This window comes from Palaemon carinicauda, unplaced genomic scaffold (genome assembly GCF_036898095.1).
Source record: "Palaemon carinicauda isolate YSFRI2023 unplaced genomic scaffold, ASM3689809v2 scaffold155, whole genome shotgun sequence".
Classification (NCBI taxonomy): Eukaryota; Metazoa; Arthropoda; class Malacostraca; order Decapoda; family Palaemonidae; genus Palaemon; species Palaemon carinicauda.
In genome coordinates this window covers 1-255,730 of record NW_027169092.1, presented here as the reverse complement: position 1 = coordinate 255,730, position 255,730 = coordinate 1, and the positions used below count along the sequence as shown (strand labels likewise).

The window sequence follows — 255,730 nt, the reverse complement described above, 5'->3', positions numbered from 1 at the left end:
AAATGATATTTTAATTATAAAATAAATTTTTGAATATACTTACCCGGTGAATATATAATAGCTGCTACTCAGCGGCTCGACAGAAAACACACTCAAAAAACTCGCGAGCGATCGCTATGAAGGTTGCGGGTGTGCCCACCAGCGCCAACTATCGGCCAGATACCACTCTTGCATGTAAACAAACCCTTCAATTTTTCTCGTCCCGCTGCGTCTCTATTGGGGAGGAAGGGAGGGCCTTTGATTTATATATTCACCGGGTAAGTATATTCAAAAATTTATTTTATAATTAAAATATCATTTTTAAATATTTAACTTAGCCGGTGAATATATAATAGCTGATTCACACCCAAGGCGGTGGGTAGAGACCAGAGTTAAATAAGTTTACAGCGTATAAGCTAAGAGTTTTTGACAGTTATCAATATAACAAAACCAAAATATATAGGTACCTGGTAAGGAAGTTGACTTAGACGATTACTCTGCCTTGTAAGTCTGTCTTCCTCACGAAGCCCAGCGATCCTCTTAGGATGCTGAAAGACTCCCAGGAGCTGAAGTATAAAGGGTTGCAACCCATACTAACAGGACCTCATCAAACCCCTAATCTGGGCGCTCTCAAGAAATGACTTTGACCACCCGCCAAATCAACCAGGATGCGAAAGGCTTCTTAGCCTTCCGTACAACCCATAAAACAATATTAAAAACATTTCAAGAGACAGATTAAAAAGGATATTGGAATTAGGGAAGTGTAGTGGTAGAACCCTCACCCACTACTGCACTCGCTGCTACGAATGGACCCAGTGTGTAGCAGTCCTCGTAAAGAGTCTGGACATCTTTCAAGTAAAATGACGAGAACACTGACTTGCTTCTCCAAAAAGTCGCGTCCATTATACTTTGCAGAGATCTATTTTGCTTGAAGGCCACGGAGGTTGCTATAGCTCTAATTTCGTGCGTCTTAACCTTAAGCAAAGATCGGTCTTCCTCACTCAAGTGGGAATGGGCTTCTCGTATTAAAAATCCGATAAAATATGACAAAGCATTCTTTGACATAGGTAAGGATGGTTTCTTAACCGAACACCATAACGCTTCAGATTTACCTCGTAATGGCTTAGTACGAGCTAAATAGAACTTAAGAGCTCTAACGGGACATAACACTCTCTCCAGTTCGTTGCCTACGATCTCTGATAAGCAAGGAATATCAAAAGATTTAGGCCAAGGACGAGAAGGCAGTTCATTCTTGGCCAGGAAACCAAGTTGAAGAGAACAAGTGGCTTTTTCTGTAGAAAAGCCGATGTTCTTGCTGAAGGCATGAAGTTCACTGACTCTTTTAGCCGAGGCCAAGCACACCAGGAAAAGAGTCTTAAGAGTGAGATCCTTCAGGGAGGCTGAATGTAATGGCTCAAACCTGTCTGACATGAGGAACCTTAGGAACACGTCTAAGTTCCATCCAGGAGTAGCCAAACGACGTTCCTTAGAGGTTTCAAAAGACTTAAGGAGATCTTGTAGATCTTTATCGTTGGAAAGATCTAAGCCTCTATGCCGGAAGACCAAAGCCAACATGCTCCTGTAGCCCTTGATCGTGGAAGCTGAAAGGGAGCGAACCTTTCTCAGGTGTAAGAGAAAATCAGCGATTTAGGCTACAGAGGTACTGGACGAGGATACAGATACTGACTTGCACCAGTTTCGGAAGACTTCCCACTTCAATTGGTATACTCTAATGGTAGAAGCTCTCCTCGCTCTTGCAATCGCACTGGCTGCCTCCTTCGAAAAGCCTCTAGCTCTAGAGTGTCTTTCGATAGTCTGAAGGCAGTCAGACGAAGAGCGGGGAGGCTTTGGTGTACATTCTTTACGTGGGGCTGACGTAACAGGTCTACTCTTAGAGGAAGACTTCTTGGAAAGTCTACCAGCCATCGAAGTACCTCGGTGAACCATTCTCTCGCGGGCCAGAGGGGAGCAACTAACGTCAACCTTGTCCCTTCGTGAGAGGCGAACTTCTGCAGTACCTTGTTGACAATCTTGAATGGTGGGAATGCATATAGGTCTAGATGAGACCAATCTAGAAGAAATGCGTCTATATGTATTGCTGCTGGGTCTGGGACTGGAGAGCAATAGATTGGAAGTCTCTTGGTCATCGAGGTTGCAAAGAGGTCTATGGTGGGTTGACCCCAAGTCGCCCAAAGCCTCTTGCACACGTCCTTGTGGAGGGTCCATTCCGTAGGAATTACCTGACCCCTCCGACTGAGGCAATCTGCTAAGACGTTCAAGTCGCCCTGGATAAACCTCGTTAACAGGGAGATGCCTCGATCTCTTGACCAAATGAGCAGGTCCCTTGCGATCTTGTACAGCGTCAGGGAGTGGGTGCCTCCTTGCTTGGAAATGTATGCCAAGGCTGTGGTATTGTCCGAGTTGATCTCCACCACCTTGTTTCGAAGGAGACTCTCGAAGTTCATCAAGGCCAGGTGGACTGCCAAAAGCTCCTTGCCGTTGATGTGCATGCTCCTCTGACTTGAGGTCCACAGACCTGAGCATTCCCGACCGTCCAGGGTCGCACCCCAACCCAAATCCGATGCGTCTGAGAATAGAACGTGGTTTGGTTTCTGAACTGCTAGGGGAAGTCCCTCTCTTAGACTGATATTGTCGTTCCACCAATTCAGGCATGCCTTTACTGTTTCGGAGATCGGGATTGAGACCACCTCTAACGTCTTGTCCTTTTTCCAGTGAAAAGCTAGATGGAACTGGAGAGGTCGAAGGTGTAGCCTTCCTAGCGAGACAAACTGCTCCAGGGATGATAGAGTTCCTACTAGACTCATCCAATTCCTGACTGAGCAGCGTTCTCTCTTCAACATCAGTTGGATTATGAGCAGGGCTTGCTCTATTCGGGGGGCAGACGGAAAAGCCCGAAAAACTGGACTGCGAATCTCCATCCCTAAATACAGTATAGTTTGGGATGGAATCAGCTGGGACTTTTCCATGTTGACCAAAAGTCCCAATTCCTTGGTCAGATCCAATGTCCAATGAAGATCCTGCAGACAGCGATGACTGGACGAGGCTCTGAGAAGCCAGTCGTCCAAGTAAAGGGAGGCTCGGATTCCCGATAAATGGAGGAATTTTGCAACATTCCTCATAAGCCTCGTAAACACGAGAGGAGCAGGACTTAGGCCAAAGCACACGGCCCGAAACTGGTACACCACATTGTCGAAAACAAACCTCAGAAAAGGTTGGGAATCTGAGTGAATGGGGATGTGGAAGTATGCGTCTCTTAGGTCGAGAGAGACCATCCAGTCTCCCTTTCTGACCGCTGCTAAGACTGATTTCGTGGTCTCCATGGTGAACTTTGTCTTCGTGACAAAGACGTTTAGAGCACTGACGTCTAGCACCGGTCTCCAACCTCCTGTCTTCTTCGGTACTAGGAAGAGGCGGTTGTAAAACCCCGCTGATTGAAGGTCCGAGACTTTCACCACCGCTCCCTTCTCTAGCAAAAGAGACACTTCTAGTTTCAGGGCTTGTCTCTTTGATTCCTCTCGGTATATGGGAGAGAGGTCGATGGGGGAAGTCGCTAGAGGTGGTTTGTGTACAAATGGAATTTTGTACCCCTCTCTGAGCAACCTCACAGATTGTTGGTCTGCGCCCCTCTTCTCCCAGGCTTGCCAGAAGTTCTTAAGTCTGGCACCTACTGCTGTCTGAGGCTGCGGGCAGTCAGACTCTGCCACGTGAGGACTTGGCTCCTCTCTTCTTTCCTCTCTTTCCCTCGGCACGAGTACTTCCCCTGCTGGGAGCTCTGCCACGAAAGGGCGGAATAAACCTGGACGCTGGAGTGTCTATCCTAGGTCTAGCAGACAAGGCAGACGAAGGGGTCCCTTTGCGAGCCGAGGACGCAACCAAGTCATGGGTGTCCTTCTGCACAAGAGACAACGATATTTCCTTAACTAAAAGTTCAGGAAACAAGAACTTAGACAAAGGGGCAAAGAGTAGCTCAGATCGTTGACAGGGCGTCACTCCTGCTGACAGAAAAGAGCACAGAGACTCTCGTTTCTTTAGGACTCCTGACGTAAACGAGGCGGAGAGCTCGTTGGATCCATCGCGGATGGCCTTATCCATGCAGGACATAATGAGTAAGGAAACATCTCTATCGGCTGATGAGATTTTCCTACTCAAGGCTCCCAAACACCAGTCAAGGAAGTTAAAAACTTCAAAAGCCCTAAAGATGCCCTTAAGGAGATGGTCCAGGTCTGAGGATGACCAACTAATCTTCGAGCGTCTCATGGCTAGGCGGCAGGGAGAGTCTACAAGACTTGAGAAGTCGCCCTGGGCAGAGGCAGGAACTCCCAAGCCGAGAACTTCTCCCGTGGCATACCAAACGCTCGATCTAGACGAGAGTTTAGTTGGGGGGAAGGCAAAGGCCGTCTTCCCTAAACTCCTCTTGGTTTCCAACCAATCGCCTAACAGCCGTAAAGCTCTCTTGGATGAGCGAGAGAGAACGAGTTTTGTAAAGGCTGGCATGGCAGCAGGTACGCCTAAAACAAACTCAGACGGCGGCGAACGAGGAGCCACAGAGACAAAGTGTTCAGGGAACAACTCTTTAAAAATGAGCATGACTTTTTTAAAGTCCATAGACGGCGGAACTGCTCTAGGCTCATCAATATCTGAAGGATGATCCTCAGGCTGAGGGTCAGCAACGTCCTCATCCGAAAGTTCCTCATCTGATAACTGATGAGAAACAAGCAAAGGGGTAGGCAATGCTTGACACGCAGCGTCCACCCGCACTGGTGCATAAGTGGCGGAGCAGGACGCAGCGTCCTGAAACTGCTGAACAGTCTGGGAACTGTCAACAACAACAACAGGTGCGTGAGGACGCACAGCGTCCACCCGAGACTGCTTAGACCGCCTGGGTTGTGCAGTCAAAACAACTCTAGGTTGCGGAGGTTGACGCACCGCGTCAAAACAAGTCAACTCTGATGGTTGGCGAACGTCCTGAACGTCACCAGACGCATCAGTGAGTTGCTTAACGTCCACATGCGGCTGAAAGTCCACACGAGACCGCATCGGGTGTGGTACAACCCCAACTGGTTGACGTGAGCTGGCTACACCAACGTCAACAGGACGCACAACAGAACGCTTGGGTGGCTGACGGCCAGGATCTCCATGAGATAAACGGCTAGGTTCAACGGAAACCTTGTCTGCGTTATAATCTTCCATAAGGGACGCAAGCTTAGACTGCATGTCCTGCAGTATAACCCATTTAGGGTCTACGGTAACGGGTGCGGTAACAGACGGGGTTAGCGTATGAGACGGCACAACTTTGCCTTGCTTAGGCGGCGAGCAGTCATCCGATGACAGCAACGGGTCCGAACTGTCCCAATGACTACATCCGGGACGTTGGACCTGTCCTGAAGGGACCGACTTGCGTTTCAAAGGCCTAGAAACCTTGCTCCATGGTTTCTTGCGTGAAACGCCTTCGGAAGACGAGGTAAAAATGGGCTCTCTCGTCTTATGGTAGGGGCGATCTTGACGAGATACGCCTGATACCATAGAGGGAACGTCTGTTCGCTGATCAAGGCCTCTCGAACCCATAAGTCGTACGACATTGCTTCTCCCCTGGGCTTGGGAGCTTGCAAGAGGTCCCGGACTAGGTGAACGACAGGCACGAACAGACGAACCCTCGGTCGCAACACTGTTCACAACACTTTGCGCACTAATCACTTTCCCACTTTCCGCTGTGGCACTGTGGCACTTAAGGTCCTTCACGTCAGCCATGAGTTGATTACGGTCACTTGCTAACGCTTCAACTCTCTCCCCCAAGGCATGAATAGCACGCAACATGTCTTGCATAGACAGTTCCTGAGTGCTAGAAGGGGGGTTAGGAACAACCACTACAGGGGAAGGATCAGGTTCAGGGGCATGTGGAGAGGAAAAATCTACGGACCTAGATGAACTTCTCCTTACCCTATCTCTCTCTAGTCTGCGTGTATACTTATCATATTCGATAAAATCGAATTCCGAAAGGCCCACGCATTCCTCACACCGATCTCCCAATTGACAGGTTTTACCCCGACAATTGGAACAAACAGTATGAGGGTCGAGAGAAGCCTTTGGAAGACGCCTATTACAGTCCCTAGCATTACACTTTCGAAATCTAGGTACTTGAGAAGGGTCGGCCATTTTGAATTAGTCAAAGAAAATTCCAAAAACAAACCAAGTCATCAACAAATAATCCGATTCAATAAAGAGTTCAAGAGTTTATGTTGAGGAAAAACACCTGTACTGCAAAAGCTCAAACCAAAATAAAGAACTTCACCAAATATGATGGGAAAACTCCAGGTTCTACAGCGAGTATAAGTACGTCTTGTCGTCAACGTCGACAGAGAAGAATTGAAGGTTTTGTTTACATTCAAGAGTGGTATCTGGCCGACAGTTGGCGCTGGTGGGCACACCCGCAACCTGCATAGCGATCACTCGCGAGTTTTTTGAGTATGTTGTCTGTCGAGCCGCAGAGTTGCAGCTATTATATATTCCCCGGCTAAGTTTAATATTTAAAAATGTAATACAAACAGAAATCTGTTTTCCTTTACAATGCTAGGAAATAAATGTAAGAATCATTTTACATAAAAAAAAGAGAGGAGTGGGGGGCGTACGGGTCTACTGGAAGCAAAAAGGGGGCGTCAGGTAAGATAGTTTGGGAGCCAGCAGGTCCAATCCCAGATAGATGTGTGGTTGGGCGTCACGTGGGGGGTTGGACTTGCCAGGCTGCTGTTCTAGCGCTCATCTTCATATGATGCTGGAATTGAAAAAAAACACCATTAGCCTTTATAAGGGAATAAATCGGAATTTCACTCTAAAGAAAACAACATATGAATATGCAACAGATCTCACTGTGAAAATAGCTTAAAGACATATCAGGCAAATTGTTTATGGTGTTGATTAACATAAAAAAAAAAGGGGGAGGACTTTTCTTCTCTTAGCTCCGCCCAACCTGATGAGGGATTCAGCCGACTTTGGTTGGTACTGCACCACAAATGAAACTTCACATGCGAAATCCCCTACTGCTGCTACCTCAGCTATCACCAAGGCGACTGGAGGAAGGAGCAAGGAAGGGCCTATCGGAACTGCGTCATAATAGCTTAACCCTCATTATTATTTCTAGCACACACTTTTGCTTCTCTCACATCTAATCCTCCTATCATATATAGCTTTCTTCACTCCATCCATCCACCCATACCTTGGGCTCCCTCTTTTAAATCTCCCAGCAACTCGTGCATTCATCCCCTTCTTAGCAATGGCTATTTTCCATTCTCTACATGGCCAACCACCTTAATACATTCTTATCCACTAAAGCAGTTATTAATTTCTTATTATTATTATTACTAGCTAAGCTACAACCCTAGTTAGAAAAGCAAGATGCTATAAGCCCAAGGGCTCCAACAGGGAAAAATAGCCCAGTGAGGAACATAAACAAGAAAAAATTAAATATTTTAAACAGTAACATTAAAATAAATATTTTTTATGTAAACTATAAAAATTTAACAAAACAAGAGGAAGAGAAATTACATAAAATAGTGTGCCCGAGTGTATCCTCAATCAAGAGAACTCTAACTCAAGACAGTGGAAGACCATGGTACAGAGGCTATGGCACTACCCAAGAATCTGTAAAGAATATGCCGGACTATTCGGTGCATGTGTGGGCAAAGAAATGGTGAACAGTAACCAGAGAGAACGATCCAATATAGTACTGTCTGGCCAGTCCAAGGACCCCCATAACTCTCTGGCGGTAGTGTCTCAACAGGTGACAGGTGCCCTGGCTAACCTACTACCTATAAAACAATAAAAGTGAAGATGTCATTATAAAAAGTTAATGGCTTTCAGATGACCTGCTTCTGAAATAAATCTGAAAATACCGCTAGCAAAGTATGACACGTCTATGAATTTTGGCAAAGATGAACCTGTCATCTTTATCCTGAGCCTCAAATAGATAATGCATATGTTTCCTTTGAAGAGGGGCATTCCATCAACAAATGCCTCACTGTCAAGGGTACCAAACGGTCATTTCAATATGGCTGGTATTTGCAAGAATATAGGATTACTTAACCCTTTTACCCCCAAAAGGACGTACTGGTACGTTTCACAAAACCCATCCCTTTACCCCCATGGACGTACCGGTACGTCCTTACAAAAAAATGCTATAAATTTTTTTTTCATATTTTTGATAATTTTTTGAAAAAATTCAGGCATTTTCCAAGAGAATGAGACCAACCTGACCTCTCTATGACAAAAATTAAGGCTGTTAGAGCAATTCAAAAAAAATATACTGCAAAATGTGCTGGGAAAAGGGTTAAAATGTTTGACAAAGAATACCTAAAAGTTATAAGATGGAGCAAATATGCAGGGAGGAAAATAGAATTAAATTTATGGAAAAAAATCTGACAAAGAGAAAAAAACAGAAAACTAAATTTCTACTACCACCAGGACCTTATTTGGAACACCTTACTTAAATTCTATTAAATATGTATTTTCAACCTTTTTTTTCTATAATATACAGTAGCTGAAGTAGTTTACTTTTAATTGACAAACAATTTTGAATATTTTGCAAAATTATCACACAAACAATAGAGGGAAAAAAAAGGGATTTTAACGAAGGAAAAATCTATTTCTGGGCGAGAGACCCGTGTCGCCCAGTGAAATGCTCCTTAAGCACCATTTCTAAGGTATACAACTGCTATATATTACCAGAGAAAAAATTGCATGGGAATGCCAGGTTGAACCCAGCTCGCTCACCTGTATAAGGTGTCGATATAATACTGGGGCGCGATAAATCACAACCAGAGGCCTCGCACCATTTAGATATCTCCTGTCAAAATCCCCGAACAGCGAGGTGCCGTTCAACCTCGTACTGCTACTAGTCAACCCACGCCAGTGACGACACTCCTTTATTAGCACGCAGTTTAATAACCGTTTTTTGTCTGGTGTGTGTATTTCGCTGGTTTTTCTCTGGTTTTACCTCAAGATGTCCGACTCCACTGTCACTACATCTAAGTTAAGAACCAGATCTATGAGTTTTGAGATTTTGGAGGGGGCCTTGCCCTTTTTTGTTTATATTATTCAGCTTATTATTCACAACCTTGCTGAATGGAAATTTCTGGACTTTAAGAGTATTCAATGGTGATGTGAAGGGAGTAGAAATCTATCAGGCTGTTCAAGGAGTTGAGGATAGACACTCAGACTACATTGTTAATTCCAAATAAAGGCCTTTATATCAATGAAACCACAAGATTTTACTAATTCTTTCCTCTAACCCTTGAAGAATAATTCTTTCATACCCTGAAGAGATACTTTTAACTTGAGATTGAGAAAGACATAGGGAGAATGGGCATGCTAGTCCTAAACCCTTCTTCCCAAGCCCTCCCACAGTGAAGGTCTAAATCAGTGGTTCCCAAACTTGGGGGCGCGCCGCACTAGGGGGGCGTGAGGACGATACAAGGTGGGCGTGAAGTCATCTGCTCGAAATTACTTTTTTAATAGAATAATGAAATCATTAAAAGAACAAATATCTGTCATTACATACATGCATCCATCTCACTAAATTTGACCAGAAATTGTGCCTTAGCCTCATAAGTATTTCCAAATATTATATGCCATGTTTTCAAATTATCTATTCTTAAAATTGCAACTCAATTTTGCCAATTTGCTAATGTTCAAACTTTTTTTCGCTCACTTTGAACCAAATGTTTCGTTTTTAGTTACTGGAATGTACTATTATTTGTTGGAGTGGCTTTCATTATTAAAATGTAATACAAACAGAAATCTGTTTTCCTGTACAATGCTAGGAAATAAATGTAAGAATCATTTCATATAAAAAAAAAGAGAGGAGTGGGGGGGCGTAAGGGTCTACTGGAAGCAAAAAGGGGGCGTCAGGTAAGATAGTTTGGGAACCACTGGTCTAAATGAATATGATACTCACTATACACGGTAATGGGTGGAGAAGTTTTCTGGCCTTTGCACGGCAGCAGGTCCAATCCCAGATAGATGTGTGGTTGGGCGTCACGTGGGGGGTTGGACTTGCTAGGCTGCTGTTCTAGCGCTCATCTTCATATGATGCTGGAATTGAAACAAATCACCATTAGCCTTTATAAGGGAATAAATCGGAATTTCACTCTAAAGAAAACAATATATGAATATGCAACAGATCTCACTGTGAAAATAGCTTAACCCTTTTACCCCCAAAGGACGTACTGGTACGTTTCACAAAACCCATCCCTTTACCCGCATGGACGTACCGGTACGTCCTTACTAAAAAATGCTATAAAAATTATTTTTTTCATATTTGATAATTTTTTGAAAAAAATCAGGCATTTTCCAAGAGAATGAGACCAACCTGACCTCTCTATGACAAAAATTAAAGCTGTTAGAGCAATTTAAAAAAACATATACTGCAAAATGTGCTGGGAAAAAAATAACCCCTTGGGGGTTAAGGGTTGGAAAGTTCCAAATAGCCTGGAGGTAAAATGGTTAACAGATCCTCAAAACTGATCCAACGTAACACATCTGCTTTCATATTCAAAAAAGATAAAGCATCCAGTTGTTCTGATGGGACTTTTAATGCTTCAAATGAGAAAATGAGCTTTCAGCTGAAAAGTTTGTGACCACTGATGTTAAAAATACACGAAAGCCAATGTCTACATTTGGAAAAGCACACTCAGTATTGTCTTCTAGCTATCAGCTGTCTTCGAAGGAATGAGAAGCAGGAACGCATAGGGGCACTCGAAGGTGATAGGATGTGTAACAGCTCGTTATTTATCCTTCCCCTTTGTGGATTAGACCGGGTAAGGTCTGTTTGGGGTGCAGATATCTATGGTTATCTTAGGATACGTCCCTGATTATACGCGATAACTTTTTTAACAATAAAAAAAGTTTGGACTGATTCTGCTAGTACCAGACAGTCATCTACTGTACATATCTTGTTGGCATGAGCCCATGCTGAAACCAATGTAAACACTCGGGTGAATACCTGAGGGGCTGTGGACAACACAAACCAGAGAACTTTAAACTGGGAAAATTCTTGCTTCCTACAACAAAGCGTAGACAGCAAATTAAGGGGATTTGGAAGTAAAAGTCACGAAGATCTAAATGAGATTATAAAATAGTTCTTCCTTACAGCATGTTTGACTGTTTGGAAAGTTTTCATCCTGAATCGAATCTGGTGGATAAATTTGTTCAGAGCTGACAGGTCTATTAAGGCTCTCCATCCCCGAGGCTTTCAAGACCAGAAACAAACGACTGAAGAAGCCCAGGTACCCGTCTTTGACTTCTTCTATATACCCTTTAGAGAGCATAGGGCAAGGAACTTCTCCGATTTTTTGTAATATGAGGACTGACTCCATGGGGTTGGAATGAAGGGAGGAGGAGGAGGAGGAGAGCTAGTGAACGGGAGGTGGTGACCTAACCTAAGAACGTCCACTGCTCTGTCCTGTGAACCTGGCACCTCATGCATCCATCACTCTCGTGGTAGCCGAGTGGGGAAATTCCCAGCCATAGCGTAAGCGAGGGCCCCGTCTGCCTTTACACCTACAATTTTGGCTCCGAGTCCAATGTAGAAAAGGCTGACCAAACTCCATAAAGTTCTGCAAAGTTGAAGATTAAAACTGTTCCTAGGCTTAGGTCTTGAATTTTGGCCCAAAGTTAGCCCAGAGGGGGAGGTGACTTTGTACGGATATTTGAGGACGTGGTCAGAGGTCTCTTCTGCAATATTGCTTGGTGGAGAAGCGAGTCTTGGTTGAACTTCCTCCATTTCATTGTAAGCTTTATCTATTAAAAAATAAGCAAGGATGGTTTAAGAGACGAATTCCAAAGGTTTAGTATCTCTTTATTTAAATATTCTATCAAACTAGAGGCCACGGCATCTCGCTTCCTTAGGACCTAGTTGGCCCATACGTTGGCTACCTAATGGACCAAATTCTACATCAGATTTAGCCCCTGATAGGGTGAAGGCTTTGAACTGGTTCTCAGAATCTGTGAGGTCCTTGCTCGTGGATAGGAACCTAATTGTTCTTCACAAATGGTTCAACCAAGATGCAGCTTCAGAGGCTGTGAAAGTGATATGTTGAGCTGCCAACCTTACAGCTGACAGACAGGGTCAGGATAGTAACAGCTTGATCCACGCAAGTGAGGAGGTCAAGATCCTGTTACATAATGGTTCTGCATAGAAAAGGCTGGTGGCAAGGTCTGAGAAGACCAGCCTTAAAAGCTGATATCTGCATACTAACTTTATCAAATGCTTTCTTGGCAAGTTCCAACCAAGGTATTTCTAGCCATAACTCGATCCCTGCAATGAGCGACATACTGTAACTGATCTATGCATTTGATTAGTGAGTTGGAGGCTTCCCTGAGCCCATTGCCACCTTTAATGCGAGAACCTGTAGGAACGAAGATTCTGATTCAGACTCTCTCGTTACGCATCATAACAGCTGCTTGAGGTAGTACTGACTGAGTCACCACTTTGGAAAGGTTCAGCTCTGTTTGAGGAGGAGTCATGTTGCAAATTTTCCTCCGGTGCAGACACCATACCCGGCCTGCTTCTGGGAGGGTCAGAATTCTAAAATTTTTTTCCTCATTTATTGGAGGAAAAAACCAGGCCTTCTATAAGACACTGAGTCCCTTGTCAGGCTGGGAGGAGCGTAGAGGAGACGTTCCCTTTTTTGTTTCATTTGTTTGATGTCGACTACCCCCTAAAATTGGGTGAAGTACCTCGGTATATGTATGTACTTTAGTCCTTTAACTAGCAGACTCATCCTTAGGAGGACAGAGGTCCACTTCCAAACTAATTGGTTAACATCCCAGAATTGCCGATCTCACGTCTGATAAGGTCTGGAGAATAGCATCCTAGACAACTTGCGAACCAGGGTTAAACGTACCATGAGGTTCATGGCCCAGGAAATCAAGTGTGCTGCAGAGCAAATCTATCTATTATTACTAGCTAAGCCACAAAGCTAGTTGGAAAAGCAGGATGCTGTTAGCTCATGGGTTTCCACAGGAAAAATAGCCCCGAAAAGAAAGCAAATAAGGAAACGAATGGTGTGCCCGAGTGTACCCTCAAGCATGAGAACTCTAACCCACAGTGGGAGAACATGGTACACAGAACAAAGGCTTGATTTTGGAGTGTCCTTCTAGAAGAGCTGCTTACCATAGCTAAAAGAGAGTCTTCTACCCTTACCAAGAGGAAAGTAGCCATTGAAAAATTCCAGTGAAGCAGTTAACCCCTTGAGCGAATAAGAAATTTTCGGGTTTTCTTAGTGATGTCAGATGAATGAAGAGACTGGCTGTGTAAAGAATTGGCCAGACTATTAGGTGTATGTGTGGGCAAAGGAAAAATCAGCTGTAATCTGAATGAGATCCAATCCAGTAATGTCTGGCCTGTCAAGGGACTGGATAAATCTTTGGACTACGTCGGTTTGTGACTTTTAAGCATAAACAATTGACGGGTTTGCCCATAAACATCCATCTTCCCCTCGTGTGGAGGAAGGTGGAATGAATACTTCTATCTAGTAAAATAGAAAAGATGCTAGGATTCCAACTGCTATACCCCAGGAGAGCAAAAGGGGCCAAGCACTCTCTCTCCACCTAGAAATAGGTTGTAACTGCTATCTTTGATGTGAAACATTTGGTTATGTAAAGGAGTTAGGGTCACATCTTTTTCTAGCATCAATCACAAGTCCGAGGGAAAACATGTCTAACGACCTGAGAGTGCTTTCCCGCAAATAATGAGCAGTGGTGGTGGTTTGACGCTTCCACATTCCAGGGTCTAAAACTAGATCCACCGATAGATTCTTCTTGAAGACGATTCGTACAGACTCCACTGTTATGGGGGAAAGGGACACCATAACTCATTCTGGTGCTCCAGGGGATCTAGGACTCAGCCCTCCTATAATAGGCCCCCCCAAGCCAAAATGAGACTATTTTTGGCAACTTTCTTTTTCCCTCTCCCAGTGCTTACAAAAAGGTTCTGTAATCTGCCTGCGGCAGTCTGGATTCTTTTAAGGTAACGCTCTTACAAGACACAAAAGTAACTCATCTGAATCATTGGTTACATCCCTAGGGGAGGATACTTTTAAAGATGAAAATTCTCGAATCCAGGATTGATGGATTTTGAGTCTGTTACAAAGTCAAGAGCAAACCATAAAAACACCTGCCTCTGGTGTTCCAAGTAAGAGAACAAATACGAGAATCCACGTAACTCGCCTAGGGTCAAGTACCTATCCGAGGCCTTGCATCAATGGTTTGAAGTAGGTCTCATTTTAGAGACAGTAATACCTTGTTTACATCCCAAGCAGAAAGTTCATTCACATGAAAGAAAGGTCTGCTTCATACTTCTGACAGTAATGGATAATTCCCAAGACAAGGAAATAACTATTCCTCTCAGTCTCAGTACCTGGCTCAAGGCTGAACAATACCCTTTCATTGTGATACTAACAGGTGTTTTTCCTTCTGTGGTTGAGCTGAAAAGTCTGCCACTTCTGAAATAGAGGCTCTTGAGAGATGTATTCCTTTGACAAAACCAACCACAGATGATGGCCCACTTCACTTAACGTCGGTGGAGAATTTCCTGAGGTAGCGAAACGTTTTTGCAGTCTTGCTCAAAATACCTCTTTCTTGGAAGAGATGCTGGATACCTTCCAGCCTTAAGTGATAGGGAATCCACTGATTTGTGGAACATCTGCCAGTGGAGTTGACAGAGCAGGCTGGGCCACTGCGGAAGTTCCCTCAGAATCTCTACTAGCACATGCACAAGGTCTGCATGCCATTCTGCTTGATGCCACTTTGGAGCTACTAATGTAACTTCAGATCTTTGGACAAGTGTGCTTTGTTTATTATCTTTCGAGGAAGGCAAATTGACAGAAAAGCATAAACATCAAGCCTGTCCCATAGGTGTTGGAAGGCATCCTCGCGCAGTTTCTTGTTGAAGCTTGTAACAAACATGTTGATTGCCAGGGAACCCCACAAAGTCGGGAACTTTGTCACTGCTTAGGAATGTAAAGACCATTCTAACCCTACTACCTGATATTTTCGACTTAATGTGTCCGTTATGAAATTCCTTTTCCTGGAAATGAATGAAGATGAGGGAATTCATGCATTGTGGATTACCCACTTGTGTGCTGCCACTGCCATTGACAAAGAGTATGTGATGCTGTGCCTTCTTATAGATATACTGCGTCACTAAGGGTTGCATTGTCGTTCATCAAGGCAACCAGGTGACCTACTAAACAACCTAGAAATATTGAAGAGCCAGATAGGCTGCTTTTAACTAGCCCATTGATGTGAAGAGTTTTGTCTTATCGGGACCATTAACCTAATGTTAGTTGGCCCTTGAGATGAGCCACCCACCCTTTCTTCGACTCATATGTAAACAGGAGAATTGGAGGAGACCACTCTCCTGGAGTCCTGGAAGTGCTTTTCCTTGTTTAGCCACCAAAGCAGATCAACTTTGGTATCTTGTTTTATTGGTACTAAAGTTCAGGGAGGGTTTGCAGTTTACGTCAGTCATTTTAGGCACCATTGTACAGACTTTAGATGGAGCATAACGCAAGGAACCAGTTACTCTAGGGATACTAAATGGCCTAGAGGTTGCAAACATTGTAGGGCTGGTAGCTGTGACTATTGAACTTTACGTAAAGGCTTAACATCCTTTTTGTAACGGGTTGCCCTGTCATTGGATGGGAAAATCTTTCTTGCTACATCAGCATAGTCTATATAAAACAAAACCTACAAATAGTCCATTAAATAAATGCAACATTAAAGATTTCACTTAAATTAGATTTCACTTTAACTGGAATTCTTCCTATATGATGCGAAGAGGAAATGAATAAGAAAATAACAACACATGGAAGAGGACAGACATCAAAAACCCTGTTCATGCATGTACAAAATTATCCAAAATAAGTGTGTGTGTGATCCTACCTAATTGGGACAACAATAAGCCAGCTCATTAAATTATTATCTTTATAATTTGAAAGTTTAGAGATAATATTAATAGCTGATGGCATCCTCGAGGAACAACATGTATTTTCACATGATTTTCCAGAGTTTATTATTTGCAAATGTAGCATTGGACTGTAAGGTACCTTGTAAATGCTGCTTGCTGGTTTGTACTCTCCTTGTGGCTGTAAAGGTTTATGCTCCTGGATGATGATAGTACTTAGACACAGCATTTGTCTTAGATTTCCACAAAGCATTATGAATCTTAATGCACTGTGAATATACTAATATGCTCAGGTATATCATTCTTTGTTTAGGAGAAAACTTCTCTAGATTCATCACAGTCACCAGATTGTGACAAAACAAGAGCAGTTTGTCTCAACACGTATTTTCACATGATTTTCCAGAGTTTATTATTTGCAAATGTAGCATGGACTGATTCCTCCTACCACCCTTTAATGGGTGTTACCACCCAACCACCACAAGGCGGTTGCCACGTTTAGAAAAATTCTGCCGAATTAGAGATTATTAGCTATGTATGTATAACTGCCAGGTAAGTTCTATTCATAAAATTACATATTTAAGAACATAACATAACCCAATTGAATTGGAGTTATCACAATTTGGAGAAACAAAGTTGATGGAAACTCATATTATAAAACAGTTACAAATAACATTTTTGTGAGTGTCAAAACAAATGTAAAATCCTATTTTGAGATCTGATCACTCGCACCATTCTAACAAAAATGTTGCTCAAAAATAAATATTCAAATAAAAAAAAAATTAAAAAAAATTTGAATATCACAAAATCAAATTTTAATCAACTAATATTACGCTTTGAAATAAGAGCCAAATTATAATAAAGAGATTAAAGTTTTTATGATAAAAATGCAAAAATTTTACAAATTTTAAACATTAAAAAAGTGACAATTTTACTTTTAAATGTGAAAATAACCAAGTTAAATTTTGGTAAGAAAAAACCACCTCTGTGATCATGACTGCTAGGCCTATACCTCAGTGGGTTGGTTTCCCCAAGACTGAACGTATGATAAAGAAATTCCTAATTTAAAATGCCAACTACTTTAGGTTTTAACCATAAAAGGGACTAATTTTTTCTCCACTAAATGCTTCAAACACTATACAACCTATGTCTACATACTGTGACGGGCCGAGAGAGGAGTTGTGAAATCAAAGGCAGATCGGAAACGACTGAGTTATATTGTTGTGGAACACTCTCCTTATATACAAAACTTTAGTCCAGACACATTTGTAGATACAGGATTAATTACCAGAATTTTCAATCTGGCAAAAGTAACCTGATCGTGTCAATCAGTTTTCCTGGGTTTTTTATGTCTTGAATCTCATTGTATATCGTGGATAACATTCTAGTTGGGGCCATTAAGTTAAGCTTTGTTTTATTTGTATTAAATGCGACATCATAATCCTTATAAAGCTTCATCTGTGGTGGAAATGTAGGAGGTTGGGCTGTGGCACCCTAGCAGTACCAGCTGAACTCGGCCGAGTCCCTGGTTAGGCTGGAGGAACGTAGAGAGTAGAGGTCCCCTTTTTTGTTTTGTTTCTTGTTGATGTCGGCTACCCCCCAAAATTGGGGGAAGTGCCTTTGGTATATGATGATGATAATCCTTCATTCACGAGTCTCAGGAAACTTCGGCTTTCTCATGCGAGTATGTTGCGTACAAAATATCATCAACTGGACGTATCAAAACACTGGTTTCATCTATATAGTTAACACAAGTCTCAAACATTAAAAGATATACAGTAATAGCAGGCAAAATAATCTTTCATTCATGAGCCTCAGGAAACTTCGGCTTTCTCATGCGAGTATATTGCGTACAAAATATCATCAACTGGACATATCAAAACACTGGTTTCATCTATATAGTTAACACAAGTCTCAAACATTAAAAGATATAATAACAGGCAAAATATCTGTTAATAAGAAGCCGAACTTCCAAATCCTTATGCAAATTAACCTGTGGAAAAATTTTGTAAATTTCTGGTTATTTAGGTATTTTCATTTATTTACTTTTAACACAAACACCACACCCACATTCTGCAAAGGAACTCTTGAAATAGTATGACTTTCTTTTCAGTGTACAATAAGATGAAACAAATTTTTTCTGATTTTGATCAAATGAGTTTTTACGGCAATATCCCAATATGTTTTAGTAGTTTTTATTTTTCCTTAGTCGACAAACACAAGTCCTTTAACAGGAGTATAATTTAAGCAAATCTGGAAACTCTGCTGTGAAAAAATTATAACGAGGTGTCGGTAGATGCTAGCAGGTGAGAGAGAATCCCTGCCCACCACCTTTGAGCTCCTCACCTGAGAATTGCAGGGCAGTTCAGGCAGGAATTTTAACTTTAACGAATCAAGTTTGTGTACAGTACTTTCCAAAAGTATAAAAAAAACCCTCATCCATTATCGGGAGACTTATCCTTAAGAGGGAGGAAGTTTCTATAACCAAACTTGTTGGTTTAAAATCCCTTGATGTCCAACACTCAGCCCTGTAGAGGTGCTAGTGTTGACTGCAATCAACCAGAGAAAATTTTCTTTGGTGATAAGCTAAGTTTGTTTATAGGGACATATAAACTTTATATTAATAACCAATCGATTAACCTAAAAATCCGATCCCACTCATCAAACCTGTCCTCCACAAATTGGAAATAAGTCAAGACACATTATCCTTATCCTTTCAGGACACACCGTCTGAAATGTACAGCTTCAAAAGCATCGAGGATACATACTTCTATGCTGGTCCCAAATCCAGATAAATGGCGAGAATTGGCTGCAGGAAAGGCATCTGCTTATAAAGCAACCGGGATATACCCTGTTCATGGGAAGCCGGGGGCCTCACCTGACCCAACCGATAAATGGGCGAGGGTTACCACCTCAAGGACAAGCGTGGTTGAAGGCGGAAGTCCAAAAGTTAACTGTCTTCGGTACTAATAACCAATCGATTAACCTAAAATTCTGATCCCACTCATTTCCAATTTGTGGAGGACAGGTTTGATAAGTCCAGACACATTATCCTTATCCTTTCAGGACACACCGTCTGAAATGTACAGCTTCAAAAGCATCGAGGATACATACTTCTATGCTGGTCCCAAATCCAGATAAATGGCGAGAGTTGGCTGCAGGAAAGGCATCTGCTTATAAAGCAACCGGGATATACCCTGTTCATGGGAAGCCGGGGGCCTCACCTGACCCAACCGATAAATGGACGAGGGTTACCACCTCAAGGACAAGCGTGGTTGAAGGCGGAAGTCCAAAAGTTAACTGTCTTCGGTACTAATAACCAATCGATTAACCTAAAATTCTGATCCCACTCATTTCCAATTTGTGGAGGACAGGTTTGACAAGTCCAGACACATTATCCTTATCCTTTCAGGACACACCGTCTGAAATGTACAGCTTCAAAAGCATCGAGGATACATACTTCTATGCTGGTCCCAAATCCAGATAAATGGCGAGAGTTGGCTGAAGGAAAGGCATCTGCTTATAAAGCAACCGGGATATACCCTGTTCATGGGAAGCCGGGGGCCTCACCTGACCCAACCGATAAATGGACGAGGGTTACCACCTCAAGGACAAGCGTGGTTGAAGGCGGAAGTCCAAAAGTTAACTGTCTTCGGTACTAATAACCAATCGATTAACCTAAAATTCTGATCCCACTCATTTCCAATTTGTGGAAGACAGGTTTGATAAGTCCAGACACATTATCCTTATCCTTTCAGGACACACCGTCTGAAATGTACAGCTTCAAAAGCATCGAGGATACATACTTCTATGCTGGTCCCAAATCCAGATAAATGGCGAGAGTTGGCTGCAGGAAAGGCATCTGCTTATAAAGCAACCGGGATATACCCTGTTCATGGGAAGCCGGGGGCCTCACCTGACCCAACCGATAAATGGACGAGGGTTACCACCTCAAGGACAAGCGTGGTTGAAGGCGGAAGTCCAGGTTCCATGGATTCTACTCCAAACTTTCTTACTCACTCTTACCACAGTTTTGCATATAAACTTTATATTCACTGTCTTCTTTGGTACTAATAACCAATCTATTAACCTAAAATTCTGATCCCACTCATCAAACCTGTCCTCCACAAATTGGAAATAAGTCCAGACACATTAATAAAAAGCCAGCCAATCTAAAATCTTAATAAACCAGCCAATCTAAAATCTTAATAAAAAGCCAGCCAATCTAAAATCTTAATAAAAAGCCAGCCAATCTAAAATCTTAATAAAAAGCCAGCCAATCTAAAATCTTAATAAAAAGCCAGCCAATCTAAAATCTTAATAAAAAGCCAGCCAATCTAAAATCTTAATAAAAAGCCAGCCAATCTAAAATCTTAATAAAAAGCCAGCCAATCTAAAATCTTAATAAAAAGCCAGCCAATCTAAAATCTTAATAAAAAGCCAGCCAATCTAAAATCTTAATAAAAAGCCAGCCAATCTAAAATCTTAGTAAAAAGCCAGCCAATCTAAAATCTTAATAAAAAGCCAGCCAATCTAAAATCTTAATAAAAAGCCAGCCAATCTAAAATCTTAATAAAAAGCCATTCTAAAATCTTAATAAAAAGCCATTCTAAAATCTTAATAAAAAGCCATTCTAAAATCTAAATAAAAAGCCATTCTAAAATCTAAATAAAAAGCCATTCTAAAATCTAAATAAAAAGCCATTCTAAAATCTAAATAAAAAGCCATTCTAAAATCTAAATAAAAAGCCATTCTAAAATCTAAATAAAAAGCCATTCTAAAATCTAAATAAAAAGCCATTCTAAAATCTAAATAAAAAGCCATTCTAAAATCTAAATAAAAAGCCATTCTAAAATCTAAATAAAAAGCCATTCTAAAATCTTAATAAAAAGCCATTCTAAAATCTTAATAAAAAGCCATTCTAAAATCTTAATAAAAAGCCATTCTAAAATCTTAATAAAAAGCCATTCTAAAATCTTAATAAAAAGCCATTCTAAAATCTTTAAAACTAGAGGGTTATTAGAATTAAAAACTTCTATAGCTTGAAAAGCATCGAGGATACATACTTCTATGCTGGTCCCAAATCCAGATAAATGGCGAGAGTTGGCTGCAGGAAAGGCATCTGCTTATAAAGCAACCGGGATATACCCTGTTCATGGGAAGCCGGGGGCCTCACCTGACCCAACCGATAAATGGACGAGGGTTACCACCTCAAGGACAAGCGTGGTTGAAGGCGGAAGTCCAAAAGTTAACTGTCTTCGGTACTAATAACCAATCGATTAACCTAAAATTCTGATCCCACTCATTTCCAATTTGTGGAGGACAGGTTTGACAAGTCCAGACACATTATCCTTATCCTTTCAGGACACACCGTCTGAAATGTACAGCTTCAAAAGCATCGAGGATACATACTTCTATGCTGGTCCCAAATCCAGATAAATGGCGAGAGTTGGCTGCAGGAAAGGCATCTGCTTATAAAGCAACCGGGATATACCCTGTTCATGGGAAGCCGGGGGCCTCACCTGACCCAACCGATAAATGGACGAGGGTTACCACCTCAAGGACAAGCGTGGTTGAAGGCGGAAGTCCAAAAGTTAACCGTCTTCGGTACTAATAACCAATCGATTAACCTAAAATTCTGATCCCACTCATTTCCAATTTGTGGAGGACAGGTTTGATAAGTCCAGACACATTATCCTTATCCTTTCAGGACACACCGTCTGAAATGTACAGCTTCAAAAGCATCGAGGATACATACTTCTATGCTGGTCCCAAATCCAGATAAATGGCGAGAGTTGGCTGCAGGAAAGGCATCTGCTTATAAAGCAACCGGGATATACCCTGTTCATGGGAAGCCGGGGGCCTCACCTGACCCAACCGATAAATGGGCGAGGGTTACCACCTCAAGGACAAGCGTGGTTGAAGGCGGAAGTCCAAAAGTTAACTGTCTTCTTTGGTCCAGCAGAACCAATCGTGCCTTTAGCAACAGCAGTTTTGATATTAAACTCTGGGACCTAATGAGAGGTCTCACCCCATCTAGACCCTTTGGGAGAAATCGTAACTTGGGGGGAAGGCTGCAGTTTCCATATTTGGACTGATCTTCAGCTATTTTCAGAGCAGTTTTCCTGTTTAGCGCTAATAACCAATCGATTAACCTAAAAATCCGATCCCACTCATCAAACCTGTCCTCCACAAATTGGAAATAAGTCAAGACATTATCCTTATCCTTTCAGGACACACCATCTGAAATGTACAGCTTCAAAAGCATCGAGGATACATACTTCTATGCTGGTCCCAAATCCAGATAAATGGCGAGAGTTGGCTGCAGGAAAGGCATCTGCTTATAAAGCAACCAGGATATACCCTGTTCATGGGAAGCCGGGGGCCTCACCTGACCCAACCGATAAATGGACGAGGGTTACCACCTCAAGGACAAGCGTGGTTGAAGGCGGAAGTCCAAAAGTTAACTGTCTTCGGTACTAATAACCAATCGATTAACCTAAAATTCTGATCCCACTCATTTCCAATTTGTGGAGGACAGGTTTGATAAGTCCAGACACATTATCCTTATCCTTTCAGGACACACCGTCTGAAATGTACAGCTTCAAAAGCATCGAGGATACATACTTCTATGCTGGTCCCAAATCCAGATAAATGGCGAGAGTTGGCTGCAGGAAAGGCATCTGCTTATAAAGCAACCGGGATATACCCTGTTCATGGGAAGCCGGGGGCCTCACCTGACCCAACCGATAAATGGGCGAGGGTTACCACCTCAAGGACAAGCGTGGTTGAAGGCGGAAGTCCAAAAGTTAACTGTCTTCTTTGGTACTAATAACCAATCGATTAACCTAAAATTCTGATCCCACTCATCAAACCTGTCAACCACAAATTGGAAATAAGTCCAGACACATTAATAAAAAGCCAGCCAATCTAAAATCTTAATAAAAAGCCAGCCAATCTAAAATCTTAATAAAAAGCCAGCCAATCTAAAATCTTAATAAAAAGCCAGCCAATCTAAAATCTTAATAAAAAGCCAGCCAATCTAAAATCTTAATAAAAAGCCAGCCAATCTAAAATCTTTATAAAAAGCCAGCCAATCTAAAATCTTTATAAAAAGCCAGCCAATCTAAAATCTTAATAAAAAGCCAGCCAATCTAAAATCTTAATAAAAAGCCAGCCAATCTAAAATCTTAATAAAAAGCCAGCCAATCTAAAATCTTAATAAAAAGCCAGCCAATCTAAAATCTTAATAAAAAGCCAGCCAATCTAAAATCTTAGTAAAAAGCCAGCCAATCTAAAATCTTAGTAAAAAGCAAGCCAATCTAAAATCTTAGTAAAAGGCCAGCCAATCTAAAATCTTAATAAAAAGCCAGCCAATCTAAAATCTTAATAAAAAGCCAGCCAATCTAAAATCTTAATAAAAAGCCAGCCAATCTAAAATCTTAATAAAAAGCCAGCCAATCTAAAATCTTAATAAAAAGCCAGCCAATCTAAAATCTTAATAAAAAGCCAGCCAATCTAAAATCTTAATAAAAAGCCATTCTAAAATCCTAATAAAAAGCCATTCTAAAATCCTAATAAAAAGCCATTCTAAAATCTAAATAAAAAGCCATTCTAAAATCTAAATAAAAAGCCATTCTAAAATCTAAATAAAAAGCCATTCTAAAATCTAAATAAAAAGCCATTCTAAAATCTAAATAAAAAGCCATTCTAAAATCTTTAAAACTAGAGGGTTATTAGAATTAAAAACTTCTATAGCTTGAAAAGCATCGAGGATACATACTTCTATGCTGGTCCCAAATCCAGATAAATGGCGAGAGTTGGCTGCAGGAAAGGCATCTGCTTATAAAGCAACCGGGATATACCCTGTTCATGGGAAGCCGGGGGCCTCACCTGACCCAACCGATAAATGGACGAGGGTTACCACCTCAAGGACAAGCGTGGTTGAAGGCGGAAGTCCAAAAGTTAACTGCCTTCGGTACTAATAACCAATCGATTAACCTAAAATTCTGATCCCACTCATTTCCAATTTGTGGAGGACAGGTTTGACAAGTCCAGACACATTATCCTTATCCTTTCAGGACACACCGTCTGAAATGTACAGCTTCAAAAGCATCGAGGATACATACTTCTATGCTGGTCCCAAATCCAGATAAATGGCGAGAGTTGGCTGCAGGAAAGGCATCTGCTTATAAAGCAACCGGGATATACCCTGTTCATGGGAAGCCGGGGGCCTCACCTGACCCAACCGATAAATGGGCGAGGGTTACCACCTCAAGGACAAGCGTGGTTGAAGGCGGAAGTCCAAAAGTTAACTGTCTTCTTTGGTCCAGCAGAACCAATCGTGCCTTTAGCAACAGCATCTTTGATATTAAACTCTGGGACCTAATGAGAGGTCTCACCCCATCTAGACCCTTTGGGAGAAATCGTAACTTGGGGGGAAGGCTGCAGTTTCCATATTTGGACTGATCTTCAGCTATTTTCAGAGCAGTTTTCCTGTTTAGCGCTAATAACCAATCGATTAACCTAAAAATCCGATCCCACTCATCAAACCTGTCCTCCACAAATTGGAAATAAGTCAAGACACATTATCCTTATCCTTTCAGGACACACCGTCTGAAATGTACAGCTTCAAAAGCATCGAGGATACATACTTCTAGGCTGGTCCCAAATCCAGATAAATGGCGAGAGTTGGCTGCAGGAAAGGCATCTGCTTATAAAGCAACCGGGATATACCCTGTTCATGGGAAGCCGGGGGCCTCACCTGACCCAACCGATAAATGGACGAGGGTTACCACCTCAAGGACAAGCGTGGTTGAAGGCGGAAGTCCAAAAGTTAACTGTCTTCGGTACTAATAACCAATCGATCAACCTAAAATTCTGATCCCACTCATTTCCAATTTGTGGAGGACAGGTTTGATAAGTCCAGACACATTATCCTTATCCTTTCAGGACACACCGTCTGAAATGTACAGCTTCAAAAGCATCGAGGATACATACTTCTATGCTGGTCCCAAATCCAGATAAATGGCGAGAGTTGGCTGCAGGAAAGGCATCTGCTTATAAAGCAACCGGGATATACCCTGTTCATGGGAAGCCGGGGGCCTCACCTGACCCAACCGATAAATGGACGAGGGTTACCACCTCAAGGACAAGCGTGGTTGAAGGCGGAAGTCCAAAAGTTAACTGTCTTCGGTACTAATAACCAATCGATTAACCTAAAATTCTGATCCCACTCATTTCCAATTTGTGGAGGACAGGTTTGATAAGTCCAGACACATTATCCTTATCCTTTCAGGACACACCGTCTGAAATGTACAGCTTCAAAAGCATCGAGGATACACACTTCTATGCTGGTCCCAAATCCAGATAAATGGCGAGAGTTGGCTGCAGGAAAGGCATCTGCTTATAAAGCAACCAGGATATACCCTGTTCATGGGAAGCCGGGGGCCTCACCTGACCCAACCGATAAATGGACGAGGGTTACCACCTCAAGGACAAGCGTGGTTGAAGGCGGAAGTCCAGGTTCCATGGATTCTACTCCAAACTTTCTTACTCACTCTTACCACAGTTTTGCATATAAACTTTATATTCACTGTCTTCTTTGGTACTAATAACCAATCTATTAACCTAAAATTCTGATCCCACTCATCAAACCTGTCCTCCACAAATTGGAAATAAGTCCAGACACATTAATAAAAAGCCAGCCAATCTAAAATCTTAATAAAAAGCCAGCCAATCTAAAATCTTAATAAAAAGCCAGCCAATCTAAAATCTTAATAAAAAGCCAGCCAATCTAAAATCTTAATAAAAAGCCAGCCAATCTAAAATCTTAATAAAAAGCCAGCCAATCTAAAATCTTAATAAAAAGCCAGCCAATCTAAAATCTTAATAAAAAGCCAGCCAATCTAAAATCTTAATAAAAAGCCAGCCATTCTAAAATCTTAATAAAAAGCCAGCCATTCTAAAATCTTATAAAAAGCCAGCCATTCTAAAATCTTAATAAAAAGCCAGCCATTCTAAAATCTTAATAAAAAGCCAGCCATTCTAAAATCTTAATAAAAAGCCAGCCATTCTAAAATCTTAATAAAAAGCCAGCCATTCTAAAATCTTAATAAAAAGCCAGCCATTCTAAAATCTTAATAAAAAGCCAGCCATTCTAAAATCTTAATAAAAAGCCAGCCATTCTAAAATCTAAATAAAAAGCCAGCCATTCTAAAATCTAAATAAAAAGCCAGCCATTCTAAAATCTAAATAAAAAGCCAGCCATTCTAAAATCTAAATAAAAAGCCAGCCATTCTAAAATCTAAATAAAAAGCCAGCCATTCTAAAATCTAAATAAAAAGCCAGCCATTCTAAAATCTAAATAAAAAGCCAGCCATTCTAAAATCTTAATAAAAAGCCAGCCATTCTAAAATCTTAATAAAAAGCCATTCTAAAATCTTAATAAAAAGCCATTCTAAAATCTTAATAAAAAGCCATTCTAAAATCTTAATAAAAAGCCATTCTAAAATCTTAATAAAAAGCCATTCTAAAATCTTAATAAAAAGCCATTCTAAAATCTTAATAAAAAGCCATTCTAAAATCTTAATAAAAAGCCATTCTAAAATCTTTAAAACTAGAGGGTTATTAGAATTAAAAACTTCTATAGCTTGAAAAGCATCGAGGATACATACTTCTATGCTGGTCCCAAATCCAGATAAATGGCGAGAGTTGGCTGCAGGAAAGGCATCTGCTTATAAAGCAACCGGGATATACCCTGTTCATGGGAAGCCGGGGGCCTCACCTGACCCAACCGATAAATGGGAGAGGGTTACCACCTCAAGGACAAGCGTGGTTGAAGGCGGAAGTCCAAAAGTTAACGGTCTTCTTTGGTCCAGCAGAACCAATCGTGCCTTTAGCAACAGCAGTTTTGATATTAAACTCTGGGACCTAATGAGAGGTCTCACCCCATCTAGACCCTTTGGGAGAAATCATAACTTGGGGGAAGGCTGCAGTTTCCATATTTGGACTGATCTTCAGCTATTTTCAGAGCAGTTTTCCTGTTTAGCGCTAATAACCAACCAATTAACCTAAAAATCCGATCCCACTCGTCAAACCTGTCCTCCACAAATTGGAAATAAGTCAAGACACATTATCCTTATCCTTTCAGGACACACCGTCTGAAATGTACAGCTTCAAAAGCATCGAGGATACATACTTCTATGCTGGTCCCAAATCCAGATAAATGGCGAGAGTTGGCTGCAGGAAAGGCATCTGCTTATAAAGCAACCGGGATATACCCTGTTCATGGGAAGCCGGGGGCCTCACCTGACCCAACCGATAAATGGACGAGGGTTACCACCTCAAGGACAAGCGTGGTTGAAGGCGGAAGTCCAGGTTCCATGGATTCTACTCCAAACTTTCTTACTCACTCTTACCACAGTTTTGCATATAAACTTTATATTCACTGTCTTCTTTGGTACTAATAACCAATCTATTAACCTAAAATTCTGATCCCACTCATCAAACCTGTCCTCCACAAATTGGAAATAAGTCCAGACACATTAATAAAAAGCCAGCCAATCTAAAATCTTAATAAAAAGCCAGCCAATCTAAAATCTTAATAAAAAGCCAGCCAATCTAAAATCTTAATAAAAAGCCAGCCAATCTAAAATCTTAATAAAAAGCCAGCCAATCTAAAATCTTAATAAAAAGCCAGCCAATCTAAAATCTTAATAAAAAGCCAGCCAATCTAAAATCTTAATAAAAAGCCAGCCAATCTAAAATCTTAATAAAAAGCCAGCCAATCTAAAATCTTAATAAAAAGCCAGCCAATCTAAAATCTTAATAAAAAGCCAGCCAATCTAAAATCTTAATAAAAAGCCAGCCAATCTAAAATCTTAATAAAAAGCCAGCCAATCTAAAATCTTAATAAAAAGCCAGCCAATCTAAAATCTTAATAAAAAGCCAGCCAATCTAAAATCTTAGTAAAAAGCCAGCCAATCTAAAATCTTAGTAAAAAGCCAGCCAATCTAAAATCTTAGTAAAAAGCCAGCCAATCTAAAATCTTAGTAAAAAGCCAGCCAATCTAAAATCTTAATAAAAAGCCAGCCAATCTAAAATCTTAATAAAAAGCCAGCCAATCTAAAATCTTAATAAAAAGCCAGCCAATCTAAAATCTTAGTAAAAAGCCAGCCAATCTAAAATCTTAATAAAAAGCCAGCCAATCTAAAATCTTAATAAAAAGCCAGCCATTCTAAAATCTTAATAAAAAGCCAGCCATTCTAAAATCTTAATAAAAAGCCAGCCATTCTAAAATCTTAATAAAAAGCCAGCCATTCTAAAATCTTAATAAAAAGCCAGCCATTCTAAAATCTTAATAAAAAGCCAGCCATTCTAAAATCTTAATAAAAAGCCAGCCATTCTAAAATCTTAATAAAAAGCCATTCTAAAATCTTAATAAAAAGCCATTCTAAAATCTTTAAAACTAGAGGGTTATTAGAATTAAAAACTTCTATAGCTTGAAGGACACTCCTTGCATCACTAAAAATTGTAAAATTACCCTCCTTCTCCAATGCTAATTTCTCAATAGCGGTTAATATGCCATACAGTTCCGCAGTAAATATGGAAGCGGTCAGAGGAAGTGCACCTCTACAATTAAAACTATTACTATGTACCCCAAATCCAACGCCAGCATCAGATTTGGAGCCATCAGTATAGATAAAAGTTGATCCTCTATGTTCTTTAACATGTTCATTAAAAAAAGAGACCTGGCTTCTAGGTCTGACAAATTCTTCTTATCTCCAATAAAATATTTACAAAAAGATATCTCTGGTAACTTCCATGGAGGCGTTGATGATACCTTGAATGGAAGTACCTTAGACCTGGAAGAAAGACTGGTTATATGTCGTGACCTGAATGGACACATTGGAAGTAGTCGGGGAAAATATTAAGATTTCATGGGGGTGCTGCACTTTCCAAGGCAGGACCATATGCCTACACATTTGTTTTTTTCTGTTTGGCAAATGAAGAAACAAACACTGTCAAGAGAAAAGATTAAAGCAGCCAACTTAGCAAGACAGTACTTCTATACTGCTCAGAGGCGAAAGTCAGAAGTGGCTTACCGTCTGTAACTACCGACACCTCGATACAATTTTTTAACAGCAGAGTTTCCAGCTTCACTGAAATAATACGCATATTAAAGGGCTAGGGTTTGTATCCACGTAGGGTCTTAAAAGCCGACGGCTTCCTGAAGCGAGAACCTTGGGTGACAAAAATATTATGGCAACGCCTACAGTATTTTTTAAATATTCTAAAAATATTCTAAACACCAATGCAAAAGGAGAACTTTAAAAACATCGTAGAACAAATTTTCTTGAAGGCCTCCTCTGGAAGATCTTTGTAGTAACCTTCTTTGGCTACTCTACCTTTTCGTATCTCCAGCTTGTTCGAAGAACTACCTGTAAGAAAAGAAAGGTTTTAAAAAGTGGCCGTATTTGTTCATTCACAGTCAACTTCACTTATTATTAGCCAAACAGAACAATTCAAAATAAACAGGCTAACAAGTAATTCTTATAAAACAGAGTAAATGAGAGAGTAACCATAAAAAATCTACCAAACTAAAGAATCCATTAACTACTGAAACTTCATCCACTACAATCTACCCTAAGTGAAACTTATGGAATTACAAAACATAATAAACAGAGGAGCAACACTCATAAAAGGTGTCCTACCCTGACAAAGGATCACTCCTATACTAGTTGAATTACACTGGCTATTGAACCTAGAAAAATTTTTTAGGTACTGTATGTGTAACAACCCATCAAGTTATCAGAGCCAGACAACCAAAAATCCAAAAGAATTTCTAAACGTTGTGCAGCCAATAAATCATAGACAAATAGTTTCAAATGGTTTTAAATTATTGGATCCAAGATGTATATCTACCGTAGGTTCTAGAGATTTCAAACAAAGCCCTAAAACAATACGACAAGCTCTCCACTAGACATCTAAAAGAAAAGATATTAACCCTTTTACCCCCAATGGACGTACTAGTAAGTTTCACAAAACTCATCCCTTTACCCCCCATGGACGTACCGGTACGTCCTTGCAAAAAACTGCTATTTACATTTTTTGCATATTTTTGATAAGTATGAGAAACTTCAGGCATTTTCCAAAAGAATGAGATGAACCTGACCTCTCTATGACAAAAATTAAGGCAGTTAGAGCAATTTAAAAAAAAATATATTGCAAAATGTGCTTGAAAAAAAATGCCTGGGGGTTAAGGATTGCAAAGTTCCAAATAGCCAGGGGGTTAAAGGGTCAAGGCTTTCAAGAAGAAACGGAAGACTTTCGTGCTTTCTAGCTGCTCTGATAACGTGGATTTGACAATTAAAATACAATACGCTGTGTGATACTCTAAATCCATAAGCACCAGGAAAATAGTAATTAAAACAAAAGAAAAGTAAATGAATGAACGATCAGCAATTCAAAATTAAGACGTTCAAGATCACAATCCCCTCAAACTCAAAAAGATCAAGACAACAAAAAATGAAAATGAGAATTTTGTTGCTGGACAATGTATGCCTAGAACATCTCAATAGGATTAAAATTGGATTATAGAAACTTGCCCCATATGGAGTACAAAGAGGTAAGAGAGCAAGATGGGAGAAAGGAACTAGGAATATTTGTCCCTCAGAAGGGTAAGTATTAAGTGGGGCTAGAGACAGAGCGCAACAGATCCCCCAAAATGGAATAAGTTAACAATAGCCATCAAAAGCAAGTGAATTAACAGATTGGATGGCAGAAGATGATATTTACTCAGAACTAATTTCCCTCAGTCCACTGTCTAGCACGATGTACTAGCTGCTGAAAGATGTACCATACCCAGTACAAACAAGTATCTAAAGTACTTTTATTAAACAACCAAATTGAATGGCTTGTTGATTGAGTTTAAGGTGCGATGCAATACATCGTAGCAATCCATGTTTACCAACGGTTATATAAGCGGACGAGAAAACATTGGGTGCGGAGGAAATGACCCCCTAATCTCAAGAAGTCACTGGCAGCAGGGTGACAGATATGGTTTAAGGCGAGAAAAGTCTTCGGCTACTGCTCTTGATGCCTGGCGGATGATCTTACTGGAATTAGTATTGGACCGGCAGGGGTCACTTGTTTTAGGAAGATAGGCACTGTGCATCACAAGGAACTGGCTATCCTTTGATGAATCCTCTGAGGCCCTTTGCGTCAATAGGCGTAGGAGGAGATGACGAGTCAAGTTATTATTTAGCCATGTATTGAGGACAAGTTAAACTACACAAAACTCTGGTCGGTTGAGAGGAGATTCCAGGTACCTCCTAAGAAAGTAGTTTGAGGCAAGTCTCCGTGTTGGAACAAACAGTAATTATTTAAAAAAAAAAAGCATTATCAAAACTTATAGTACTAAAATACATGTACTGACTGTTACTTGTGCATTTCAGTTAAGTAAATACAATATTGTAGTCTATGTGTGCTTTCGCCAAACTTACATGTCTAAACCTAATGAAAATTCTTACTTTTAGCAATTTCAGTTACATACATAGTTAATGGGCAGCATGAAAATGCAAAATGACAGAATGAGTAATGAGCAAATGGTTTTGTGAAGGCAGAAATTTGAGAGAAAATTGTGTTATGTAAAAAGACATTATGACTGAATTGAAACATTTACACCTCCAAGAGCTGATAAGTTCAACTTCCCTTTCTTGCGAATGTCTTACTCAATTGGAGTAACTGTGTCACTATCTGTACCCACTGGGATATGCAAGGTACCATAACTCTGCCGACTGGCTTCCTGAAAACCAATGGTCTGAGATGAATAATGCCCTCGTTTCAGGCTACATATATTCGTGTACAATTATATCGGTAGGTTTCCTGTAAATCCTACATTCACTGTACACTAGGTTTATTCAGATCCTGGTCATATTGTACTGAAAGTTTTATATACTATATTACTGTACAGTAATCTTTTCCATGCCTTTTTCCAAAGAATTTTTTTCTGTAATGGCATGCTTATATAACCACTGACAAACATTGATTGCTAAGATATACTACCTAGTAGATGATGAATGGAAAAGTATTGAACTAAAAGCTCAAGATAGAGAAGACTGGCAAAACCTAACCTAGGCCCTTTGCGTCAATAGGCGTAGGAGGAGATGATGATGATGGTCAATGGCTTGCTACAAATTTATGGAATCCCCTGGTTACACATTGCTACTCACTACAGCAATTACAATGATTGACGCAACCATCATTTACAAATCACACAATTCTTTAAATTCTCTCTAGTGCTTTAATTGCAATTTGCAATGCACCTATCAAGCACGAGTACAGTATCTGATAATGTAAGTTCTTGTACCAAAATACAATACCTTATAAATTATACTCAAAGTTTCCTATTTTACCACAGACATTACAGTAGTCAAAGGGCATATGGTTGCATTAACTTAGGTGAGGAATTACATTACAGCACGGGAAAAATATGTACTAAACGGTTAACTTCATGAATTTCGGTACACATCACGAGAGGTTATACACACATCCAGTCAACTGGAAATGTAAAAACGTTATCTACGGAGGGAGGCTCTGATTCCTGAACTATAGGCCCAGTGACATTTCTTATTCAACTATATCATACATCTTGGAATAAATATTCCAATACTATTCCGTAAAAGATATTTCTGTCACGAATATTACTACCTATATGATAGAGGTACCACTTACATCTCCAAGCTTGCCATCATTTTTACCATAATTAAATATAATATAAATCAATGAAAATAGATTTTTAATTCGATAACAAAATCAATCACTTACTGTAGTAAGTATAGTAATTTTGCTAGTTATTTTTAGTTTTTATCTATTCCATACTCCCTTGCTTATCAGAACTATAAGGGCTATGGCAATTGTTTTCCAAGAAGGGTTGCACCTTGGAATATCTTCAGCATTACTAATAAATAATGGACGATTATAGTCGTTGGTTTGCTGCTGTAGATTTGGCAATATAAAGCCTCGCTTTTCTTCCCTTGATTGCTAGTGTTCTTTTTTTCTAAGAAACCTTTCAAAGACAACATATTTAGCAGATTAATCTAGAGTGATTAAATATTTGCACAGTCCTGCATTTGGAGTATTCTATATTAAAGGCATGGATGCAAGAATTGTTCCACACACACATAGGTCATAGAAGGCACCGCTAACAGTGCATTGAGTGAGCAAACTCAAAGATTGTTCTCTGTCCTCAGCATACCACACCATAGTGGGCCCAAAGTGAAACCAATATCTTTCTCTAAATCATTCCTATTCCTACCACTCGCTTTCTACTCTGGACTTTGTAACCATTACTTAAATAGGTCTTCCCCTACTACTATATGTACTAGAGACCAGCCATCCAAAAATTCTGCCTCTACCTTAAACAGATAATGCATGGAAAAATTTGAGGCACTTTACTCAGTTACCTCAGATGCTTTATCAAAAGAAGAGTTCTTGAAATTTAATGTGGCCCCTCCACTTATATACCCTTGTGATGATAAAAGACCCGAGTAAGACTGCCTAGGCTATTTTTTGTGTTTTTTATAAGGGTTGTGAAGAAAGTCCAACACCACATAGCGTACTTCCGTACGATCCCAAAAACTTCAATGCTATGTTCAGTTTCAAAAAGACCTCAGTTCTCCGGGATCATCATGCATAATAACCTGTTAAGAAGGTATTTCTAGGTCCAGCACAGCCTATGAAATGAATTTGTTCTTGGCCATGAACTCGCAAAGCAAGGAGTAAACACCTCGAGTAGCAGAAAAGCCTACCTAACCGTTGGACGAAGTAACCGACTTACTACCTTTGCTGATGCAAGGGCTACCAAGCAGTGAATTTTGACCAGCAGATTGACAGTCTCCAACTCAAAGAAGCCTTCCTCGTAAATCGGAGGTCCACATCCACGTTCCACCAATCTTCTGAGGCCATTTGTTTCTCAATAATAAAGAAGTGTATGGTGCTCTAACCACTGAAACATTGCCCAGATTCAAGCCAACATGCTGGTGCTTGGGACAGAAAAAATCTGGTAATTTTGTCAAGATAAATGGAATGCTAAACTTCCTCATAAAACCATTCTCTAAAATGTTCTTCACCAGTTTCAGGACATGAGGCTTGTCTTAACTGCACTTGGGAGACTGAAGAACAATGTGCCAAGGTGGCAAATGTGTACTGGAGACTTACTGTAGTTGGTAGCCCTTTCGTCTGGCAAAACTCCAGGAACCTGTGGCTCCAACTGACAGGACTAGATGTTCAAGAATGTACAATAATTACCAAGTACTGTAGAATAAGGTCTTGCTGAATAGCTGTCTCCCTGATCTGGGCTGAATAAATTTAGTTAACCTCTGATGAGTGAACTTCAAGTGGAGATGCCTAAGGAGCAGGGTGTCCGACGATCGTTCCACTTCTAAGAGAGAATAAGAAGGAGAAGACACGAGGCCACGGTTCTGGTTAGGCAACAACCCTAGTTGGAAAAGCAAGATGCTATAAGGGCAAGGGCTCTAACAGGGAAAAATAGCCCAGTGAGGAAAGGAAATAAGTAAATAAATAAATGATGAGAACACATTAGCAATAAATCATTCTAAAAACAGTAACAGCGTCAAAACAGATGTCATATACAAACTATAAAAAGACTTATATCAGCCTGTTCAACATAAAAAAAATTCCTGCAACTTTGAACTTTTGAAGTTCTACTGATTCAACCACCCGATTAGGAAGATTATTCCACAACTTGGTCAAGGCTGGAATAAAACTCCTAGAATACTGTGTAGTATTGAGCCTCATGATGGATAAGGCCTGGCTATTAGAATTAACTGCCTGCCTAGTATTACGAACAGGATGGAATTGTCCAGGGAGATCTGAATGTAAAGGATGGTCATAGGAAAAGTAATTTTCTCTCTCCTTCCAGCATGCAATTCCCAAAGATTTAAGCCGCCAGTTTCCAGCAATTCAAAATCTCTTAACCCTTTTACCCCCAAAGGACGTACTGGTACGTTTCACAAAAGCCATCCCCTTACCCCCATGGACGTACCGGTACGTCCTTGCAAAAAAAATGCTGAAAAAATTTGTTTTTCATATTTTTTGATAATTTTTTGAGAAAATTCGGGCATTTTCCAAGAGAATGAGACCAACCTGACCTCTCTATGACAAAAATTAAGGTTGTTAGAGCAATTTAAAAAAAAATATACTGCAAAATGTGCTGGGAAAAAAATAGCCCCCTGGGGGTTAAGGGTTGGAAATTTCCAGATACCCCGGGGGTAAAAGGGTTATCAAAGTGTGAATCCCATTCTTATAATAGCGAGCTGCTCATTCCTCTGAAAGATTACCTATCGCAGTCGAGGGGTTAGGGCTGTCAACAGTATGACCCGCATTAGATAGCCTAGGCGCGGAAGCAATATTCCCGATGGGTGGTGAGCATAGGCTGGGACCAAGATCGGGTGGCAAGACTATCATGGACCACATAGCCCATCATTGATGTCAAATCCGAAGGGTCTTGCCCCTGAATCCCTTTGTCAGCCTTGTGCCTGCTTTTCCCAGCCCTCAAATTTCTTTCCAACTTTGAAATTAATTTCCATAAAGTCCTGTACCTCAGAACTCAAAGTACGATTGTAGGTAAGTTAAGGGCAGTTGCTACACAACATCTGGATCTCAACATAGATTATGTTTCTTTAACACTGTATGACTTAAAATTCTAGGTGTGATTCTCGACAACAAATTTACTTTTGAAAAACACATTAGGTCCATCTCCTTCAATTGCAAAAAAAAAAATTGGCTTATTGATTAAGTCTTTTATGATTTTTGGTGATCAGTTTATCCTGAAGAAGTGTTCTAATTTTTCTAATTCTACCTTGTTACGAGTATTTTTCTCCTGTTTGGTTTTCAGCAGCCGATTCTCATCTTAATCCTTTTACCCCCAAAGGACGTACTGGTAAGTTTCACAAAACCCATCCCTTTACCCCCATGGACAAACGGTACGTCCTTGCAAAAAAATGCTATAATTATTATTTTTTTCATACTTTTGATAATTTTTTTGAAAAAATTCAGGCATTTTCCAAGAGAATGAGACCAACCTGACCTCAGTATGACAAAAATTAAGGCTGTTAGAGCAATCTAAAAAAAATATACTGCAAAATGTGCTGGGAAAAAAATAACCCCCTGGAGGTTAAGGGTTGGAAATTTCCAAATAGCCTGGGGGTTAAAGGGTTAATTTGTTGGACAGGAACTTACAGTCTATCAATTTTCTTATTCCTGATCTAGATATTAATCCCTGGCACCGACATTCAATTAGTTCGTTATGCATGTTGCATAAGATTTTTCATAATTCTGACTATCCTTTATATTCAGATCTTCTTGGACAGTACCACCATGTTCGTAATACTAAGTATGCAGTTAACTCTAATAGTTAAGCCTTCTCCATCATGAGGCTCAATACTACACAGTATTCAAGAAGTTTTATTCCACCTATGACCTAGCTGTGGAATGATCTCCCTTATCGGGTAGTTGAATTGGTAAAACTTCAGAAGTTCAAACTTGCAGCAAATGTTTTTATATTGAACAGATTAACATAAGTCTCTTTTTATAGTTTATATATGATAGATCTGTTTTGATGTTGTTACTGTTCTTAAAATATTTAATTTTAATTTGTTATATCTTTTCACAGTTTATTCATTTCCTTATTTCCTTTCCTCACTGGGCTATTTTCCCTGTTGGAGCCCTTGGGCTTAAAGCACCCTGCTTTCCAACTAGGGTTGTAGCTTAGCTAATAATAATAATAATAATAATAATAATAATAATAATAGCATGGCAGGGGAAAAATAAACAAGCCAGCAAACTGTTTGGATAAGGAGAGCTTACATTTTTTTTTTCTATTTTTGAATCAGGGCTGTCTTTGCCAGAGGATGAAAGGCAACGAACTTAGGAAAGATTCACTGAAATACCAAATGCATATGAATATAGAAACTGGTTCCATAGAAAAGCACCATATGAATTTGCCCGATAATTTATCCGAGACTCTAGTACCAGCCCAAAACCGAGGCCCAGCAACTCGGTAACTTTGAGGCAGATATAGTTCAGTAGATCAACCTGGATGAAACCGAAGTAAAATACTAAAAGCACACATAAGGCCTCTATTTTGGGAAGTAGAGACATACAACACTGCCGCTCTCATACAAACACCACAAACCGACCTAACCTAACCTAGTAGCTCCCAGGTCACAAACCCTAGCCGGGGGCAAGCCCCGGACCCCTTCGTAGGTCTCTCTCCTACACAAAAAAAGCGATGGGCAGCATTCTAAATGATATCTTAACCACATTGTAATAATAAAAAAGTTACTCAGGATTACCTTAATATTCGTAGTCACTGAAGTCTAAATCCTCGGGTTCTTGCGCCTTCAACCTCTTCCGGGGTGTAGGATTGGGTGCAGACTTCAATCGCGACTATAACACAGTCCACCCGAACTAACCTTTCGTTTCTGTGCGCCTATATCATCACGAACGTATCTGTGGACACTTGTGGGTAGAAAGATGAAATATGCATTATGTGGAAAAATATTTATAAAGATAAACAAATTACAATAAAGATTTCTAATTCCATTTACTGTCCCAGAGTATAAACCAGAAGAATGTTCTACACAGAATCATCTTGTATAATACAGTATAGTGAATGTTCTGGGCACAGTACTGTATGAAGAAAATAACAGCAAAAATATCTTTATACATATATGCATACAGTAAATATATATTTCCATCATCTCTCATCCTACGCCTACTGATGCAAAGGGCCTCATTAGATTCTGCCAGTTGTCACTATCTTGAGTTTTAAAACCATTACTTCTCCATTCCCGATCTCCTGCCTCTCGTACCTGGTGGAGCCCAGTTAAACATCTGGTGAACTAATTCCCCAAACCATCTCCATCTACCCCTCATGTTTCCATCTAGTGTTTGAATATAAAACAGATTTATAAATTTGGGGCATTTGACGTTGAACTGGCGTCCGAAAGTTAATTCAGAATAGGTTCAACTGGGCGAATCTCCCGCTGGTTAGACTGAAGTACGACTAGGAGAGGTTGGATGGCAAGATTCAAAAGAACTAGATGGAACAAAAGTTAAGTAGCAGACATAAGTTCCTCTATCAATGCCTGCACTCCCACCTATGGGAGTACAGTATATGCCTGGCGATTGCCAGATTAGGGTTCGAGTCCCGCGCAAACTCTATTTCCTTTGGTCGCTGCAACCCCATCGTCCTTGAGAGCTAAGGATGGGTGGTTTGAGGGAGCCTATAGGTCTACCTGCTGAGTCATCAACAGCCATTGCCTGGCCATCCTTGGTCCTATCTTGGTTGAGAGGGGGCTTGGGCATTTATATGCTCAGTCTCTGGGGCATTGTCCTGCTTGATAGGGCAATGTCACTGTCCCTTGCCTCTGCCATTCATGAACACCCTTTAAATCTTTACATGTAGATCACAAAATAATAAATAAAGGACAGTGATGGCCGTTATATAGCCTAGTAGCTGCTTTGATCATAGCCGTCAAGTTTTGAACCTAAGAAAATGTAAAAATTCATTGCCTACATCACATATATGGAGTAACATCAGGCATGATTAAAAGGACTGTCCCTACAGTAAAAAGCTTTTTACTCAACAGTCAAACAAAGTAATGTAGAACAAAGCGGCCAAAAAAAAAACTAATCTTTTTTTATACATATTATTATTATTATTATTATTATTACTTGCTAAGCTACAACACTAGTTGGAAAAGCAGGATGCTATAAGCCCAAGGGCTTCAATGGAGAAAATAGCTCAGTGAAGAAAGGAAATTAAGAAATAAACTAAGGGAGAAATATTAAACAGTATAGAATATATTAATAACAGTAACAAAAATAGATCTTCCATTTATACACAATAAAAACTTAAATAAAACAGAAAAAGGAATTAGATAGAAAAGTGTGCCCCAGTGTACCCGCAAGCAAGAGAACTCAGAGGTTTGGACATTTATAAGAGATATTTAACATCATTTAACATACTGCAGAGAGACATTTTAACTGATTGTATCTTCAAGCAAGACAACTCTAACCCAAGACCGTGGTACAGAGGCTATGGCACTACCCATGACTAGAAAACAATGGTTTGATTTTGGAGTGTCCTTCCGCTAAAGGAGCAGCTTACATTAGCTAAAATCTCTCCTACTCTTACCTAGTGGAAAGTAGCCACCGAACAATTATCGTCCAGTAGCTAACCTGTGAGTGAAAAATAATTTTACTGCACTAATTGTTCAGTAGCCACTTTCCTCTTGGTAAGGGTAGAAGAGACTGTCGTTATGGCAAGCAGCTCTTCTGGGAGAAGGGCACTCCAAAATCAAACCATTGTTCTCTAGTCTAGGGTAGTGCCATAGCCTCTGTACCATTGTCTTCCACTGTCTTTGGTTACAGTTCTTTTGCTTGAAGGTACACTCAAGTACACTATTCTATCTAATTTCTCTTCCTCTTGTTTTGTTAGTTATTATAGTTCATAAAAAGATATTTATTTCAATATTGTTACGCCTTAAAATATTTTTTTTCCTTTCCTCACTGGGCTACTTTCCCTGTTGGAGCCTCTGGGCTTATGGCATCCTGCTTTTCCAACTAAGGGTGTAGCTGAGCAAGTAATAATAATAATAATAATAATAATAATAATAATAAAAATAATAATAATCCAATACATTATCCTACATCAGGATAAAGGCAGATGCTGAGGGATCGTAATCCACGGCAGCAGTCTTGGCCTCGCTAAAGAGGGCAGGGGACACTAAGTCAATGAATTCGTTCGCCAAGCTTTGGTCATCATCCTTCGGAACCGGAACTCCAACAACGAAGGGTCGGACAAGGGAAGTTCAGGACTTGAATAAGACACTAACTCCTTGCCTTCCTTAGAATTAGAAGCAGACGGAGGGGAACTATTCTCTTAGCCTTCTTTTCCCTACAGCAGCTCAACTTCTCCCATTGTGAGGGCGACTACTCACTGCAAGAACCACAAGGCAAATTCATAAGACATCTATGTCGACTCTGCTCATGAAGGGTGACCTTCAAGGCCCGGGCAAGTTGTCAAAAACCCTTACTTGACACTCATACTATAGTCCATTTCTTTTAGCGAGGCAGATTTGCACCAACTAGCAGCGGTGCCCTTTTAGCTCTGAAAAGTTTCCCGATTGCTGATTGGTTAGAATTATCTTGTCCAACCAATCAGCGATCAGGAAACTTTTCCGAGTTAACAGGGCACCCCTGCGAGTCGGTGCATATATGCCTCGCTAAAAGAAATGGACTATAGTTATAAGAAAACATTGATAACACAAAGCACTGCGAGGTCAGTAACAGACTTAAATTATATCGTTACAAAGAGCAGAGCGAGGCAGGGTGAGCACGCAGCCGTTAGTATCATCACACCAAAGTGCATAGTGGGCCCAGAAGGCTGCCATACCAGACCCTAGATAATTCTTCAATCTGTTCGTAACAAATCTGCGGCCAGAGGTAAGCCATATAAATGGAGAAGGTTTATATCCGCATGGCAACAAATTATCTTTTATACCCAGATATATAGTACTATCAGGTATAATTAAAAGGACTGTTCCTACAGTAAAAAACTTTTTTTCTTTTAACACTCAGATGTGTAAGGTAATCTAGAGGTAAAAATAGGGTAAAATCCTTTTAACGCATGCCATTACATAGGTTTAGACAATTTGACACTGCAAGGAGAAATTTTACCGACACGCCTACCCAGACGTCATTTACAAATCTTAACACTAGAGCAGTGATTTATGAGATCGCTTGCTTCAAGCATGCAGTTACATATCAATACAGTACTTACAGACAATGACATTAGCTTTAATTTCTTTTTAAAACTGTATCCGTTTTTAAATGACAGCTAATTCATGAGCAAGTTCCTGGTTTAATGTTTTAAAACAGTACATTACATAAATTCTAAAAATTTCATATATTTCAGTATTCAATTATACAGTATTTATAGCTCCCTATGTTCTCTTAATACAGACATATAAAGGTTTAAAGGTCGCTTATGAAAGGCAGACGCAAGGGACAGTGACGTTGCCCTACCAAGCAGGACAATGCCCTAGAGACTGACCATATTACATATGATCAGCAACCAAGCCCCTCTCCACCCAAGCAAGGACCAGGGAGGGATAGGCAATAGTTGCTGATGACAGCAGATAGACCAAGAGGCTCCCCAAAACAAGCATCCTTACCTCACAAGGACGGTGAGGTTGCAGTGACCAAAGGAACTAACGAGTTTGAGCGAGACTAACCCCAGTCTGGCAATTACCAGGCAAGGACGCTGCCACCGGGCCACCACAAGCAAAATGTCAACAAAATTCAACTTGAAAATAACTTCTTTGAACCTAATAAGTTTGAAAATTGATGACTGTGTATATACCTTAATTCTCATCAAATAAATTAATGGAAACAGTGGAAATTGTCATGAAATTAAATCAAAAAAAGATTATCGTACATAAATACATAAAAATGTTGGGTTTTATAACTATAATTTCACCTAATAAATAAACTATGATTACTTATTTGACCATCTTACAGATTTTATTTCAAAATTACTGGAATCCCCGGGTAAATACTGGAATCCCCGGGTAAATACTGGAATCCCCGGGTAAATACTGGAATCCCCGGGTAAATACTGGAATCCCCGGGTAAATACTGGAATCCCCGGGTAAATACTGGAATCCCCGGGTAAATACTGGAATCCCCGGGTAAATACTGGAATCCCCGGGTAAATACTGGAATCCCCGGGTAAATACTGGAATCCCCGGGTAAATACTGGAATCCCCGGGTAAATACTGGAATCCCCGGGTAAATACTGGAATCCCCGGGTAAATACTGGAATCCCCGGGTAAATACTGGAATCCCCGGGTAAATACTGGAATCCCCGGGTAAATACTGGAATCCCCGGGTAAATACTGGAATCCCCGGGTAAATACTGGAATCCCCGGGTAAATACTGGAATCCCCGGGTAAATACTGGAATCCCCGGGTAAATACTGGAATCCCCGGGTAAATACTGGAATCCCCGGGTAAATACTGGAATCCCCGGGTAAATACTGGAATCCCCGGGTAAATACTGGAATCCCCGGGTAAATACTGGAATCCCCGGGTAAATACTGGAATCCCCGGGTAAATACTGGAATCCCCGGGTAAATACTGGAATCCCCGGGTAAATACTGGAATCCCCGGGTAAATACTGGAATCCCCTACAATATCACAGCAAACCCTTATTATTATTATTACTATCAAGCTACAACCCTAGTTGGAAAAGCAAGGGGCTCCAATAGGGAAAAATAGCCCAGTGAGGAAAGGAAATAAGGAAATAAATAACTGAAGAGAACAAATTAACAATAAATCATTCTAAAAAAAAGTAATGTCAAAAGAGATATATCATATATAAACTACTAACAACGTCAACAACAAAAATTTGCTGTTGAGAATCACCTGAAATTTTGAAAGAGTCATACATATTTAAAGAAACATTATCAATACTGAGATCCGGATGTTGAGGAACCACCGTCCTTGACCTACTTACAATCATACTTTGAGTTTTGTTAGGATTCAACTTCATACCCCATAATTTGCACCATGCACTAATTCTAGCTAAATCTCTATTAAGGGATTCACCAACCCCAGATCTACAGTCAGGGGATGGAATTGATGCAAACAGAGTAGCATCATCTGCATATGCAACAACCTTGTTTTCTAGGCCAAACCACATGTCATGTGTATATAGTATGAAAAGTAATGGGCCAAGAACACTACCCTGTTTGAAAGCAAGGGCCTCATGATTAACACGGTCAAAGGCAGCACTAAAATCAAGGCCAATCATACGAACTTCCCGACCACAATCAAGGGATTTCTGTACAGCATTGGAGATTGTAAGAAGGGCATCACATGCTCCAAGGCCTTTACGAAAAACAAATTGCAAACTAGGGAGTAGATGATTACCTTCAGCAAACCTATTAAGACGTTTTGCCAGAAGACGTTAAAAAACTTTAGATAATATGGGGGTAATGGAAAATGGGCGGTAATCAGTGGGACTTGAGCTACCACAAACACATTTACATGGAGGAGTAACATTACCAATTCTCCAACAAGTGCTAAAAGCTCTTCTTGCTAACTTGCGCAAAATTACAGATAACTTTGGAGCTAAGAAATCTGCTGTCTTGATAAAAAAACAAAGGAAAAATACCATTTGGGTCTACACCTCCATAAGCATCAAGGTCCATCAACAGAGCTTTAACAGTCCGTTTCTATAATTTCACCAAATATATACACTATGGAGACCTATTTGACCATCTTTCAGATTTTGTTTCAAATTATTGAAGAATAATTTATACTTTCAGACAGCTGATGGTAAAATTAACACACCAAAGAGGAAATAATGTCAAATTTAAATCAATGTTTCTATTAGCGAAGGACAGTTACCCCCACCCCCACGCACACACAGGGGGCACGCCTACCTTATAGCTAACTTAATATTTTTCGTCCTAGGTAATCTATATGACTAATTAGCTATGAAATGTTATTAACAACGGCTAATTAACTTATGACTTTTGCACGGACTTGACAGACACCTTTGACCACCCGAGGCAAATTTAAATGAGGTGGCAGCTTCGATCTATCACAATTTCATAAAGATTTTGAAACAACTTACGTTATGTTATCTTTGGCAGGGAAGTAAAATGGCGACACTAGGTCCTAGTGGTCCTACTTACATTCAACCTGGGAATCCCAAGGACGTCTGGTGAGATCAACTGGAGAAGTTTAGGTTCAGAGAAGTTCAAGTAAACACAACGTGACAGGAAACGGACTCGCGAAGACGAACTGGAAGGTATTGTTGCCAGATGGTTTAATGCAAAAATCCCCAAAACTCACGATAAAAAATGCCCATTTCCATAATTATATTTTTCTTCTGATCATGTAGGCTTTACTCATACAGTAATTATTCACCATACTTCATATAGAATGTAATTAACTAATTGCAAAAATATAAAGATATACTTATTTTCCCCATCAGACAACGAAAATTCTCAAATCTAGGAATAAATTCTCATATCTGGCAACACTGCTGGAAGGGCGCTGTTTTCCAGTTTATTACTATTATTATTAATATTATTAATATTAGCTAAGCTACAACTTTAAAATAGGTCTTCCATATAGTTTTTATAATTAGATGGAGAAATATATAATTGAAAAGAGGAATTAAAGTCTCATAATTTTGTGTAACAGAATTTAGATTTTTTCCTTTTTCTTTTTTTCATGAAGAAAATCAAGAAAAAAAAATTATTAAAATTAGAAAATGGAAAATCGAAAATCTATCACAGAATTATTCGAATTATAAAGAAGTTTTGATGGTATGATTTTCAATACAATTAGTGGAGAAAAATTTTCGTATTTTATATATATATATATTTTTTTTAGAAATCACGATTTTGCTAATAAATCAAAAAGGTTTTGAGCAAATGACTTGAAATTTTTACATGATGAAGTTATTATATACGTCTAAGACATACATAGAAATTGTGTATTTTGAATCATTAGAAAAAATACAGAACAAAAAAAAATTCTATTTAAAACAGTTATGAAATTAATTTCAGAATGAACTTCAAAGCCTAGGTATCCATAATACTGTAGTTATCATTGATGTAATAAAAATAGATGTTTTTTTGTGCAAAACGAATCAAATAGATCATATAGGAATAGGGCCAATACATTTCTACTCGCCATCCTTTGACGAGCAAACTGCTAGTAGCAGTTGCTACTTGCTCGTCATATTCTGTAATTGTATTGTTACTTCATAGACGTCAGTTGAAAATCTAATTAAAAACTTAATGACGGAATGATGGTTTGAGAATAACACGAATGAGATGATTAATATAAAAATGAAAGAGTGTAACTGTTTGCAAGTTTAATACCAACGAAATTCTATTGCAAATCATGAACTCGATTGAGCCGTTGAGGCACCTTCAGGCCAGCTGTCATTCGACGCTACCAGACGTTCGATGTGAGGAAAAACATCCAGAATGACCATTACAAAATAGATTATGTTCATAATTACAACGAAAATAACAATAATAAAGATACAAAGTGAGTGAAGACACGAAATTTTAAGGAAATTTTACCTCTGGGAGTGTATATCCCATGGAAATTAAATTATGAGAGAATGACCATATATACACATGATCAGCACTCGAGCCCCTCCACCCATGCTAGGACCAGAGAAGGCCAGACAATGGCTGCTAATGACTCGGCAGGTAGACCCATAGGCTTCCTCAAACCATCCCATCCATAACTCTCAAAGATGGTGATATATATTAAATTTAAACAGCTCGTTGGGCCAGATGTTTAAGTATATTTAGGAGAGACATCAAACTCTGCAAGTTTTAGAGTTCCTGATAAAGAAACCCAGCTAAATTTTACTCCTAAATTTCCTGGTATTTATTTGAAAATACTATCACCATTAATTCACACTAATTTAATAATATAGTTTATTGAATTATGAAATTATACTAATTTACTTAGAATATCACTACACTAGGTGGATAATTTTCAGATCATAAGATTAATCAACGGGTTTCATTATGTTTAATATTTGCCTAGTTTGTATAGCCTACTACAGCTTCACACACACCCACATCTAAGATCGTACCCAAAACAGATAATTCCTTTAAATAATTACATTATACTTTAATTGTAACAAAATACTAACTAAAGCCATGTAGTTTATTCACCATCTAAGCTCAATATAACAATAGTATATATTGAATGTCCAATATTAGCGTTTTCAGCACCTAGCTCAAACCACCTAACAAAATTATTCAGTCATTTAACCAACGCATCCTACTATTGATGACGTCACTAAAACGTATTTTCTTAATAAAAACACCGATTTAGTCATTAGAATGTATCCTTTTGATAGATTATGTTATATAAACATCTTATAAGGACTGTCTCGATATATTTTGTTGAAATATATCTCTAATTTACCATAAAATGATAAATCTTCAGCCCTGCCTCTCACAACTAGACATCGTAGCCAGACACAGTCTATTGTTCTTTCGAATTTGACGCATTTATTTAATTTACGGCCTTTAATAAGAGGCTTTAATTGTTTAGTTAAAAAAGCAATAACTTTTGTAAGGTTATTTTTGTAAAAATCTAATGTTCTAAGTCATAATTCATCTGATATCCGTATTGGTATTCCCTCCCCTCCCCCCTTAGGCCTCCTACGTAATTTCATTCATAAAAACATGATTAGTGACGTCACCTACAACCACCAATCACAACAGAAGACGAATCAGCTAATGAGACACTAGATATTTCCCGCTAAATATGCATAAGGCGAGAGGTTCCTCTGGTTTATGGGCTGTTGTTGGCGAACAAATAAATAGTGGTAAAGATCTTGAGCTTTTTAATGTAATAAGTAACTGGTTTTCTCGAACACCAGCTCATAAATCGCAGGAACTCCCTCTCGGCAGAATATTCCAGCCCTCTGGTTGGCTGTATCTTCTCAGCTGTGATTGGTTGTAACATTTGTTTACAAAATCTCGCATACTAGTTAAGCATCGTAGCCAAAACCTAGTTAATAATTTCTTCAAAAAAGACGTATTTATTCAGCTTAAGCATTCAAACAAGATTCATTATCTATTTTATTAATAAATTATTATATCTTAAGTTTGTTTTATGAAAAAAATATAATTTATAATACATAAATATCTGCAATATGTATAGATATTTCACTCCTACCGAGTCGAGTTCATTCAGAAAATACTATTGCCTGACGTCACATACTACAACCAATCACAGCAGAGGACGTCTCAGCCAATGAGAGGACAGATATTTCCCGCTAAAAAGCATAGGACGAGAGGGTTCCTCCAACTTATGAGCTGCTGTTGACAACAAAGTCAGATTCACGGGAGCAATTTTGGGTAAACACTCTAGCTAATGACGTTTTTTTTCATCCTATTTTGTTTTCATAAGCGTTTTAATGTAAATTTACGGGTATTTGGACAGGTTCCTCCAACAGCAACTCATAAGCTCCCGTTACTCTTGGTGGTACATTCCAGTCCTCTGATTGGCTATATCTTCCTCAGCTCTGATTGGTTATCACCTTCTTTCACGCACAAACGAACACATGCATGAAACATCGTAGCCATAAAGTTAGTCAATTATTCCTTCAAACATGACTTATTTATCTAACTTACGGTCTTTAATAAGATTCCTTATTTATTTTATTTTAAAATTAATAGTATTACTAAGATTATTTTTTGTAAAATTTATTTTTTCAAGCTTTAATTAATCTAAAATAGTATAGGCTTTTCTACGACTTTACGCACACACGAACACATGCATGAAACATCGTAGCCATAAAGTTAGTCAATTGTTCCTTCGAACATGACTTATTTATTCAACTTACGGTCTTTAATAAGATTCCTTATTTATTTTATTTTGAAATTAATAGTATTACTAAGATTATTTTTTGTAAACTTTATTTTTTCAAGCTCTAATTAATCTAAAATGCGTATAGGTTTTTCTATGGCTTTACCCACAAACGAACACACACACACATTTAACATCGTAGCCAAAAGAACAGTCAATTATTCCTTCGAATATGACTTATTTATCTAACTTACGGCCTTTAATAAGATTCCTTATTTATTTTGTTTTGAAATTAATAATATTACTAAGATTATTTTTTGTAAAATTTAGTTTTTGAAGCTGTAATTAATCTAAAATACGTATAGATTTTTTATTCATGAATACGAGTGTCTGACGTCACATACAATCAGCCAATGAGACAACAGATATTTCCCGGTATAAATGCATAAGGCGAGAATATTTTTGTAATTCCATATACGCAGAAAACCGCAATTATTAAACTATTTTTGGTTAATCAAAAGATATTTAATTAAAGTATTCTTACATTTATAATACATGCACCCTTCTCCTTTCTGTATTTAAGTAAATACAACGAGTTATGGATAATGACGTCATCAATCAAAAATCAATAATAGCTATGAATAATGACGTCATGAGTCAAGAACCAATTATGAGCTCGATAGTTAATGACGTCATTATCAAAGCAACCAATCACAGGGCACAATTTTCCCACTAGACGAGCTTTACATTGGGGCTTATGAAATGCTATGCTGACTTATGGAACCTATTTTAAATATCTCAGACATATAATAACGTATGAAGGAAAGCAAATACATTAATGTATACTGTACTATGAATGTGTTTTTAAATAATTATGTATACACGTTTCAACACAATTGTTTCCTGTTGTACTGGATTTACTAATCTCTTACATTTGGATTATAAATCATATTTTGATGTTCTATTGGTCATTTATTCATAATATAATGCACATTTAATCAAAATTGGTTGATTTTTATATTGTTCTTCCATGTGTACGTAGATTGAACAATAGGCTACGCTATGAAATTATGCCAGCCATAAATGAAAAAATATAGTGTACTCTATAATGGATGAAGATAATTTGTGTGACTTGTGCAAAGATGAAGAAGATACTACTGAACATTTATTTTTATGCCCAAGATTAGGACAGCTAATGAATGTAGACATAAGATTAGGTACGCTGAAATATCCTAGCAGGGGTCTAGCTTCATTTATAGGTAGGGCCATGCATATAGAAGAAGAATTTAAGAAGTCCAAACTGACCACAATAGGTTGCCAAAACTGATGATAGCAAGGTGTTATCCTATCTAATTTCAAGGTAGAATGGAATAAAAGTAAAGATTGAGAATCTCATTACGATATTAATTTATTTGAGGCACAGGTAATATAAACTTAATAACAATATTAAGAAGCAATAAGGAACCAAGAAGTTTCTATGACGTCATGGGTATAGCTTTAATCCCGGTAGAGTATCTTAATTAAATCTTCAAATTCAACTAATATCCAGAATAAATTCTACTAAAACGTATTTAAGTTTAATATTAATTTATATATATGATTTATATTTCATATATTTATATCATTTAAAGTAATAAAATAAGATAAAACATTTTAAAGATGTATAGTTTATTTGTTTTGGTATGACGTCACCAAGAAGCCATCTTTAATTTATGACGTCATTAGTCATTACCCACAAGCAATTACAAACCAGGAACCCAGCGGGCAAGGTAAATAATTGCATGATATTGTATAATTGTATTACATTACGTAATTTATAATGTAATTATCATTAGTTAAAAGTAAATATTAACTATTAGGAACACAGTAAGTGTATATAATCCTTTTAATTATAAGATGATCACCTTGCTTGACGTGTAACAGCTAGGGGTACAGTATTGTGTTCGGTAAAGTTACAGTTTACCGTTATAAAAAGCAGAATTACATAACATTAATAACATGTGTGTTCAAATTATATTATTCTAATGATTCTTGTCTAGTTACTAACTATTTTTGTCTTCGTATTATCCATTTTTTTTCTTCGTTTTTTAACCATTTTTGTGTCTTCGTTGTACCGATTCTTGACTTCGTTTTATCTTCTCGTATTCGTTTTGGATTTCCTGACCCAGTCCGTCCCAATAAACTACGAATTGCCACATATTAGCAATGTAAAATAGCAAGTATTTATCAAATAAATTACCTATTTATGGTTTTTCCTTCACAAAAACATAACTATTACCATTTTATATTTGTTTTAGACGAATGATTTCCGTGGTCTCGTAGTCTTTACGTTCGACCAAGGGTCGTTGTGTAAGCTACATCGTAAACTCAATTTCCGATAGAAACGAAGACAAGAATCGTTATAATGAAGACAAGAATCGTTACAATAATTAAAATAATCGTTATAATAAATCTAACAATCGTTAGGAAACAGAAGAATCGTTAAAACGAATATGAGACGATAAAACGAAGTCAAGAAGGTAAATCTTTACTGTAGTACAATAACCCAAATAAAGAAAATAAGAAGTTTTCTTGGTATATTTGTGAATACTTTAAACTGTACTGATGCAAATAATTAGGGGAAACATATTATACACATTTCAAATGTTTTAAAATGATAATATTTTATTGAAAAAACTACATTTTAAAAGGGAAACAAACTTGACACCATTTAACGCAGTCTAGGAGCCGTATCCTGACTTAACTACTGGGTTGGCCACTCCCCCATCAACCAGGCCTAGACCAGCGTATCCTGATCTAACCCTAAAACTAGTACTTAGAAGACAATTCATTGCCTCACTCATACTGTATAGTATTTTTTAGTAATATACACGGTTAGACAACTCGGAGCCACACTTGTACTGTATTGTATACTAATTTACATAGTAAGACAGCTCATATACACATAACCTTGTACATGTCAGAGAGTGTCATGTGTCCACATAAGAATATTATAAAGTTGTAACCAAATATTTGCTCTCCAAACACTTGGGTATGACTTGCCTTAGGATAAGCAGGGGGGAGGTGTATGTATGATAGCGGCCATCTGTATGTATGATGACGGCGCACTAAGAATACGGCAGGGTAAGGGGGTCGCAGGGGTCCCTTACCACCCCCTTTAGTTAATTAGGTAAGGACACATCTTGTAGGTTAGGTTAGGGGGTAAAGTTTAGGTTAGTTGATGTCCATATTTTATGCTCACTGGAGGAACTGACCGCTTATATACAAAGACTCCAAGTGGGGTTATAGGGATGGGTGCATGGGAAGGAAACGTAGGGTTTTGACTTGTCTTAGGGTAAGAGAGGTTATCGGGATAGGTTGTTGGGAAGCAAACACAAGGTTATGACTTGTCTTAGGATAAGAGGGGTTATAGGGATGGGTTGTTGGGAAGCAAACACAGGGTTACGACTTGTCTTAGGATAAGAGGGGTTATTGGGATGGGTTGTTGGGAAGCAAACACAGGGTTACGACTTGTCTTAGGATAAGAGGGGTTATAGGGATGGATTGTTGGGAAGCAAACACAGGGTTACGACTTGTCTTAGGATAAGAGGGGTTATAGGGATGGATTGTTGGGAAGCAAACACAGGGTTACGACTTGTCTTAGGATAAGAGGGGTTATAGGGATGGATTGTTGGGAAGCAAACACAGGGTTACGACTTGTCTTAGGATAAGAGGGGTTATAGGGATGGATTGTTGGGAAGCAAACACAGGGTTACGACTTGTCTTATGGTAAGCAGGTTTATAGGAATGGGTACTTTGGAAGCAGGGTTACCAGCACCATTTCAAACACTCCAGCCTGAAGATGAGAGATAATACTTCTCAAAATGTGACGCTGTAAACCGTATTTTACCTTCTTTGTGTACTCATTTTGTAAATTGCATTATGCCCAATTTTGACCCGCATTGGATCTACCTTACCCATGATGATGAAGGATGAATTTTGCCTTCTTATTGGCAGAATGCAGTAATGATGAAAAGAAAATCATCAGATCTATTAAGATAGAAAACAAAATCAATGCTACCGAGGCAGTGATCATATTCAAAGAAGTAATCTGAAGAGTCACAGTAACCCGTTAATAATGTCTACTCTATCCTAGGTCGCTGGGTCCTTATTGAAATGGGGGTGGGGGTGTGACGATTCGTCCCCTTTGCTTTATCCTTCAATAAGCCACCTGTGCACTTGGGCTACTGGTGGCTCATTACATTTATTATCCCTTATTCTGAATAAGAAGTTGCAGATGGTGAATTGCCTTTTTGTGGTGTCTTTTTTTTATCTGCATTAGGAAAAGCTAAATATTCAGGACATTCACTGTAAAATATACTGATGCCCAATGTAGAACTGAAATATTGAGAGAGCAAGCTGAAATTGTAGTGGCTAGTATATAGATAAGGGTAAAAAGGGAAATGAGCGAATTTAGTTCATCATTACAGTCTACTTTGCGTGAATTGTTGCTTCTCTTACTTATTATCACTACACATATCCCATATCGTATTGTGAAATTAGTTTTTATAGGATGAATAACAGGAAATTAGAAATTTACGTTAAGAGAGCGTATTCTGAAAATTCAGGGTAATGATCATACTACCATCAAATAACACAACTTAGGGTCTATTCAAATGAGACTCTTTAGCTATGGTAAGCAGCTCTTCTAGGAGAAGGACACTCCAAAATCAAACCTTTGTTCTCTAGTCTTGGGTAGTGCTATAGCCTGTACCATGGTCTTCCACTGTCTTGGGTTAGAGTTCTCTTGCTTGAGGGTACACTCAGGCACACTATTCTATCTTGTTTCTCTTCCTCTTTTTTGTTAAAGTTTTCATAGTTTATATTAGGAATTTTTTGTCTAAATGTCATTGTTCTTAAAATATATTATTTTTCCTTGTTTCCTTTCCTCACTGAGCTATTTTCCCTGTTGGGGACCCTGGGCTTATACCATCTTGCTTTTCCAACTAGGGTTGTAGCTTAGCAAGTGATAATAATAATAATAGACTCTAGCTATGGAAAAATGAGTGCAGCCAATGTACAGCTTGTGAGTATCCAAAATTGCATAATTAATAGAAAGCCTTGAGACTCCTTCTAACAAGATATGTTTTTCAGATTTGAATGCGAGAATCGTCTCACAAGCCACAGTAGTGGTCTTCAGCCATGCCCCCACACCGGGATACGGATTTCTTAATCAGAAAGGAGAGTGGTAAGTAGAGTTTATGTTTTGTAGGGTGGGATTCTTGGAATCAATTAAGTTCGTCCTTTCCATTATCAGTAATTCCTTTTAACATCCCTGTCTGAGTACCTACATTCCAGGATCTTTGCTTATATCTTCCATTCCTTCTTTCACTTCTTTAACTATTTCTACATCACAGCAAAACATAATGAGTGGGGAAAGTTGAGGCGAACAGAGAGAATATTTCTGGTAAATTGTCTTCTCCCTTACTGAAATTATGAGTGTTTTTATAAAATAATTCCTGTTTAATCAAAACATAAATTAAAAAGTGAACTGCTTATCCGTACATTGTCTCTTAAATTCATCCAATTGTTTGTATAAATAGATTTAGATTGAAAGACAACTTTGGTGGTACAGTAATGGAATAGGTACCCTTTGATATTGGACCACCTATCTGTGATGAGAGTTTGTCATTTTTAAACATAAAACTTACCCGCTGGTTATACAAGAATGGCTAAAGTCCCTGGACGCCCGGCAGAAATATTCAAAGTCTCCCGGCTATCTCAGATATGCCAGGTGTATACTACCGCCCTTGCTGTAGACAGGCCGAACTAATCCAACCACTTCAGATCTTCTCTGCCGCCATAGGGGCTAGAACATTGGAAATTCGGTGCTATTATAGTATGCTATCTACCGTCGAATTTCTATTATAGTATGCTATCTACCGTCGAATTTCTATTATAGTATGCTATCTACCGTCGAATTTCTATTATAGTATGCTATCTACCGTCGAATTTCTATTATAGTAAGCTATCTACCGTCGAATTTCTATTATAGTATGCTATCTACCGTCGAATTTCTATTATAGTATGCTATCTACCGTCGAATTTCTATTATAGTATGCTATCTACCGTCGAATTTCTACTATAGTATGGCATCTACCACAAAGTATGTTATCTACCGTCAATGTTAATCCTTCTGTTTGATGAGGATTATCAAACAGATTACTTACCACCAGTATGTTATCCTCATTGGACTTTAATTATAGTTTAATAATATTTATTGGCTGGACAACATGGGTGCATAATTATAAGCAGTTTGTAGGGAAACTTTTTTTTACAAATTATTCAAAGCTCATCATACAACAATGTTACAAGTTAATCAAATGAAAAATCAAATATTAAAAAACTGAAAGAAAATAATCTATGAAAAATATTCAATCAAAAATTTATTCTACTACCGCTTGTAAACATATCTTGCATCATTCAAGAAAGCAGGAAATACATCGTTGCCTTTTCTCAGAAGTTTCCAATTGAAACCACCACACTACACACTTCCAGACACATTAAACCAAGCAGTGACAGTATTAGGTGATTTCCCAGTTAATTGTAAAGTAGTGTTAATGGGGATCTCATAAACAAAATAATGAACCAATTCCAAAATTTCAAAAAGGGGGGGGGGGTAGATAGCAAAATCGGCGGTAGATAGCATACTATAATAGCACCGGAAATTCTCTCGCAGATTACTTTGATTTAGACGGTTTATTTGGTGATGTACTGTCTTTTTGTTTTGGGCTCTCGCATAAGTGATTTCTCTTTCATAATTTCATGAAATCTTTATTGTTTTGGGTTTATTTAGTTAATTTTGACTCTTGTTATTTTTGGGGGGATCTCTCTCGTAACTTTTCAATATGGCCGACCCCTCCCTTGTATATAGGAAGTGTATTAAAGGTTGTCGCACTCGCCTTCCTAAGGGTTCTGTTGATCCACATACAATTTGTGTAAAATGTAGGGGTAAATCTTGTACTTTTGGGGATCGGTGTGAAGAATGTTCTTCGTTAACCGAAAATGAGTGGGTAGCTTATGAGCGTTATACTCAGAAATTTGAGAGAGACAGGATTAGACTAAGTTCTTCCCGTAATGTGGATTTACCTGTATCTGATGTCATTGATCCTATTCCTTCCCCCGTAGTGGTAGATCAAGAGCCGAAAGAGCCTACGATGAAGGCTATGTTGTCCGCTATTCAAGCGCTCGTTGTGAGAGTGGAATCATTTGATGCGGACAAAAAGCAAATTATGTCGAATATTAATTTACTTAAAAGTTGTCGCACTGGCGACCGATCAAGTGTAAAGAGTTCGACTAATGTGTTCAGTGTTGTGGAGGGTGCGTCTGCGCGATCCTGTCGTTTGCCTAGCCTAAGACCTCTGTCAAGCTCCCGGACCCAGGGGAGAAGTTATGTTGAACGGCGAAGGGGAATCACAGGTCGCTCAACCTCACCTTAGGAAAGGTGAGGTTAGTGCTTCATCTCCTTCTTCGAATGAAGGGTCACGTGATGAGATGTGGCGGCAAGCCTCTAGACCGCTTAAGAGAAAAGCGCAGTCGGTGGAACAGCGGCGCGTTTCCTCTCCGCAACAGCCAGGCTGTAGTCATTGGGATACACCGGAACGTTTTCGGTCCCTTGACGAGTGTTCGCCTGCGAAGTGCTCTGACATGGGTTCCGATATAGATAAAGATTTGATTCAGTCAGATGCGGAACTAATTCTTGGTTCGGGTGTTACGGTTCATGCTCCGCCGCTTCCATCGGACTGGTGCTTGTCTTCCGAAAGCGGGGAGCGGTTCGGTAACGATGAGGAAGGCGAATTCGCATTGGGAGAGGCGGCGCAAATATCGCCTCAAGGTGATCCCAATTGGTCTATGTTGTTGGGCATGAAACAGCAGCTCTCGTTGCTTATGCAGTCTTATCGGCCTGTTGTTGACAGTGCGACTGGGCGTCAGTCATCCGTTGTAGACCCGTTGTCGCACAGGCGGCCTGTTGTCTCTGGTACTGACGTGTTATCGCACAGGCGGAGGTCTCCCAGTCGCAGCGTTCAACAGTGGGTTGAGGTGGATGCATCTCGTCAGAGCTCTGCTTCACAACATCTATCGATTGCGCATACAGCCGATCGTCAGTCTTCCAAACGTGACGACGCTCGCCAGGGAACGGAGCGGGCCGCTAAGCGGCAGGATGGGAGCGGGCGCGAGATGGAGCGTCAGCGCCAGCGACAAGCAGACGCTAAGCATCAGCGTGACGACACACATCAGTTAACCCATGACGCCGCGGGGCGTCAGCGGCAGGCAGACGCTAAGCGTTAGCGTGACGACACACGCCAGTCAACCCATGACGTGACGGCGTGTCAGCATGAGCGGCGGAGCCTCAGCACCAGCGCCAGCCAGATTCTACCCATGGCTCTATTCATTAAGCTACCCGCAACAGTTCTAGGCAGTCAATCCATGACTCCTCATGTCAGCCAATCCATGACTACACGGCAGTCGACTGTTTTCGCAGCGCATCAGGTTGATGCTGTTTCACAAACCGATCGTGACAGCAAACACAAGGCTAGTGATTGTCAGTTGGATGGGAATTTTGAACAGCGCAAGCGCGCCCATGTCAGCACTGATGCGCCTGCACAGGAACATCGCCTTTGTGATCAAGGCACAACTCCAGTGGCTGAATTGTCGGAGGAAGATCCGGATGAGGAACAATTGGATGACGTTTCAGAGGGAGATGAGGATAAGCCACCTCAACATTCGGTGGACCTCAAGGAACTAATGCTGGTCTTCATGGAGTTATTTCCAGACCATTTTACCCCTGTTGCCCTGCGATCTCCTCCTTCAGAATTTACTCTCGGTAAAGCAGCCAGGACATCCCTTTTCACCAAAATGGTTCTCTCCCGCTCCTCTAAGAGAGCATTGAAATTAATGGGAGTGCGGATGGACTCAAAGAAAGCTCTTGGCAAGACATGTTTTGCTTTTCCACCAGCCAAACTAGCTTCCAAATCGAGCGTTTGGTATGAAACGCGAAGTCTTAGGTTTGGGGGTTCCTGCGTCTGCTCAGGGGAACTTCTCGAGCCTAGTGGACTCTTCTCGGCATCTAGCCATGAGGAAGACTAAAGTGTGGTGGTCATTGTCGGAGTTTGACCATCTCTTGAAAGGTTTGTTCAGGGCTTTTGAGGTGTTTAATTTTCTTGACTGGTCTCTGGGAGCCTTGGGTAGAAAAGTAACGGAAATGAAGGGCACTGACACGAGTAACCTTATCCAGCTTATGTTTTGTATGGTCAAGGCAGTTAGAGATGGTTCTAAGAAGTTGGCTGCCCTGTTCACTGCAGGAGTTGTGAAGAAGAGGGCAACTTTGTGTTCCTTCCTCTCGGTGGGAGTCACTCCATGTCAGAGATCAGAGTTACTTTTTGCTCCCATGTCTTCTGCTCTATTCCTGCAGGATTTAGTGAGGGAGGTGGATGCAGCATTGACTCAGAAGGCTACTCATGATTTGGTTGCCAAAACAGCTAGGAAGGTGTTGCCTACATCTTTCTCTTCTCGTAGAACGAAGGAAGGGACGTCATATTCCCAGACTGCCCAGCCCTTTCGTGGTAACTTTAAGCCCTATGCGAGGAAGTCTAAGAAAAGAGGAGCTAAGTACAGTCGAGGCAGGGTCTGACTGTCCTCGCCTTCAAGCAGCAGTGGGAGCCAGGCTAAGTTACTTCTGGCAAGCGTGGGAGATAAGGGGAGCTGACCCTTGGTCCGTTCGTGTTCTAAAGGAAGGATACAAAATCCCATTCTTATCAAAGCCTCCTTTAGCCACAGATCCTGTGGATCTCTCGCCCAAATACAGGGAAGGACCGAAGAGGCAGGCCATGCAGCTTCAGATGTCTCTCTTGCTGGGAAAAAGAGCGATGAGAGGGTGCGGGACTTGGAATTGCCATGGTTTTACAACCGTTTGTTCCTGGTTCCCAAGAGTTCAGGGGAATGGAGACCGGTTCTAGATGTAAGTGCCCTCAACAACTACGTCCAGAATTCGAAGTTCACCATGGAAACTCAGAAAACCATGCTGGCAGCAGTAAGGAAAGGCGACTGGATGGTATCGTTGGACCTCCAGGACGCTTATTTTCATGTCTCAATACACCCAAGTTGCAGACGTTATCTGAGGTTCGTGTACGGGAAGGAGGTCTTCCAGTTCCGAGCCTTATGTTTCGGTCTCTGCACAGGCCTCTGATATTCACGAAGATAATGCTGAGTGTGGTGAGCATGCTGAACTCAGAGGCATCAGGGCCTCCCTGTACTTGGACGATTGGCTCATAAGGGCTCCCTCAGCCGATCGCTGCTTGAAGGATCTTCAGATGACTTTGGATTTGGCAAAAGAGTTGGGACTTCTAGTGAGTTCAAAGAAGTCACAGCTGACTCCATCCCAGAAGATTCTTTATTTGGGGATGGAGATTCAGAGTCAGGTTTTTCAGGCTTTTCCACCCCCTGCAAGGATTCAGTCAGCGCTCCTAAGGCTTTGTGCCTTTATGAGGAAGGACGTCAGTTCGGTGAGAGAGTGGATGAGCCTTCTGGGAACCCTCTCATCTCTGGAAAAATTTGTGTCTCTGGAGAGGCTGCACCTACATCCCCTTCAATTTCATCTCAATGCTCATTGGAAGAAGGGAGACAGTCTCGACAGGGAGAGTATTCCCATTACGAGTGCAATCAGAACACACCTTCAATGGTGGAAAAACGTTCACAGACTCAAGGAGGGCCTCTCATTGGAGCAAAAGAGCCCAGACCTCGTGTTATTTTCCGACACCTCAAACTCGGGGTGGGGAGCAACCTTAGGGAAAAGAGAAATCTCAGGTCTGTGGACAAAAGAGCAAGAAATTCTTCATATCAGTCAAAAGGAGCTTTTAGCTGTGCACTTAGCCCTCAAGGGATTCGAGAATCTGGTCCTAGGCAAGGTGGTTCAGATCAATGCGGACAGCACCACGGCCCTAGCGTACATAGCAAAGCAGGGGGGGACCCACCCGAAGTCTCTTTACGTTGGCGAGATCTCTTCTCGTATGGGCGAAGGAAAGGAGGATTGTTTTATTGACACGATTCATTCAGGGGGTCAAGAACGTGAATGCGGGCAGACTCAGCAGGAGGGACCAAGTTCTCCCCACAGAATGGACGTTACACCTAGACGTTTGCTAGAAGCTGTGGCGGTTATGGGGTCGTCCCCTCATAGATCTGTTTGCAACCTCGAAGACGAAAATGCTGGAGACGTACTGCTCCCCAGTTCCGGATCTCGAGGCGGCTCACATAGACGCGTTACTGTTGGATTGGTCGCACATGGAAGTGTATGCATTCCCACCCTTCAAGGTCCTGTACAAAGTGGTGCAGAAGTTTGTATCTCACAAGGAGACCAGAATGACCATAGTTGCTCCTTTCTGGCCATCAAGAAGTTGGTTCACTGAGGTACTGGAATGGATGGTGGACGTGCCGAGAAGCCTTCCGTTAAGACCAGATCTTCTCAGACAACCCCACTTGGCAAGAAACCATCTAAACCTCCAAGCTGTACGTGTGACTGCCTTCAGACTATCGGAAAACTCGTAAGATCTAGAGGATTTTCGAAGGAGGCAGCCAAGGCTATTGCAAGAGCAAGGAGGACTTCTACCATCAGGGTGTATCAGTCCAAGTTGGAAGTATTCAGAGAATGGTGTAGGGCTAATTCGGTTTCTTCTTCCAGTACCTCTATAACACAGATTGCCGATTTCTTCTTAGATCTTGGAACTAAGCATAACTTTTCTGCCTCGACTATTAAGGGGTACAGAAGTATGCTGGCAACTGTTTTCAGGCATAGAGATTTGGATCTCTCCAACAATAAAGACCTACAAGATCTTCTTAGGTCTTTTGAAACTTCTAAGAGATGTCATCAAGATTCACCTGCTTGGAATTTGGATGTAGTTCTTAGATTCCTCATGAGTGACAGATTCAAGCCTCTGCACTCAGCCTCTTTTAAAGATTTAACTTTGAAGACCCTTTTCTTGGTGAGCTTAGCGATAGCTAAAAGAGTCAGTGAGGAACATTGGTTTCAGAGACGGGAAAGCCATATGTTCCTTGCAGCTGGGTTTTCTGTCCAAGAATGAGCGTCCTTTACATCCATGGCCGAAGTCTTTTGAGATTGCTAATCTCTATGATGTAGTGGGTGATGAGGTGGAAAAGGTGCTCTGTCCTGTTAGGGCACTAAGGGTCTATTTGGACAGAACAGAGAGTTTAAGAGGCAGCTCGGAGGCTCTCTGGTGCGCAGTTAAGAAGCCCTCGCAGCCTATGTCGAAGAACGCCTTATCCTTTTTCATAAGGCTCTTGATTAGAGAAGCTCATGCCCAGTGTGGTGAGGCAGAGCTTAGACTGCTTGAGGTGAAAACACACGAAGTAAGAGCGGTAGCTTCTTCGGTAGCTTTTAAACAAAATCGTTCTCTGCAAAGCACAATGGATACAACTTTTTGGAGAAGTAAATCTGTATTCGCATCCCATTACTTGAAACGTGTTCAGACCCTTTATGAGGACTGGTACACTTTGGGTCCATTCGTTGCGGTGAAGGATCTACCACTACGCTCCCCTAATTCCTTGTACCCTTTTCAATCTTTTGTAACTTGTTTAGTTTTTATGGTTGTATGTGGAGATTGGTCGTCAGTCTTCCGCAATCTGTCGATAGGAGAACGTCAGCTTTAGAGGACCCGCTAGAGCATGTGGTATCCCCTCCAAGCTTAAGTAAAGGGTGTGTTTTTCTTGTCACTATTTATTGGAAAGCTTTTAAGATCTCCATTACCTACGGTCAGGAATGCTGAGACTGGATATAGAAATCAGCCAGCCACGACTTCAATCCTCCTTCATCTCCTCGCTACGATTAGCCTGGACCGAGGTGACTTTCCTTTCTGTTCCGGAAACATCTCTGCCTGGTAATCAGTTGGACGGGAGTTCAGGGACCATTCAAGCTGGACCATGTCTAGTACAGTCTACAACCTCGCCATCCTTGACGTCAACCCGTTCCTGCTAGTGACTTGGCTTATTGCCGGCTGTATTTTCATTGCAGGACCAAAGGGCTTTGTCGTATTCCCTAGGGTCTCCTATTTAAGAATTTTAAGTCGCCTTCTAGTTACGCTAAAACATTCTACTGATAAATGATTCGGGTTTGTATGGTAAGGGAAAATAGATATGAATAAAATTTAAATTTTTACATGGCAGAAGGCTGTTGAAATTTCCTGAGTGTAAATGTTTAACATGTTCTTGGTTCGATATTTATTATGATGGTTAATAGTAGTTAGTGATAAAAGATGCTGGCAGTCGAACATAAAAGTTGTTTGTTCTTATGATTTGTTTATAAGTAAAGGAGCCACTGAAAAGGTACAACAGTAGAATAGGACTTTGGGATTCAATTGAATACATTAGTTGAAGTGGATTAGATTAATTTCTTTGTATCGTCTTCTTCTGGGATATGGATCTTGAAGCTTTGTGGGTAATTAGTTTTTATTTTGCTAGGCTTTATTTCATCTTCACCCGTAGTTCTGTGTCAAGATTGCATCGTGTTTTTAGTTGTTTCAAAATCAATCTATCAACGGTTCCTGCCAACAGTATATCATATATAAATTTATATCAAGATTTCATTATATTCTGGGATCATATTCTGGGTCTATTCAGTGAAGTTTTATCCATTCTCGGTCGGCAAATCTCCAGTTAATCTGCGTCGTATTTTCGTAATTGAAAGGGCCGTTAACGTTGTTATTCCAAGTGTTCATTAAATGTTCTGTTCTTTCAAATTCACCAATTTAATGTAAGAGAGGCTGTAGACAGGTACTGATTATTCCTTTATCCTTTTATAACCAAAGAATAATCTTTTATTTTGAAAGTTGTTTATATTAAAATTAGCTCAGTACAAGTACCATACTTGAAGGGATGTTGACGAAACAAGCACTCCACTGGTATGAGAGCTTTTAAATATCCGACTGCCGTACTGAGAATTATTTCTTAAGGAATTCGTGAAACTTCCTGCATATAATAAAAATTCAAAGGGATGAGTATATATTAGTTCTTAGCTATAGTAACTTTTCTCTTAAGAATAATTATGTCTATCAGATGTATTTGTTTTACTAAGCTCAACTTCGTCTTTCAGAAAACTTGGTCGATGACCAAGACATGATTGAGCTCGAGGATCACCTGAACAGCGAGGAGGATGAGGCGGAGGACGACTACGACGAGGAAAACGGCACCGGCAAGGCCGAGGACGAGCTGATCCTCAAGGCGGACAGCGACATCGATAAGATACAGGAAGATGACACGAACGGCTCCACTGGAAGGGAAGCGTCTGTGGAGACCAGGGAAACGCCGCAGACGAAGCGAGACACGGAGTTCACCTCCGAGGATTTTAAGATAGAACTTATGGGGCTGCCTCGATATTATGCTATGGGGGTGAGTAGTTGACTAACTTATTTTGACTAATAAATAGACAAAAGCAGATGACGAATTGGTGGTCGTTCCTTCCTTTACGTGTGCCAACTATCGTCCATTGAGCGGGTCAGTCAGCTAATGCCGTTTTTTTAAGGACAGGACTTTGATATTCATACCACTTAATAAGGTGACTTAGATAAACAGTTGAGGAATAGCAGAAAACTTAACCCCCAATGACTATAACAGGACCTTTGCTTGCAAACAGTACTGGACTAAAATTTGACCTTTGCTTATAAACAGTATTGGACCATAACTTGACCTTTTCTTGCAAACAGTACTGGACTATAACTTGACCTTTGCTTGCAAACAGTATTGGACCATAACTTGACCTTTTCTTGCAAGCAGTACTGGACTATGATTTGACCTTTGCTTGCAAACAGTATTAAACTATAATTTGACCTTTGCCTGCAAACAGTATTAAACTATAGTTTGACCTTTGCCTGCAAACAGTATTAAACTATAGTTTGACCTTTGCCTGCAAACAGTACTCGACTATAATTAGACTTTTTGCTCTCAAACAATGCTAACAATCATTTATCTTTCCAGCAACTGAAGAAACTTCTGAAGGAGACCTTGCAGCTCAAGGCGCACAAGATCAAGCCGGCCGGCTCCAACAAAGACTGAGCCTACGTGACTTTCCGCGACGAGAAGTCCAGGACCAAGGCTCTGACTGTGCTGGACAAGTTCAAGTGGAAGAAATGCGTCCTCTTGTGTTCGGTGAGTCTTATAATGAGTAGAAAGAGTACAGTAATCGTAGATTTCAGACCTCTGGCAACGAAGATTGTCAACGCTTTACTGTACTCAAGTCTACGGACCAGGATTTCGTCTTTTCGTGTTGGCCGTAAGTGTATCTACATTACTGCATGATAATAAGTCTTCGGTCCAAGGTTTCCTCTTTTGTATGTTGGCCGTGAATAAATCTATTACATAACAATATTAACCCTTTTACCCCCAGGCTATTTGGAACTTTCCAACCCTTAACCCCCAGGGGTTATTTTTTTTCAAGCATATTTTGCAGTATATTTTTTTTAAATTGCTCCAACAGCCTTAATTTTCATCATGGAGAGGTCAAGTTGGTCTCATTCTCTTGGAAAAGCCTGAAGTTTCTCAAAAAATTATCAAAAATATGCAAAAAAAAAAAAAAAATGTAAATAGCAGTTTTTTGCAAGGACGTACCGGTATGTCCATGGGGGTAAAGGGATGGGTTTTGTGAAACGTACCAGTGCGTCCTTTTGGGGTAAAAGGGTTAACCAGAATTATGATCTTCATCTGGATCACCTAAAAAAATGTAAGGGGTTCTTCTGGGCCATAATGCCTATGTGTTGTTGCAATTTGATGAAAATCAAGCACGAAATTTAACGTAATCCCACACACAGATACGCGTAAAAAAGTAGTCGGGTAAATCCAGGTGAAAATATAACCTCGCTGGTAATAACAATGTTTATGTATATTACTGTAATATGTGGATGTGTATGTGAAGACTCAGCTGATCATTTTTTATTTATATGTTCATATAGGAATGTTGCAATGCACTCCCTGCTTATGCAGGCAATGCGCATTGCTATGTGGCCGAAGGGGCTTTCATGTTGTTGGTGGTTATAGCTTTATTTATTTTGAGGAATGGTTAAAACTGTAGAGTATTTTGGAATTCATTCCCGATGCTGTAACCAATTTGTGAAATGTGTTTCCTAATTGTACAATTATTATTGTTATTATTATTATTACTCTCTAAGGTACAACCCTAGTTGGAAAAGCAGAATGCTATAAGCCCAGGGGCTCCAACAGGGAAAATATCCCCATGAGGAAAGGAAACAAAGAAAAATAAAACATCTTAAGAAGAGTAACAACATTAAAATAAATATCTCTTATATAAACTATACAAACTTTAACAAAAGAGGAAAAGAAATAGGACAGAATAGCATGCCCGGGTGTACCCTCAAGCAAGAGGACTCTAATGCAAGACAGTAGAAGACCACGGTACAAAGGCTGTGGCACTACCCAAGACTAGAGAACAATGGTTTGATTTTGGAGTGCCCTTCAGACTCGTTTTAATCTCAATGCTGGTGCTGTAAACTATAGGAATCTTACAGGTTTCCCTTATTTGTTGTACAGTACATATTCTTGTTATGGTATTAAAGTTCTTACAGGTCTCCTGTATTTATTGTATATATTCTTGATTCTTTACTGTCTTAATTTACGTCTTGCTAAAATAGTAATTAATTCATCTATCATAGATATTTAATCCAATACATTTAGAAATAAAAAAAAAAACTGTACATGGAGATTTCAATTGAAATCATTTATATAAATGATTTATTAAGTTTTTTCTTCCAGATCGCAAAACCCGTGGAAGACCCGGTTCAGGCCAAACGAGCCGCCGACTCCAAGCTCCTGGAGGGAGTCAACCCGGACGCCAAAATTCCAATTAACGAACGGGTGGTGAAGAGCGTGACGCCGTTCGCTCACTTCACGTACGAAGATCAGGTAATGTTGGCTTTTCTCGAAGTTATTGAGTCCTTAACAATTTGATGGTGTAGAGATTTACTTAGGTGATATGTTAGGTAATGGATGCAAAGTCTGTTTTCTTTCAAAGTTTATTAATGTTTTTATTACCAGCTAAGCTACAACCCTAGTTGGAAAAGAAGGATGATTACCAAAGGGTTCCAACAGGGTGAAATTACCCAGTGAGGAAAGTAAAGATATGAATAAACTAAAAGAGAAGTAATGAATAATTAAAATGTTTTGAGATCGGTAACGTATAAAAATAGATCTTTCTTGTATAAACTATAAAGAAAGCTTTAAGTCAGTCTATTCAACATAAATAAGTAGATACATTCTTTTCTGTCGTGTATAAACTATAAAGACAGCATTAAGTCAGTCTATTCGATATGAATAAGTAGATACATTCTTTGCAATTGTGGTTCCACTAATTTAACATCCTGATTAGGAAGATCATTCCACATACTTTTACTGAAGATAGGAAAAGAATATTTGTTATTGTATTTTATGACAAGAAGAGTTGTGAGATATCACGCCATTGTTGCGATGAGGGATGCATTGCTATAAGGTCTTTGGATTAGTTTGTTACAGTGATATTGAAAGATAAACTAAGGGAAGGTGAAAAGATTGTGAATTGCTAGGTTGGGCAAGACATTGGCTACCTATTGTAGGACTTTGAAGACTGATCAGGCAGTTTTGAAGTTGATTCTCTATAGGGACAAATTTTTTTTTAGCTTCCACAGACGCTGATTAATCTGAGAAAGTTTTAGGAGTTTTTGAAGACTGACCATGTAATTTGATGTTGATTCTCTAAAGATCATGTTATAAGATAACCACTATTAAGACTCTCAGTATGTTCACTTGACTTTTCCTTGTACGTACACATCGAAGACCACATCAATTTTCATGCTTCTTTTCTTTAGTGAAACATCTGTGAAAATAATCGGACGCCTTCGAATGTGAGATTTTCATTATTTAGTTTCGAAATTAGTGTAATGCCATTGCGTCTCTTAACATCTCACTGGGTTCAAGGTCCTTTTTTTTTTTCAATAGATGACCCACAGCATTTCAATAGTTTTGCAAGTACAGCCTTGTTTTTTCTTCATAGACCCATTAACTTGGATGGCTGACCGGAAACCTGACGCATATCTAAGACTGTTCAAAGAAATTAGCATCGTATTGCGAAACACCTTTCTCTATCTGCTATGTAAACTATCTCCTGGTGATCATTCATGAAGTGTTTCCCTTTATTGATCCAAAACTTTTTAGTTTAAGCTTCAGAAACTCTCACCCGTTTGTAGTCGTCATTTTTGGAAAATGTAAAAGACTTCTCCTATCTGATGAGCCAGAGTAAGTTGGCACATACATGAGGAGAGGCGATGATACCAGTGGAGAGGTGAACAAGTATCGAGCTTCCCAGAAAGGGTTTTGTCCAACTATTTTCAAGTACAGTAGATTAATAAGAGAGGCAATATTAGACTCGTCTCAACGCGTGAGTGTAATATCGGGATGGGCGAATCCTCTACAGTGGGAAGTGATCGGTTCTCGTAGCTGTCTCGATACTGTTACTCGTTGCTTTCCTGTTAGTTAATGGCGGGCCACTGTTCTTGATTTTAAGCTCAGGGAAGTTTTTTTTTTTTAGTTTATATATGAAAGATCTATTTTAATGTTGTTACAGTACAGTTTTTATAGTTTTATTTTAATTGTTCACTACTTTTGTTGTAGTTTATTTACTTTCCTCAATGGGCTATTTTTCACTGTTAAGCCTTTGGGCTTATCCATCACATACATCAATAGTTGAAGGTTTGTACTATTTTAATAATGGAAGGAAAAGAAAATGGAAATATTTAGATTGTTTAAAGATTTTATGGTAAATGTCAATGTGAACCAAGCTTCTAGAGAAGAAGTAATATGAGGTACAGGCGAGTATAGAAATAAGAAATTTCATTAAAATTCAATTTTTAATTGAAAAAATATCATACTGAAAAACTGAAGATGCATATGTGGCTTATTTTAACGTGCCGCTATTTTAACATAGTGTTTTTCTACTTAAGATTAATAAAGTAAAGATATTAAGCTTTGAAATGACACCGTTAAAAGTTCATTTAATCTCTGTGATGGGTAAATCATAAGTATTCCCATATGTGTAATTTGTTTGTTTATATGTTTCCATTGAGAAGCTCAGTGACCACCGAAATCTACGAGTCCCAAGCTTTCTGGACTTAACGTACTCTGTCGGTTTGTTTATTAGATAATGTGTTAAACCATAAATTTGTTTTCTTATTTACACCGGGAACTTGTTTTCTTATTTACACCGGAAACTTGTTTTTGTATTTACACCGGAAACTAGTTTTCTTATTTACACCGGAAACTTGTTTTCTTATTTACACCTGTTCAAGTGTAGACTATTCTCCCAGCAAGCAGTGGTTCGGTCCATGTTTGTTAATTATCACAGAATGGTTCAAGAGATTGTCCCAATTAGATAAAATAAAATGACTGTATAGTACTTCGACATTCCTTGAATTTCTGTACAATTACAGAAACTAGGATGGGATTAAAGAATTTAGACTTCAAACCAAGGACTGTGTCTTCTTCAATTGCACAAAAAATAGGCTTATTGAGAAAGTCTTTCAAGACTTTCGGTGATCAATCTATTCTGAAGAAGTGTTTTAATTCTTTCATTCTACCTTGTTTTGAGTATTGTAATCCTGTCTGGTCTTCAACTGCTGATTCTCATCTTAATTTGTTGGACAGGAATTTAAGGTCTATTGAACTTCTTATTCCTGATATAGATATTAATCTCTTGACACTGTTGTTCAGTTAGTTCTTTATGCTTGTACAAAATTTTTCATAGTTCTCATTACCCTTTGCATTCAGATCTTGTTTTGTTATTATTATTTACTTATTTAATTATTACCTCTCCTTTTTCCCTTGAAGATATGGGAATTTGCTTTCCCAACTAAGAACAATTTCCAGCTTTATTAATTTTTTCGATGTCACCTTCTAGGCATCAACTCCAAAGACGATTTGCCGACTGTCGGATTCCAAGTTTCCAGTTACAAGGCCGGGAGCCTGGCTGTCGGACCAGTAGGTCATCTAGTCCACATTCCAAATACTATGAAGAAAGTCGCCGAGGTACGTTGGATGTTTTGAGTCTTGAGACTCGGTGGTGCTGAGTAGAGATGGTCCGAATGTTTTCATTTACATTTGCAATAGTTGATATTCGCATGTGTTCTAAGATGCGCATTTGCTTTTGTCTGCGAAATATTTTTATATCAAATTCTCCTGCTTCTTTTGCAATCTTTTGAGACCCATTCTGTTATTCTTAACCCATTACAGCCTAGCGGCAGCAAAAGCTGCCACTATATTCTGAAGTGTCCAGAATCGTCTGTATGTCTTACAGCCTTATCTTACATTATGAGCATATTGAAACAAGTTCATTCTTGCTGCTGACCGGGCCACATTACCCTACAACTCACCTAATGCTGTCAGTTCAGCTTAGAGTGTGAATAAGTTAAGATGGGTGAAAAGAGGACTACATTTAGTTGTAAAGAAAGGTATTTTCTATATGAAATTTACAATGATTTCAAAACATTATTGCTCTGTTTCTGTGATCTAGAGGTTCCTTTTTTGTGTGTTATCCATAAAATATCTCTGCAATTTTTTTCAACGCCATCACTGAGAAAAGCATTTTTAATGGCAGCTTTTGCTGCCACTAGGCTTTAACGTAATCATTTTTTTCCGTTTTCTTATATAGAGTTCATTTATTTTTCAAATAGTGGTTAAAATCTTATTAGAGTACATTCAGTTCGTAGTTTCATGACTGAGAGAAGAAATTAACGTTGAATGAACTCAATTCTTGGTTTGCTAGTCAGCTCCACAGGAGTTTTATAAGAAAAACTGACGCAATTTTTTATCCTCACGGATGTTTTATCTTGTAAACGTAACATTAGTGCTCCTACAAAAATGATAGTACATCTATGTGAATGTCGATATATAGGTCTATACGCAGGTAAACACACACATACACACACACACACACACACACACACACACACACACATATATATATATATATATATATATATATATATATATATATATATATATATATATATATATATAAAATATACATATATCTATCTATCTATCTATCTATCTATCTATCTATCTATGTGTGTGTATATATATATTTATCTATTTATATATATATATATATATATATATATATATATATATATATATATAAAATATATATATATATTTATATACTGTGTATATATATATATATATATATATATATATATATATATATATATATATATATATATATATGTATGTATGTATATCTTCTCTGCACACTTACTTTGAATGGAATCTATGACCTTCTGGATAAACATAGCAATAAATGAGTAGATGTTTCTGTAAATCCCCCCCCCCCCCCTTTAAGGATACGGATGGAGACATTGACCAAGACCCGGATGCTTCAGATGATGAAGTTGCAGGCAATCCTGGTCATTTGCCCAGAAGGATTCTTGCCACAGACGTCGCAATTGACAAATTGAAAGAAAAAGTAAATAACCATGTCGACTGCATAAATCTTTCCTGGACTAAACAATGGATTGAAGAACTTTATCATCAGAGCACAACATATGGAGAACAAAAGTCGCTCTCTAAAGACCACATCACACCACAAAATGTGAAGATTTTTCTTTCTATTCGTATACTTTCTGGCTACAACAAACTTCCCTACCGAAGAATGTACTGGTCTGAAACTCCTGATGTATTCAATTACTGGGTATCTGAAAGCATTAGGAGAGATACATTTGATAAAATTCTTAGAAGTCTTCATTTTGCTGGCAATATGAAAATGACCGACGACTGATATTACAAGGTAAAAGTTATGTTTCTTTTTATACTATATTCTCAGATTATGGTTTTGATGGTTTATCACATAAATAATGTTTGTCGATTTATATCTCCTCTTTTGTATGATATACTGAAGAACTGAAATATATTGACCAATAAAACCTTATCTTTATTAGGCATTCTAAATTTTCAGGTAAGTCCACTTTTCCAGCACGTCAATAAAGTCAGCAATCTTCAGCTTCAGCAATAATTCCATAGCAGAGATGAAATTATGATCCCTTATTATGGAAAACACCGGGCTAAGCAGTTTATAAGAGAGAAACCAGTAAGATTTGGTTTCAAAGTTTAGGCTGCATGTACTTCAGACGGATCTCTTCTTTATTGTGAGCCCTATTGCGGGTCTGACACTAAAATCCCTGATATAGGACTGGGCTAAGGTCCAAATGTCGTAGTAGAGATGTCTAATGAGATCAATTTACAGGCTGGCCAGCATGCAGTGTTTGAGAATCTTTTCACCTCATAACCATTGCTGGAAAATTTAGCAAATCGAGGAATAGGAGGTACTGGCACACTAAGAGAGGATCGTCTTCATGGTGCCCCACTAATGGAAAAGAAGGAAAAGGAGAAGAAAAAAATATCGTGGGTACATGGAAGAGGCAATTACTGGTAGCACATCAGTAGTAAAATGGAAGGTAGCTGCTGTGGCTTCAAAGTAAGAATGCTTCAAGTACAAAAAACAGGGCGATGGAGCAAACTTGAGAAAAAGCATATTGAGGTTGATATGCCCAATTCCATTCATGTGTATAAATAACAGATGGGTGGTGTTGATATATTTGATAAAAAAGCATCGGCCTATAGAACTCGAATTCGTTCAAGAAAATGGTGGTGACAAATATTTGCTTGGAGCATCAATGCTCAAGTTGTCAATTCAAGGATGGTTTATCGCAAACTGGGAAATATAATCCCATTGATAGACTTCATCTGGCATTTTGAAATTGCCATAATGAAGCAATATGGTGCTCCTCGTACATCTCCTGGACCTAAGAGACTGTCTTCTGGAATTGCAAAGGATTCTGTGCTGTACAATGGTGAGCAGCACTGGACCAAGGAAGGAGACCAGCGTCACTCAAGATGCCGCGAATGTTCTTGACGCACAAAATACATTTGCAATATGTGTTCTGTACCTCTTCATCCAAAACGCATGTTGCCCTATCATAAAATATCTCAGTAGTGCATAATGAACAACAGACTGAAATCATTTGAAGCTATATAGGGATAACCTTCGTACAAGAAAAATAGAATAGTGTGGATATGCAACTCATGCAATATTTTCAAGTATTTTTTTTCTTTTATATTATGAATCAGTAAGAATTTGGAGTTTTTATTGTAACAGGCAAGATTAGTGATGATAATTATTAGAGATAATGAAGTTATGTTTGAAATACTTAGGTTTAATGTAAAATTATATTGTATGTCAAAAACAAAGATTTTGTGCATTCAAAGTGGCTAGTGGCAGTAAGATATGCTATGTGATTGAATTTTTTATGTACTATAATTCAGATAGAATTTGCAGTTCTTTTCATGAAAGGCATGATTAGTAATGATAATTACTAAGTATGATAAAGGGATACTTAAAATACTTATGTTTGTTAAAAAATCTATATGTTATGTCTAGAATAGAAAGATTTTGTTCATTCAAGTGCCTAGTGGCAGCAAAAGCTGCCATCAAATAAATCATACTTAAGAAAGGAATTTTTTTATGGTGATGATTTTATGTTGAAAGTAGACCAAATTAAAGTATTTTCTGTGAATATGGTGTTTTTAAAACCAATAGATAATTCTCGTCCTTAATGGGTTAATGTCCATCTATTATATGTCATTCTCTTAAAATGTCCTGCCCGTGTCCATTTCTTTTTCTTGTTAGAATACCCTCTACTTTAGTTTGCTCTCGTAACCATGTTGTGCTCTTTCTTTCTCTTTATGTTATTCCCATCATTATTCTTTCCATAGTTCTTTGAGTTATAACTAGCTTAGGTAAGGCTCCAAGTTTCTGATGTGTAAGTTAAAAAAAGATTATATACATATATGCAGTATATATATTGGTATTAACTACATGCAATTATATAATTATATTCATGATATATAACAGTTGAAAGTTATCAATTTTAAGTCCATTATAAAAAAATTATATAAGGAAACTAGTAAATTTTGATGTAGTAAAAATAGTAAGAAAAATTAATCTAGAATTGTATAGGATAAACAACATGGAAATAATAGATCCATAAATGTCAGTGGGTGTCGGTTATTGTTATTCACAAGGGGTTATAGCTACGGGCAAATTAAGCAATTGAAAAAAGAATATAGGTTTATTTATCTACTTAGCGGTTTTCAACCATCGCAGTGGGGGCTTGTGACATGATGCTCGCAGTAGCCAAAATATTACTTTACCTGTAAATTTAATGATTTCTCTAAGCCCACTAAAAACTGACCAATGTTTTTCTATGCGATCCATTTTATTCAAGAACCTAGTGGTAAGAAGCTACTGTACTTGTTTTCAAACTGATGTTTACCCCTTTTTATTTTCCAACAGGTATTCCAGGATTACATTCGCTGCTCGGAGCACAAACCGTTCGATCCCCTGACCCACGAAGGAGTTTGGAGACAGCTCACCGTCAGGACGGCATCCCACGACGATGTTCTCGTAGCCGTTGTGGTCAGTATAGAAGTGTATCGGTTTTAAAGCCGGAGAGGATAGGTTTAAAACTTGCAGTGGAGTTTGGGTCCGTTTGTATTAAAGCAATCCTGACCCCTTTTGACTAAGTGATCTGGGTCAGGAATAATCTTGGGGTAAACCACTCGCTAAAGGGAAATCTCAAAGTACTGTATTGAAGTTCGTCGCTGTAAGGGGACAGTAGTGACCTCTATAAATCTGTGTATTGTCTTTGCTCCTAACCTGGTGTATTGTCTTTGCACCTAACCTGGTGCATTGTCTCTGCACCTAACTTGGTTTATTGTGTTTGCGCCTAACCTGGTCCATTGTCTTTCAACTTAACAGGGGTCCTTCATCCTCTTGCAACTCTACATTTTATAAGTCTCAACATTTGTTCCCTTCTTATTACTGCAGTTCTCATTCAACCTCATTAAACTTTAACTTCGTAGTATACTTTACTCCTCAATTGGTCTCCCAGGCCCTGGCCCTAGATGAGGTTCCATATATCCATGCTTCTGAATTATATTAAAGTCAAAAGTTCTCTACTCTAAGTCTGAGAAATTTTTGGGTATTTTTGCATTGCAATATTTCATATTTAGCCGTGGGTGAAGTAATAGATAATCTATCTCATTCTTTCTCTGTTCATTGATATAATTTTCCTTGCCAAGAGGAAGGCCAAGGTTTGGGTGGATGGATGGAGTGAAGAAAGCTCTTGGTGATAGGAAGATAGATGTGAGAGGCAAGAGAGCGTGCTAGAAATAGGAATGAATGGCGAGCGATTGTGACGCAGTTCTGGTAGGCCCTGCTGCTGCTTCCGATCGCCTTGGATGACTGCGGAGGTAGCAGCAGTAGGGGATTCAGCATTATGAAGCTTCATCTGTGGTGGATAATATGGGAGGGTGGGCTGTGCCACCCTAGCAGTACCAGCCGAACTCGGTTGAGTCCCTCGTCAGGCTGGGAGGAGCGTAGAGAGGAAAGGGCCCCTTTTTTTCCATTTGTATGATGTCGGTAACCCCCAAAATTGGGGGAAGTGCCTTGGTATATGTATGATATATATATCATTATTCTCTCTCAAGGATTTCTTCTACGTCCGCAGATCCATCCGCAAGATTTCTCGGAGGAAGACATCGGCGACCTGAAGCAAGGCATCATAGATTACTTCTAGGACGGGGTCGGCACGTCGGCCGGCGTGACCTCCATCTTCTTCCAGGCGTTTGGGCAGAAGTAAGTCAACAGTTTATTAAAATTAAATGAGTTTAGAGAAGTTCCAGTCATTTGGGCATAAGTAAGTCATGATTTGTAACCATGAAATAATGAGTTGAAATTGTTCAATTGATTTCGAATATTATTACTTTGATTGAAAACAATTCTTGTTTTGTGAAAGTCAAAATTCATCATTTGTTTATTAGATTATTATTATTAAAAGGGAAGACCTTAACCAGCTTACATGAGTCAAGCTCGACTCTGACAGAGCTGGCCGGATTAAATTCTAGAGGTAAAAATACTTATATTGAAGCTAATAATAAAATATAAAATAAATATATGTAAAATATAGGATAAATATAGATTTTTATATGAAAACTTATTGAAATATAAGATTGTTATATAGAACATAGGATAAATAAGATTTTTATATAAAAGGCTATGGTAAATAGAAATTTAAATCTAATTTGTTCCGTAACCGAAATACAAACCACGCTATTTACAAAGGGTATTACTTTTAGCGTAGCTGAAATGGCGAGCCATTAGAATTTAACGAGGGTGTATTACCCCCGCGCTAGTTAGCGGGGGGGTAGGGGAGTGGTAGCTAGCTACCCCTCCTCCCCCTCACACACAGGTGAATACCCACTTTCACTTTTGGCTCGGACTGTGACAGACGTGTCTGTCTTGGTCCTCGCTTGGCAGCCATTGTCTGTTTTGTCTTTACTTAATCGCTTACTTTTCTTTTACTCAATATATATGTAAACATGTTTTCATGTTTGTATATATATTTGAGTATAGAAATAAGTAAGTTTCCTTTTCAGATGTGTGTGTGTAGTGTACGATATCTACGTGGAGGCCTCGGCAGTTAGGCCACCACGGCCTAATTTTATGGGTTGCGATCGAGTTTGACTTCGGTCTTTCTCTCTCTCTCTCTCTTGAGGTCGTTCACCCTTTTACTATGTTTTACTACGCCCTTGTAGCTTCCTTCCCGTGTGGGTGGGGTTGCTACGCCGTACATTTTGTCTCAATTAGTTTATGAATCTAATTGTAGTTGTTAATTTTTCAGCTTGTAGAACGATTCCTTTCGGGGTTTTCGTTTTTTTCTTTAGTGTTCATTCATTTTTAAATTACATAATTACATAGTTACATAATTATAATTGTTATAATTCTGTTTTGGTTACAGCTCTCCTTCCGCGAGTGTAAGTGGTTGTGAGGGCACGTGCCTGTTGTGTAATTCTTGTTCCTTTTCCTCGGGATTCCTCTTCGGAGCCTTCCCGGGGGAATGAATGTGTACTAATATTATTTGTTTTATTTTTTTTTACAGTTACCGATCTAGTTCGTTTCTGTAATATAGCAACGGTGTGAGCTGTCTGGTTGAGTCCTGGGGATTCGGCTGTTGCTGCCTCCCCCCTTGTATTGTCGTCAGGGGCGTGTCGCCTTCTACTGGTAGTACTCCCGTGTCGACGGACAGCTCTCCAGTTCATTTTAGAACAGTCAGGAGGCTTGCCTCCTTGGGCGGATAACTTTCCTTCCGAGGGAAGTTTTTTCCTGTCCAGGCTTGAGCTTTTCCTCTTTTGGGGGGTTCTTCTCTTGCCTTTTTTTCGTGCGACTATGCTCTTGGTGCTGAGCGGTCGCACCTGCAGTTTCGCTCAAGGGGCTGGGCAACTGCAGGAGCTCCTCTTCGGAGGATTGCCCCTCTTAGGTCACTGGCTGACCAGTCTCTTCCACGAAGTGTTTCTCTTTCGTTCGCGAGAGAGTACACTCATAGAGACTCCTCTTCGGAGGTTTCTTCTGTTGCTGTTGGCCTCCCTCGCCGTAAGGCCCTCCGTCCGCCTCGTCGTAAGGGCCTCTCATCTCCCTATAAGGGTGCTTGAGGCGCCTTTTTGAATCTCCGTTTGCAGCCTACAACTTCTTTTTCTCGATCTTCCGTCTTGGTGCAGATGGACAGCAGTCTAATCTCGTCTTCCGACGGGCAACGGTCTTCCCGACGGACAACGGTCTTCCCGACGGACAGCGGTCTTCCGACGGACATCAGTCTCCCGGCGGACAACGATCCCTTCGGGGCAAAGGGTTGCCCCCACGGGGGTTCTTCCCTTGCGTGTCAGGGTTTCCCTGCGCGCCCTTCTGTTCGTCAGCGCTCTCCTGTTCGTCAGCGCTTTCAAGATGATCTTCCCTGTGGTTCCTGTTACGTGCCCTGTGCGCCCACGTTCGCCCTCGCGATCTAGAACTTCGGTTCAGGTCGGGGTCAAGGACTCTTCTTCTTTGCGCAGGCTTCCACGCGTAGCCTTCTGCTCGTCAGCGATCATCAGCTCGTCAGCGATCATCAGCTCGTCAGCGATCATCAGCTCGCCAGCGATCGTCAGCTCGTCAGCGATCATCAGCTCGCCAGCGATCATCAGCTCGCCAGCGATCTCCAGATCGCCCACGTGTGTTACAGCTGGCACACCAACGTTCTCCAACACTTCTGAAGGAACATGGTTCGCCAGCTACTAGCTCAACTGCGGATGCTGATCGCCATCGCGCGACCCTCAACTGCAGATGCTGACCGCCATCGCGCGACCCTCAACTGCAGATGCTGACCGCCATCGCGCGACCCTCAACTGCAGATGCTGACCGCCATCGCGCGACCCTCAACGGCAGCTGCTGACCGCCATCGCGCGACCCTCAACTGCAGATGCTGACCGCCATCGCGCGACCCTCAACTGCAGATGCTGACCGCCATCGCGCGACCCTCAACTGCAGATGCTGCTCGCCATCGCACAACCCTGAACGATTGCCCGCTTACGCATGCTGCTCCTCATCGCACCACCCTGAACGATCGCCCTCCTGCAGATGCTGATCACCATCGCACCCTTTCACGCGATCATTCACCTGCGCATGCTGCTCGCCATCGCACAACCCTGAACGATTGCCCGCTTACGCATGCTGCTCCTCATCGCACAACCCTGAACGATCGCCCTCCTGCAGATGCTGATCACCATCGCACCCTTTCACGCGATCATTCACCTGCGCATGCTGCTCGCCATCGCACAACCCTGAACGATTGGCCGCTTACGCATGCTGCTCCTCATCGCACCACCCTGAACGATCGCCCTCCTGCAGATGCTGATCACCATCGCACCCTTTCACGCGATCATTCACCTGCGCATGCTGCTCGCCATCGCACAACCCTGAACGATTGCCCGCTTACGCATGCTGCTCCTCATCGCACAACCCTGAACGCTCGCCCTCTTGCGGATGCTGATCACCATCGCACCCTATCACGCGATCATTCACCTACACATGCTGCTCGCCATCGCTTACCGCCAGCGATCTTCTTCACCTACGCGGCAGCACGATCCCTCGCCGTCACGCCCATTCCCCTGCGCGCCCGCGCGATCGCTCGCCTGCGCGCCCGCGCGATCGCTCGCCTCCGCGATCGCTCGCCTGCGCGCCCGCGCGATCGCTCGCCTGCGCGCCCGCGCGATCGCTCGCCTCCGCGATCGCTCGCCTGCGCGCCCGCGCGATCGCTCGCCTGCGCGCCCGCGCGATCGCTCGCCGGCGCGCCCGTGCGATCGCTCGCCGGCGCGCCCGCGCGATCGCTCGCCGGCGCGCCCGCGCGATCGCTCGCCGGCGCGCCCGCGCGACCGCTCGCCTGCGCGCCCGCGCGACCACTCGCCTGTGCGCCCGCGCGACCATTCGCCTTTGCGCGACCGTTCGCCCTCGCGCGACCATAGTTCGCGGCGAATTCCACAGCCGGTGGTAGCAGCAGGGACGCGTGCTCCTAGGCGGCACTCGGGATCACCTCCATCCAAGCACAGGTTGGTAGTGCAGGATGAAGACAGGTCAGTACAGCATTCTTCCCACCTTCTTTTCAGGCAGGAACCGTCGTGTCCTCTCCAAAGGATCGCCCGATCCCTTTCACCTTAGCGAGGATTTCGGACTCTGTGTCCTTGGAGCAGCAGACATGGTTTGATCCGCTGGCACGGGCGTTAATGAGGGTTATGAAACCAGCACTCACCGGCCAGGGTAACAAACCAGCGGCTGTCTCTCCTACGCTGAAGAGAAAGAGAGGAGTGGACTTCGTGGTGACTTCCCCCAGGGCGAAGTTGGTTCCCAAGAGGTCGGTCTCGAGGGTCCCCTCTCCTGCACGAGTACTCTCCCCTTCTCCCGCCCTGGAAGGATTTTTGGCGGGGGGGCTTTCCGTTGAAGATTTCTCCATCGGACAAGGGGTGACTGCTTACCTCTTCCTCTGGGAGCTTACCAGGTCCTTTCCCTCCTCGGTTACGGCCCGAGGTTTGGTTCAAGGAAGCTACAGGAAGATCAAGGGTACTTTCCTCCTCTCGAGCTCAGGCACCTTGGCCTTTCGTCGTTAAGTATCTACTTGCGGACAAGCTCGATGTTTTACCATCTGGACGCACTGACTGAAGGCTTCCTTCGGGTGTCTCATCTGTGGAGGTCAACGACCTCAGACACCCTTCCATCCTTGAGAAGAGTTTTGTCTTTGCCCAAGGACAGAGACTTAAACATCTGCTGTGCGGAGTAAATCGACTTCCGGTTTCACTCCTCCAAGGCGCTTTCTTCCAGACTCTGCAGGGCTCCAGCTCCCTTTTCTTTCAACCACGTCGGCCTAAGTTATCGGCTACGACAACTGGGACAAGGTGTCCAATTGCAGTTTCCTCCTGTCAGGAACAGATGGCACGGGAGACTCCCCCGGGGGGGCATAGTCCTAAAAGGAGTTCACGAACTCTAGGATTGCAGGTTTTTTCGCTGGGAGGATGCTTAAGGTTACTCATCCGAATGACAGCTTCCCGATGCCCATTCCCGCACAATCTCTGTGAGTAGCCAAGGATATCGCGCCTGCCGTCTCTGTCAGCGAATTCAGTGTCTCTGAACCTCTATGCCATAGCATCAGCAGAGTTGCCCGGTTGGGCAGAATGATCCATACCTTAGGCGAAGGTCTTCCTTAGGATCATCGACGGCTTTACCCCCGGCCCCCTCAGTCGATCCTTTCTTGTAAGGAAGGATCTGAGAGGGGATGTCCATAGTCGACCTCTCAGCCCTGATCAAGTTTGTCGAACAAACTTCGGCCAGCGTAGACCAGCAGAATCGATCAGACTGGTAACGAGGCGACAGGACTCCTTTAACCCTGGATCGGAAGGACGGGTACTTTCAGTTTCCATTCCATCCATCTTCCAGGGTGCTCGTTGAATTCAGCCTAAACTGCAAGTATTCCTGCTTATGATGCAGTGTGGCTATCCCGCCGTGGCATAGCAGGTTTGTTTCCCCAGAGAACTCTCCCTGCCTTCCTCTTGGCCGCTCAGGTGCAGACTTCCGCCTCCTCTGCTGTTTGGAGGGCTGGTCAACTCCGGTAGGCTCGGGTTTCGACCTTCTTCAGCGCCGGGAAAAGCTTCCGAATGCTGACCATGAGTGTGGGCTCATGGTATTTTGCTTGGAGCCTTCTCTTCCTCTGCCTCAACATCTGGAGTATCTGGCCATGATATTGAGTCAACCGCCTTACCACGTTGGAAACCCCGCTTCTCGTCCGTCCAGCGAGGTTAAGCAACGTCGGCACTTGGATGGGTGACCACCTGGGGACGCCAGATTCTGTTACCACATCCTCCGAGCCTTCCTTTCGGTTGACTGTGGCAAGACTGAGGAGAGTCGCAGTACCTGTTCTCAGTCAAGCAGAGTTTTCAGCCCTACCTTGGAACGTTTCCTAGTTCTTCTTTCCTCATTGACCCGTTTATAGTCCGAACGGTCGCCTCAGGATAAGTTCCATGTGGGGCGATCCAAGTTCCGGTGGCTTCAGGCAATGTTTAACCGGACTCCCTGGCCCTATGGGACCAGCGGAACTATTAAACCTGCAATGGGTGTTGACCTATGGAGCCTCTTGATGGTAGTAGATATTCTCGTCCTTTCCCCACATTCTTGATGCGGTTCTCGGACTCGTCAAAGGAAAGGGGGGGGGGCATGTTCCGGTCCAGGCCTATGGTCAAGACCTGAAGGATACCTCTCCATCATTCAGGCAGGCTTAAGGGCCTTAGTCTGGCCCCTCTTCAGTCCTACCGCTCCTGCCAAGTCGCCCCGTTGCGTGTCGACTTCATGCTAACCAGCAGGGGACGCATTTTCACACCTTCACATCTTGCAGTAGAGATACCGGGATGATTGAGATTCTCTCAATTCCACCATCGGCTCTCTCATTCCAGGCAGGGGAATGTTTCTCTCAGACTATCCAAGCAGAGCCTCATAGAGAGAGTGTACCTAGGGGTCTTTGACCTTGGGTAACCAGCAAGTGCTGATCTGGGGGACCTGATCGCGACAGCTTGGAACCTCAAGCTTCCGCTAGTTTTCCCCCCAGTCTCAGACCCCGAGACTCTGGCAAGATGCATTCCGGTGATGGTGGGACAACTTCGACGCCTGCGTCTTCCCTCCTTTTTGTCTGCGGACAATGGGTCTCAACAAAACCAGGTTGTCTGTCAACCTTTCAATGGGAGAGCTCCACTGGGACTATGCGCAGAACGGTTTCTGGACCCTCTGCTTCCCCTGACGGAACTCCCGGGAGAGCTTCTCCCACGGCGCAGGCTACTCAAGCAACCACACTGCGACATCTCTCCCGAACCGGGGCGTCGCTTCGGCTTCATGCCTGGAGACACTACGCTTCCTCCTCTAGAAGAGACAACCCGCTACAGTCGCGGTACGGAGGTCGCGTCATCTGCGATAGTCATCCACAGGGGTCTCCCAGGCAAAGTGAAGAGTCTAAGGTGGTTGGTGCCGTGGGAGATATACCTCTTCCCGTGAGGCCTCTTCTCCAGCAATAACGGTCTTATTGCCTTTCGGCGGGAGGAAACTCCTTTCCGCTCTTGGCAATGAAGCCTGTCGCTCAGCCTTTCCCTGACCTTCAGGCTTAAAGGAATAACTTTTTCCTGCCCGCTGGATCTATTCTCGCTCATGCGAAGCTACGATCGTCCCTGCCCTAGTCGGAGGAAGACCTCCAACTTGGAGCATGGCTCGGACTTTTAGTCCTTTAAGAGATCTTCTCAAGACCCTTTTACGACAGGCCTCGGATTGTATTCCGCCTTGGGTCTTCTGCTCACTCTGGCCACGGCCAGTGTGTAAGCAATCTTCTTGGTCTCTTACTACTCCCCCCCTTTCTAAGGAAGAGGGGAAGGCAACATTCAGGCTCGCTCCTGAGTTGTTGGCTAGACTCAGAATCTGAGGGTCCCGACCCTTCGGTCCGATTCATTCAAGATTTTGAGTCTCCATTCTGTGTCTGATGTCCCAAGACCTTCTCTTTCTTGCCAGTACAGGAATCGAGAGGTTAGCGCTGGGAACAGCTGCAGTTTGGCCTCAGTTGCAGCCGATTTGGGAACACAAGGAGGACATGGGGGGAGAGTCACCAGTACACCTCTTCAGCCCGGACTCAAGGACATTCATCTCGACCTGTCTTCAGACCCTCCCCCGTCACGTCTCCCTACAGCACGATGTTGGATACATCGCAACGTCCCTCGCCTTCGAGTAATACTACTCTGTGACGCAGGTGCTACAAGCTGGAGTCTGGAAGCGTCTGATGACCTTCGCAGCCCGCTTCCTGCAGGGCGTGACCCACAGGAGTCTCGATACGTTTTCTATCGCTCTGTGGTGGCTACACAACAGCTGGTCTAACCTCAGGCTCCTTTTTGGACAGGTAGCAGAAGGTTGAGGGCATTGTTATCAGGTTTTAGTCTGCATGAACGAAAGAAGTATGTCTGGCCCTTACTTCTTTCTTCATCATCCCCTCTACGGGGAAGCAGCATCCTGGTCTCTGCATAGCTGACCTCGAACCTCTGCAGGTAAACCATGCTTCCTTGTGTTCCGAGTATTGAGTCAATACTGTCGCGTCCCCCATACCCTGACGAGGTGGTATTGGGAACGTCCTAACCCAGAGTTCCTTCTGGAACTCCAGGTCAACTGCCTAAGACGGGTCACACTTCTTCCTTCACACACAAGCTTACGTAGGCCACATGGTTCCTTGCGGTGCAAGGAACTTGTGAGGTGCAGGGACTCCTTTTCTCGAGTGCGACTCACTCGGATTCTGAGTCCCCGGGTAAAGCCAAAGCCAGTATGGCTGGGGACTTTCCACCCTTCCTAAGGGATAAGTCACCCTTTGTAAATAGCGTGGTTTGTATTTCGGTTACGGAACAAATGACAAATTCGAAGATAATTTGTATTTTTCCTAACCATACAAACCTTAGCTATTTACACATATTTGCCCGCCAGCCCTGTCCCCCAAGACAAGTCCTACCTCTAAGTGAAAGTGAGTATTCACCTGTGTGTGAGGGGGAGGAGGGGTAGCTAGCTACCACTCCCCTACCCCCCCGCTAACTAGCGCGGGGGTAATACACCCTCGTTAAATTCTAATGGCTCGCCATTTCAGCTACGCTAAAAGTAATACCCTTTGTAAATAGCTAAGGTTTGTATGGTTAGGAAAAATACAAATTATCTTCGAATTTGTCATGTATAAAATTTTCTCAAAAAAGTTTTAAATCTTGAAAACCAAAGTTCCTAGCGTCTGATGAACCTAAAACTTATATCGACAAAATATAAATATCTCTATTTAAAACTTTACAATTATGTTGTAATGTCTCGGACATGGTATTGGTCAAATGAGAAATTATTGTAAAGTCAAGTTATTGGAGTGTAGGTGTTGTTATTATTATTATTATTATTATTATTATTATTATTATTATTATTAGCTAAGCTACAACCCTAGTTGGAAAAGCAAGATGCTATAAGCCCAAGGGCTCCAACAGGGAAAAATAGCCCAGCGAGGAAAGAAAATAAGGAAAAAAATGCATATAAGTAATGAACAATTAAAATGAAACATTTTAAGCTACAACCCTAGTTTGAAAAGCAAGATGCTATAAGCCCAAGGGCTCCAACAGGGAAAAATACCCCAGCGAGGAAAGGAAATAAGGAAAAAAAATAGACTATATCAAAGTAATGAACAATTATAATAAGACATTTTAAAAAGAAAAGGCTCCAACAGGGAAAAATAGCCCAGTGTGGAAAGCAAATAAGGAAAAAAAATAGACTGAGTAGTGAACAATTATGAGATATTTTAAAAACATACATTTTAATAATACAAGAAGTATTGAACAATTAAAATAAGATATTTTAAATAACGTTTTATTCTGATTTCAGAGAACCGGGTCCGAAAGATATCGAGTTCGAGCATCTGTGGGGGGAGGAGTACATCACCGAGACGGTCCTCGGCAAGACGCTCCACATCTCCTGCGAGTCCTTCTTCCAGGTACGTAACGCCCGAGAGATATCTCTGCACGTTGACTCGTTGATTTCAGGTGTTGAGATGCGACGAGTGAGAATTTTCAATACAGGTCCTCAGCTTACAAATTTGATGGTTTTTAAGAAGCCGGTTGTATGTCAAATTGCTTGTAGATACCTTCTTCTTCTTCTTCTTTGTCTGCATCTTTTCCCACTTCTATGTGGGGTCGATGTTTCTGGTCAGCTTTCTCCATCTACCTCTGTCCCACACTTCATCACCGGTTAATCCCTTTGATCGAAGGTCATCCTTGATACAGTCCATCCACCTTCGCTTTGGTCTCCCTCTCCTTCTCGTTCCCTGTACCTCCATTTCCATCACTCTCCTTCCAATATACTGTTCATCTCTTCTCATGACATGACCATATCACCTCAGTCTACTTTCTTGGATCTTATCTGATAGTTCTCTAACTCCTGTGGTACCCCTAATTACCTCATTCCGTATCTTATCTCTCCTTGTCACCCCTCACATCCATCTCAACATTCTCATGCTGTGTTACACTTGACTGGCATGAAGTGCAAAGACACGACTGTTGAATAACACTGTATACAGATATAATTGTAGATATAATTTTATTAAATTTTGGCTTAGGGTAGGCCTAATCTGAAATCCATGCCTATGATTTCCAGCTGCAAAATTCAACGAAGTCTCGTTTTACACAAATTGAATTTCAGGTTATTAAATTATCATTTGTTCCGTAACCGAAATACAAACCACGCTATTTACAAAGGGTATTACTTTTAGCGTAGCTGAAATGGCGAGCCATTAGAATTTAACGAGGGTGTATTACCCCCCCGCGCTAGTTAGCGGGGGGGGGTAGGGGAGTGGTAGCTAGCTACCCCTCCTCCCCCTCACACACACGTGAATACTCACTTTATCTTTTGGCTCGGACTGTGACAGACGTCTCTGTCTTGGTCCTCGCTTGGCAGCCATTGTCTGTTTTGTCTTTACTTAATCGCTTACTTTTCATTTACTCAATATATATGTAAACATGTTTTCATGTTTGTATATATATTTGAGTATAGAAATAAGTAAGTTTCCTTTTCAGATGTGTGTGTGTAGTGTACGATATCTACGTGGAGGCCTCGGCAGTTAGGCCACCACGGCGTATTTTATGGGTGGCGATCGAGTTTGACTTATGTCTTTCTCTCTCTCTCTCTCTCTCTCTCTTGAGGTCGTTCACCCTTTTACTACGTGTTACTACGCCCTTGTAGCCTAGCTTCCTTTCTGTGTGGGGGGTTGCTACGCCGTACGTTTGTATCAATTAGTTATGAATCTAATTGTAGTTGTTTTTTGTTTAGAACGATTCCTTTCGGGGTTTTCGTTCTTTCTTTAGTGTTCATTCATTTTTAAATTACATAATTACATAGTTACATAATTATAATTGTTATAATTCTGTTTTGGTTACAGCTCTCCTTCCGCGAGTGTAAGTGGTTGTGAGGGCACGTGCCTGTTGTGTAATTCTTGTTCCTTTTCCTCGGGATTCCTCTTCGGAGCCTTCCCGGGGGAATGAATGTGTACTAATATTATTTGTTTTATTTATTTACAGTTACCGATATAGTTCGTTTCTGTAATATAGCAACAGTGTGAGCTGTCTGGTGGAGTCCTGGGGATTCGGCTGTTGCTGCCTCCCCCCTTGTATTTTCGTCAGGGGCGTCTCTCCTTCTACTGGTAGTACTCCCGTGTCGACGGACAGCTCTCCAGTTCATTTTAGAACAGTCAGGAGGCTTGCCTCCTTGGGCGGATAACTTTCCTTCCGAGGGAAGTTTTTCCTGTCCAGGCTTGAGTTTTTCCCCTTTTGGGGGGTTCTTCTCTTGCCTTTTTTTCGTGCGACTATGCTCTTGGTGCTGAGCGGTCGCACCTGCAGTTTCGCTCAAGGGGCTGGGCAACTGCAGGAGCTCCTCTTCGGAGGATTGCTCCTTTTAGGTCACTGGCTGACCAGTCTCTCCTACGAAGTGTTTCTCTTTCGTTCGCGAGAGAGTACACTCATAGAGACTCCTCTTCGGAGGTTTCTTCTGTTGCCGTTGCTATTGGCCTCCCTCGCCGTAAGGCCCACCGTCCGCCTCGTCGTAAGGGCCTCTCATCTCCCTATAAGGGTGCTTGAGGCGCCTTTTTGGATCTCCGTTTGCAGCCTACAACTCCTTTTTTTCGATCTTCCGCCTTGGTGCAGATGGACAGCAGTCTGATCTCGTCTTCCGACGGGCAACGGTCTTCCCGACGGACAACGGTCTGCCCGACGGACAGCGGTCTTCCGACGGACATCAGTCTCCCGGCGGACAACGATCCCTTCGGGGCAAAGGGTTGCCCCCACGGGGGTTCTTCCCTTGCGTGTCAGGGTTTCCCTGCGCGCCCTTCTGCTCATCAGCGCTCTCCTGTTCGTCAGCGCTTTAAAGATGATCTTCCCTGCGGTTCCTGTTGGTTCCTGTTACGTGCCCTGTGCGCCCACGTTCGCCCTCGCGATCTAGAACTTCGGTTCAGGTCGGGGTCAAGGACTCTTCTTCTTTGCGCAGGCTTCCACGCGTAGCCTTCTGCTCGTCAGCGATCATCAGCTCGTCAGCGATCATCAGCTCGTCAGCGATCATCAGCTCGTCAGCGATCATCAGCTCGCCAGCGATCATCAGCTCATCAGCGATCTCCGGATCGCCCATGTGTGTTACAGCCGGCGCGCCAACGTTCTCCAACACTTCTGAAGGAACATGGTTCGCCAGCTACTAGCTCACCTGCGCATGCTGATCACCATCGCGCGACCCTCAACTACGGATGCTGATCGCCATCGCGCAACCCTCAAACTGCGGATGCTGATCGCCATCGCGCGACCCTCAAACTGCGGATGCTGATCGCCATCGCGCGACCCTCAAACTGCGGATGCTGATCGCCATCGCGCGACCCTCAAACTGCGGATGCTGATCGCCATCGCGCGACCTTCAAATTGCGGATGCTGATCGCCATCGCGCGACCCTCAACTGCGGATGCTGATCGCCATCGCGCGACCTTCAAACTGCGGATGCTGATCACCATCGCGCTACCCTCAACTGCGGATGCTGATCGCCATCGCGCGACCCTCACCTGCGGATGCTGATCGCCATCGCGCGACCCTCAACTGCGGATGCTGATCGCCATCGCACGACCCTCAACTGCGGATGCTGATCGCCATCGCACGACCCTCAACTGCGGATGCTGATCGCCATCGCGCGACCGCACACCTGCGGATGCTGATCACCATCGCTCAACCCTGCGCATGCTGATCACCATCGCGCGACCCTCAACTGCGTATGCTGTTCGCCATCACGCGATCGCCCACCTGCAGAGGCTGTTCGCCATCGCGCGACCACCAACCTGCGCATGCTGATCGCCATCGCGAGACCCTGGCATGCTGACCACCATCGCGAGACCCTGGCATGCTGACCACCATCGCGCGACCCTGGCATGCTGACCACCATCGCGCGACCCTGCGCATGCTGATCACTGCTCGCGATCGCTCACCTTCACACGATCGCTCACCTGCGCATACTGCTCGACCATCGCGTCGGCATATCACAACACCATCACCAACCTGTGAGTTAGCGCTCACCACCGATCGCTTGTTGATCCATATCGCCAGCAGTCCTCCTCGCCCACGCGGCAGCGCGTTTCCTCGCCATCGCGCTAACGCTTGCGTTCGCCGCCTCGGACTCGCTCGCCTGCGCGCCCGCTCGCCTGCGCGCCCGCGCGACCGCTCGCCTGCGCGCCCGTGCAACCGCTCGCCCGTACAACCGCACGACCACTCGCCCGTGCAACCGCACGGCCACGCTCATGCTCTCCAATGTTCGCCCACGCGTGAACCAACGGTTTTTTTCCATCGCGCAGACGGATGATGTTCCGTCGCGCGAACCTACAGTGTTTCTTCGCACAAATGTCGGCTTATTTTCTTGCAGTATCCATTGCTCGTCTATGGGTTATCGCCCGCCGACCACCAGGAATTCCCGTCGCGCGAGCTCCAGAGCAATTGCGACCACGATTCCCAATGGGGTTTTCGCAGCATGACCAGCCTGGCGAGTTCTTCTGGAGCGTATTTCCAGAACACTGTCTCACCCCGTAAACACAGAGCATGGCACTTGCAGAATAGGAGAAACTTAAGAGAGATCTGAACAACACTCCTCTATTCCTGAACCTGGGTTAGCCCTTCCCCGTCATTCCCTGGAAGGATTTTTGGGGGGGGGGGGGGGGGCTTTCCGTTCGAGATTTCTCCATCGGACAAGGGGTGACTGCTTACCTCTTCCTCTGGGAGCTTACCAGGTTCTTTCCCTCCTCGGTTACGGCCCGAGGTTTGGTTCAAGGAAGCTACAGGAAGATCAAGGGTACTTTCCTCCTCTCGAGCTCAGGCACCTTGGCCTTTCGTCGTTAGTATCTAACTTGCGGACAAGCTCGATGTTGTACCATCTGGACGCGCTGACTGAGGGCTTCCTTCGGGTGTCTCATCTGTGGAGGTCGACGACCTCAGACACCCTTCCATCCTTGAGAAGAGTTTGTTTGTGCCCAAGGACAGAGACTTAGACAGCTGCTGTGCGGAGTAAATCGACTTCCGGTTTCACTCCTCCAAGGCGCTTTCTTCCAGACTCTGCAGGGCTCCAGCGCCTTTTCTTTCAACCACGTCGGCCTAAGTTATCGGCTACGACAACTGGGACAAGGTGTCCAATTGCAGTTTCCTCCTGTCAGGAACAGATGGCACGGGAGACTCCCCCGGGGGGGCATAGTCCTAAAAGGAGTTCACGAACTCTAGGATTGCAGGTTTTTCGCTGGGAGGATGCTTAAGGTTACTCATCCGAATGACAGCTTCCCGATGCCCATTCCCGCATATTCTCTGTGAGTAGCCAAGGATATCGCGCCTGCCGTCTCTGTCAGCGAATTCAGTGTCTCTGAACCTCTATGCCATAGCGTCAGCAGAATTGCCCGGTTGGGCAGAATGATCCATACCTTAGGCGAAGGTCTTCCTTAGGATCATCGACGGCTTCACCCCCGGCCCCCTCAGTCGATCCTTTCTTGTAAGGAAGGATCTGAGAGGGGATGTCCACAGTCGACCTCTCAGCCCAGATCAAGTTTGTCGAACAAACTTCGGCCAGCAGAATCGATCAGACTGGTAACGAGGCGACAGGACTCCTTAAAATCCCTGGATCGGAAGGACGGGTACTTTCAGTTTCCATTCCATCCATCTTCCAGGGTGCTCGTCGAATTCAGCCTAGTCTGCAAGTATTCCTGCTTATGATGCAGTGTGGCTATCCCGCCGTGGCATAGCAGGTTTGTTTCCCCAGAGAACTCTCCCTGCCTTCCTCTTGGCCGCTCAGGGGCAGGCTTCCGCTCCCTCTGCTGTTTGGAGGGCTGGTCAACTCCTGTAGGCTCGGGTTTCGACCTTCTTCAGCGCCGGGACAAGCTTCCGGATGCTTACCAGGAGTGTGGGCTCATTGTATTTTGCTTGGAGCCTTCTCTTCCTCTGCCTCAACATCTGGAGTATCTGGCCATGATATTGAGTCAACCGCCTTACCACATTGGAAACCCCGCTTCTCGTCCATCCAGCAAGGTTAAGCAACGTCGGTACTTGGATGGGTGACCACCTGGGGACGCCAGATTCTGTTACCACATCCTCCGAGCCTTCCTTTCGGTTGACTGTGGCAAGACTGAGGAGAGTCGCAGTACCTGTTCTCAGTCAAGCAGAGCTTTCAGCCCTACCTTGGAACGTTTCCTAGTTCTTCTTTCCTCATTGACCCGTCTATAGTCCGAACGGTCGCCTCAGGATAAGTTCCATGTGGGGCGATCCAAGTTCCGGTGGCTTCAGGCATGTTTAACCGGACTCCCTGGCCCTATGGGACCAGCGGAACTATTAGACCTGCAATGGGTGTTGACCTATGGAGCCTCTTGATGGTAGTGGATATTCTCGTCCTTTCCCCACATTCTTGATGCGGTTCTCGGACTCGTCAAAGGAAAGGGGGGGGGCGCATGTTCCGGTCCAGGCCTATGGTCAAGACCTGAAGGATACCTCTCCATCATTCAGGCAGGCTTAGGGACCTTAGTCTGGCCCCTCTTCAGATCCTACAGCTACTGCCGAGTGTCCCCGTTGCGCGTCGACTTCATTCTAACCAGCAGGGGACGCATTTTCACACCTTCACATCTTGCAGTAGAGATACCGGGATGATTGAGATTCTCTCAATACCACCATCGGCTCTCTCATTCCAGGCAGGGGAATGTTTCTCTCAGACTATCCGAGCAGAGCCTCATAGAGAGAGTGTACCTAGGGGTCTTTGACCTTGGGTAACCAGCAAGTGCTGGTCTGGGGGACCTGATCGCGACAGCTTGGAACCTCAAGCTTCCGCTAGTCTTCCCCCCAGTCTCAGTCCCCGAGACACTGGCAAGATGCATTCCGGTGATGGTGGGACAACTTCGACGCCTGCGTCTTCCCTCCTTTTTGTCTGCGGACAATGGGCCTCAACAAGACCAGGTTGTCTGTCAACCTTTCAATGGGAGAGCTCCACTGGGACTACGCGCAGAACGGTTTCTGGACCCTCTGCTTCCCCTGACGGAACTCCCGGGAGAGCTTCTCCCACGGCGCAGACTACTCAAGCAACCACACTGCGACATCTCTCCCGAACCGGGACGTCGCTTCGGCTTCATGCCTGGAGACAATACGCTTCCTCCTCTAGAAGAGACAACCCGCTACAGTCGCGGTACGGAGGTCGCGTCATCTGCGATAGTCATCCACAGGGGTCTCCCAGGCAAAGTGAAGAGTCTAAGGTGGTTGGTGCCGTGGGAGATACACCCCTTCCCTTGAGGCCTCTTCTCCAGCAATAACAGTCTTATTGCCTTTCGGCGGGAGGAAACTCCTTTCGCTCTCGGCAATGAAGCCTGTCGCTCAGCCTTTCCCTGACCTTCAGGCTTAAAGGGATAACTTTCCTGCCCGCTGGATCTATCCTCGCTCAAGCGAAGCTACGATCGTCCCTGCCCTAGTCGGAGGAAGACCTCCAACTTGGAGCATGGCTCGGACTTTTAGTCCTTTAAGAGATCTTCTCAAGACCCCTTTTACGACAGGCCTCGGATTGTATTCAGCCTTGGGTCTTCTGCTCACTCTGGCCACGGCCAGTGTGTAAGCAATCTTCTTGGTCTCTTACTACTCCCCCCTTTCTAAGGAAGAGGGGAAGGCAACATTCAGGCTCGCTCCTGAGTTGTTGGCTAGACTCAGAATCTGAGGGTCCCGGCCCTTCGGTCCGATTCATTCAAGATTTCGAGTCTCCATTCTGTGTCTGATGTCCCAAGACCTTCTCTTTCTTGCCAGTAAGGAATCGAGAGGTTAGCGCTGGGAACAGCTGCAGTTTGTCCTCAGTTGCAGCCGATTTGGGAACACAAGGAGGACATGGGGGGAGAGTCACCAGTATACCTCTTCAGCCCGGACTCAAGGACATTCATCTCGTCCTGTCTTCAGACCCTCCCCCGTCATGTCGCCCTACAGCACGATGTTGGATACATCGCAACGTCCCTTGTCTTCAAGTAATACTACTCTGTGACGCAGGTGCTACAAGCTGGAGTCTGGAAGTGTCTGATGACCTTCGCAGCCCGCTTCCTGCAGGGCGTGACCCACAGGAGTCTCGATACGTTTTCTATCGCTCTGCGGTGGCTACACAACAGCTGGTCTAACCTCAGGCTCCCTTTTGGACAGGTAGCAGAAGGTTGAGGGCATTGTTATCAGGTTTTAGTCTGCATGAACGAAAGAAGTATGTCTGGCCCTTACTTCTTTCTTCATCATCCCCTCTACGGGGAAGCAGCATCCTGGTCTCTGCATAGCTGACCTCGAACCTCTGCAGGTAAACCATGCTTCCTTGTGTTCCGAGTATCGAGTCAATACTGTCGCGTCCCCCATACCCTGACGAGGTGGTATTGGGAACGTCCTAACCCAGAGTTCCTTCTGGAACTCCAGGTCAACTGCCTAGGACGAGTCACACTTCTTCCTTCACACACAAGCTTACGTAGGCCACATGGTTCCTTGCGGAGCAAGGAACTTGTGAGGTGCAGGGACTCCTTTTCTCGAGTGCGATTCACTCGGATTCTGAGTCCCCGGGTAAAGCCAAAGCCAGTATGGCTGGGGACTTTCCACCCTTCCTAAGGGATAAGTCACCCTTTGTAAATAGCGTGGTTTGTATTTCGGTTACGGAACAAATGACAAATTCGAAGATAATTTGTATTTTTCCTAACCATACAAACCTTAGCTATTTACACATATTTGCCCGCCAGCCCTGTCCCCCAAGACAAGTCCTACCTCTAAGTGAAAGTGAGTATTCACGTGTGTGTGAGGGGGAGGAGGGGTAGCTAGCTACCACTCCCCTACCCCCCCGCTAACTAGCGCGGGGGTAATACACCCTCGTTAAATTCTAATGGCTCGCCATTTCAGCTACGCTAAAAGTAATACCCTTTGTAAATAGCTAAGGTTTGTATGGTTAGGAAAAATACAAATTATCTTCGAATTTGTCATTTTTAAATATTTAACTTAGCCGGTGAATATATAATAGCTGCTACTCAGCGGCTCGACAGAAAACACACTCAAAAACTCGCGAGCGATCGCTATGAAGGTTGCGGGTGTGCCCACCAGCGCCACTATCGGCCAGATACCACTCTTGCATGTAAACAAACCCTTCAATTCTTCTCTGTCGACCTTGACGACAAGACGTATCATTACTCGCTGTAGAACCTGGATTTTTTTCTCAAATTTTTTGGTGAAGTTCTTCATTTTGGTTTGAGCTTTCGCAGTGCAGCTGTTTTATCTTCATCTAAAATCTTGAACTCGTTTTTGGATAGATTTAATTTTTGATGACAAGAGAGAGAGTATGGACTTTCTTTGACTTTTAAATGGCCGACTCTTCCCTTAGACGGAAGTGTGTTTTAGGCTTTTAGCAATTATCTTATCACGTTATAAATTAATTATAGATTTTCCTCTATATATTTTATATCTCAACCGCCTTTATTAGGCCTCTTCGATTAGCTTTCCATTTATAATAAACATCAAAATAAATTTTAATGATTTGTTTATATGCGACCTTTCCTGAGAGTAGGCGGTCCTAACTTGGAAACCGAAGTTAAACAACGTTGAGCCCTTTTCAATCGTAAATAACTTTTACAGAACTAATGATTTAAAACTTATTAAATGAAATTTTTTTAGTAAATATTTTATGAAAGTTTTTTTCTTTGAATAGTCTTCGTACTGTTTCAAAGATGAACTAACGTTTAGTTTATTTATGCTACGCAGTTTGCGCTCTTTGTTACGATAGAGAGAGAGAGTATCACGGTTTCACTTTGCAGAAAGAGTAAATCGATTCTGACGTTTTGTTCATTTTTCTTTCAAAGCTTAAATGTTTTAAATACTATTTTAAAGGAACTTTTTAATTGAAAAACCTTTCAGTTTTTTCCTTTGGTCAAATAACCTGTTTATTGACGAAAGGTAAGTGGGCTCTTCTCTTCGGGCGAAATCAAGAGAGAGAGAGAGATAGAGACGGAGAGAGAGAGAGGAGAGAGAACGTTCCGATCTTTATTCTCGTCCCAAGCGTGTAACGTTGTTCTCGAGTCAGCTTTTTACTCTCGTCCCTAGTCTCTGTACGGGGAGAAAGGATAAAACGTTTTTAGTTTTTATTCTCGTCCCAAGGCACTGTACGGTGAGAGATTGAAAACGTAGTTTTGAATGAACTAGTGTTAAGTCTCCTTCCCAGCCACTGATCTTTTTATCTTAAAATATGTTTACTGTTTTTTTTTTGCTTGTTTTAATGTGCTTACATTATACGACTGATTTCGCAATTATAACCTTTTGATGAGGGTAGAATTGCGTGCTTCAGGTAGAAATCAGTTTTATTCATACCTAATGTGAATTGTTAAAAAATTCGATTTCAGTGAAATAAGTGCAAAACAGAAAATCGTAGTGATAAAGTGATATTGCGCAAAGTGTTATCAGTGTTGCGACCGAGGGTTCATCTGTTCGTGCCTGTCGTTCGCCTAGTCCGGGACCTCTTGCAAGCTCCCAAGCCCAAGCCCAGGGGAGAAGTAATGTCGTACGACTTATGGGTTCGAGAGGCCTTGATCAGCGAACAGACATTCCCTCTATGGTATCAGGCGTATCTCACCAAGATCGCCCCTACCATTAGACGAGAGAGACGATTTTCTCCTCGTCATCCGAAGGCTTTTCGCATAAGAAACCGTGGAACAAGGTTTCGAGGCCCTTTAAGCGAAAGTCAGTCCTTTCAGAACAGGTCCAGCGTCCTGGTTTTAACTATTAGGACAGCTCTGACACTATGCAGTCATCGGAAGACTGCTCGCCGCCTAAACAAAAACGTAACACAGGCTCCGAGAGTCTTTATGTAGGCAAGGTTTTGCAGTCACAGACGTTACCCTCGTCTCTTACCGCAACCATTCCCGTTGTTCCTAAATGAGTTGTACGGCAAGACATGCAGAATAAGCTTGCCTCTCTTATGGAAGACTATTCTGCCGATAAGGTTCACGTTGATCCTAGCCGTTTATCTCATCGAGATCCTGGCCTTCAGCCGCCCAAACGAACCTTTGTGCGTCCTGTTGACGTTGGCGTAGCTAAGTCACGTCAGTCACGATATGTAGAGCCTCACTCGATGCGGTCACGTGTTGGCTTTCAGCCGCATTTGGACGTTAGGCTGCTTCCTAATGCTCCTGTTGACGTTCAGGACGTTCGCCAACCAGCGGAGTTGACTTGTTTTGACGCTGAGCGTCAACTACCGCAGTCTAGAGTTGTTTTGACTGCTCAGACTAGGCAGTCAAAACAGTCTCGAGTGGACGCCCAGCGTCCTCCCGCACCTGTTGTTGTTGACAGTTCACAGACTGTTAAGCAGTTACATGACGTTGCGTCCTGGTCCGCTACTAATGCACCAGTGCGTGTGGACTCTGCTTGTCAAGCATTGACACCACGGCAGGTCTCTCCCTTGCTTGAGACTCGGCTATTGTCGGACAAGATTCCTTCAGATGAGGAAGTTGCTGTTCCCCCTCCTACTGATATTCCCTTGAGGACTCTGTCAGACGGAGAGGAGCCTAAAGCTGCTTAGCTCTCTATGGACTTTAAATAAATCATACTGATTTTTAAGGATCTTTGTCCAGATCTTTTTGTAACTGCTGCTCCTCGTTCGCCTAAACGTCAGAGTTTACACTAGGCCTAGCTACTTCGAAACCGTTGTTTTTATAAGCTAGTGCTCTCTAGCTCTTCTAAGAGAGCTTTACGTTTGCTAGGCGACTGGTTTATCACCAGGAGGAGTTTGGGGGAGACAGCCTTTGCTTTCCCTACTTTTAAGCTGGCTTATAGAGCGAGAGTCTGATATGACACTCATAGACTCTCCCTGGCGCCTGGCCATGAGACGCTCCTAGATTTTATGGTCGACTTCAGAGCTAGACCATCTCCTGTTAGGAGTCTTTTTTCGAGCGTTTGAAGTTTTGCTGTACAATTATGTCATGCATAAACAAGGCTTTCAGGGATGGCTCCAATGATCTGACAGCCACGTTCTCTGCAGGAACATGTTCCTCAGGGATGGCTCCAATGATCTGGCAGCCATGTTCACTGCAGGAGTACGTAAGAGGCAAGTGCGCTCAATGTGTTCATTGTCAAGACAAACTTAGTCTACCAGGCTGTCTTGACAGCATTAATGGAAGGCGGCTGGATGGTCTCTCTCGACCTTCAGGAGGCATACTTCCACATTCCTATACACCCGGATTCCCAATCGTTTCTGAGGTTTGTTTACAGGAATGTGGGGTACCAGTTTCGAGCCCTGTGCTTTGGCCTCAGTCCTGCTCCTCTCGTGTTTACAAGGCTCATGAGGAATGTGGCAAAATCCCTCCATCTATCGGGGATCCGAGCCTCCCTGTACTTGGAAGACTGGCTTCTCAGAGCATCGTCCAGTCTTCGCTGTCTGCAGGATCTACATTGGACGTTGAGTCTGGCCAGGGAGTTGGGACTTTTGGTCAACCTAAAAGTCCCTACTGATCCCATCCCAGATTATTCTATATTTGGGGATGGAGATTCGCAGTCCAGTTTTTTTCGGGCTTTTCCGTCTGCCACCGATTAGAACAAGCCCTGCTCGAAGTCCAACTAATGCTGAAAAGATAACGTTTGTTCAGTCAGGAGTTGGAACAGTCTCGTAGGGACTCTCTCATCCCTGGAGCAGTTTGTCTCACTAGGGAGACTACACCTTCTGCCTCTCCGGTTCCATCTAGCCTCTCACTAGAACTAGGACAAGACTTTAGAGACGGTATCATTCCCAGTCTCCGAACCAGTGAAGGCATGCCCTAAATGGTGGGACAGCAATATCAGTCTGAGAGAGGGACTATCCCTAGCAGTCAAGAACCCAAACCACGCGTTGTTCTCCGACGCGTCGGATTTGGGTTGGGGTTGCGACCCTGGACGGTCGGGAATGCTCGGGTCTGTGGACCTCAAGTCAGAAGAGCATGCACATCAACGGCAAGGAGCCATTAGCAGTCCACTTGGCCTTGATGATATTCGAAAGCTTCTTCGAAACTAAGTGGTAGAGGTCAACTCAGACAACACCACAGCTTTGGCGTACATCTCCAAGCAAGGAGGCACACACTCCTTCACGCTGCTCGAGATCGCAAGGGACCTTCTCTTATGGTCAAGAATTCGAGGCATCTCCCTGTTGACGAGATTCATCCAGGGGGACTTGAACGTCTTGGCAGACTGTCTCAGTCGGAGGGGTCAGGTGATACCCACGGAATGGACCCTCCACAAGGACGTGGGCAAGAGTCTTTGGGCTACTTGGGGTCAACCCACCATAGACCTCTTTGCCTCCTCGTTGACCAAAAGGTTACCAATCTATTGCTCTCCAGTCCTAGATACAGAAGCAATCTACATAGACGCGTTTCTACTGGATTGGTCTTTTCTGGACTTATATGCATTCCCACCATTCAAGATAGTCAACAAGGTACTGCAGAAGTTCGCCTCTCACGAAGGGACAAGGTTGACGTTGGTTGCTACCCTCTGGCCCGCGAGAGAGTGGTTCACCGAGGTACTTCAATGGCTGGTAGACTTTCCAAGAAGTCTTCCTCTAAGGGTAGATCTGTTACATCAGCCCCACGTAAAGAATGTCCATCAAAGCCTCCCCGCTCTTCGTCTGACTTCCTTCAGACTATCGAAAGACTCTCAAGAGCTCGAGGCTTTTCAAAGGAGGCAGCCAGTGCGATTGCAAGAGCTAGGAGAGCTTCTACCATTAGAGTATACCAGTCGAAGTGGGAAGTCTTTCGAGACTGGTGCAAGTCAGCATCTGTGTCCTCGTCCAGTACCTCTGTAGCCCAAATCGCAGATTTTCTTTTACATCTGAGAAAGGTTCGCTCCCTTTCAGCTCCCACGATTAAGGGCTACAGGAGCATGTTGGCTTTGGTCTTTCGACATAGAGGCTTAGATCTTTCCAACAATAAAGATCTCCAAGATCTCCTTAAGTCTTTCGAGACCTCTAAGGAACGTCGTTTGGCAACTCCTGGATGGAACTTAGACGTGGTCCTAAGGTTCCTCATGTCAGACAGGTTTGAGCCATTACATTCAGCCTCCCTGAAGGATCTCACCCTCAAGACACTTTTCCTAGTGTGCTTGGCTTCGGCTAAAAGGGTCAGTGAACTTCATGCCTTCAGTAAGAACATCGGCTTTCCTACAGAAAAAAGCCACTTGTTCACTTCAACTTGGTTTCCTGGCCAAAATGAACTGCCTTCTCGTCCTTGGCCTAAATCTTTTGATATTCCTTGCTTATCAGAGATCGTAGGCAACGAACTGGAAAGAGTATTATGTCCTGTAGAGCTCTTAAGTTCTATTTAGCTCGTACTAAGTCATTACGAGGTAAATCTGAGGCATTATGGTACTCAGTTAAGAAACCTTCATTGCCTATGTCAAAGAATGCTTTGTCATATTTTATCAGATTTTTTAATACGAGAAGCTCATTCTCACTTGAATGAGAAAGACCGATGTTTGCTTAAGGTTAAGACGCACGAAGTTAGAGATATAGCAACCTCCGTGGCCTTCAAGCAAAATAAATCTCTGCAAAGTATGATGGACGCGACTTTTTGGAGAAGCAAGTCAGTGTTCGCGTCATTTTACTTAAAAGATGTCCAGACTCTTTACGAGGACTGCTACACACTGGGTCCATTCGTTGCAGCGAGTGCAGTAGTGGGTGAGGGTTCTACCACTACATTACCCTAATTCCAATATCCTTTTTAATCTGTCTCTTGAAATGTTTTTAATATTGTTTTTTTGGGTTGTACGGAAGGCTAAGAAGCCTTTCGCATCCTGGTTGATTTGGCGGGTGGTCAAAGTCATTTTTTGAGAGCGCCCAGATTAGGGGTTTGATGAGGTCCTGTTGTATGGGTTGCAGCCCTTAATACTTCAGCTCCTGGGAGTCTTTCAGCATCCTAAGAGGATCGCTGGGCTTCGTGAGGAAGACAGACTTATAAGGCAGAGTAATCGAAGTCAACTTCCTTACCAGGTACCTATATATTTTGGTTTTGTTATATTGATAACTGTCAAAAACTTTTAGCTTATACGCTGTAAACTTAATTAACTCTGGTCTCTACCCACCACCTTGGGTGTGAATCAGCTATTATATATTCACCGGCTAAGTTAAATATTTAAAAATGATACAGTGAACCCTCGTTTATCGCGGTAGATAGGTTCCAGTCGCGGCCGCGATAGGTGAAAATCCGCGAAGTAGTGACACCATATTTACCTATTTATTCAACATGTATATTCAGACTTTTAAAACCTTCCCTTGTACGTAGTTCTGTTAACAAACTACCCTTTAATGTACAGAACACTCAATGCATGTACTACAGTACCCTAAACTAAAACAGGCACAAATATTAAAGGTGATTTTATATCATGCATTTCCTAAACATGCTAAAAAGCACGATAAAAAATGGCAACCAATGTTTTGTTTACATTTATCTCTGATCATAATGAAGAAACAAACTGGAGGTAGAGCTTTGCTTATTACCCAGACATATTTCCCATACTTTTCCCTTAGAACTACATCACATCTTCCTACTTTAGATATATATATATATATATATATATATATATATATGTATATATATATATATGTATATATATATATATGTATATATATATATATATATATATATATATATATATATATATATATATGTGTGTGTGTGTGTGTGTGTGTATATATATATATATATATTTATATGTATACACATATACATACCTACATATATACATAAATACATGCATACATATATATATATATATATGTATATATATATATATATATATATATATATATATATATTACTGTATATATATGGGTTATGGAAAAAATCCGCGAAGTGGTGAATCCGCGATGGTCGAACCGCGAAGTAGCGAGGGTTCACTGTATTTTAATTATAAAATAAATTTTTGAATATACTTACCCGGTGAATATATAAATTAAAGGCCCTCCCTTCCTCCCCAATAGAGACGCAGTGGGACGAGAAGAATTGAAGGGTTTGTTTACATGCAAGAGTGGTATCTGGCCGATAGTGGCGCTGGTGGGCACACCCGCAACCTTCATAGCGATCGCTCGCGAGTTTTTGAGTGTGTTTTCTGTCGAGCCGCTGAGTAGCAGCTATTATATATTCACCGGGTAAGTATATTCAAAAATTTATTTTATAATTAAAATATCATTTTGCTGACTATATTAACCCTTTTACCTCCAGCCTATTTGGAACTTTCCAACCCTTAACCCCCAGGGGTTATTTTTTATTCAAGCACATTTTGCAGTGTATATTTTTCAAATTGCTCTAACAGCCTTAATTTTTGTCATAGAGAGGTCAAGTTGGTCTCATTCTCTTGGAAAATGCCTGAAATTTCTCAAAAAATTATCAAAAAAGAAAAAAAAAATTGTAAATAGCAGTTTTTTGCAAGGACATACTGGTACGTCCATGGGGGTAAAGGGATGAGTTTTGTGAAACGTACCGGTACGTCCTTTGGGGGTAAAAGGGTTAAATTACATAATATTCTTTTATTCCATTATACTAGATCTGGGATTTAATGATTTCAGTTGGATTTGAGTTATATCTCCGAATGGTTCTAAGTTGAGGATCTTAACCCTTCTACCCCCAGTGGACATACTGGTACGTTTCACAAAACTCATCCTTTAACCCCCATGGACGTAGTGATACGTCCTTGCAAAAAAAATTATATTTATATATTTTTTTTTTTTTTTTTTTTTTTTTTCTTTTTTTTTTTTTTTTTTTTTTTTTGATAATTGTATTAGAATCTTCAGGCATTTTTCAAAATATTGAGACCAACCTGACCTCTCTATTACAAAAATTAAGGCTGTAAGCGCGATCTAAAAAAAAAAATATTGCAAAACGTGCTTGAAAACGGAAAACGCCGGGGGGTTAAGGGTGGGAAGGTTCCAAATAGTATTGGTGGTAAAAGGGTTAATTGTACACGTCTATTACTCTCCTCATGACGAGAATAAACAATTTCAGGTCAACACCGAAGGATGCAAAGCGCTGTACGAGACCGTGGCGTCCTTCTCTGAATTGGACGGCACCTCCGTAATCCTCGACATCTGCTGCGGCACGGGCACCATTGGAGTTTCCCTGGCCGATGTAAGTTCATCTGTCCTTGTTTTTTATGTTGTGTTATCCCAGTTTAACTTTTGTTATTTGAGTATCAACAGGTCAATGTTAAGAGCTGAGCTTGACTCATTGGGCTGGTTATTCTTCTCTTTTTAATAATAAAAATAATAATAGAGTATTAAGAAATTCAGGTTATTGGAAATCAAAGAATTATCAAGGGTTGGTCATTGTAAATCAAAGAAACATCAAAATTTAGTCATTTTAAATAAAAGAAATATCAAATATTTGTCATTGTAAATCAAAGAAACATCAAATCTTGGTCATTATAAATCAAAGAAACATCAAATCTTGGTCATGGATAGTCAAAAAAACATCAAAATTTAGTCAGTTTAAATCAAAGAAACATCAAATTTTGGTCATTGTGAATCAAAGAAACATCAAATCATGGTCATTGTAAATCAAAGAAACTTCTTAGTTAAGTTTTGGATAGGCCTGAATTTTGCTTGATTGGTTTGCCACTATATTCTTATCTTGACTCTTTCTTATAGAGAACAATTAATGTCACTGAGGCAGCCATTATCTTCAATCAAATAATAATAATAAGTTTATTGAAGCCATTTTTCAATTGAAATCTCTCCCCATACGTGATCTTGTTTTCCACATTCCCTCTTCAGAAATGCCTGAAAGTCTACGGCATCGAAATGGTCAAGAAAGCTGCTTAGGACGCCAGGCACAACGCAGATTTGAACGGCCTGGACAACGTCGCCATTTACACCGGGAAGGCGGAAGTGAACATGAACGCGGTGCTGGCGTAATGTGCCAAATACAAGACAGTCGGAGTCGTCGATCCGCCACGAGCCGGACTGCGTGAGTCATTGGATTTTGTTATTCTCGTATTCTGGATATTTTGAGACTCTTTTGGGCTTTCTGAAAGCATTAATTCCAATAGTGATATGATGTTAAATGCCTATGAAACCGGAGAATTGATTTACAAACAATTAAATCCTTTGTGAGAATTATTTTTATTACCTCTACCAAGGAGGTTGGTAAAGTAACCTGCTTTTATATTTATATTCATTTGTCTGTGAGCAGGAATATGTCAGAACTTCTTGGCCAGATTTTCGCCAGATTTTCGCCAGATTTTAACAACGTATAGATATTACGCTATGCAAAAACCCATTGAATTTACTAGATTCTAGTTATTGATAGTGATATACTGTGGATTCATTCACGGTCAGCACATGGAAAAAGAGAAGCTTGGTGTGTAGACGGTACTAAAATATTAACGATCTTCATTGGCAAATTATTATAAAGTACAGGTGTTTAATTCACAATTCACAATCAACATATCAAAAAGGAAAAGCTATGTCTGTAGACGCGAGTGAAATATGAATGATCTTCATTGGCAAATTATTATAAAGTACAGGTGGTTAATTCACAATTCACAATCAACATATCAAAAATGAAAAGCTAGGTCTGTAGACGCGAGTGAAATATGAACGATCTTCGTTGGCAAATTGTTATAAAGTAGATTAATTCACAATTGATATATCAAAACGAGAAAGCTTCGTCTGTAGATGGTAGTAAAATATTGACTTTCTTCATTGGCAAATTATTATAAAGTAGATTAATTGACAATCTTTATTGGCAGAGGTCTAAAACCATTGACTTCTCTGGTTTATATATAGTATGATGTGGCCATCTACATTCAGTAAAACTTTATATTCTAACAAAGTGTCAATCTCCCAACAGCCGAGAGTGTGATCAGAGCGCTCCGCAAGTGCGAGAACATGGATCGGCTAATCTACATGTCGTGCGATCCCGACGGTGCCTTCAAGAATTTCGTGGATCTCTCTCGACCGAAGAGCAAGAATTATAAAGGAGAATTTTTCGTTCCAATCAGGTGAGTCTGTTAACTAATTCGAGTTGTCGGGCATTTTAGAGGAAGACGAAAATACTAATGTGTAGCGAGCATACAGTATTGATCGATTGTAGAAAATTTGTGGAATATTTTTTAGTTTTAAACAGGTTTTTTTTTTTTTTACGATAAGTATTTAAAGCTTTCAAGATCTCCTGATGGTAAATTTCTAATGGCACATACATACATATACCAAGGCACTTCCCCCAGTTTTAGGGGGTTAGCCGACATCAAACAAAAGAAAAAAAAAAGGGGGGGGGCCTCTCCTCTCTACGTTCCTCCCAGCCTGACAAGGGAATCAACCGAGTACGGCTGGTACTGGTAAACTCAGTTGAGTCCCTGGTCAGACTGGGAGGAACGTAGAGAAGAGAGGTCCCCCCTTTTTTTTTTGTTTCTTTTGTTTGACGTCGGCTACCCCTCAAAACTGGGGGAAGTGCCTTGGTATATGTATGTATGTGCCATTTGAAATTTACCATCAGGAGATATTTCAAGTGGCAAAAATACAAATAATAATTGATAAGAACAACAAGTTTGTGGATTAAAACATGCACCGGATATTGTAATTGACCAGTCTGTGGATAAGTTATGGCTGTGAAAAAAAGCTACAAAAGTAACATAGTATATTTTGCCTAACCGTCCGTGCCTGAAGGTTTAGACCAACAAAAGTGTCTGGAAACGACATAGTTAAAAAAGTCGTGAATCGTCAAGTCTATCATCTTCATTTCATTGCCGAGAGGGAATTTGAATGCTGTAAACCACCATATAGTAATTTAGAAGTTTTTTACATCTGGTTAACCCTTTTACCCCCAGGCTATTTGGAACTTTCCAACCCTTAACCCCCTGGCGTTTTCTTCTTTTCAAGCACATTTTGCAATATATATTTTTAAATATTAAACTTAGCCGGTGAATATATAATAGCTGACGTCTCCGACGGCTCGACAGATTCCCAAAAACTCGCGAGCGATCGCCGTGAAGGTTGCGGGTGTGACCACCAGCGCCGACTATCGGCCAGATACCGCATATACTTGTCAACATCTCCAGTTCTTCTCTGTCGGTCTTGTCGACAAGTTGGTTCCACTCGTTTTATGACCTCGAGTTTTCTACCGAATTGGTGAAGTACTTGGTTTTGGTTTTATTGCTTTCGCCGTGTTGGATTATTCAATACTATCTTCAAAAGAAATGCTTTTGAAAGGAGAGGAAAAGTGTTTTGCCCTTGCTTTTTTTTTAATCTCTGGTTTTTCCATAGAGAAAAGATGGCCGACCCTTCCCTCAGTGTACGGAAGTGTGTTTAAGGCTTTTAGTAATTATTTTATCACTTTATAAATTATTGTTGATATTTATAGATTTTCCTCTATATATTTTATATCTCACCCGCCTTTATTAGGCCTCTTCGATTAGCTTTCCATTTATACTAAACATCAAGATAAATTTTATGTTTTGTTTATATGCGGCCTTTACCTATTCCTGTAGGCGGTCCTAACTTGGAAAACGAAGTTAAACAACGTTAAGCCCATTCAACTTTTATTTTTGTAAGTTTAAACCAATTGCTCTGTAAGAGTTATGAGATGAATATTTTTTAGAAAATATTTTAAGAAATATTCTTTGAATAGCCTTCGTGCTGTTTTTTCAAAGATGAACTAACGTTTGGTTTATTTATGCTACGCAGTTTGCGCTCTATCATTACGATAGAGAAAGAGAGAATCACGGTTTCACTTTGCAGAAAGAGTAAATCGATTTTGACGTTTTGTTCATTCTTCTTTCAAACTGAAGTGTTTTAGATACTAATTTAAAGGAACTTGTTAATTTTCTTAGTCCTTTCAGTTTTTTCCTTTGGTCAATTAACCTGTTATTGACGAAGGGTGAGTGGGCCATTCTCTTGTGTGTGACAAGAGAGAGAGAGAGAGTGAAAGAGAGAACGATCTTTATTCTCGTCCCAAGTCTCTGTACAAGGAGTTTGGGAGCGAGTAACGTTGTTCTCGATTCAGTTTTTTACTCTCGTCCCAAGTCTCTGTACGGGGAGAGAGAATAAAACGTTTTAGTTTTTATTCTCGTCCCAAGGCACTGTACGGTGAGAGATTGAAAACGTAGTCCTTAGCGAACTAGTGTTTAGTCTCCTCCCCAGTCACTGATCTTTTTAACTTTATATATTTCCGTTTTATTCGATATATATGTATATGTTTATTGATTTTTGCATGTGTGTTTCATTTTGTAATAATGTGCTTACATTATACGACTCATTTCACAATTCTAACCTTTTAATGTAAGGGAGAATTGCGTGCTTCAGGTAGAAATCAGTTTTATTCATGTCTAATGTGAAATTATTGAAAAATACGATATCAGTGAAGTAAGTGCAAAAAACATGTTTTGTGTTGCGGGGGGTTCGTTTGTTCGTGCTTGTCACTTGCCTAGTCCGAGACCTCTTTCAGGCTCCCCTGCACCAGGGAGAAGGAATGTCGTAGGACCTAAGGGAGTGAGGAGTGTAAACCAACGAACAGACGTTCCTTCAAAGGTATCAGACGTTGCTCGGCAAGCACGTCCTTGCCATAAGACAGGAGAGACGAAGTTTCTCCTCGTCTTCCGATGATTCGTCTCTTTAAAAGCCTGGGCGTATAGTTTCGAGACGGTTGAAACGTTTATTAGTTCCTTCAGAACAAGTTCAACGTCCTAGCTGTAGTCATAATAAGAGTCCCGTTCATAGCGATGACGTTCATGTACAGACGTTTCTGCCACAGACTCGACGTGACGTTGAGCGGTGGACGCCGTGGACACAACGTGACGTCAAGTGTCAGTCACCGTAGTCTCGATATAGCATCGATCAGCAGTCACTGCTGTTTACTACGTGACGTTTGAACGTCAGCCACTGCAGTCACAGGTTGATCCGAAGTTAGATATGTTGTTAAAGCTTTCTTCTTCAATAGAAGCTTTCGATCCTGTTCCTGTGCGAAAGGATCCTTTGCTTTTTGTACGTCACGGTTCTGGGATACGTGATTCGGGTCTTCAACCTTCTAGACGAGCTTTGTTACGCCACGCTGACGTTATCTCTAGTGACAGCTTTGCTGTTAAGCGAGATGTGGAGCATAAATCTCCATGTAACTTTGATCGCTTTGAACGTCAGCCACCGCAGTCACAGCGTGACGTTGAGATGCAGAACGTGACGTTGAGCGGTGGACGCCGTAGACATGACGTGACGTCGAGGGTCAGTCATCGTAGTTACGATATAGCATCGAACAGCAGTCACCGCTGTTACTACGGGACGTTTGAACGTCAGTTACTTCTGTCACGACGTGTAGTAGAATAACATTCTCTGCAGTCACAACGTGACATCGACCCTCCAACTTTATCTTCTGTTCATATACAAGTGGATGTAGCCTGTCAGGCTTTTCCTTCACGTCATTCTGAATATAAATCTCCTTCTCGCAAGACTTTAGTTTTATCAGATGATGTGCCTTCTGAAGAAGTTGATGACCCCCTTTCAACTAATGTACCTTTGGGGAGTCATTCAGAAGAGGAGTAACCTAGGGTGGTCCAACAATCCCTTGTATTGTAATTATGAATTTCTTTAGTGAAATTTTGTCCTAGACTTTCTTCGACGCCTGCTTTTACGAAGTCAGTTCTCTCTTGTTCTTCCAAGAGGGCCATGCTCTCCCTGGGAGACTGGTTGGAATCCAGGAGAAGTTTAGGAAAGTCTGCTTTTGCTTTTCCTCCTTCTTAATTAGCTTCTCGCTCGGGCATCTGGTGTGGCACAGGAGAAGCTCGAGGAGAAGTTCTCGGCTTGGGAGTACCTGCCTCTGCCCAGGGAGACTTCTTGAGCCTTGTGGACTCTCCTCGTCGTCTAGCCATGAGACGCTCCAAGATTTTATGGTCGGCTTCAGAGCTAGACCATCTCCTTTTAGGAGTTTTTTTCGAGCGTTTGAAGTTTTTATTTGTTGGATTGGTCCCTGGGAGCCTTAAGTATGAAGGTCTCTCCAGCTGTCAATGTATTGCTGTACAATTATCTCATGCATGAACAAGGCTATCAGGGATGGCTCCAATGATCTGACAGCCACGTTCACTGCAGGAACAAGGCTATCAGGGATGGCTCCAATGATCTGGCAGCCACGTTCACTGCAGGAGTACTTAAGATGTAAGTGCGCTCAATGTGTTCATTGTCAAGACAAACTTCACGATGAAGACTACCAAATCTGTCTTGGCAGCAGTAAGGGAAGGCGACTGGATGGTCTCTCTCGACCTTCAGGATGCATACTTCCACATCCCGATTCATCCAAACTTTCAACAACATCTGAGGTTTGTGGACGGGAAAGTAATGTACCAATTTCGAGCACTGTACTTCGGCCTCATTCCTGCTCCTCTTGTTTTTACAAGGCCCTTGCAAAATGTAATAAGCTTTCTACATTTTTTGAGGATTCAGAGCCTCCCTTTATTTTGACGACTGGCTAATCAGGGCGTCGTCATTATATCGCTGTCTGGAGAGCCTCTAATGGACATTAGACCTAACCAAGGAGCTAGGTCTCATAGTGAACGTAGAGAAGTCGTAACTTACAGTACCCCATCCCAGACTATTCTTTATTTGGGAATGGAGATACAGTGTCTGATTTTTCGGGCCTTTTCGTCTCCCACAAGAATGGAACAAGCTCTGTTAAAAGTCCTTCACTTGCAAGAGAAAAACAGTTGCTCTGTAAGAGTTTGAACTAGCCTCGTGGGAACTCTTTCATTGCTGGAGTAGTTTATCTCTCTGGGGAGACTCAACCTATGCCATCTCCAATTTCACCTAAACCATTGGAACAAGGAGAAGGGCTTAGAGAGTATCTCTTTCCCAATCTCCAACTCAGTCTAGACATGTCTGACTTGGTGGGACAGCAACATCAGACTTCGAGAAGGTCTTTCTCTTGCGATCAAGAACCCAAACCATGTGTTGTATTCAGATGCATCGGATTTGGGTTAGGGAGCTCCACTGGACAGTCTGGAATGCTCGGGTCTTTGATCCACGGATCAGAAGGGACTCCATTTAAGGCAAGTAACATCTCTCCTTTGGCGAGATTTGTGCAAGGAAAAATTAATGTCTTGGCGGACTGCCTCAGCAGAAGAGGACAAGTCATCTCCATGGAGTGGACGTTGCATAAGACTGTGTGCGAGAAGCTATGGATGACATGGGGTCAACCCACCATAGATCTTTTTGCGACTTCACTGACAAAGAGGCTCTCGACATACTGCTTTCCAGTTCCAGATCCAGAGGCAGCCCACATAGACGCTTTCCTGCTGGACTGGTCTCACCTGGACGTTTATGCCTTTCCACCTTTCAAGATCCTAAACAAGGTGCTGCAGAAGTTCACCTCTCACGAAGGGACCAGGTTGACATTGGTTGCTCCACTCTGGCCCGCGAGAGAGTGGTTCACAGAGGTACTGTACTTCTATGGCTGGTAGACGTTCCAAGAAGTCTGCCGTTACGGATGGATCTCTTGCGACAGCCTCACGTAAAGAGATTTCATCAAAGCTTCCCCACGCTTCGTCTAACTGCCTTCAGACTATCGAAAGACTCTCTTGAGCTCGAGGGTTTTCGAAGGAGGCAGCTAGAGCGATCGCGAGGGCTAGAAGATCCTCTACCATCAGGATCTATCAGTCGAAATGGGAGGTATTTAGAGACTGGTGCAAGTCCTCCTCTATTTCCTCTTCCAAGTGCCTCTGTAGCGCAGATTGCGGATTTTCTGCCTTATCTGAGAAACGGTCGCTCCCTCTCTGCATCCACCATTAAAGGCTACAGAAGCATGTTAGCTTCTGTTTTCAGGCATAAGGGTTTGGATCTTTCTAATAACAAAGATCTCCAAGACCTGCTTAAGTCTTTCGAGACTTCCAAGGAGCGTCATATTTCGACTCCTGCTTGGAACTTGGACGTGGTCCTACAGTTCCTTATGTCAGACAGGTTTGAACCATTAAATTCAGCCTCCTTGAAGGATCTTACCCTCAAGACATTTTTTTTGGTGAGCTTGGCTTCGGCTAAAAGGGTTAGTGAGATACATGCTTTTAGCAAGAACATCGGCTTCTCCGCTAATAAAGCAGTATGCGCCCTTCAACTTGGTTTTTTTTTTGGCCAAGAATGAACTTCCGTCTCGTCCTTGGCCTAAATCATTTGATATCCCCAGTCTTTCTGAGATTGTGGGGAATGAAGTTGAAAGAGTGCTGTGCCCCGTTAGAGCTCTTAAATTTTGTTTATCCAGAACTAAACCGCGACGAGGTGTTTCAGAGGTTTTATGGTGCTCCGTTAAAAAGCCCTCTTTGCCCATGTCTAAGAATGCGTGGTCTTATTTTATTAGACTTTTGATTCGGGAGGCACACTCTCAATTAAGTGAGAAGGATCGTAATTTACTTAAAGTCAAGGCTCATGAAGTTAGAGCGATAGCAACTTCTGTAGCGTTTAAGCAAAATAGACCCATTAAAAGTATTATGGACGCGACCTTTTGGAGAGGCAAGTCGGTTTTCGCTTCATATTACTTGAAAGATGTCCAGACTCTTTATGAGGACTGCTACACACTGGGACCATTCGTAGCAGCGAGTGCAGTAGTGGGTGAAGGCTCTACCACTACATTCCCTTAATCCCAATATCCTTTTAATCTACTCTTGAAATTTTTAATCTTATTTTGGGTTGTACGGGAGACTAAGAAGTCTTTCGCAATCTTTTTGATTTGGCGGGTGGTCAAAATATTGTTTCTTGAGAGCGCCCAGATTAAGGGTATTGATGAGGTCCTGTTATAGGGGTGTTCACCCTGGTTATAGCAGATCCTTGGAGTCTTTCAGCATCCTAAGAGGATCGCTGGGCTTCGTGAGGATAGCGGACTAATGAGGCGGAGTAATAATCAGAGTCTGCTTCCTTACCAGGTACCTATACTTAAGTCTGTTTTTTGAATAGTTGTCAAAAACTCTTGAGCATATACGACTTTATTGTATTAATACTGGTCTCTACCCACCACCATGGGTGTGAATCAGCTATTATATATTCACCGGCTAAGTTTAATATTTAAAAATTATATTTTTCAATATTTAACTTAGCAGGTGATTATAATAGCTGCAGCTCTGCTGCTCGACAGAAAACTCTACGGAAAAAATCCGCCAGCGATCGCTATGCAGGTAGGGGGTGTACTTCAACAGCGCCATCTGTCGTCCAGATACCCAGTACTCATTGTAAACAAAGAACTCAATTTTCTCTCTGTCGTGCTACCGGCAAGACCTACTAATTCACTGTTGCTAACTGGATTTGTTTTCACAACTATTTGGTGAAGTACACTATTCTAGTTTTGAGCTTTCGCTGTGCAGGCTTTCTCTTCAATAAATCCTTGCATTCTTTTTTTGATATCGGATTATTTGTTGATGACTTTGGATAGTTTTTTAATTCCCCTTTGACCAATTCAAAATGGCTGACCCTTCTCAAGTCCCAAAATTTAGGAAGTGTAATGCTATGGACTGTTCAAGGCGTCTTCCGAAGGCCTCTATCGATCCTCACACCGTTTGTTCCAATTGTCGGGATAAAACCTGTCAATTGGAAGATCGATGTGAGGAATGCGTTGGGCTTTCGGAATTCGATTTTATCGAATTCCAAAAATATACACGTAGGCTAGAGAGAGATAGAGTCAGGAGAAGTTCATCTCGTTCTGTTGATTTTTCCTCTCCTCATGCCCCACAACCTATTCCTTCCCCTGTAGTGGTTGCTCCTAATCCCCCTTCTGGCACTCAGGAACCTTCGATGGCTGATATGATGCGTGCCATCCAAGCTCTGGGTGAGAGAGTTGAGTCCCTGGCTAGTGACCGTAACCAGCTCATGGCGGACGTGTAAAAGTGCAGTGGGAAGTGATAAAGTGAGTGATAGTGTTGTGGATAGTGTTGCGCTTGAGGGTTCGTCTGTTCGTGCCTGTCGTCCTCCTAGTCCGGGACCTCTTGCAAGCTCCCAAGTCCAGGGGAGAAGCAATGTCGTACGACCAATGGGTTCGAGAGGCTTTAATCAGCGAACAGACGTTCCCTACGTGGTTTCGGGCGTATCTACCCAAGATCGCCCCACCCACACAAAGACGAGAGAGCCCATTTATTCCTCGTCTGCGGAAGAGGTTTCTCGCAAGAAACCATGGACCAAGGTCTCACGACCACTTAAGCGCAAGTCGGTCCCTTCCGCGCAAGTCCAACGGCCCAGTTGTAGCCACTGGGTCAGTTCGGACTCGCTGCAGTCTTCCGATGACTGCTCACCTCCTAAGAGAGGCAAAGCGGTACCGCCTCAGGCAGTTACAAGGTCTGTCGCCGCACCTGCTCCTGCAGACCCTAAGTGGTCTTTGCTGCAGACCATGCAGTCCCAATTAACGTCTCTGATGCAGGACTTTTGTGCGGAGAAGGTTGCTGCTGCACCAGCCTCTTGCCTACAACCAACCACACACTCGGTTGTGCGTCCTGTGGACGCTGAGGCGACCTTCTTGCGCACTCCAGCTGAGAGAGTCCCGCCACCCATGCGTTCCAGTGTGCCCTGTCAGCCGCATGTTGACGTTCAGCGACGCACGGAGCCTTCCGTTGACGTTCGCGAGGTACAACAACCGTCAGAGTTGTTTTGTTTTGACGCGGTGCGTCAACCTCCGCAACCCAGTGTGGTTGCCACTGCTCACCCACATCAGACTAGACAGTCTGGAGTAGACGCTGTGCGTCCCCGCGCTGCTATGGTTGTTGCCAGCTCACAGACTGGGCAACAGTTCCATGACGTTGCGTCCGGTTCAGTCACGCGTGCACCCGTGCGACCGGACTCAGCTATCCAGCCGTTACCTACTCCATTGCCGCTTCCTCCTCAATACTCGGATGATGGACTTTCTGATGATGATGATGCTGCACACGTTGATGAACCACATTCGGACCTTGACGAGCCTAAGTCCACGCAACCCTCTTTGGACTTTGGAAAAGTTCTTGCTCTGTTCAAAGAGATGTTTCCGGACCAGTTTGTGTCTGTGGCTCCGCGCTCTCCTCCGTCAAAGTTTGTATTAGGTACGCCGTCATCCTCGCCTGCCTTTACTAGACTCGTCCTCGCACGCTCGTCCAAGAGAGCTTTACGAGTGATAGGAGAATGGATGCAGTCCAAAAAGAGTCTAGGGAAGACAGCCTTTACGTTTCCCCCTGCTAAACTCTCTTCCAGATCGAGCGTCTGGTATGCCACGGGAGAAGTTCTCGGCTTGGGAGTTCCTGCCTCTGCCCAGGGCGACTTCTCAAGTCTTGTAGACTCTCCCCGCAGGCTAGCCATGAGACGCTCTAAGATATGTTGGTCATCTTCGGACCTAGACCACCTGTTGAAAGGGATATTTAGAGCCTTCGAGGTCTTCAACTTTTTAGACTGGTGTCTGGGAGCTTTGAGCAGGAAGATCTCCCCGACAGAGAAGGAAACTTCCTTGCTCATCATGTCCTACATGGACAAGGCCATACGTGACGGGTCTAATGAGCTTGCTGCATCGTTCGTATCCGGAGTCCTCAAGAAGCGTGAGAACCTTTGCTCTTTCCTGTCAGCTGGAGTGACACCTTGTCAAAGATCCGAACTTCTGTTTGGTCCTCTTTCTAAGTGCCTTTTTCCAGAGGACTTGATTAAGGAGATTGCTGCTTCTTTGATACAGAAGGACACTCATGACCTGGTTGCGTCCTCTGCCCGCAAAGCCACCCCTTTGCCTACCTTGTCAGCTAGACCAAGGATGGACACTCCAGCGTCCCGATTTATTCCGCCCTTTCGTGGCAGAGCCTCCAGCAGAGGAGGTGCTCGTGCCGAAGGGAGACGTGGGAAGAAGAAAGGAACCAAGTCCTTTAAAGGCAGAGTCTGACTGCCAGCTTCTTCAGACAGCAGTGGGAGCCAGACTCAAGAACTTCTGGCAGACCTGGGAGAAGAGAGGCGCAGATGCACAATCTGTGAAGTTGCTCAGAGAGGGGTACAAGATCCCGTTTGTACTAAAACCCCCTCTAGCAACGTCTCCCATCGATCTCTCTCCCAGGTACAGAGAGGAAGACAAGAGACGAGCATTGAAACAGGAGGTGTCTCTCTTACTAGAAAAGGGAGCGGTAGTCAAAGTCCTGGACCATCAAACCCCTGGCTTCTACAACCGTCTCTTCTTAGTGGCAAAGAAGACAGGAGAGTGGAGGCTGGTGCTAGACGTCAGTGCGCTGAATGTCTTTGTCACAAAGCAGACGTAAGTCCGTTCTAGCAGCGGTCAGAAGGGAAGACTGGATGGTCTCTTTAGACCTAAGGGACGCATACTTCCACGTCCCCATCCACCCAGACTCCCAACCTTTTCTGAGATTTGTTTACGAAAAGGTTGTCTACCAGTTTCAAGCCCTGTGCTTTGGCCTAAGCACAGCTCCTCTTGTGTTTACGAGGCTGATGAAGAATGTAGCCAAATTCCTTCATTTAGCGGACATCCAAGCCTCCCTCTATTTGGACGACTGGCTTCTAAGAGCTTCTTCCAGTCGTCGCTGTCTGAAGGATCTAAAGTGGACTCTAGATCTGACCAAGGAATTGGGTCTCCTTGTCAATATGGAAAAGTCTCAAGTGGTCCCATCCCAAACTATTGTGTATTTAGGGATGGAGATTCACAGTCTAGCTTTTCGGGCTTTTCCGTCGGCCCCCAGAACAAGTCAAGCCCTGTTATGCATCCAGAACATGCTGAAGAAGGAACGATGTTCAGTCAGGCAGTGGATGAGTCTGATAGGGACACTATCATCCCTGGAACAGTTCGTATCGTTAGGAAGACTACACCTCCGTCCTCTTCAATATCACCTAGCTGTTTACTGGAAAAAGGACAAGACGCTAGAAGCGGTCTCGATCCCCATTTCCGAGAAGATGAAGTCTTCCCTGACTTGGTGGAAGGACAGTATCAGCCTCAGAGAGGGTCAGCCCCTGGCTGTTCAGACTCCCAACCACGTTCTCTTCTCGGACGCATCGAACACAGGCTGGGGCGCGACATTGGACGGTCGGGAATGCTCGGGAACTTGGAACTCGAGTCAAAGGACAATGCATATCAACTGCAAGGAGCTACTGGCAGTTCATCTGGCCTTGAAAAGCTTCAAGTTTCTCCTTCAAGACAAAGTGGTGGAGGTGAACTCAGACAACACCACGGCTTTGGCGTACATCTCCAAGCAAGGAGGGACCCACTCTATGACGTTGTACGAGATCGCAAGGGACCTCCTCACCTGGTCAAAAGGTCTAAACATTTCACTAGTAACGAGGTTCATCCAAGGCAATTTGAATGTCATGGCAGATTGCCTCAGTCGGAAGGGACAAATCATTCCAACAGAATGGACCCTACACAAGGATGTGTGCAAGAGACTTTGGGCCACATGGGGCCAGCCAACCATAGATCTCTTCGCAACCTCGATGACCAAGAGGCTTCCAATATATTGCTCACCAATCCCGGACCCAGCAGCAGTTCATATAGATGCCTTTCTCCTAGATTGGTCACATCTAGACCTATATGCATTCCCCCCGTTCAAGATTGTCAACAAGGTACTGCAGAAGTTCTCCTCTCACGAAGGGACAAGGTTGACGTTAGTTGCTCCCCTCTGGCCCGCGAGAGAATGGTTCACCGAGGTACTTCGATGGCTAGTGGACGTTCCCAGAACTCTTCCTCTAAGGGTGGACCTTCTATGTCAGCCACACGTAAAGAAGGTACACCTAGGCCTCCATGCTCTTCGTCTGACTGCCTTCAGACTATCGAAAGACTCTCGAGAGCTAGAGGCTTTTCGAAGGAGGCAGCCAGGGCGATTGCTAGAGCAAGGAGGACATCCACCCTTAGAGTCTACCAATCGAAGTGGGAAGTCTTCCGAAACTGGTGCAAGTCAGTATCGGTATCCTCGACCAGTACCTCTGTAACTCAAATAGCTGACTTCCTTTTATACCTGAGGAAAGAACGATCTCTTTCAGCTCCCACTATCAAGGGTTACAGAAGCATGTTGGCATCAGTCTTCCGTCACAGAGGCTTAGATCTTTCCAACAACAAAGATCTACAGGACCTCCTTAAGTCTTTTGAGACCACGAAGGAGTGTCGTTTGGCTACACCTGGTTGGAATTTAGACGTGGTACTAAGATTCCTCATGTCAGAAAGGTTCGAGCCGCTACAATCAGCCTCCTTTAAAGATCTCACTTTAAAGACTCTTTTCCTGGTTTGCTTAGCCACAGCTAAAAGAGTCAGTGAGATTCACGCCTTCAGCAGGAACATCGGATTTTCATCTGAAACGGCTACATGTTCTCTACAACTTGGTTTTCTAGCCAAAAACGAGCTACCTTCTCGTCCTTGGCCGAAATCGTTCGATATTCCAAGCCTTTCAAATTTGGTTGGAAATGAACTAGAAAGAGTCTTATGCCCTGTGAGAGCTCTTAAGTTCTATTTAAGACGAACTAAACCTTTACGAGGACAGTCAGAAGCTTTATGGTGTTCAGTTAAGAAACCATCTTTGCCTATGTCAAAGAATGCTTTATCCTATTTTATCAGACTGTTAATACGAGAAGCTCATTCACATCTGAGTGAGGAAGACCAAGCTTTGCTGAAGGTAAGGACACATGAAGTTAGAGCTGTCGCAACTTCAGTGGCCTTTAAACAAAATAGATCTCTGCGAAGTATAATGGACGCAACCTATTGGAGAAGCAAGTCAGTGTTCGCGTCTTTTTATCTTAAGGATGTCCAGTCTCTTTACGAGAACTGCTACACTCTGGGACCATTCGTAGCAGCGAGTGCAGTAGTGGGTGAGGGGTCAACCACTACAATCCCCTAATTCCATAACCTTTTTAATCTTTCTCTTGAAATGTTTTTATTGTTGTTTTTGGGTTGTCCGGAAGGCTAAGAAGCCTTTCGCATCCTGGTTGATTTGGCGGGTGGTCAAATTCTTTTCTTGAGAAGCGCCTAGATTAGAGGTTTTGATGAGGTCCTGTGGTATGGGCTGCAACCCTTCATACTTCAGATCCTAGGGGTCGCTCAGCATCCTAAGAGGATCACGAGGCTCCGTAAGGAAGACGTACTTAAAAAGGCAGAGTAATTGTTCAAGTCGACTTCCTTACCAGGTACCTATTTATTTTGTTTTTGTTATTTTGATAACTTCTAAAATTAAATAAAAAATCCTTAGCTCATAATAATGTAAACATTTATTGCTGGTCTCTACCCACCCCCCTGGGTGTGAATCAGCTATTATAATCACCGGCTAAGTTAAATATTGAAAAATGTTATTTTGATAGTAAAATAAATTTTTGAATATACTTACCCGGTGATTATAAATTAAAGGACCCTCCCTTCCTCCCCAATAGAGACGCAGTGGACCGAGGAGAAAATTGAGTTCTTTGTTTACAATGAGTACTGGGTATCTGGACGACAGATGGCGCTGTTGAAGTACACCCCCTACCTGCATAGCGATCGCTGGCGGATTTTTTCCGTAGTTTTCTGTCGAGCAGCAGAGCTGCAGCTATTATAATCACCGGGTAAGTATATTCAAAAATTTATTTTATTATCAAAATAACATTTTGATTATAAAATAAATTTTATTATCAAAATAACATTTTGATTATAAAATAAATTTTTGAATATACTTTTAAGTTTTAACTTTAGAGAGCATTAGGAGCGAGTTTGTGTAGTCTTGGAGGGAGGTGCGCTAATGTTTGTAACAGCAGATATCGGTTGCTCTGTCGAGAGAGAAACTTGTCAATTTATTCTCGGACTTTATAGTAATAATCCTGTAATATTAATAATGATAATCTAAAAAATGACTGGATTTTTTCCTCTTCAAATTAGAAGAGTCCGTCTTCAATTAGTTTCCGTATAGATGCACTGTTTTCACAATACTGTATTTAAATTATAGATGGTTTTAAAATTAACTTATAATGCCTTGAAATTTTAAAAATTAATCTATTTCTTCTTAATACGATCATTTTATAATAAAAAATATTTATTGCTTTGCCGAGAGAGGAACTTTACGTCATTTTATGCCCCAACTTTACAGTAGCAAATTTTAATAATAATAATGATGATGATCACAGAAATATAACGGATTTTTTTCCTCTTCAAAATAGAAGAGCCGGTCTTCAAATTTTTTTTTGTATAGATGTACTGTTGTCACTATACTATATGTAGATTATAGATGATTTTAAAATTAAAAGTGCTATGATATTTTTAACACTTTATTTATATTTATTTTAATGGGATCTTTAATAAAAATATTTTCTTTGTCAAGAAAAGAAATTTTCTAGTTTATGCCCGGACTTTATAGTAATAAACTGTAATAATAATGATAATCTCAAATATAAAGGTTCTTTTTCCTCTTCAAATGGAAGAGCTGATCTTCAATTTTTTTCATGTAACTGCACCGTTCTCACCATATATAAATTATAGATGATTTTTTCTGTCTACCTCCCAAAATCGAAGGAATTGCCATGGTAGATAGAATACATGGTTTTAAAATGTTAGCTTTCAGTACCATAGAATTTTTTTAAATTTTCTTTATTTCTTATCTTACTTTTGATTGGATGATATAATTTCTTAATGGCTATGGACAACCGATTTAAAATATATATTTCATGCATCCAAATTGATTTTAAGATCGCTTAATGAAAGAGATTGAAGTATTTTTTCTAATTTAGAGGTTCGATAAGCGGGCATAAATCACCCGTCGGTCGATCATATCCGCACACAAATACAAACCTTGTGTTTTACTCGTGCCATAACTTAAGCAAAGGGAGAATGCGACTGTGGTGGTAGCTTAGGTGGACTGTTGGAAACTCATACTTTCTGGTTCCCAAGCTCTATCTCCAATCGTGGCTTTGTAGCTTTCACCAAGAAGCAAAAATTGTCTTCGCGGGAACGAGGGTCACATATAAATGTGTAAAGTCTTTTTCTTCTTTATCTACAGCCTTTACCCCTCTCTTTGTGTGGTCGCTGTTTTGTGTAAGCCTTCTCCGTTTTCGGATATCATCAGCATTCATTTCTCTTAGTCATTTTTCCCTTTCATATCATTTACTATTTATCTTTCCTTCTGAACTATCGCCTTCCTCTCCTTCCCCCCATCCACCTCCGTGTCCGTGACCCTCGACATGCATACTTATGTAATTTTGAATCAACTCGACGATCTATGCTTTGCTGCTATAACCGAGGAGCTCCATTTAGGCCGTTCTATTGCTCTTTGGTAGACCATAAGCATTGGCTACGCTACTAGAGTGCAAATACAAGACGTATATAATGAGCTACGCTTTGCCGCTGTAGCTGAGAAGGATCATTTAGGCCTTTTCATTGCTCTTTGGTGATTGGCGGACCATAAGCATTGGCTACGTTACTAGGACACCAGGTGAAGGTGTATATAATGAGTGATTGGATTTCAATCACAATTTCTTCCTCGTGCTCTTTAGGCATTTCTTTGAAAGCAAAGTATTTGCCGGTAATTCAAGAATGCATTTGGGAGTGCATAATTATTTATCTTCATTAGAAGTTTTGATTTTCCCGCTTTATGGGTGTATTTGGTTCGCAGTTAGTGGTGGGGGTTCTTCAGCATTTGTAACTAGTGTTGGAGGTCCTTTGCTTTTTCTCTTCTGTTTCCTGGGAGGAGCAGAGAGAGAAAAGGTCCACTTTTGTTCATTTGTTTGATTTCTGCTACCCCTTAAAATTGGGGGAAGTGCCTTGGTGAATAGATAGATATGTGACTGTGCAAGAACCCCACACTTTCCTATTCCAGTTTGTATTTCTCATTTTGAGAATCAAACTCAGAACTGGGGAGCTTTGATATTCAATCCACTTTAGCATTTAGTTTAACAAGGATTCTTTTTTGTTAATCATATGTATGTGAAGTAACGTTATCAGAAGCAGCATCGCAAGGTACAGATGGCTTTATTAATTCCGGTACACTTTTTGGGAAGCTAGGGAGACCTGATAGCCGTACATTTGTAGCAGATAACGCTGTCATTAGCTCAAAAGAAACTATTGGCAATACTGCTTGTAAAATAAAGTTTCTACGCTTGTAAACATGCGGTTAAATGCATTTTTATTAATTTTACTAAGTACTGTATAGAAAAATATTGTAGTTTAACAGCACTTTGTGAAAATAATGAAAATAATTCTCTTCTTGTTTACAAGCTCAGCGATTTTGTAGGCAGCGTTTCCAGCAATATAATTAAGAAGCCCAATTGATATTGGTAATTGCCAAGGAATAATATTTCATCATGTTGTGTTTATGTTATGATGATTGGTGACGTGGGTAGTGATCTGCAAAGGTAGTACATATTGTCCTCATTCTCTTATGATTCTTCGCTTTATACTTGCAAGGAAACTGTAATTTCAACACGATCCAGATAATGCATTGGATACCTAGTCGTCATCCGAATTTACACACATTCTTGACGACTTAGGCCTGAATCTCACTAGGCTTTTTTTCGCCACCAGCGAGTCGTTGCTGCCAAAATGGGAAACCGGGAGCTTTTTGCTCGAAGTTTTAGCTTCTCGACTGGATAGGAAGCAACGAGCACAAATCCCAAGCATGACTGGATGCAAACAAACAAGATAGCTGCTGCAAATAGGATGTGCTCTTGCTTGGCAATCTTGAGTCCAACAAGCCTCAAGAGATAATGAAAATCTGCTTTGTTCATCCTGTGGTAGTTGTAGAATTCTTCAGTTGAAGTAATATTCCGAGAATACATATTACGGCAACAGACGGAACATTTTTGGGCACCATGATGATATCAGCTGATTGGTTTTGTTTAACACTTTTTTCCTATTTGCTCCACGAACCGCGAGATCGCAGTGTGACTCTACAACACTTTCGTTCGTGAGCATCGGCTGGAGGTTGGCGGGAACCTAGAGCAAGAAATGAATAGTGTGATTCCCGCATTAGCAACATGGTTTCCTCTCCAAGTAAGCGAGAGCATAATACAACATGATAATTCCTACATGACTTACCTTCAACATAGAAAAATATTAAGGAAATTCTAGCATGAACAGGAATACTATAAAGTATTTGCTTAATGTAAAATAAGTTTTTTTTCTAATCAACCTGAACACATCAATATCAGAAATTTTTTTATATCATTGCCTCAACCCAAGAATTATTTTTTAAATGCTCTCGTCCTTGGCATCACTAGGCTCTTCCTTTTGCCATCAACTTGTTGAAGTGATTTCCTCGTATCTCGATCACAAATCAACCAGATGCAGGTTTTTGTATATACTACTGTGTGATCAACAATACCACATTGGATCCTTCTCTCTGGTTATTTCTCAATTTCCCTTTGCTACACATACACAGAATTTTCTTGCCTATTCATACATTTTCTCTTTCCTCATACATCTGACAACACGTGCCTAACAATTCCTCTTTCAAGGTGTTGAATACAGCACTATAATTATTCAGCGGCAACTTTCCTCATGATAAGAGTAGAAGAGACTCTAGCTATGGCAAGCAGTTTTTCTAGAAAGACACTCCAAAATCAAACCATTGTTCTCTAGTCTTGGGTAGTGCCATAGTCTCTGTACCATGGTCTTCCACTGTCTTGGTTTAAAGTTTTCTTACTTGAGGGTACACTCAGGCATACTATTTTATCTGTTTTCTTATTTCCTTTCCTTGGGATATTTTCTCTGTTGGAGCTCTTAGGCTTATAGCATCCCGTTTTTCCAACTAGGGTTGTAGCATAGCTATTAATAATAATAGTAATTCAGATTAGGTATTGTTGCTTTTAATGACTGTAACAATTTATTACCTTCAGGATGAAAATTAATCTTCTGGATATCTTGATAGCGTTTATAGTTGTATTTGAAGTTATATATGAATGTTTTTTGTACAACAAGGTGTTCTTAAATACTGCAAAGTCAAATTGGATGTTGTTAATATTATTATTACTAGCTATGCTACAACCGTAGTTGGAAAAGCAAGATGCTACAAGCCCAAAGGCTCCAACAAGGAAAATAGCCCAGTGAAGAAAGGAAATGAACAGGTTCTCGAGAAGGTTATTATTGGATGTTGTTAATATTATTATTACTAGCTATGCTACAACCGTAGTTGGAAAAGCAAGATGCTACAATCCCAAAGGCTCCTACAAGGAAAATAACCCAGTGAAGAAAGGAAATGAACTGGTTCTCGAGAAGTTTATTAATCTTTTGGTCAGAAGTTTTTGGAACTGTAAAAAGGATTTGATGTCACATATTTTCATTTAATTTCATTGATTTTTTTCTTATTGAAATGCCGAAGGTCGTTTTTCACATGACCTTTGGAACGTAGTACTTTTGTTTTTGAATTATGAAAAAGAGATTGAAGTATTTTTCGCATGGGTGACAGTCGCTCATTACGACGATGCCGTCTTCCTGTGAGTTTAATAACCATGCTAAATGCATTACTGTTATATCAATGTACTTTGACTGCATGTCAGAGTTAATTTCTGTACTAAAGGCATGGTAATGTCTGGCCATACTTCAATTCATCAGTATTTGTATAGATATCTGTTTGAGGCTCGAGGTGAGGATGGCAGGTTCATCCTTGCCAAGATTTTTGCACGTGATGTGTCCTACTATAAGCGCCGGCATTTTTATATTAGTGAACCCTCGTTTATCGCGGTAGATAGGTTCCAGACCCGGCCGCGATAGGTGAAAATCCGCGAAGTAGTGACACCATATTTACCTATTTATTTAACATGTATATTCAGACTTTTAAAACCTTCCCTTGTACGTAGTACTGTTAACAAACTACCCTTTAATGTACAGAACACTTAATGCATGTACTACAGTACCCTAAACTAAAACAGGCACAAATATTAAAGGCGATTTTCTATCATGCGTTTCCTAAACGCCAAAAAGCACGTTAAAAAATGGCAACCAATGTTTTGTTTAAGTTTCTCTGATCATAATGAAGAAACAAACGCATTTACTGTACACATCTGTGTATAGGTTAGTTTTTGCATCGATTATATTGATTATTCAGCACAGTATGTTGATTTTGTTATTACCAATATGTATATATATATGGGTTATGAAAAAAATCCGCGAAGTGGTGAATCCGCGATGGTCGAACCGCGAAGTAGCGAGGGTTCACTGTACTTCAGCAGCAGGTCTTCTGAAAACTATTTAAACTTTTATAATGACATTGTAACTTTTATGGTTTTAATTGAATTCTCTTTCATTTTTCATATATAATAAATGCTATGGGTGCCAATGACCTTAGGTATCAGGATGCCAGAAAACTTTCAATCAATCAATTATCAATTCATCGTGATCTATCAATACGAAAGTATTGAAATTGAATCGTCGGGAAATTCTCGTGAGAGATTGAAGTATTTTTATCGTAAGTATTCTTCCTTTGGAAGGTCTGGATATTAATGTATTATTATAAAGTGAAAAGGCCAGATATTCTGAATATTAATGTATTATTATAAAGGGAAAAGGTCGAATATGTTTTTGAAAACCTCATATCCAACCGGGATTTGGTCTAATTTGGAAATAAATGTCAAAAAAAGGAACTGATTTTCTTTAATATGACAGAAAACTCATTAATCAATCAATGCCTGAAATTAGGTTTATATTTTTGTAATATTTTGTTAAAATGGAAGTTGAAATGTTTAAAAAAATGTGATTAAGAGATTGAAGTATTTTTTTTAAACGATATTTGTGTATTTTAAGAAATCTTATTACCAAGAGATTGAAGTATTTTGAAAGAGATTGAAGTATTTTATTTGAAAAGAGGCAAATATGATGTATTTTAAGAATATCATAATGAGATTAAAGTTTTTTTTAGAGGAGTCAAACAATATTAGTGAATTTTAAGAAATATCACATTGAGGTTGAAGCATTTTAAAGAGGAGATGAAAGTCTTCTTTTTAACCCTGGAAAGGTATGCGACCCCTACAGCATTTTCAAAACCTGTTTTTTCCCCATAAATCATCAGCTGTCTCGAATATGGAAGTGATCAACCTGCAAGGGGTGACTAGTCTACATGCCATTGTCTGCTTTAGGACTGATTTTCGTCTAACTTCCCTCCTTCCCCGTTTTTTACCCCCCCCCCCCAGGGGTCGACCTCGACCCTGAAATACCTTTAAAGGGGTAAGTGATCAAACAGCAAAGTTATTACATAATTATAAATTGTCGAACAGTGTTGATACTTGTTTGGTTCTTTATAGTTGGAAAGTGTGGGTGGATGGTGTGTCTACCACTTGCATGACATTGGTTTTGGCTTAGATCCCATATATTGCCATGAGATCCATTTTCCCTCAAATGCTAATTTCTGAATTTTTTTATTTTTTGTAAATTTCTGATTTTTTTCTATTTATTTTGAATTTATCTTCAATAATGGCCAGCAGGCAGTATTCCCTCGGCATGGATGTCATCAACATACTTCTAATGGAGTTAAAAAGAGATGTTGATGATAATATGGAGCTTGCATACCCATTCTTCTGTCCAATGCCCTTACTTCCTGAACTCGGTCAGGTCTGATACTTCACCCGTCTCCCTTCTCTAAGATACTCCCAAGTTTTCCTACAAGATTGGCCATTATTATTTGTTTACAGTATCTACGATGTTTCTTATCCACTTTTCTTCCTTCCTCTGTCACGTCAAAAGCATTTCGATCTTTGAGATACTGTACCACTGTTTTGTCTCCAGCCTTCAGATGCTTGTGTAGCAGAACCTTGGGTACTTTTAATTTTTAATATTCTTGTTGTTTGCTTCCCTTTAGCGATCCTTTTCAATCTGACTTACCTGTTCATACTTTAGCTTGAAGAGTTAATCATCTATAGTGACCCTTTTCAAACTGACTTACCTGTTCATACTTTTGCTTGAAGAGTTAATCATCTATAGTGACCCTTTTCAATCTGACTTACCTGTTCATACTTTAGCTTGAAGAGTTAATCATCTATAGTGACCCTTTTCAAACTGACTTACCTGTTCATACTTTTGCTTGAAGAGTTAATCATCTATAGTGACCCTTTTCAATCTGACTTACCTGTTCATACTTTTGCTTGAAGAGTTAATCATCTATAGTGACCCTTTTCAATCTGCCTTACCTGTTCATGCTTTTGTTTTAGTTAATCATCTATAGTGACCCTTTTCAATCTGCCTTGCCTGTTTCTTAAGAGTTAATCATCAACAATTTTGTACTTAGAGATAATTATATTCCTTATCTATTTTTATTCTTTCATTTAGCTTTTCATCAATGAAGAGTTTATTCTATCAAGATGAGGTTTTCAAAATGCATGAGTTCACAGCTTCTATCTATATTTTTCAACTTTACCACACTAGTTTTCAGTCTGCAAAGGGACCTATAAACGTTGGTCTAACTGGTGAGGGACCTATGGTCGTTGTTCTATCACGCCCCAGTATCTATACCGACACTCATTGAGTGAGCGAGCTGGGTTAATTCCTGGCATTCCATGCATTCTTTTTTTCTCTGGTATATTTAGCAATTTTTATGCCTTAGAAATGGTGCTTTAAGGTGCATTTCACGGAGCGACACAGGTCGAGCCCAGAAATAGATTTTTCCTTCGTCAAAATCCCTTTATATATTTTAACAAGTAACCTAATGTGGTTATGGTTATGAGTTTATATGAAAACTTGTCGTCGAAACATTGTTTTGCGGATACTACCATGAGATTATTTTCTTTTAACTTTCATTATTGATTAAAATCATAAGTAAGGGTATTTCTAAGTGAAAATTTAATAAGGTAATTGTCTATCAGTTTCATTTAGCAGTTTATAACCTAAATATAAATTCCCATTTAATGCAAAATTTATATTTATATCATCAATTATCTAATTTATATTTAGTGATCTATGCTATCATAATCATGAGTAGTTTTCTTCTCACTATTGTCAAGTGCTGGTCATCATATCTAGAAACTTAGCTTCTACACTGAAGGTGTAATTGTTAACTATTTGAAATTAAGAAAGAATAATGATGCAATTTTACCCAAACAGGAGGACGAAGGAAGTGGCGACGAAGCCGATGCATCGCAGGTTACAGGTTATGGCGCCTGGCTGAGCGTGTCGGGAAAACGCCGGAAGGAGATGTACCAGCCGTACGTCAATCCGCGTCACCAGTATGTCGAGGGGTCGGAGTAAGCGGCCGGGAGATCCTACGGCGGCGGAGCGAGATCCATGATGGGGGAAGCATCTGGGAGCTTAATGGGCCAGTATCCCATGGATGACAGGAGGCCACAAATGCAGGGGCAAAATTTCGACAGATACTTTAACAACGCACCGAACAGAGTGTTTGAACGACTCGGATCGGGCTATGACCAGATGCAAGGCAACAGAGATCCGTACGCCAGAGACCTAATGGATGCGTACAGGAGAGACCTTTGGGCCCTTACGGTGTAACAGTGATGGATCCTTATAGGGCCCCGGCAGGCCCCTACGGCAGGACGCCTGCCGACCCGTATCGGCTTAGCAGAGAAGACTACGATACCCAAGATATGTCTTCGCAGCGTAGCTCAGGACTCGGAATGTACCGCAGAGACTACATAAGTTACCGATTTTGATTTAAGAATTCCATGTATAAAATTTACAGCTTAATTTTACGTTAAACTTTAGGCTTCAGCCTTGTTCTTAATGGGATCTTTTACCCATGTGAATAGTTAGGTTAGCTTTTATTTTATAATAGTTTACCTTTGATAGAACAGTTTAAAGATGATAGAAACAGTATCTTTGAGAAAGATAAAACAAAATAATACTTAGATTGTATTATCATCGGTAAAGGTTCCATCATTTGCTTTCATGAGCACGAAGATAATTTTATGAACTCATCGTCACGTACGTTTAGTCATTACTTTTACTTTATTAAGTGAATAAATATAAAATATTATTTAATGTAAGAAATTATTCCAATAAAATAATATTCTCAAGTTTAACATTTTATTACAAAGTTGCCTTATTCTAATTATGACAAGAAAGACCATGGTTTAAGCTCACTATGAACTATAAAATTGTTTAAAACTAATAAAAGTAAAAGATCAAGACCCATCAAATATTCTAAAACATCTAGAGTCTCTTAAAAAACAGGACTATGTATAGTTTGCCTCATATAAAAATTTAAACCACAAAAATAATGTACTATTTTCCACTTACAAAATATTTATTCTTTATTAAGAATAAGTATATTTGTATATTTGTATATTCTACATGTTCAAGAATACCCTGCCTTATGAGATGTTGACAGTGAGCCATTAGTAGGTAGTGCGTCGTATTCTTCTGCAAGATGACCTTGTCGCCTTCTTCGATTGGAAACTCACCGTAATCCTGAAGGCATCGGACCTGAGGACAAACAATATGAATGAAACTGTGTTTTCCAAGTAGGCAAGTCTTGCATTACAATATTATTATTATTACTAGCTAATCTACAGCCCTAGTTGGAAAAGCAGGATGCTATAAACCCAAGGGCTCTAACAGGGAGAAAATTGCCCAGTGAGGAAAGGAAACGAGGAAATAAACTACAAGAAGAGTAATGAACGATCCAAATATCTTGAAAACTGTAACAACATTAAATTAGATCTTTCATATATAAACCATTAAAACTTGAAAAAAATAACAGAAATATGATAGAAGAATGTGCCCTCAAGCAAGAGAACTCGAACCCAAGAAACTCCGCCCAGTTGTACCTAAAGACATAAGCATTTTGCTTTGGTCAATACAATCTCGCTACAACACTGTATCCTAATAATGCCTCCAATAGGAAATTCATTCATACATTTGAAAATTATCACTGGGAACTATACTCAATTCTTTTTAATGAGCCGCATTTGCACCAACTCGCAGTGGTGCCCTTTCAGCTCGGAAAATTTCCCTGCTCTCTGATTAGTTGGAATTATCTTATCCAACCAATCAACGATCAGGAAACTTTTCCGAGCTAAAAGGGCACCCCTGCGAGTCGGTGCAAATCTGCCTCACTAAAAAGAATCGACTATAACTAGAGCATCAGTAGTTAAAGCTACAAAACCTTTAAACCAGATTAGGGACTATAAATATAAAACCTGCTTTAGCATTCTAAGCTTAAATGAACTACCAAATATTTGAATACCATTAGGTAAGAAGCTGTATAATAACCTATACTATAGAATTTACAAGTTAGATATTGGGTATTTTTATTAAGAGTATGCTGACAAAAACTGGGATGTAACTGTATATATTTGCAAAAACTGTGCCCTTAAGATAGTAATACTGTCACAGTCTTATGCTTCAGTTCAATGTGAATAAATTGATAAGTACTGATAGATTATATGACAGTATTACCCAAACAAAAGTAGTAATCACTGAAGTGGATTCAGACTACTACTTCAAATGCAAAACATATAGCATTCATATAATTTCAGACTTTCCACACAGGGGGCACTTTTGGGAATTGGACCTCTGGTAAGTATCATAACCTGATATAAAAAAAGACTCTTAAGAGTATCCCAAACTTAAATTTCCAGTCATTTGTATATTTCCTAATTATATTATCCTGAGTTCTTTAATAGCAGTATAGTTTTGGTGAAGCTGGAAGTTTGCCTGTTCAAATAAAAACAAGATGGTTGTAATCACTGAAAGGTGACAGGTAAGCCCTAATAGTCCATCGAGTAGCCACTGTGCCCATGACAGGACTAGTGGAGAAGCACAGGCGGGAAGTAAAACTTGTACTCGTGTTTACATAGTTAAGAAAATTAAAAATGTCTTGAAATTGGAGATTTGTTCCTGTTGGGAGGCTTGGCTGCGTCAGGCATACGATACAGCAAATGACGGCACAACCGTTGCACCCCGAGAGACGGGAAAGAAAAGAGGAAAAAGGGGCAGACATTTATACCTTTGATATTAGGACTTATGTTGCAACTGCTATCTTAGACTAGATGCTTCTTGTCCTGTGAGGGTTCGCTACACTACCAGTTGAGTGGCTACCGGTAGCCAAAAGATAAAAGTGTCCGGGGACCTGCGAGTATATTTCCAAAAGCAGTCTGCTGTTAACATAATCTAGCCTTCAAGACTTGCGTCACTGACAGGTGGTGGTGAAGAAACGACAGAAGAGACCCGAAAATCTAATACGGTAAGCAAGGACTCTAACGGTCGCCATGTCCTGTGTTCCTTCCGAAGCAGTGGTCCGACACTTGCTGAGCTTGGACCACTGGAAGTTTTGGCCTTCCTTAGGCATTGATGGTGACCCATCAGCAGAAAAGCTGTTGGAGGTGTTAGCAGATGCTCTAACATCCAGGACATCTGCTTCGGAAGGAGCACAGGACATGGCGACTGTTAGATTCCTTGCTTACTGAATTAGATTTTCAGGTCTCTTCTGTCGTTTCTTTACCACCGACCATTATTCGGCCCCGTGCAGGAATGAGTACATACACCCTCAGTTGTCACGAAGGAAGCTCCCCTTGCCCACCACCTTCTAATAGCTCAAGAGAAAATACATCAACAATGACGACAAGCAGAGTGATTGTAGAATTTCGGCCAACTAGCGAGCTCATCCTTCACACTAGCAGAGGAATGATGATGGCACACATCTTATAAGAAGTGACCAGAGATCAGGATGATTTTCTTCTGTCCTGTAAGGGCACTACGACGTTATTTGAAGAGGACTGAGCCAAGGTCGTCTCGAATAAAGGACAGGTGGTCCGAGCTCAGCAAGTGTCGTCCTCATAAACGATGGAGAACATTGACGAGGAAGTAAAAGGATATTTCCTTCACTGAGGGGAGTGGATAGTCTTACTTTAGGAACCAGGTTTGCGGGCAAATCGGGGTCTCCTACCTTCCTCGGTTTTCCTCTGGAGGGCTCGGCTCTACGGTTAGGTTAGGTTATAAAAAAAAGTGCACCAATCTGAGTGCCGGAGGGGAGAGAAGGAATTAAAAAGCCTCTTGTGGAACAGCTTATGCAAATTTGCCTCTAAAGACAATCTCTTAGAATTCTTTTTCCTTCAACCGTAATCAAACCACTATAAAAGGAGGCTATGACCTACACTCATCACAGGGGGATTACTGCAAGCAATAGTGCCCCTTGCAAAAAAGGACAAAAGAGATGGGGCCAACAGCAGGCCAGCAGGTTTACCAGGGCAGACCCAAATGTCGGTATGTGGGGTTTCCACCATAAGCAAACGGCAAATGCTTCTGATAAAAAAAATCAGAACAATCATAACAGCCAAGGTTAGAGATAGAGATTTATGTCGGTAGTTACTTGTCGGTACTCACAGCCATGCTACCACCACCTCACTATACATTTTAACATCCAAGTTCCAGCTTCGTTGAATACTTCTATTAAAGAATGAAAGTTTGCATTCATATAAAAACAAATATAGTTTGTATTTGTGTAGAAAAAATAGAATTGACATAAGGAAGAAAGTCCAGAACTGAAAATGAGAGGAATATATTTCATGTCTAACCCAGAAGTAAACACACTATAATTCTGCCTTAACCTAAAATTAATTATTACTAGCTAAGCTACAAACCTAGTTGGGAAAGCAGGATGGTATAAGCCCAAGGGCTCCAACAGGGAAAAAAAACCTAACAGGGAAAGGAAATGAACAAACTGTAAGAGAAATAATGAATATGAAATATCTAAAGATTGGTGACATTAAAATAAATCTGTCATGTAAACCATGAAGAGAGACTTTATCAACCTGTTCAACATAAAAAAAAAAAAAAAAAAATTTGCTGTAAGTTTGAACATCTGAAAAAACTAAAAATCATTATCATGTTTTTAACTTTTTTACCCCCAAGCTATTTGGAACTTTCCAACCCTTAACCCCCAACCGTTTTTTTTTTTTTTTGCCAAACACGTTTTGCAATATTTTTTTTTAGATTGCGCCGACAGCCTTAATTTTCGTCATAGAGAGGTCAGGTTGGTCTTATTATTTTGGAAAATGCCAGGAGTTTCTCATAAAATTACCAAATATATGTAAAAAAAAATGCAAATAGCAGTTTTTTGCAAGGACGTACCGGTACGTCCATGGGGGTTAACGGATGAGTTTTGTGAAACGTACCAGTACGTCCATTGGGGGTAGAAGGGTTAAATGCAATGTTATTTATACCATACTACAGTACTTCAAATGCATGAATATATAAGGAAGAAAATTTTGTGGTTACCTCAATGTATATATTTTTGGGAGGCTTTATGTCTTGGGTGACATCCAACCCGCAACCTTCTCCGAGGGACCTCATGTAATTCGCCAGATTTTTGTTGTATTTATTGAACCACTGAATCTGGAAGGAATTTCAACATTATAGTAAATTTTAAACAGTCAAATATTACAACCATTTAAATACAGGCAAATATTCATACGGGTAAATACTAACGACCACTTAAGTAAAGTCAAATACTGCAACTATGTATAGTAAACCGTCAAATACTGTGATCAATTCTATGATTTTTTCATACACTACACGTTGCAATTTTTACGGACGACACTGGCATCTTCTGAATTTGGAACAAAATCATCACTTAACATATTCAAAATACAGTTATCGTAACAGAGAAAATAGCTCAGTGAGGAAAGGAAAAAAGGAAAATAAAATATATTAAGAAGAGTAACATGAAAATAAATATCTCCTATATAAACTATAAAAAACTTTAACAAAAGAAGAGGAAGAGAAATTATATAGAAGGGTACAGAGAAAATGGCAGTACCCAAGACTAGAGAACAATGGTTTGATTTTGGAGTGTCCTTCTCCTAGAAGAGCTGCTTACCATACCTAAAGTCTCTCTTCTACCCTTCCCAAGAGGAAAGTGGCCACTGAACAATTACAGTGCAGTAGTTAACCCCTTCGGTGAAGAATTGTTTGGTAATCTTAGTGTTGTCAGGCGTATGAGGATGGGAGAATCTGTAAAGAATAGACCAGACTATTCGGTGTATGTGTAGTCAAAGGGAAAATGAACCGTAACCAGAGAAAAGAATCCAATGTAGTACTGTCCGGTCAGTCATAAGACCCCATAATATGGCTTGGCACTGGGGGCAAGTAAAGCCCCTGACTGCCGAGTTGAAACTGTTGAACATTGAAGAGATTGGACGGTAGAAAGGAAGCGACAATAGACTTGAGGTAGAAGGCTAAAAAGGAGGTCCAGTCTAGGGGGGTTGCAAGGACACTTCAAAGACCATTAGGTAATGCCTATAGCACTCAAAATCAGGTGCACTGAGCAGAAAACCAGACATCTAAAACTCCTTGGAAGTTAGGGACTACAGTACTGAACTTTTCATACTGTCATGAATCATGTTAAAAAAAACTCATATTGACTCATTACTACAAGCTGGAAATTTTCTATATCAGATACAAAAATAAATTCAACTTTTTACCTCTTTTTGATAAAAGACAACTAGGATTATAGCCTAGCTTGTAATAATAATAATAAAAGCTTTTTAAAACATCATGAGATAAAACAAAAGGAATAGTGGTGGCCGATGTGGTAACGTCCCTGACTGGTGAACGCCAGACTGGGGTTCGCGTCCCGTGCAAACTCGTCAGTTTCTTTGGTCGCTGCAACCTCACCATCCTTGTGAGCTAAGGATGGGGGATTTGGGGGAGCCTATAGCTCTATCTGCTGAGTCATCAGCAGCCATTGCCTGACCCTCCTTGGTCCTAGCTAGGTTGGAGAGGGGCCTTGGGTGCTGATCATATTATATATATATGGTCTGTCTCTATCGCATTGTCCTGCTTGATAGGGCAATGTCACTGTCCCTCACCTCTGCCATTCACGAACGGCCTTTAAGCCTTTGAATGGCAGCTACCATTTTCATCTTGACAGAAAACTCTATTTTATCATTTTGATACCGCAGCTGAAACCTGTGAATTTATATCTTTCTGTAGATGTTTTGACTCAAGTGAAAAAAGCAACACTTGAGTTTGAGGAAAAACTGTGTGCAGATTATTAATCATAGCTATTTTAAAATCAACCAAGAAGGTTTCTGGAGTTATTAAGTTTTTCAATTGGTCAAGCACAGCAGTATATGTTGCTTGGCTTTCGTCAGTTAAAAAGACTGTAAATTAAGCGTACTTTACAAGCATTGGTTAGTGCACGAGAATGAGGTAGATGGGATAGTGCATGATAAACTGGATGATAGAAGTATAGATGGGAATCTTAATAATACAATGAATGATAGCGATATGGAAGAAGTAAAAGAGAGAGTAAATGAAGGCCCAGTTACTCGAAGCAAAGGTCCTGTTCCCGAATATGATTGGGTAAGGGAAAAAAAAAAAAGTGTTTGTGACAGAAGGATTTGGCAAAGTAAGGGGAGGTGAGGTATGTGGAGGATCAACTTTTTATGTTATTTTTTTCTATTTTTTCTTTTTTTTGCCAAATATTTTTGTGAGAGAGAGAGAGAGAGAGAGAGAGAGAGAGAGAGAGAGAGAGAGAGAGAGAGAGAGAGAGAGAGAGGTAATTAGTGTAACGACTGTTTGTAGTGAGAAAGACTGCTGGTATAATTAAGGTTGTTTGTTTACTTCTTGTAGCTAGTTTAGACCAGTAGTGAATGTCTTGAGCAAAGGTTTTCTTTTATTGACTACAGCCAGAGGCAGTTGTGTGTTCATATACTGGATTCATCCTTTTTTCTACCAGCTTTGGAAGTGTTTATCTATTATATTGGTAAGTACAGAATTGTTTTCTTTGCCTTTGGGGTGATTGTGAATGATAGATAGTTTATTATTTATCTTTGATTATAGTAAGATAAGTTTAGTTGGCTAGGAGTGTCCGTACGTGTTTTTTCTTTGCATTTTAAATTCTAATTATTGCTGGCCAGGATTATCATAAGTGACATTTATTAGACTGTTCTTGAGGATTGTATAACCTTTGATGACCTGGCTTGTATAAATAATTTCTCCTGGATGGATGATGACGACGATAATGATTAATACCGATTAACTGAGGCAGTTGTGCCAGATTGCCCGAGAGTGTTCTATTTGCCACAGAGTTGTGGCTGTGCCGTTAAAGACAGTTCGGCTTAGTTCGTCTGGACAACGGTATCTGTATTACTATATACAGTATATAAAGTACACATACATACTTATATATTATCCAGTTGCGGTTATAGTTTTAGTTTTCAGTTTTGTTAATGTTTTTGTTGGTTCATTTGAATATTGTTGCTTTATCTAATTGATTTAGTTATAAATATTATAGCAATAAGTGTGATTGTTGGAGTTTCTTTTTAATATTGATTGTTTATTATTATTATTAATTATTACTGGCTAAGCTACAACCCTAGTTGAAAAAGCAGAAATGCTATAAGCCCAAGGGCTCCAACAGGGAAAATAGCTCAATGATGAAAGGAAATAGGGAAAAACTACAAGAGAAGTTTAAGAACAATAACAACATTAAAATAAATCTTTCATATACAAACTATAAAAACTGAAAAATAACAGAGGAAGAGAAACGAGAGAATAGTGCGCTCGAGTGTACCCTCAAGCAAGATTTAAGGTTAGTTTTAATTTCCCTTCTGTCCAAGAGTCCTAGCCACACAAACCCTAGTCCTTTAAATAATGGCGAGAGACGCTCTTTTGTCCCATGAGGGCGCTGTGCTTACTGAACAGGACCCTACACTTCCGGCCCGAGTGTCACAGTTTTCGAATTACACCGCCGAGTAAGAACAACTCTTATTTCATAAAATAATGCTACTACAGTAATGTACATTGTATGAACATCAATTCTATTCACGGAAATATATCCCATACTTACAGGTAGGCCCGAAGGCATGTCTTATTCCGTTCCAAAGCGGCGTGTCTCAAATGTACGCAGGAAAAATACTTCACTTCGCCTGCCACAGTGGCATTCCTGGAAAAGAATTTCAAATATATAAAAATTTGTATTTTCTGTTTCAAAACACATCAAATACTTTACTTTATCTGGTCCTGTATAACAGGAGTATACACAAGTTTTTTTTTCAACATGCTTTTAAAATACTTTACAGATGTTGAAATAAACAATAGAGTATTTTGTAGTTTATCATAACTGGTCCTTCTTTTAAAGTCTTTTTATTTCTACTTAGAGTGTTTCTTACATAGCTTTCAGGAAACAATAAGAAAGTTTTAGTACAGAAAGGATTTGTTTTTGGTAGCCAGTCTAACCTTTAAAATCAATAGAATATTGATAAAGAACAAAACAATGAATAGCTGTAACCAAAAGATACGAAAGCAAATTACACGCAATCAATGGATCTACATTCCTCCTTTACCCGGTGTCACACAATCAACGGATCTACATTCCTCCTTTACTCTGTGACACGTAATCAATGGATCTACATTCCTCCTTTACCCGGTGTCACACAATCAACGGATCTACATTCCTCCTTTACTCTGTGACACGTAATCAATGGATCTACATTCCTCCTTTACCCGGTGTCACACAATCAATGCATCTACATTCCTCCCTTACTCTGTGACACGCAATCAACGGACCTACATTCCTCCCTTACTCTGTGTCACGCAATCAACGGACCTACATTCCTCCCTTACTCTGTGTCACGCAATCAACGGACCTACATTCCTCCCTTACTCTGTGTCACGCAATCAACGGACCTACATTCCTCCCTTACTCTGTGTCACGCAATCAACGGACCTACATTCCTCCCTTACTCGGTGACACTCAATCAACGGACCTACATTCCTCCTTTACTCGGTGACACTCAATCAACGGACCTGCATTCCTCCTTTACTCGGTGACACGCAATCAACGGACCTACATTCCTCCCTTACTCTGTGTCACGCAATCAATGCATCTACATTCCTCCCTTAATCTGTATATATATATATATATATATATATATATATATATATATATATATATATGTATATATATATATATATGTATATATATATATATATATATATGTATATATATATATATATATATATATATATATATATATATATGTATATATATGTATATATATATATATATGTATATATATATATATATGTATATATATATATATATATATATATATATATATATATATATATGTATATATATATATGTATATATATATATATATATATATATATATATATATATATGTATATATATATATATGTATATATATATATGTATATATATATATATATATATATATATATATATATGTATATATATATATATATATATATATGTATATATATATATATATATATATATATATATGTATATATATATATATATATATATATATATATATATATATATATATATATATATATATATATATATATATATATACAGTAAATTTTGACTCTAAATGCCTGACCTCTGATATAGAAACTTCATTTAGAACTGGAATGAGCTTTGACTTTAGAATTAAGCTTGTCAAGGTGTATCCTGAGCCGTACATCACGGCCGATTACAAATACTGTACAGATGCTCCCCTACTTACGAACATTCGAGTTACGAACAACGGTACATACGAACACAAATTGAAGGAAGTCCAAACATGTTCGTAAACATCCGTAGATTTCATTTCAAGTTAAATCTCTCTCTCTCTCTCTCTCTCTCTCTCTCTCTCTCTCTCTCTCTCTCTCTCTCTCTCTCTCTCTCTCTCTCTCTCCGTATTTTGATTTTTAATGCAGTTAAATCTTCATATTTCTTTGAAAATTATTAAAAAAAATTTTATATCCTTATTCGATGTTTCAATTAAGGGAATAGTAACGGATCGGAAGAAAACCACTTGATTTGCCTCTCGCCTTCCGTCAGAATATAACGTCATCAGACTTTTGGCATTTTTTTTTTTTTATTTATTAACATATTAGAAATATCTTCAAGATGAATATTACATCAGCGCCAAAATGTTACAGAAAATCAGTTTCCCTACAGTTCTTATTATTAGGTATCATGCGAAATCGTTGTAGCTCTTTTTGTGTGTGTGTGTGTGCTCGCTCTGTCAATCGCATATGGGTAGTTACAGTAATTCTAAAGCTTCATACAGTATTCAATTTTTCGTTCAATATTAAGCCTTCATATTTCATTTGACATTATTGTGTTTAAGTATGGTTTATTAAAGCACGTTCATATTTTTTTTTAATTTCTTGAGCATTTCAATAATCAACAATTACTTTTGATTTACTTTTGGTTGGGAGATCAGCTGATCTCAAGGTGACGCTGCAGTATTACGATTATGCGCACATATAGTACGAATAACACTGATTTATATAATTTTCTTGATATTCGAAATCTCTTCATAGTGCATATTACAACAGCGCTAATATATTATAGAGTATCACATTTTCCATACGGTTCGTTGATAGACCTTATTATTAGTTATAAACGGAATACGCAACCCCCCCCTCTCTCTCTCTCTCTCTCTCTCTCTCTCTCTCTCTCTCTCTCTCTCTCCGTATTTTGATTTTTAATGCAGTTAAGTCTTCATATTTCTTCGAAAAATATTAAAAAATTCTTTATATCCTTATTCGATGTTTCGATTATGGGAATAGTAACGGATCGGAAGAAAATCACTTGCTTTGCCTCTCGCCTTCCGCCAGAAGAAATATAACATCAGATTTTTTTTTTCTTAACTTTACGGTAAGTTGTACTAATCTCATAACTAATGATACAGACCACTAAAACACTTGATATCGTTACTCGGTGTTTCGATTATAGGAATGCTGTAATAAGATTACTCGGCAACATAATGAAAGAAAATCATTCGGTTTGTCAGCGCTCTTCCGCCAAATACATGACGTCACAAGATACGTGACGTATACTCTACAAAGAATGATTCCGTCGGTCAAAATTAAAATAAAACAACTCAGTAAACTAACCTTCTGCATTTTATTTAACAATAGCAAAACAACCATGAAGCAGTTAAATGCACAGTACTGTTACATACAGTAAATACAGTACGGTACAAGTCAGCTGATTTGATAAGCGTAAAAAGGTAACGTTACAGTACAGTACATAATGCAAATGGCCTCTTGTTTACGTAAGTTTCTAGCAAAAAAAATTAGGTAATGGAACAATAAAATATCTTTCAGTACATTTATTTAAAAAGGAATTAATGTACAGTACTGTACTAAATGTACAGTACACTATATTTACTACGATTTTACTTAAAAGTTATCTGATTCAGAAATGCAGTGCATATGTATGGCCGATTTTTTGTGCAAGTTTCCATTATGTAGTGTGCAGTACAGGATAATAAAACAACATACTGTACTGAACTTTACAGTATTATACAGACTACTGTAATATGATAAAGTAAAATATTTGTAACAACCTATTTTATATGAAATGGGGCTATTTGTTGACTTCTACTGCTGAAAATCGTAGACATCTGAGTTAGATTACGCTTACTCCAGACCAAAATTTAACACTAACGACTTACGAACAAAACGACTTACGAACAGACTCTCGGTCCCTATTGTGTTCGTAAGTTGGGGACTGTCTGTATATATAAAAAACTAGTGCATATACAGTAGCGCTCTTTTAACGCACTTTATACTTTGAAAAAGGCAATAAAGTTGAATAACTTATCTTATTATGATTGCGTTACTAAATCCGAGCGTTGCGTGAATTGAAAAATAAAAAGCAATATAAGGCATCAACCATACTAAGGTTAAAGAAGCCTCAATAACTGTAGGACAATGGTGACCATTATCAAGTTGTTCAACTTGTTTGCCTTTATACACTAAAGTACGAGCGTTAAATTACTGTACTGTAAAGCAATGTGCATTTTGCCTCCATTCTGCACAAGAGACCAATTTCTGTCTCCAGGAAACTCCTGGTTGGAGACACCACACCTTGCTTAGCCTCTGGTAAATCTAAAACAAATCAGGACCTTACCTACAGTAGATCTTCACACAACGTTCGCCTAGTCTAAAATCACACCAAAAAAAACCTGGCTTAATGGTGGACTTACAAAAGCTAAAATTCTTTAAAGTAATTTGTATTTTTCCTAGCTATACAAACCTGAATCATTTAAAAGGGGCTTACTCTCTTATTTTTTTGCTATGACTAAAATTTAAGAAGTCCTGTGGGTCTGGCAACAATGTATGGTCACCCTCTGTTCCTGCTCGTGCTGGGTAGATGCATCGGAGCTTACGGCTTTGTTCCTCACTTTACTCTGGGTTAAGACTTGCCGGTGGATGAGACGTGAAACATAAATAAATGGGTTTGTATACCTAGGAGAAATACAAATTACTCATACAAACCCTCGTCAATTATGGGCGTCTTCCTTTTGGTGGGAATCAGTACCTATGAGACAATGTTAGGGAGTCTGTCTGGCCCTGGACACAGGATAAAATAACGACTATCATGACCGGCTCGTATGATAAATAAAGTCATGACGTCAGGCTCAAAAAATTTAGTAATTGTCAAAGCCATAACGCAAGTTGGAGATTTGTGTAAGAACAACTTCTTCATTTGAAATATATCACATATATGTAATGTCACAGACGTTTTCTTACGTGTATAAGTGGCTATCAGTGTAGGTACTCCCTAGGAAGGAAGGTTCTGAAGAGAGGAAGGAAGCCCCTTTCATTCTACTGCATTCTCATGCCACAATAATGCTGAAAATAACTGTCGATGTGACAAGGAAAATGCCTTCAAAGATCTATGGGTACCTTTTAATTACTGGAGCTGTGAAGATAATCTGTCTTTAGAGAACCAAACATTATGCACCTGTGAGTGGTTCTTCTGGAATGCTAAAGTTGCGGCAATACTACGAATGTCGTGAGCCTTGGGAGGGACCCCAGTCGACACATTTTCCAAAGATTTGTATGCTCTCATGATAGCCTCTCGTAAGCAGAAAGAGATGGTGTTCTCGGTTACTCCCTTCTTGTTTCGACCTGTGCTTACAAACAAGTTAGGGACGAGAGGGCGAAAGGGTGAGGGCCTCTTTAGATAAAGATGGACTGCCCTTACAGGACAAAGTAAGACTGTCATGATCATCAGTTACCTCGCTGATTGCTGAAATCATAAGGGAGACAACTCTCTCATCAGTCAATGATGGATTTTGGGTCTTGGCTTGGCACAAAAGTAAAAAAGACAAATCTTTTAAACACCCAGATTGTGACACCAAGTGAGAGAGACTGTGTAGTTCGCTCATCCTCCTTGATGATGAAAGAGCTAAGAGAACCACTTATCTTCAATGTTAGGTCCCTGTCTGTTGCTTTGCATAGCGGTTCGTCGGGTACCAACTTTAGGACCTTAAAGCCTTCAACACACTTCCGGACGGGAGTTCAAGTTCCCGAGGTGGGCAAGATTGCTCAAATCTTCTGAATAAAGCCGAGAGTTCCCACAAGGAGGAGAGATCAATTCCCTTCAGTCTGAAGACCTGGCTCGAGGCTGGGCGATAGCCTTTACTGCTGTGACTGACATTAGTTTCTCCCTCCGCATCTATGACACCAATCACAGAAAAGTGACCACTTTGCCTGATAGATCGCTGCGGAGGACTTGCGGAGGTATCCTGAAGTGCTCCGTAGTCAGTCTCGAAAAGCCTTTCTTTCGGAGGTGGTGTTGGATAACCCTCAGCCGTGAAGAGACGGGCAGTGAGCCGTTTCGTAAAACTTTCACATGAGGTTGACATAAAAGGTTTGACCAATCTGGACGTTCTCTTGGAACTTCTGTGTGAAGATCTAGAATAGTCCAGGTACCAATCCACTTGTGGCCACCTTGGCGCGATTAGCGTTACTCTTTGGTTTTGTGACAACCTGATCTTGTTCAAGACTTGACGGATCAGACAGAACGGGAAATGCATAGACGCCATCCTGTCCTAAGAGTGTTGGAAAACAGTCTTCCGTTACTGCTGCTCTGCATCCAGGACTGGAGAAGAATATACTGGTAGATTGTTGTTCAGATATGCGGCGAACATGTCTACGGTCAGGGAAGCTCGAAAACTGTATTCAGCAGACTCTTCGCCACTAGATAATCCACAGACAATTCTGAACCAATTACAGTATCGACAACTAGTCGGCTCATATTGTCTATCAAATTCTTTTACCATGGGATGAATTGACCTGAGAGATTAATGGTATTTACATGTGCTAGTGTTGCATCCCTACTGCCAACTGACAGAGGATCTGGCATACCGAGCCCCCAGCTTGTTGACAAGAGTCACTACGGTTGTGTTGTCGTTCATCAACACTACCGAGTGACTTTCGGTCGCTTCTGTAAAGCAGAGTAACACGAGATGCGCTGCTTTGAGATCCAGACAATTTACGTGGAACGACTTGTCTTCCTGTGACCATAGTCATGAGATTTGTTCCTTCTTTTTGAGAAGCATCTGAAATGATTCAGAAGTCTACAATAGAGTTGGAATCAGTAAAGGTGCTATCAGATCCCCCTCCTCTAAACACCCCGAGAGATCTGTTCTCCTGTCTCGTGGGATCTTCCAAAGGGCCGATAGTGAGTCTGAGGTCTGCGACCGTTAGTGGCCACTGTACCGAGCGAAGGGTACCAGTTTCTGTATGCATGAAAGGGGACCCACAAGCTTCTGCTAGAAGTGAGCTGGAAGGAACTCCTGGAGAAAAGGTGTTGCGATCTGTCTGAAGATGGAAATACTCTGGCTTGGACCGTATCCATGTTCATGCCCAAATACCATAGACGACATTGTGGGTCAAGTCTCGATTTCTCGTAATACAGCCGGATACCCAGGTCGCAGAAAAATTCGAGAAGAATCTAATTGGTGGATAAGACGAGATCTTGACTGCCAGTAGTGGCCAGTTGTCTAAGTACTGCAAGAGCACTATTCCCGTCGCGAGAGCCCATGAGGAGACTTAGGGTGAACAGGAGAGTGAACGTCTGTGGGGCTGTTGACAGGCTGACATATAGCACCTTGAACTCTTAAGTTCTATCTCTGAAAATGAAACGCAGGTACTTCCTTGATCTTGCATGGCCTGCGCCACTGTGCAGCAGGTCTCCATCTCAAACCGAGTTTGAAGAACAAACTGCTTCAAGCAGGAAAGATCTACAAAATTTTTTTCAACCTCACGACAACTTCTCCACTAGGAAGAGGTTGCAGAAGAAACCCGGGGACTTGTGTAAGACTTCCTCTATTGCTTCATTCTCCAGCATCAATGAAATTTCTTTCTCCAAGAGCAAATCTTTTGGGGATCCTGTCAAATACAACGATGGGGTCGTCGGAGTTGGAGTATGGGTTTATGTAGGTCAACAAGCTTGTGAACAGGATTTGATACCCTGAGCGAAGAAATTCTATAGCCCTAGGATCTCCCCCGAAGAACTGCTACCTCGTCCAGTAATGTTGCAGGGGGTGCAGCATTCCCCTATAGGTGTTAAGTCGAGGGATCTACCGTCCCTAATGGGTACCTTGACGTCCTCGATTCCTGCGACCGGAGGGACGCACAGGTCATTTGTGTATCTCCAGACGCATGGAAAAACTTGCATCAGCACTAGGAGCATATGACCAATCTTTCTGATATTTTTACACTTTAACCCCTTGCGAGGAGTCTGGAAGTGTTGATGATTTTCCAGGTGAAACTTTAATAGCTTCCTTTCTGGAGGAAAACCTACCATTTGAGTCTTCGAATGTTACTTGTAGCCCCGACTCACTATGGGATCTCACTGAGGAATAATATAACTTTGAAAGTTAAAGGAGTTGGTGATACCTGTTGTCCATTCGCAGAATGGTGCGAGGACCATGTTGGCTTGTCATTATTTATTAATTGATCTACATTAATGGGTGAATTCTGCATCATGGATGAGAAATCTGTTCCCCTGAGCTTAGCATACTCGGTGGGGATATTGATCAGTTAGGATTTACAAACTCTTGGAGAAATTAACAGTTCCTCTAATAAATCCTGCTCTGGTTGGTTAATTAACGAGGTCAAATGATCCTAATCACTTAGAGCCTTTGCCGTCTCACTAAGAATAATCGGAGATAACTCTTCAACATGTGCCTGTTTGATGAAGATGCCCGCATCCTTTGTTATCGGTGCCTCTGGGAATTCTGATAACGATAGGTAGGACAGGGAAAATTCGGGGCTCGTGAGAGATTTCTGCTTCTTGCCCTCTTTGGAGAAAGGAGAAGATGAACAATCCCTTTTAGCTTTCTCTTTACGACAGCTACTGAATTTCTCCCGTTGGGAAGACAAACATTCCATGAAGATTTTGCAAGTGGGAGACACGGAACACTTCTTACCTTGACATGCAGGCCATGTAGGATGGGGATCGACCTCCACCCAACTTGTGAAGCCACAAGGACGATCCTCAAGGCCATGGCAGGTTTTAATACATACTTAAGAAGCACTCGTGATCACATGAGCTAATAAGAAAAGAGAAGAGGGGTCAGCGGCCGAGCAGACGTCAGTTCGTCGCAGCGGCCAAGAGTAAAGCTGGGGACTTAGCCGCAGAGTCCGTCACGCCTACCCAGCTTGGGTAGGAACGGGACAACCATACAAGGTTACCAGATCCACAGGATTTCCTTAATTTTGGTTGTAGCTAAACGGCAATGCTGTAGAGTGTAACCCGTATAAACGACGAGGGTTTGTATTTGCAAAAGAAAAAACAGCATTGCATTACAATAGACTTCTTTTAACAGATCTTATGCTTTCAAAAAAGACATTAAAGTAGAACAACTTTTCTGATCATGGTTACGTGAATGGCTCTGAGCATTGCATACAAAGCATCAACTTTACTCCGGCTAAAGTAACCTCAACACTTTAAAGTCGAGGACAGTACGGCTAAATACAGCGGGACGATGGTAACCATTAACAGGTTGTTCAATTGTTTGCCTTCATATACTAGACTAGAAGTGTAGCTTACATTAAATTGCAACCATGTGCATTTCACCTTGATTTTTTTTTACTAGAGCGTAAATTCTGTGTCGAGGCAACTCCTGGTAGATCTCAAACCAATCATGACCTAGCCTATGCTAGACTTACAGACAACCTACACCTAGTCTAAACTCACAAAAAAAAAGGGGGAGCCTAGGGTTGTGATGGCCAGGTGAGAGCGTCCTTGCCTGGTGATTGCCAAACTGGGGTTCGAGTCTTGCTCAAACTCCTTAATTCCCTACCATCCTTGTGACCTTAGGAAGGGGGTTTGAGGGAATCTATAGGTCCATGTGCTGAGTCATCAGCAGCCATTGCCTGGCCCTCCTTGGTCCTAGCTTGGATGGAGAGGAGGCTTGGGCACTGAGCATATGTCAGTCTCTAGGGCATTGTCCTGCTTGATAGGGGCAAATGTCACTGCCCCTTGCCTCTGCCATAACTGAGCAGCCTTAAAAACCTTTAAAACAATTGTACTTACAAAAACCTAGATTCAATGCCAAAGGTATCATAAGTATGCCAGGTTTACTATACTCTAGTACAATATTAAGAGACTGGAACAAGGCATAAGTGGCGGATAATGGTAACCTAGATACCTGAAGCTTCCGTGACCTCTTACCACTCTGAATTAAATTTGAATGAGTTCCAACTTGATCTTAACCCCTGAGTTCGTAACATGTGGTGCTGTTGTCCCAACTTCGATTTTTCCATTTTCTTTATTGTTAGTCAGGACGATATTTTTCACAGCAAATCAGAGAGGTTTTGACTGTCGAGTGACTTATTTGTAACAGTTCTATTTAAATACTTGTTTAGATAAGATTCATTTAATGGTATTGGAAACATCCCAAACTAGTGACCATTTCCCTACTGGAGTAAATAGGAAGTGTTAGTGGCATGCTCCAAGGCATTTTGAACAGTTTCGATTATGTTAATCGATGTAAAAAAGCTCTTCACAAATTATAAAGATAACTTACACTAGTATATACCTCTGAAAGTCTGAAGTTTCCGTTGGGAAGCCAGACGAGAAGTAAACACAGGGTTGCGAGTTGTCTTAGGGTAAGGTAAGAACACAGAGGTTGGGGTGTTAGTGGCGTGCTCCAAGGCATTTTGAACAGTTTAGATTATGTTAATCGATGTAAAATGGCTCTTCACAAATTATAAAGACAACTTACACTATTATATACCTCTGAAAGTCTGAAGTTTCCGCTGGGAAGCCAGACGAGAAGTGAACACAGGGTTGCCAGTTGTCTTAGGGTAAACTAAGAACACAGAGGTTGGGGTGATAGTGGCGTGCTCCAAGGCATTTTGAACAGTTTAGATTATGTTAATCTTTGTAAAAAAGCTCTTTACAAATTATAAAGACAAGTTACACTATTATATACCTCTGAAACTCTGAAGTTTCCGCTGGGAAGCCAGACGAGAAGTAAACACAGGGTTGCGAGTTGTCTTAGGTTAAGCTAAGGACACAAGGGGGGGGGGGGGGGGGGGGGCTTGCTAGGGGATGCAGCGTAACCAGTAGGTAAGGATTCACAGTACATAATGTTTTGATCAATTCATCAGCACTTTAGCAGCAAAACACTGAACCAATCGACAGGCGCAGTAATTTAAAACAATCCAATCAGTCCCCGCTTAACCTGGGAAATTGCCAGAGGACTTTTTTTATTCGATCAGAATCCAAACATTTTAAAATTCAAACAGGGTAATGGGAGCATCAAACTTAGTGTGGAGATGCCCGTTCTAACTTCTTGGCCACTGAGACGTCAAAATGGCAACGTTGAACTCCGAGAGTTACCAAGTTCGACGTGATACAAGAGATTCCTTTTACAAATTGAACAATCTAAAGCTGGTGAGGTTATGAACTTCACCCAACAAAGGGAATTCTTCTTCTTCTTTGTCTGCATCTATTCCCACTTTTATGTGGGGTCGATGTTTCTGACCAGCTTTCTCCATCTACCTCTGTCCCACACTCCATCACCGGTTAATCCCTTTGATCGAAGGTCATCCTTGATACAGTCCATCCACCTTCGCTTTGGTCTCCCTCTCCTTCTCGTTCCCTGTACCTCTATTTCCATCACCCTCCTCCCAATATACTGTTCATGGAGGTACAGGGAACGAGAAGGAGAGGGACTCCAGGGTGTTTATTCCGGCCTTTGTTCCAAGTATGGTGTTAATGACATGTGTTATGTTCAAGATGGAAAATCAACGAACAATGGCAAGCCCAAATCTTCTGGTGCTGTTATAATAGCTCAAGCCAAAGGAATATTGCTAAAAACGATGAATTTTTTTAAAATATCCTAATTATCTTGATGTTTTTGCCATCCTACCTTGCTTTGCATATGATGAACCGCAGAACACGCACCAGTCCATCTCATTCACCGACCGCCCCCCGAAAGAAAAAAAAGAAAATAAAATGACAATACGGGTTGAATGTAGTTCGTTGGGACAGGCGTAAATTTTCTTATTACTTGTAAAATCTATTTCTTTTACAGAATATGATTCGTGGTTACATTGCCATGAGTGTAACCGGTTAGGAGGCAAACACAGGGTAACCTAAGAATGTCTCCTAGGTTAGGATAAGTGGGGACCCTAGAGTTGGGCGGTGTTCTTGCGTACGAGGTTTTGTAGTATGACGGACATGGCCACGAACGAATGGAAATGGAAAGAAAATTCCCAATTTCTGTGGGCTCAGGAGGCCTTGGCCGTCTATATACAAAGGCTCCATTATTCTTCAACACGGGACTAGGTAATGAGGCTCAAATTCATTTTAGGAGGGTTATACAGTATTCAATTGTTAGTAAAAATCAGTTTAATGTATTACAGTAACTAAAAACATCTATTAAAATAGATTGTGATAACCTAACTTACCATATCCTATCTATTAAATATATAAAATGTATCCACCCTACTACAAACAAACCAATTCCCTTTTTAAATTTTGGTTTTTAAAAAAATCACAGCTTTGGGAAAATAAAAATTTCCACAAATTCTCATCAGAAACATTCAAATTACCAGTAAATAAAATCAGAACACATTCAGCTAAAAAAAAAAGTAGTTTTTTCCCTAGGTTACATTACCCTGCAATACAGTAAAATAATACCAGACGATCTATGTACTCAAGCTTATTTTGAAGGGCCACTGTCCATCTTAACTAATTATATGGCTTCCCCAACATACATTATCCTCCAAACCGTTCAAAATACACAGAAAACCTTTAGCCTTCGTTATTTAACCGGCAGAGGTTTGGTAGATGACACAATAAAACCGAGTTTTAGTTCACTGAAAAAAAGGTTCAAATAACTTCTGAAGTTCTGGCAGTTCGCGCTCAATGTTATTGTTATTGTCGAAGGCTGGCGGTTTTGTTTACGTTTTCTGAAAACGTTTTCTACGACATTTTATGATTTAGTGGATATTTATAGATTATTATTTTTATATTTGAGCAATAATTATAATAATAATTTTATAATCTCTTAAAAAATAAACTTTTTCAAATATTACCGTAAGTTTATATTTGTAAACTTTTCCTAAAATGATGATAAATATCCAATTTTAATCACTGAACTCAGCCATAATCAACGACGATAAGCCATTTAGGTTTGTGGTTAAGAATACGTTTACTACGACAATTTATGATATCATAAATAACTCTAAATTATCATTCTTACAATTGTGATTTAAGTATAATTATTTATCTATTTATGAAGTTATCTTATTTATGTTTAAGTGGTGATGTAGTTTTATCTCCATAATCTTTCTTTCAAATAATTGCAAATATCAACTATAATTAGTAAACGAAACCAAAAACAGACGGTCAGCTGGAGCAAATGAAAACACAACTCACTCCGTTCAAACATCTAAACTTGAACCTGTTTAAGTTTGTGTTTTGTGTTTGTTTCTAAACTTGAACCTGTTTAAGTTTGTGTTTTGTGTTTGTTTCCTACGATAGTTTATGATTTTCCAAATATTTGGAGATTATTATTCGTATAAATATATCTTAATTCTAATACTTTTTCTATATTTACATAAATAAATTTATATTCATATATAATTGTACATTTATTTGCATTAACTATCGTTTAAATTATTCAAAATATTAATCAATAATAAACGAACAAAACCAAATAAAAACCAGACGATTGGTGACACGAAATGGCGATCTTCGACAAAAGAAAGAAAAAAAGATATTTGCCATGAACATAAAATTACATTAAAGATTGAATGTTATTTACTGGTTATTTCCTCTCATAGAAAGAAATAGTTTTACGTATACTTACTAGCTGGGTGTTCTCTCTCTGTCTCTCTCTCTCTCTCTCTCTCTCTCTCTCTCTCTCTCTCTCTCTCTTAGTAAAAAGAAAAAAAAGGGAGCTACAGATGCACCAGCCACCCGTTGATATACTACTCCTAGAGAATTATGGGGTCCTTTTATTGGCTAGACAGTACTACATTGGATCGTTCTCTCTGGTTACGGTTCATTATCCCTCTGCCTACATACACCGAATAGTCTGGCCTATTCTTTACATATACTGCTCTTTCTCCATACACCTGCCGACACTGAGAATACCAAACAAGTACTGCACAGTAATTATTCAGAGGCCACTTTCCTCTCGGTAAGGGTAGAAGAGAGACTTTAGTTGTGGTAAGCGGCTCTTCTAGGAGGACACTCCAAAATCAGACCATTCTTCTCTGGTCTTGGGTAGTGCCATAGCCTCTGTATCATGGTCTTCCACTGTCTTGGGTTAAAGTTCTCTTGCTTAAAGGTACACTCAGGCACACTATTCTACCTTCTTTCTCTTCCTCTTGTTTTGTTAAAGTTTTTCATAGTTTTTATGGTGAATATTCATTTTAATGTTATTACTGTTCTTAAGGTATTTAATTTTTCCTTGTTTCCCTTCCTTACGGGGCTATTTTCCTGTTGGAGCTTATAGCATCCTGCTTTTCCAACTAGATTTTTTATGTTACTTTAAAATATTGTCAAACTATTACAGTAGATCGGATGTTCTAAGAAAAAAAAATAACAGGACTTTTTTTGGAAGAAATTTCTGAAATTAAGAAATGAAAAATGTTTCATGAAACAAAGTTTGGATTTTACGAAAACCTCTAAATGTTGATAAAACTTCAAAAAAAAAAAAATCAAGAAGTAGAATGTGGAAAGGTAAATAGCATCCTTCTCTCTCTCTCTCTCTCTCTCTCTCTCTCTCTCTCTCTCTCTCTCTCTCTCTCTCTCTCTCTCTCTCTCTCTCTCTCTCTCTCTTTACAAATACACACAGGGTTGTGTCATGTAATGACCATATTGTTGAATTATATAAGACAATTAGCCTATGTACAGGACCCAGTTTACGAATTGTGATGATAATGTTATTGTAGTACCCTTGGCCTTGGTAGTACCGAGCATGGACACACACAGACAAACAAACAAATACACACACACATATATACATATATATATATATATATATATATATATATATATATATATATATATATATATATATATATATATATATATATATATATATATATATATATATATATATATATATCGTAATCAATCCATCATTATATTCTATAGCTAAAGTGATAAAATAAGAATAGACCTACCTTTACAGTACCAGAAAAGCAGCCCATATAGTAATTAAAAGAAATTTTAAAGAGTTCCCGGTAATTGTTAGAAACTACTAACGTTATTAGGCACTAATTTTACCATGTTTGTTTTATATCTAAATATTAGATTACATTATTTTGCTAAAAATAACACTTCACCAACAGAGGTAATTTTCAAACTATAATTATTATTGTAATTTTACAAGCTAAGCTATAACCCTATCTGGAAAATCAAGATGCCATAAGCTCAAGAGCTCCAATAAAGAAAAATAGCCCAGTGACGAATGGAAATTAGAAAATAGATATCATTCATATCTAACACACACGTGAAGTACTGAAGGCAACGGGTTTCATCATCTGTTTAATGACATTATACCTAAAATTTAACCAAACATGAATTACAGTCATTTAGTTTCTTCACTATTTAAACTAGATATGATAAAACTATCTATTGTCCAAACCAGCAAAGCGCTTAATCAGTCATTTAGTTAAGCTTTAGACGTCATACAACTCATGACGTTATAGAGACGCATTTTCTTAATAAAGATAATGCAAATTACATTACACTTGAAATATAACAGAATACGAACTAAAATAATTTAATTACCTTCGTTATATAAGCTCGATATAATATTATCCATTTGAATATCGAATATCAGCCTCACTTAAACCAGCAAACAGAATTAATCAGTTAACATAACAAAGACGTATTTTTTAAATAGAAATTAATGATTTTGGTATCCAGAATTTATATCTTCGATGAAATAAGTTATCAAAACACCTTACAAGGAGCTATTTCTATACATTTTGAATAAAATATATCTTTAAATCCTTTAAAAACGAAAAATTCTCAGAGCGTTTCGTGTACAGTATTATATGGCAGGAACTCTTACTCTTTGCTTACAAATTCTTACTACGCGTCTAGCATCTTAGCCAGAACCTAGTTAATTATTTCTTTTAAAATAACGTTTTTATTTAGCTAACCTATTTAAATGAGTTCTATTATATATTTTAATAAAAAAAAATTGATATTTTAAGTTGCATTTTATAATAATTATAATTTATATATCCAAAATATTCTGTAATAACTATAAGTTTTTCACTCAAATCTTGTCTAGCCAGGATTTGAGTGAAAAACTTAGTTATTACAGAATATTTTGGATATATATCATAATTATTACAAAATACAAGTTAAAATATTATCAATTTATTAATAAAATAGAATTTAGAACTCGTTTAAATACGTAAGCTTGATAAATACGTCATTTTAAAAGAAATTATTAACTACTTTTTACTCCTAAATTTTAGAGACTTCTCGGTAGTTATGAGAAAATACTATCCCTATTAAATTCACACTAACTTATCTATGTATAAGTATCAAATAATGCTAATATACTCAGAATATCACTTCACTAGAAGAGTTAATTTTCGTATTAAAAGAATCATCTCGTGAAATACCAGAGGTTTAATTATCTGTTTAATGACGTTATACATAAAATTTAACAAAATACTAATTACAGTTATGTAGTTCCTTCAATACTTAAGCTCGATGTAATAATAGTATCTATTTGAGTGTCCAATATCAGTGTTATTTAACAGCAAATCAGTTAATCAATCATTTAGCAGCTGTAAAATTCATCCTACTCTCTATGACGTCACAAAGACGTATTCTATAATAGAAACAATAATTTGGGAATTAAAATTCTTCCCCATGATAAAATTTATCAAAAACATCCTACAAGGGACTGTCTTTTTATAATTTGAAGAAAATATACCATTAATTCCATTAAAGACAAAAATTCCTCAACCCTATCCACTCTAGCTAGAACGTTTGGTTGAAATTTGACGAAAAATTGGTCAGATTTCTCAAACAGTAACGCATAAGTCGCAGGATCTCTCCCTTGGAATATTCCAGTGTTCTGATTGGCTGTATTTTCTCAGTTGTGATTGGTTGTTGCCTTCGCTTACTACACGTAGGCAGACGTACACACGCACATCTAACATCGTAGCCTTAAGGACAGTCAAGTATTCTCCCCAATATGACTTATTTATTTAACTATGCCCTTTAACAAGATCTATTATTTATTCATTATTAATTTATAACTATTCATAGTTTATTTTAATATAAAATTGTAAATTATAAGTCATTATTTATCCAAAAGAAGTATAAGTTTTTCACACCAACTCAGCAGATTCATTCATAAAAATACGTTTCCATGACGTCACATACAACCACCAATCAGAGCTCAGGACGAGTCAACCAATGAGAGGCCAGATATTTCCCGCTAAAAAATCCATAAGTCGAGAGGGTTCCTCCGACTTATGTGCTGCTGTTGACGAACTTTTCAAATTCACGCAAAAATCTCGTTTGATCTATTCAATGTTTTTTTTTTTATTTCTTTATTCAAACAATTAAAGGTTTTTCATTAAGTAATCACTCGATTAATATATATATTATCAAAACAATTTATAAAGAATGACGGGTAATAAAGAAAATCTATTTATTTCTTAAATAAAAGAATAAAAATCTCGAAGAAAATTCGGGCAGATTGCTCAGACAGCAACCCAGGGACCTTAGCGGGATAATCCAGTGCTATGATTGGCTGTATCTTCCTTAGCTGTGATTGGCTGCACCCATCGCTTACTGCAGCTTCACAGACATACGCACGCACTCTCAAGATCGTAGCCAGAACACAGTTACGCATTCCTTCGAATATGACGTATTTATTTAACTTCTGTCCTTCGAGAAGATTTATCAATTAGGTATTAGTAATTTATTACTTATTTTATGATAATTTTCATAAAATTTATAATTTATAAGTCATATTTTATATATTATAAGTGTATGTTTTTTCATGACTACCAGTGGATTTCATGACGTCATATACAACCAGCAATCAGAGCATAGGACGAATCAGCCAATGAGAGGCCAGACATTTTCCCGCTCAAAATGCATAAGGTGAGAGGGTTCCTTTGACTTATGAGCTGCTGTTGACGAATTAGTCAAATTCACTCGAGATTTTAGATCATCTTTTTTTAGCTGAGGATTTTCATCCTAATGTCCTTCCTATAAACATACGATTTGGTAACCATTTATTTGTTCAATTACTTAATACCATAAATGTAACAAAATACAAATTACATTCATGTACTGTAGTTCTTAAAATACATAACCTCGATATGATAATAGCATCTGTTTGAATATCGAATAATAGCTACGTGTTTGTTACTCAATACTTCCAGCAAACAGAATTATCCCACTCTTGTTAAGCATGAAAGACGTATTCTTAATGAAAATAATGATCTATTAATCAGAATTTATTCATCTACTAGAATATATCCTAAAAACATCTTATGAAGTATTGTTTCCATATATTTTCAAGAAAAGTTATCTCTAATTCCCTTAAAAACTAAAAAAAAATCCAGCTAAGTCTTACCATTTTAAAGGTTTAGAGACATTTTAATAAGGAAATTCGGGTAGGTTTCTCAAACAGCAACTCATACAGACATACGCACGCACATGCAACATCGTAGCCAAAAGAACAGTCAAGTATTCTTTCCAATATGACGTTTTTATTCAACTATGCACTTTACCACGATCCAGTATTTATTTATTACTAACTTATAACTATTCCTAGTTTATTTCAATATAAAATTGTAAATTATTAATCGTAATTTATCTAAAAGAAGTATAAGTTTTTTACACTAACCCAGCCAGATTCTTCCTTAGCTGTGATTGGCTGCACCCATCGCTTACTGCAGCTTCACAGACATACGCACGCACTCTCAAGATCATAGCCAGAACACAATTACGTATTCCTTCAAATATGACGTATTTATTTAAGTTCTGTCCTTTAAAAAGATTAATTATTTATTAATTATTAATTTATTCATTATTTTATGTTAATTTTGATAACACATATAATTTATGAGTCATAATTTATATATTATAAGTACAGATTTTTTACAATTACCAGTGGATTTTATGACGTCATATAATCCACCAATCAGAGCGTAGGAAGAATCAGCCAATGAGAGGCCAGACATTTTCCCGCTCAAAATGCATAAGGTGAGAGGGTTCCTTTGACTTATGAACTGCTGTTGGCGAACTAGTCAAATTCATTCGAAATTTTTACCAAATCCCTTTCATCCTATTTCTTTATTATTTATTGTGTAATAATAACTACAAAAATTATATATTTAAGATACATTTTATTACTAAATATTGTTTTGAGTTTGTTTCTATAAAATGTACATTGTTTAAGTCTTAATTTATCTGAGGTACAGTATTTACCCCTACCCTTTATGACGACATATTTCCTTAATAAAACGTAAGATTTGTTAAACATTTGTTCAATTACATTTTACCATGAATGTAACAAAATACGAATTACTGTCATGTTCTTACACTATTTAAGCTCGATATAATAATAGCATCTGTTTGAATATCGAATATTAATTAGCTACGTGTCACTCAGTCAAACCTTCTTCTTACTCAACCAGCAAACAGATCTTGACGTCTCAGACTCATTTTCTTCATAAATATAATGAGCTAGTATAAGAATTTATTCCTTTTCTAGAATATATTATAAAAACATCTTATAAAGTATTGTTTCCATATATTTTGAAGAAAAGTTATCTCTAATACCCTTAAAAACGAAAAATCTTTTCAAATAGTGGCGGAAATTCGGGTAGGTTTCACAAACAGCAACGCAGACGTCCCGAGCTCTCTAACAAATTTTTACTACGCGTCTAACATCGTAGCCAAAACTAAGTTAATTATTTCTTAAAAAATAACTTATTTTAATAGATTATACTTATGAACATGATTCAATATTTATTTTATTATGTAATTAACTCTATCATAAGTTTTTAAAAATAAAAATTACAATTTGTAATTATTAACTTATTTAAAATAAGTATAGATATTTCACTCCTGCTCAGTCGAGTTCATTCATAAAACTACGATTGTATGACGTCACATACAGCCATCAATCACAGCAGAGGACGAATTAGCCAATGAGAGGCCAGATATTTTCCCGCTAAAAATCCATAAGGCGAGAGGGTTCCTCCGACTTATGGGCTGCTGTTGACGAAAAAGTCAGATTTACTGGCGATTTCGGGCAAACGCTTTAGCTAAATGAGTTTTTTTCATCCTATTCTTTTTTCACACAATAAAATAACAATTGTGTGTATTTAAAGATCAATTTTATTACGAGATGATTGTTTTCGAGTTTAATTAATAAAAGTTGCAACTTTAAGCAATAGTTTATCTAAAAGAATATATATATTATAAATAACCCTTACAATGACGTATTTCTTAATTAATGATTCGATTAAATGATCTATTCAATATAGTATTATATATGAAATGTATTTAACTCGATATGATGATAATAAATCTATCCTGTATCAACGTAATTACGAAAATTTGGACAGCTTTCTCAAACAGCAACTCATAATATCATCGGATCTCTTAGCGGTACATTCTAGTCTTCTGAATTGGCTACATCTTCCCCAGCTCTGATTGGTTACTGATTTCATTTACTACGACTTTAGACACACACAAACGCACTTACATATAACATCGTAGCCAAAATGAGGGTCAATTATTCCTTCAAATATGACAAATTTATTAAATTTATGACCTTTATTAAGATCTATTATTTATTTCTTTAAAAAATCAATACTTTTAAAAAGATTATTTTAGTTAAATACAAATATTTAAGCGCTAATTTTTTTGAAATATGTATAGATATTACGCCACTGGGCCTTCGACGTAACATTCATTCATAAATACGAGTCTGTGACGTCACATTACAACCAGCCAATCAGACAGCAGATATTTCCCGGTATACATGCATAAGCCGAGAAAGTTCCTCTGTGTTATGGGCTGCTGTTGACAAACTAGTCAAATTGACGTAATAATTTTTGCTCAAACGCCCAAGATATTTTTTTTATATATGAACAGTGATATAAAATATGCAAACTGAGATGAATCTTGTCCAATTTCTTAAGTATATATTTTACATATTAGATTGTTCGAGGAATTACAGACTTTTTAAAATATGAAATGTTAAAATTGTCGGATCACTCATAAGAAAAGTCTTCAATTTATTCTTGAAAGCCTTAGCATCTACTTTCTTCAGTCTTCCGTATGTCTAGTGATATATATATGTATGTAGGCTATATATATATATATATATATATATATATATATATATATATATATATATATATATATATATATATATATATATATATATATATATATATATATGTATGTATGTATGTATGTATATGTATGTATGTATATATATGTATATATATGTATGTATATATATGTATATATGTATGTATATATGTATGTATATATATATATATATATATATATATATATATATATATATATATATATATATATATATATATATATATATATATATATATATATATATATATATATATATATATATATATATATATATATATATATATATATATATATATATGCTCAATTTAAAAGCAAATTTCAGGGGAAAATATGAAGATAATTTGTGTGACCTGTGCTAAGATGAAGATACTACCGAACATTTATTTTTATACACGAAATTAGGACAGCTAAAGAATGTAGAAATAAGTTTAGGTACGTTGAAAAATCCTAGCAGGGATCTGGCTGCATTTATAGGTAGGGCAATGCGTATAAAAGAAGAATTTAAGAAGTTCAAACTGAATGCCACAATAGGTTGCCAAAACTGGTGATAGCAAGGTGTTATCCTATCTAATTTTAAGGTAGAATGGAATAAAAGTACAGATTGAAAATCTCATTATGGTATTAATTTATTTAAGGCATAAACTTATTAACAATAATAAGAATAAGCTTAGAAGCTTTGCTCCTATCAAGGAACCAGGAATGAACCAGGAACCTGAACCTGAACAGATTATTAGACCAAAACATAACAAACAATCTATAAAATAAATATCATTTCGGAAAATGTCAATAAATATGTTTTAATATTATTATTTTTATTGCTAATATTATAATATGTAATAGTAGTTTGAATAATACAATGAATATATGTATAAAATTTCTCAATTACAAAACAGAACGCAACCTAAACCACTTTGTTGTTCAACAGACGACGCCCATAAATGTAAACAAAGTAAGTGAGCAGGGGTGCCATTCGTACGATAATTATCGTACATGTACGATTATTTTAGGTCCAGTACGATGTACGATACATGCCTTAGGTATATACATATGTGTGGTGTGTGTGTTTAATTAAACAATTAAACTCAAATATTTTGAAATAAGTCAATCATAAACTCCTTAATAATTATATTGAAACTATGTACGATAATTTTGGTTGAAAAACGACAATTTTAAGGCTCATGTAGGATAATCCAGTCGAAATAATCTGGCAACCCTGTGAGTGAGGACTGAGGAGGCCGACGCCACGCTGTTTAATTCAACTTCAAGGGTAATATTAACATCTTGACTTATGCGATGGTTAAATATATATATATTTATTTTTTTCTTTATCAACACAATACTCACAAAACTCATTCTCTTTATTCGTCAACCTAGTCATTAGGTAATTTTGGTATTTTATGCCCTTTTCAGCATCCTGCTTAAATCTTTAGGGACATGTTTGAAACGTAATTGAAATAATTAAATGCATATATTTGGGATTTTGTGTGTGAAATTTAAGAGCTATAATTCCGTCTGTCCTGTTAATGATTGTCCCAAACTTTAGAATACGGCATTAGGTAAGTAGGTAAGGACACAGATTGTAGGTTAGGTTAGGGGGAAAAGTTTAGGTAAGTTGATGTCCATTCTTAATCAACACAAGAGGAACTGGTCGCTGATATACAAAGGTTCCAACCATTATTTCTCTTGCAAATAAATAGTTAATAAGATATACCCCAATATATCCTACAGTAATGGGGCCAGTCAGTGGGAACCATGGGTTCAGGGTAAGGGAAGATTTACTGGCGAATTGATGATTAATGGTAAAACTAACCTTTTTTTCTATATACGTTATTCTCTGGGACGCATAATAAATCCACGAAAAATTGCACAAAATATGGGGATCCTCTTCCCCTGAAATGTATATTTCATTCATTAGGTCATGTCTTGTGAGTTGGAGGTTTCGGAGCCTTTGTATATCAGCGGCCAGTTCCTCCAGCGAGCATAAAATATAGACACCGACTAAACTAAACTGACCTCTCTATGACAAAAATAAGGCTGTTCGAGCAATTTAAAAAGAAATATACTGCAAAATGTGCTTGAATAAAAATAACCACTTGGGGTTAAGGGTTGGAAAGTTCCAAATAGCCTGGGGGTAAAAGGGTTAAGTAATGAGGCCATGCCCTTTTAATCTATATTAAGTGGGTGTGACCAGGTTATTTAAGTTTCCTTTATTTTATTATACCTGTGTTCCACCGACCTAAACCTGTGTCGTCTTATGAGGTTACTATAGGAGAGGTGTAGCTCCCCCCCTGTAAGAATACTCAGCTCTCTTAGGTAAGGTTAGGTTAGGTTGAATTTGATACAGCTTGAGATTTGCCTACGTACTGTAGTAGAAATCAATTCATACAATATATACTGTACTGAAAAAGATTGTCTCTCACACAGAAGTAAACTTAAGTCAACTGAAATCTTATGTAATATAGACTTTTATTCAAATCTGTATTTTGTTCCTACATGAGTACAAACGCTTGTCGTTTAATATGGATATGATATCAGCAAAGTTGGAACTTGGGTGTTAAAATTTTCAATATTAAACTTAGCCGGTGATCATATAAGCTGTCAGCTCTGCTGCCCGACAGAAAAACCTAAGGACAAAATACGCCAGCGATCGCTATACAGGTGGGGGTGTACATCAACAGCGCCATCTGTCGAGCAGGTACTCAAGTACTCCATGTAAACACAGAACCAATTTTCTCTCTGTCGTGCCACTGGCAAGACCTACTAAATACGCTGTTGCTTACTGGATTGATTTTCACAGATTTTGGTGAAGTACTCATTTCTAGTTTTTAGCTTTCGCTTTGCAGAGGTTATCTTCAATACTTCCTTGCATTCTTTGATTGAATTTTGGATTATTTGTTGACGACTTGGATAGATTTTGAATTTCCCCTTTGACTAATTCAAGATGGCTGACCCTTCTCAAGTCCCTAAATACAGGAAGTGTAGTGCTAGGGACTGTTCAAGGCGTCTTCCGAAGGCCTCTATCGATCCTCACACCATTTGTTCCAATTGTCGGGGTAAATCCTGTCAATGGGAAGATCGGTGTGAGGAATGCGTTGGGCTTTCGGAATTCGATTTTCTCGAATTCCTGAAATATTCACGTAGGCTAGAGAGAGATAGAGTCAGGAGGAGTTCATCTCGCTCAGTTGATTTTTCCTCTCCCCATGCCCCACAACCTATTCCTTCCCCTGTAATGGTTGCTCCTGATCCCCCTTCTAGCACTCAACAACCTTCGATGGCAGATATGATGCGTGCCATCCAGGCTCTGGGTGAGAGAGTCGAGTCATTGGCGAGTGACCGTAACCAACTCATGGCAGACGTCAGGGAGTTGAAGGGTAAGAGTGCAGTGGGTAGTGACCTAGTGAGTGGAAGTGTTGTGAAAAGTGTTAGTGTTGCGCTTGAGGGTGCGTCTGTTCGTGCCTGTCGTCCTCCCAGTCCGGGACCTCTTGCAAGCTCCCAAGCCCAGGGGAGAAGCAATGTCGTACGACCAAAGGGTTCGACAGGCTTTAATCAGCGGACAGACGTTCCCTCCGTGGTTTCGGACGTATCTTGCCAAGATCGCCCCACCCACAAGAAGACGAGAGAGCCCATTCATTCCTCGTCTGCGGAAGATGTTTCTCGGCAGAAACAATGGACCAAGGTCTCACGACCTCTCAAACGCAAGGTCCCTTCCGCGCAAGTCCAACGGCCCAGTTATAGCCACTGGGTCAGTTCGGACTCGCTGCGGTCTTCAGATGACTGCACACCTCCTAAGAGAGGCAAAGCGGTACCGCAACAGGCAGTAACACAGTCTGTTGCCGCACCTGCTACTGTAGACCCTAAGTGGGCTTTGCTGCAGACCATGCAGACACAGTTGTCTTCGTTAATGCAGGACTTTCGTGCGGAAAAGGTTGACGCTGCACCCGTTAGTCTACAACCAACCACGGTTGTGCGTCCAGTTGACGCTGAGGCTACCTTCTCCCGCACTCCAGCTGTGAGAGTCCCGCCACCCATGCGCACTGTACCCTGCCAGCCGCATGTTGACGTTCGCCGACGCACGGAACCCTCCGTTGACGTTCGCGAGTTACAACAACAACAACCTAAGTTGTTTTGTTTTGACGCGGTGCGTCAACCTCCGCAACCCACTGTGGTTACCCCTACTCGCCCACAGCAGACTATACAGTCGGGAGTAGACGCTTTGCGCCACCGCGCAGCTATGGTTGTTGCCTGCTCTCAGACTGACCAACAGTTCCATGACGTTGCGTCCAGTGCAGTCACGCATGCACCCGTGCTGCCGGACTCAGCTGACCAGCCAATGCCTACTCCTTTGCCGCTTCCTCTTCAGCTTTCAGACGATGGACTCTCTGATGATGACGACGCTGCACACCTTGACGACCCGCACACGGACATCGACGAACCCAAGACCACGCCTCCCTCCCTGGACTTTAGAAAAGTACTTGCACTGTTCAAGGACTTATATCCAGATCAGTTTGTTTCTGCGGCCCCACGCTCACCTCCATCTGAGTTCGCTTTAGGCACGCAGTCATCCGCGCCTGCCTTTACGAAGCTCGTCCTCGCCCGCTCGTCCAAGAGAGCTTTAAGGGTGTTGGGAGATTGGATGCAGTCCAAAAAGCACCTGGGGAAGACAGCATTCTTGTTTCCCCCTGCGAAACTCGCTTCCAGATCGAGCGTCTGGTATGCCACGGGAGAAGTTCTCGGCTTGGGAGTTCCTGCCTCTGCCCAGGGCGACTTCTCAAGTCTAGTAGACTCTCCCCGCAGGCTGGCAATGAGACGCTCCAAGATTTGTTGGACTCCTTCAGATTTAGATCATCTGATGAAAGGAGTGTTCAGAGCGTTCGAAGTGTTCAACTTTTTGGACTGGTGTTTGGGAGCGTTGAGCAGGAAGACCTCCCCTTCTGACAAGGAAACGTCCATGCTCATTATGTCCTGCATGGACAAGGCCATACGGGACGGTTCCAGTGAGCTTGCGGCTTCGTTCGTTTCCGGGGTCCTCAAGAAACGAGAAAACCTTTGCTCCTTCTTGTCAGCTGGAGTAACTCAATGTCAGAGGTCGGAGCTTATGTTTGCCCCTCTCTCGAAGTGCCTTTTCCCAGAGGAGTTGATCAAGGAGATTGCTGCCTCCTTGATTCAAAAAGACACGCATGACCTGGTTGCGTCATCTGCACGCAAAGCCACCCCTTTGCCTTCCGTGCCTAGACCCAGGATGGATACTCCAGCGTCAAGATTCATTCCGCCCTTTCATGGCAGAGCCTCCAGCAGAGGAGGTGCTCGCACCGAAGGGAAACGTGGGAGCAAGAAGAAAGGTACCAAGTCCTTTAGAGGCAGAGTCTGACTGCCACATTCTTCAGACAGCAGTGGGAGCCAGACTCAAGAACTACTGGCAGTCCTGGGAGAACAGGGGCGCAGATGCACAATCTGTGAAGTTGCTCAGAGAGGGGTACAAGATCCCATTCTTGCGCAAGCCCCCTCTAGCAACGACTCCCATCGACCTCTCTCCCAGGTACAGAGAGGAGGACAAGCGACTAGCTTTAAAGCAAGAGGTGTCTCTCTTACTAGAAAAGGGAGCGGTAGTCAAAGTCCGGGACCATCAATCCCCGGGCTTCTACAACCGTCTCTTCTTAGTGGTAAAGAAGACAGGAGGGTGGAGACCGGTGCTAGACGTCAGTGCTCTGAATGTCTTTGTCACCAAGCAGACGTTCGCCATGGAGACGGCAAAGTCTGTTCTAGCAGCGGTCAGGAAGGAAGACTGGATGGTCTCTTTAGACCTCAAGGACGCTTACTTTCACGTTCCCATCCACCCAGATTCCCAACCTTTTCTAAGGTTCGTTTACGGGAAGGTTGTCTACCAATTTCAAGCCCTGTGCTTTGGCCTAAGCACGGCGCCTCTTGTCTTTACGAAACTGATGAGGAATATTGCCAAATTCCTGCATTTAGCAGACATCAGAGCCTCCCTCTATTTGGACGACTGGCTTTTAAGAGCTTCGTCCAGTCGTCGCTGTCTGGAGAATCTAAAGTGGACTCTAGATCTGACCAAGGAATTGGGTCTCCTGGTCAATATGGAAAAGTCCCAACTGGTCCCATCCCAAACTATAGTGTACCTAGGGATGGAGATTCACAGTCAAGTTTTTCGGGCTTTTCCGTCGGCCCCCAGAATAAGTCAAGCCCAAGGATGCATCCAGAACATGCTAATGAAGGACCGATGTTCAGTCAGACAGTGGATGAGTCTGATAGGGACGCTTTCATCACTGGACCAGTTCATTGCGTAAGGGAGACTGCACCTCCGTCCCCTTCAATTTCACCTGGCTGTTCACTGGAGAAAGGACAAGACGCTAGAAGCGGTCTCGATCCCTATTTCCGAGAAGATGAAGTCATCACTGACCTGGTGGAAGGACAACATCAACCTCAGAGAGGGTCTGCCACTGACTGTTCAGACCCCCAACCACGTTCTCCTCGGACGCATCGGACACGGGCTGGGGTGCGACATTAGACGGTCGGGAATGCTCGGGCACCTGGAACGCGGAGCAAAGAGCGTTACATATCAACTGCAAGGAGCTACTGGCAGTTCATCTGGCCTTGAAAAGCTTCAAGTCCCTCCTTCTAGGCAAGGTGGTGGAGGTGAACTCCGACAACACCACGGCCTTGGCGTACATCTCCAAGCAAGGAGGGACCCATTCTCTGAAGTTGTACGAGATCGCAAGGGACCTCCTCACCTGGTCAAGAGATCTAAACCTGTCTCTAGTAACGAGGTTCATTCAAGGCAACATGAATGTCATGGCGGACCGCCTCAGTCGGAAGGGTCAAATCATCCCAACAGAATGGACCCTTCACAAGAATGTAGTATGCAAGAGACTTTGGGCCACATGGGCCAACCTACCATAGATCTCTTTGCAACCTCAATGACCAAGAGGCTCCCAAATTATTGCTCGCCAATCCCGGACCCAGCAGCAGTTCATATAGATGCCTTTCTACTGGATTGGTCCCATCTAGACCTTTATGCATTTCCCCCGTTCAAGATTGTCAACAAGGTACTGCAGAAGTTCGCCTCTCACGAAGGGACAAGGTTGACGTTGGTTGCTCCCCTCTGGCCCGCGAGAGAATGGTTCACCGAGGTACTGCAATGGCTAGTGGACGTTCCCAGAACACTTCCGCTAAGAGTGGACCTTCTACGTCAGCCACACGTAAAGAAGGTACACCCAAGCCTCCACGCTCTTCGTCTGACTGCCTTCAGACTATCGAAAGACTCTCAAGAGCTAGAGGCTTTTCGAAGGAGGCAGCCAGGGCGATTGCTAGAGCAAGGAGGACATCCACTCTTAGAGTCTACCAGTCGAAGTGGGAAGTCTTCCGAAGCTGGTGCAAGTCAGTATCAGTATCCTCAACCAGTACCTCTGTAACTCAAATAGCTGACTTCCTTTTATATCTGAGGAAGGAAAGATCTCTTTCAGCTCCCACGATCAAGGGTTACAGAAGCATGTTGGCAGCAGTCTTCTGTCACAGAGGCTTAGATCTTTCCAATAACAAAGATCTACAGGACCTCCTTAAGTCTTTTGAGACCTCGAAGGAGCGTCGTTTGGCCACACCAGGTTGGAATTTAGACGTGGTACTGAGATTCCTTATGTCAGAAAGGTTCGAGCCGCTACAATCAGCCTCCTTTAAAGATCTCACTTTAAAGACTCTTTTCCTCGTCTGCTTAGCTACAGCTAAAAGAGTCAGTGAGATACACGCCTTCAGCAGGAACATCGGATTTTCATCTGAAACGGCTACATGTTCTTTGCAGCTTGGTTTTCTAGCCAAAAACGAACTACCTTCTCGTCCTTGGCCGAAATCGTTCGATATTCCAAGCCTTTCTAATTTGGTTGGAAATGAACTAGAAAGAGTCTTGTGCCTTGTTAGAGCTCTTAAGTTCTATTTAAAACGAACTAAACCTTTACGAGGACAGTCAGAAGCTTTATGGTGTGCTATTAAGAAACCTTCTTTACCTATGTCGAAGAATGCAGTTTCCTATTATATTAGACTGTTGATACGAGAAGCTCATTCCCATCTGAATGAGGAAGACCATGCTTTGCTGAAGGTAAGGACACATGAAGTTAGAGCTGTCGCAACTTCAGTGGCCTTCAAACAAAACAGATCTCTGCAGAGTATAATGGACGCAACCTATTGGAGAAGCAAGTCAGTGTTCGCGTCTTTTTTTATCTTAAAGATGTCCAGTCTCTTTACGAGAACTGCTACACCCTGGGACCATTCGTAGCAGCGAGTGCAGTAGTGGGTGAGGGCTCAACCACTACATTCCCCTAATTCCATAACCTTTTTAATCTTTCTCTTGAAATGTTTTTTATTGTTGTTTTTGGGTTGTCCGGAAGGCTAAGAAGCCTTTCGCATCCTGGTTGATTTGGCGGGTGGTCAAATTCTTTTCTTGAGAAGCGCCTAGATTAGAGGTTTTGATGAGGTCCTTTAGTATGGGTTGCAACCCTTGATACTTCAGCTCCTAGGAGTCGCACAGCATCCTGTGAGGATCGCGAGGCTCAGTAAGGAAGACGTACTTAAAAAGGCAGAGTAATTGTTCAAGTCGACTTCCTTACCAGGTACTTATTTATTTTATGTTTGTTATTTTGAATAACTGCTAAAATGAAATACAAAATACTTAGCTCTTAATAATGTAAACATGTAATGCTGGTCTCTACCCACCCCCCTGGGTGTGAATCAGCTTATATGATCACCGGCTAAGTTTAATATTGAAAAATGTTATTTTTATTAATAAAATAAATTTTTGAATATACTTACCCGGTGATCATATATTAAAGGACCCTCCCTTCCTCCCCAATAGAGACCCAGTGGACCGAGGAGAAAATTGGTTCTGTGTTTACATGGAGTACTTGAGTACCTGCTCGACAGATGGCGCTGTTGATGTACACCCCCACCTGTATAGCGATCGCTAGCGTATTTTGTCCTTAGGTTTTTCTGTCGGGCAGCAGAGCTGACAGCTTATATGATCACCGGGTAAGTATATTCAAAAATTTATTTTATTAATAAAAATAACATTTTTTAACAAGGTGTCGGTAGTTTCTGGAGGGTAGAGGAGTCCCGCCCCTCCCTGTCAGCTAACCGAATAACGACTGACTTTAGCCTCAAAGACGTATATATGTGCGCTAAGTGTTCCACATTTGGCTCTTAGTTTTACATTTTCTTTTTCAGGCTGTATAAGTAATGTAATTATTATTATTATTATTACTTGCTAAGCTACAACCCTAGTTGGAAAAGCAGGATGCTATAAGGCCAGGGGCTCCAACAAGGAAAATAGCTCAGTGAGGAAAGGGAACAAGGAGAAATAAAATATTTTAAGAAGAGCAACAACATTAAAATAAATATCACTTTATAAACTATAAAAACTTTAACAAAACAAGAGGAAGAGAAATAAGATACAAAATAGAACAGTGTGCCCGAGTGTACCCTCAAGCAAGAGAACTCTAACCCAAGACAGTGGAAGACCATGGTACAGAGGCTATGGCACTGCCTAAGATTAAAGAACAATGTTTGATTTTGGAGTGCCCTTCTAGAAAAGCTGCTTACCACAGCTAAAGAGTCTCTTCTACCCTTACAAAGAGGAAAGTGGCCACTGAACAATTACAGTACAGTAAGAAGAATTGTTTGGTAATCTCAGTGTTGTCAGGTGTACGAGGACAGGGGAGAATATGTAAAGAATAGGCCAGATTATTCGGTGTGGGACTGTATAGGCAAAAGGAAAATGAACCGTAACCAGAGTGAAGGATCCAATGTAGTACTATCTGGCCAGTCAAAAGACACCATAACTCTCCAGTGGTAGTATCTCAATGAGTGGCTGGTGCCCTGGCCAACCTACTACCTACTAAATGGAGAAACCATGTTTAGGCATGCAGTCATGCCCAGGAATATTTGTCAGGCGGTGCGTAACAGTCATGAGCAAGTTGTCCGTGTAGATTCCCATCTGCTGTGCCCTTTATGCTGAGGTCATGACTGCTTACAGTCTCCGTCATATGAGAAATGTAAGTCATTGTCCTCCTAGTGGCAGGAGTATAAATATTTTGGTGTAAAGACGAGAGAGAGAGAGAGAGAGAGAGAGAGAGAGAGAGAGAGAGAGAGAGAGAGAGAGAGAGAGAGAGCCAAGCAAATCAGATTCTTCTCCTTTTGAGTCATCCTTGTAGTATAAGAAATCCCCGGGACCTCATCATTCTCCTGGTTGAACTCTGGCTTCTGATCCTTGGCTGTCGGTGTCCTCCAAAGGGAAGGCGACAAAGGATGACGATACTTATGTAACCTTAAGGCAAGCCCAGAGCGATTTGCGTTTACCTGCCTTCCATAAAGACACAAGTACAGTACTGTACCCATTCTCCTGTAGGTGAACCTAATACATAGTTCTTTGAAATGACGATGCAGACATGGGTGATGTCCTAAGGAAATTATGGCCTTCCTTAAGTTAGAGGCTCTGGCTTCGAGAAACGCCCTAATTAGCCAGAGCTCGGTTCTTTTTTTTTCCACACAGAGAAGTAGAAGGAACGGTGGAAAAGTAGAGGAACTCCACCAAGGACTCACTTTTCCGTTGTGCTGTCATTTTTTATATATCTGTAACACCAGGACCAACCCCAATAAATATGGCTATGACTGTCTTAAAACCATCCTTTAAGTAGATCCCTATAGCTCAAAAAGCTAGGGTATCAACACCAACAATGCAGTCTATTAACCCTTTTACCCCCAGGCTATTTGGAAATTTCCAACCCTTAACCCCCCAGGGGGTTATTTTTTTCCCAGCACATTTTGCAGTATATTTTTTTTCAAATTGCTCTAACAGCTTTAACTTTTGTCATAGAGAGGTCAGGTTGGTCTCATTCTCTTGGAAAATGCCTGAATTTTTTCAAAAAATTATTTTAGCATTTTTTTGCAAGGACGTACCGGTACGTCCATGGGGGTAAAGGGATGGCTTTTGTGAAACGTACCAGTACGTCCTTTGGGGGTAAAAGGGTTAAAAGAGCAATGGATTCACTACAACTCTTACATCCAGTGCATAAGGGGAAGGGGTCGAAGGGGAGCTATAACCCATTATGGTAGGCAAAGGGCATTACTACAGGGCAGAGGACTGGACAGTGGAGGTCCTCAGACACTGATACCACTTCCCGTTCTCTAACTCTCGTTCTCCTCTCACTCAGACTGTGGCAGCAAGATTGTCGTCATACCACCAGAATTCTCAGAAAGATGTAATTCTTCAAGGAAAAACCCAAAAGATGATGGGAAAAGATGCACTACAAGTAGTCTTGGATGGGTCTCCAGGCTTATACTGTTGTCTATTCCTAATGGAAAAATCAACAAGAGGCTGGAGACCTGCAATTGACCCTTCCACCATGAACAAGTTTATATAACAAAATGTATTCAAGATTGATATAGCAAGCACAGTAAGAATGGCCATCGGGGAGAATGATTATAAGCTCTCTTTGGACCTGAAAGATGCATGTTCCCAGATCCCTGTTCATCAATCTTCAAATTAACCCTTTTACCCCCAAAGGACGTACTGGTACGTTTCACAAAACCCATCCCTTTACCCCCATGGACGTACCGGTACGTCCTTGCAAAAAAAGGCTATAAAATTTTTTTTTTTCATAATTTTGATAATTTTTTGAGAAAATTTAGGCATTTTCCAAGAGAATGAGACCAACATGACCTCTCTGACAAAAATTAAGGCTGTTAGAGCAATTTAAAAAAATTATACTGCAAAATGTGCTGGGAAAAAAATAACCCCCTGGGGGTTAAGGGTTGGAAATTTCCAAAGAGCCTGGGGGTAAAAGGGTTAAAAGTTCTGTGCTGTGGAGAGTTGACTGCCTCCTAAGTATTCATTCTAGTTTTCACAAGCATATCTGCTTTGGAGCATGCCAATGGGATTCGGCCACTGAGATACCTGGACAATTGGTTATCCTTACATTCTCATGGAGGCAACTCCTTCAACATCAGAACAAACTTCTCTCCTTCTGCCATGATCTAGGGATCGTGGTAAATCTAGAAAAATTCAGCATCATACCCTAACAGAGAATGGAATATCAAAAGATGTTAGTGGACAAGTCTTTCCATCTTATAATTGGGTCCCAAGAGTCGCATGAGTAGCATGCCCTTTTCTACGCCATTAACATTTCCCAGCACGTTAGCAGTACTTACTGGATCATCTGTCATCATCAGAGAAACTCATCCCTTACTGCAGTTTACATCAGCAGTCACTTGAGTGATGTCTGAGGAAATGAGGTCAGTAATGAAACAAGAAGTGATGTCTGATCAAGATGGATGGCTGAGGGATATGAATCTCTCAAAAGGAGTGCCCTTCACCAGTGCTGCTTCTTTTTTCTATGTTTTAAAAGAAAGTTCAGGTGTCCATTTAAGGAGCCAGTTCATCGCAGGTCGCTAGTCACAAGAAGAAAAAAGCCTGCACATCAACCTTCTGGAACTGAAAGCAGCGTTCTTGATACTGCAGTCATTCTAGTAAGATCTGATTGGTCACTCTGTTGATTGGATGAGCAACAACACTACCTGTAGTAGTATATGTCAACAAGAAAGGAAGTACAGTACTGTATGTTTCAAAGCACCTCATCAAGTTGGCGATGCTGGCTAATGAGTAGGCACTGAACAAAGCAGTCGAACTGTTGGGAATAGTCATTCCCAATAAAAGTAATGTTATCGTCGACACCCTAAGTCGAAAAGGACAAGTGGTCAGATTGGAGTAGTCCTTTAATCCTCAAGGGGTGAGGAGCCTATTGACTTATTTTTGCATCCCAATGATCTGCCTCTTTGTGACGAGACTCCACAAGAAGCTCCAAAGTTCCTGATCACCAGTTATGGATCAGGCAGTGTCATTAGAGGATGCATTTTAATATCCATGGGCTGCCCTGGACGTCTATGCTTTGCCACCGATTTTACGGAAATACAGTGCAATTAATAAACTAACCGATTTCCTTAGAGTAACATGGATTGATGAAATGCCATCAATGCTTTTTTATCAGATATTATTTCATAGTATTCTTCATGAATACATGTTTAGACATATATGTGGAAGATCTGCAGATAGAGGATCCATTTAGAATGATTGATAAGTAGGATATTTTATGATGAATTTTATTCTTGTGCCGTATCTAGACTTTGAAGGCAAAGACTACACTAGTTGACATGGCATTTTACAAACTTGAATAATTCAAGTCTGTATTTGATATTGGTCTTTTGCATGCTGTAAACTCTCATAGACAGCATTTTAGAAATTTCTCCTTGGACAAAATCTATTTGAAATCAGCTTCAGTAAACAAGGGATCTTAGCTTGAGAGTTTTCATATTGTAGAATATCAGGAAGGCAACGTTTAGGAAAGGGTATAGTTTTGTAACCATTTATATTTTAAAAATTCAAATCTAGATTTGTTGAAAATTATAGTAGGAAGCTCCCAACGAGATAATCTTTCATTTGACAGTCTGTTCTAAGACATTTCCCTTTAGAAATAAATGAGAAGTTCATTTTATTGGAAGCCTTTGAAGGTATCTACTCTAATTCTAAAATGTTCTGATCACTAACCATGTATGATGGGCAAATTCACAATCATAGATTCCTTGTTCTTCTTTTTCTCTGATTGAAAAAGTCTCTCGTTCTTGGTTATTATATGTTGGTAGTATTGATTTTATTTCAGGCCCTGTATGGATTTCCTTCGGTTGTTTGAGAGCTTTTTCTTGAAAAGATGAGACTGAAGGATTTTGTGCCAAAAGTAGACTATAGCATTTCTAGACCAGAATCTCTTATAATTTACACTTGATATCCTGCAATAGACTTGTTGTTTTTCCCTTCAAGAAGGATAGCAGGGCAGTCTAGGATTATTTTTCTATAGTGCTTCATTAATAGATCTAATATCCTATAAATTTTGCTGAAATTTTAAACAAGAATCTATTGGGTCATATGTAGTAGTTTCTGATACCCGTGTATCACCAAGCGGGTAGTTTGTAGCGCTACGGCCAAGCGTCCTAATTTGCTTATTATCGCTCCGACTGTCATCTTGTGTAGAATAAAAACGTTTGGAAATGGTCTACGGATCTTAAATATGTGCTTAAACGCACACTTTTATGTTTTTTGCCGAAAACCCTTAACTACCTGAAAATTTGTGGCTCGAGTACTTACTCCGGCCACGAATCTTCTCGCTCCCGTAGTAGGTAAGGGGGGGGGCGAAGCCCCCCTGGGTAAGGATACGGCTTTTAGCATAGGTTATGTGGGTTTTTTAAGTTAGCTTCTCCCGCCAAGATCGTTTTTAGAACGACGGCCACAGTTCAGAATATTCCAGTCTTCTACGATCTCGATTTTAGAATGACGGCCACAGTCCACCCCACTTTATAATATTCCCATTTTCTATGAATGAAAACGGATCTGGCCGTCAGCCTACAAAGGCTCCCACCAAGCCATGTCAGTTTTATCTTTTTTGGTTTCTTGGTTGGTTCTCTGGGTGTCCCCTTGATTCATGGATATTTTGAATTTGAAGTGCTTTTTATACTGACTCAAGAGTTTCAAGACTTGGAAAACCCAATGTTAGTCTATATATTGAATTGGTTATTTGTGACTAAGGAATATCTTTTATGGAAGTATTATGGATGCCATTAGTTAGTAGTACAGTACCTTATGTGATTCAATATTGTTAACCCATCTGGATGAATAATGATTAATAATGAAAAGAGTCGGTAATACTGTACTGTAATTATCATTTATCCTGGATGTCAAATATTTAGTCCGGATAAATCTCCTTTCATATTTAATACCACAAATTTATATTCAGTCATGTGGCTGATAAAGAAAAGTCTTTTCGCTCTTAATCCCACAAAATCAGAAGATGAAGAAAAATTGTTTAATATTTAACCCTTTAAGAGGAAATTAGTCATCAAAAAGTTAGTTGTATAATTTAATAAAGGCTTGTTTGTATATTCTTGGAATTAGTTTTATGCTATGCTAATATATACGGCCCCTCATAAGCCACATTAATACTGTACTATGCTATTGTTCATTTAACCCTTTTACCCCCGGGGTATTTGGAAATTTCCAACCCTTAACCCCCAGGGGGTTATTTTTTTCCCAGCACATTTTGCAGTATAGTGTCTTTAAATTGCTCTAACAGCCTTAATTTTTGTCATAGAAAGGTCAGGTTTGTCTCATTCTCTTGGAAAATGCCTGAATTTTCTCAAAAAATTATCAAAAAATATGAAAAACTAATTTTTATAGCATTTTTTTGCAATGACGTACCGGTACGTCCATGGGGGTAAAGGGATGGCTTTTGTGAAACGTACCAGTACGTCCTTTGGTGGTAAAAGGGTTAAGCTGTTTTGTATGTGCATTTTCTAATTTTTCTTTATATTCCAGGTTACTTGTTAAATATGATCCAGCAAGATATGAACTTTTATGCCAGTGAAGTAACCTAACCCAAGCTAGTTTTGGAAAGGAACATGCAAGTAATGTTTGCAAGAACAGTAATTTTTTATGATGGCTCAATAACGGTGTATTCGGTGTTCTGAAGAAAGAAGAGGTAAATATGGTTGATCAGTAAATAGCTGATGTTTTTATTTTTGATATGTCAATACGAATATACATTTAGCAATTAAATCCTCGTTAAAATGGAAATTTCTTATTGCTTTTGTAAAATACTAGATAACCATGATGTATTTTTTTATATATCATGTTGAATTGGGAACCACTTTTTTTTAATTCTCTTTGCTATAAATTTCATAGCAAGATAAGGTATGTGTTCTACTTTACATTGTGGTGATTTTTAAAATATTTTCTAGTATTTGATGACTAGCATAGTTGTATTCTAGATTTATACAGTACTGTATACTATGTGAATAAGTACAGATCAAGTGCTATATTTACTGTAGTACAGGACAGTGATACAGTATTGTTATAGGGATTAATTACGGTTTTTAGGTACAGTATAGTGAATTACTTTGAGGTATGGGTTGATGATATGCCTGATGTGTAAGGGATGAAACATTTAGCTTTAAGAATTAGCAACGGGCATATACTAGTTGACAAGGCTAACTTAGCCTTTGAGTTAAGGCTTTAAAAAGGTGTAGCATTTGCCACTTTGAGTAAAGGCTCTAAAAAGGTGTAGCATTTGCCACTTTGAGTAAAGGCTCTAAAAAGGTGTAGCATTTGCCACTTTGAGTAAAGGCTCTAAAAAGGTGTAGCATTTGCCACTTTGAGTAAAGGCTCTAAAAAGGTGTAGCATTTGCCACTTTGAGTAAAGGCTCTAAAAAGGTGTAGCATTTGCCACTTTGAGTAAAGGCTCTAAAAAGGTGTAGCATTTGCCACTTTGAGTAAAGGCTCTAAAAAGGTGTAGCATTTGCCACTTTGAGTAAAGGCTCTAAAAAGGTGTAGCATTTGCCACTTTGAGTAAAGGCTCTAAAAAGGTGTAGCATTTGCCACTTTGAGTAAAGGCTCTAAAAAGGTGTAGCATTTGCCACTTTGAGTAAAGGCTCTAAAAAGGTGTAGCATTTGCCACTTTGAGTAAAGGCTCTAAAAAGGTGTAGCATTTGCCACTTTGAGTAAAGGCTCTAAAAAGGTGTAGCATTTGCCACTTTGAGTAAAGGCTCTAAAAAGGTGTAGCATTTGCCACTTTGAGTAAAGGCTCTAAAAAGGTGTAGCATTTGCCACTTTGAGTAAAGGCTCTAAAAAGGTGTAGCATTTGCCACTTTGAGTAAAGGCTCTAAAAAGGTGTAGCATTTGCCACTTTGAGTAAAGGCTCTAAAAAGGTGTAGCATTTGCCACTTTGAGTAAAGGCTCTAAAAAGGTGTAGCATTTGCCACTTTGAGTAAAGGCTCTAAAAAGGTGTAGCATTTGCCACTTTGAGTAAAGGCTCTAAAAAGGTGTAGCATTTGCCACTTTGAGTAAAGGCTCTAAAAAGGTGTAGCATTTGCCACTTTGAGTAAAGGCTCTAAAAAGGTGTAGCATTTGCCACTTTGAGTAAAGGCTCTAAAAAGGTGTAGCATTTGCCACTTTGAGTAAAGGCTCTAAAAAGGTGTAGCATTTGCCACTTTGAGTAAAGGCTCTAAAAATGTGTAGCATTTGCTGATTCTTAACATTTTCCATCATCACCTCTGGTTTTTTACATGACACCAATTATCTTTGCTCTTCCAAGTTTTCTGTAAGTTTAACTATGTTTTAAGAGGAGGAAGTAATTAATAATCCATTCTTCTGTTTTTAACCCCAGTCTGGAATTCGTATAAAGGTGAAAGTCATGGGGTAATTGATTTTTAGCTGAAAATAGTCATCTTTGGGCCTAAAAATTGACAGTTGTGACATGAGTTTAGAAGGGAAGGGAAGATCGACTGGCTTTTTACCTCTTCCTTATGGTGCAGCAGTTACTCTGGTATGTGCTTGACCGGACGATAGATGCATTTGAGCCACATGATCAAGCAATGTTTCTTAGCAATAAGTTTGTTCAGAATTATCTCCCTTATCCTCCTGGATGAAGGGGAGGATAGACAAATGTATGCACCCGTGTTCTCATATTGCCGTACATTTAAGCAACATATCCTAACTTGATTAACATAATTCATCTAAATTGTTTTAATATTCTTCTTTCCTTAATATTTGTTCATGTTAACTTCATTAAAATGATTCATCTTTTCACATTCACAGTACAGGATGGTACGTTCTGTGAAGATCTGGATGCAAAGGATGGTCAGAGTTATGAAAAATCTTATGCAGCATGCATAAAGAACCAACAGAACAACAGTGCCAGAAATTAATACCTGTACACGTTTTAGTTCACGTTTTTGTTTTCCTCTGACATTCCCTTTTTCACATCTGTTTTCCTTTGTTTTGGAAAGAATTTCATCATGCCAAAGAGGAAAAAACAACGAAAACATCTCGCTATGTCGTTTATAATGCTTCCATAATGATACAATCACTGACTTCAATTATACAGGTATAGGTTCTTCCTTGATCTACCAGTCCATAGTAGGGACTTATCCTTACATATACCTCATCTTCATGTCTATGAGGCTGATATGAGTCATCACTTTTGTTTCTATTCAGTACCAAAGTTCTTAGACATTTCCCAGGAATGTAAACCTGCCAGTTGGTTTTAAGACTTCTCCCTCCTAAGGGTAAAACTCATATTAAAGAACGAGGGTTTATATTCGCGTAGGAACAAATCATAAGTTTTTGGAGTAATTTGTATTTTTCAACACACTTACCTGGTAGTTATATACTGTATATAGCTTAGTCCCTGACGTCACGGCAGAATTTCAAAACTCGCGGCAATCGCTGATTGGGTAGCCAGGTGTACCACCTGTGCGCCCTCTACCCAGGTACTTGGAACCATTCCAACTATTCCTCAGATCTTCCCTGCCTATCACCGGTGACATCGTTGGAATTTCGCTCGCTGTAGCCTGTGTTATTTGCAGTTATTTTGGTGAAGTACACTTTGGCTTTGGCTTTGGCTCGTTTTGGATTTGTTTTTTTTTTTGGTATTTTCTTGGCCCGATTGGATATTGTTGTTTTGATCTCTCTTTCGATTTTTTCATAATGTCTGACTCTTCTTCGAGTATTAGAAGGTGTGTGAGAGGTTGTAAGACCCGGCTTGCTAAAGCCTCTCTAGATCTCCACTCCATTTGTGTGAAATGTAGTGGTAAATGTTGCGAGTTGGATGATTGTTGTGATGAAAGTGTAATTCTGACTGAGAGTGAGTGGTTGGAGTATGACCGCTGCACTCATAAGCTTCAAAGGGATAGGATCAGGAGAAGTTAAAGTTTGTCTCGTTCTTCTAGGGATTGTTCCCCTCCCCGTGATAACGAACCTATTGATCCTTCCCCTGTAGTGGTAGTTCCAGATCCCACTACTGTTAAAGCTAATGAACCAACTCTTAAGGACATGATGGTGGCCATTCAAGCCCTGGGCAAGAGAGTGGAGTCGCTCGCAGCAGATATGAATAAATTATGGTCCGATGTGAAAGAGTTAAAGAGTGCAAGTGTCGGTGCTAAAGTCAGTGCAGTGGAGGGTGTGGCTGCTCGGACCTGTCATTTTCCTAGCCCTAGACCTCTTCCAAGCTCCCAACCCCTGGGAGAAGGAATGTCGACGGGAAGGCGAGAGGTGTTAGCTCCCGAGCTGTCGTCCCCTCGAGCGTACCTGTTGACGCTTCGCAGGACGCTCGCCCTCGCCATGGGAAAGGCGAGGTAAAAGTGTTTTCTTCTTCGTCGGATGACGCAGCGCCCAGACGGGGCTGGCGTCTTACATCGAGACCTCTCAAGAGGAAGATTTCCGCTTTTGAGTAGCGTTATGTTATGACGCCTCAGGCGCCAGGTTGCAGTCATTGGAGCGTTTTCCTTCCTGCTCCAAGGAAAGTTCTCCTGCCAAGCAGCCATCTACTTCGGTAGGAGATAAAAGGAAGTTGGAAGATGTCAGGCAGCCATCCCCATCGGTAGGAAATAAATAGTTATCGGAGGCTGGTATGACCTCTGTACATGCTCCTCCTCCCCCTTCGGATTGGTACTCGTCTCCTGAACGTTCTGCGGTTTCCTTGAGCGATGTGGAGGGAGAACTAGTTGAGGAAGCAGCGTCTCCTGTTTGTCCACAGCAGCAAGTTGCTCCGAATTTAAGTGTACTGCAAGATATGCAGCAAAAATTCTCCTCCCTCATGAAGGTCTACCAGCCCACAGACAAGAAGAGAGTTGCTCGCCAAGACGCCGAGCATCAAGAATCTTCACACCTTGACACCAAGCGTCAGAAAGCTAAGGGTCGAGAAGTTGAACATCATGCCAAGCGTCGGGAAGCTGAAAGTCATGACGCCGAGCGTCAAGAAGTTGGACGTCGAGACGCCGAGCGTCAAAACCTCGGACGTCATGAAACCGAACGTTGAGATCGCGGACGTCATGGCTCCGAGCGTCAAGTTTTGGAACACCGTGACGCCAGGCGTCATGATACTGGACGCCATGACGCCAGAAGTCAGGATAAAAAGGAGTTGACTCCGAGGAAGCAGGACGTCTCTACTTCGATACGAGACCTGTTAGAAGAAGGGAATGATGACTGTCACCTTTCCCCTAGTTATCCCTTAGAGGAGGTGTCGAAAGAAGAGGACCCGAAAAACCAACATTCGTCGGCGGACTTGAAAAGACTCATGAGAGTTTTTTCTGAAGTTTTTCCTGAAAACCTTGTTCTTGCTGCTCCTCGTTCCCCGCCTTTAGAGTTTACACTCAGGAAGGCTTCGAAGGAGTCCCATTTTATGAAGATGGTGTTGTCTCGCTCATCTAAGAGAGCCTAAAAGATGATGGGGGACTGGATGTAATCTAAGAAGGACCAGATTAGCATCCAGATCGAGCGTTTGGTACGAGACTGGAGAAGCTCTCGGCCTGGGAGTCCCTGCCTCTGCCCAAGGGGACTTCTCGAGTCTGGTGGACGCCCCTCGTCGGACGGCCATGAGGAGAACTAAAGTGTTTTGGTCGACTTCGGAGTTGGATCACCTTCTCAAAAGCATTTTCAGAGCCTTCGAGGTGTTTAATACTCGACTGGACTCTAGGAGCCTTGGGGAAAAAGGTGTATTCATTTGAAGGATGTAGACACAAAAGGCCTCGTCCACATTATATCTTGTATGGACAAGGCTTTGAGAGACGGGTCCAGCAAGTTAGCGGCTCTTTTCTCGGCGGGTATCCTTAAGAAAAGAGCCCAAATGTGCGCTTTTCTGGCGAATGGGGTTACACCCATGCAGAAGTCGGAGTTACTGTATGCACCTCTTTCTTCGCTCCTTTTCCCGCAAGAACTGGTCAGAGAAGTCTCTTCCGCATTAGCCCAAAAGGCCACACAGGATTTACTGTCTAAGATAGCAAGGAAGGTTCTGCCTACATCCTTCTCGAGTCGTAAGCCTAAGGAGGAAGCACCATCCCATCAGTTTTCTCAGCCCTTTCGGGGGCAATCATTCGGCAGGGGTAGTACCAGACCCGAGGGAAGGAGAGCGAAGAGGAGAGGCTCAAGACCAGGTCAAAGCAAGGTCTGACTGCGTTCGCAGGTATTGGATCCTTTGACTGGCCAGGCAGTAATGCATTGGATCCCTCTCTCTGGTCACGGCTTATTTTTTCTTTGCCTACACTTACACAGAATAGTCTGGCCTATTCTTTACATATTCTCGTCTTTCCTCATACACCTGACAACAATGAGATACTTAACACTTCTTCACCCAAGGGGTTAATTACTGTACTGCAATTTGTTCAGTGAACTTTCCTCTTGGTAAGGGTAGAAGAGACTCTTTAGCTATGGTAAGCAGTTCTTCTAGGAGAAGGACACTCCAAAATTAAACCATTGTTCTCTAGTCTTGGGTAGTGCCATAGCCTCTGTACCATGGTCTTCCACTGTCTTGGGTTAGAGTTCTCTTGCTTGAGGGTACACTCAGGCACACTTTTCTATCTTATTATTTTTTTTTCTTCCTCTTGATTTTTTGAAATGGTGTGTTGGGCAGGCTTAATAGAAGGGCCATGGATGCCTGGTGGTTTATCAAGAGGTTGTCTTTTCCCTTTTCTGACTCTTTTTCTTCTCAAAACCATCCTTACTGTCCTCCCTTCAGTTGAAGTGGCTATCCTGGAGGGTATTTAGCCTTGCATGGTGTATCGACTCCTCCATGTTGACCAGTTTTTCCGACTTTTTACTATAGTCTATGGGTATCATCAATCACTTTATTTATTATTCTGTACATATTGTTTTTGTTATAATTCTTGTTAATCTAGTTTTTAAGTATGATGTCTCTTTTTTATTTCTATTAATTCTTATGCTGTCTGGAGACATTGAGCGAAATCCGGGACCAGTACGTACGGTACGTCCTAGATTTCGTCAATGTCGTCTTCTGTATTGCAATATTCGTGGTCTTCATGCAAATATCCAAGACCTTACAGCTGCGTCCAGACAGTATGATATTCTTTTGTGCTCAGAAACTTTGGTTTCTGATATGAGGCACTCATCTGAGCTCCTTAAAACTGGTTTGAAGAAGCCAATAATGTTGAAACGTGATGCCATCCCTAGGGCCAGGGGAATGGCGGTGTATATTAGGACCGAGTACCCTGCTTCTCATAAGTCCTGCTATCAATGTGGATGTCATGAGATTCAGGTAATAAAAGTTTGTGGCAGGCATAACAACTTTTATTTGTGTTTGATCTACCGGAATCCAGACATGGATGATTCTATCTTCGATTGTCTTCTTACCATTATGGCTAAGATACAAGAAGATGATAGAAAGGCTTCTTTTGTCTTTGTTGGTGATTTTAATGCTCACCATAGGGAGTGGTTAAGTTCTATCTCTCCTACCGATCGCCATGGCTTAAGAGCTTTAGACTTTGCCTCTGAATCAGGCTGTGAGCAAATCATAAATGAAGCTACTCACAGGTCTGGTAATTGCTTGGACCTCGTATACACGGACACTCTTGGCGTTATAACTAGTAAGGTTGGTTCTCCAGTCGGGACATCTGATCATGCCTTGATTTCATTATTAGTGAAGACTGAGCAGCCTGTCCCTGATATATCTTATTCTTGTAAAATTTATATGAAATCCCAAGCAGACTGGAATGGGATTTTGCATGATCTTTTGTGCTTGAATTGGTCACAATTATATAATAGTGTAGATCCTGTTGTCCCTTTGAATGAGAATCTAGTCAACATAATTGATAGGCGTATCCCTTCTCGTGTGCTAAGGTACCAAGTGAAGGACAAACCGTGGTTCAATGATAATTGTAGACGTGCTTATTTGGAGAAGCAGGAGGCCTATCACCTTTGGAAGGGTAACAGATCAGTTTTGACCTGGAACAACTATACTCAGCTTCGAGCTTTTGCTCAGAGAGTTTATGCCTCAACTGAAAAGGAATACAATTTAACCATAAAAGAAACACTTTCTGGTACAACTCAGGAACATAAATGGTGGTCTACCCTTAAATCTGCACTCTTTGGTGTAGATGCTACAGTTCCTCCTTTACTTAAACCAGATGGCTCAGTCACTCACTGTCCAAAGGAAAAGGCAACCCTTTTGGCTGATGTTTTTGACAGTAAACAGAGTAATGAAAAACTTGAACTTCCTCATTCCTGTTTTCCTGAGGCTAAACTAACTAGTTTAGCTTTTTGATCTCGTGAGATTAAAGCTCTGTTGGTGGACCTTGATGCTTATGGAGGTGTAGACCCAAATGGTATTTTTCCTTTGTTTTTTATAAAGACAGCAGATTTCTTAGCTCCAAAGTTATCTATTATTTTGCGCAAGTTAGCAAGAAGAGGAGCTTTTAGCACTTGTTGGAGAATTGGTAATGTTACTCCTCTATGTAAATGTGTTTGTGGTAGCTCAAGTCCCACTGATTACCGACCAATTTCCATAACTCCCATATTATCTAAAGTTTTTGAACGTCTTCTGGCAAAACGTCTTAATAGGTTTGCTGAAGTTAATCATCTACTCCCTAGTTTGCAATTTTGTTTTCGTAAAGGCCTTGGAGCATGTGATGCCCTTCTTACAATCTCCAATGCTGTACAGAAATCCCTTGATTGTGGTCAGGAAGTTCGTATGATTGGCCTTGATTTTAGTGCTGCCTTTGACCGTGTTAATCATGAGGCCCTTGTTTTCAAACTGAAACAGTTGGGAGTGGGTGGGTCATTTCTTAGCATTATTATTGATTTTTTAAGTAATAGATCTCAAAGAGTTGTTGTTGATGGGCACCATAGTGATTATAGGAATGTGATATCCGGTGTTCCACAGGGTAGTGTTCTTGGCCCATTACTTTTCATACTATATACACATGACATGTGGTTTGGCTTAGAAAACAAGCTTGTTGCATATGCAGATGATGCTACTCTCTTTGCATCAATTCCATCCCCTGAATGTAGATCTGGGGTTGGTTAATCCCTTAATAGAGGTTTAGCTAGAATTAGTGCATGGTGCAAATTATGGGGTATGAAGTTGAATCCTAACAAAACTCAAAGTATGATTGTAAGTAGGTCAAGGACGGTGGCTCCTCAACATCCGGATCTCAGTATTGATAATGTTTCTTTAAATTTGTATGACTCTTTCAAAATTTTAGGTGTGATTCTCGACAGAAAATTCACTTTTGAGAAACATATAAGGTCTGTGTCTTCTTCAATTGCACAAAAAATAGGCTTATCGAGAAAGTCTTTCAAGATTTTCGGTGATCAATCTATTCTGAAAAAGTGTTTTAATTCTTTCATTCTACCTTGTTTTGAGTATTGTTCTCCTGTCTGGTCTTCAGCTGCTGATTCTCATCTTAATTTGTTGGACAGAAACTTACGGTCTATTAAATTTCTTATTCCTGATCTAGATATTAATCTCTGGCACCGTCGTTCAATTAGTTCATTATGCATGTTGCATAAGATTTTTCATAACTCTGACCATCCTTTACATTCAGATCTCCCTGGACAATTCTATCCTGTTCGTAATACTAGGCAGGCAGTTCATTCTAATAGCCAGGCCTTCTCCATCATGAGGCTCAATACTACGCCGTACTCTAGAAGTTTTATTCCAGCTGTTACCAAGTTGTGGAATGATCTTCCTAATCGGGTAGTTGAATCAGTAGAACTTAAAAAGTTCAAAGTTGGAGCAAATGCTTTTTTGACGACCAGGCGGACATGAGTCTTTTTATAGTTTATTTATGACATTTGTTTTTGATGTTGTTAATAGTTTATATATGACATGTCTGTTTTGACATTGTTACTCTTTTTAGAATGATTTATTGTTAATTTGTTCTCTTCATTTATTTCCTTATTTCCTTTCCTCACTGGGCTATTTTTCCCTGTTGGAGCCCCTGGGCTTATAGCATCTTGCTTTTCCAACTAGGGTTGTAGCTTGGATAGTAATAATAATAATAATAATAATAATAACCAACTTCTGGCAAGTATGGGAGAGGAGAGGAGCAGACCTTTGGTCCGTCCAGTTACTCAAGGAGGGATACAAAATCCCTTTCCTAGGAAAACCTCCTTTAGTAGTAACTCCGATAGACCTCTCGGCCAGATACAGAGAAGAATCAAAGATACAGGCGATGCAACAGCAAATGTCGCTCTTATTAGAGAAGGAGGCAATAGAGAGGGTGTGAGATTTAGGGTCACCAGGATTTTACAACCGCTTGTTCCTGGTTCCCAAGAACTCGCGGGGATGGAGACCAGTCCTGGATGTGAGTGCACTCAATGTCTTCGTACAGAAGACAACGTTCACTATGGAAACAACGAAATCAGTCCTAGCAGCAGTCAGGAAGGACGACTGGATGGTCTCATTAGACCCTCAGGATGGGTATTTTCACATTCCCATCCATCTGGACTTCAAGGAATACCTGAAGTTCATGTACAAAGAAGAGGTATTCCAGTTTCGGGCTCTTTGTTTCGGCCTAAGCACCGCGCCTTAAATCTTTACAAAGTTAATTTCAAATGTAGTGGGAATGCTGCATTCAAGAGGTAGCAGAGCCTCCCTGTATCTGGATGACTGGCTACTCAGAGCTCATTCCTACGATCGCTGTCTGGAGGATCTGCAGATGACGAAGTTATCAGAAGAACTGGATCTTCTGATAAACAGGGACAAGTCACAACTGACACCATCCCAAGAGATTCTGTACTTGGGGATGGAGATTCGGAGTCGAGCTTTTCAGGCTTTTCCGTCTACCTCAAGGATGGAACAAGCCCTGGTGAAACTTCAATGGTTTCTAAAGAAGCGAAAGTGTTCTGCAAGGGATTGGATGAGTCTTCTGGGAACCCTTTCCTCGTTGGAGCAGTTTGTCTCCCTGGAAAGACTGAATCTTCGCCTTCTTCAGTTCCACCTCAATCTACATTGGAACAGAGAAAGGGAGCTGGAGACGAAATGTATCCCCATTCCAGAATCCACAAAGCGATGCCTTCAGTGGTGGAACGACCCCGTCAAACCTCAAGAGGGTCTTTCTCTGGAACAGAGGAATCCAGACCTTGTGTTGTGTTCAGACGCCTCGGACTCGGGGTGGGGAGCAACACTGGGAAAGTTGGAGATCTCGGGTTCCTGGGCAAAAGATCAAGAGATCCTCCACATAAGCCAGAAGGAGCTGTTGGCAGTCCTGTTAGCCCTCAAAGGCTTCGAAGAGTCAGTCCTGAACAGAGTGGTACAGGTCAACTCTGACAACACTACAGCGTTGGCCTACATAGGCAAGCAAGGCGGAACCCACTCGAGGTCTCTTTACGAGACTGCGAGAGAGCTCCTTTACTGGGCAAGAGAAAAGAATGTAACCCTAGTAACAAGATTTATTCAAGGGGAAAGAAACGTGATGGCAGACAGTCGGAGCAGAAAAGGTTAAGTCTTGTCTACAGAATGGACGCTTCATCAGGAAGTCTGCAAGAGCCTGTGGCAGACTTGGGGTCGTCCTTGTATAGACCTGTTCGCAACCACGAAGAGACTGGAGACTTACTGTTCCCCAGTGCCAGACCCCAAAGCAGTTCACATCGACGCTTTCCTCATGGACTGGTCCCATCTGGACGTGTACGCGTTCCCACCGTTCAAGATTGTGCACAAAGTGATGCAAAAATTTGTGTTGCCCGAGGGAACCAGAATGAGTCTAGTGGCCCCCTTTTGGCCCACAAGAGAGTGGTTCACAGAAGTACTGGAATGAATGGTGGACACACCGAGAAGCTTCCCTTTGAGAGTAGATCTTCTCAAACAACCCCACTTAGGAAGGTACCTAAGCAGAACACCATAAAAAATCTGTGATTTGAAATAAAGGTTGGAAGGAAAAATTTAATTAAATATGGTATTTATTACATAAATAAGCCTTTAAAATGACGTAGTAACGTAGTTACAAACAATTGGTTGGAGAACAAGGCAATTCACGTAGATCGTAGGGCGTTTACTTCGTTCTGCTTCGCTCGCTGTCTGTAAAGAAATATTCAGGAAGATTAGTATCTAAAAGTCATGGTCATTTATGTAGAAGAATATACCCATCGGAATAATAACCCACTTAAAATTTCCTTACAATTGAGCAACTGAGGTTTACATTAGTATCAGGAAGGAAATAAAAGGGCCGATACACCGAAACCGAACACCATCCTGAAATGAACGGTAAACCTAATATAAATTTGCTCGGTCGTAATATAGGAGACAATCCGTCATAAATATAACCACTCGAAACATTAATGTATTAGACGATTCTCTTACCCAAGTGTTAACAACGTGAATTTATGAATAAGCTAGAGTTACTCTTCCGAGAGCTAAATCACCTGAAAGGACAAGAGAATACGATGTATAAAACATATTGACCACAATAAACTAATACAAATCTTCATAAGATTAAAAATGACAGACAGGAAAACTTTTATAGGCAACACAAGGCAATGAGAGTTCGCAATGATAACCTTAAAAATAAGCCCTATATATTCTTGGTAGCCTACTCACCATTGTCGAACCATGCACAAAGGCGTTGCAGATGGATTTTGGCAGATGTTCACAAGAGGGTGACGTAGACCAGGGATCCCAATAAAAGCCTTTAGCCTAAGACAGGAATGTCGGAAGAGTCTAAATTGCAGGAACCTTCCCAGGTGAGTGAGGTCTCAGCTCTCTTCTCTGTGTCTCTTTCTCTGACACTGTCGGAGAGCCGGGCTGCCTGCCTCCTCGTCGCCATTTTTGCTCGAGTAAAGCATATGGACGGAAGAGGAGTTACCAAACTACCCATCTTTAAAGACTGGACGGCAGGAAAGACAGTTTGATGGTACCAAGAGTAGGGCAATTGAAATACCAAATTCTTAATAATTACTAGTCTTTCCTGTCGCCATGTGAAAATATGAAATGTCTTGTACCATAAAAACCTCCAAGCTCTACATCTAACTGCCTTCAGATTATCGAAAAACTCAAGAGAGCTAGAGGTTTTTCGAAGGAAGCAGCTAGTGCGATTGCGAGAGCAAGGAGGTCTTCTACCATCAAGGTTTACCAATCCAAGTGGGAGGTTTTTAGAGAATGGTGCAGAAACAACTGTTTCCTCTTCCAGTACCTCTATGACTCAGATTGCTGACTTCCTTCTGTAAGCGTAAGTTTTCGACCTCAATCATCAAGGGATACAGGAGCATGTTAGCGGTCGTCTTCAGGCATAGGGATTTGGACCTGTCCAATAATAAAGATCTCCAGGACCTTCTCAAATCCTTTGAAACGACATCAGGAATCGCCAGCTTGGAATCTAGACATAGTCCTTAAGTTCCTAATGAGTACCAGGTTTGAACCTTTACATTCAGCTTCGTTTAAGGACCTCACCATGAACACACTCTTTTTGGTCAGTTTGGCGACAGCAAAATTGTCAGTGAAATTCATGCCTTCAACAAAATTGTGGGCTTTAGAGATAACAAGGCTATCTGCTCCTTACAGCTAGGTTTTCTTGCTAAGAACGAACGCCCTTCACAACCCTGGCCCAAGGCTTTTGAGATTCCGAACCTTTCGGATTTGGTTAGAGAGGAATTAGAGAAGGTCCTGTGTCCAGTAAGAGCCCTGAAGTTCTACCCGGAAAGAACGAAGAATTTACGGGGCAAGTCAGAAGCACTTTGGTGCTCAGTCAAGAAACCTTCGCTACAGATGTCTAGGAATGCGCTATCCTTCTTCATCAGGCTCTTAATAAGGGAGGCTCATTCTCATTGTAGTGAGACGGACCTCAAGCTTTTGAAGGACATGGTACATGAGGTTAGAGCTGTGGCAACGTCTGTAGCCTTCAAGCAGAATAGGTCTTTGCAGAGCATCATGGACACGACATTCTGGAGGAGCAAATCTGTGTTCGCCTCACACTATTTGAATCGTGTCCAGACTCTTTATGAGGACTGCTACACCCTGGGACCATTCGTAGCAGCGAGTACAGTAGTGGGGGAAGGTTCTACCGCTACATTCCTGTAACCTAATAACCTTTTTCTTCCCTTGGAACTGTTGTATTTTTATGGTTGTTTGTGGAGATTAGACACAGTCGTCCACAATCATTGATTTATAGTCAGGTGGTCAGTTTGTTCCTTGGGAGCGCCCGGAACAAGGGTATTGGAGGAGGTCCTGTCACAGAGGTTATACACCGTTTTGACAGCTCCTAGAGGTCTTCAGCCTCCTGGGTGGATCGCTGGATCTCTTAAGGAAAGTGGACATAATGAGGCAGGAATTCATTGAAGTCAGCTTCCTTAACAGGTACGAACCCTTAAGCTTGTTTATTAACTCTTAGGTAAATTCCAACAATGTTGGCTGTCTCTGACCCTCCACCAAAAGTGTCAATCAGCTATATATATAACTACCTGGTAAGTCAGATGTTTAAAAATTGTATTTTCATTAAGATAAATTTTTTAACATACCTGGTAGTTATATATACAGTAATTTAATTCCCACCCTCCTCCCCTCTAGAGACCTAAGGGCATGGAAGATCTGAGGAATAGTTGAAATGGTTCCAGGGACCTTGGTAGAGGGCGCATTGGTGGTACACCTGGCTACCCAATCGGCGATTGCCGCGAGTTTTGAAATTCTGCCGTGACGTCAGGGACTAAGCTATATATATAACTACCAGGTAAGTATGCTCAAAAATTTATTTTATTATGAAAATATCATTTCTCCTAGCCCTGGCCTCTGCCAAGAGAGCCAGCCAGCGACATGATCTGTCTTATGATATCGCCCTTTCAAGGGGATGGGGGCAAGTGACACTGAGTTTCATATTTGAGTTTGTTAGATTGAGTCTCAGTTCTGTGACAGATGACCCAGACCAACTGTTACTCTGCCCTGTGAGGGCACTGAGGAAATATTTGAAAAAAAACCTCCAGAGTCCGCCCTCAGATCAGCAGGCTCTTAGGGAGCACGGAGAGGACCAAGAGGAAGATTACTGGATCAGACTGGTAATCGAGAGAGCCATACAACCAGGCTCCTCACCTCCCAGTCGTCATCCCTGTGATCACGACTTCAGGGGTGTCGGCACATACCTGGCATTCAAGAAGAATTTATCTCTTGACGCAGGTTTAACAAGCGGGCGTGTGGAAACGGCAAATAACGTTCACCGCCCACTACCTGCAGGACATTGCCCACAGGAACCTGAATACATTTACTGTACCTTAAGTCCTTTGGTGACTGCACAAAATGTAGTCTACAACACCTCAGCTCCCTTGTAGGACAAGTAGCAGTTGGTTGTGGGCAGATGTTACCCACGAGTAAGTCTAGGATGAATGCACGAGTGACGGGCCATTTCATATTTCACTCTCCCCGCTCTTGGGGTCAAACATCCAAGGAACTCGACAAGCTTTCTTCCTCTGACTGCAGGTGTGTATCATGCCCTTTGTGTAGCCTGATATGTTTATGTATTTATGTCCCCATTCTCCAAGCGAGGTGGTCAGGCAATGTCTAGTTTAAGTGGGGAGCTTCGCTCCAAAATTACACTTACCTGGTCAAGTTACATTGCTAAATTCTACACATAGCACAGATTGCCCTGACTGTCATCCTATAATGATTATGAGGTGTCAGGGCGCCCTCTGATGAGCTCATGCGAAACACAGTATGTCACCCAGGGAGCCTTCAGCCAGTTGGATTTAGGACTTTGGGTGAGTTTCCAACGTAAAGAGTGTGAGGTTTGTATATAGTGCTGGAATATATGACAAATTTAGAATGTATTATTCCTGACCATACAAACCTGAAGCTTTTTACACCTACTGGTCCCGCCATCACCTTCCCCCGGAAATCCTGCCGGAATTGCAAAGTGACGGTTGTTTACTGGCACTGGTGTGAGCTGGGCGGTTGGTCTACTCCCACTACCTCCCTCCACTAACTAGCAGAGCCTAGTTACACCTCCTAAAGGCTTTAATGGCTAGTTTCAGTTATCGCCGAAGTAATACTCCTATGTAAAGAGCTCCAGATTTGTAGTTAGGAAAAATACAAATTATTTCAAATTTGTTGTTTTTTTTTATGCAGAACTAGGAGAGTAAAATAACAACAGTGCGTCCGCGACAGAGGCAGCCCTCTCGAGCACAGTTTTCTATATCGGCCCGATTTCTATACGACGTTTTAGAAAACTGGCTGCAGAGAGGGCTGCTCTGCCGCAGTCAAAAATAAAAATAATCTAATTATGGTGATTATAAATTTTTCTAAATTCTTTATTGATGTTTTCCATGTCTTCTTTATGTGACAATTTGACTAAACTTTACCTTTAATTGTGCCATCAAAATTTAGATATACATTATTTCTATTAAAAAAAAAAAGAATATTTTTTCATGAAAGTCTTTAAAAAAATCACTGCTTGTTTATTTCAAGTCAAAATTCCTCTTAAAAATTCAGTCAAAAATTCTCTAAAAATTTCACTCAAAAATCCTCTTATAAAAATTTCAGTCAAAAATCCTCTAAAAATTTCACTCAAAAATCCTCTAAAATTTTCAGTCAAAAATCATCCTTAAAAATTCTGTAAAAAATCCTATTAAAAAAATTGTCAAAATCCCTCATTAACAAATTCAGTCAAAAATCATCATAAAAAAATTTGTCAAAATCTCTCATTAAAAAATTCAGTCAAAAATCCTCAGAAAAAATTACTTTGCAATTTTATTTCAAATCAAAATTCCTCATTACAGTCATAGCTGACATTTGAGTACAACAAGCCTTATTTTACATAATAATTCAGAAACATTGACATTTTTACATAAACATGATATTCTTCCAAGAGAAGTCAAGGGTCCTAAGTGTATCAAGCTTTGCAGTCTGCGTTCAGGTGGACGCTAACGGCAGTGTTACGCAGTAGGACGTAACCCTGAAACTAAAACGTGTACGGGGGAATTTGGGAGCTTCCCCAATGGCTGGCCGTTCCGGTGGTGTTGCCGCCCGTCGTCCGGAAACGACAGATTTCGACTGATATGATGGAACAGTATGGCATCTTAGGTCAGCTTAATAATAATAGTACAGGTTGTAGGTGATTATGATACATTTAATTATGACCCACATGGCTGGTGTGCATAGCACATTTCGCTACCTCATTGCAAGAGGGTCGTAACTCCAAATTTGCTAGTTTTGAGTTATAGGGTGTACAAGATTGCCGAATTGATTCTGCATCTTTTGGTAAAAGAGTCGTAAATCTAGGTGAATTAGCGGCCGAGAGATGGCACTAAGAAGATTTGTGAAACATGATCAAATTCATAGGACTTAGCAACTTTCAAATGCGTTTCCTGAAAAATCAGGAATTTGGAGTTACGACCCTCTTGCAATGAGGTAGCGATTTGTGTACTGCTTGCCAGAAGAAAGGATCATTGAGGTGATGTTTATTTGGAGCGGAGCGAGCCACGGCGGAGTGAAATCCATTTCAGGTATGTCATATAAACTATAAGTAATTATGATACAATACTTTGATAGTTACCCAAGTGGTTGGCATGCACAGCACATCTATGTACCGCTTGCCAGAATACAGGAGCTGTGAGATGATGTTTATTGCGAAGCAAAATCTATTTTGAGTGGTGGCAAATTGCACAGCCTTCTCTTTAGCCAGTTTTCTAAATCGTCGTTTAGAAATCGGGCCGATATAGAAAACTGTGCTCGAGAGAGGCCCTTCTGCCGCAGTCACTCTGTTGGTGTTGCTTCGTCCTGTTAGTTTTACATGAAAAAAAACAGTTTTTCTGTTATTTTTCTTGGATTTATGTTTTATTCTGCTGTTATCTTCTGCACATACCTAGTTTTCCTTTGCCACTACCCATAATCCCGATTCCCACCAGGGGACCCCCATTAGTGTAGGGGTATGTAGGGCGGTGGTAATCGGAAAACAATGGCTTTATGGAAGGTAACAACATAAAACAAAAGAAAACAAGAAGACCAAAGAAAAAAATAGTTTTTCATGTTTATTACCAATAAACATTATTTTGTTGCTCATTTATTCTGGCAAGCGTTACATGTTTGTGGTGTGCACGCCATCTGCGTGGGTTACTATCAAGTACTGTATTATGACTACCTATAATTTATATCGCACACGCCAAATGTTTTTGTTCTGCCGTGGCTCGATTCACTCGCAAATAAACAGAATCTCATCACCCCTCTGTTTAACCCTTTTACCCCCAGGCTATTTGGAACTTTCCAACCCTTAACCCCCAGCCGTTTTTTATTTTTTTTTATTTTCAAGCACATTTTGCAATATTTATTTTTTAAATTGCTCTAACAGCCTTAATTTTCATCATAGAGAGGTCGGGTTGGTCTCATTCTTTTGGAAAATGCCTGAAGTTTCGCATAAAGTTATCAAAAATATGCAAAAAAAAAATGTAAATAGCAGTTTTTAGCAAGGACGTACCACTACGTCCATGGGGATAAAGGGATGAGTTTTGTGAAACGTACCAGTACGTCCTTTGAGGGTAAAAGGGTTAAGCAAGAGGTACATGCATGTCCTGCACACGCCAGCCGTGTAATCATTATCTAACGTATCATAATTCCATAACTCCTGTATTATTATTATCAAGCTGATCTAGGATGCCTTATTGTCCTACCCTATCAGTCGGAGTCTGGTATTTCCGTTTGACGGTCAGTAACGGCACCGGAACGGCCAGCCGTTGGGGAAGCCCCAAGTTGCGCCATGCGTCTTACAGTTTTGGGTTTACGGACTTTTGCGTGACAGTGCTGGTAGTGTCAGTCTGAACGTATACCTCCAGGCTTAACACACTTAGGACACTTGACTTCTCTTGGAAGAACAACGTGGTTAGGTAAAAATGTCAATCTTTCTGAATTATGATGTGAAATACGGCTTGTAGTACTCAAATGTCAACCATGACTGTAACGAGGATTTTCTTTATTTGAAATAAACTGGTAAAGTTATTTTTCTATGAGGATTTTTTAGTGAATTTTTTAAGTCAGTTTAAACCCCTCATAAATGTCGGCCATGACTAAAATGAGTTTATTTGAAATAAACTGAAGTGTATTTTTAATGATGGAAATGAAAACGCTATAAAACAGGCGATTGAATTATATCTGAATTTTGATTGACCAATACGAGGTGAGGCTTAGTCAAATCTTGCGTAATCATGTCATCTTAAAAATCTTGATACTGAAAAACATCATCAAACAACTTAGAAAAATGACATACTGTATTTACTGTAATTTCATTATTTTATCTCTGTTATTATGCATTTGCGCATTATAAGGATGAGTCTCTTATTATAATGTTGAAGGGTTGTGTTATTTATAGGAACAAATCTTTTAAGTTGCACTTTTCACCTTAACCACCCCACAAGGCTTCCTGCAGCCAGGTCTGTTTACCTCATTGAAAGCTTAATGGCCATTCTAGCTTAGCTCAAATCATACTCATATTAGGTTAGGAAAAATACAAATGATTAAAAGATTTTTTATTTTTTATCTTAATTGGTTATTAAATTTTTTATAAATGTAGTATCCTCTTGATTTCATATGAAAATACTGTCCCTTACTTCTGTTAAACAATTAGTATCTACCCTGTGTATTAGTAAAACAAGATTAATTTTTATTTATTGTAGGTATGCATTGCTAGTTCAACACTAATCGATATTTTTCTTCCGTAGATTGGCGAAGGGCGTCGAGAACGCCTGAATTAGGATTTATATTTTCTTGGTCGAGTATTACCAAGTCAATGTTCATTTGTTCCGTAACTGACATACAAACCACGGTATTTAATATGTTATTACTTTTGGCGAAGCTGAAATGACGAGCCATTAGAATTTTAACAAGGGTTTACTACCCCACCGCTAGTTAGCGGGGGGTAGGGAAGGTAGCTGGCTACACCCCCCCCCCCTCACACACACCTGTGCTTGAGCTCACTTTGCTCTCGGCTCGGGTGGTAGTCGGACGTGTCCGCTTTCACCCTCGCCTTCTTTGACAGCCATTTAATGCTTTTTGCTTTTCCTTTGACAGGTGTGCATGAATTTGGCCTCTGCTATGCGAAAGTGTCCTGGATTACCCGACCGCCCTTGTGGCACGTTTATGTCGGTGGTCGATACGGACCCTCACACCCTTTGTCCTTATTGTAGGGGCCAGCGGTGTGATAGAAATAAAGTGTGTGGTGAGTGTAGGGAGTGGTCTACCTCCCAGTGGGGGAGGTTTTCTCGGCGCTGGAAGAAGTCCAGGCAGGATATTCTCCTTCGAAGGTTGCTTTGAAAGGAGAAAATCCCAAGGGCTCTTCTTCTGTGGCCCAAAGCTCCCACTCGATCGGTTTCTTCCGAGAAACTGTCGAGTGGTAGCGTAGGCCATAATTCTGTTGCCCGATCTCGGGGTTTGGGAGAGGAGTTGCCTCCTATAGCGAGGCAGCTCCTCCTCCTCCCTCGGGGGAGGATTTAAATATTCATGTATCTAATGATGATTTGTTTCAGCTTTGGGCTTCCTTGGGGCTTGAGGGTTCGCCCTCCAAGGAAGCCTTGTTTGACATGATCCGGTTGGGGGCCGCTGTCACACAATCGCCGACTTTAGCAGAGGTTGATTCTCTGTCTATCGTCGACGTTGTCGTGGCAGAGGCTTCCGATGCGTTATCTCAAACCTCTGCTCGTGATGATCCTGCTGTAGCTGAAGGCTTAGTTCCTCCCTCTGCACATCCTTTGAGGGAGGAACTAAGTCCAACGGTCTCTCCTGCCGGTGATTCTCCCCCTCGGGGAAGTTCACTCACAGAGACTCCTCTTGGGAGGACTGCTGATGGTCAGCCCGCTGACCCCACGGCCCTCGGAGGGCGTATAAGGCGTAAAGCCCGCCTTCCTCTTCGCCGTAGAGGCCTTCCTTCACCTCACAAGGGTGTTAGGAGGCGCCTCTTCGGTTCGTCGTCTCCGCAGTCCGCCGCAGAGGAACCTCGCCACCGTTCTCCGACTCTCCCAGCTACAACCCTGGACCTCTCTGCAGATCATTTGCGATCTCCTTCGATGGAAGGTCGTCCTTACAAAGGACACGCCGATCTTCCACCCGTCAGACCTGCTGACCTGCCGTCGCCGTTCATGGCTACTGACGCGCTGTGGGCGCCAACGCATCCTGTTGTAAAACGAGCAACGGTCCCTTCGGGGCATCAAGGGTGTATGCGCGCCAATGCTCACCTCCGCGCAAGCGCTCATCGGTAAAAGTAGTTCTTGTTGAAGCGCACCAGCGCTCACCTGCGCGCCTTTGTTCTCCTGCGCGCCAGCGCTTGCCATGCGCACCTTCGTTCTCCTGCGCGCCAGCGCTAGCCTGCGCGCTCTCCGCGCCAACGATCTCCTGCGCGCCCACGATCTTCTGATCTGGGTGCAGTGGGGAAGCTAACTTCTTCCCCTACTCGCCAGCGATCGCCAACGCGCCATCGGTCCCCGCCTCCGCGCCATCCCTCGCGCACAGTCTCCAACGCCCGCCCACGAGGTTGCGCACACGCGCCCTGTGCACCCACGCCCATTGCCACAGCCGGATGTGCGCTCATGCGCGCCCGCACGCAAGAGATGTGTTTCCTGCGCGCACGCACGCCCAACGGTATCACCCGTACAGGCTATTCGGCCGGACCCTGCGCGCTCGCGCACGCGAACAGTCACCTTTGCGCACGTGAGCGCTTATCCATCCTTCAGCACACCCTCTGCCTTCGCCAGCTCGCGGCCCTCGCTCGCCCTCGCGCCAACATTCGCCCACACGCCAACAGTCTCCTGCGCGCGACCCAGGGCATTTCCCATCGCATGAGCGCCAGCACGTTCCCCAGCATGATCCTCAACCCCCCACGCGCGAGGCTGCAGGACAACGCGCGACCAGGTCATCATCGTCGCGTACCCCCCTTCTCCTAGGGATCAGTCGATCTCCTTCCCTCCAGAGGGAGTTTCTGACAGCACAGCTGTCAGTCAGCAGCCTTGGTTTGGGTCCCTGGTCAGAGCGTTCATGCAGGCTTTTAAGCCTGTTCTCTCTCAGCTGGGCCACAAATCATTGGCAGCTTCTACTCCCCTGAAGAGGAAGAGAGGAGTGCAGAACTTGGTAACTCCTCCGAGGGCGAAGCCGACTCCTCGTAAGTCCTTGAGGAAGGCCTCCTGACCCCCCCAGACTTTCACTCCCTCCCCTTCGGACGAAGATTTCCCGTCCTCAGGAGTCACGCGAAGTGAGGCGTTCCCCCATCGCACCAATGAGGGAAACCCCACCTCGCGCTGGAAAGTCTTCTCGGGTAGGGGTGGAGGAGAGCCTCCCACCATCGTTGTTGGAGTCCTGCATCCCTCCCAGGAGGGAGTCGAAGGACTCCAAGACTGTGCCGAAGTCATCTTCAAGGCTTAGACCGGTGCCAGCCAAGCACTCGGAAAATGTCCACGAGTCCCCCCAAGAAGAACCTTTGGGGACAGGAGACTTCGCTGCTAGTCCTTCAGGAGGAGAGCTACAGGAGTCAGAGCATGCGTTCTGGCAGGTTCTGACCCTTATGAGGAATCTCAATGGGTTTGCGGATCCAGAGATTCCCCCTCCTGAGGGCAAAGACACGGTCTTGGACCGAGTCTTTGGGACTCAAAAACCCTCAAAGGCCACTGCGGCTTTGCCCTGGACTCAAGGGGTTAAGAGTGCCAGAAACAAGGTCGAAGCCCAGCTCTCCCGGTTTGCCTCCTCCAGCCGATCCAGCGCCGGCAACAAACTCCTCCCACCTCCTCGTGTCCAACAGAGGAGGTACTTTGACATCGTTGAGTAGACTTATTTAGCCCTTCCCCTACACCACTCTTAGGAAGAGCTTACCAGGGGAGTCCCTCTAGAGAGAGATTCCAACCGGCAGGTCTCGTTCTCGGCGACGGAGATCCTTAGCCAGGAGAAGGTAGCGAAGTGTGGCATGCAGGCAACTTCGTGGCTGGACATCTGGCTAGGGTCCCTAGGCATCCTGTTACGTTCAGAGGACTTTTCCAAAGAAAGTACCAGGAAGGCCATGGAGACCTTTTTACACTCGGGCACTCGCACAATCGAGTCCACCAAGTCTCAAACTTGTGGGCTAATACCATCTTGAAACGTCGAGATGCGGTGTCTGAGAGATTCCATCAAAAGGTCCCCAATACCGAGATAAGCAGGCTCAGACATTCTTCCGTTATGTTGAAGAACTTGTTCGAGCCTAAGGACGTGGAGCAGGCAGGTGAGAGGTGGAGGAAGTCCAACCAGGACTCTCTCCTACATAGGGCTCTAATATCGAAGCCCTATAAACCTCCAGCACCCCAGCAACCACGTCCTACCAAGACCACGAAACCGGCAGCTGCAGCGAAGACGACGGTGTCTAAGCCCTTTCCTGTCAAGGACAAGAAAGGCAAAAAGTCCTCCAGGGGAGGAAGGAATCCTAGAGGGAACGGCCGAGGCCGCAAATGCTAGGATTGGCAGTCCCCCTGCATGTCCACCAGTGGGGGGAAGCCTACAAAGTTGCGCGAACAGGTGGCAGCAACTCGGGGCCGATTCCTGGACGATTTCCGTAATCAGTCAAGGATATCGCGTCCCGTTCACATCTCTACCTCCCCTGACAGAATCCAGTGTCGTTGAGCTCCCTTGCCATGGGATCGGCAAGGGGGCAAGCCCTTCGGGCAGTAGTCCAGATCATGTTGAAGAAGGGCGCTCTCCAAGAGGTCGTCGACGGGTCCCCAGGCTTCTTCAGTCGACTCTTTCTTGTAAAGAAGGCGTCTGGAGGCTGGAGACCAGTCATCGACCTCTCAGCTCTTAACAGGTTTGTCAAGCAAACTCCGTTCACATGGAGACCGCAGACACGGTCAGACTTGCAGTGAGACCGCAAGACTTCATGCATACACTGGACCTGAAGGACGCGTACTTCCAGACCCCAGTCCATCCGTCTTCAAGGAAGTACTGTACTTAAGATTCAGCCTAGACAGAGGATTTTCGCAACAAGTTGCGATCAGGATGTCTGGACACCTGCGAAGGTCATCCGCATCTGTCTACCAGGCAAAGTGGGGAGTCTTTTGTGGTTGGTGTCGTGGAAGGGGTATCTCTCCACTCGATGCCACTATTTCAGCAATAGCGGAGTTCTTCGTGTATATGCGGGAAGTCGGTCTCGGCGGTGAAAGGCTATCGCTCAGCCATAAGTCTAGCCTTCAGGCTCAAAGGAGTGGACATTTCTTCCTCGCTGGAACTTTCCCTACTCATACGAAGTTATGAACTTTCCAGCCCTCAGTCGGAAGTGAGACCTCCTCCATGGAACGTGGTTCGAGTTCTCAGGTCTCTTAAGAGACTTTCCTACGAACCATTACGCCAGGCTTCAGATTGCCACCTAACTTGGAAGACGGTGTTCCTACTAGCTTTGGCCTCGGCCAAGCGAGTCAGTGAACTTCATGGTCTCTCTTAGGATATCGCCCATTCAAGGGGATGGGGAGAGGTAACGTTCAAATTCGTCCCTGAGTTTATTACTAAGACTCAGAATCCGGGAGTGCCAGACCCTTGGTTCGACTCCTTCCAGATTTCGAGTCTTCTTTCTGTAACAGATGAACCAGACCATCGCCTACTGTGTCCAGTAAGGAGTCTGAGGCTATATCTCAAAAGAACGGCTGCAGTTCGTCCCCAGGTGCAGGCATTGTTTGTGAGCACTGGGAGGACTAAGAGGAGGGTTACCAAGAATACCATCTCGGCATGGATTCGTAGGGTGATCCATCTGTCCCTGAATCCAGACCCTCCTCCGTCACGTCGCCCTAGAGCACATGACGTCAGGGGCGTAGCTACGTCCCTGGCCTTCAAGAAAAACTTTTCAGTGACGCAGGTGCTACAAGCTGGGGTGTGGAAGCGTCAGACGACCTTCACAGCCCACTACCTGCAAGACGTGACCCACAGGAGGCTCGATACGTTTTCTATCGGCCCTGTGGTGGCTGCACAACAGCTGGTTTAAAACCTCAGGCTCCTTAATGGACAAGTAGCAGATTGAGGGCATTGTTACTCGGTCTTAGTCTGCACGAATGAAAAGGTAGGTCTGGCCCTTATTCTTTTCTTCATCCTCCCCTCTCTTGGGGAAAGCAGCATCCTGGGTTCTCTGCACAGCTGACCTCGAAACCACTGCAGGTAAATCATGTTTTCTTGGGTTCCTAGTATTAAGCTAATACTGTCACGTCCCCATTCCCTGACGAGGTGGTATTGGGAGAGTCCTAGCCTAAAGTTTCCATCTAAAGGACTACAGGTCAACTTCTTAGGACGAGTCACACTTCATACCTTCACACACAGCTTATGTAGGCCGCAGCCCTTGCGTAGCAAGGTTCTTGCGAGATGCAGGGACTCCCTATTTAAAAACCTCAATCCGTCTAGGTTGAAATGACATTCCTATTACAAGACTTAAGGTGGATAGTAATGTAAACCCATCGATTTACTGTGCCTTGGATTACAGACGCAATAGCCTTTTGGAGATCTATTTCTTCCGTGACCCCTTGTCTATGTAACTTAACCCTATCTTCTGATGAAAAGTGATAAGTTGTTGATTTGAATCAACACTTGCTCCTCATATGGAGCGATTGTTAAACATCCCCGAATCCCAAATTAACCAGTTTACTGTATTAAGGGACAAAGATTTGCATCCGTATAGAAACAAATTACTAATTCTAAAAGTAATTTATACTTTTTCTAACTATATAAACCAGTCCTGTGCCTACCTCATGCAAACCACAAGTACTGTTTGAAGGTCTGAGTGGCTTCTCCACTACCCAACAGTAACTACAGACACATAAATTTGAAGAAAAGGCTAGTGTTCTAGCTGCTCTAAAATCATACTCCTTTGACAATTTTTATTTTGAGATTTTTTAATTATGGACAGAAATACGAGACATTTTTGTTATATAGTTACAAAATTATAATCTCTTGTTCCACAATTATGATTTTACAGATACATTATCTGCAAAGGGATGATCTAGGAAATTTGGTATGTATAGGTTGAAATCATTATTTTACAGATGAATTGGTTATTAGGAGATATCTTCTTCCCTCTTCAAATATTTCTTTTTTCAAAGGCTTTTAGTTTCTTTGGGTAACTGGTCATTTTTTATTAAAGGGTCTTGTCCATTGCCTTGGTATGAATGCCTTTATCTCCTTTACTAATTGATTACATGGATATTAAAACAATTTTTATGCTTATTCATGCTCTTCTAGGCAAATGGTTTCAATTCGTATTTGAAGCGAGTGTTGTAGATAATACTCTAATTACATATGCGAGTTTACTATTTTTAGGTTGCTGTTACATTAATTAGAGTTTTGGATAACCATTGGTGTCATTTACCATGTCTTCAAATATTTTCTTCTTATAGCCAAAGGTTAAGGATTATGACGACTTCTGGTTACCTCTGCCAACGAAGTTGGAAGGAGGTTATGTTTTCACCCCTATTTGTGTGTGTTTGTGTACAGCTTCCTGGCTACAATTTTGATTTTAGATTAATGAAAATTGCAGGGATTAACTCTTATGTAAAAAGCTGGAAATGATTAAAATTTTGAAGGTCAAGGTTACGGTCAAGTAAAATATCTAATTCACGTAATCAGCCATAAGTTTGTACATTATTGTCACAGAGACTTCAAACTTGGTTCATATTTGAGTGTGTGAAAATCCACGCCAATTAGAACATAAGGCCATAGGTCAGGTTTGAGAAACAAGCTGCAGCAGGGGAGGTCTGCGCTGTATTGAGTGCCCCTCTAGTTTTTAATGTAAGACGTTGAATGTTATATCTTCCTCCACTCTACATTTGTTTTTCTGAGTGTGTCCTGGGACCTTTTGAGTGAATGATTGATTTAACATATAGACATTACTTAACCCTTTTACCCGCAAAGGACGTACTGGTACATTTCACAAAAGCCATCCCTTTACCCCCATGGACGTACCGGAACGTCCTTGCAAAAAAATGCTATAAAAATTTTTTTTTTTCATATTTTTGAAAATTTTTTGAGAAAATTCAGGCATTATCCAAGTGAATGAGACCAACTTGACCTCTCTATGACAAAAATTAAGGCTGTTAGAGCAATTTAAAAAAATATATACTGCAAAATGTGTTGGGAAAAAAATAACCCCGTGGGGGTTAAGGGTTGGAAATTTCCAAATAGCCTGGGGGTAAAAGGGTTAAGGCTCTGTAATGTCTTCCACCCATAGCTGCACTTACTTTTTAACCTACCTTACCTCTTCCCCTTGTTTCTTTCTTTCATCTTCCTGTTTATCCTTTCATTAGTGACTTGCATTCTGGTTCAACTATTAACTGACTGGCTACCTTTCTCCATTCTAGAAACCAGGAAGTATATGTACAGATAGTTTCAGTCGAACAATCCAGAAGTCCTATACTTTCCCTCCATTCAGATGGTGAGAGACAAAATAGACAATATTCCATCATGCAACGGCTTTTAAAGATCTCTTATTCTTTGAAAATCTTTCGTAAAGATGTTTACATTGACCAGTCTTTTGAGTGTCGTATTTGTATAATAGTGGGTAGGTAGGTTGGTTGGCCAAGGCACCAGCCACCTGCTGAGGTACTACTGCTAAAGAGTTATCGAGTCCTTTGACTGGCCAGATAGTACAGTAATAACATTGGAACCCCATCTGGTTATTACTCATTTTCCTTTGCCTACACATACTGTACACTAACAGTCTGGCCTATTCTTTACACATTATCCTTTATCCTTTACCACCTGACAACACTAAGGTAACTGAAAAATTCTTCACTCAAGGGGTTAACTACTCCACTGTAATTGTTCAGTGGCTAGTTTCCATATAGTAAGCGTAAAAGAGAGACTTTAGCTACGGTAAGAAGCTTTTCTAGGACGACACTCCAAAATCGAACCGTTGTTCTTTAGACTGGGTAGTGCTAAAGCCTCTGTACCATGGTCTTGCTCTGTCTTGGATTAGATTTCTCTTAAGTTAGGGTACACTTCTATCTGTTTCTTTATTGCCTTTCCTCACTGGGCTTTTTTTTACCTTTTGGAGCCTGTTGGCTTTTCCCAACTTGTGTTGTAGGTTAGGTAGTAATAATAATAATTGTTAAAAAGTTTTCCTTGATATAGGGACAATATACTGAATACCTATTTTATTAAACATTATCATTGTTGAATTACTCAGCAGGTATAACAATAATTTAACCAGTTTGTTCTCACCTGGAAATTCCACCAAGATGGGCAAAGAAAAAAAGTTATAATTTTTTACTTCAATTGTTCTTTAAAAGCAATGGATTGTATAAATCTTACTTCAATTACTCTTTACCATCAATTAGTATTTAATTTCAATTATAATAATAGTTCTTATGCATATACAGTACAAGCCTTTAGCCCTTTAAAATACGGAAAGGTCTAAGGATGCAGGCATACCGAGTAGCCCCACCTGTCTGCCAGTTGGAACCCTTTCACTTTTGGGTTTGGCCGCATTGAGTATGGACTTACTGTTGCTCCATGAACAAGGGCTTTTATCTTTTTCATTTTCTTTAAATAAAGTAAATGCTGGCTGTTGGTGTCTGTGATGAATGAAAAGGGTGGATGCTACAACCAGTTTATGGCAAAACTGGCTGTTGATACACACACTGTGGCTTTAGGCGTATGTTTTGAAGGGGAAAATGAGAGCCAAATCTTATGCGGTGTCTGTTTTGGCGACGCCCAAGAACATAACGATGAAGTCTTTTACCTCTTTGTTTCCCTCGAGAACGCCCAAGAACATAACAATGAAGTCTTTTACCTCTTTCTTTCCCTCATCGAGTTTGACTGCTTTTGTATATGCCCCTGGCTCTGTCCCTGGGAGTATCTTGCGATCTGCATCGGCAGGTTTTTAGGGTTCTAGTGGTGTATGTGGTTCCTCCCATTGATTGCCGTACCCTGTAGAAGGGTAAGAAACATGTATGTTGCTGTGCAGATGGCTAACAATGAGGCTTGGGCCTCCTAGGGTGCGGCAGGTAGTCCCTTTAAGGGAGCTGGTAGCTCACCCACTGCGTTCCCAGTACAGTACCAGTCTCTCCTGTTATAGGGGGGGTAGGTGAGATGACCCCAGTGGTTATTCTCCATTATCTGTTCTGTTAGGGTTTTGCGTTGCTTAAGCACTAGTAGAGCCAAGAAGGAGCTGTGAAGGAACACGATCTCTTATGGCTTCTTAATATTATCTGTAAAGCGTACACCTCGATTTCTGAGTGTTGAGGTACCAGCTAAAACCAGGGCTCACGAAGTCATGGGCATAGGCCCCAACTTGCCTTTAAAAAGGAATCTCCCAGTCAGCCAGGTGTTGAAAACTGGTATATGCAAATGCTAAAGGAATCTCCCAGTCAGCCAGGTGTTGAAAACTGGTATATGCAAATGCTAAACAACCTTCACGATCTTCTACCAACAGAGGTATACTCACAAATCACGACACTTTTGTGCTTGGCTGCTCATGTAGTTCCATAGCCAGCCCATCTCCCACACGGAACTGGAAGCCTGGAAGCATATTATCTATGGTAATGCATGGCTGCAAGTCTGGAATGAAAGGTAAAATGACTGGCTCTTCTCCATGTTTTCTTTCCCTTCTCTTGGGGGACGAAGTGATCGAACTATCACTTGATGGTTCTGACTAGATGCCTATAAGTTTACACTTCTGAGCACCATTCTTTAGATTCTATAGATTCTCCTTAGGCAAGGGGGAAGATAGTGGAATATACACAAACCCATTTATGATACAGCAAGTATACTGTATTATTCTGGACCCCAATCTCCTTAGGGGAAAGGTATCCCTCCTTTGACTGCCTACCAATCTTGTACAGTATATTCATCCATATGATGTAGACTGACATTTCCAGGGAAGAAAAATACATATTACTTTTAAAAACTTTATATAAGTTTCTTTTTTACTCTTATTTCAATAAATTTAATATTCTATGCAGTGGAAAATAGGATATGTAGATATTTAGTTGTCATTTGAAATAAACTTTTGGGGATACCAGAGTACACCATTTATTTTTTCTAATTTATGTTTTTATCCTTTTAAAGTAACGGTTATTTTTTTAAGAATATAAGGGACTATGGAGACCTTAGATTACTTTTTCTTAGCTTTGCATAATGGAAGAAATTAAGTTCATGATTTTGATTTACTTTAGAAAATAGGCTCTCTAACTGGTTTTGTACATGTTAAATGAACTTTGACTTTAGTGATATATGCTAATCTGTTAAATCTTGCCCTACAGAGGTTTACCATGCAGAGCTTGATTTATAACACTGCTTTATTCAACAAAAATGATATGCTTCTACTTGGTCACAAATCGTCAACATTGAATCGTTACAAAAGCTGTTTTTGGTGAGTACAGTAGTTTAAATGATAAACTTCACTGTCATTTATTTAACCTTTTTTATTCTTTTTTTTTTACACTACGAAGAAATTTAATTCTTCGCTTTTCATCCCGTTGTCCTCTGATGGTTCGAATGTCAAGTGATTCGTCAGTAGTCAAAAAGCCTATGACCGTCTTCCTCAATGACTCTCTTATCCGCAGTAGTCTGATTTCTAATGTCTCCCTTTACAGTTTTTCTCCCTCAACTTGGATTTCATGGCTTATTCTTAGTCTTTATTGCTTCAGGTCATTTTTTTTTATACTTAATTTGAATCAAAACTTTATTTAGTAGTCGTAATTTGAATATTTTATTATTTCAAAACTTTTAGTAGTCAACTTTTTGCCATCGAAAATGTTTAGTATTTTTTAGTTGTCGACTGTTGGACCCAGTATTGTTGGATTTTATCCGGTTTGAATTTTTTGGTTTTTTTAATTGATTTCTGATTTTATACAGAAGTCTTTAAACATTTATTAGTCGTATATTTTTTTCTGACCTTGTAAAATCATTGTTATTGTTTAGTTTGTTTTGCCTGAAATAAAAAAACTCCATATTTTTTTTAGTTTTCTGTTTTAAACAGGGTTGTTCTTAACCTTGGAGTTTTAGTTTTCTGTTTTAAACAGGGTTGTTTCCTAACCTTGGAGTTTTAGTTTTCAGTTTTAAACTTATTTTTTTAGTTTTGTTTTAAACAGGGTTGTTTCCTAACCTTGGAGTTTTAGTTTTCTGTTTTAAACTTATTTTTTTAGTTTTCTGTTTTAAACTTATTTTTTTAGTTTTCTGTTTTAAACAGGGTTGTTTCCTAACATTTTTTTAGTTTTCTGTTTTAAACTTATTTTTTTAGTTTTCTGTTTTAAACAGGGTTGTTTCCTAACCTTGGAGTTTTATTTTTTTAGTTTTGTTTTAAACAGGGTTGTTTCCTAACCTTGGAGTTTTAGCTTTCTGTTTTAGCTTTCTGTTTTAAACAGGGTTGTTTCCTAACCTTGGAGTTTTAGTTTTCTGTTTTAAACTTATTTTTTTAGTTTTCTGTTTTAAACTTATTTTTTTAGTTTTCTGTTTTAAACTTATTTTTTTAGTTTTCTGTTTTAAACAGGGTTGTTTCCTAACCTTGGAGTTTTATTTTTTTAGTTTTGTTTTAAACAGGGTTGTTTCCTAACCTTGGAGTTTTAGCTTTCTGTTTTAGCTTTATGTTTTAGCTTTCTGTTTTAAACAGGGTTGTTTCCTAACCTTGGAGTTTTAGTTTTCTGTTTTAAACTTATTTTTTTAGTTTTCTGTTTTAAACTTATTTTTTTAGTTTTCTGTTTTAAACTTATTTTTTTAGTTTTCTGTTTTAAACAGGGTTGTTTCCTAACCTTGGAGTTTTATTTTTTTAGTTTTGTTTTAAACAGGGTTGTTTCCTAACCTTGGAGTTTTAGCTTTCTGTTTTAAACAGGGTTGTTTCCTAACCTTGGAGTTTTAGTTTTCTGTTTTAAACTTATTTTTTTAGTTTTCTGTTTTAAACTTATTTTTTTAGTTTTCTGTTTTAAACAGGGTTGTTTCCTAACCTTGGAGTTTTAGTTTTCAGTTTTAAACTTATTTTTTTTAGTTTTCTGTTTTAAACTTATTTTTTTAGTTTTCTGTTTTAAACAGGGTTGTTTCCTAACCTTGGAGTTTTAGTTTTCAGTTTTAAACTTATTTTTTTTAGTTTTCTGTTTTAAACAGGGTTGTTTCCTAACCTTGGAGTTTTATTTTTTTAGTTTTCTGTTTTAAACAGGGTTGTTTCCTAACCTTGGAGTTTTAGTTTTCTGTTTTAAACAGTGTGTTTGTTTTCCTAACCTTGGAGTTTGTTAAACAGTGTGTTTGTTTTCCTAACCTTGGAGTTTTAGTTTTCTGTTTTAAACAGTGTGTGTTTGTTTTCCTAACCTTGAACTTGTTTTAGGTGTTTTCTTTTGTTGGTTTTCCTACATTGAACTAGTTTTAGTTGTTTTGTTTTATTTTTTAGATTGTTTTACCATGGTTTAGTTTTCTGTTTTATAAACGGGTTTGTTTAACCTTGGAGTTGTTTTACCACGGTTTAGTTTTCTGTTTTATAAACGGGTTTGTTTAACCTTGGTTTTACCATGGTTTAGTTTTCTGTTTTATAAACGGGTTTGTTTAACCTTGGTTTTACCATGGTTTAGTTTTCTGTTTTATAAACGGGTTTGTTTAACCTTGGAGTTGTTTTACCACGGTTTAGTTTTCTGTTTTATAAACGGGTTTGTTTAACCTTGGTTTTACCATGGTTTAGTTTTCTGTTTTATAAACGGGTTTGTTTAACCTTGGTTTTACCATGGTTTAGTTATCTGTTTTATAAACGGGTTTGTTTAACCTTGGAGTTGTTTTACCATGGTTTAGTTTTCTGTTTTATAAACGGGTTTGTTTAACCTTGGTTTTACCATGGTTTAGTTTTCTGTTTTATAAACGGGTTTGTTTAACCTTGGTTTTACCATGGTTTAGTTTTCTGTTTTATAAACGGGTTTGTTTAACCTTGGTTTTACCATGGTTTAGTTTTCTGTTTTATAAACGGGTTTGTTTAACCTTGGTTTTACCATGGTTTAGTTATCTGTTTTATAAACGGGTTTGTTTAACCTTGGAGTTGTTTTACCATGGTTTAGTTTTCTGTTTTATAAACGGGTTTGTTTAACCTTGGTTTTACCATGGTTTAGTTTTCTGTTTTATAAACGGGTTTGTTTAACCTTGGTTTTACCATGGTTTAGTTTTCTGTTTTATAAACGGGTTTGTTTAACCTTGGTTTTACCATGGTTTAGTTTTCTGTTTTATAAACGGGTTTGTTTAACCTTGGTTTTACCATGGTTTAGTTTTCTGTTTTATAAACGGGTTTGTTTAACCTTGGTTTTACCATGGTTTAGTTTTCTGTTTTATAAACGGGTTTGTTTAACCTTGGTTTTACCATGGTTTAGTTTTCTGTTTTATAAACGGGTTTGTTTAACCTTGGTTTTACCATGGTTTAGTTATCTGTTTTATAAACGGGTTTGTTTAACCTTGGTTTTACCATGGTTTAGTTATCTGTTTTATAAACGGGTTTGTTTAACCTTGGAGTTGTTTTACCATGGTTTAGTTTTCTGTTTTATAAACGGGTTTGTTTAACCTTGGAGTTGTTTTACCATGGTTTAGTTTTCTGTTTTATAAACGGGTTTGTTTAACCTTGGTTTTACCATGGTTTAGTTTTCTGTTTTATAAACGGGTTTGTTTAACCTTGGTTTTACCATGGTTTAGTTATCTGTTTTATAAACGGGTTTGTTTAACCTTGGAGTTGTTTTACCATGGTTTAGTTTTCTGTTTTATAAACGGGTTTGTTTAACCTTGGAGTTTTAAAAACTAGTTTGTTTTATGTTTTAAACAGGTTTGTTTCCTAATCTTGGGAGTTTTCAGTTTTAAACAGAACTTTGTTACCTTGAAATTGTTTTAGTGGTTTTCTGTCCATTTTACCTCGTTTTTGTTTTCTGTTTTACCTTGAATATTTAGTATTCCAGTTTTACAGGTGTTGTTTTGGTTGATTTCTATTCTACCTTTCTTTGTAATGGTTTTCCCAGATTCACCACTTTTTAGTAGTTTTTCATTTTGAAAAGCGAGTTATTTTTGGTTTTCCATTTTTACTAGTTTTGTCTTGGTTGTTTTCAGTTTTTTTTTTATTATTATTTAGGTATTCCAGTTTTACAGGTTTTTGTTTTCAGTTTTTTTTTTTATTATTATTATTTTGGTATTCCAGTTTTACAGGTTTTGTTTAAGTTAATTTCTGTTTACAAAGTTTTTTGGTATTCTTGTTTTAAGTTAATTTCTGTTTACCAAGTTTTTTGGTATTCTTGTTTTCTGTTTTACCTTGAAAAGTTGTGGTTTTTCCAGCTATTTGGTCCTTGAAATGAAATCAAAGCTTGTAATTTAAACCAACGGTTTTATTCTGGCATTTTTATTTTTTTATCAGTTTCGTATTTTGCTTTTGTTTGAAAATTAAATGTCTTTTTGACTAGAAATTATTCACAAGAAAAAAATTTCTTGTTTTATATTTTCATCATATTAATATATTTTTGTTCAATCATAAAAATTATTATCAAACTATCTTCAGCTGCTTTAAAGATATGACTTTTTACAGACGTTTTGCAAGAACCTCTGTTATCAGGACAAATTGTTAGTAACTTTAAAGATATGACTTTTTACAGATGTTTTGCAAGAACCTCAGTTATCAGGACAAATTGTTAGTAACTTTAAAGATATGACTTTTTACAGACGTTTTGCAAGACCCTCGATTATCAGGACAAATTCTTAGTAACTTTAATTGATTTTTGGGTAATGTTAAAAGGATTATTATTACAATTTCAGAAGTCTTTAACTACTGAAGCAATGGTTTATAAATGTTATATAAATTACCATTACAATACAAATATTATGATGGTACATGTCATGATGCAACTGAAGCCTTATTATTACTATCCAAGCTACAACCCTAATTGGAAAAGCAAGATGCCATAAGCCAAGGGGCTCCAATAGGGAAAAATAGCCCATTGAGGAAAGGAAATAAGGAAACAAATAAATGAAGAGAGCAAATTAACAATAAGTCATTCTAAAGAAAGTAATGTCAAAAAAGATATGTCATATATAAACTATTAATAACATCAAAAACAAATATGTCATATATAAACTATAAAAAGACTCATGTCCGCCTGGTCAACAAAAAAGCATTTGCTCCAACTTTGTTTGAACTTTTGAAGTTCTACTGATTCAACTATCCGATTAGGAAGATCATTCCACAACTTGGTAACAGCTGGAATAAAACTTCCAAGAGTTATTTTTGGGTTTTCTTCAATGTCGTTTCTTCTCTTCCAGGTGGTTCCTGTTGATGAACTTCACGGCTTTGCCAAGGAGCCATGTAGTGGAATGAACTATCTTCAGCCGTTAATTTTTTTTCTAACCGAAGAAGCCTTCCTGTTAAAGGTGGTAAGTTATATATTAGTTGCCATGTAGTGGAATGAACTATCTTCAGCCGTTAATTTTTTTTCTAACCGAAGAAGCCTTCCTGTTAAAGGTGGTAAGTTATATATTAGTTGACACGTATAAAAAGCCTGGATATAAGTTAATAAAGAAAATTCAAATAATCTGTTTTTCTTAGCCATAAAAACCAGAGTTCTTTATAAAACCACCTTTTAGTCAGACAAAATTGCCAATAATACATTTCAAGAGTCCCTCGACTAACTTAACTAAACAAACCAGTTTTGGATGACAATGAGAGGGTTAAGCATCCATGTGTGTTAAAAGGGCAAACACAAGAGATATTTTTCTCTCTGTTCATCATATAGCCCAGTCCCACTACACTGCCACAAAGGTTTAGCAGCAGAAGTAGACAAGACACTTGAAACTTCTACTCGTTCTTGAAAGTCGTTCAGTCAAATGGTGACGATGCAACTGGGAAGAGATATCACCTGGTCATACTATCATGGAGTGTGTGTTGGCACTTGAACTAGTTCTTGAAAGTCGTTCAGTCCAGTGGTGACGATGCAACTGGGAAGAGATATCACCTGGACGTACTATCATGGAGTGTGTGTTAAGTTCCCAGGGAGAGGCCAGGCCCAAGCACCTTTCCAGGAACAGAAAGACACCGAAGGAAATCATCCTTCTGCTTCACACACTGCAGCAGTAAAACTTCAGACGGTGCACATCAATGTCCAAGGATTGCCAACCACCTTAGGCTTATGTTGCTGACGTCACACTGCCACATGATGATTATTACTAGCTAAGCTATAACCCTAGTTGGAAAAGAAAGAAGTTATAAGCCCAAGGACTCCGAGGAAAAATAACCCAGCGAGAAAAGAAAATAAGGAAATAAACAATATGACAAGTAATAAACTATTAAAATATTTTAAAAACGGTAACATCAAAACATATTTCATATATAAACTAGAAAAAGACTTATGTCAGCCTGTTCAGCATGAGCGAGGGATAAGACAGAAAATATGAATACTTTATACAGGTGAAAGAATGTAGTTATTGGCAGGTTGCACAGGAAACTACCACACATCCTACACTTATCAATAAACCACTGAACATTAATCCTTCCTTCTAAATACAATATCCTTAACAGAAAAGCTTTAATAGGCATTTCCAGCTTCACAAACTAGGAATTAATATAAAATTTGATTAATAGCATTACTAGGAATTACCTAAACAAAATACTTAAAATCTATAACGAGGTGTCTGTAGTTACTGGCTGGTGACAATGAAGCCCTGACCCTTAATTAGCCACTAGATTACAACCATGGCCTGGTATGCGGTCAAGGGAAGAACCTATATCTGTGAGGGGGATATGCTGTCTACATGTAGGGTCATATGAGAACATGGGTGCATACACATCTATTCACCCCCTCATTAGGAAAGATGGGAGAGGAGCTTCTAAACAAACTTACTACTTAGAAAAGACGCTTTATCATGTGGACCTCAACCTACATTCATTGTCTGGTCCAGCATATAACATAGTGATTACTGCATCCCAAGGAAGGGGAAGAGAAACAAGTTAAGGCCACTTGACATTACCTCTCATTCTGGAGTAACATCACGACTTATGCAAGGTGAGATGCCTCTTGTCCCGTGGGCAAGCTTGATTTACTGACCTGACCTGCTGAGCCCCTATTATTATTACCTTTATCATTACTAACCCAGCTATAACACTCATCTGAAATGCAGAATGTGCACTCTCACAAGAAGGTGAACGAAGAGGTGAGGGTACACTTCTGCAGGAGGGCCCTGCTGTAGAAGGGCACAGTCCAGTAGGAGAATAAACTAGGCTACGAGTAAACACGCGTGTGCTCTCTCCTGTAGGAGCACGAGAACACACAGGAGAGAACTCATGGGCGCTTGAGCAAGCCAAGGTAGAGGCACACCTAGGGCTCTAGTGGGCATGTGAATAGCTGAGACTGAAGGTGTGTTAGCGAAAACAAAGCAGGCACAGGAGCATGAGCACAAACACAAGTAATGCAAGATTACACATGCATAAATTAGCATGTTAGTTGCTACACATGAGCATGTAAGGAAATGCTTGTCATAAGTAAAAGGAGCACTCTCAAGTGTCCTCTGCATTGTCTCGTCTTATTTTTCGTCTTGGGTGAAGCAAGTCCATGGGGCAGTACTGTCTCTCCCATGAGGAGAGATACGGTAGCGTAACATACGCAACTCCTATCGATCAGTCTTCTAGGACTTGATTCACAAAGAAGAAAAGAAAGGTGGAACACTTCCATTCCGACTGGCAGTGAATGAAGAGACGATCTTGTCTGGCATCCTGGCTGATGCCAAAGACACACTGAGGAAAGAGATCCTCGGTACTCTATGAAGAGGCAGCACTATCAGGAGATATGTCTCTAGAACCTTCTGTACACAAGAAAACCTTGACAATAAGAAGGGCAGTGACCCTCCCTTTCAACTCGGCAGCAGTAGCTACTCCTATCATGCATAAGGAAATAAACAGTAACAGTAATGCTGTCAAACAGTAACAAGAAACCATATAAGCAAGATACACAGACAACTGACAGTTAGCTACAAATGTCTGGAAAACAGAAAAACCTTTCATCTTCATTAATATCCCTTGCACAGAACAAACTTCCAACAATTATCTAAAGGAAAAAGAAATAAGATTAAAAATGCCAGTTGACAGTGCTGGGAGTATAGTACTTCTAATTTCCGGCAGCTGAAAAAGTGGCTATTCAGTATTACACCAGGGGAGTGAGGCTTCCTTGTCACCAATCAATAACTACCAACACCACTTTATAAATTTTAACATCTGAGTTCTGGCTACACTGAATGCATAACCATATTAGCAGACGAAGATTTGTATACAGTACATGCAGAAACAAATACTATTGAAATGTACTAAGAGTGGGAATCATATTTCCCAATGCAATTAAATTTCATATTGGAGTGCAAAGGTCGCTAGGTTTAAAAATGCACAAGCGAGCGTGTATCGTGAGATTGATGAATACGGAGTTTCTTTGAAATTCATTGGACTGAGGATTGTATATATTTAGAAGCTTTATTGAGCGAAGTAAATATTAATCTATTTTTAATAATATACAGTACTGTAATATTCGGAAAGTGGAGGAAATATGTTTCATAAAATTGTATGTTTGAAACTGAATACAGTATGTATGTCATTGTGTGCATTGTGTAAAAAGGTAAAGTAGAAAATAAGAAAGCGTCGGCTGATTTTCGTCCCCAAGAACCACAGACTTCTCTTCATATTTGCTGTGACAGAGCAAGCAAGCAAACTAAGCATCAATTATTCATAAGTGCAAAGGAAATCGAGCAGTATGGAAGAAGAAACTAATGCTTTAAGGGAAGAACTGAGGAGGAGAGTAGTTGAGAATGAAAGGTTGAGGAAGAAAAGTGAATAACTGAGGATGATAGGTTAAGAGAGGAAACAGTGAAAGGGTAACTGAAAATAGTTGAGATACTGTAATGGAAGATAGGACATAGGAAGTGAAGAAATTAGAGGGAAAGGAGATGCAGAAAAAGGAGAGAGAGAGACTCCTACATCAGCACGCAGGAAGTTGAACGAGGGTAGGAGAAAAGCAGACATCATGAAATGCAGAGTTTTAATAAAATTACGTAAAAGCAAAGACAAAGTATTCACCAACAAATAAGAGATCAAATGGGTAAGGATAAGAACGCATATCAAAGAGAATTTACGAAAACTCTTAAGATACCATTACTACAGTATACAGGACAGTAGTTTGAAAAGAAATTAAGAGGTAGTTTTTGAAAAAAAAATTAGGTATGTAAATATCTAGCAGTTTTTCGGAAGGGAAACTGGCTTGCTTTTATAGGACAATTATGCGTGTGGGTGAACAGTTATGAATCTGTGAAAGGCCGAGTGATCAGGCGAGTATGAAAAGAGCTGCCATTAAGACAAAAAATGAACTTAAGAGCAGATAGAATAGGAGAAAATAAGACAAGATGTGAATGCATAGACTGGAAACTTTATGAAAGTAGTACAGTAGTACCGTATGCAGTCCAGGATATAAAAGAACAGATGGTGTTGGTTCAGAATTTCTTTTCCACTGTACACGTCAATGTCCGAGTTTATAAATTTATAAAGCAAAAAATATGTGTAAATGAAAAATTGTAATGGGATGGTGTGCTGGAAACAGTAGATCATGTAACCCAGTGAATGTCATAGTAATCTTTCTGGATGAATACTATGGGAACGAGAGCGGGAGAGAATGCAAAAATAGAACTGTGTACGCCTGGCATCTCACATATAAGAAATAAAAGATTCATAAGAGATATAAAAGAGAAAAGTCAGGTTAAAAGGCGATTTATATGTAATAGCTTTGGTCAATAGAAGAATAATTTAGGTGGTCACTAGATAAAGAAAATGCATTGTGTGAATGAATGTTCTAAAAGTGTAATAAGCTATGCCATACAGCAAAATTGGGTTCCACAGAGTGGAAGGCGAATGAAACTTGTGGTCAGAAAGGATATTGTCCCAGGAAGCATAAGGCTCCAAGAAGTAAATGTACATACTGGACATGGTTGGTCCGGCAGTGAATGTTTAGGAGAATGGTGAATATTTATCAAATTGAGAATCAAAGTAAAGGGAGCTGTAGTACGTTCCAGCATATTGCTATATTACATATCCTTGTAGAAGGTAAGTAATTTGTCTCTCTGTGGAGGATACTACAGTACATCCCATCAATTAAAGGCAACAGGTCATTTGTAATTGTACAATTACCATTAATATTTACCACCATCATGGATAGAAAGTCAACAGAATGAGTTTGAAGAAGTGAAAATTTGGAGAGGATATATGAATATTGATAGTGTAATTCTATCAATTTGAAAAGGAAAATGAGATGAAATGATGCTGTGGAAATTAAGCCTTTTACCCCCAAGCTATTTGGAACTTTCCAACCCTTAACCCCCAGGCTTTTTTTTTTCAAACACATTTTGCAATATATTTTTTTTTCAAATTCCTCTAACAGCCTTAGTTTTTGTCAGAGAGAGGTCAGGTTGATCTCATTCTTTTGGAAAATGACTTTAGTTTCTCATAAAATTATCAAAAATATGCAAAAAAAAAAAATGTAAATAGCAGTTTTTTGCAAGGTCGTACCAGTACGTCCATGGGGGTAACGGGATGAGTTTTGTGAAACGTACCAGTACGTCCTTTTGGGGTTAAAGGGTTAAAGAACCTCATAAGCTTGAATATGATCAAGTGTGAGGAATGGAAGTAGTGTGTGCATGGGAAAGAAAAAAAGGAGAAACTAGTATCTCAGGATATAAGTATTATACATCTGCCGAAGAGTAATCTCGGTGAATGTCAGAGCAAAGTTTCTGGACAGATACTAAGCAAATGAATGAGGAAACAGATAGTTGAAGTATATAGCAAGAATGCTAGAAAGGAGATATGTCATGAACAAATGTAACTGAATAAGTGACAAAAACTAACGTCAGATAGAACAAAATTCATTATTATTATTATTACTATCCAAGCTACAACCCTAGTTGGAAAAACAAGATGCTATAAGGCCAGGGGCTCCAACAGGGAAAAATAGCCCAGTGAGGAAAGGAAATAAGGAAATAAATAAATGAAGAGAACAAATTAACAATAAATCATTCTAAAAAAAAGTAACAACGTCAAAAGAGACATGTCCTATATAAACTATTAACAACATCAAAAACCAAATATGTCATAAATAAACTATAAAAGACTCATGTCAGCCTGGTCAACAAAAAAGCATTTGCTCCAACTTTGAACTTTAGAAGTTCTACTGATTCAACCACCCGATTAGGAAGATCATTCCACAACTTGGTAACAGCTGGAATAAAACTTCTAGAGTACTGCGTAGTGTTGAGCCTCATGATGGAGAAGACCTGGCTATTAATTGAATGTGAAGCATACTAAAGTAGCAGGACCTAGTGATTCAAGACTACAAACAGAGTTTTGACAAAGGAAAAACTAATTTTTAGGGAGGTGCTCTGTGGTCTCCAATGACTTTCCTGTTCAAGGCTAGAACAGGGAATTCAATACAGCCCAATACCAAAGAAATATTGTTCCCCTGCTCTAGGGACAGTGCACCAACATGCAGAGTACAGACTCGGTGAATTATAGGGGAGACCTGCAGTTCAGGCCCATCATAACTTGCCACAACACTTCCAGATCTGCACATTGTCAATGACTGCTGAAGATATAAGAAAAGTAATTCAGAGGTTCAAAAATAGGAAGACAGAGGATATTACAAACCAGATGCTGCACTGGAGTGGTGATAAGTATGATTAAATGGCTATCAGGGTTTTTTAAATGCTAGCCTACAGGATGCAAAGTTGGTGAAAGAATGAGTGAATATAAAGATAAAAGTGACTTATAGGAATTATAGGGGACAAATGTTACTTGATATACTAAGGAAGGTGTATGGTAGGATTTTGATTGCCAAAGGAAGAAGGTGAAAGAAGAATTGGTAAAGGGAGGAACTGTAGATTTTGAAGAGGGTGTGTGGATCATGTGTTGATTACAATTCAGTTTTGTGGAAAAGTAAAATGAAGAAAAAACATTATGGCACACCAAAAAAATATGATAATTTGTCAAGGTATATTCTGGGTGAAAATGAGATTGTATGGTACTGTATACATTGAAAATAAAAGCTCAGAAAAGTGAAAGTTTTATAGAAGCATGTAAGAGTAGTGTCGAGTGGGCAATGACTAATGTGGTGGTAAAGATGTGAGGCTTAATAAGTCCGACTCATTATCTTCATGGATGGAATTATGCAAGTCAGGAGAGAGAAATATGGAAGTAAGTGCAACCACTACACAGTACAGTAACACCCAACTCTATATCATGAATTAGTTGCAAGAGACCAAAAGCTAAGTGAATTTCGACACGACGGATTTTTTTCGTAAAAAGCTACTTGCACATTTCCTATATACCTTATTGAACAGGAAAACGTTCTTGAAACCTGCTATCATTTTATAAAAAAACAAATACCTACAGTTATAAGTTTCCATGTGAAGTACAGTACTGTACTTTTTAAAGCACCCAAGACATTTTAATAAAATACATTGCAATGGTGCATGGATAGAGAGACCAGAAAGGAGGTAAATCAATGGAAGAATGCAGTAGAAAGATGACTTCCTTGCTAGTGCCTATGAGAAGGGAGAAGGTTAAGATGATGAGTGTTGGCTATTGTAAGTAAAATAAATGATCACGGTGGAACGCAACAACTTCCGGCTTGACACGTTACAGTTACACCACAAAGACAGAATTGCAAGAAGACAGAACGGGGCGAAATTAGACAGGATATATGCAATTAGACTGGAGACTTTAGGAAAGAAGACGTACTGTGTGGAAACAAGGATATAAATGACTGTAGGGTGTTGATAAAAAATTTCTTGGCTACTGTATTGAGCAATGTCTGTGTTTACCATTTAGAAAAGGATAAAATGAGATGGGTGAATGAAAAATTTAAATGAGATGGTGTGCAGGAAACAGTAAAAAATTGAGAGATTAAAATTGATGTGAATGCAAGAAATGGATATAGTGTATATGCGAGAAAGTAAGGAGAAAAGTTTGTTTCATAATAGAGGGCATATAGACTCGCTCTTGAAAAGCAACCCCGTGAAAGTTGTGGCAATATTTCAGGATGAATACTGTTGAATTGTAAGTGTCACTAATCAAAATGAGTACACTATACTGTATACCCAGAATTTCAAAATGCAGAAATAATTATCATAAGATATAAAAGAAAGGATAAAAGACAAACTGGAAGGGGTTTAAGATGCAATAAATTAGGTTTAAGGTGGTCACTCAGCACATGCTTTAGTTGCGGAGAGAAAGGGCATTGTGTGAATGAAAGTACGGAAGTGTAATAGGCTATACAATTTCACAGAATGGAGGGGGTGTGGATATTGTATTCAGCAAGGCCATTTTGTTGGGATGTGCTAGGCTTTCTGAAGTATATGTACAAAGTAAAGCATGATTTGATCTGATAGGGAACAGCACAGCTTCAATAAGCAAACGTATAAACTGAGTTGATCTGGTGGTGAATGTGTAGGGAATGGGAAAAATGAAAACAGGGAGGTCAGGAGTGGATAGAAATACTGTAAGTGTTTGAAGAAATATATAAAATTTTACAAAACTTGAGTGGTAGAACAAGCAACTTCAGATATTAAAATATGAAATGAGTGCGAGGGCAGAAAAATGTATTTTGAACCTAGAATAAGGGATTAAATGGAACATAGGCAATATTTTGAGCAATAGGAATCTGACAAGAGTATAAGTGTATAAAAAACCGTCGAGTAAATGTACAGGTCCTGTTCTAGAACATGGTGTGTTGCAGAGGGCTATATAAAAGTGGAACGTAACATGCATATGTATGTTAAACTTGCTTAGATTTATTGAGATTAATAGATAGGGTACTGTATCAAGTTTAAAGCAATTTCATATATTAATTACTTTGATTTAGGTAAGCACTAAGATGTTGCTTTTTCAATAATACTGTACTATTACCAAGTGATAAGTGTATATAATATATTGTATAAAATAAATATGATGGTCCGTTTCATGATTACCATTAACGGTAGAGTTGTGAGCATATGAAAGTAAATTGTGTGATCACATGCAATCGTAAAAACTGTTGAATAAAGAAAATATATCTTGTCCTCACAGCCCCAATCCCCACTATATCATGAATAGATTTTAAAAAGACAAACATCTATGGAAGGGAAGCATTGATATTAATCCGAGAAAGCGGTGGTGGTTAGTAGTGAATAAGATATTTGAAAATCCATGTATAACAAAATGAACCTAATGATGACCAGAACAGGATTAATGGAAAATATGTAAACCACCAACAAAGTTGCATAGAAATATGTGGTTCAAGATAGTAAAGGTGACAGATGGTGTCAAGATGTGTGCTGGATTAAGTAATGTTTATTAAGGGATTTTAAATCAAATATAAAGCAAATGATCAAGTAAATTAACCTGCTGGGACAGATGCACAGGTCTTAGGAAAGGCATTTCTGTTACAGTGGAATTCAAAGCAGGAAGCAAGAGGGCTGTACAGAAAAGTAGCAGCATCATAAAAGAAATTGTCTGCACCAAAGATCCTATTATATAATGTCCAAATAGATGAGAAAGGAAAACCATATGCAATATGGCCTATACTACTCTGTAATGCAGAAACACAGGCTGCCGTATTGAGGAAAATAGAACGCATTTTGTTAGGGGTAGTGCTATGGTTGCTATGGGTCAACTATTATATTTAACACTAAGATGTGCAGGTATTATATGTGAAAGGCACAATTGTATGTTCATAATTACCCCATGATAGATATGAACATATGAAAATGTATGACCCGTGGTGATGAATGAACGTGACAGCCTAAGCCAACATCTAGTAAAAGATATAAGTACTGTATGTATAATTGTACACCAACTTTGAACTTACGCACACTGTGATAAAAATACATCATACAATAGATCATCAAAGTCTGCAAATCCAATTATTATAAAAAAAAAAAGGCAAACAAGAACATGGCGTGTATGGCACGTGTTTCATACATGATCGTACACTAACGTTAATTTTTTTTGCCTCTCGGTCTCCCCTGCTCTAATAATATAAACCTATTTAAGTTTGCTATCAAACGTCTTGTTTGGTTTGAATTTTGTCATTTTTGTTCTCAACTATCTGTATATTAGCTCACTGTCTTGTTGAACAAACTATCACATACTGTACATCTCTCCCCTCTGTAAGAACCTAACAGTTACATTGCCACATTAGCAACCCAAACCAAACTGTACCACCACCGTTATCAGTGTGTGATCCATTTTCCTTGACTGCGCAGCCTATGTCCCTAGGCCATATTGCACAAGGCTTTCCCTTTTTTATTAACCCTTTTACCCCCAAAGGACGTACTGGTACGTTTCACAAATGCCATCCCTTTACCCCCTGGACGTACCGGTACGTCCTTGCAAAAAAATGCTATAAAGTTTTATTTTTCATATTTTTGATAACTTTTTGAGAAAATTCAGGCATTTTTCCAAGAGAATGAGACCAACCTGACCTCTCTATGACAAAAAAATATACTGCAAAATGTGCTGGGAAAAAAATAACCCCCTGGGGGTTAAGGGTTGGAAATTTCCAAATAGCCTGGGGGTAAAAGGGTTAATACAACATTATATAAGAGGATTTTGGGGGAGACTATTTCTCCATGTTAATGCCTCTCGACTTGACTCCTGACTTCAGTGTAACAGAAATGCTCTATCTCTTCTAACAACTATTCATCTGTCCAAATAGAAATTGTTCCTTTTGAATAAAGATTTCAAAACAAAATGTCCTTAAGTCATTTGGAAACACTTGAAACCCAGCAGCCTAATGTTGTGGATAAGACATTTGAAGAGCAGTATGAGAATGAAAATATATTGCACATGAGTACATGCTGGCAACACCAGAGTGAAGAGATATGATTGCAAAGTCTAGGAGGGATATAAGAAGAAAAGGCAGATTGAAGGGTATTTCAAGTACAACAGAATGGGTAAGAAGAATAACTAGGTGGTCAATGGGTATCTGTTTTTGGCTCTGGCAAAGTAGATCAGTGTGTGAAAGATTGTTACAGAAGTCAGGTTACGGTAAATGTTTCAAGAATACTGGATTAGATCCCATAGCAAGTATGTGGAGTGCTGTAATCATGGCCCAAAGAATCATTTTTCTAAAATAGGTTAGGCTTTAAGAAGCCAATGTACATGTTGTGGAATGGAAGGTCACGTGGAGTGTGTGTGTATATAGTTAACCCTTTTACCTCCAAAGGACATACCGGTACGTTTCACAAAACTCATCCCTTTACCCCCATGGACGTACCGGTATGTCCTTGCAAAAAAATGCTATGAAATTTTTTTTTTTTCATATTTTTGATAATTTTTTGAGAAACTTCAGGCATTTTCCAAGAGAATGAGACCAACCTGACCTCTCTATGACAAAAATTAAGGCTGTTAGAGCAATTTTGAAAAAAATATACTGCAAAATGTGCTGGGGAAAAAATAACCCCTTGGGGGTTAAGGGTTGGAAATTTCCAAAGAGCCTGAGGGTAAAAGGGTTAAGATGAGAAAAAGGGAATGTCAGGAATTGATTAAAAATGAAGTTTGGTAGACCTGGGTATAAAAAGTGTTTGAAGAGATGCATCCTATACTTGAAAAGAATGCATACTGTATTCAAAAGATGAAAATGGTTTCACATGTAATGTAGTGATTGAGATGACAATTGAAAGATAATACTGTAGTTAAAGTTGGAACGCAGCTTTGATTGATAGCCTCACGACTTGGGTAGGTATTTCGTAGCGTTTTTAACCCTTTAACCCCCAGGCTACTTGGAAATTTCCAACCCTTAACCCCCAGGTGGTTATTTTTTTCCCAGCACATTTTGCAGTATATATATTTTTTAAATTGCTCTAACAGCCTTAATTTTTGTCATAGAGAGGTCAGGTTGGTCTCATTCTCTTGGAAAATGCCTGAATTTATTCATAAAATTATCAAAAATATGAAAAAAAAAAATTTTATAGCATTTTTTTGCAAGGACGTACCGGTACGTCCATGGGGGTAAAGGGATGGCTTTTGAGAAACGTACCAGTACGTCCTTTGGGGGTAAAAGGGTTAAAACAATACTATTATTATCTGCAAAACAGGGGTAATACTTAATATAAAATTTTTATGAAGACAAGTTACTTACAAGATCATTATTTAAGGTAAAACTAAGTGTACTAAAGTGCCTGTGTGTGAATGGGTACTTGTGTAAAATAAAGGTGACAATGGATTAATTGAAGGTTTAGAGTTCAAGAAACATGTGGTGAAATAAATGGGTATTTTGTCTAACTTCACCATGAATTTCTGGGTACAGTAGGAACTGTTTGTTGGTATATGAGGGTAAGAAGAGATTTAGAAAATATGAAGTGGGATGAACATGAAAACTACAAAATATAAAAGTTAAAATGAATAAAAAAGGGATTTTGACGAAGGAAAAATATTTCTGGGCTCAACCTGTGTCGCTCTGTGAAATGCTCCTTAAAGCACCATTTCAAAGGTATAAATACTGCTAAATATACCAGAGAAAAAAGTTGCATGGAATTCCAGGAATATATCCAGCTCGCTCACCCCTAAAGGGTGTCGGTATTAAAACTGGGGCGAGTGATACCCCTACCAGAGGTCCCTTTCCAATTAGACTTCTCCCTCCTCAAAATCCCCCGTTACTACGAGGCGTCGTCCACTACAGAAGACTAGCTGTAGGCACATTAGACGAGAAAGGCAATCAAGAATAAAGAGAAGAAATATATGGCTATTACAAAAAAAGGAAATTGTTTAAAAAATATTTAAGAAACTAAAAAAATCTTTAGAAATTTCCAAAGAATGCAGCTTAGTGTAAAGATTTACGAACAACTGGAACTTGAATAAATAAGAGAGAATGTCCTGTATTTATGCTGTTTCACAATTTATTCTGGGTCAATACATACAAGTATTCTATTAGAATGAAGAGTGGAGAATAGAAGTTGTTGCATGGTTTGAAAAGGTTAGCATGACCGATAATATTTATAGAAGTGACTCTTGAGAAGGATGATGCGGTCTCAAGTAAAGTGGCCTTAAAGTGGCCTCTAGAGCAAATATGTCTTCATGCTGACGTGGTAAGTGCAATATATATTTGGAAAGTTTCAAATGCTATATTTCCGTAAGAGATTTACCAATGTGTGTAGACTAAGTGAGTAAGAGTGGAGGCAAATGTACAGTATAGCTAAATCTAAAAGTGAAAAGCATGTCAAATTTATTTAATCATCAGTACCCTTGTTAGGCTGGAGGAACGTAGAGTAGAGGTCCCCCCCCCTTTTTTTTTTTTCATTTGTTGATGTCGGCTACCCCCCAAAATTGGGGGAAGTGCCTTGGTATATGTATGTATGTATGTACATATACCAAGGCACTTCCCCAAATTTTGGGGGGTAGCCGACATCAACAAATGAAACAAAAAAAGGGACCTCTCCTCTCTACGTTCCTCCCAGCCTGACAAGGGACTCAACTTAGTTGATAGTTGAGGAATAAAGAATTTATTTCAAGTTCATTAGATTAAATATTGTATAAATTAAGTAGATTCATAAAGTTAAAAATGTAGATAAGTTTTTTTAACAAGACAGTACTTTTACTATGAAAAGTGGAGGTTAATATGTTCTAACCCTTTTACCCCCAGGCAATTTGGAACTTTCCAACCCAGGGTTTTTTTTTTTTCCAAGCACATTTTGCAATATATTTTTTCAAAATTACTCTAACAGCCTTAATTTTCATTATAGAGAGGCCAGGTTGGTCTCATTCTCTTGGAAAATGCCTGAAGTTTCTCAAAAAATTATCAAAAATATGCAAAAAAAAATTTAAATAGCAGTTTTTTGCAAGGAAGTACCGGTACGTCCATGGGGGTAAAGGGACGAGTTTTGTGAAACGTACCAGTACGTCCTTTGGGGGTAAAAGGGTTAAAAAGATAGTACTGTATGAGAGTCAATTTCAAAATTATTATTGATGGTAAAAGTGTGTATGAAAGGGACTACAGTGAACCCTCGTTTATCGCGGTAGATAGGTTCCAGTCGCGGCCGCGATAGGTGAAAATCCGCGAAGTAGTGACACCATATTTACCTATTTATTCAACATGTATATTCAGACTTTTAAAACCTTCCCTTGTACGTAGTACTGTTAACAAACTACCCTTTAATGTACAGAACACTTAATGCATGTACTACAGTACCCTAAACTAAAACAGGCACAAATATTAAAGGTGATTTTATATCATGAATTTCCTAAACATGCTAAAAAGCACGATAAAAAATGGCAACCAATGTTTTGTTTGCATTTATCTCTGATCATAATGTAGAAACAAACTAGAGGTAGAGCTTTGCTTATTACCCAGACATATTTCCCATACTTTTCCCTTAGAACTACATCACATCTTCCTACTTTAGATATATATATATATATATATATATATATATATATATATATATATATATATATATATATATGTATATATATATATGTGTGTGTGTGTGTGTATATATATATATATATATTTATATGTATACACATATACATACCTACATATATACATAAATACATACATACATATATATATATATATATTACTGTATATATATGGGTTATGGAAAAAATCCGCGAAGTGGTGAATCCGCGATGGTCGAACCGCGAAGTAGCGAGGGTTCACTGTATATAAGAGCGTACCCAGGAAAATAAATTAAAGAAATAAAATAAATAAATGTATGATTACTTTTGATCCCTATAAATTTCAATCCTGCTATTTTCCATGTTGGAGCACCTGGGCTTATAGCATCCTGATTTTCCAACTAGGGTTGTAGCTTAGTAAGAAATAATAATTATGAATATAATAATATATCAGGCCTAACGTGGGCATTACTCATTGGGCTTCAACTCAACTGGGTCCACAAAGAAGTGTGAGTGAGCTTAGACTTTACGGTTTGGAAGTGTGACATGGAAGATGAATTGAAGATTGAGAAATGAACTAAGGAAGAGAAAAATAAGGATGAAATATTTAGGAAGGAAAACAAGCAATGAGGTTAGTGAAAGGGATAAAAAACAGAAGGGGTTCCCTGAAAACCTCAAAGGAAATAATGAAAGAAAGGATAGCATACATTAAGAAAATGTTTAGAATTGGTGCATAAAAAGACAGAAACAATGAAAGCAAGGATAGCATACATTAAGAAAATGTGAAAAATTGAAGGTGCAGAAAAAGAAGACAGAAATAATGAAAGAAAGGATGGCAGACCTTATTAAGAAAATGTTTAGAATTGAAGGTGCAGAAAAAGAAGACAGAAATAATGAAAGAAAGTATGGCACACATCAAGAAAATGCGAAGAATTGAAGGTGCAGAGAAAGAAGAAAGACAACTCTTGCAATAGCATCCTGGAATGTTAATAGGAGTACAAGAAAAATTGTGTCAGTGCAAGGCTGTGAGAAAAGTACTATGTAAAAGCAAATATGAGAGAGTACTCATCAATGGATATGAGTCAAGACAAGAAAGCAGACAGAGGGGAGAGTTAAGAGTAACAATGTACAGAAATAATGTTAACAGAAGCAATAGCTTATGGCTTTCTCTACTTTACATCTGTTGTAACTGGGGTTGTCAACAAACTTCAGGGCCTCTATAATAATACCAAAGTATTGGCTGAAAGGAATGAGATATGTGGAGATGCAATAAGCACAGATCATGGGTGCAAAAACTATGCAGTTTCTTTTGTTAATTATGTATGGGAAGTACGCCATTTTTAAAAGACTATTACGAGTGCGAGTGATCAGGCGAGAAGAATAAAAAGATACAAGAATAAGATAGAAGGGAGAGTTTGTAGAAGGAAGGGGGAAAATGATTGAAGATATATATGGCATAGACTGGAGACAGGGAATGAGGATGTAAGGGACGAGAATTTAAATATTTCATACGTGTGAGAATTTACCCATTTGAAAATGAAGTATAAGAACTAATGGAAGATCATGAGTTATAATGTAGAGTGTATGTGGGAGAGAAAGCAGAGAAAAGTATCCAAGAGCAAATGACTTACAGTATTGTATAGATTCAATAATGTGTAACTCGGTGAATGTTATGGCAAAGTTTCTGGATAAATACTATGGGAATGAAAGTGTGAGAACTAGACTGTAGAAGATTTTATAATGTACCAGGAATGGTAGACTGAAGACACACGAGACCAAGTCATGAAAAGGATACAAGAATGAATGAATGAAAGTCAAATTTAAAAAGGGTTTTAGGTGTAACAGAATGGGTCATAACATGAATGAAGGCAGATATACGTTTTGGTTGCAGAGAAAGGGCATTGTGTGAGTTAGTACAGTAAAGCAAGTCAAACACCACCAGTGTAAAAAACAAGGCCATAGAGCAATAATACGTGGATTCAATTCGTAGGGGTGCTGAAATTGTGGTCAGCAGGGCCATTCTGCTATGATGTGCTATAATACAAAATATGATTATACAAAATACAGCATAGCTAGTTGTGTAATGCCCATGCATAGGAGACTTAGATTAATGAAAACAGTAATGTCAGGAATGGATGGTGGTAACATTTGGAGAAATGGATAAAAGGTGATAAAACTAACACAAAATAATGACCTCAGTGATTTGTGTAGGGGTAAGTATAAGTGGCTGCGAATGACAAGCCAAATTTACAACGGAGGATCAAATAGCTCAATAAAAGGTCAGATTTTGAGCAAAAAGAATATGACAAGAGTAAGAGTGTATGAAAGAACAACTAGAAGTCGATTCTGTACTAGAGCATGAATAGGTGGTTATGAACAACAGTGCAAGGCATATTTAGAGAGGAATATCGCTATTATTTTTAATGAATATATTTCATGATTTATTAGCCTGCATTCACAAAATCCATCTTCCTTTACAGCTTGGTTTGAGAGAACAGTTCTAGACAGAATGGATAGTGTATTTAAAGTGCTGGCATAACTGAAGTGTTCGTTAGTCTAATTTCATGTTGAGCCACGTAGCCTATGCGGCATAATTAGTCTACATGGACAAAATGATGAACAACCTACTATTTATGGAAGTAGAGTATGGAGGTTAAGTCTGGGAAAGAGGATGTCGTAATGTTTAAGAGGTAGAAAGAGAGACGAGAGGAATAAAATTCACAGATCCCATCCAGAAGAACAAAACTTTATACTTGCCCACATTTGAACGAAGAAACAGGAAAAATGTTCAGTGGCTGACATAAAAAGTGATAAATTATTTTCAAAGTTGTGCATTGCTTCACAAACTCGGAATGAAAATCTTGAGGAACTTTTTAAACATGAAAACCAGCCATATTTTTCAAGTAGATCTGAATATGATGCACAGCAAACTCCCAAAAGGTAAGAGTGACATTATTTAGCTGCTTGGAGATGATAATACCAAAGGGGTAAGTGATCCCAAAAAACGTTGTGATCATGGTTGGAGCAGTCATAATCTTGAGCCTGGGGATACTACAACCATTAATGGCTATGTCATCCTGAAGTTTTTACTCGCATAAACTTCTATCTTCAGACTGCTATTTGCCTTTGTGTGAGGAATGTCTACCAGCATGACACCCTTAAAAGTTTAAACATGGGATGGAAACTCGTAGACGTGTTGCACTAACTGCAAGAATTCCAGCACACTGGAATAATGATTTCGTAAGCAAGTGACAAGAGAGAACTCTGAATACTTAAGCTCCCAAATATTGCAGAGAAGACAATCAGAAAAGGACGTGTGTGTCACAGTGGGACAGAATGTGTCGAAGTACTCAAGACAGGGACGATATGAGATCTTATCTCCCTGCTCTCATAAGGAAGTGACGTGTGATTCTTTACACCAAGGATGCAGCTGACAAAGCCTGTCAAGAGATCCTAATAAGAACAGCAACATATTTTTTTGTGTATAGGTCATTTTGGGAGAATGGAAATGCTAGAATTATGGGTAGTAGCATAAGGTGTACAAGTCCACGAGACTGTATCATCTCTTGATGCTGAACTTGCCATGCCCATGCTATATTCCATGCATCTACAGGTTGTGACACATCATTGTTTGCTGGAAGAGGCAAAGCATCAGTGTTGGAATGCTTGGAACACACACCCACAGGTTACAGGAGCCTTTGTCAAACTTGCAAGGTGTCCATTAGACATACCAATATTATGCATAGCAGTCCTCAAAAATTTAGTTGCTCTCCTTTATGATAAAATGAGTGAACAGAATTTAGTAAATAAAGCAAGGAGAGAACAGTTTGCTAAAAAGGAAGACAACTGGAAAACATTCTTTGTATAGACAGTGCTCTGAAACAACACAGAAGTGTTACGAATCAAGGAGTAGGTTTTGAATACTAATCCTGATTTACAAAGTCCTGTAATACAGGGTTGGCAAAGATGTGGACGAAGTTGGGAGCCTCTGAGGACTGCATTGCTATAGGCAACAAATATTGGTAAAGAATAATTTGTTGTGGCTGCAAGAAAGGATGCAAGTCCTCACAATGTGGTTGCAAAATGAAGTCAATTAAATGTACCGAATTGAGTTTGTGTGCTGGCCATCGTACATAGTTAATATGTATGAGTACTAGGATATAGGAATGTAAAAAGCTGTTATAGTTTTGTTATAACTTATGTTCAGAGTCTTATGATCCTCACTACAGACCTTTGACAATAAAGAACAAATCACATAAAACAATATGTTTTTACCAGACTTCCTTTAAATGACGTCACATTAGTAGAAAAATTACTTACAAGGCAAGTTTACTAAACAAGGCCTGCACTCTGTACTGCAGAAACATTGGCCTTGGCAAAATTTAAATAATTTAAAGTTTTCTCTCATTCCATGACATTAACCTCTCAAATTTTAGACCTTATAGAAGAAAACATGAAAGCAAAGTATAAAGGAAGCAAATGCAGAAGGAAAACATAAAAGCGGAACACTCACCATGGACGACGTTCAAACTTTGTTTCGACTCCTTAATCTATCAGCCTGTAAAGTTAATACAAAGGTAAGTACAAAGCCAATTCAATCATCATACAATATATTATTTCTATACTTTCCAACGTACATCTTAAAATTCCACTACTATTTACAGCAGTAATAAAAAAACGACAAGTCAGATAGAATGTGATCCAGACAGTAACGGACGTTTACGAATGACAAAATTGATGCATGTCTACATTTTATATATTCATTAATTTACAAATATTCATCTGTCGTGGATAATGTGGGAGGGTGGGCTGTGGCACCCTAGCAGTACCAGCTGAACTCAGTTGAGTCCCTTGTTAGGCTGGAGGAGCGTAGAGAGTAGAGGTCCCCTTTTTGTTTTTGTTTCATTGTTGATGTCGGCTACCCCCCAAAGTTGGGTGAGGTGCCTTGGTATATGTATGTATGTATGTACAAATATTTTTTCCTATATATGTCGATAAAATTTCCTACTTCTCTATCCTTTATCATTCAAAAAACCTTCTTGATTTATGACCAGAGAAAATATTTGAAACATACAAATTGTACCGTCAACCATCTTTATTTGAGAAAGTGTTACAAGCCACTTACTCGGAGAAGCACTTAGTAATTAACCCTTTAACCCCCAGGCTATTTGGAAATTTCCAACCCTTAACGCCAAGGGGGTTATTTTTTTAACAGCACATTTTGCAGTATATTTTTTAAAAATTGCTCTCACAGCCTTAATTTTTGTCATAGAGAGGTCAGGTTGGTCTCATTCTCTTGGGAAATGCCTGAATTTTTTCAAAAAATTATCAAAAATATGAAAAAAAAAAAAATTTATAGCATTTTTTTTGCAAGGACGTACCGGTACTTCTATGGGGGTAAAGGGATGGCTTTTGTGAAACGTACCAGTACGTCCTTTGGGGGTAAAAGGGTTAAATGCTTCACATATACACACCACTGCTTTACGAGCTTTGGATCAAGTTTATGAAGGGTGAGCAGGACTGAAATCCTTCCCAATGTTTCAGAGGTCAAAGTACAACTTGCGTATTTACAATAGTAACAAAGATCGAAAACAATGATTTTGTGCCAAGACAACTAACCAGAAGGATCGCAGATACGGTATAACCAGTAAGGGAAGCCTGGTGAAAATTATGGATGCTAATTGTATTCAATCAAAAATAATGAACAGAATGAAGCAGCTAATAGTTAAGTAGCACAGGCTCTTATTTGGAAAAAATAAAATTAGACCTCAAAATTGCATTTGTTACGGTACACTTTCCATAAATGGCTCTAAATCAGCTTAAAGAAACAGAGGATTCATCTCATAAAATGCTGCTCTTGATGTGCACATATGTTTACATATTGTTTCGTCACACTTGATTTTCCTAGGGTGCCTCTATGTACTCTAACATATTTTTACTTGCTAAGCTACAACCCTAGAAAAGATAGCAGGATGCTATAAGCCCAGGAGCACCAAGAGGGAAAGAAGCCATTGAGGAAAGGAAACAAGGAAAAATGCAATATTTTAGGAACAGTAACAACATTAAAATAAATATTTTCTAAATAAACAATAAAAACTGAACAAAACAAGAGGAAGAGAATTAAAATAGAATAATGTGCCCCAGCGTACCCTCAAGCAAGAGAACTCTACCCCAAGAGAGAAGGCCATGGTACAGAGGCTATGGCACTACCCAAGACTATAGAACAATAGTTTGATTTTGGAGTGTCCTTCTCCTAGAAGAGCTGCTTACCATGGCTAAAGAGTCTCTTCTACCCTTACCAGGAGGAAAGTAGCCACTGAACAATTACAGTGCAGTGGTTAACCCCTTGGGTGAAGAAGAATTTCATAATCTCAGTGTTATCAGGTGTACGAGGACAGGAGAATACGTAAATAAATATAGGCTAGACTATCCGGTGCGTGTAGGCAAAGGGAAAATGAACCGTAACCAGAGAGAAGGATCTAATATAGTATTGTCTAGTCAGTCAAATTACCTCATAGCTCTCTAGCGGTAGTATCTCAACGAGTGGCTGGTGCCCTGGCCAACCTATTACTGGATTATTAATTTTTCCCTTTACTTGAATAATTTTTCCTCGCCCGAAAAGACAATAGAAAAATCACAAGTAATGTCACCTGGGAAGAAAAATAACTTCAATCCCATTATAATTTAACATTTCTATCTCCTTTTTTACTTTTATCAAAACTGTCTTAATTTCTAAAATGTTATTTTCATTAGTAAAATAAATTTTTGAATATACTTACCCGGTGATCATGTAGCTGTCAGCTCTGCTGCCCGACAGAAAAAACCTACGGACGGAATACGCCAGCGATCGCTATGCAGGTGGGGGTGTACATCAACAGCGCCATCTGTCGAGTAGGTACTCAAGTACTTCATGTCAACACAGAACCAATTTTCTCCTCGGTCCACTGGGTCTCTATTGGGGAGGAAGGGTGGGTCCTTTAATTCATGATCACCGGGTAAGTATATTCAAAAATTTATTTTACTAATGAAAATAACATTTTTCAATATTAACCTTACCCGGTGATCATGTAGCTGATTCACACCCAGGGGGGTGGGTAGAGACCAGCATACATGTTAACATTAAAAGCTAAGTATTCCGTACTTCATTTTAGCAGTTATTTCAAAATAACAAACAAAATTAATAAGTACCTGGTAAGGAAGTCGACTTGAACAATTACTCTGCTTTTTTAAGTACGTCTTCCTTACTGAGCCTCGCGATCCTCATAGGATGCTGAGCGACTCCTAGGAGCTGAAGTATGAAGGGTTGCAACCCATACAACAGGACCTCATCAAAACCTCTAATCTAGGCGCTTCTCAAGAAATGACTTTGACCACCCGCCAAATCAAGTAGGATGCGAAAGGCTTCTTAGCCTTCCGGACAACCCAAAAACAATAATAAAACATTTCAAGAGAAAGATTAAAAAAGTTATGGAATTAGGGAATTGTAGTGGTTGAGCCCTCACCCACTACTGCACTCGTTGCTACGAATGGTCCCAGAGAGTAGCAGTTCTCGTAAAGAGACTGGACATTCTTAAGATAAAAAGACGCGAACACTGATTTGCTTTTCCAATAGGTTGCGTGTCGATTATACTTTGCAGAGATCTATTTTGTTTAAAGGCCACGGAAGTTGCGACAGCTCTAACTTCGTGTGTCCTTACCTTCAGCAAAGCTTGGTCTTCCTCACTCAGATGGGAATGAGCTTCTCGTATTAACAGTCTGATAAAATAGGATAAATCATTCTTTGACCTAGGCAAAGATGGATTCTTAACTGAACACCATAAAGCTTCAGACGGGCCTCGTAAAGGTTTTAAATAGAACTTAAGAGCTCTTACAGGACATAAGACTCTTTCTAGTTCATTTCCAACCATACGATAAGTTTGGAATATCGAACGATATTGGTCAAGGCCGAGAAGGCAGCTCGTGTTGGCTAGAAAACCAAGTTGTAGAACATGTAGCCGTTTCGGATGAGAATCCGATGTTCTTGCTGAAGGCATGAATCTCACTGACTCTTTTAGCTGTGGCTAAGCATATCAGGAAAAGTGTCTTTAAGGTGAGATCTTTCAGGGAGGCTGATTGTAGCGATTCGAACCTGTCTGACATAAGGAATCTTAGTACCACGTCTAAATTCCAACCAGGTGTAACCAAACGACGCTCCTTCGTGGTCTCAAAAGACTTAAGGAGGTCCTGTAGATCTTTATTGTTGGAAAGATCTAAGCCTCTGTGACGGAAGACTGATGCCAACATGCTTCTGTAACCCTTGATAGTGGGAGCTGAAAGAGATCGTTCTTTCCTCAGATATAAGAGGAAGTCAGCTATTTGAGTTACAGAGGTACTGGTCGAGGATACGGATACTGACTTGCACCAGTTTCGGAAGATTTCCCACTTCGATCGGTAGACTCTAAGGGTGGATGTTCTCCTTGCTCTAGCAATCGCTCTGGCTGCCTCCTTCGAAAAGCCTCTAGCTCTCGAGAGTCTTTCGATAATCTGAAGGCAGTCAGACGAAGAGCGTGGAGGCCTTGGTGTACCTTCTTTACGCGTGGCTGACGCAGAAGGTCCACCCTTAGGGGAAGTGTTCTGGGAACGTCTACTAGCCATCGAAGTACCTCGGTGAGCCATCCTCTCGCGGGCCAGAGGGAATCAACTAGCGTCAACCTTGTCCCTTCGTGAGAGGCGAACTTCTGCAGTACCTTGTTGACAATCTTGAACGGAGGGAATGCATATAGATCTAGATGTGACCAATCTAGTAGAAAGGCATCTATATGAACTGCTGCTGGGTCCGGGATTGGTGAGCAAAATATTGGGAGCCTCCTGGTCATCGAGGTTGCGAAGAGACCTATGGTTGGCTGGCCCCAGGTGCCCCAAAGTCTCTTGCATACATCCTTGTGGAGGGTCCATTCTGTTGGAATTATTTGTCCCTTCCGACTAAGACAATCTGCTATGACATTCAAGTTGCCTTGGATGAACCTCGTTACTAGTGAAATGTCTAGACCTTTTGACCAGGTGAGGAGGTCCCTTGCGATCTCGAACAATGTCAGCGAGTAGGTCCCTCCTTGCTTGGAGATGTACGCCAAAGCCGTGGTGTTGTCCGAGTTCACCTCCACCACTTTGCCTTGAAGGAGAGACCTGAAGCTTTTCCAGGTCAGACGTACTGCCAGTAGCTCCTTGCAGTTGAAATGCATTATCCTTTGACTCGAGTTCCATAATCCCGAGCATTCCCTACCGTCTAATGTCGCACCCCAGCATACGTCCGATGCGTCCGAGAAGAGAACGTGGTTGGGAGTCTGAACAGTCAGGGGAAGACCCTCTCTAAGGTTGATATAGTCCTTTCACCAAGTCAGACAAGACTTTATCTTTCCGGAAACCGGGATCAAGACCGCTTCTAGCGTCTTGTCCTTTTCCAGTGAAAAGCTAGATGGAATAGAAGAGGACGGAGGTGTAGTCTTCCTAGTGACACAAATTGATCCACGGATGACAGTGTCCCTACCAGACTCATCCACAGCCTGACTGGGCAGCGTTCCTTCTTCAGCATCTTCTGGATGGATAGCAGGGCTGGGGGTTGATCGTCTTGTTCAGCAACGTCCTCATCAGAGGGTTTCTCATCCGAAACTGATGAGGAAACGGCAACGGAGTGGGCAACGTCTGACTCGCCGAATCCGGTCGCACTGGTGGATGCGTGACGGAGCCGGACGCATAGCATTGCTGCACAGTCTGTGAACTGTCAACAACCATGGGTGCGCGAGGAAGTACAGCGTCAACCCGAACTGTCTAGACTGTCTGGGTTATGCAGTCAACACCCTACCGGGTTGCTGAGGTTGACGCACTGCGTCACAACAAGTCACCTCTGCTGGTTGTTGAACGTATTCCTAGTGACACACTGAACGTCAACAACCACCTCCGAGCGTCGCTTAACTTCAACGTGCGACTGGCAACCCACACTGGGTCGCATCGGTGGAGGAACCACCTCAACTGGCAGACGCGAGTAGGATACCTCAGCGTCAACAGGGCGCACAACCAACCGGTTGGAAGGTTGTTGGCCAGAAGGTTCTTCTCCGCACTTAAGTCCTGAAACAAGGACACAAGCTTGGACTGCATGTCTTGCAGCAAAGCCCATAGGGTCTACGGGAGCAGGTGTGGCAACAGACGGGGTTAGCGACTGAGGCGGAACCATTTACCATCCCTGGAAGCCTTGTTATGTGTGACATAATAGTACAGCAACACTTCAAAGGCTCGACAAATGTGAGAAGTTGACCTGTAAACAACTTGGAGCGTCTCCTGGCTAGGCGCCAGGGCGAGTTTACCAGAATTGAGAAGTCCATCTGGGCAGAGGCAAGGACTCCCAAGCCGAGAACTTCTCTCGTGTCTTATCAGACTCTCGCTCTATAAGCCAGTTTAAAAGAAGGGAAAGCAAAGGCTGTATCCCTAAAACTCCTCCTGGTGCAAAACCAGTCGCCTAGCCAACGTAACGCTCTCTAGGAGAGCGAGAGAGCACTAGCTTAACAACAACGGCTTCGAAGCAGCTAGGCCTAGTGTAAGTTCTGACGTTTAGGCGAACGAGGAGCAGCAGTTACAAGATCCGGACGAAGATCCTTAAAAAAAATCATCATGATTTAATTAAAGTCCATAGGGGGCTAAGCAGCTTAAGGCTCCTCTCCAAATGACAGAGTCCTCAAAGGAATATCAGTAGGAGGGAGAACAGCACTTTCTCATCTACAGGAACCTTGTCCGAGAAAAGCTAGGTTATCTCAGTGAGTCTCTCACTGGTGCATTAGTAGCAGACCAGAAGGCAACGTCATGTAACTGTTTGACAGTCTGTGAACTGTCAACAACTGAACTGTCAACCACAACGGGTGCGTGTGGACATACAGTGTTCACTCGAGACTGCTTTGACTGTCTATACTGGGCAGTCAAAACAACTCTAGAATGCGGAGGTTGACGCACCGCGTCAAAACACGGCAGCTTAACTCCACCCTCCTGTTGTTGTGGTAGCTCACGCACGTCAACGGAGGGTTCCGCGCGTCGGCGAACGTCAACTTGCGTCTGGCAGGGTCGACTGCGCATAGGTGGTGGAGCTCTCACAGCCGGAGTGTGGGAGCAGGCAGCCTCAGCGTCAGCTGGGCGCACAACCGTGGCTGGTTGTAGGCTAACGGGTGCAGCGTCAACCTTCTCCGCACGATACTCCTGCATAAAGGAAGCTAGCTGAGTCTGCATAGACTGCAGCAGACCACTTCGGGTCTACAGCAGCTGGTGCGGCAACAGACGGAGTTATTGCCTGCTGCGGTACCACTTTGCCTCTCTTAGGAGGTGTGCAGTCGTCGGAAGACTGCAGCGAGTCCGAACTGACCCAGTGGCTACAACTGGGCCGTTGGACTTGCACGGAAGGGACCGACTTGCACTTAAAAAGCTGCGAGACCTTGGTCCATGGTTTCTTACGAGAAACCTCTTCCGCAGACGAGGAATAAATGGGCTCTCTCGTCTTTGTGTGGGTGGGGCGATCTTGGGTAGATACGCCCGAAACCACGGAGGGAAAACGTCTGTTCGTGATCAAGGCCTGAGGAACCCATAAGTCGTTCGACATTACTTCTCCCCTGGGCTTGGGAGCTTGTAAGAGGTCCCGGACTAGGTGAACGACAGGCACGAACAGACGAACCCTCGGACGCAACACTGTAACACTTGCGCATATCACTTTATCACTTCGATTTTCTGTTTTGCACTAATTTCACTGAAATCGAAACTTTTACTGATTTCTACGTGAAATACGCAATTCTACCCTTCATTAAAAGGTAGTAATGCGAAATCAGTCGTATAATGCTAGCAAAAAACAGAAAACATATATAAAGATAAAAAATTCAGTGGCTGGGAAAGAGACTAAACACTAGTTCAAATAAGCTACGTTTACAATCTCTCACCGCACATAGCCTGGGGACAAGAATAAAACCCTAGAAACGTTTTATCTTCTTCCCCGTACAGCGACTAGGGAGGAGAGTAACACGAGAAACAACGTTACCCGCTTGAACGGAACGTTTTCTCTCCTCTCTCTCCCTCCGTCTCTATCTCTCTCTCTCTCTCTCTCTTTCTCTCTTGATTTCGCACTTAAGAGAAGAGCCCAATTAAAAATCGTCAAAAAAAACATGTTATTTGACTAAAAGGAACAAACTGAAAGGTTTTCCAAATAAAAAGTTCCTTTAATTTAGAATTTAAAACATTAAAGTTAAGAAAGAATGAACGAAACGTCAGAAACGATTTACTCTTACTGCAAAGTGAAACCGTGATACTCTCTCTCTATCGTAACGATAGAGCGCATGTTGAACGCCCTGAACGTCAACAACTGCGTAGTCTAAAAACTAAACGTGAGTTCATCTTTGAAAAACAGTACGAAAACTATCAAAGAGATTCTTTCATAAAACATTAAATTTTAAACAGTTTTAAATTCTTTCCGCTAATGGGCTCAACGTTGATTAACTTCGGTTCCAATTTCGGACCGCCTACTAAAAGGAAAGGTCGCATATAAACAAAACATAAAAAATTATTTTATATGTTTAAAATAAATGGAAAGTTAATCGAAGAGGCCTAATAAAGGCGGAGAGATATAAAATATGTGGATCTATAACGTGTTAGGCAAAATTACAAAAACCTAAACACACTTCCTTCTAAGGGAAGGGTCGGCCATTTAAAAGTGAAAGAGTCCATACTTTCTTTGTCACCATAATTAAAACTATCCAAAACGAGTTCAAGTTTTGAGATGAAGATAAAACCCCTGCATAGCGAAAGCTCAAAACTAGAATAGTGTACTTCACCAAATAGTTGTGAAAACAAATCCAGTTAGTAACAGCGTATTTAGTAGGTCTTGTCAGTGGCACGACAGAGAGAAAATTGATTCTGTGTTGACATGAAGTACTTGAGTACCTACTCGACAGATGGCGCTGTTGATGTACACCCCCACCTGCATAGCGATCGCTGGCGTATTCCGTCCGTAGGTTTTTTCTGTCGGGCAGCAGAGCTGACAGCTACATGATCACCGGGTAAGGTTAATATTGAAAATTGCACATTGTGGTGGCAGATGTGGTAAAACCCCTGACTGGTGAACGCCAGACAGGGGTTCGACTCCAGCTCAAACTCTTTAGTTCCTTCGGTCGCTGCAACCTCACCATCCTTGTGGGCTAAGGATGAGGGGTTTGGGAGAGCCTATAGGACTATCTGTTGAGTCGTCAGCAGCTATTGGTCCTAGCTTGGGAGGAGAGGGGGCTTGTGCACTAATATGTATATATGGTTAGTCTCTAGGGCATTGTTCTGCTCGTTAGGGCAATGTCACTGTCCCTTGCCTCTGCCATTCATGAGCAGCCTTTAAACCTTTAATACTATTCAATAGTCCATTGCACAAGCCAAATCGGCAATCAATTTTATAGATAACTTGTAATGGATGAAGATGCCAATGGATAGAGTTGATGATCAAAGATAAAAGTAATAAAATTGAGCTAAAACAATAGAAGTACCAGCCTAAAATGTCTACCAATGTGACCAGTTTAGAAGCTCAGTGTCCTCTATATAAAACTGTTCAATCCAGGTTAATTATTATCAAGGCACTTTTATCAATATGATGCAATGGCTTTGTTACAGCAAATGATTTCCTTTTTACTGTCGACAGTGGGATCCTCGTGTATTCATTTTAAACTTTTGTATGAAAGTATACTAAAGCCCCTAGGCTAGTAGCCTAGGCGCGGTGAGAATCGACTACCGAAACTCTCTCGTATACTATCTCGGAAGAGGAAAATTTATACAGTAATATCTTCTATGTATAAAATATTGCCTAAAGCTTCAATAAATTATCACACTAGGAAAACTATATCATGCATGAGAGTAAGGCTACGTGCCTAGGCTAGGAAGTCTAGCATGAGTGAGGATCGGTAACTAAATCGCCGAAACCACGGTACCATCGGCATAACATAAAATTTCCTAGCTAAAAATGCTTAATAGCTAAATTTATTAAAGCGAATATATACCGGGAACGTCGTTCTGGCTGACTAAATGACACTTGCATATCGAACGACCGCGTCCATGACGCCATCCGGTTAGGCAAAAGCTCATGTTGCGTTACGTCTTGAATCAATAAAAAAACTGGCAAGAGCTTACATTTATACAAATTAACCCTTTTACCCCCAAAGGACGTACTTGTACGTTTCAGAAAACACATCCCTTTACCCCCATGGATGTACCGGTATGTCCTTGCAAAAAACTGCTATTTACAATTTTTTTTGCATATTTTTGATAATTTTTTGAGAAACTTCAGGCATTTTCCAAGAGAATGAGACCAACCTGATCTCTCTATGATGAAAATTAAGGCTGTTAGAGCAATTCAAAAAATATATACTGCAAAATGTGCTTGAAAAAAAAATAACCCCTGGGGGTTAAGGGTTGGAAAGTTCCAAATAGCCTGGGGGTAAAAGGGTTAAAGATAATACTCAACTTTCCAGAGGCAGATGAAGGTGGAGAAAGCATCATAGCTGATAAAGTAATCCAAAAACACCGAGTTTGTATCACTACGAGAGAAAGAATGACAAGATGGCGCCGGGACGTGACGTCATACTGGCGCTCAACTATAGTATGAGTAGGAGTGTTGCCTTAATAACAGCCCTCCTACAATTCTTGCCACTTTCCCCTCTCGAAGCGTAAATGCTATTAGGGGTGTAGATAGCTATGTGGCGTGTCAAGAATACGTCCTCTGATATTATGCAATATACCTAAAGGCGAAAGCCAGGGATATTCGCGCCAGGAGTTAGAATTCTGGATACCTTAAGGTAAAATTCTCTGGGGATATATCACTGTAGTTAAATATAACCTAGGAAGCTACTATGAAGGAACGTCCATCAGGACAACATGGCTACCTAACCCAAAAATAGATTTTTCGCTTCGCTCAAAATCCGTTTTATGCTACTAACGGTATACCGTTAGTCGCAAACACTTGAATCCCACAGCTAATTATGTAAACAAACAAAAGCCTAAAAAATACAACTATTAAAATTATTCTAATTCATGAACCCAATCATAGATTTATCCTCTGGTTGTTCACTGGAAACCATAACTAATAACCGTGACTATTTCCACCCGATATCTATAGCTACTGTACTGTATTACCTTTTACATGTCAAGAGTAGGTAAAGATCATTGATGTGGAGGTTTGCTGTGCAAAACTAGTCCTTTGTTGGTCAATACACTTGCTTGTATCCTTGCCAGTAACCATCTTGGTGCACACAAATATTCTGAAAAAGATAACTTTATATCAGAAAGATTGAAAATAGCAAATCAGACAATGGCTAAGTTAAGTAAAATTTTGAAATCACATCACCTGAAATTACATATAAAAATCAGGTTATATATCAGTTTAGCGAGATCGGTGTTACTGTATGGACATGAGTCGTGGTATAACAATGAAACAATAACAGATTTTGTAGGTTTTACATCAAAGCCCTCTGAAGAATATTGGGAGTTAAATGGCAGGACAGGATTAGAAACTGAAACTATAAGAGAGATTACTCAAGTGCCATATGTGGATGAGATCATGGTGAGGGGTAGATGGAGATGGTTTGGGCATGATCTTTGCACTCCAAGAGATTAGTTCACCAAACCTTCAACTGGGCTCCACAAGGCACTAAAAGTTTAGGAAGACCCAGGCCTACATGGCTGAGGACTATGAAGCATGAAGTAGATGATGATGATGAATGGAGAAGTATTGTTTTAAAAGCTCATTATAGAGATGACTGTGTCAATAGGCGTAGGAGACTACGATGGTAAATAAATATATATATATATATATATATATATATATATATATATATATATATATATATATATATATATATACACATACACTCACACATATATATATATACATATATATATATATATACTGTATATAGATATGTGTGTGTATGTGGGCGGAATATTTTGAAAGTTTGCTGAATGTTGAGGATGATAGGGAGGCAGATATAATTGCGGTTCCAGGTGTTGAGGTGCCAGTGATGGGAGATGAGAATGAGAGAGAGATTACAATAGAGGAAGTGAGGAGAGCACTAGATGAAACGAGAGTAGGAAAAGCATCGGGTATGGATGGTGTGAAAGCTGAGATGTTGAAGGAAGGGGGTGTGACTGTACTTGAATGGTTGGTGAGATTGTTTAATGTGTGTTTTGTGTTGTCAATGGTACCAGTAGATTGGGTCTGTGCATGTATTGTACCACTATATAAGGGTAAGGGAGATGTGCATGAGTGTTGTAATTCAAGAGGTATTAGTTTGTTGAGTGTAGTTGGAAAAGTGTATGGTAGAATACTGATTAATAGGATTAAGGATAAAACAGAGAATGCAATCTTGGAAGTACAGGGTGGTTTTAGAAGAGGTAGGGGTTGTATGAATCAGATTTTTACAGTTAGGCAGATATGCGAGAAATATTTAGCAAAAGGTAAGGAGGTGTATGTTGCGTTTATGGATCTGGAGAAAGCATATGATAGAGTTGATAGGGAAGCAATGTGGAATGTGATGAGGTTATATGGAGTTGGTGGAAGGTTGTTGCAAGCAGTGAAAAGTTTCTACACAGGTAGTAAAGCATGTGTTAGAATAGGAAAGGAGGTGAGCGATTGGTTTCCGTTGAGAGTGGGGCTGAGACAGGGATGTGTGATGTCGCCCTGGTTGTTTAACTTGTATGTTGATGGAGTGGTGAGAGAGGTGAATGCTAGAGTGCTTGGACAAGGATTAAAACTGTTAGGCGAGAATGATCATGAATGGGAGGTAAATCAGCTGTTGTTTGCGGATGATACTGTACTGGTAGCAGACACAGAAGAGAAGCTTGACCGACTAGTGACAGAATTTGGAAGGGTGTGTGAGAGAAGGAAGTTGAGAGTTAATGTGGGTAAGAGTAAGGTTATGAGATGTACGAGAAGGGAAGGTGGTGCAAGGTTGAATGTCATGTTGAATGGAGAGTTACTTGAGGAGGTGGATCAGTTTAAGTACTTGGGGTCTGTTGTTGTAGCAAATGGTGGAGTGGAAGCAGATGTACGTCAGAGAGTGAATGAAGGTTGCAAAGTGTTGGGGGCAGTTAAGGGAGTAGTAAAAAATAGAGGATTGGGCATGAATGTAAAGAGAGTTCTATATGAGAAAGTGATTGTACCAACTGTGATGTATGGATCGGAGTTGTGGGGAATGAAAGTGATGGAGAGACAGAAATTGAATGTGTTTGAGATGAAGTGTCTGAGGAGTATGGCTGGTGTATCTCGAGTAGATAGGGTTAGGAACGAAGTGGTGAGGGTGAGAACGGGTGTAAGAAATGAGTTAGCGGCTAGAGTGGATATGAATGTGTTGAGGTGGTTTGGCCATGTTGAGAGAATGGAAAATGGCTGTCTGCTAAAGAAGGTGATGAATGCAAGAGTTGATGGGAGAAGTACAAGAGGAAGGCCAAGGTTTGGGTGGATGGATGGTGTGAAGAAAGCTCTGGGTGATAGGAGGATAGATGTGAGAGAGGCAAGAGAGCGTGCTAGAAATAGGAATGAATGGCGAGCGATTGTGACGCAGTTCCAGTAGGCCCTGCTGCTTCCTCCGGTGCCTTAGATGACCGCGGAGGTAGCAGCAGTAGGGGACTCAGCAGTATGAAGCTTCATCTGTGGTGGAAATGTGGGAGGTTGGGCTGTGGCCCCCTAGCAGTACCAGCTGAACTCGGCTGAGTCCCTGGTTAGGCTGGAGGAACGTAGAGAGTAGAGGTCCCCTTTTTGTTTTGTTTCTTGTTGTTGTCGGCTACCCCCCAAAATTGGGGGAAGTGCCTTTGGTATATGTATGTATGATGTGTTTACACACAAAATAGAATTATAGATACATACAGTATACAGTATATAGGTACTGTATATATGAAGAAAAGGAAAATAGGGAAAAACTACATGAGTAGTTTAAGAACAAAACATTAAAATAAATCTTTCATATATAAACTATACAAACGTCAAAATAACAACAGGAAGAGAAACAAGATAGAATAGTGTACCCTCAAGAGAATTCTACCCCAAGACAGTGGAAGACCATAGTACAGAGGCTATGGCACTCCCCAAGACTAGCGAAGAAGAACCTATCTTCTTGCAACTATGATAGTTTTAATCCTTGGAAAATAGTCTGACCTATGATTTGCCCAAAAACTATACTCGTTTTCATAGTCTTAACCTATCTGGATTCTAATCTTAACCCTTTTACCCCCAAAGGACGTACTGGTACGTTTCACAAAACTCATCCCTTTACCCCCATGGACGTACCGGTACGTCCTTACAAAAACTGCTATTTATATTTTTTTTTTCATAATTTTGATAATTTTTTGAGAAACTTCAGGCATTTTCCAAGAGAATGAGACCAACCTGACCTCTCTATGATGAAAATTAAGGCTGTTAGAGCAATTTTTTAAAAAAATACTGCAAAATGTGCTTGAAAAAAAATAACCCCAGGGGGTTAAGGGCTGAAAAGTTCCAAATAGCCTGGGGGTAAAAGGGTTAAAGTCTAGCAGTTACTCTCTAAGTGCAAAAATTTCTACTGCCTAACGAACAAGGATACCAGAATGGTGTACCTTCATGCACTGAATAAAATTCCCCCAAAATTTACTTTTCCTAACAATATAAACTGGATCCCTCTATTTGAGGCTGGGTATAGCTGTTACAACTTAACAAGGCTGCACAAGTTAGCCGACTCCACCTGACACGCCACCGAGCTCCCAATTTGACCTTAAATCCGAGACTTGTGGTGTTGTTGGGGCACGAAGAGTAACATAAGAGGACTTGGTTTACTTTTTAAAAACTAGCGATTTGTTCCTACGAAAAAGCAAATCTTGCGACTCCATTTTTCCTCTGCCTACGCAAACATCGAACAGTCTGGCTTATTCTTTCCACAATCTACTCTGTCCTCATACACCTGACAACACTGAAATTACCAAACAATTATTCTTTGCTCAAGGGGGTTAACTACAGCACTGTAATTATTCAGCGGCTACTTTCTTCTTAGGGGCAAGGGTACAAGAGACTCTTTAGCTATGGTAAGCAGCTCTTCTAGGTGAAGGACACTCACAAAAGCAAACCATTGTTCTTTAATCTTTACCTTGGGTAATGCCATAGCCTGTCTATCAGTCTTCAAATGTCAAATTAGAGATCTCTTGCTTGAGAATAAGCCCACGTATACTATTCTACGTTTATTATTATCATTATTATTAGATAAGTTACAACCCTAGATGGAAAAGCAGAATGCTATAAGCCCAAGGGCTCCAACAGGGAAGATAGACTATGAGGGAAGTAATGAACGGTAAATTTTTAGTTTCAGCCAAATTTGGAAAAATGCAATAAAAATATATTTGTTGCATCAGAAATAGTGTGGTTTCAATGAATTTAACGTTTATTTTGACTGCAAACCAACCGATTTAGAGATTTACTATGTATACCCTAGTTCATCCCACCAATTATGGGGGACACCCTTTGGGAACCGGGGTTTTGGGTGGGGGAAGGTGTTGGGGCATTGAATGATATTTGCAATAAATGAATAATTAATGTTCCAGCACCCCTCCCCCATACCCCTAACTAGGCCTACCGGGGGGAGGGGGGTAGGGCCCCCCAGCGACCCCCCCTTAAAGCCACAGTAATTTTCAGGGCACCACAGAACCTAACAAACCCACCTAACCTAACCTAGGGGCCCTGTACCCCTACCGGGGGGGGCTTCGCCCCCCCTGCGACCCCCCCTTAAGGCCACAGTAATTTTCAGGGCACCACAGAACCTATCAAACCCACCTAACCTAACCTAGGGGCCCTGTACCCCTACCGGGGGGGGCTTCGCCCCCCCCTGCGACCCCCCCTTATGGCCACAGTAATTTTCAGGGCACCACAGAACCTAACAAACCCACCTAACCTAACCTAGGGGCCCTGTACCCCTACCGGGGGGGGGGTTCGCCCCCCCTGCGACCCCCCCTTTAACCAGGGGTAAATTTGAATACTGTATATATATTTTGTTAAATCACTTCTTACCTTAAACGGAAGATGACGATGAAGATGTGGAAGGTTGTGGTTGACCCTCTTCTGAATCATCAAATACTGGAATACGTTCAGATTTGGTACAATACCACACATGTCTATCCTCACGAAAATGTAAAGGCGAATCACATTTACCACACTGGACACTTAAAGGTAATACGGAATGCTCCCTTAGAAAACGATTCACTACTTCAGGAGTTCCATTATAATTCCCATGAAATCGGCCGATCACATCAAAATAGGAATAACGACATATTTCACACAACCGTACCGGAGGATCCATGACAGTAAAATGACGTGTGATGAAAATATAGAAACCGGAACTTTTGAAAACCGAAAACAAACGACAATCACGGGTTTCTCCCATAATGAAATAGGGAAAAAAACAAAAGAGTATCGTTTACACTGTTATATTGCACGAAAAACAGATCCTTGAAACAAGACTGAGAGACCAATGAATCGTCCAATAATAACCCTTGAAAAGAACCCAGTAGTATTTAGATTGGAGGAGCGACATTAGTGGGAGGAGCAAATGCGCATTCAAGTAAATATTGTCACATTACGCAATGGGGCGGAGCCAAGTAAGATGAAAACAGACATACAAACGAACAAGAGCTACCTTGCGTGCCCATGGAAAGATATACAATAAACTTAGAAAAAGTCAAGACCTTCAATTCCTGAAATATTTTTTTTCTCTGTAAGTATGCATTAGCGACAATAATGTATTGAGAAGAAGTGTTTTGTTATCACGTGCTTTACTAGGAAAATATATTAATATAATACATTTCCCAATTTGGTTGAATCCAAAACTTTACCTAATGAACAATTAAAATATTTTGAAAACAGTAACAACATTAAAATAAATCTTTCATATATAAACTACAAAAACTTATGGAGCCCTTGAGCTTATTGTATCCTGCTTTTCCAATTAGGGTTGTAGCTTAACAGGTAATAATAATAATAATAATAATAATAATAATAATAATAATAAATGATAAACCAATGCACATCAAGATAATTTCTTACGATATAGTAAGTTTCAGTAGCCTATTTTCAATCCTATCGCTAAGAATGGGGCAGTCTAAGGGGATTCCCATGGGGGTCTTAGCTCCCCTTTAAGTAAGTAGGTGAGGACACTGCTTGTAGGTAAGGACACTGTTTGTAGGTTAGGTTAGGGGGGGAAGCTTAGCATAGACAGTGTTCTATCCACGTGTCCCTGTCCGTCGTTATATAAAGGCTCGTATCGTTCAGTACCAAGCTCTGAACCTAAGTTGAAAATAGACATTTTTGGGATTGAAGTACTGTACCTTGAACCAGGAAGTCTTGCAAACTAACATAATAGCAATGGATTCACATTAGAGACCAAAAATTTATATAACTTAGGACGGGAAAACATTTCCTTAGAAAAAGTTTTTCCTAAAGTAAGTACACTTCCAACCTAAAGAAATACTCCTTAAATAAAATAAATGTATACACTAATAATTTTCACCTTTTCCTACCTAAATCATTAGTCGAATGAAAGCTACAGTCTGAATATCATAGTAGGATACAAGCTACATTAGCAGCAATATATTCCAAGCACTTCCCTGGATTGTAATAGTGTACCTTTTTCTATGTACCGGTAACTATTTCTCGCTACCTTTCCGCTTGGAGAGCGAGGGGAGCCCCGTCCAAACAAAAACAATTTGAGGGGAGTTTCTCCCAACTTACATCGGAACACTTCAAAGTATCTATACAAAAGTAACACTTCCTATTTCCTTCATTAGGAGTGTTGTGCTATAGTAAATATTTCCCCACATTAATTTCCAACTCATTCCCACTAACTACAAAAGCTCCATGTTTGGCTATGCCGTGGCTCGTTTCACTAGCAAATAAACATAAATCACTGCTCCTCTGTTCTGCCAGGTGGTACGTGGATATGCTGCACACACCTATCACATGGGTCACTATTATGGTCTCATAAATGCCTATAATTTACATTACGCCCATCAAATGGCGCAAAAAAATAATTCAATGTTTAAAATCTGACACCAGGAACACTTATTTTCTCCATTACTGTAAATTTCGTTTATCTCCACACACAAACGACGTTCTAGTTTGTTTTTCTTGGGTAAATAACGCGACATTTTTTCGCAACACATTTTTTGCACAAATCCATAATGAGAAATATTCAAATTAATGTAAGTTTAATAACTTTCCTCCAAGTTGTGGTTTTATGTTTCCCATGTCACAATTAGTAGCTCTCGTTACGTATTATTATTATTGATTGCTAAGCTACAACCTTAGTTGGAATTGCAAGATGCTATAAGCCCAAGGGCTCTAACAGGGAAAACAGACCAGTGAGGAAAAGAAATAAGGAAATAAACTACAAGAGAAGCTTAAAGACAATTACAACAAAATAAATCTTTCATATGTAAACTATAAAATCTTCAAAATAACAAGAGTTAGAGAAACAAGATAGTGTGCCCGAGTGTACCCTCAAGCAGGCGAACTGTAACCCGGGACTGTGGAAGACCATGGTACAGAGGCTATGGCACTATTTTTCTATGTTGGAGCACTTGGGCTTGTAGCATTGTGCTTTTCCAACTAGGGTTGTAGTTTAGCAAGTAATAATAATAATAATAATAATAATAATAATAATAATAATAATAATAATAATAATAATAATAATAAGTGGCTATTGGCAGTTTCAAGACAAAGACCTGTTTATGCATTTGTTGCACTTTACCCATCTCTACCTCTGAGGATTTGACTAAGCGTCACCTAAAATTTCCCAATCAGATTCTAGATAAATATTAAACAACAGGTTGTACTGGGTTTTCATTAACTTCATTGAAAAGTGTGCTCTGGGGGTACACTAAAATTAAAAAAATCTTTATTTCAGTCATGAGTCTCATGTTTGACACTTGTGAGGGTTGTAAACTAACCTAGTTCAACACTCCTCCGTAACAATTTCCAAACTTTGACGATTTTAAGTACAGTAACAAGTGTTCTTCCAAAAGATATTTAAATGTCATAAATACGTTAACTCATAGCGCCAAATTTCGTAACCCTTCACCCGGAAATATGAGACTCCGACTAATAAGGCAAGACTATATGACATCTCAAGTCTGTTTTATAATGCTTGAACATATTATGGTCCCAGAAATAGTGAGACGCAGCTGGCATGCGATGCACATCTGCGTATTGCTTGCCAGAAGAATATTAGTGAGATTGTGCTTATTTGCAGGCGAAGCGAGCCCGGGGCGTGCAAAAATCCCTCAAGTGATGCCACATCACGGTGCTTGAGATCAGAACATGTTAAAAGATATAGAAAATGGTGCTAGGGAGAAAGCGGTATTAGAGCGAGGTACCTCTATCACAGTCATTCCCAAGGTGTCTTTTCACCCTAAGGGGCATTAAATTTGTAGAATTATTATTATTACTTGCTAAGCTACTACTCTCGTTGGAAAAGCATGATGCTATAAGCCCAGGGGCTCCAACAAGGAAAATAGCCCTGTGAGGAGAGGAAAAATAATTATTTTCTTCCCCTGCTTTGGAGGCCTAGGGGGGAACATATAAAAAATCCAACAGCCTATCACCCCATACCTACTACAACAGTGGTTTTATCACGTTAATTTAGCAGAAATAAAGAACTTCTTTATTTTCTATCGTTCTGTTGGGATCAGCTGTTATTATCTTAAGACTTAAAGGTAGTTTACATTGCCATCCCCCTAAAGACAGATTCTCACCTGGCATTATTGTAGGGGATCTATCACCAACAGCACACTTTAAAAACAGGAATCAATTTCATGATAGCTACAGACGGAAAAAGCTTTTCTATTAAAAGACTGGCGTTTCCTATAGAAAAAAATGTTGGTTTTCTTAAAAAATTACATTTTCACTACAACTAGAAACTTAATTACCCGAGAAATAATAATAAATGGAGTTAACGTGCGCAACTCATCATAAACCGCTTGCCAGTACATAGGAGCTTGTTTTTGCCCATAGAGGGCAAAAACCATTAGATTTATGAAAAATATCCACTTTCTTAGACGGTCAAAAGGGTTTTAGGGTTATTTACTATTGAAATGAAGGTCAAATTCAGTGAAAGCACATTAATTACTACAGGAAGAACTTTTTTTTGGGCTCGAAATATTCTGTCCATAACTATAATTTCACCATTAATTTAGTGTAAATAAGAATTTCTTTGTTAATTTTCTTATGTTGGGATTAGCTGTTATTATCTTAGACATAAGGGTAGTTTACATTGCCACACACCCCTAAAGACAGAATCTCACCTGGGGTTCACAACCTCCCCCAAGGGCCAATTCTCACCTGGGGTTTGTGTAGGGCGGTGGTGATTAAAAAAAAAAGATGGATATACTTATGAAAATATCATCAACAGAACAATATAATACAAGAAATCTAAGAAAATATGATTTTTCTTACGTAATTTGCTGCGAGTTTAAAAAAAATAGTTTTTCTTATATAAATAGCTACTGTATGTGACAAACCCATTGCTGTTACAACTCGTACGATAATATAAAACAGGAAATAACGTAACTGCTTCGAAAAAAACTAATATATCAAATAGTAGCAATTAATATATAAAGATATATAGCCCCTAAACACGGCCGGTCATAAGGTCTGGCCATGAGATTTTGAAATTTCAATATTCTATCGTAAATTCGGTAATTTATAAGAACTGGTTTAGTCTAAGCAGTTTTAAACGTTCATATATACTTAGAACTTTAATTAAATATGATAAAATATAATAAAAACACCTAAAATTACTTACTTATAGAGGAAATAGTAGTTCAGGTAAGCCATCGGACTCAAGTTTGAGTCACATGACACAGGTAAACAAAAGACAGTGTGTCCAGACATCAATGTTAAGAAATGCATATATACATAAAGAAAATCCTAATAAAATTAAAAATATCGTGTTATTTAAATTATTATTCATTTATTAATAATTTAAAATGACATTTTATGTAATTTAAATTACTGAAAACTTTTTAAATATGATTTTGGGTGGATTCAAATTGCAAGAATTACGAAGGAATTTTTTCCAACTTGGCAATGGTTGTTCAATCAGCTGATCCTGCCCAGCTGATAATTTTGTATTATTTTAGTAAAATTCAAATTCAGTTTAATTTGAATGCATAGAAAATAATAATGAATAAAACAGAGTATATATTTTATATATTCCGTGACTTTTTATATGAAAAATGTAAAAATGTAAAACTGATTTTCAAAAACTTTTGAGATATTTTTTGGGTAAAATTCAAATTCAGTTTAATTTGAATGCATAAAAAATAATAATGAATAAAACAGAATATATATTTTATATATTCTGTGACTTTTTTTATAAAAAATGTAAAAATGTAGAGCTGATCTTCTTCAAATATTTTTGAGAATTAATGCATTATTTTTATTTCGAATTTTCGTAGTTATATATACCATGAATTTATCAAAATTGAACTTTATCTATATGAAAATGTACATTGATGTTTATAAGTACTTGAAAAACCATTAAATAAATAAATAGCGGAAAATAAAGGATAAATTTAGATATTTCAGTTTATAGGCAAACTTTTATGAAGTCGATATATCTTTTGTTACCCTGATTTCCTTAGGCCAAATAGTGCAGAAACAGATACATATTAATTTGCTATAAGCCCAAGGGCTCCAACAGGGAAAAATAGCCCAATGAGGAAAAAAGGAAATAAATAAACTATATGAAAAAGTAATAAACAATTAAAATTAATTATTTCAAAAACTGTTACATTAAAATAGATCTTTCATATATAAATTATAAAAATATAAAATAGGAAGAGATAAGATAGAATCGTGTGCCTGAGTGTACTCTCAAGCAAGAGAACTCTAACCCAAGACAGTGGAAGAATATGGTACAGAAGCTATGGCACAACCCAAGACTAGAGAACAATGGTTTTATATTGGAGTGTCCTTCTCCTAGAAGAGCTGCTTACCATAGCTCAAGAGTCTCTTCTACCCTTACCAAGAGGAAAGTAGTGTTAAGTGTACGAAGAAAGGGGAGAATGTGTAAAGGATAGGCCACACTATTTGGTGCATATGAAGGCAAAGAAAATATGAGACGTAACCAGAGAGAGGCATCAAATGTAGTACTGCCTGGCCAGTCAAAGGATCCAATAACTCTAGCGGTAGTATCTCAATGGGTGGCTGGTTTCCTGGCCAACCTACCACCAAGGGCTGTATATATATATATATATATATATATATATATATATGTGTGTGTGTGTGTGTGTGTGTGTGTGTGTGTGTATGTGTGTGTGTACTTTGAAAGTTGACTCCTAGTATGAAACAAATTAGTATATGCCTCATTCAGGGTTTAGGCCTACTGCTGAAACATGGATAAACCTTATGTGTGATAAACTCCCACCAAATTTATAAGATTTATGCTTATTTTTTCTCAGCAATAGACCATTTCTAGTTGTGAAATCAATAATTATTAATAGCGTGTTTCAGTTTAAACATATAGTACAGGCTCAATTTACTATATAAAGTACAGCGGTTGCTATTCGTTCGTAGTTTAATAATAATAATAATAATAATAATAATAATATAATAATAATAATAATATAATAATAATAATAATAATAATAATAATAATAACGGGGTAGATAGTCGAAGGGTGTTCGTGTGTTGCGGGGACGGTCAAATGAAAGCGAAAGTGGTTTGTGTTAGTGTGTTGCGGGGACCAAAATAGTCGAATGAAAGGGAAAGTTTACAAACGATCAGCTGATTTTGACAGAGGAAGCGTTCCTTGCGCGAATCATTTTTTTTTTAATTATTTAATTAAATATTAATGGATTTTCATCGTTTTTTAATCATATGTTTAATTTGAAATATATATATATATATATATATATATATATATATATATATATATATATATATATATATATATATATATATATATATATATATATATATATTACATTCCCTTGAGACAATGTCGTTTTTAAGTAATAATAGGATATTTTAAAGAATAATAATAATAATAATAATAATTCACATGCATGAGTTATGAAATTGATTTATAGATTATTATCATTAACTTAAATGTTAATCTACCATATTTAGCTTGTGAATATACAGTCACACACACACACACACACACATATATATATATATATATATATATATATATATATATACTGTATATATATACATACATATATATATATATATATATATATATATATATATATATATATATATATATATATGATAATAAAGGTAATAGTAATGATCTTAGTAATCATAATAATAACAGTGATAATATGGAGGTAATAATAATGATATTTATAGTAATAATAATGTTAATATATATATATATATATATATATATATATATATATATATATATATCCCTTTCTGAGTGGGGATACCTTAACATGGTGAATGGGTTTGTGTAATGCCATGATCAGCAAAGCTGTACTAGTCAGGGCCACCCATACTAGTTAGGTTTGCTGTAAGCAATCAGTCTTAAAGTCTCCCACCATCACCAATCCTCAGTGGCCATCATAGTGATGAAATGGTCAAACCCAAGACATGAATAAGGACATGCCTGAGGCCTTTGTCCTGCAGTAGACTAGAAGCAGCTGCATTCAAATTTGGCACACAATTTTTAATATACAATCAATGGCATTGGATCCCTATCTCTGGTTATGGCTCATTTTCCCTTTGCCTACACAGACACCAAATAGTCTGGCTTATTCTTTATACACTCTCCTCTGTCCTCATACACCTGATAACACTGAGATTACCAAGCAATTCTTCTTCACCCAAGGGGTTAACTACTGTACTGTAATTGTTCAGTGGCTACTTTCCTCTTGGTAAGGGTCGAAAAGATTCTATAGCTATGGTGACCAGCTCTTCTAGAAGGCCACTCTAAAATCAAACCATTGTTCTCAAGTCTTGGGTAGTGCCATAGCTTCTATACCATGGTCTTCCACTGTCTTGGGTTAGAGTTCTCTTGCTTGAGGGTACACTTGGGCACACTGTTAGATCTTATATCTTTTTTCTCTTCCTCTTGTTTTGTTAAGTTTTTATAGTTTATAAACTGATATTAATTCTAATATTGTTGCTCTTTTTAAAATATTTTATTTTTCCTTGTTTCCTTTCCCCACTGAGCTATTTTCACTGATGGAGCCCCTGAGCTTATAGCATCCTGCTTTTCCAACTAGGGTTGTAGCTTAGCAAGTTATAATAATAATATTAATAATAATAATGACAGGGAAAAATAGCCCAGTGAGGAAAGGAAATAAACTAAAAGAGAAATAATGAACAATTGAAATAAAATACTTCAAGGACAGTAACAAAATTAGAACATATTTCTTGTATAAACTAAAATCTTCAAAAAAATAAGAGGAAAAGAAATAAAATAGAATAGTGTGCCCGAGTGTACCCTCAAGCAAGAGAACTCTACTCCAAGAGAGAGTTCCCTTGCTTTAAGGTACACTCAAGCACACTATTCTATTTATTTCTTTATTTCCTTTCCTCACTGGGCTATTTTTTCCCTGTTGGAGCCCATATATGCCTTATAGCATCCTGCTTTTCCAACTAGGGTTGTAGCTTAACTAATAATAATAATAATAATAATAATAATAATAATAATAATAATAATACGGGACGAATATATTAAAAAAGTAAAATTATTTTTATTTGGTGTAATATATTCAATTCTATATATATATATATATATATATATATATATATATATATATATATATATATATATATATATATATATAAATTGATAATACAAATATATTAGAAGAGACTGATGCCAAATTTTCTCTTGGTAAGAATCCACCATTAAAAGAAAAAACTATTGTCTAAGCTTCCAAATTCTTTCAGATAAAATATTTTTTTGATAAAATAATGCTACAAAATACAATTATATTTAAGAAATAAAGTGCATTTGATCCCATTATTGTTTTATTTAACTGTAAAATTAGAAATCTTGAAGGGTTTTTAGTCATCTAGTTTGGTAACGTGGCAAAAAATGAATTTGGTGTTATGGCTTATAAAACATTAATATACCATTTTAAAGGTAATGTTAAATCTTTGAATTGAATACAGTTCGTCATTAAAGGATATTCCATCTTAAAAGTAGCTATATATAGGTGAAAACCTTAGAAATAGAGATTTATCATTAGCAGACAAATTAATCTAGGGAAACAAAACTAAATTAAGAAAACAATATCTTATAAATTGGCCCATTCTACTAAGTAAATTTCGGCTTTAATTTTGATACTACTGTTCCTGTATTCTATTAAATGATTTATATATATTTTTCATTCAATAGAGGCTCGTAATCTCAAGAAATTCATGGACACGGCGATGGTATGGACACCTATTGGCAGTAAAAGTAACTATTTATGTAGACACATATTTGATACTATATGGCAACTTTGTATATCCAAAGAAGGTATTTTGTGCAAGACATGCACTATCCTATCATTGCAATATAAGACGAATACATTTAAAAATAAAGTTATTTTTATTTGGAGTTACACTATATCCAATTGTGAAAACAAATACTGAGAAGAAAATCAAAATAGAAAATTTACTAGCCACTTCTAGCAACTTCAACCTTGCCCATGTTAGTCATCAAAAGAGCTATTGTTTACGTTTTAAAATTCTTAAAGATAAAATATATTTTATGGATAGAACTAATACAAAATATATGTAAATAAAATTATAACTTATTTTAGATACCATTAAAGCCCTATTTGATTGTAAAATTAGAAATCTTGAAGGTATTTTGCTCATTTCTTCTGGTAACACAAGTTGCTGACTCTGTTTCAAAATTCCCTCTGCTATCTATATTACCAAATATGATTAGCAAAAAAACTTTAAGATTTCTAATTTTACAATCAAATAGATCATTATTAGTATCTAAGGACATTTTATTAAGTGAAATAAATATATTTTGTATTATTATCATACATAAAATATATTTTAAATGGAAGAAATTTATAGCGCAGACAATAGGTATTTTAATGAATACTCAGATACAAAAGTTACTAATAGTTTTTTAAATTCAATTTTTAAATAGTTTTCATCTTATCAATTGCATACATTATTACTCCAAAGAAAAGTAATATTATTTCTTAATATATTCGTCTTACATTGCAATGATTAGAAAGTGTATGCCTTGCATAAAATAACCTCTTTAATACACAAAGTTGCAACTAGTATTAAATTTTCTTGCAATATTTTAGTTATTTTTACAGTCAACAGGTGGCCATACCATCACTGTGTCCATGAATTTTTTTGAGATCACAAGCCTATTATGAATAATATATATCGATAAATCATTAATTAGAATAGACGACCAATATCTTAAAAAATGAAAATTAAGTTTAAAAAATGCAATTAGACAGTTAGTCATATTTGATCTTAATAATTTAGTTTCGTTTCCCAAAAAAAATTCGTCTGCTAACAAGAAAACTCGATTTTTTAATGTTTTCTACTAGATACAATTGTCTCTATATTGGAATATACTTAAATGACTAATTATATTAAATTTTAGGGCTTACCATTGCCCATAGAATGGTATATTAATGTTTTATAAGCCATAACACCAAATTCTATTTTTGACACGTCACCATCATCCTTGGAAAATGCTTTACCACTTGTGTTACCAAACAAGATGACTAAAACTCTTCGATATTTCCAATTTTACAGCCAAATAAAACATCAATTTCATCTAATACATATTTCTCTCAGATACAAATGTATTTTGTGGTACTATTCTAAAAAAAAAATATATTCTATATGAAAGATTTTTAAAGTTTAGACTATAGTTATTTTGAAGTTTCTAGCGGGTTTTTCAATTTCATTTATAATATCTGTTATCATAACACCTGGCTTGATTATGTTTCCAAATTAAAGCAATTTTACTTGTTAATAAATTATTTCTTATTTTCATTATTGTTTATTTTTCTGAAGCTACTCATTGTAAAGAAAATAACCCAGGAAACCACATATGTACATAAGTATAAATACACACGAATGATGTTAAATATACATATATATATATATATATATATATATATATATATATATATATATATATATATATATATATATATATACACACACACACGAATGATGTTTATATATATACTGTATATATATATATATATATATATATATATATATATATATACACACACACACATATATATACACACATACACACACACACACATATATATATATACACACACACCTTTTCTGGGTGTGGTTACCTTAACGTGGTGAAAAGGTTTGCGTATCGCCATGATCAGCAAAAAGCTGTGCTATGAAAAGTCAGAGCCACCGATACTATGTTGTTTTCCTGTGAGCGATCAGACAAAAATCTCCCACCATCACTCAACTGCAGTTGGCCAGTGTGGTGACATAAACCTTGCCAAACCCCAGACATGATTAAGGACGTGTCTTAGATTATTGTCCTCCAGCAGTGGACTAGAAACTGCTATATTTGTTGTTTGATATATATATATATATATATATATATATATATATATATATATATATATCCCATACCTCAATGAAGCCTCTTCACTTAATAGGTATTGTTGAAATAATACCCAAAAAACGTAAATAAACAAGAGGACAATAAAACAACGATGTTAATGACTGAAATTAGACAATGCAAAGAAACACGGACAAAGAAAAGTAGATTTGTCATATATATATATATATATATATATATACATATAATCATCATCATCTCCTCCTACGCCTATTGACGCAAATGGCCTCGGTTAGATTTCGCCAGTCGTCTCTGTCTTGAGCTTTTAAATCAATACTTCTCCATTCACTATCTACTTCGCGCTTTATAGTCCTAAGCTATGTAGGCCTGGGTCTTCCAACTCTTTTGCAAATAATACGTATATAGGAAGGACTAAATAAAATAGGCTATTTAAGAAGAACCCAGCCTTTAACCGCGACCCCAAAGTCTTAAAAGCAAAACTAATCCTTCCCCACCCCGTGTGTAATGCAGCATAATTTCAGGCGTTCTTGTTGTAAGTCGTAAAGGAAAGTGATCGAAAGAAGAGGAATCCTCCTCGAAGTATTGTGAAAATGATCCTATTCCGAAGGACTGATAACTTTTGCACGGGTAAAGGTTAGTTTGCTGTGAGTGATCAGGCGAAAATCTCCCACCATCACCAATCCCTACTGGTCAGCAAGGCGATGAAAACCCCAGGCTAAACGCAAATCCCAGTCATGAATAAGGACATCTCTCTCTCTCTCTCTCTCTCTCTCTCTCTCTCTCTCTCTCCATATATATATATATATATATATATATATATATATATATATATATACAGTATATATATATATATATATATATATATATATATATATATATATATATATATATATATACTGTATATATATAAATATATTATATATTTATACATCATATATTTATAATTATATATATATATATACAGTATATATATATGAAAAAATTTTGCACATTAGACGTGTTTTTCATATTCAAATAAAGCATATATTTTTGTTATATTAATGTCTGGATTCTCTTAACGAGATCGTTAAGAGAATCCAGACATCAATGTGGCAAAAATATATGCCTTATTTGATATATATATATATATATATATATACACATGCGTAATTATATTTGGTCTTCCTTTCGCTTGAACCATTCGGTTTCCACAACCACCTCCGCACACACGCACACATACGTATACACATGTATACCCGTACACGCACATACACGGCTGAGCAGTCATGGCGTGGCTAACCCCAACATTCCCACGTCCTGCTTCTTTGCTTGTTTTATTTATTATTGTTCTTGCTTTTATTATTATCATTATTATTTCGGGCTACACATACGTTAAAGAACCAGGGCGTAGAAAGACAAACTTGACACATATGTAGATATGTATATATATACACATATATACATACTTAGACCTATATATATATATATATATATATATATAATATATATATATAGAGAGAGAGAGAGAGAGATGGGCTTGTTTAGACATGAAAGAATATTTGTATTATTATTAGCTAACCTCCAACCCTAGTTGGAAAAGCAGGATGCTATAAGCCCAATAAGACCTCCAACAGGGAAAAATAGCCCAGTGAGGAAAGGAAATAAGGAATTAAATAAATTACAGAAGTGAACAACTGGATTAATATATTTTATGAACAATAACATCAAAATAAAGCATAAAACTTAAAAAAAAAAAGAGGAAGAGAAATAAAATAGAATAGCGTACCCGAGTGTACCCTCAAGCAAGAGAACACTATCCCAGGACAGTGGAAAACCATGGTACAGAGGCTAATAATAATAACAACAACAATAATAATTTCCTATAAATGTTGTGAAAGTAATTCATGGCGAAGCACATTCAACATTATAAAGTAATACCACAAGAATGTACAGTAACAGTAGAGTACATCACATGAGATTGAAAGTACATAAAAGTACTTTGGCTATGTGCTTTAATAGCTACTTGTCTAAAGATTTTGAATTTTAATGGCACAGAAATTGAGAAGAAGAAGAAGCACTCAGAGAATTTGAATAACTTTAATAAGAAATAAACAATGCATATATATATATATATATATATATATATATATATATATATATACCTAAGTATGTATAAATGTGTGTATGTATATATTTACATGGGAACAGGCACCTATGTACCGTTGGCTGTAATGTACCACCGGCTTCTATGTACCATCCATGGCTGCTATGTACCATGCATGGCTGCTATGTACCTATATGTGTAAAGATTATCTTTCTACGTCCTGGTTCTTTAACGTATGTGTAGCGCGAAATAATAATAATAATAATAAACCAAGCAAAAAGCAGGAGGACATGGGAACGGTGAGAGAGAGAGAGAGAGAGAGAGAGAGAGAGAGAGAGAGAGAGAGAGAGAGAGAGAGAGAGAGAGAGAGAGAGAGAGAGAGAGAATGGTTTGACTATACCCAGGGCCACCCATACTAGGTAAGTTAGTTTGCTGTGAGCGATAAGGCGAAAATCTCCCACCATCACCAATCCCTACTGGCCTGCGTGGTGATGAAAACTGGCCAAACCCCAGTCATGAATAAAGACATGTCTGAGGTCTTTGTCAAGCTATATATATATATATATATATATAGTATGCGTAAGAATATTTGATCTCCAACAATCAGCTGATCGACTACACACACGTACGTACGCACATGTATACCCTTACACGTACACACACGGCTGAGCCGAGTCAAAATAATAATAATAATAATAATAATAATAGCATGCAAGAATCAGGTTATGGTCTATGAAATAACGAGAATAACTCGGCTCAGCCGTGTCTAAGTACTGTGTTCATTTTTCCTTAAATTGGTCGAATTATTTTGACACGAGTACGCTATACAGTGGGTCAGATATCGTCTTAGCGGCCGTTAAAAGAATACTATTCTTTTAACCCTGTTAGCGGCCACGACACTTTCGCTGATCATGCGATACGCAAATCATTTTACCACTTCAAGTTGTATACACACACACACACATACATATATATATATATATATATATGTAGGGGACAATTTCGTCTCTCTGCGCCCTGAATCATTAATTTTTCTGCCCAGAAATAACAATAATAACAACAATAATAATAATGAATGAATGAAATATCTTACTTTCTTCGTGAGAGACAGAGACAGAGAGAGAGAGAGAGAGGAGAGAGAGAGAGAGAGAGAGTTGCTTGTTTTAGGCATGAAAGAATATCTGTATTATCATTATTAGCTAACCTCTAACCCTAGTTGGAAAAGCAGGATGCTATATAAGCCATAGAAGGACTCCAGCAGGGAAAAATAGCCCAGTGAGGAAAGGTCATAAGGAAATAGATATATTACAGAAGTGAACAATTAGATTAAAATAATTTATGAACAAAAACAACATTAAAATAAAGCATATAAAGTATAAAAAACTTAAGAAAAAAGAGGAAGAGAAATAAGATAGAATAGCGTACCCCGAGTGTACCCTCAAGCAAGAGAACACTACCCCCATGGAAAAACCATGGTACAGAGGCTAATAATAACAACAACAACAATAATTTCCTAAAAGGTTATGAAAGAAATTCATGGCGAAAAAAATTCCACATTGTAAAGTAATACCACAAGAATGTACAGTACAGTAGAGTACATTACATGAGATTGAAAGTACTTAAAAGTACTTTGGCAATGTTCTTAAGTAGTCACTTATCTAAAGATCTCGAATTCGAACGGCACATGGAAACAGAAGAAGAAGCACTCAAAGAGAATTTGAATAACTATAATCGGAAATAAACAATGGATTATCAACAGATATGTCAAGAAATGATAAAATTCTTGAATTTATATATTTCAGGAAGACGAATATAAGATAGTGAATTATAACTAATACGAAGTAAGGACATAAAGGACAGCTAATTTCCAACCCCTTCGGCCTTCGGGTGTCGAAGTAAATGAAGTGAAACAGATTCTCGGCCAGTCACCACGAGTAACGGTATCTCTCTCTCTCTCTCACTCTCTCTCTCCTCTCTCTCTCTCTTATTGGAAACCTTGTATATACAATAGTTTATAGATCGACGCTCTTATACCCTTATATATATATATATATATATATATATTTCTCAATTTTTAAATAAGGTTCTAACTAAATATTAAGAGAATTAGACCCATATAATATATATACGAGAGAGAGAGAGAGAGAGAGAGAGAGAGAGAGAGACCGTTACTCGTGGTGACAAATACATGTTTTGTTTCCCCAACAATGGTGCGCCATGTCTTGCCAAATCTCCTAACTATATTCTACTTTTTAATTGAAAAGGGATTTATTATGTTATAAATAGTTTAATTTGTAATTAAATATGATTCCTTAAGCCTTTAAATTGTTATTTGATCCTCTATTTTCATTTAAATAAACTATCCACTAAACTGTTTTGAACATTTGACAACGCTGCTTTTCCCCCTTCTCTAGGCGGGTCGATGTCTGTCTGTCTGTATAGATTACCCAGGCCCCCAAAGGCCAAAAATGATCCAACATGCTTATCCAGCATTAATAAAGCATAAATGCAATGCTATTTAATCAAGCCATAAAGTATCAGTAATTAGTTTAAGCCTTGTTGCTATTTTACATAACTATTTAAATATTCACGCCAGATAAAGAGAGAGAGGAGAGGAGAGAGAGAGAGAGAGAGAGAGGCCCTAATCCCATAGGGTTAACCACAGGAAATGGTAGGCCTATAATTCTTTCCAATGCTTCATACAAAAACTGCATCTACTCCCAACAGTAGGCCTAATCCAAGAAGATCATTATACCAAAATATTTATTATTATTACTCGTGAAATTATACAAATTAGCAGCATGGGGGTCAATTAGGGAGAGAGAGAGAGAGAGAGAGAGAGAGAGAGAGAGAATCAGCCACCAAATGTCTGGTGGTAACACAAGGGCGAAAACACCTTTCTTTAGGACAGCCAATACCCCCCCCCCCCCTCTCTCTCTCTCCTCTCTCTCTCTCTCTAATGAATAAAAACTTCCTAGAAATGCGTGCATGCGTGCGTGTGTGTGTGTGTGTAGAAATCACGAAATCTGACGTGAATAACACATGAAATATGTAGCCTATATATGCATGAATAAATACATGAATTTTCGAGGCAAAATATTTCATGAAAATTGGGAGAAAAACAATAAGAAAAATCGTAAAAAATAGATCATGATGAATATGTTTTTTTATGCAAAAATGTCTGTAAAACGCTGTAAGGAACAAAAGACAATTGATATATTTACTGAACTCCATTTTGGTTTTCATAAGAGACTTATATATATTTAATGTGTTTATTGGACATTAAGAATAACAGAATGGGTCCCTAGAGATTGTAAAAGAAGCAGGGGGGAAAGGAAGAGAAGACGGTGGATCGACGGACTAAGACAGTTTGCGAGTGTGAACTGGCATGGGAAGACCATAAACAGACACAGTGGAAAGACATGTCTGAGGCCTTTGTCCTGCGGTGGACTATCATTATTATTACTAGCCAAGCTACAACCCTAGTTGGGAAAGCAAGATGCTATAAGCCCAAGGGCTTCAATAGGGAAAAAATAGCCAAGTGAGGAAAGGAAATAAGGAAATAAATAAATGATGGGAGTAATATATATATATATATATATATATACACACACCAATTCAAAGGTAATTAATTATGAAATATCGGCCACTAGAATGTACAGTACATTTCACGAAATTTAAAGTAAAAATTTAAAAAAATACGAATGTAACAGAATTAACGAAGAAATATGCCTACACAAAGAGAATTAAAATGATGGGAACTAAGAAAATGTGTATCACTATAATCGAAAGGAAACTTAGAAATACAAAAGCGTGTTATATTGTTACACAATTTGTGTAAAACATCAATAATTGGGCAAAGATTATATTGAAATGTTACGAGAATTCAACACGCCAAACCCCACGCGCTCTCTCTCTCTCTCTCTCTCTCTCTCTCTCTCTCTCTCTCTGGCTATGAAGATGCTCACGAGTGTGTGCGTATGTACATGTATGTATATGATGGTAAACAACAGCATGTCTTGTTTTCGTCTCCAATCTAACAACGTCGCCATATGCACCAGCCATAAACCTCTCTGTAGATTATCAGCCTTCTAAAAGAACTAAATTACAACAGAAAACGCCAATAATAATAATAACAACGTTAGAAAGGAAACAATAACATTACCCTTTGGAACGAAGTAGTGTACATCCATAGCGTTTCACTAGCTAGTGATAACTGACCGCGTCACAAGAGTTGAAGAGAGTCGAAGATCAAGAGACAGCATCTGGATCAGTGTTGCCAGCTATAAGAATTTATTCCTAGATTTGGGGATTTTTGTTGTCTGATGGGGATATTCAGTACAAATTTCCATGAAGAGACAGAGATGATTAAACCTTTATATTGTTGCAATTAGTTTGCTTGTACTTACATGCAGTAAAGTGAGTAATTTCTATACTGATTTAGTATAGCCTACAGGATCAGAAGATAATATAATTGTGGACATGGGGAATTTTGGGTTGTTTTGGGGATTTCTTATCACGAGTTTTGGGGAATTTTAGACGCCCAACTGGCATCACTGATCTGGATGATCTGGCGGCCCTCAGGGATAACTTGATGTCCGTGAGAATTAGGTTTTTAATAAAGTTTTGAAATAAGTAATCATTAGGAGTGCTAATGAATACTGGGAAATATATATTCAAACAGAGTCTTTATTAAGGCATAGATTCTGAATGAATAAAACCTTACTTTATATATTAATACTTTTCGGGAGAGAGTGTTCAAGTCCGTGAGATTTAGGAAACGAGTAGCTCTTCCTAAAACCGTCAGATAAGGACAATATGTATGCATTTCCTGTGTTTGTGTGTGTGTGTGTGTGTGTGTGTGTAGGTCTAAAAAAACATAAATTTTCTTATCTAATTATCTGAAAGACATTGTAAATATATCAATAAATGAATTAACGAGGGAAAACAAAAAAATCCTGATACATATCGATTGATAATAATAATAATAATAACAATAATAATAATAATAATAATAATAATAATAATAATAATGAAAGATTGAAAGATACAGATAATGATACAATTAAAAACTTGATTGAACTGAAATATATATATATATATATATATATTCTGTTTTGAAATGTATATATATATATATATATATATACATTCTGGCTTGAGATAATCTATTTTAATTATTCATTACTTCTCTTGTATAGTTTATTTCCTTATACCCTTTCCTCACTGAGCTATTTTTCCCTTGTTTAAGCCATTGGGCTTATAGCATCCCTGCTTTTCCAACTAGGGTTGCAGCTTAGCTTGTAGTAATAATGAATAATAATAATGTGAGGGAGTATTGACGCAAAGGGCCTCGGTTAGATTTCGCCAGTCGTTAGATAATATATATATATATATATATATATGTGTCAATTTTTATGAT

At 40.0% G+C, this 255,730-nt stretch overlaps 5 long non-coding RNA genes and 1 pseudogene across 9 annotated transcripts; 2 read left to right on the top strand and 4 right to left on the bottom strand.

Moving 5' to 3' along the window:
• Window positions 1-6,512: 6,512 nt before the first annotated feature.
• LOC137635652 (uncharacterized) lies at window positions 6,513-10,235 on the bottom strand. Its single transcript, XR_011042748.1, has 2 exons — window positions 9,947-10,235; window positions 6,513-6,769 (listed from the first exon to the last, which is right to left on the bottom strand). It is a non-coding gene; the product is annotated as an uncharacterized lncRNA (long non-coding RNA).
• Window positions 10,236-29,144: 18,909 nt separating this feature from the next.
• On the bottom strand, window positions 29,145-43,810 carry LOC137635647 (uncharacterized). 3 transcript variants are annotated; one of them, XR_011042742.1, is made up of 3 exons: window positions 43,752-43,810; window positions 37,336-37,501; window positions 29,145-29,397 (listed from the first exon to the last, which is right to left on the bottom strand). It is a non-coding gene; the product is annotated as an uncharacterized lncRNA (long non-coding RNA). The 3 variants fall into 3 exon arrangements; XR_011042741.1 differs by having other exon boundaries at window positions 43,691-43,780; XR_011042740.1 differs by lacking the exon at window positions 43,752-43,810 and having other exon boundaries at window positions 37,336-41,672.
• Window positions 43,811-49,159: 5,349 nt separating this feature from the next.
• On the top strand, window positions 49,160-99,230 carry LOC137635648 (tRNA (uracil-5-)-methyltransferase homolog A-like; annotated as a pseudogene).
• Window positions 99,231-123,819: 24,589 nt separating this feature from the next.
• LOC137635649 (uncharacterized) lies at window positions 123,820-143,973 on the bottom strand. Of its 2 annotated transcripts, none has more exons than XR_011042743.1 (4): window positions 143,717-143,973; window positions 131,608-131,703; window positions 128,031-128,147; window positions 123,820-124,235 (listed from the first exon to the last, which is right to left on the bottom strand). It is a non-coding gene; the product is annotated as an uncharacterized lncRNA (long non-coding RNA). The 2 variants fall into 2 exon arrangements; XR_011042744.1 differs by having other exon boundaries at window positions 143,756-143,973.
• Window positions 143,974-153,496: 9,523 nt separating this feature from the next.
• Window positions 153,497-203,643, top strand: LOC137635651 (uncharacterized). The gene is made up of 5 exons (XR_011042747.1): window positions 153,497-153,721; window positions 167,873-168,035; window positions 197,495-197,604; window positions 202,491-202,598; window positions 202,690-203,643. It is a non-coding gene; the product is annotated as an uncharacterized lncRNA (long non-coding RNA).
• LOC137635650 (uncharacterized) lies at window positions 202,433-241,533 on the bottom strand. 2 transcript variants are annotated; one of them, XR_011042745.1, is made up of 4 exons: window positions 241,467-241,533; window positions 231,790-231,914; window positions 221,135-221,179; window positions 202,433-202,589 (listed from the first exon to the last, which is right to left on the bottom strand). It is a non-coding gene; the product is annotated as an uncharacterized lncRNA (long non-coding RNA). The 2 variants fall into 2 exon arrangements; XR_011042746.1 differs by lacking the exon at window positions 202,433-202,589 and adding an exon at window positions 202,623-202,680.
• Between the last annotated feature and the right edge of the window lie 14,197 nt (window positions 241,534-255,730).